The sequence below is a fragment of the Zeus faber genome (genome assembly GCF_960531495.2).
Source record: "Zeus faber genome assembly, chromosome: 1".
Lineage (NCBI taxonomy): Eukaryota > Metazoa > Chordata > Actinopteri > Zeiformes > Zeidae > Zeus > Zeus faber.
Window position 1 is genome coordinate 43,182,648 of NC_137193.1, and position 269,213 is coordinate 43,451,860.

Here is a 269,213-nt window from a genome sequence, read left to right on the forward strand (position 1 = left end):
GGCACCCAAGTGTCACGTCAGGCCATTCGAAACCGTTAACATCAGCATGGTCTGCGTGCTAGACGACCTGCAAGGGTACCTGACCACACCACCAGGCACAGCCATCATTGTCTTGCATGGGCCAGGGAGCATTTACGCTCGACGAGGGACCAGTGGCCTCAGTGCTGTTCTCTGATGAAAGTGGATTCACGTTGAGCAGAAATGATGGTCACCAACGATGTTGGAGACGTCAAGGAGAGCGCTATGCATCAGCCACTGTTGTCACCAGACGAGCCTTTGGTGGTGGTGGTGTTACAGTGTGGGCAGGTGTGTCTAGTCAATACAGAACTGCCCTACACTTTGTGAATGGTACAGTGACAAGCCCATACTACCTGAATAACATCATTAATCCAGTCATTGTGCCCCTGCATGAACAACACAGGCCTCATTTCATCTTCATCGACGACAATGCTCCAGCTCATCGAGGTCGCATCATTAGGGAACGGCTACTGGAGACTGGGGTACCTCAAATGGAGTGGCCTGCACTTTCTCCAGACCTGAATCCCATAGAAAACCTATGGGATCAGCTGAGTCGCCGTTTAGAGGCTTGTAACTCTGTACCCTGGAACCTCAATGACCTGAGGGCCGCCCTTCAAGAAGAGTGGGGTGCCAGGCCTCAGCAGACAATAAGTCGACTTGTGAACAGCATGAGACGTGGTTGTCAAGCTATAATTGATGCTCAAGGCCACATGACAAGTTATTGAGACATTGACATTTTTTGTTGTGGTAAACCCACCACTGTTGTTGCCTTTTGTTTCAATAAATTGTTTGAGATGAGGAAATCACCATTGCATGCTTGTACTTAAATGCTTTACTTTCATGATATATCACTGAAGCGTGAACTTTTTACATTTTCCATAAATTTCACCTGAAAGTCAAATATCCCTAACTTTTTGTGAGTAGTGTATGTTGGGTCCTACTCAAACTCAGTGAGTGACAGGTTGAATTATATTGAAACTTAATGACAGTCCCATATTCTATTTTATTGGAACTCAGTGACAGGTTCATGGTCTATTATTGTTCCATAGTGAATAATGAACAATAATAAACAGTGTCAAAATCAGCAATCTCACTATTGTGGTAACTGAAAATTGCAGCGGTAGTACATATGTGCAGTTGTCCTATCTATGTGAGCATTATCAGATCACACAATGTATTTGTCACGTACAGCAGATTGGAAATCTGAATCTGCAGGTCAGACTTAAAAAAAAAAATCGGAAATAGAAATTGCAAGAAAATTGCAAATGGTGCATCTCTAGTTGGTAAACCTGTTCGGTGACATTATGAGATAATGTATTTTAAGGGGTATATCCTAATGAGATTAATTTGTATAATGTATATAGTTTGCCGTAGTAGCTCGCATACGATGAGCCTCGTTACGAGATGGCTACGCTGTGAATAACTGGTGGAATAATTTAGCTGCATTAACTCAAACACCACGGAGACTCCCTGTTTGCACTATTGTTTACGCTATTGTGGTACTGAAAATATTTTCCCAGGGTTTGCAGGGTGGGGCAATGGTATTGTTGATATTGAGTCATCATTATTGTGGCTCCTGTAATAAGCCATTTCTCAACAGAAACAATCACTCTTAAGACTTTTGATTTCATATCATAATGCAAACGGTATATTGTGCCAGATTCTTTTGTACACATATTCCCTGTTGGGTGGGCCATGGGAGGCCTATCTTCTCTCCAGTTTTTTCATAGGTAAGCAGACTTAGGTAAGATTTAATGTGGAGCTGGTGGTCTTGCTAAATGTTAGCTATATAATAATGATAATGATCAATATAATCGAGCAGTATTCAGCGCAAAGCTGTCTGTCTAGACCAGGAGGTGGAGCTGAAAATATCGGCCAGTCAAATCCCTGGTGTATTGAAGTCTAATTTGTAATTCTCTAAATGGTTGAGCTGGAAGATGGGGGTATATTAACCTTTGTACACAGCCGGAGGAATAAGCACTCTAAATACAACAAAGAAATATGACTACAAGAAAGAAATTGCGAGAGGGGTTTCCATTTCGATTCAAAAAATTAGAAGGAAAAGCTTATCCTCCTCTGGGTTTGCCTTCCTTGGGCATACCTCCCTCCTTTCATCCTACTTATCCCCCTGCTCTCATCCCATCCTCTTCCCCTGTCCCTTCTGTCCCCCTCTCCCCCTGTCCTCTTCCCTCCCCTCTCCCTGCTCTCCTCCCTCCTCCCCCTGTCCTATTGGACCAGTTCCATGTGTATTAGTCCCAGGGGGCCCTGGCAGCCTGTAGGAAGCTAGTTAAAGAACATGGAATCCTAATGAGTTGGAAACGATACAAAACTAAGAAAGCCTGGACAGCAGCCATTCCTCAAATCACACACACACACACACACACACACACACACACACACACGCACAAACACACACACACTTCTATTTCCCTACTGCCTCCCCATTTTTAATTACGGTTACACCACATGTGTATGATTAGGGTTTTATTGGCCATATTTTCTCCATTCCCTTGAGAGAGCGACTGGTTGACTCACTTGATGACCAGGAACGGGCAACATTTATTCTGCATCACAATACGGTATTAAACCCAGAGATTATCTGTTCTCATGTCACACAGTCTGTTTTATATGGGTATTGAATTTTAAATAAGATTATTATTTCGATTATTTCCTATAAGTGATCTAATATACATAGATTCGAAAAATCGGGGTCTCATTTGTACCCGGTAAAGCCAATTTAAGCCGCCTGCACGAGCGACTCGTGTCGATTACGCACATTGTAATATTTTTATTATTTTAAGAGCTTATTGTGCGTAATCACCGGGTGTCATGACATTTCACTGCATATATGTATAACCGTATGTACAGTGGGGCAAAAAAGTTTTTAGTCAGCCACCAATTGTGCAAGTTCTCCCCCTTAAAAAGATGAGAGAGGCCTGTTATTTTCATCATAGGTACAACTCAACTATGAGAGACAAAATGAGAAAAAGAAATCCAGAAAATCACATTGTCTGATTTTTAAAGAATTTATTTGCAAATTATGGTGGAAAATAAGTATTTGGTCAATAACAAAAGTTAATCTCAATACTTTGTTATATACCCTTTGTTTGCAATGACAGAGGTCAAACGTTTTCTTTAAGTCTTCACACTGTTGCTGGTATTTTGGCCCATTCCTCCATGCAGATCTACTCTAGAGCAGTGATGTTTTGGGGCTGTCGCTGGGCAACACGGACTTTCAACTCCCTCCAAAGATTTTCTATGGGGTTGAGATCTGGAGACTGGCTAGGCCACTCCAGGACCTTGAAATGCTTCTTACGAAGCCACTCCTTCGTTGCCCGGGCGGTGTGTTCGGGATCATTGTCATGCTGAAAGACCCAGCCACGTTTCATCTTCAATGCCCTTGCTGATGGAAGGAGGTTTTCACTCAAAATCTCACGATACATGGCCCCATTCATTCTTTCCTTTACATGGATCAGTCGTCCTGGTCCCTTTGCAGAAAAACAGCCCCAAAGCATGATGTTTCCACCCCAATGCTTCACAGTAGGCATGGTGTTCTTTGGATGCAACTCAGCTTTCTTTCTCCCCCAAACACGACAAGTTGAGTTTTTACCAAAAAGTTCTATTTTGGTTTCATCTGACCATATGACATTCTTCCAATCCTCTTCTGGATCATCCAAATGATCTCTAGTAAACTTCAGACGGGCCCGGACATGTACTGGCTTAAGCAGGGGGACACGTCTGGCACTGCAGGATTTGAGTCCCTGGCGGCGTAGTGTGTTACTGATGGTAGCCTTTGTTACTTTGGTCCCAGCTCTCTGCAGGTCATTCACTAGGTCCCCCCGTGTGGTTCTGGGATGTTTGCTCACCGTTCTTGTGATCATTTTGACCCCACGGGGTGAGATCTTGCGTGGAGCCCCAGATGGAGGGAAATTATCAGTGGTCTTGTATGTCTTCCATTTTCTAATAATTGCTCCCACAGTTGATTTCTTCACAACAAGCTGCTTACCTATTGCAGATTCAGTCTTCCCAGCCTGGTGCAGGTCTACAATTTTGTTTCTGGTGTCCTTTGACAGCTCTTTGGTCTTGGCCATAGTGCTGAGCCTTGTTTTTCAGAAATCTTGCTTGTTTGTAGGTGACCAAATACTTATTTTACCAAGGAATTTACCAATTAATTCATTAAAAATCCTACAATGTGATTTCCTGGATTCCCCCCATTCTGTCTCTCATAGTCGAAGTGTACCTATGATGAAAATTACAGGCCTCTCTCATCTTTTTAAGTGGGAGAACTTGCACAATTGGTGGCCGACTAAATACTTTTTTGCCCCACTGTATATGTATGGGACAAATAACCTCTTGAATAACTGATAAGTTAATATTTATCCACATGACTTTAATGCATCTCTTTTTCTTTCCCTCCCTATAGGACCTGTCCTGCATTGATGACCTCTCCACCAACTCGTTGTTCTCCTCACCGGCAGACTCTCTGTCTGAGTATGCTGACGGCCAGGCCTTCATCAGCACAGACAGTCTGGCTACGGTGCCCACCATCTGGGACGTTAATACCAGTACCACCAGCCCCCCAGCACAGAGCCAGCTCGAGGTCAGCACTGTGCACACACAGATGCACGTAAATACACACCACGCCCTAGGGCTGGGTGATACAGAATCTATAGATTGTCTTATTGTATTATTTTTCCATGGTTATCATCAAAAATGTCACATTTTAACGCAGTATCAAAATGACCTATTTGCTTTCATATAAAAAAAAAATCCTAACTAACTTTCATCATCTTGAATACATTTTAGGTTAAGTATGATTTTAATACTCCCTTCATTGTTTCAAACCTAATCACAAAATGAAGATGTCTTTATTTTTAATAATGACAGAATACCATTTTGTGATGGAGGGACAAATCTGACACAGAACACATGAAACCCACATTTAACCTTACACACAGGTTAAACAGCTTGAGGTGCTGTGGTATGTAATACAAGCCTGTGTTTATGCACAAATACTTTAGTATTTGGTGGTGGAAAACAGACGGCAAAGCTCTGCACCTGGTTTCAATGTACGCATTTGCGATATGCAAATCTCTTTCCTTGGGATGTACGTTTTTCATACCGTAGATATGTTCACCTCAAAGAAACTGTAGAAAATGCTTAATTTGCAATTACATGTCTTAAGAAGGATGTTTACTACAAATAAGAGGTGTTGCAGTGCAAGGGATTTTCTGATGTTATCTGAAGATACTACAAAGTATGGTACAAACTTCTGAAATTACATTTGGATGCATTATCCATTTCTAAGGCTTTGTAAGCTCTATTTATTTGAACATGTTACTTTAAATGTCCTCCGCTGATAGCACCTTATCTCTTTTTATTTCTAAAACAATGTTTTTCTACAGATGGAAGTAAAATATGGAGAGACAAGGATCATTTAATCATCATTACACTGACTGCCATTGCGTCAAACCCTGTGGTCTCAGACAGAAGCCAATGTTTTTACCTTTTTTGCTTGAGTCGTGTGTCTGAGGACGTATCTTTCTGATAGTAATCGTTTATTCTTTCGTCCCGTCAAGAAGCCTTTATGTTTCCATTGCCTTCTGTTCTCATTCCATCCATCATGTTTTTCAGACACTGGCTTTATTTGCCATTTGATGTTGGCTGGTGTTCCACTGCCAGACAACAAATTGCATTTTGTCAAGTACTGCTCAATCAGACATCCCCCCCACGCATGTAGGCACACTGTGTGTGTGTGTGTGTGTGTGTGTGTGTGTGTGTGTGTGTGTGTGTGTGTGTGTGTGTGTGTGTGTGTGTGTGTGTGTGTGTGTGTGTGTGTGTGTGTTTTCACTGAACTCTGGGCGATACAGATCCAAGACAACAACTGATACAAAAACGTCATTACTTGTTGCATATTCGCCTCATTTCACTTTGTTTATTTGTTTTTTTTGTGGGTTTTGTTTGATTTGTATACTTTTGTTTGCAGCTGAATGGTGGCAACAGGTTTCAGGGTTTGGCCAGTTTGGACGATATAACTGCCATTATCAGCACTCCGCCTCTAGGAGGATACCAGGTAGACACACAAAACAAGGCTCAGCCTCTGTGTTAAGAGGAAGGCCATTTCACTGGCAGTTGTCTGTTTGGAAATCTGTTATTCATAGATGAAGTTCATCTTTGATATTGAAGCATTTACAATGCTCATTCAGCAGGAAATGGATTGTGTGTGTAAAAAAAGAAACCCAAAAAAAAAAAAAGGAAACAACATTCTTCAGCTGCATCTGAAATGGCATACTAGTTGATATGCCAAGTCACCATGATTATGTCTGAAACCATGGTATGCTCAATAATATGTGAAAAGTAACAATGATACAAGATCACAATGGTATAAAGATGACAGTATTTTATATCCAGTGAAATATATTCGTATGAAAACACTGCGCACTTTGCTGGCGAAGTGTATCCTACTATGCATTGTGAGAGCAAGTCGCTGGTAAAGGTAGGTAGCTGGATAATAGAGCTCAACAGCGACGGCCACTTTTTGAACGGCTCCTGTTCTGGAAGTGAATTTCATTCACTTCATTGATGTTTCAGAAAATCCTTAGATAAAGAGATTAAAGCCTGGAACCAAGCCAACCATCTACAAGATGAATCGTGACCATAAATCATTTGATTCGGCGCAAAAAAATATTTTTTTGACAAAGGTACAAAACTGTATACAATTATTTTAAGAGTGAAAGAACTACTTGTCCCATAAACCTTTGGGAATGATACCTTTCGACAATGGTTTAGTGCGCTTCTTCTTGAATTTAACCTTTTTCATTATAGTGATTAGATAGTAAATAGTAGTATTGAAATCATGGTTGCTCAGTGGTTAATGTAACGTAAAAGATCGTAGAGTTCAGTGGTAGCAGTAAACTCACTAGCTGCTTGTGACTTCAATGTTCCACCTGAACTGGAAGTGACGTTCGCTGGCACAGTAAACATTTCCATGGTAACAGCAAGCTCCACTTATCAGAGACATCACTGTTACACTTAATGATCATGGGTAGTGTTGTACTTCTCCATAACATCATGAATAAAACATGTTTTGACAAGGTCGAAAAACAAGGTTGCTATCATACAGACTTGTGGCTTCTACAGGAGCATATGCCATCGTTTCACAATCTCATAGCTTGTGGTCTACCCTGTCTACCTTGGATGGTTACGACATTATGGCAAATAATCAAAACCTCGATTCAGAATATGAATGGGATTTTCACTTATGGAAACTCGCTGTTGGGCTCTGTGGTATGAATATGTACTACGTACGCCACTTTGGACGCATGGTTAGTATCTAAAACCTAGGTTTGCCGCGCAAAGGATATAAGGTTTTATGCATGGCTGCTACTTTGCAAACAGAAAAGGTAACAATGGTATGGTCTGCATGCACAGATTGGATGATAACAAGTTGCTTTCTATGTGGCAGCATCTCCCCTTTGAGTCATTCCAATGCAAACCTGGTGAAATTAATGAGGCTTTGTGTGTATGGGCAACTAACTCTCATGTCTATCTTTAAAACCGCTGCCTGCCTAATTTGCTTTTGCATAAATCCAAAAACTGAAATTGATTTAGATAGCTATTTTACCTTAAGTATTCTTTCCCTTTTTAACACGTTGTGCCGTGTACTTGCTGTTCAAATTTTTATCTGCCTCCCTGTCTGATTCACAGCTACAGCCCTTCCTCTTCACACCTTCCTCCTAATCTGTATTGATACCAAGATGCCCCAAATCAAAGTTTAGAATTTATAATCTACATAACCCATGTCTACTTGCTTTTCTCAGACTCAAAGAACCCAGTCTCCACCAGAAGAGGAAGAGGATGCTGAAGAAGAGGAGACAGAGGAGTTGGGACATGTAGACACTTACGCTGACTACAAACCATCTAAATGTAGGAAACCTGAGCGCTTATACGCATCTTGAGAACAAACTGATGATCCCTCTTTGTTTCATTTTAACCGTTGCTTGTGTCGGTCAACAGCTACAATAGGAATCTCCCATCCAGACATAGTGGTGGAGACCAACACGCTCTCCAGCGTCCCTCCGCCCGACATCACATACACCCTGTCCATCCCAGAGTCCACCATCAGCAGAGGCTTGCTATCTGCACTACAGCTGGAGGCCATCATCTACGCCTGCCAGGTGCTCATACGCACACACTCACCAGTTGTGGGAGATAGAGCTTTAGATACAATAAAACAATCAACATGTGTGTATCTATAAAGATTTTCCAGTATCGTGTCTATGGCGATAGAAACATAATTAGGGCTGCGCCCTGAACATTGAAGAGTCAAATGATCAGTCGACTGAGATTCCTCAAGTTGAGCAGTCTGTTTTTTGTTTTTTTGTTTCGTTTTTTGTCAGTCAGTGTGCATTACAGTCACTGGATAAAATAGAAGTTTACAAGCTTACAAAGCTATATTTTTATATGTGTGACTCATCTGCTTTCGGACATGGATGCAAACACGACTCCGCATGCGCCCCGATGGCAGAGCTGTGGCCCGTTTCTCCAAACAAAACAACTAAAAACAGTGTGGGGATGGGGCACGGCTCGTAGGGACTGGTATTGTTTAGAATTTTGCCGTACTACTACTCTTACCGATATTGCTTATCATTCTAGTACTTTAACAGTACTCTTATCTGGTCTTTTTTTGTTTGTTTTTTGTTTTTTTTAAAGAAAAACTAAAATGAAGAGCATAATTAACACTGCTTTATTTTCTGTGCATTACGCATGAAGAGGGGGCGATGGGGGCGCAATCTGCACTTGCCTTGCCTCCCCTGTGTTTTCTGATTGGATTTGATATTTAATCAAATCGAGAAATAGAGTAATAGGATTATTATAGCAGTCGAAAACAGTGCATTTTCCCATGTGTATTATATGCAGTTTTGCTAAATGTTTTCAAAAGATTGCTCGGGTTTCCTCCCTTAACATGCAGAAGACTAATTGCACTTGTGGCAACGAGCATGGTCGGCATCGACTCTTGTGAAATTAAACCAGACTTTTGAGTGTTTAAGTTTCTCCGCCATTGTCACCGGGTATAAAAAAAAAAAAACACATTTTCTTAATTTCTCCCATACTGTAAGCAGTACTGGTAACATCAGAGCTTATTGATACTACAGTCTTTCATAATTTAGCCCCGGGACCCGTTAAATAACTTGTCTCAGTACCCAACCCTAGGCACGAATGACCGCTTGTGCTCCGTTTCTCCATGCCCCCTCTTAACCCTTCATCCTTCATCAATATTCAGCAGGAGTTTTTTGACCAATTCGTTTTCAAAGACATTACCTAAAATTGCTTAATCCCACACAATTCCAAAAATATTGTGTCATAATGTGTCCAACAACTAACAAACACGTGAAATTATTTCACTTCACAGCTAATGCGTCATTTGTTTTTGTACACACATCTTTGTTCTCACACACTTTTTGATATGCACCCCAGCAACACGAGGTCATCCTCCAGAACAACCAGAGGGCCGGCTTCCTGATTGGAGACGGGGCAGGAGTGGGAAAGGGCCGGACTGTGGCTGGAATCATCCTGCAGAACTACCTAAAGGGAAGGAAGAAAGCATTGTGGTGAGGGTGGAGATATGAACCATGCTCTATTTAGCTTACCTAAAGACATAAAAGAAAACAAGCGAGCATAAAAACAGGAAAATGAATCCACCATTCGATAGTCTCTCGCTAGAAGATCAGCTGGTTTGGGTGTCTTGATAATACAGAAAATAATGTCTTAAGAGATACATGAATAAATATATTATTTACCTTAAAACCTTTATAATGTATACATATGTGTGACAGAAGTCTACAGATAATAATCATTCATGTTTTTTATTCTAACCAGTTCTCGACATTCCGTTCTTAACAACTACATTATGCTAAATAGTTAACCAAAGTTTGCAAACTATTTGATTATGAAAACCATGCAAATATTTAATTCTGGGTGTGTACTGAGTTTGCCAACTGTGTAGGCACTTGTACGAGAGAACCAGCAGCACTGATGTGTCTTCTTTTTTTTCCCCCAGGTTCAGCATATCCAATGACCTGAAATTTGACGCAGAGAGAGATCTCAAAGACATTGATGCACCCAATATTCCTGTGCACGCCTTAAACAAGGTGGGTCCAGAGGGAACATGCATGTTGACCTCTAAAAATCAACATCTCCTTTCGTAACCGTTCACAATCTCTGTCAATTTCCATACACCCTATAAAATAGTAGTCAAAATTTACCTTCACTAATAATTAGATCCATTATAATTTGCATTTATTCACTGATTATTTGTATTAGCAACACTGTTGTTATTTCAAGATTCAAGGTATAATTGTTATGACACTTTAGATATTACCTGATGATTCGGTCCACTTTTAGGTGTGTTTACTTATGACCCTGTGCATGGAATAGCGGTAATGACTGAAAGCTCCCAATGGGATCACTAGAGTAACTTGTAAGGGGGCTCCGATCAGGGTTTTTCAGGTTCAGGTTCTTCACCGATTGCTGGAAGTTTTATTTATTGTCAGGCAACATGTGCAACATATTCCACTCTCTCTCTTAAGCATAAGGGGCAAAGCTTTGGATTTAGACCCCGTTTACACCTGGCATTAACATGTGTCTTTGGTAAAGATCACAAGTGGACAGCTCTAATGCCAGGTGTAAACGCACCCAAAGCGTCCTCAGTGCGGTTTGAGATCTGATGACTTAGACCACATTACTCGGTAATCTAGGCTACATATGGCTAAATTATTTTAGCTGTGTAAATTCAAATGTGTCCTGGGCCACAATGAATTACCGCCTACTCAACAGATGTCCTCCTGGTAAGTGGAAGGATGTACTCATTCACGCCCACCAATGGCGTCATATTAAAGTCTGGTCGGGGGGGGGGGGGGGGAGTCTCTCCGTTACAGAAACGCAGGATTTATTATTTACAAGTAAAGTATTTACACAAAACATCCAGTTTTTACCCCAAGTCCCATAGCAACGGAAAGACATGCGTGATGTGGCACGGGAAAGGTTTTTTGTAAGTTCATTCTATTACGCAGTGATCGTGAGAGTCCCTTACCTCAATTGTGTTTAACAAAAATTGTTTCATACAAGTAGGAATTAAACTAAAATAAGTACATCTGTCTGCACCGCTGTCTAGAGAGTGCAGTGGATCCTCTGCACTGTCCTGATCCGCAGGACAGTGCAGAGGAAGCGATCCGTGGCATGTACGGCGCTCAGATGAGGAAGAAAGAAACTCCAATTCTCTTGAGTTATGTTCACTTTATATATTATTATATAATCAGAATGCTATATGTATTGTAACATTCAATTTTATAATATTTCAACATGTACGTGTGACGTGTGTCCCCTCCCAGCTCCCACTCCCCCATCCCACACTTCAGTTAATTCACTCTCATTACGATCCTGTAGGTAATTCTGAACAGATTTCTGTCAATCAAATTTCTCATAAATCCACAAAGTCTGATTGTTACTTTCTTTACTTTCTGTCAATTATGTTTTTATCACCAGTCAATCAAAGGTTACTATTTGAAATGCGTCGGGTTTTCGCTGACTACTGCACCACGCTCGCTTTGCGTGTCTTTCTCGAGAGGAAGTGGTCTATTCAGTAAGATCCCACACGTAATTCTGGAAAGATTTTTTTTCATTCAAACAACTCTGAATTTGTTTACTTATAAACAGCCAACTTATGAAGAAAGTTTTGTTTTTAAATTTCGGTTTTAAACCGGGCTCGGGTTCGTTTTAGGCCCATAAATGCAGCCAATGGAACGGGCCTGTGCCGGGCTCAAGAAGAACGTGCACAAGCTCGGATGGGGTCGGGCTTGTTTTTTTGGGCCCAACCCAAGCTCTAGTGTGCAAGGAGAGGAAGGGCTATTCACAGATGGGTCTAAGCAAGCTAGGGAGAGAGAGCGGGGTAAGCATCTCTACTAAGATTTTAGTTTAAATAGTAACAAAAAAAAAAGTAATTATTTGTGGTGGTCAGTGTTGATATTGTGGTGGGCCGCCAAAAATAAATCAATGTATGGGAAACACTGCTGTGCATAACAGGGAAGAGAAATTGTCCCACGTCACCTGATCGGCTCTCGTGATCAGCCTTTATATTGATCACTGATCAAACAACATGAACTGAACAACAACTAATATTTTTTTTCGCCATCTAAGTGCGATATTCCATAGATAACGGCATCTACCGGCTCCGAGATCTAAACTCTGGGTCTCTTGCAGCCGCAGCAGACATGCGCAGAAGAGTCAGCTCCTCGCCTACGTAACATCCGGCTGTAATGTTGTCACAGAGTACAGCAGAAAGTTAAAATATTTTAACTTGGACGGCAAATGCCGTGTACTATTGCCGTTTGCCGGTCTTGTCTGCCGTAATGCTCTCGTCCACTTACATGACTTCCGGTTTGCCATCCGCCGTGTTCCATCTGAATGCAGCATTAGTAACTTGGAGTAACTTCCTCTTTATAGATAAAGTATGGAGACACAGCTACCTCAGAAGGAGTCCTGTTTGCGACCTACTCTGCGCTGATTGGAGAGAGCCAAGCGGGGGGGCAGCACCGCACCAGAATCAAACAGATCCTGGACTGGTGCAAGGCCGACTTTGATGGAGTCGTATCCTTTCATCCCAACAGCCTTAGGCCTAGCAGAGTCTTTTTTTGAATGATCATGCATTCAACACCTGAAATACTGTGATCGACTATACTTATTCTGTCACTTCAAACCTCTTTTTAATGTACTTTTTCTGATCTAAGTTCAATTTTGTTTCGCTTGAAAGAAAAATCTCTTCGGTGGCCTTTTTTTGGGCCTCTCTGTAATCCATTCAAATGAAAGAACACCGCAAGAGAACAAGTTTACCACAATTCCTTCCTCCTTAGCCGTGTCCCCTTAGCGTTGCTTCCCCTTGACCTTGTTCCTGCAGATTATTTTTGATGAATGCCACAAAGCCAAGAATGCCACATCCACCAAGATGGGCAAGGCAGTGCTAGACCTGCAGAACAAGCTGCCACGAGCTAGGGTGGTCTACGCCAGTGCCACAGGTAGCAGAGCACACTGACAAACAATGCAATTTTGTGCAGGACATTAAAAACATACATTTTCATTACGTTATTTCTCTTAGATTCCTTTCTTAAAACCTTTCTGCATTGCTCTCTATCCGGCCCAGGCGCCTCTGAGCCAAAGAACATGATCTACATGAGCCGCCTGGGGATCTGGGGTGAGGGCACACCCTTCAAAACCTTTGACGACTTCCTGCACGCCATTGAGAAAAGGTGCGTAGCATGACCCCTCACTCTGATGTACCTCGTTTTCGTAAATCATTGCTCACTGGAACCGTCCCCCACAATGAGTTCCCAGTTCCAGCTGGCTGACACTTGATTGTATCATGCTAAAAATTTCATTTATTACTATACAGAGGTGTTGGTGCCATGGAGATTGTTGCCATGGACATGAAAGTGAGCGGGATGTACATCGCCAGGCAGCTGAGTTTTTCAGGCGTGTCGTTCCGTATCGAGGAGATCGGGCTCGACAACGACTTCAAACTGGTCTACAACAAGGCTGCCAAACTGGTGCGCCTCATCCCTCATGAATAAGATCAGAACATATTATTGTCTGTCTGTGTGTGTGTGTGTGTGTGTGCTTGTGTGTTGTCTCATCATATACTTGCTGCGCATGAGCGGAAACCTGACTATCTGGGTTCCTACATATCCTGGAAAACCTTGAGGGTTGAGGGCTTGACATGAGATTTTTCCCTTTGGGCAAGTGGCTGAGATGTTTTATTTGCCCAATAGCCAAACTAGCTTGTCCAAAATGGAAAATGTAGGCCTTGTAAAAAAACAAGGAAGTAAATAAAACAAACAGGGATTTGAAAAATTATTATTATTTATTAACGTACAAAACATACTATTAACAGGTAACAATTACAATAAATAAGATATTTATACACCAACATCAAATGTCATCTGTACCAACAGGGAGATTGTGTGTGTGTGTGTGTGTGTGTGTGTGTGTGTGTGTGTGTGTGTGTGTGTGTGTGTGTGTGTGGGGGTGGGTGGGATCGGCGATTTGATCGCCAGAGACCGGCTGGAGTGTGCTGTGATGGGGGAGTTATGTCACAGCACACCAGCGAAATGCCAGCATGGATGGTGTGGAAAGAAATATGTATTTGTTTTTATTAAATAATTGAATCTCTGTTAGGCTTCCTTTTTTGTTTGTTTTTTAATGACGTTATGATTGAATTTAGATTAAACATTTTCAATAATCATCTTGAGCGTGGCTCAACATCTGATGGAGCTTTGAAATAATAAAACCTTTAAGCTTTCTGCAAGCAATACAGTTAAAGTTGCGCGAATAAACATTTATAAAAGAGAACATTTTATTTAAAATATTCAAACATTAAAAATATATATGTTGGTTTTAACCCTCATGTATACTATACTGTGTATATATATATATATACCTTATTTATCATAATAGTTACCTGTTAATAGTATGTTTAATGTAAACTGTAATGTCTAATGTATACTATACTGTGTATATATACCTTATTTATCGTAATTGTTACATTAATAGTATGTAATAGTATGTTTTGTACGTTAATAAATTATAATAATGCTGTGACAGCATCATGTTCCATTTATTAACATTATTATCTTTAATATCACAATTCAAATCATTTCCATAGTGTTAAATACTCTTACGGAGCGCAGAGCAAAGCTTCGGTGAGCAAGCATAACAGAGAGAGAACAGAGATGCTGGGTGTTAAAATCCACACGTCACTCATGCTAATTTAACGGGGCTTAGCTCAGTCACTAAGTGCTCGAAGTGGACCGGTACTCACTGGTATACGCAGTACCGGCACTTCTGCGTTTTACTCTTTGGTGTACCGGGATTTTTTTTCTTGTGTACCAATGCGTATTGGTACTACTTACAAGCTGCCAGTACTCTCTTCTGCCCTCTCAAGTCGACAAATGAAGTGGACATATTGTAAAATCTATCATATTTTATTGAGTTGGAGCGCACTTTTTCTTTTAAATTATTAGAAACGCACAAGCTGCAAGGCCGAGCTCAGGCTCGAGCCCCAGGTCCATCCCCGCCCACGCTGCTCTGGTTCAGCTGGAAAAGCTCTGCTTCAGCGATACAGTACGCAGTTTGTTTTCAGATAACGTTACATTAGAGATCACATTTATTTTTCACTTGCCCGATCAGACACACCACTTGCTTGAACACAGAGTTGACTTGCCCCGGGCAAGCGGACAAGCGTTATTGTCGAGTCCTGCATACAATTTGAATGTGTCCTTCATCCTTATGTCTCCAGTGGGCTGAGGCGCTGCAGGTGTTCACACGTTCTGCCGACGAGCTGGGCCTGGTGAGCAGGAAGTCCCTGTGGGGCCAGTTCTGGTCCTCTCACCAGCGCTTCTTCAAATACCTCTGCATCGCTGCCAAGGTCCGCTGCCTGGTGGAGCTGGCCCAGAAAGAGCTGGAGGCCGGGAAGGTCAGAAGGACTTTTAAAGCTTCACTCATAAATGCTCTCTGCTAAACAAAACATTATCACATCCATGGCTTGCCAATCTATTTCATTTCTGTAACTCAGGAGAGGTCAACTTCAACTATTCTCTTGTATTATTTGAGAAAAGGTGTAAACTTTATTTGTTTCATACTTTTAAGGGGACCTATTATCAAAAATCAATGTGTGTTCTCCAAACTAAACCAATGTAAGTTGTGTGTTTTTATTGTCGATGTATTTATTTTATTTATCTTATTTTATTTTCCAACGGGTACATGGAGGAAAAAAATCCCAGCGTGTGGTATCCCGGTGCGGTGACGACAATGAAAGTCGGAACAAACTTAGAAATTAGGCCTTGATGGTGAAGATTCAGAAACTGGGTTGCTTATTTCTCGCCTCAGTTTGTTCAGAAACTGAATAACCAACCATCGCAATAACCGAATAAATACAACAAAACCCAGAAGTAAAGCTCAAACCCCATTGGCTCACAGAATTAGGAACCTCAGGAGGCTCCACCCACTAAAACCGCCCATCCTGGAACAGCATGGGTTAGAGGCATGTTTGAATGGCTAGAATGCATATTCTTCTGAGTGGTATTTTCAGAAAGAAAAAAATCTAATTCATGTTTTGGGGACCTCAGACACTTATATAAACTGAAAAGGAAGCATACTAGGTCCCCTTTAATGCTTGTTTTTGTATAAATTGTTTAACTATGTATGATTTGAAGATTCCTGTCCAGAGAAGTTTAGTTCATTTTGACAACTAAACATAATGGTCCACTAGGAGCAATAATTGCCATCTCCTTTCAACGAAAGGAGATTGCTTGGCCAATTTTGACCTGTTGGGTCTTTGTTTGTTTCCACTTCAGTGCATCGTCATTGGGTTGCAGTCGACAGGAGAGGCTCGAACCAGAGAAGTCCTGGATGAAAATGACGGCCATCTTGACAGATTTGTTTCTGCAGCAGAGTGAGTGAAAACTGTCTGGTTATTTTTTAGATATGCTCGACCGGGGGTTCCCAAACTGTGACACCCCCTAGAAGACCTCAGCCAAATTGGGAATTGTATAATTTATATTAACTTAGTTTGTTTTCCATTTTTATATTTTGTATTTCTTCAAAAAAAAATTTTTTTTTCATTATTATTATTTTTTTGTTAGATATGCACTTTTTGTCAGCAAGGTTTTAGTTAAATTTTAAACCACGTTATAGGGTCCGCAACCAAGCTTAGTCTGCCATGGGAGTCTTGCCAAACCCCATTGCAAGTCATTTGCCTTAAGTTATTGGATTCTGCTCAGTTCTCGATAGACGCTTTTTCATCACAAATAGACGAAAAAAATGTTATTTACTTGATTTGTTGATATTGTTGGAGTGCTAAGTCCTGTTTCTCATTTTATAATTTAATCAATACACCACATCCTATAAAATATTGTACTTAGGGATGAAATAAAGCTCAATTAGGCTCATGCTTTATACTAATAGAAATAAAGTGTAAAAGTGTAAATGGATCATTAACTACCTTACACTCTTCATACTAGTTGATAAGAGTTATTTCCGTGGTACTTAAGAATACCCGCCAGTTGCAATAGTTGAGATTATGAAGTTACCATCCTTGGCCGAGCTTGTGCTCCAATTCTCTCCCAGCACAGCACCTACCATGTACAATGTCTAGACTTTTCTAGCTTGCAATTTCTGTGGTTTGGAAGTTAATTATTAATTTTTTGCCGTCAACATTACTCGTCTGCTGGAATCCTGCATCCATTTTGTTAACTTCAGCGAACACGTCAAGCCAAAGATGTGTGCAGTGGTATTGTTATTTATTCTACAGTACCAATCAATGTCAATCAGAAGGTATTCATTAACTTGCAAAAGCAATACCAAATGTTCAGTTCTCAATGGAACCTGTTGTGGTTTGTATTCAACTTTGATAAGGAAATATAGCTAACTCTCTGCCCTCTGAGTGTGTCGGTGCAAGAATAATAGGTTGATTAAAAGGTAGAACTAGGCCAAACTGTATGCAACTGTCCCTCTACTGGACTGTCCTGGTTTCTGTTCTGTTCCAGTGAAAGTAATGGACTTCACTTTCTGTCTCCCCCCCCACCTCAGGGGAGTATTTCAGTCTCTGGTCCTCAAACATTTTCCCTCTGAGAAACAGCGGAGAGAGAAGGGACCAGGGAATAAAAGAAAACGTAAGTGAACACATAATATCAAACATCTATTGCTCTATTGAGTGAGAAATAAATGCAATAGAAAAAATGTGTTTTCACAGTCACATTATGTACCCCTATACTAAGAGCTGACAGAATTTATCATCCGTACAATAAGAGGCTAATTTATATAATATCAGGGTTAAACACGGAAATGGTTTTCAAATAAAACCCCATCAAATTGCTTATATCCTAAAGAATGTTGAAGAAGTCATATTTTCTTACTTCTATTAATGTAGCTGACAAAATCATACATTTCATACAAGAATATGATTATAAGTTATTTTTTGGTATTTCATTTATGTAGTTAGTGTTAATGTGTGTGGATGTTAATACAATTAAATGTGCAGTGTACTGAAACACTATTCCGGGGCTTTCTGTAATAAATTATTAGCCTTATTTATAATATACAACCCCCCCGCCAGGTTTTGTGGTTTTATACTGAGGTTGTATATACCCACTGTGTTGTTGTTTGCAAACAGGCAAGCCACGGGGTCGCCAGCCCAAGTTCCCCAAACATATGGTGGACTGCGGCGGCGTGATCAACATCAGTGATGACAGCAGCAGTGATTCAGACGGGATGGACACGGACTCCAACTCCTCGCCAGACTCCCTGCTGGACAACGACGATGTCATCTTTGTCAACCACACGAGCTACCACACAGGTCGGGAGGCCTGTTTGTATTTCCATGGCTTAAGTCACTGATAGCGGTGGCAGCTTGTTTGGCCCCCGACACAAGCGATGAGCTGAAATAAGGAGTCAGTGTGCCTTGTCGTCGACACCCATCTAGACCGTAAAACCACCTGTCAGTTATCAGCTGACACGGTAGACCCCACGGTGCCCCTTGAGGTTTATGACTCCGACCGGCTTGTGTTGCACTGGGTCATGTTGCTTCTGCCTTCCATGTCCGCAGCCAGGATAGAGGAGATGAAGCAGGGCCTTCTTAACAAGATATCCGCACTGGGAAAAGAACTACCTCTCAACACGCTGGACGAGCTCATCGACAAGTTTGGAGGGCCAGAGAAAGTTTCTGAGGTATGGGGCCTCAGTAAAGGAAAACAGCTACTATAATATGGCATAACGTACTACTGTACCTTTTTTACTGCAGTGTTCATGCAGACCCTGATTACAATTTGCAAAAAAGTTAGTATAGGTGGTGTCAGTAATTTACCAGTATATGAACCTAATGAATCATTGATCACTTTTCCTTGTATAACCCAGATCTAATGACACAAACCAACACTGTATGCACTTACTTTATGAGGAAAAGTCTGGGTAGGGCCTCCCTTTGCTCTCAAACGACCTAAATTCTTCTTGGAATGGATTCCACAAGATGTTGAAAACATTTCTGCAGATTTGTCAGCTGCACATTCATGCTGCGAATCTCCCGTTCTATCACATCCCAAAGGTGTTCAAATCCGTTGACTGGGTAGGCCACTGAAGAATATTTAACTCATTGTCATGTTCATGAAACCAGTCTGACTACTTTTGCTTTGTAACATGGTGCATTATCACATTGGAAATAGCCATTAGAAGATGGCTAGATTGTGGTGGGTTGGTATTAACGGGCCCAAAGTGTGCAAAGCAAAAAATCCCCACCACCAAGGCAGGTTGGGTCCATAGATTCATGCTGTTGGTGCCAAATTCTGACCCTACCATCTGTGTGCCTAGGCAGAATTCGAGATTTATCAGACCAGGCTACTTTCTTCAAAAACTGTCCATTTTTGGTTAGCCCTTTCCCACTGCAGCCATCGGCTTTCTGTTCTTAGCTTACAGAAGTGGAACCCAACATGGTCTTCTGCTGTTGTAGCCCTACTGTAGCCTCTCTTGTCAGCTCGAACCAGACTGGCTATTCTCCATTGACCTCTCTCATCAACAAGGCGTTTCCGTCCGCATAACTGCCGCTCACTGGATGTTTTTTGTTTTTCACACCATTCTGAGTAAACTCAAGAGACTGTTGTACATGAAAATCCCAGGAGATCAGCAGTTACAGAAATACTCAAACCTGCTCGTACTGATGCCACACGATTGGTTGATTCGATAACTGCATGAATAAGTAGGTGTACAGGTGTTCCTAATAAAGTGTCCACTGAGTGTATGTGCCTCCGCTAGCAGAGGATCAAAAACCTGGCCGTGCGACTTGGCTCACTTGTTTTGACGTTCCTCCTCTTTCTGCTGTAGATGACTGGGCGAAAAGGCCGCGTGGTCCGGCGTCTTGACGGCAGTGTCCGCTACGAGTCAAGAGCGGAGCAGGGCCACACCATCGACCACATTAATGTCAAAGAGAAAGATCGGTTCATGGGAGGAGAAAAGGTCAGCCCGCAGACTCAGGTTAACAATCTGTTTTATGCTTAAGCATTGTTGAGATTAGCGCTAAAGAAACCCCTTTTCCTCCAGTTGGTGGCCATCATCTCTGAGGCGGCAAGCTCGGGCATCTCCCTGCAGGCGGACAAACGGGTGAAGAACCAGAGGCGCAGGGTCCACATGACATTGGAGCTGCCATGGAGCGCAGACAGAGCCATACAGCAGTTTGGTAAGTTGACTGCATGTTAGAGATGTGTATCTTCACTGGCCTCACGATTACATTCGATTACGATTCACCTGTCAACGATTCTTGATGCATCTCAATGTATCCCATCCCCAATTTTCTATATGGGCACCAAGGCCTGTGCCAGGGAAAGGTTGAATATGATGGTGAACACTGGGGAGGCAGGTTCGCACAAGTCTTAAGAGCATGTCTGGGGATGCCGTCCGGACCAGCTGCTTTTCCGGTCTTCACCTGTCTCAGAGCCCTCCTCACATCATGCTCTGAGATGCTGAGTGTGTGCTTACCTCCGGCGGCGGAACTTAGTTTGACTGTGCTAACCAGGGGACTAATGGGAAAGCATCAGCATTCACCGTGGTGGTAGCTCTGCATCTTGCTGGAACTGAGACTCCACTCTTTCCCTGTACCGACTCTTTGCCTGTATGGATTTGTCAACCCATGATATCGCATTGTAACCATGGTAGCCACATCTTCCACTAGCTTAGGTATGAAGTTCGTCACCACTTCAGTAAGCTTTCTGACATCATCGGGGGTGGAGCAAAACACAGCCCAGTCGACATCCCTCAGCGTGTCCTGCAGCGTGGCTTCTGATTGGCCGGTCCAGTATCTGCTCTCCCTTGTCACCGGAGCTTCCCGAACATGATGGAGATAATTAAATTTTGTGTAGGCTGTTATTTTAATCACAAGAAAATGTTAATTAGAAATAAAAGCTAGGGTCCGTTTTTTTTTTTTTTTTTTTTTTTTTTTTTCCATTTAGGCCTTATTATATTTCCAATCTCCCGATTATGTTCTTCATTACATTTTTACATTTAGCAGACGCTTTTATCCAAAGCGACTTACAATTATTAAAACACCGATGGATTGCGCCATCAGCAGCAATTAGGGGTTAAGTGTCTTGCTCAAGGACACTACAGCATGCTAGCAGGAGGAGCCTGGGATCGAACCAGCAACCTTTAGATCACTAGATGACCAGCTCTACCTCCTGAGCTACCACCCCCTAGTTCTGTCACTGTATCGATGCAGAATCGCCCACATCCGCATCGCGATGCATCTAAAAATGGAGACATTTCCACGCCTCTACTGCATGTAATATTAAAGGAGAAACTTTGCGGATGGTCACTTAAGGTAGCCATGTCTTACTTGAGTTCTTCACTGTGGGTGCGAACTATTATGAGCAGACTGTTGTGGAAAGGGAGAAAATTCTGATATTTATAACTATCAGCAGCAGCTTTGCAGCGTTGTCTTTTCAGTTTCTTTTTACATCCTTCCTGCAAAGTGCTTTGATTAAGTGTATTTCAATATCCTGAAATCACTTTAATTAAGGGTGCGCAGATCAATCAGCCACCAATCATTTTCGGCGATTATTTGTTCTAAATAGTGTGATAGGTGACCTGTATAAAGGCTGATCAGAAGAGCTGATCAAAACAAACAAGACAATTTCTCTTCCCAGTTATGCAAGGTGCTTTTTTGTTTCATTGAATAAGGAAGTGGAGTATCATTTAAAAAATAAATAATTATAATCTAAAATTAAAAAAAAACACTTTTTAATTTTTATTCTTTTTGACAAATGGGGACCCCGTCCGCTTCCTGGCTTGGCAGCCGGGCCCTTCCGGGCCCACCCCTAATGCTGAGTGTGCATGCAAATAAAACGGCTTCAATGGGCTCGCACAAGCAGCACAAGCCTACCTCTCTGTACCATGCCGTGTAGAGTGTAGATAGCCAGCGACTTTTTAGCACGGCAGTCTGCCAAAATGTGGATATGCTAAGAGTTATAAAGAAAATATTCTAATACACTAATGTACAATGTTGTTAAGAATACTTCAATAAGTAAATAAAGCTACATGATTAATAGAAGGCTTCAAATAGACCCTGTGATCGGTGTTCAATATCAACCTTCTAATTATTTATTAAATGTTAGTTAAATGAATTATAGCTTCAAGTGGAACATATGTTTTAATGGTTAAAAATGGATTTAAATAGATTAGGTAAACAGAATTAGCAGTATTCTCAAATTTTTTTTCCAACACTGCCGCACACTGCAGCAGCATTGTAAAAACACACACACACACTTACAGGGTAGTGGATTTAATTGTCTACAGTAATTAGATAATTGCATCGGTAATTATTTCTGTCAGCACCCTTCCTGCTGGCAGCTGAAACTCATGGCCTGGTTTGGGTTAATGTTGGCTTGATTGCCGAGCAAGTGTAAACACACAACAAACACACACACAGATGGACAGCCACACACAAAGTCCTCTTGTTAGTTCTGTTCCACATAAAAGCTTTCTTGTCTGCTGTAGTTTAGAATTGTAGTCAGAAAATGGTTGAAAGCAGTCCTGTTGTGTGGAAACATTTGTGTGGGTGAGTGGAGCGCAATCTATTCCCAGAAGATAATGACTTGTCATACGATATGTTGGTATCCTTTCATCTCACAGATATCCCTCCCAGTCTTGCTCTTCCTCCATTTTGTGTATTCATTCAACAATTAACAGGTCTGTCAATAAATTAACAATTTAATTCCACAAGTGAGTCATCCAATGAAAGGGGTTTCTCATTGCTTAATGTTAAATTTAGTTTACTACTTTCATAGACTGATGAATGCAAATCAAGAATGCCAAGTCAGAATCCAACTTGACTCTGTTGTTTCCACTGAGAGCTCTTGTCTTAACACGAGTCCAATGTTGATTGTAGTGGAAGCGTTTTTGTTTTTTTTGGGGGGGTCTTTTCACTTTAGGTCTCTCGCTTTCTGCAGTGTATCTCACAATGGAGTCTGCAGTCTTAATACTTGCACAGAAATAAAGAAAAACGTTTTCAGACAGATTTACTAGATAATTTATTCTCCCCTGAAGGAAAATTGCGGTGATATTCAGGCGGCTTTGGCAACAGAGAAAAAAGGCTGCAATTACAAGAGACCCAAGCTTCAATGTACGCTATGGCTGGGTGAAATACACTCAAAAGAAATATTTTAAAAACAATCATTAGTAATGTGGATATTATAACCAAGCTGGTTATAAAAAAAAGTTGTTGAGAACAACCACGTCCTATGCTCAGTGCAGGTAACTGAGGTCTAAAGTCATATTTGTGTCACAATTATGGCGTCTTTTAATGGTTGTTTGAATAAAGTCTTAAACCCCCTTCTGGTCGTTGACTTTGCAGGTCGCACCCACAGATCCAATCAGGTGACAGCCCCAGAGTATATTTTTCTCATCTCAGAGCTGGCTGGGGAGAGACGCTTTGCTTCCATCGTGGCCAAGAGACTGGAGAGCCTGGTACGTCCCACATCCTGTTTCTGGTTACTGTTGCCTCCAACTGACATTCATTTCCTCCTGGAGTTTTGTGTTTTTTTTTAACCATGGAAAAGGGAAACATGGAAAAGGGATGCAGTCTTTATTTTGCCACAAACGACTTAACACTTCCACCATTATGTATTTATTAGATTGCTTATCATGCGTAGGATCCCTTGTTGCACTAGCGTTCTGACACTCGTCATGTGTATGTGTCTTAATAATGTCCCTGCTCTACGTGTACTGCTTCCAAATATATCCATGGGAAGGCCGACCGCCCCCCTGTTGTGTTCCTGATTTCTGATGAATAATTTCTCTGCTGCAAACGGAAACGGATGTCATCGACCTTTTGTTTTTGGTTTAAATGCAGCGTTTACCCGACTGTGCCCTGGCAAGGACTCATCTATTTGGGCCCCTTTTCATAGCCTTAACCCCCAGTCTTTCCTGTTTTTGTTTGTTTTTCATTCACACTATAAATGCAGAGCCTTCAATCTTGCCAGTTCACTTGAGGTCTTTTTTGTTTTCACAACTTCTTATCTTCGGGATATTCATGTTTTTCCCCCAGTCCCAAATTGCAAAGGGCAATGGGTCCTGATGATTTTATGCCTCCATGGTTTTATTGTCTATTAGTGCATTTTAAGCCCCACATGGTATTTATTTTCTTAGACTTCCAGTTCTATTTTATCCTCCCCCTCTTTCTTCTGTTCTTTGAGGGGGAGGGAATGGAAACAGGGCAGAGGAGGTTGGCTGTTCCTGAAAGTCATTCTTGTCTTTGCCATGTTGGGTAATCTGCCTTGAGGAAAGGTCACATCACATACACCCATCTGCATGAACACACACACGCACACGCACACACACACACACACACACACACACACACACATTCTTTTACTTGAGTGATAAATACCTTTGTGATTGGCTGTCTCCAGATGAGCAGTGATGTCATATCTTAGGTTTGTTTTGGTGGTCTGCTCATCCCTCAGTGGACGCGGTGCCAGCTGCTAGATGCAAGACACGTCAAACTGGCTTTGCTCCATCTTTTTGCTCAAACATCAATAATGTCTAGAGTCAGAATGCAGATCTTATTAACACCTGCTATTGAAAACAGAGACGGAAACGGATAACAGATGTGTATGCCAGGGAAATGTGGACATGCAGTTGGAAATCGTTAGCCTCAGACATAGGTGTGTGTGAATGCCTGGCGCGTCTCTATAGCTGTGTTGGAATGAATTAATGCAATAAGGTTAACCCAATATAGAATGTAAAAATATGTCTATATAATATAAAATATTGGATGTAATATTCTAAATGCTGTGCAGCTAAAGCTATTTCCTTCTTTACCTTTCAGGGTGCACTAACCCACGGGGACAGAAGAGCCACTGAATCCAGAGACTTAAGCAAATACAACTTTGAAAATAAGGTAGGCCAGTAACCAAAATGTGTCATTGGTTGATCTGTAAGTTTCACAATGAGTTTTGATGTAGAGTACATTTAAGGTTGATTGCAAAAATCTAATTGACACTCACCCCCACCCGTGTACAATTGTTTTTGCTATTCTCTGGTTGAAAAAACATCACGCATCGAGGCTATGCCCTGTGTGTCCATGCCTCCGATGCGCTCCTCTCTCCTCGTTGTCACTCTGCAGACTGTGGCAGGGTGCAAGCCATCTCTTTCTCCCTCTACGTGCGTGCGTGCGTGCGTATGCAAGATGCATGTTTCCTCAAATTTTCAATCCCTAATTTCTCTTATTTCACTTATTTCCAATTAAAGACTGGAGAATCGTTCTGCTTTCCCTCTCTGTCGTATCGGCTTTTACAGACGCACACCGTTAACGGTGAACAACGTTTCCTTTGTATAGATTATTATTTATTTCAACATGTATAATGTCATTTTGAGCTACTTATGAAGCCCAAAGTCGCACATTATAAGCAGACATGGCAACTCTGGTGTGTACCTGCTGTTGTGAACTTTAGAGACCTTATTAAAAGAATACATTGATAATATAAGATGATCATAACTACATATTCAAAAAAATAATAGTAATAAAATTAAAAAAAAATTAATATAGATGCAGGCAGCAATACACGTGGTCCAGGTTAGTCTTGTTCCTGTGAAATTGCAGCATCACTTCCTTCTGACATCAATTGCAAATTTCCCGAGTTCACATGAAATGCAGAGTGGAGGTTCTGCCCACGGCTTCTTTATTGTCTAAGACTTTCATCTTCTCTTTGGCATCTGGAACACGAAAACACTCAAACAATACAATTATTTCACAACACAAAAACAATAAATACATGTTGCTTTCACTAGTTTATTATAGCTATTTTGATAATGTATTTTGGCATTTTTTCACCAAACAGTTCTGGGGACTCCCTGAGGAGAACTAGATACCTTCGAGGACTTTTTTTTCTGGTTGTATTCGCGCCGCATTGGAACTCTGGAGTGACGTAATCCAACAGGGTTTCAGTGTGAGTTGTGTGTTGTATTTACTCCATAACTTTCACTGATTTCACCTTATCTATCCACCAAAATCTGTTTCTGAACAAATTTGAGGCAAGAGATAAGCAATCCAGTTGCTGGATCTTCACTCATATTAGATCTACAAGGCGGAGTAGGAGCCAAGAAAGAAAAAGTTAGTCAAAATGGAGTTCTAAGAACTACGGAACGTTCCTAGTTCCTACAGTGCGGACAAAAAAAGGGGCTGTTCCTCCAAAACGTTCTTAGAACTATGGAAAGGTTCCTACGGTGCGATAATGCCTATTGTGTCGCCACATAATGACAAATACTTTGACAAGAATATATTAAGATTATTGTTATAATTACAACAATTCAAGATATACAAGCAAATATATACAGTGGGACAAAAAATATTTAGTCAGCCACCAATTGTGCAAGTTCTCCCACTTAAAAAGATGAGAGAGGCCTGTTATTTTCATCATAGGTTCACCTCAACTATGAGAGACAAAATGAGAATGGTCTTGGCCATAGTGGAGTTTGGAGTGTGACTGTTTGAGGTTGTGGACAGATGTCTTTTATACGGATAACGAGTGGAGGACAGAGGAGCCTCTTAAAGAAAAAGTTACAGGTCTGTGAAAGCCAGAAATCTTGCTTGTTTGTAGGTGATCAAATGCTTATTTTACCGAGGAATTTACCAATTAATTCAATAAAAATCCTACAATGTGATTTCCTGGATTCTTTCCCCCCATTCTGTCTCTCATAGTCGCAGTGTACCTATGATGAAAATTACAGGCCTCTCTCATCTATTTAAGTGGGAGAACTTGCACAATTGGTGGCTGACTAAATACTTTTTTGCCCCACTGTACAAGTCAACATAACATTTCACCAAATTAATTGTCTGTAAGTGTAATTGTCTGTGGGCTGGACCCCGAATAACAGCTATACTACTGTAACACAAGTTACAATTTTCAGAGTTTCCATTGAACGCAGCATCAGCTCCTACTTTTTGTCATTTCGAACCGATGCAAATGTTGCACAAAACAACCACTACACACCAATTGAATCTACACCGCATTAGGCCTGCTTGATATGAGGAAATTCTGCAATGTGCAAAGACATTATTCAATATTGCAATGATGATATGACTTGCGATAAATAAACAATTTATTGAAGTGTGCATATTTGCTATACAGTTCCTATGTCTTCCTGCTTCAATAGGTACACTGCTAACATAGACCCCAAACATTGAATTGCCTATGCCCACTAATTTAAGAAATGAAAGAAATTATTTCGAACATGCTTTTATTGAACAAATTGCATGTGAATACCCAACCAACTAAACAGAACTTTAATTTAAATAAGACATAATAACTATAAGAAATGAAAAATGTTGATTTCCCCTGCTCCCTTTAAAATATTTTCCTCTAAACTCAACGAAAACATCTCTATATATATAGATATATGAGGGAAAACACGAATTACAGTCATCCGAGTTCCATTGAATGTAGCATCCCTCCAGAGTTTTCCGAGTATGCACCATTGCTTACGTGGAGGGTGTGTACCCTCCACGTGTTCTACAGAGAACGATTCCACTCGATCCATCAATCGTGGATGGTGTCGCTTTCTCGGATGGATACATTTTTTTTTTTTTTGATTTTGATTTTATATTTGATTTAATTCCTTCATCACATTTCAAGCAGCCCTTTGCGATGTGTTTATCGTGCATGTTCATATCGCGATGACAGTGAAAATACAATTTATCGTGCAGCCGTACACCACGCATCTTGCTCGATGCGAATGCCCCTTCCAGAGACGAAACCTGGACATACAGTATATAACAAATTGGATGATGGTGTCACAAAGTACCCGGCTCCACAAACTAATCGAGTCTCACCAACGTTCTTGTACTTCCACTACATTTACTGTGGGTTTTCACTGATTTCTGCTCTAAATGTACATCAGTTTGATCAAACTTGGAACGACAAGATGTCTGAAGCGCCCCAGTTACATTTACATTTAGTCATTTAGCAGACGCTTTTATCCAAAGCGACTTACAATTGTTCAAACACCGACGGACGCAGCCATCAGGAGCAATTAGGGGTTAATTGTGTTGCTCAAGGACACTACAGCATGCTAGCAGGAGGAGCCTGGGATCCAACCAGCAACCTTTAGATCACTAGACCACCAGCTCTACCGCCTGAGCCACCATCCCCTATATCCCAGTTCTAACGAGACCCCTGCAATCTGGACCCCTTAATATAACTGCAGGCAGCAATACACGAGGTCCAGGCTAGTCAGTGTGATGTGTGTGAAGGACTGATGTTCAAGGCCTATTTGCAATGTTGTAGATAACATACAACCAAATAAATTGTTTGTAATAGAATACACACATAGGTGATCATTTTTACCTATCTCTTGGTGGTCATTCTCCCTCTCTCCGGGTCTTTTTTGGGGGGTTGTTTTTAGTGAATATTGCGCAATTGCTTAGGGTTATTGTTACAACTAACTACAATGACAGAAGATTGTATACATTTATATCTCTGGAATGTCTATCAATTCTGAAGGTGATGTCATTGTGTGTCAGCTCTCCTCAGAAAAGGCACAAGGGATTTGAGCCAGTAAACCTGTTTGAAAAACATTCTCTGCCTCCCCTCTATAGTATGGCACCAAAGCTCTGGATAAAATAACTAAAGCTATCCTCGGCCACATCGAGAACAAGGTGCCTGCTCCCAAAGGCTACCCCGGGGCTGAAGCCATGTTCTTCAGAGGTACGTTGGATTCTGAAGACTTACTCCAACTCGGGCAAATTGATTGGTGTGACTATAACAGCTGTGCTCTTCTTTTTCCAGACATGAAACTTGGAATGATGGATGTGGGCATCTTTTATAGAGAGTCCCGGTTCGGGATTGGTACGGAAAAAGGTAATCTGCCTTCATCATGATGGTATTTTATTGCCCGTATATTATACCACATGGAGATGAAAATTCAGTTGTATTTGTCCATTCACAAACTGCCATGTATCTTGTCTCTTTCTTAGACTGCAGCATCACAAAGTTCCTGAACCGCATCCTGGGCCTGGAGGTTCACAAACAGAATTATCTCTTCCAGTACTTCACAGACAACTTTGACTACCTAATAGAGAAGGACAAGAAGGAGGGCAAATACGACATGGGAATCTTAGGTATGGGGATCGATGACGCATTATTTAAGGGTTAGTTTTAAGTAAGTTAAGGGCTTTAAGTAATTGTTAATTAAACTAATTGAGACATAATGCGTTCACATCATAAACGCCTTAAAATAACTTTAGAATTTTAGGACTATGTGTAGGGATATGTAGAACTTTAAGGTGATTTAAATATTACTATTTGAAAAACATCAGGGTACTTTTTGACCCAATATTTTCATTCTAGGGTTAAGAACACAAACATCAGGGTACTTTTTGACCCAGTATTTTCATTCTAGGGTTAAGAACACAGTTTATTGTTCATTCTTCGACATCCGGCCTTAGACATCCTTTACATTTCTGACCTTCTCTGTCTTCTGAGCTTGAACTTGATTCCGCTGAATCTGTCTGCTCAGTTTCATTCCAGCTCCACTGTACTTTGGGTCCGATCCAGTCTTGTTTCAGTCAAAGTGATTTATTTTCCTCTCCTGTGCTCCTGTCAGATCTCGCCCCAGGCAACGATGAGATCTATGAGGAGAAACAGGAGACGTTCTTAACAGTGGGAAACCCTCAGGACGGCCAGGTTGTTCTCTATAAGGTAGGTGCAGCCTCGTCATCGAGTCTAACAAAAGGCTTTAAAGAGATGAGCTCCAACTGATTACATGATGTTGCCTTTGTGTCCCTGCCACTGTCCTTTTTGTATTTTTTTATTTAGTTATTATTATTTTTTTTATGAAAGCATGTTGAAAGCAGACAAAATAAAAGCAAGAAATTTAGCAGTGCTTTAACGGTGACCATTAATGAACTTCCTATGGAGGAACCCTGCCACAGACATATTAATTGCACACAAAAGGGAAATAATGCATCCAATAAGATAAGCTGTGAACTCCAGAACAAATTAACTCCCAGCTGAGAATGTAATCAGAGCTAACCAGCTCCCACTATTTGTGGGTTTTGATTGATGTTAGTTTGCCAGTGGTGAGAATGTGATCACACTGGCTTTGCCCTGGGCTGAGGAGTCTACGGAGACATCAGCAGGGGGTTAGAGCAGGATAATTACTGGTATCTCCAGCTTTTAGCTATCGCTGCAGGCTAACCTACAATTGACATTTTAAACTTGTCATACAAATGGTACTCAGAACAGCCGGGGCTGGTGTAGTGGGTATGGGACCAGGTAGACATTTCAATGTGATAGGAGTGCTTTTATTGACATCTACACCTGCATTAAATTTTTGAATTATAGCAAAGCTAATAGTGGTGGTTTTATTTGCACAAGCCTCACTTACCTCCACACCCACAGCTATGTGGTTGCACGGCTGCTTGGCGCTGCTTCTCATAAGCACTTCTCTATTTAACTCTGTGCCCTCTTTACCTTTTCTTCCTCCGCAGATCAGCGTGGACAGAGGCATGCCCTGGTCCGAGGCCCAGGAGAAGGCACAAAAACTCAGCAGTCCCGACGAGGGATTCTACCTCTCTCACAAGGTAGAATAGCATACTCGCTGTACTATACTAAGCTGTAATGTAAGACGCAATGAAACATTCCCAAAACTCGTCATCAGAGTTAATTACACAGTAGCGGGGCAAACTATTCCTTATTCAAAACGAGTTCACCCCCACTCAGGTTTAGCATTTCTTGCGTGCATACCTTCTGATCCTTTCTTGATCCTTGAAGTGAAGGCAGTGTAACTCCAAATCACAACTGTCAAAGTTACAAAAGGTAACATTCATAATCTTAATAATAATATTTTTGGACGATGCTTTATCACTGTGACGAGAGGAGATTTGCGATGTTTTTTACACTCATTTAGACACAGTTGATCTCTGAGCTTCTCCCAACAAGATAAGCGATAAGAATGTATAAAGATTGAAACTTTTTTTTTTAACTGGAATTATTTCTTTCTTCTGGTAAGGATTCAAAGGAACCGTCTTTCGTTGTTTTCCTCACATTCACAGTTTTTGATTTATTGTTAGCAGGCGTTAAGCAAGTCTTACCTGGTCAGCAGGTTGTTACACACTCATTTTCATTGGCTTTCTCACTTGAGTCTCCACAGTTTTTGACATCTTCCATGTTGTGTTAACGAATCACCTCAAATGATTTGATGCTGGATAATCCAGTCATGTCTGAGCTTTCTGAAAATTGACCTGCTATTTTAGGAATCACTATTTGGCTCACATACTATTGAACAGTTAAGGCGCTCGGTGATTAAAAACCCTACACCCCTCAAGGTCAAGGTGTAGAAAATGGCCCACAGTTGCGTACATATTCTTAAATTGCTCCATCTTTCACAGCTGCGTGGTAATCATCCGTGTGTGCTGCTTGCTGAGCAAGGCCGAGGCAAGAATTTCATTGTCTACAAGCCTAACATCGGCAAGCAGAGTCACCCCGAGAGCCTGGACAACCTGCAGCTACGCTACCGCAAGGTGAGTCCTCAGTTTGCAGAGCAATGAGGTTGTACGTTCCCACGTATCCTGGAAAACCTGTGATTTTGCAATGTAATTTTCCAGCCATGGAAAAGTCAAACACATGTGTTTCTCCAGAGAAAATGTCTAATCAGCAGAGATAAGTGGAGACCTTTGTGACAGGGTCTTAAATATATATAATAATAATATATAATAACATATACATGCGCATCATGAAAACCATTCTGGAAATTATTTATTCGAATGGGAACGCTGCTGTTAGTATTCTTGATATGTTCCCATCTACACATAACGTCCCCATTCACAAATCATTTTATTATGCTACTAGCTTGCAAGTGAAAGACTTAATCGTTTTCAACACTCTGGGAAAGGATTACAGAAAAATGCTTGAAATAGCTTTAGCTTTTCCCAATATGTCTTTGTATGTTTTTTATTTCATGTATTCAAGTGCCCCCTTGTGGCAAAATGAGAGAATTGGAGCGCATGCTAAATATGGCTATTAATTTGTTAGATAGATGATAGTTTGTTTCATAGAGTAATGGCTCTCTAGATTACAAAGGGAAAAATTATAATTAATGTTTAAACCTTCAAAAACCTTGTTTCTGTGTTCAAATATTATAGTAATAGTGTGTAGGTTTGGTGAAACATTTAGTCACTTGTGTTTTTTTTTTAATTTCTATATTCTTGTGTACAGTTAAGGCTGGCTCATGTGCTGTCACACAGTGGCTGTGGTGAGTTCCCCGCTGATGGTGTTGCTGTGCCTTCCTTCCCTAGGTGGCGCCCGAGGAAGCCCAGGAGAGCTGGGAGAACCAGTTCACCTTCTCCTTTCAGAAGTGTAGCCATGCCAACTGGTGAGTAGAAATTCACTAACTCCCTTGGATCATCCAGTCAGATCGGTAATAATCAGTATTATGGCAGCAGTGTCTTGAGTTGAAATGCCATTCCTGAGGATTTACAGGTCATTGCTCATTCATTCTTTCTAGAACTGCTTATTGTGCATAATCACTGGGTGTCATGCCATTTCACTGCATATACACTCACAAAAAGTTAGGGATATTTGGCTTTTGGGTGAAATTTATGGAAAATGTAAAAGGTTCACGCTACAGTGATATTATATCATGAAAGGAGGGCATTTAAGTAGAAGCATGCAATGGTGATTTCCTCATCTCAAACAATTGATTGAAACAAAGGCCAACAACAGTGGTGGGTTTACCACAACAAAAAATGTCAATGTCTCAATAACTTGTCATGTGGCCTTGAGCATCAATTATAGCTTGACAACGACGTCTCATGCTGTTCACAAGTCGACTTATTGTCTGCTGAGGCCTGGCCCCCCACTCTTCTTGAAGGGCGGCCCTCAGGTCATTGAGGTTTTGGGGTACAGAGTTAAGAGCCTCTACACGGCGACTCAGCTGATCCCAGAGGTTTTCTATGGGATTCAGGTCTGGAGAAAGTGCAGGCCACTCCATTTGAGGTGCCCCAGTCTCCAGCAGCCGTTCCCTAATGATGCCACCTCGATGAGCTGGAGCATTGTCATCCATGAAGATGAAATGAGGCCTGTGTTGTTCATGCAGGGGCACAATGACTGGATTAATGATGTTATTCAGGTAGTATGGGCTTGTCACTGTACCATTCACAAAGTGTAGGGCAGTTCTGTATTGACTAGACACACCTGCCCACACTGTAACACCACCACCACCAAAGGCTCATCTGGTGACAACAGTGGCTGATGCATAGCGCTCTTTCCTTGACATCTCCAACATCGTTGGCGGCCATCATTTCTGCTCAACGTGAATCGACTTTCATCAGAGAACAGCACTGAGGCCACTGGTCCCTCGTCCAGCTTTATTGCTCCCTGAGCGCTCATCAGTGTGGGATGTGGCCAAAGGACGTCCACTTCTATGCCTTTCTGTGACTCTTCCAGTCTCTGTATCTCTGTTGCAACCTGCTGATAACACTCTCTGACACTCTAAGCTCAGTGGCCACTTCCCTCTTGGAACATCCTGTTTGAAGCCTCACAATGGCGAGGTACTGTTGATAGGTTGTTAGGTGTCGTCTTGGTCTCATGATGTCAAAATGTGAACAGCATGATGAAGGGGACTGTTTAAATACCAATTCTAATTGAACCAGGAAATGTTTTGGTCGATTCATGGATCAAACACCTGTTGTGAATTTTGCCGTTCAGCTCCTTGTTAGAGAACAACAAGTTGTGCAAAAAGTACTGAACCATTGAACAGTTGGACATGTGCATTCAAAAGTTTAGAGAAGGTCAAATTAAGTTCACCTGTTAAGGTTATAGTGCATTTTAGGTTCGTCCTGAAAGCCGAATATCCCTAACTTTTTGTGAGTAGTGTATGTATGACCATATGTATGTAACAAATAACCTCTTGACTCTTGAATCATACTAAATCATATCAAATCAAATCATAAACAAATCCTCTCAGATTGGGGTCCCAGAGACTAAATCTTTATGAAATGGGCTCCATGGCCTAATGGGTATCAAAATGATGGTCCTTGATATGATAAAGGTCTATCTTAACGTAATTTCAGGTGAGATATTCCTCTGCCTAATTTCCAAGGCTGATGATTTGTCTTGTGTCTTTGCCTACTTCTCTCTCGCTCTGCGCTCTCAGGAATGGCAAGTGTAAGAAGATCGAGGAGGGCCAGGAGTGCCTGCAGGGCATGCGGCTCCGTCAGTACCACATGCTCTGCGGCGCTCTGCTGCGAGTGTGGAAGCGCGTGGCCGACGTAGTTTCTGACATCACCAGCTCCAGCATACTACAGATCGTCCGGCTCAAAACCAAACAGCACAACAAGCAAGTCGGTGAGTGAGGTCACGGGGACAAAGCATATCAAACTAAACACAGGCTTTTATGTGTTTCCGTTTTTTTTAACATAAAGGAATGAACAGTGTGTTTAATGTAAAGTGCATGAGATGGACTTGACAGATATAACAACAGTGCTTTGTTAAACATGTAGGAATTCAAATGGTTGCTTGCTTCCCTGGTGTATCTTCCATTAAACTACATTTCCCATCAACCACTGCTCGGGCACTCATACTGTAATACACAGGACTTTATAGTGTGTGTAAAAACGATACAATAATTAACCCTTCGTCTTCACCAGGCATCAAGATTCCAGAGAATGCTGTGGCTCGCGTGCGGGAGCAGCTGCTCCAGATGGACGAAGAGGTGAAGCGGAAGAGGAAGGAGAAGGAGCACCAGCTTCTCGAGCAGCGGCTGGCCGAAGAGCGCCAGCGCAAACTGGTGCAGGCCAACAAACACCTCCTTGACAACCTGTTGAGTCAGAACCACATCCTGAACCAGTCCCTTGCTCAGAACCAGAAACTAAACCAAAATCCCCTCCAAAGGACCCAAACGCACGGCGTCTCCCACTTGGCGCTGCAGCGAGCCAAGGACAGCCAAACCCAGTCCGCTCTGCAGCTGGCCTCTCAGAACTTCCAGTCCTTACAGAGGAACCAGAGCCAAAGCCAACAAAGGACCCAGAACAACAGGCCAAACAATGCCAAGGCCGCCGCCGCCTCCAGCCAGGGCCTCCTGCCGAGCATGGCCAGCCTCTGCTCCCACTTCCCCCAGTTCCCCCAGCAGCCCTTCCTGTCCACCTTCCCAGCTCTGAAGAACCACTCTCTGGGCTCCCGGGCCTCGCTTCCCGCCTCCTCCTCGTCCTCCTCAAACCCTCTGGACGATATATTGGACCTGACCATGAGTTCGCCCTCCCCGTCCCCGGATAGCACGGAGGTTGGGCTGGGTCCGGGCGGCCTGTCGGGACCCTCCGGGTCGTTCCGAGACGACTTTGTCCTGCAGTCTCTGATCTCTCAGAGCGCGCTGAGTGGTCAGCGCTCTGCTCATGTACAGCAGTCGCTGCTGCGGCAGCTGCAGCAGCAGCAGAACCACCGGCAGCCCCGGCGGCAGCAGCAGGAGAGCAGGGGCTTAATGTCCAACAGTGGCGGCCAACCAGACTTTTTGGACTTCTTCGACCCGCCTCTGCCCTACGCGCACCCATCATCGTCCTCTTCGTCCTCCTCCTCCATGGTGTCTGTCCCACACAACACTATGTCACCTGTCCCCAGAAACCTGCTCTCCACTGCCACCCTCATCCCATCATCCTCCTCCGCCGTCTCCCCCTCGTCTCTCTTCTCCAACGCGCCCTCCTCCTCCATCTTCTCCTCCTCCTCCCCCTCCTCCTCCTGTCTGCTCCCCTCGTCCGACCCTCTGCCTTTACCCAATGGTCACTGCAGCAACAATGCGCTGGACGTGCGGGAGGTTCTCAACAGCATGCTGCAGGCTGGAAACGACCGCAAGTCTGTCATCCACTACCGGCAACCAGACTGACACACCGCCGAGCAACCGCTCAATGGGACTGTTTTTTTTTGTTTTTTCTTTTTTTTCTTTTTTCCTCCCTTCAGAAACACGTTGCTGTCTGTGAATGCACCCCTGGATCTTGTCCCGCTCCCCTCAGGGCCTTTAGTCGCATCACTGCCAGTCCTGCCCTGCCCTGCCCTGCCCTCGGCTCACCCATGGCTCTACTCGACTTCAGTGTTCACCTGTCAGGGTCGCGGTCATCAGTTTGAGAGGGAAAGTGGGGGTGGACCACTTTTTTACACCAAAGTCAAAGCGTCCCCTCAATGGTGAAAGGCAGCTGTAACAGAGACTGTGTTTGTCATTTGAAAAAGCCCGTACAGTAGCTGTGTGTTGTCATGTGTACATGCTGTCAAATAGATGTCCATTTAGGTAAATCTTTGTGTGTGACACAGCTCCCCCTGCTGGTTTTATGTGGTATAATGGGTAAAGTTTCTGGAACCAAAATGCCTTTCACCATTTAGAGTTACATCAGTTATTATTTAATAATTATATAATTATTAATAAGGGTATTTTGCTGAGTTTTGCTTAGTTGTTTAACACTTTTGTTCAAGTAGAAGGCAAAGCCCCCACAGGTGAGATAATTTTGGTAGCACGCCGTTAAATGTGGCGGTCTTCATCTCGCTCAAAGGGTTTCCGTCCCCCCCAGAGAGACCCCCCACCCCCACAGAGTAGAGCCCCCAAAGCTCCAGATCCAGAGCAGCAGGCTGAGGTGGTTTGGGCAGCGGGCGGGATGCCCAGCAGAAGGCTTCCATCGTAGTTTCCATGTACTGACCACGTCTCACTGGCCATCCCAGGTCACACCAGAGGGATTCATCTCTCTTAGGCTGGCCTGTGAAAGACTAGTGATCCCCGAGACAAGAGTGTGAAAAAGTTTTTTGAAAATAGATGGATGACACACACACACACACACCCCCCTCCCTCCTGCTTGTATGAACACTCTGTCCTGTCTTTGCGTGATAAAGAGGGAACGAGAAAAGCAGTCTGCTGTTCCAAACAGTGCCTTTGGAAAAATATACTAAAATGCAGTCTTTGAAACCCATATAGGCCTAATGTATAGATTTGTACTTCTTGAACGTTGTTGGTTTGATATTAATTTATTATGATGTATTTGTATTTAACTCCTAGCCCCTCCATGAGTAGTTTGTGGTGTTATACTATGCTGGTGGTGGGTCTTCGACAAATAAATCCTTGTTTGGCCTGTATGTCTTTGTATGTTTATCTGGAACCCATGACTGTCCCTATAGCAAAACTGCAACCGTTGTTCCCCTCTGACTCAACCGGTTGGAGGGAACACGGGGGCGAACCCCAACCCACGTGAAGCGGCTGCTGCGAAGATATCTGTTGAGCAAAATGGGTTTGAAATGTGTCAAAGAAATGACGACCCCGCCCTTTTTTTTTTTTTTTTTTGAAAGGTGACTCCTGGTTTGCTTTGATTTGGAAGTTCTCAGGAAAGTCTAGAGTCCTTTTTGTTTGTTTGTTTTCTCTGCGTTTGTATCCTTTTGACCAATAATTACATAGTAAATTGTTTTCAGCCCGTTATCTATATGATCCTATATATGTCTGACAACCTGTGAGATCTGGCCATCTTTGTGTGAAATGGATGCACTGTAGTTGGTTCACAATGAAATCAAACAGCAATAAAAAGACAGATTCTACATTTGCATTGAACTAGAAAAAGGTCTGAGTACTGTTTACGCTCAAGAATGGGCAAAGCTTTGTGATTACCTGTGCATGGTATAAATTAGAATTTTCTTATTTCTTTGTGCTTCTAAGTGTCGTAAACATAACAAAGATACAGTTGACCTTTGTAAAGAGCATTTTCATGGGATGAAATCAGTGTGTTCTTGATGTTTTTTGTCATAAATGTTATAATGAAAGTTATTAATATTTATATTTAAGGGATATTTAGTTTTTAGATATGTTATCCTGGTTAATACATTAGTTAAGGACGGGTTCGGTCAGGGAAGTTTCTACTTTTCAAAATGGCTATAAAACAAAAACAGAAAAAATAACAGTCTATTCTAACCTGCCACCAAATGATATTGCACTGCTCTGCACTGCTGTACAGTGTCTGCTTTTATTTCTACTCATTTTCAGATTCTGTTATTTTCAAGTGGATTTTTTTTTTTTTTTTTCTCTCCAACTTGTACAGATTCTGCCGGGGCTTTAGTTTGCCGAGAGATACCAAAGTATTCCACAAACAAGACACCCCTGAATTTACTGGCTCTAAGATGTTTGATCTTAACTCGATCTCAGGAAGAAACCCTAAACAGATGTATCGAAGGGGGAGTTCAGAGAAATATCTTTTCACAGTCATAAAACTAACAAGTACATTTGATTTGCTATTTTAGTCACACTTTCTACAACTCATTTAATGTATTTTTTTATGTTGGAGACCCCAATGTGATGGTTTTGTCATTTACCATATTTGTGAAAATGTCAGCAATTCAAAATGATTATGCCTTCTTACAGCAAAAAGAGACAATTTTTATTATCATTATTTTGTTGCAACCATTTTATTTAAACCTTGTTAAAGCCTACACATTCTAAGCAGATTTGCACCTGTGCATTTGTGCAATTGTTTTTGTAGGTTTTTACCAGGCTATTACTATCACAAAAGTTTTGGTTTAGATTTGTTAATCCAGTATTTCATACTCCTGTTGCCATTGTTCAATCACAAAGGAAGGTTATTCCATGTTGTTCGTGTCTTTAGTTATATGCCCTCTTTTATCTTGCTTTAAGTTTTATCTTATCAGGGACATTCCGAGAAGTCAAATAGAATACAAACCGTTACCTCGCCCCTTGCGAATTAGATGGTCACACAGGTGAAGCTTTATGCATCTTAAATAATGGATACGGACCTTTTTATTCAGAAAATAAATGCATTTTTTAAGATCGCGGTTACTCTAGTGTAGTTTGGCATTTTGCCATTTTTATCATTTTGCACTAAGAATGGCATAATCAAGTTACTATTATCTTGTTTGTTATGATTGGGAGTTGCAAGCGTGTGTTTCTGACCTGAAGAATTGCTGCTTGTATACTGTAACATCTTCCTTGTTTCCCCACCTTTTTCATATTATATAAATGCTATTACATTCAAATAATTTATTGCTAACAAAAAAACGACACAAAAAACATGCTACTGATTGTATGTATTTTGAAACAAAGCCTATTTTTTCTGTAAAAAAAATGTGTTCAGCACTTTCATTCTGGGTTGTGCTTTTGTTTTTCTATATATTTATAATTTAGATCGAAATGTATATATTGTAAAAAATTGTGCCTTTCGACTAATTCTTTAAAAAGTTTTCTACTCATAAAAGGAAGGAATATATCATATTGCAAACTTTGTAAACAAATAAAAACTTCACAATTGCTGAAATTAAGTTTCATTTTGTAATTATTGCATTCTTTCCTGCCTTTTATTGAGCTAGTAAACTGTGGGTAGTTCTTTCCATCTTCATTGCAGCTCTCAACCTGGTAACTTGTGTAGAGCAGGTTTATAGTATTTGGAAATAGAGAAATACCTATAGGTAGCAGCTGTGAAGAGAAAATATTAGGTTTTCAAAAAGTGCAAAATCGAGCTTATCCAGATCAAAGTGAATATTGAATGCTAAAATAATAGAATTTATGAGATTGTGTCCCTTAGAAATATATTATTTATATCTGCATCCATAGGAAATGGATATACAGCGGGGGAAATAAGTAAGAACAAGTCAACATTTTTCTCAGTATATATTAGTATATTAATTATACTATTGACATGAAATTTTCACCAGATGTAACAACCCAAGTAATCCACACATACAAATAAATCAAAACATATATCCATAAATTACGTTATGTTTAATAAACTGGATTAAAACAGGGAATAAATATTGAACACGAAGAGTAGGAGGTGCAGAAAGGCACGGGAAGCTGAGAAACCAGCTGAAATCTGTCAGTATTGAGGTAGCAATCCTGCCCCCCCATCAGTGCAAATTTATATCAGCTCATTTAGTCCTAATTGATGGCCTATAAAAAGGTTTCTCATGACCATGGTGTCACACAAGAAGCATCTCATGATGGGTAAAACCAAAGACCGTCGCAGCCGTAGCGTTGCCAAACGTACTGATGGCGTCTGTTACAGATGTACTTCTGAACGTTCCAGTGAGCACCATTGGGGCCATTATCGGGAAAAGGAAAGAACATCATTTCACCATCAACCGGCCACAACCAGGTGCTCCTCACAAGATTTCTGACAGAGGAATCAAAAGAAAAATTAGAAGTGTTGTTCAGGGACCACTCGCAGAGAGCTTCAGAAAGACCTGGAATTAGCAGGTACAGTTGTATCAAAGAGCAATAAGTAATGCACTCAACCGCCATGGCCTCTATGCACGCTCAGTGCAAGACACCATTGCTGAAGAAAAAGCATGTTGAGGCTTGTTTAACGTTTGCTGCACAACATTTGAACAAGCCAATGAAATATTAGGATAAAATAGTCTGGTCAGATGAGCCCAAAATTGAACTCTTTGGATGTCATAGCACACACCATGTTTTGGTGGAAAAATTGCACTGCACATCACCCTAAAAACACCATAGCAACAGTGAAGTTTGGAGGTGGAAACATGGTGTGGGGCTGGCAGACTTCACAAGCACTACTCACAAAAAGTTAGGGATATTTGGCTTTTGGGTGAAATTTATGGAAAATGTAAAAAGTTCACGCTACAGTGATATATCATGAAAGTAGGGCATTTAAGTAGAAGCATGCCATGGTGATTTCCTCATCTCAATTTATTGAAACAAAAGCTAACAACAGCGGTGGGTTTACCACAACAAAAAATATCAGTCTCAATAACTTGTCGTGTGCCCTTCATCAATTACAGCTTGACAACGACATCTCATGCTGTTCACAAGTCGACTTACTGTCTGCTGAGGCCTGGCACCCCACTCTTCTTGAAGGGCGGCCCTCAGGTCTTTGAGGTTCCAGGGTACAGAGTTACGAGCCTCTACACGGCGACTCAGCTGATCCCATAGGTTTTCTATGGGATTGAGGTCTGGAGAAAGTGCAGGCCACTCCATTTGAGGTGCCCCAGTCTCCAGCAGCCGTTCCCTAATGATGCGACCTCGATGAGCTGGAGCATTGTCGTCCATGAAGATGAAATGAGGCCTGTGTTGTTCATGCAGGGGCACAATGACTGGATTAATGGTGTTATTCAGGTAGTATGGGCTTGTCACTGTACCATTCACAAAGTGTAGGGAAGTTCTGTATTGACTAGACACACCTGCCCACACTGTAACACCACCACCACCAAAGGCTCGTCTGGTGACAACAGTGTCTGATGCATAGCGCTCTCCTTGACGTCTCCAACATCGTTGGTGACCATCATTTCTGCTCAACGTGAATCCACTTTCATCAGAGAACAGCACTGAGGCCACTGGTCCCTCGTGCAGCGTAAATGCTCCCTGGCCCATGCAAGACGATGGTGCCTGTGCCTGGTGGTGTGGTCAGGTACCCTTGCAGGTCGTCTAGCACGCAGACCACGCTGATGTCAACGGTCTTGAATGGTCTGACGTGACACTTGGGTGCCTCTCACCTCCCTTAAATGTGCCTGGAGTTGAGTGGCATCATCATCCGGTTCCGCAGGGCACTGCTCACAATGAAGCGGTCATCAGTGTGGGATTTGGCCAAAGGACGTCCACTTCTATGCCTTTTGGTGACTCTTCCAGTCTCTGTATCTCTGTTGCAACCTGCTGATGACACTCTGTGACACCCTAAGCTCAGTGGCCACTTCCCTCTGAGAACATCCTGTTTGAGGCCTCACAATGGCGAGGTACTGTTGATCAGTTGTTAGGTGTCGTCTTGGTCTCATGATGTCAAAATGTGAACAGCATGATGAAGAGGACTGTTTAAATACCAATTCTAATTGAACCAGGAAATGTTTTGGTCCATTCATGGATCAAACACCTGTTGTGAATTTTGCCGTTCAGCTCCTTGTTAGAGAACAGCAAGTTGTGCAAAAAGTACTGAACCATTGAACAGTTGGACATGTGCATTCAAAAGTTTAGAGAAGGTCAAATTAAGTTCACCTGTTTAGGTTCATCCTGAAATTTCACCCGAAAACCGAATATCCCTAACTTTTTGTGAGTAGTGTAATTGAATGGAGAAATGTACTGAGACATTCTTGATAAGAATCTGCTGCCATCTACCAGAATGCTGAATGTGAAACGAGGGTGGACATTTCAGCAAGACAAACACACGGCCATGGAAACTCTCCATTGGTTTCGGAGAACGAAAATAAAGCTTCGAGAGTGGCCCAGTCGATCACCTGACTTGAATCCAATTGAAAATCAATGGAAAGAACTGATGATCAGAGTTCAAAGAAGAGGCCCCCGGAGCCTTCACGATTTGAAGAGCGTTTGTGTGGACGAATGGGCAAAGATCACTCCTGAGCAATGCATGCGACTAGTTCCTTCACACAGGAGGCGTCTTGAAGTTGTCATTACCAACAGGGGCTTCTCTGAGTATTAAATCATTTCAACAAGCGTGTTCAATATTTATTCCCTGTTTCGTTCCACTTTATTAAACATAACGTAAATTATGGACTTACATGTTTTGATTTCTTTGTTATGTGTGGATTACTTGGGCTGTTACCGACATCTGGTGTTAATTTCATGTCAATAGAACCATCAGAAATATATATTTACTGAGCAAAATGTTGATGTGTTCAACTTATTTCCCCCGCCGCTGTATGTATATAATGAAATATCCGGACGTGAAGACATGCACGATGACTTACCATGGAATACATGTACACACTTTATTGTTCCACTGTATCGCCTATAGTGCTTTTTACCTGTTTTTATTCCTCGATACAAAAGAGAAAATAATATACAGAGATATTTTTTTAATATAACTAACAATAAAAAGCCGCACATTAAAAAATAAATACAAATCACTTGTGAATTATTCTATGGACTGTTTGGTTTCAGGGCATGTTCTACGCAACACTCCCACACAATAGTGAACGCGGGCGTGGACTCGCTTCCGGGTGGTTGCGCCGCGTTCTTGATGACGTCACGAAACTCACCTGGACGACGCCTCGCGGGCAGGCCCCACGTCCCCAGGTGGAACCGGGAGCCCAAGACTCGCCCGCCGCATTCTGCCGCTGTCAGCGTGATGTGCTTGTCCAGGGAGTGAAGGGAGAGTTACGCAGTTCGATAGAATCGGGACGAGTCCGCTGGACAGTGCGACGAACAACAGGTATGGAAGCTTCGTCCGGAAAAATGAAAGTAAAGTTCAAATAAAGTGAACGTGAAAGTATGTTAGCTTCGTTATAGCACTCTATACTTAATGCTAGCTAGGAACGAGCTTATCTATTGGTTATATATATATATATACATATATATATTTTTTTAATTCTTTTTTGGGTTTGTTCAAACGTTTAAAAACTGATTTGGGCATTGACGCTTTATTTTATTTAATTTTATTTGGCTTTGTATTGTTTTTGCTGTTAATCTTTTTCCTGGGCAGCATGTTTGTATCTCTCTGGAGGCTGCAGTGTCTCTGCTCACCTTTCTGGTTCTACCACACACACACACACACACACACACACACACACACACACACACGCACGCACACGCAGGTTTCTGCCTGTTTCTTCCTCACGAAAAAAAAAGTTTCGCAACAGTTTCAACTCCGCATTCCCAAGCCACTAGGTCTTTACCGTCTGTTGGCCCGCGCGGGGTGCCCGAACTGGGGTCTGCGGCCCCCGAGGTGGTCTGTGAGGCAATTGCAAGGGGTCAAAACAAGTCACTCAGGACTCAGGGGGATCATTTTTTTTGTCTTACATTTTGGTAAACCTTTTATACATTTGTTTATTTATTTATTTATACTCTGTGTGTATATTATTTATATATATATATATATATATATATATATATATATATATACACACACATCTCCATCATTAATGAGGGTGGGTTAAGTTCTTGTAAGGTTTTCCACTTTGAAAATTTAAGCTCAAATGGTACATTTTGTCATTAAAAAATGGTGAGTTATTTGGAGAGCTCTAATTTGATTAATGCCCCTATTTATGACTCAATACTGGCAGAGCGTTAACTCAAAATTCATATAAGCTTAGACCAGATATTTGTAAGCATAATACTACTACTACTACTACTACTACTACTACTACTACTACTACTAATAATAATAATAATAATAATAATAATAATAATAATAACTATAGCTGCAGGCAGCAATACACAGGGTCCAGTTTAGTTTTTTTCGGTGCGTATTACAGTTTTCTGTGAAATGTCATTGGTATAACTAACCGTGATGCTTGTGGTAATACAACTCCACTATCAGAGGCTGATTTATGACGTCTCAGGGTCGGTTGTCCAGACTGTGAGACGAGGTCTGTATGGTGCTGTGGTCCGGTCGCTGCCCAGGTCAGTGGGTCTTGGTCGGGTCGCACTGAGGTAAAGCTGTCATGATCGAGGGTCCCGTAGAGTCCACCGCAAGGTCAGGGCAGAGGGTGCTGTTTTTTTTTTTTTAATATGGATTTAATGTTTTGTAAATAAATTGTGTATAAATAATGACATGTTTACTTAGACAAAGTATCTTATTTTTCTTGGGGTTTTTTTTTCACATGATCATTTTTCATGCTAGTGTGTTCGACCAATCGCTGTGGATTTACGTCTGGACCAATCACCGCACAATTACGCACTGAAATGTTCCTCTTTTGTCTTTGAGTTGAAATGTCCCTCAAGAACGTTTTAACATTCATGATCATCCCTGGATCATGCAGTGTGGACACAAAAGAAAGGGACAGTTCCTCCAAAGGTCTAAGAACTTACTGCGGTGCAAAAACACCTTCTCTGACCGATTATAGTTTTCGGGGTTTTGTAAAACGCAGCACGAGTTACAGTTTTCAGATTTTCCATTAAACGCAACATTAGGTCACGTGTCTGAACGCTATGCAGTCGACAAGGCGCAAGTTGCTGAATGCGAATGAGTTAAGAAAGACGAGGTTTGGATAACTTTGGATGATGATGTCACAAAGCGTCCCACTCCTCAAACTAATCAAATTCTGTCAACATTCTACTTCTGGTAAATTTACAACTTTTTTCACTAATTTCTGCTCCAAATGTACATCAGTATTGATCAAACAAAACAATAAGACGTCCTGGTTCTAACGAGATCTCTGTGTGTACTGCAGTTGTCGTGTTTCAGATACTTTTGGTCCAAAAAACACAAAGATTAAAAATAATAAAAGATTGAGCACAAGCAATAGGGTGTCAGCCATGTGGGCTGGACCCCTAATAATAACAATATTGTATCTAGTTATGATACATTCTGAATGAAACCCATTAAAATGAAGCTTTCTGATTGTCACTCAACCTGACCTGGAGAATTTCTTGTTGGTTTTTTTTTTTTTTGCTGGAGGATAAAGGGTGGTTGTGGTATTTTTTAGATTGGTGTTTGCCACATCTACTCACAGTGTTGACAGTGCATGAGTAATGTCCATTTGAGAGCTAAAGCTTGAAGTTTCCTGTATCATTACAACCACTCTGCTGGTCTAATAAACCTTTCAACCTTTCTTTCACTGCTCATAGAGAGCTGCATGGGGCATTTTAGTTATTTCTATTCAATGTCCTACTAAAAATGTCCAGTTGGCTCAGTTCAAGGTTAGCCTTCATTCAGTGACTTTAGTTTAATGTATTACATGCAATAGTAATTATATTCATAGAATCTGCAGGGGGAAAAAAGTTGTTTTTCATACATTATCTCTGGTGTTGGTTCAGTATAGTTTGTATAGAGTCATCAGAGGGGATCAGAGTTGTCTATTCAGGTACGACAGAGTTCAGAGTGAGTGATGTGTTTACTTATTGTAGAATGTGACACACTCCTACTTCCTCAGTGCTCTGCTACTGGGAGGTGTTTGTTGAGTACTAGCCCACTGTGATACCTCAGATTGTGTGGGTTCTGCCATTATTTCCACCATGGCCTATTAATTATTCAGTGGTAGAGCCCTTACGGTCCAAAGAACAGCTGTTGCAAAGGTGATCAGACGTCTCTTTTGCTGTACTGCACAGCATTTTCACCCCTTGTCCCACGTCCTTGAGACGACGTCCCACATTTTGAGGGCTCTAGTTTTCACAAGTCAAACCACTGCAGGAGTGACACTTTTCTAAAATTGTGCTTTTATCCAATGGCTGGTGGACCACAATGCAGGTTTTGACCTGTCATCGTCTTTGCTACACCCGCCGGCGGAAAACTGCGAGACACCACCATTTCACAAACGACACTAATTTAGGTGGAATATGATTGAAGCAACCAGAAAGAGGAGGAAATGCAGCTACAACCCAGACTGGGAAACTACTTATAACTGGTTGAAGCCGGGGAAGGTGATTCTCAGAATTTGTTTTGCTAAATTTGCCTGTGTTTTCTCTAGCGTTTTTGCCAGTGTATTCCCCTCCACTCATGTATGACTTGGATTGAGGTTCTCCTCCGCCGTGATATTGTTATCTGTCCCCATTTTCTGCTCAGGTACCTGAATGTGCCAGGCCCTCACTACCTCTACCCATATCTCTTCCAAGGCCAGTAGGGAGCAAGTCTATGCAAAGGGTCAAAAGCTGTACCAAAGCGGGAGTGCCAGGAGAGATACTGTAGAGACATTTCAGTGCAACTACATTCCAGGCCCCTGCTGGTGTTTACCATCCAAAGGAGATATGGTTGAATTTTTTTCTCTGGCAGCACAGTTATTTCCTGATGCTGTAACACAGTTTGGGACTGTAGTGGAACCCCCGGAAACTTTACTCAGAGTAAGCAGACCTCCGGTGTAGCAAACATCCCTGTCAATTATTAATGGCCCACTGTTCTCATTCCACTGTGTAACCATAGCACCAGGAGGGTCTGAAACGAGCCAGCAGCTTGGGAACTGCAGTGGCTCTGTGGGAAAGACCACACTAGTGACCAAACTAGTCACAAACTCAAACACAGGACTGACCAGTGGGAGCCATTGGACTTTTTTTCAACATCGCAGTCTCTAAATGAGGACATTTTGGATACTTCAAGAATGCTGCACCTTTCTCTCAGCTGTTTGGAGCAGTAATTAATTAATAGTTATTTTTTTGTTTCTTTATTCTTGTTTAAAAAAAAAATATATATAATAATAATTGATCCAATTTCTTGTGGACTATTTGTTTTTCCAGCCCTGTATTGACTTGCAGCGATAATGCCCAACTGAATCCCATGGATTAACTTAATTCAACTCTGGCTGGTTGGTCTCGTTGGTTTTTTATATGGGATGTGTTTATGAGCTGAAACTGAAATAACTAAATTGGTCAGCAGGCTTTTTTCTTTTCTTTAAAAACACAAGTGGACAACATATCCTTTATTAATATGAATCCAATGCAGAGGATGAAATTAATGAAGCACTTTGGCTCCATGCCACCGGAACCTCCACCACCTCTCCTGGTTGTACCTGTAAGTGGACACATACAGTAACACAATGTCGGAAAAGCTCCAAAGTGCTTCCCTTCGCACACTCTTCTTGTGAGATGAATGCCTTCTTGTTTATTACTGTTTTTCTTCTTCTTGCCTATATATGTTTTTAATCGGAGAGCAGCATTTTTAATGTTCTGCAGATGCATTAATTGCAATTGGTTATAAGTGATTACAGAAAGATAAGGAGCTGCTTCACAAGTTTATGGCATGTGAAATGAAAGTGGTAACCCATGACATTATTGAGTTCGAAAATGCCATCTCAATGATAGTTTATTGAGCTGACACTGTTTCCATCATTGATGGCGGGGTCCGCTTCTCCTGGCAGAAATGGTGGGATCGGGCACTTGCGAGAAGAAAGTGGGTGCAATAAACTGAAATTTGAAGAAGCAGTGTAGCAAGTTGTGGTCAGTAAACTGTCTTTTTGGATGAGCATTTACGAAAAAAAGAACTGCATTCTCAGATGAAAAAAAATATATATATATACCCACAACCTGAATTGACTGAGGGGGGACGAAAAAAATCAATCGATCAGAAGAAAACATACTAAGGTAGTGCAAGCAAAGACATGGTTAAACCTGGAAGTTGAAAAATATGTTACCGAATGAGTTTGGAATGGCATTCTGGGACTTGTAGTGGGACCCAACACAGATGATCTTATGGATTTCCAATTTAGGTGTCATTTTATTTGAGTCGGAAATTACCCCACAATAATTTGCCTTATGCCCTGAACACCTGGCTAATCATTACCTTTATCACACTTAAGGTGTCACGCCTTTCTCGTATAGGATTTGTTTATTTTTTTGTACAAGATAACTTGGTTCCACCTTAAATTCCTGGTACTAAAGGGCAACTGTGCCCAGCCTGTGAAAATGAGAGCTGGGTGGGGGAGGAGCACTCCAGGTGGGATTTCAGTGAGTTGTTTTTCCTTTTCTTTCCTACCCACTGAAAGAAAAACACCAGACACATTAGATATTAATTACCAAGGACGACCAGGTTTCAGCTGGACAGCAGCCAGGTCTTGGTCATCCACATTTGGAGCTGACCCAAGGAAAAAAATAGAACAATGAAGGATCTGTGATTTAATTATTTTTTTCAAGGCCTTTGGTTGAGGTGTAACCATATGGAACATAAAGAGCTGCTTGTTTGCTGAGTATAGAACGCCGCAGGTGTGCAGGAGCGGCTTAAAACCCCAGTGGGAGATGGAAGTGAGATTCAAAGAACAAGGGGTAAGTAGGAAGTGAGAAATACAAAGTGTTGTCGGCCTAGGATCTATTAGGGTATAGCTTACTGGAAAGTACCTGCAGAGTGGCATTACATTTATTTCAGACCAACCCTAAGACTTATCTCATGACTTTAAGGGCTTTACACCCAATGTTTCAGTAGCTTCAGAAAGAACGTTAAGGGCTTCCACAAAGCCGTCATCATGTGTTTCCCATGTTTTTAACTTGTTTGAGCCCATTTGTGTTTTGACTTTTTATTATTTGTCTTGATACATTACCAATAGGATTGCATGTTCTGCAATATGATGCACAATCTGTTTAAGTAGCTTGCGTCAACAATTTTCAGGAATGTCCCTACACAAATAGCACCGTCAGTATTTGCATACTTTATACTTCCCCTTCCTTTAAAGTCAGATGGATGTTATATGTTGACAAACACTTTCTTTCTGTTTCACTTTGATATTGAAGCCGATGTGGAAAATTACATTTGATCAATGAAAGACTCATTTGATCATCAGTGTAATCAATGATATTGGGTCCATATTTTCACCAATGGCTGATCCATTGATCAGCTAAGTGTTTCCTTTTGTCAGATAATCGCTCTTGTCATTTGTCATTTTATTTCAGCTCTTCCACTTTTATCGCATCATGTGACACGTCCCGCCTTGATGAGCGTGTGATGTTCTAGGACCTTTGTCTTGTCTGCTTGAATACTTCACCTCTCACTGAATTACAGATTACAGTTCAAGTTGCTCACACACAAACAGTGATTTGATATGTAGGAAGAACACCATATGTAATCAAAGCCCTTATAAAAATTGTATGATGGTGAGATCCAAAGTTGGTTATCTCAAGTTTAAAAATGTTTTTTTTGTTTTTGTTTTTTTTAAGAACTAGTTTTAAAGGTCTTGGTCCAAATTCACATGAACCAGTGACGGCAACCCAAGCCATAAACAAAGCCATGGAGAAGTCCCCCAAAAGCCTTAAACATGGAGCAAACTTAGAGAAAGCACCTGAATGGAACGCAAACGGCTGACTAAACCAGGTTTAGCCAGGTGTGAAATAGGTGCGAATCGGGAATGAACAAAGCTCTAATATCACCTCCAAGCTATTTCTGCCAGTGCAGCTGTGAGGAATAGCTTGGAGTGTGCTGAGAAAATCCATTCATCATCAAGCTCTCTGCGTTTCCACGGACAGGGAGTCTCATAAGGGATCAACCCTGGGCCCTTGTGTGTATATCTCTGTTTATTATTAACTCAGGCAAACAAACGGCTTACTGTTCCGAGGTCCTACACGACACTCCTGTACTACTGCCCGTAAAAGTTAATCTGTGTCACCCTTCCTGACCTAAATATGTTGTCTTCTATTTTCCTTTAATTGTGGATTATATGGCCAACATTTAAGCCTATATCACATTAATGATATAGAGTGTAGCACTACAAAAATGATTTTCAGGTGATACATTGAAAAGGCTAAAATAAATCAACTAAAGAACACATTGATTTCAGTTCAATTAATTTTAAATCACATTTAAAGCGCAGCCTTTTTTTTTTAAGTTCAATATTGTTTCCTTCTAAATAGAAATGATATTAGTAGATTTTAGATTGATACAACAATCTTCCATACACTTCTGTCTGTCATGGAAATTCCACAGCACGCTTTGGAATTTCTAATAGTGTCCCACGTGTGAGACAAATCAATAAAGTATTGAATACATCACAACTACTTGTCTTAGTCTAGGTTTATTTTAGAAGGTTGCAGCCAACGGAAAAACGGTACACTCAAAGAGGTGCGGCGAGGTGTCTCAGCGATTCTGACATCATGCTATACCTACATACAGTTCTTCCAGCTCACAGCAGCTTGGTCGCTCCCTCACGGCTCCCTCTGAGATAGCCTTGGCGGTGAGCGTAGAATCGGAACTTTGTGAGAACTAGTAGGTTGTTTTCTGGACAAAGTAATCAACAGGTCATGTCAACAAAGAGTTTACCTCAGGGCACAGGGTTCAGTACATTGCCATCCACAGTTGATTATCCGCAGTTGATTGAAGTGGAAATCTATGACTTTTGGGTCGAGCAGGAATACAACAGGAGGGCAATTTTATTGACATGGCAACATAGCTGGCTGTTCTAAGGCAATATCTATAAATTGCCACCACATGTCCTCCATTTTTTTTATCCTGGTTCTTGATGACTTGATGTTTAACTAGAACAGTGTTTCCTCTGTCTTCCACAGCAAAGTAGCCGGCTTTACCTGTTTCTTTTTTTTTTTTTTTTTTTTTTTTCCATTTGTACTCTCAAACAGCCGTCCTGTCACTATGAAATATACAGCCTGCCCGCCTGCCTGTGTGTGTTGTTGGGTTTTGAAATGTGTCGGCATGTGGGAAATGACAGCCATGATCGGTATGTTGCTGCTGCAACTGTAATAATAGTGTGGTTGTAGTGGTAAGCGGTGGTTTGGTTTAGTACTGGCAGCTCATCCTCAACTTTGTTGGCTCATAAATTAATGTACCATCTAAGCGGCAGATGTGTTAAATGTTCTTTCAGGCAAACAAAACACTGACATGACGGCGCTTAAGTGACACTTCTTCGATATCTCATTAATAAAGGAAGAAACGTATGTATGCATGCATGTATGCATGCATGCATGCAGGGCCTCTCTAGCCATTTTGCCACTCCAGGCACACCATCGACGGGAGGCGGGGGGGGGTGTAAGAGAGTGACAGAGAATGTGTCCCCATTACACAGGGTGCTTGTTTCGTTCCACAAGGAAACCAAGTAAAATAAAATTACCTACATCTAAAATTAAAACACTCTATTTTAGGCGCACCGATCGCACCTCGGTTGGTGCCGCCTGTACCGTCAGAGTGCAGGCGTACGATCTCTGGCGCACTCTATGCACCGTCGGTACAGTTGGAGAGACAGGTGCATAAAAAAAGTGCGGCGTCTATAGGAAGAGTGATTTTATCCAAAAGTGGACTTTGGTGTGTTTTTTTTTTTTTTTTTTAAATTTGTTTTTGGTCTTTTTCCCGCAAGTCGCCGCGACATTCACAAACAGCATGTTTTGAATGGGCACTGCACTAGTCACTTATGACAAAGCAAGAAATCTATGTATGCATACATTATATGCACGTCCTTCGATTATCTCGACAGCCGTTCATCTGATCTACCTCACACTTGACGGTGTATTGCTGGGTTCACGGATGTGCAGTGTCAAATTTGGTGCAATTAGGAGACGCGACACCTGTAATATTAATAAACTTTGAATAAACATGCGAACAAAAACCCCTCTGCTCTGTGCAGCAGCAACGGGGTGGGGCTTCAGGGCTCTGCGACTGAGTCACTCATGTCTGCAGTACAGCCCATTCTAAGCAGTGCAGAAGGGGTGGGCGATACCTCAAATGTTGGTTTTGATCTAAGGCCAAGTAATACCTGGGCCAAAATCACCTAAAACAAACTGTTATTTGTTTTGTTTTAATAAGTGGTGAACGGGGAGACGCAGCGGATCACTCTCACTGATTGCTTTTCTGCAGTAAAGGATCTACTGTTCTCCACACAGTGACGGGCACCGCGCAAGTGAGGAAATATATTGAGAGAAACTGATCCCTTTTTGGCTTCGACCTTATTGACGCAAGAATCGATCTTCAAAACGAGATGTACTATCAGTAGTATCGATACTTTTGGTATTGATCGCCCGACTCCTACAATGCAGCCCATTCCGAACAGGCAGGTTTTGAACGGGCACAACACTAGTTTAGCCAAAGGCTCTTCCACATACTGGTGAAGTGAGATGACAAATGTGTAACTGCATTCTGTATGGCAGCCACAGAGAGGAGAGAGGGAGTGAGAGGCGCACAGACACACACACCAGTCTATACATTGTGTTTTTACATCTGTTTACCGAAGAACAAGTGCTTGGTATCAAATGTCATCTGCACCAACAGGAGATAAGGTGTGTGTGTGTGTGTGTGTGTGTGTGTGTGTGTGTGTGTGTGTGTGTGTGTGTGTGTGTGTGTGTGTGTGTGTGTGTGTGTGTGTGTGTGTGTGTGTGTGTGTGTGTGTGTGTGTGTGTGTGTGTGTGTGTGTCCCTCCCCTCATACCTGTCGGACAGGAATGAGACAGGTGAGAGCATGCTGGGATCGGAATGAATCTTTATCACACACACAAGCTGCCAAAAAACACAGCCTCACTCAGCTGTAGCAAAGAATAATTTAAGGTTTACGTTATCCTTGCTGTCTTTCTTATGTTATGTCGTTATTTTTTAACTATTGTGCAGTTTTACTTGTGCAAGGAAACATAATTGAGATGTTTTAATCCCCCAACCCCAAATGTATTTATTTGAATTTATCTTTCCCTTTTTGTTCCCTTTTAAAATTATTATTATTTTAGAAGCCAGGCATGGAAGAGTTGACGATATGGGAGCAGCACACGATAACCCTGAACAAAGTAAGTTATCTTCTTTTTTCTTTGTGTTTTAGCTTTGGGTTAGTTTAATTTGCTAAGTTGAGTTTCGAGTTCAGACTTTCTGACGGGCTCTATCTCCCCCCCCCCCCCAAAAAACGAAAGTGGACCCACAATGCGTGCTACACAAGCACTAGAAGCATTGTTGCGGTGGGTATTGTGCAGCGAGGCGGGTTGAGTTGGATTGTTCTTCAAAACTATTTGGTTTCACTGCACAGACCAGGAGGAATGTCATCGAGACACACCCTGCTGCAGCCCAGTGATACAGTTGAATGCTGAAGGAATGTGCTCTTTGTCTATCGCATCATCTGCAACATGTCACTTCATTTTTTCTTCCCCTTTCCATCCCCTTCTCTCTGTGTCTTCTCCCGCTTCTTCTTCTTCTTCTCCCGCTTCTCCTCCTTCTCCTCCTCCTCCTCCTCCTCCTCCTCCTCCTCCTCCTCCTCCTCATACCTTCAGGACCCCAAGCTGGGCTTTGGCTTTGCCGTTTCCGGTGGCAGGGACAAGCCCCACCCAGATAACGGTGACACGGACATCGTTGTGTCCGACGTGCTACCAAATGGACCGGCCATGGGGAGGCTGTTGTAAGTTCATTCTAATGCACCTTGTGTGGTTTGAGGGTTCTTGAAATGCTCAATATTAAGACAAATGTGACTTATAATCAAATGTACATGTGCTAATATTGATCTCTCTTCGTTGCAGCACCAAAGATCGCATCGCCATGGTCAATGGGGTGTCGATGGAGAACGTCCACTCTAACTTCACCATCCAGAACCTCAAGTCATGTGGCAAGATTGCCAACATTGTGAGTACGGTGCCAGTGCTAACTTGAATACAGCACAGCATTGAAATAATACAATTTTGAATTTACTTTCTGTGTTGCTTATCAGCAAAGTGTGTCCATATCTTTCCCAGACTGTTGGAAAAAGTTAAACATTTATTTTATCGTGGACTAGTGCAGTGCCTGTTCAAAACCTGACTGTTGGGAACATCCTTGGGTCCCTAGCGATACACTTCCTAAAGCCCTGCCCCGCTGCCGCACAGAACTGAGTGGCTCGTTGTTCGCTTGTTTATTCAAAATGTATTTATATTACGCATTTCCAAATTCCACTAAATTTGACACTGTACGTCCGTGGGTCTCCAGTAATAGACCCGTCATGTATGAAGTACATGGGGTGAACGGTTGTCGAGATAATCAAAGGACATACAGAAAAAGATTCCTTCCTTTTATAGCTGGATTATGCTTATGGTCTGTTTTGGCATTTAGAAGATGCTTTTATCCAGTACATCTTGCAAGAAGTATTAGTCAGAAATCCTCAAAATGGGGTCATAGTTAGTGGTGAGGGGATGGTGTGGTTTGAACAGCCACACCCATTCGTTGGTTCAGATTGGAGGGTAGAAAGGATGAAGATTCTGAGAACGAGAAGAACAACCTTCACATATTGCGTGATATTTCCTGGTCTTTTTCCATTAAATCATTTCTACATCATTTTTTTCTTTCCTTCTTTCTCTTCCTTTGTCTCTCTTTCTGCCTCTTCCTTCATCTCTCTCCAGACGGTGAAGCGTCCCCGTAAGATCCAGATCCCTGTTACTACCAAGCCATCCCGCGCGGCTTCGCACTCCAATCTGCTGGACAATGACCCCCCGAGTCGCCGGCTGCGGCGATACTCCGACGGCAGCGACAGGGGGCGCTACCGGCCGCGTGCACGCAGCTCCACGCCCGAACGCAACGGCCACAGCAACAGCAACACGCTGCCTCTGCTGTCATCCGGGTACAAGAGGCTGCCGCAACAGGACATGGCCGAAAAACCCATCAGAGCCACGCTCATCAAAAAGAAACTCACTGACGGTAAGGATGCCGAGGGCCTCTCTGAGCGGGAGCTGATGTACTGTATATTGTCTTCAATATACATAAGTCACTTTAGGCAAAGCAGCTAGCAAGGTTGTCTCACAAATTCTAAGATAATAGGTCTTTATTGGTATATTCATTGTTCCGATTCAATATCAAAAAACGATCTAAATGAGCATTGGATTTCGAAGTGCAAATTCACAAGCAGGTTCGCGATTCTCTGCCGTATTTTTGTGGGTAATATTGTTCGACTTGGTCACCATATTAGGGCGGTAAAGAACCTCCGGTAAACAAATGCAGTGTGCGCTGGGGGATGCCCTCCGGAGTCGACTGTGGCTCGCCCGGCTTCGAGCCGACTTTCATGAAATTTGGTTCGGAGTTGGGCAAGCAGCGGTCGGCCCTGCGGAGGGGTCTGCTGCGCTGCATCCCTCAACACACACTGCACCCACCCACCAGCGGATCTCGACAACTCCAATGTGGCGGTCACGCAGAAGCATAAGTTGAGTTGACAACCGAGCTCATCGCATTTTAGTCCATGTAGAAGACAAGACACAGGTAGTAATTTGCCTTTTACTACCAGCGTTCCCCTCTGGGAAAATTTGCATTCATTTTTTTGTGCTAATTTTAGTGAGTAACTTTAAAGTAGTGTGATATGGTAAGTAACTTATTGTTTATTAAAGTCTATGGTTTTAATAAAGCTGTTGGCTATTTAGGTGTGTTTAAATATTGTCATATTTTTGTTATTATTTATAATAATTGTTATTATTCAAATAAAAGTCAATGGCATAGCCGTCAGTGCTGGAGAAAAAAAAAACGTTTAAATTTAATCGAGTCATGACCTTAAAATCGAAAGTCAAATCACATCATGGATTTAGGGAATCGTGACACTTCTAATATTAATATAATAAAGGTTACTGTACAAGGGGCTACAGAGGCAGGATTAAAAAGGGCAAAGAAGGAACAGCAAAAGCAACGCAGTCCCCCCAGGAAATGCAAATTAAACGAATCTCCGCCATATTTGCGAGAGCTTTTTACATTACAAACATTAAATGGACAAATCAACAGACTACTTAAAATTGTGAAAAAAGAACCATGATTCCTTATGCAAGCTTATTTTTCCAGCTTACAGCAATACGCAAAACATAAATTATCACAATATTACAAATCTAGCAAGGCAGTTACAAAAATGTAATATATAAGTGTTTAGAAGTGTACTTGTGTATGAAAGTCAGGGCATAAAGATTTTGCATTAAGGGATGCACAGAGCCTGTACTGTACTTCTAAGGTGATGGTACAGATGCTCTGATTGGCTGATTTCATCAGTTTTCTGTCGTTCCGTCCACAGAGTACGGCCTGAAGCTTGGCAGCCAGATCTTCATTAAACACATGACGGACACAGGGCTCGCTGCTAAGGAGGGAACGCTGCAGGAGGGAGACCTGATACTCAAGGTAAAGGAATATAATATAGCCATAATGATATGTGATCAGTACCTGGGAAGGAAATGATTAATAATCTGAATTATATACCAAGATCTGTCTTCATCCTCAAGAATTGACAAGAAATTGTATGCATGAGTCATTTAAACATTTGCCACATATTTTGTGTACTATGGCATTAACATATTATGTTTTATATTTTAACATTTACAATTGTTTTGGGTTTTTTTTGTTTGTTTTTTTAGTATATCCAATTGCTTCTTAATTCTTTGCCCAGTCAACTGACTAAACACCTTTTTCTGTAAGTACCATTCTGGATGTTTAGTACAGTGGTTCTCAACGTGGGGTCCGGGGACCTTTAGGAGTCCTTCAGGAGGTTCTAAGGGGATCCCCAGTAAAATGATTAATAGTTAAACCATGGCATTATTTCATTTACCAGACGTTAGCACCATTAGAGAATCTATGATAATGACTGTTTTAATCATAGTTTCTCTGTAATCTCCTTAACCATAGTAAAGACAGGCGTGGAATTTTGGACTAAGTCATATCTAATAATGAAATCTAATCAAATGGGGTCCATGGCCTGATGTGTACTTAACTGAGTGTCCTTGATATGTAAAAGGTTGAGAATCACTGGACTAACACTCATAATTCGGACCGATTTTCTTGGTCTTCGTCCAGATCAACGGCATGACGACTGAAAACCTGTCGCTTCTGGAGACGAAGCACCTGGTGGAAAAGAGCCGCGGAAAACTGACCATGCTGGTCCTCCGGGACGACCGCAAGTTCCTGGTCAGCATCCCAGAGGTGGAGGACAGCGCCCCCAACAGCGAAGAGGACCGCCGCCGGGACAGTAGCTCTGAGCTGGAAGGTTGGTGTGGTGACAAAATAAAAATACTGAGATTAAGGTTAACAAAATAAGAGAGATATGACAGAGAGGGGGTTAAGAGGAAAGTAGTGCTGCTGGATACATTATTAACACAGATTTTGATGCTGTGGTGCATCAAAATCTGATAATCTAAATCTAATAATGTATTAATGATCTTGTCTTGATGTTTTTCATTTTTGTCTGATCAGATATTTCAGACCTGGACACAGACCTTCCTTCTCCTAAAGACAGAGTTTCCCGCCCTCCTACGAGAGAAAAGCGCACGCGCAAGTATGCACACACATACAGAGTCCACATCACCCTCACCATCATGTTATTTATTTTTTATTTAGTGTTAGTATTAGTGTTAATATTTTTATTGAAATGCCCTCCAATGAAGCTCAGGAAAAACGCAGACTTATTTCATGGGGAAAAAAAATCAGCTTTTCCAGAATTCCTTGTTTGGGCATTAACATTGTAATTTAACCATCATGACCAGAACATTTAAGATTTCTAAGATATTTTGTATTGAACCTTTTTTTTTCTTTATTAGAGCCCGAGCTGAACCACCTCCTCCAGCCAAGTCCCGAGACTCCTCCCCGGTGCGCTCCACCCTGACCCGGCCAAACACCAAGGCTTACCCCACTCGTAGAGGTTAGTCCTGTAGAGAAAAACTCCTTTTTACTATGACTTCACAAAGCTCGTTCATTCATTCATTCATTTGTGTGCTCAAACAAACAGTGGTTGAGTCACAGTGATTCTCAGAGGTTCTTAGAGGCCTAGATATTGAAATTGAATGGATAGTTGGAAAAATATTGATTTACTGGAGCCCTCGTGAGAAATCCAGGAATAGTACCACTTTACCACGGCACCAAAAACCTGGAGACACCCGCTAACATCGGCTGGCATTTGTCATCAGTGGGAAAGGAAAAACCCGGAACTCAGTCCCAGGTGAAATGACCCTGCAATAGACCCAGGTTTTAACCAGCTCCACCTCTGATCGGCTCTGATGTGAACAGGACATCCAGGTCGACTAGCTAATTTTTTCCCCTTTACCTCCACGGTAAGATGCGTGTTGAAATTCCGGACGCTGGCGTATTTTAAATAGACAGGAATATCCGTTTATCATTTGATCATTTCATATCCCATTTAGAATCCAAATGAACGATCCAATTCTTTTGAACGGATCAATTCCCCCCCAAGTTTTACATTTTTATGTTATTTTTTTTTAAGTTGCTGTCTCCTCTACTGTTTTATTTCCAATCACACTGGGACATGACACACCCCTTTCCAACGTATTCATGATGTCAAACGTGATGCACCAGAAAAAAACGGCATTTCTCCTGGCAATGAGGAAGCTGTAAATCACCCATTTTTAGGGGGGGGGTCAACCCGCTAATTTTAGTAAAAACAGTATAAGCCGAACTCATAGAAACTACTGTTTAAGCAGAACAGCTTGCTTTTTCTGTAATGGTTCGGCGTCCCACTGAGAAAGCAACCCAAATTAACATTTACAAATTGACATGTGATATTGTTTCTGCAGCTCCACCTGATTCTGAGTCGGACCGCAGCGCCTCCCCTCCTCCGGTCAGGAGAGACCGAGACAGCCCCGACATGAGGGACAACTCCAGCAAATACCGGTGTGATAGGAAGCTGGTTATGCAGACTCCTTAGTGATTGTTACAATGGAAGTGTACATATGATAGAATGATTCATGAAAATTCAGTTGCACAACATTTTTTAATTAATCAAAAATATCAATCAATCAATATTAATAGAATTTCTTGCTTGAGCCGCTATAATGATTATCCACAAATTGAAATTTGTTCAAAATGTTAAAATGCTAATTGGTAATTCGGATTGCTATTAAGAATTAGTGGGAAACCTAGCTAGACGAGACACTGTAGGTTCTGATTTAGTGTATCTCACTCCCAACTACGCACAACATCTTTATATTCAAAACTGTGAAAGTCACGCATTAAATCGCATGATGAAATGGAAGATGATATAATTTGTTATTTATCTTTCTCCAGGACTCTGTCGGGTATGTCCACCCTGCCCAACCCACGGGCCTCCCCTGTAGTCCACAACATGGCCCCGCCCCGCACCTCCTCTGCCGCATCAAGGCCTCGAAAACCTGTCTCCGAGTCGGACTCAGATCGCAGCGTGTCCCCTCCTGCGCGGAGGGAGAGCCCCCGCCTAAACTCCAGATACAAGTAAGAGCCTAAACCATTCTGCCTCAGCCCAAACTTTCCAAATGTGTGAGGGGGACTCTCCATTTGGAGTGTAAGTGAATTAACATAAAAAAAAAGTCGGTGGAGCAGAGGGGCCGTGGTAGGGCTGTCCCATTCCTGAAATTTTTGATGATTGGCATAGGAATAATTGTGATTAACAATTGAGTTATCTGTTTATATTATAACAGTATTATAATACACATCCAGCATATGAGGAAGAGTGATTTGTTGACAGTTAACATTGGAACAAAAAAATTTGAGTCAATAGTTCATTTTACTCCACTCACCTGATGAAAAGGCATTACATTTGCATTTTATTCATTTATGCAACATTGGCTTTAAAATCCCCATAAATTTGATTGGAAACGTAAGATTATGGAATCTAAGGTTTTTCAGCAAAGTGATCAGGATTTGCTAAAAAAAATTATTTATCAGGTGATTATGTACTGATTGTGACAGTTCTAGGAATACAAACAACATCTGCCTTGCTGCCTGCTATGCCTACAGTCACATTACACTATAATACAATATGATAATATATTACTTAAAATGAATTAATATCAACAAAATAGGAGACATCTAATTCTAGGGAGGCTATGGTATTTTTTATTTGATTTTTATTTTTTTTATTTTTTGTTTTATATGCAATCTCATATTTATTTCAGACAGACATTAATTATTACACCAGCAAATCACAAAGTCAGGAAGTAAAATTTGCCATCTGTTGTTGTGCCCCCCCCCAGCTACACCTTCTACCTTTGCTTTGAGGTTATAATTAGAGGCTGAACAGCCACTTGTTTGGGGGAAGGTTGATACCTTTATTGGGGAGGAAAAAAGAGAAACATCTCACCTCAAAATAACGGCAAATGTGGTTGTATTGAATAACATCACCGTGTTCACCTCCTGAGTTTCTAACCATCTTGTCCTTACCATGTTCTGTTCTTCTCTCTTATCCTCAGGGTTCTTCCTGACCTTCCCCTCCCCTCCATGAGGGCTTCCCCCATCATGGTTCGCCAGGAGCCTCCCCGCAGAGTCAACTCCCCTGTCAGAGTCCCACCCCCAGGTCAGAACACACCTTCTGGTTCTTGTTCTTTTCTTCTTGTTTGTGTTTTTATTCTTGTTCTTCTGGTTCTGGTGCCCATGGCAATATTAGTAGAAGACCAACAAGGACAAGAACCTTGCTGGTCTCCTTCTTGTTTTTCTAGTTGTTCTCATTGATTCTTCTTGTTCTTCTTCTCGTTCTTCTTGCTGGTCTTATTTTTCTTGTTCTTCTTGCTGGTCTTCTTGTTGTTCTCGTTGTTCTCCTTGATCTTGTTGTCGTTGTTTTCGTTGCTCTTATTGTTATTGTTCTTGTTAGTCTTCTTGTTTGTTGTTCTTCATCTTTTTCATATTCATTGTCTTCTTTTTCTTGTTGTTCTTCTAGGTCTTATTATTCTTTATCTTGCCTGTTTCAATTTTGCTTGATCTCTGAACTGTTATGACATCAGCACGTCTCTACGAGGTCAGAGGTCAGACAATAGCTTGAAAATCTATGTGAGGTACTGTATATAATTCTGTCCCTCTGTCTCTGCTTCCCCAGACTCTGAGTCGGAGTCTGACGGCAGCTCCAGCCACCCTCTAAGGCAGGGAATCCCCTACAACCAGGACTCTCGAAATAGATACAGGTACTGATGAGGGTCTGTCCCAAAGTCAACCCTGAACCCCTGAGCCACCAAACATCATGTCATGGACCGGGCGCTTTACAAATTGTGCATAGTTTAAATACCCTTATTTAAAAAGACAATCAAATAGCTTTTTATCTGCCATAATCATTTAAATTGATTGTTGTGAATATTGTGATTTTATTTTTTATTCTGTTTTGATTCACTGATTTATTTGTGTTTTAGACGTGGTGTTCAATCTGATTTGATTTGTGTTTTGACTGTGTACCCCGTGATGATTTTTTTTCTGTTGATATTGTGGTGTTTTTTTGTTGACCAATAAAATAAAAATGAATGACACTGAACATCTCCCTCTACTGTATGTGGCCATGTGTCGGTGAGACAGCTAGTTAGTTAGATCAAACATTACTGTAGCCAGTCGTTTATAAAAACCTAAATGATCAGTAACATGGTTACGTTCATTACGCAACACGAGCAAGCCCAAGATCAACAACAATCTCGCTAATAATCAATAATCCAGCAAAATTTGATTTTGTGATCAGTTGTAAAGATGTTTACCATCAGAGAGAGAGCGAGCCCGATACACGATAAGGTGAATATTCATCCTCTGATCAATAATCATCATTTCAGCCACAGGTCCCCCTTTCCAAACGTAACTGAGATTTGTCGTCCTCCTCTCCCTCACTCCCTGTCTTCTTTTTCAGAGTCCTCCCAGGGCTATCCCAGCAGCCCCCGGTGGAGCCCCCCCGCTGGTCTGCCCCCAGTGTCACCGCCAGCAATCCACCGCAAAAAGGTGTGCGTGTATTTGAATTGAAATATGGGATGTATTTTACAGTTTGAGCTTTAATTTGATCATGATTACATAGGAATCCGTTTGATTCAGTCAGTTAGTCAAGTAGAAATTAGGGAGCTATTGTGTTAGGTCTAAAACATATTGTGCATAATCACCGGGTGTGTTGCATTGACATTTCACTGCATGGAAGTATGTATATGTGTGTGACAAATAAACCTCTTGAATCTTGAATACATGTTATATCAGGGGTCTCAAAACTGAAATGACAGGCCAGGTTTTTTCTTTATTTTTTTCTACATTGAATTACTTTTGTGAATTGCCTAAAAACATGATGGAATCATAAAAAAAAGTTATAAACTGAAAACCTAAGATAAAATAGTTTCCAATTATTTTGCAGCACAGATTTAACAATATATTATAAACATGTAGCGGGCCTGTGGTTTAACACCCCTGTTTTGTATCAAACAATTGCTCCAAAGAAGTAAAACACAAGTACTGTTTTTATTATCATGAGAATTTTAGTTATTCACAACAAATAAATAGCCTTCAGGAATGCTTATTGATTTATTTTGTATATTTTTGTGGACAGCCGTCTCAGAATCTGAGTCAGAGGCCAGCTATGCGTCCGTCCCTCGGAGAGACTCCAACGACAGCGGAAACTCGCACAAAGTCGCAGATCGCTACAGGTGAAGCATCAAAACACGGTTTCATCGGCATGATGTTCTCGGGCCACGTGGATTTTGATATTTTATTTGCAGTTTCAAAATGAGAGCGTGGAAATTAGAATCCAGCATAATACAAATCTGATAAACGTGTTAATCAATTGATTGATTACCTGGTTAATTAATTATATCTTATGATTGCTCCACAACTAGTTCATGCGAGTTCATTTTGAGTTTCATTGTACGGATGTGTGGAGAGTAAGAACAGAATGCTGAACTGGTTACTCTGCTTAAAATGTAGAGGAAAAAGTCGTCTCAATTCAAATACTCTCTGAACACACTAATTGCACGTGGCCTCAAACTTCCTGCTACGATTTCATCACAAAATGGTTCAGTCACATGTGGTGTAACACAGAAATTGCATTACAATTCAAATCATCATCCCATGCCGTTCAGATTGTGGTTGTTTTGATGCGTGTAGCAATTTTTTAGCTTATTTTATTATTATTTTATAAATAATAACCTACATACCATTTTTACTGTTCTTGGCCTGAGTTAACCCAGGGTCAGGAACCATAAAGTCTGAGAGAATTAGTGTTTTTCATTTTTTCTCTCTGTGCATGTTGTACAGATCGAACCTTCACTCGATCAACTAAGAATCAGAGCGAAGCCTGAGTTTTCTCCAGCAGATTCCTCCTCACCAAGCAACCCCCCCCCCCCCTCCCCCCCACAGGGTTCTCCCCAATATGATGTCGGCCCCGGTGAAGCAGGAGTCTCGACGAGCCCCGACACCCCCCAGACCGGCTCAGGACGGTCTGTGCTCCTTCCTCTGACTCTGTTCTGTACTCGGTTACTCTGTCATTACTTTGCAGTTTGTTAGTTCTAGATCAGTTGAGATCCACGTGGTTGTGTTGTGCAGATTCCTCAGAGTCGGATCATCTAGCCCATCTCAGGAGATCTGGGAGCTCGGAGCGAGAGAGCAACCACGGGTGAGTCAAACCCAGCACAACTCGCAAGCTGAACCTTGTGTTGTACTTTCTATCGCACATTTTGCAAGAAAAACAATGCCTATAATAATAGTCTTGCCATTTAGAATCTTAGACATGCATGACCAGACAAAAACTGTTGCCAGATTTAGGATATTGCTTATCTGGTTGTCTCGTTGTCAACAACTTTTCATATGGTAAAAAAAACAACAACTAAATAAACCTAGTTTACCTTGGTATGTTGAGAAAATGTTTTTTCCCTTTATTTTTTTATGTTTGGAAACTTCCACCAAGGAAAATTTGTGATCCTGTTATTCACATTGACCTACTCTGTCAAAATAGTGAAACAAGTGACAACATTGAAATATGGATCATAATTATATCTGATCATTATCACTGAATTGAATGAATGATTCCAATTCAACAACCATTTTGTCAGTCTTGGCACCCAAGAGCTGTTGTATGGCTTCCAGCCACTTCTGAAAGTTAGTGGAATATTTTGAATTAACACGAAATAAAGATTTTAAAATCAATGCATATCCAATGTTGTTTCACTTTGGAACCAGCCATAATTTCCTCTCCTCTCTGTAGAGTTCGTTCTGCTGGCAATGGAACTGGCACCGTGAGGTCTGGGATTTCAGTGAAGAACAACCCTCCCGTCTACTGTTAGTGTCACTTTTAACTGTACCTTTTATTTTGGTCGCATCTGTCTTTCCTCTTGAATTGAATTACAGAGTTTGACGTCTTTCTCTTTCAGCCAAACCAGTAGAAGAACCGATCTACTCTCTGCCTCCAGACTCTTACCCCACACCCAACCTAGGGTGAGCGCCCTCATCTACAATTCGGAATTAATTTATGTAGCTATATTTGGGTTTATTATTAGTAGTTAATACATACATGTATCTCAATTATCCTTAAACGTCTCACTCTTCAGGTACAGCTCAGACCTGAACACTGTATCCTTTGTCAAGGAGGGCAGCGTTGGTCTGAGGCTGGTAGGGGGTAACGATGTTGGCATCTTTGTGGGCGGAGTCCAACCCAACAGCCCTGCCCAGGAGCAAGGCATGAGAGAGGGAGACCAGATCATGCAGGTGAAGATCTGCAGTGTTGTAATACTCCTAAGAGGGGTGTTAGCGTGCGATGGGTCAAAAATGGCACCTGTGGTTGTTTTCTTGCTCTCTCTATATATCTATATATCTATATCTATATCTATATATATATATATATAGATATAGATATAGATAGATAGATAGATAGATCTATATATATATATCTATAGATAGATATAGATATATATATATATATATATATATATATATATATATATATATATATATATATATATATATATATATATATATATATATATATATATATATATAGTTTTGGTTTCATTTCTAGGTAAATAAAGTAGACTTCGGTCATTTCACTCGAGAGGAGGCGGCCAACTTCCTCCTCAGCATCAGGAGTGGGGAGCAGGTGGAAATCCGCACACAGAACAAGATGGACCGTGAGTACAAAATGAAGTTTGGTGACTCTGGGTGTGTCTGTCTGATATTTAGGCAAGGCTAGTTTATTTATACAGCACATATACGAAAGGGCCATTCAAAGTGCTTTACATAAGGCATAATGGACATTGTATGAAAGAAAGAAGAAGCTTAAAAACAGATTTAAGACAATAAAATTGCAGAGAGGTTTAAGTGTCATTTTAAACATGCCTCTTTCGACCTATTCAAAACAAAAACTTACTTTCAACCCCATTTGACATGTATTTCTTATCACCCCCCTCAGTGTACAAGAAAATCCTGAAATCGAACCTCGGGGACAACTTCTACATCCGCACGCACTTCGACCACGAGGCGGAGGGAACAGTGGGGCTGAGCTTCACACGGGGTGAAGTTTTCCGTGTTGTGGACACCATGCACCGGGGGAAGCTGGGCCACTGGCTGGCCATACGCATGGGCAACGACCTGCACGAGCTGGACAAAGGAACCATCCCAAACCAAACCAGGTTAAAGGGATATATATGTATGTGCGTGGTGGGGCCCACATGGAATGGGCTTGTTGTTCCAGCACATCCCACAGATGCTCAATCGGATCGGACCCTCACCCCAGCCGTAAAAGAAAACGTGATTCATCAGACCAGGCCACCTTCTTGCACTGCCCCATAGTCCAGTTCTGATGCTCACGTTCACGATCTGAAAATAGAATGTGCTTTAGAATATTTTGAGGATAAAATGAATTAAGACATTATATAGTGTAATTTGTAATCTAAAAAGCTCACAAAATATGCATATAGAAAGCTCTTAAAATAAAAAAAATAGAGATGGGGGCGGGGGACAAATCGGAATTACAGTAATCACTACATATTTACAAAACTTCATGTAGTATCTAATTTTTGGGGGGTTTCTGAATTGTGAATCACCTGGAGGTAAAATGAAAATGTATTATTTCAAGATGGAAGTTTATTTTCTCTGAGTGTTGTGCGTTCCTCACCGTGACCTCAGACACCCAGACTGGCTTGGTCTGCTGGTGGCGGATCTTGTCTTTAAGGCTCTCATACCAAACACCGGAGCTGGGCTGCAGGTCAATACGTGCTGGAACAAAGGCGGGGACATAAAATATTGAGATTGCAAACAACCAATATGGAAAGAACAAAGTTCTCTCCATATTGCCTAGCCTTACGGTTTTAATTCAACATTTAATTTGAGATTATTGTACACTAACGTGTAACTATATTCCAGGGGAAGTTATTACTCCAGATGTATGATACTCATTTCTTCCCCCACCCTCAGAGCTGAGAACCTGGCCAGTGTGGAGCAGACTCAGCGCTCCAGTGGAGAGAAACAAGTGTCTGGACCCAGAGCCGAATTCTGGAAGCTACGGGGGCTCAGAGGGAACAAAAAAAATGTGCGCAGGACCCGCGACGACCTACTGCAGCTCACCATCCAGGGCAAATTCCCAGCCTACGAGAAGGTTCTGCTCAGAGAAGGTGGGCGTTAATTTATCTCAGTCTGATTTGACACAAAATATGAAATTAAAGGAAGTATTCTGCTACTCTCATGCGGAATACCTCTTTAATTTTTGACTGTTCTGATAAAACACATTAATCCTGGTCATAATATTAAATGGTATTACAGATAGTGAGTGTGGCTCACTATCTGTGGTTTGTTGTTTTTATAGACCACCAGACTGTACATCCTGATATTATTTTTAACACCTGTGAAACTTATGTTCTTCCAGCTAATTTCAAGCGGCCCATCGTCATCCTGGGTCCTCTGAACGATATCGCCATGGAGAAGCTGGTCAGAGAGATGCCTGATGAATATGAAGTGGCAGGTTGGTGGTGACCTTAACTAGCTTTTTAAAATTAAGTTGTGATGTTCATTTCATCCATGTTTACAGGTCGTGTACCGTATTCATGTCCCTTGTGGAACATCATTGTTTTTTTTAGACATGGTGCCTCGTAGCGGTGGGGGAGACGGAGGATCTACTGTTATTAAACTGGACACCGTGAGGAGGATAGCTGAGAAGGTGAGCACTGAATTTGTTTACAATTATTTCTGAGAATAGCCTACATGTTAGAGCTGCCAACTTCATAACCTCCTATTAACATAATAAACCATTAATGTAAAAAAATACTTTCCAGATGTAAAACTGTAGAAGATCCGCCTGCCACACGTCACCCGAGTGACGTTTTCAGGGCTCTCCAAAATAGAATAGAAATACAAAATAAGAAATGTAGATTTGGTAATGTATAAAATAAACTATAAACAGAGTGTCAACATTCAAGCATCTGACATTCAAAGATATTGAATATTAGCTCAAAAGATCTACTCAATATTTACTGTTACTGAGCCACAACATGTTGTTGTTTCCCTTTCCTTCCATTTCCAGGACAAGCACCCACTGCTGGACATCACTCCCACTGCGGTGGAGCGGCTGAACTACATCCAGTACCACCCCATGGTTCTATTCCTGGACCCGCACAGCCGTAAGGACGTGAAGGCCATGAGGCAGCGCTACAGCCCCGACTCCAACAAGAGCTCCAGGCGCCTGTATGCCCAGGCGCTGAAGATGAGGAAGCACTGCAGCCATCTGTTCTCCGGTATATCTGATTTAACACTGAAACAGTTCAAAACGTATATTTGTTTTAAACTCACATTCAGAACATTTGTTTGATTGCTAATGGTTGTTCCATTTGTCGGCAGCTTCTTTCTTCCTACCGCTCTGTCTTTTTCGTTCTAGCCCACAGGTTGTTGGTTTTGCAATCTCAATATTTTATGTCCCCGCCTTTGTTCCAGCACGTATTGACCTGCAGCCCAGCTCCGGTGTTTGGTATGAGAGCCTAAAAGACAAGATCCGCCACCAGCAGGCCAAGCCAGTCTGGGTGTCTGAGGTCACGGTGAGGAACGCACAACACACAGGGAAAATAAACTTCCATCTTGAAATAATAATTTTTCATTTTACCTCCAGGTGATTCACATTTCAGAAAGCCCCCAAAAATATGATACTACATGAAGTTTTGTAAATATGTAGTGATTACTGTTAAAAAGGAAATGTTGACCAGGGGATGGCAATACATATTTTTGTCAAATTTACTTTATTTTGCTGTATTTTGTCCATTTGAAAAGGTGGAAGCACCATTGCTTTAACAAATTCAAAATATGGCAAAATGAAGTCACTTTTGCTTCACAAATATGGGTTGCTGGAGATTTTAAGATTTTAATTTTGATAATTTTTGAAAAATGTGCTGAGTAGTAAACAGCCTCAAACTCAAAGTGATGCCTATAAGGTCCTTTTAAACAAAATGCCAGTATATTTTAGTTGTTCTGCTCTTCTGGACACAGGTAAACACAGTTCCCTTGTCTCTTCCCAGCTGGAGAGTGGTGGAGAGCAGGACCTGGATGCGTTGGACCGGACCCACTCCGATTACCTGAGCGCCGCCAGCGACCTGGAGGACACGGACGGAGAGGCCTTCACCGACGGTGAGGTCTACACCGACAACGAGGACCTGGACGAGGCCTTCCCAAGCCAGGACACCGCCCGGCCCTCGCGGATCCACCCCAGGACGACCAGTGCCCTGGCCCGTTCCTCCGAGCCCACCTTCCAGCTGCCCGACTCCGACCTGGACATGGGCCCAGAACCCCACGCCGAGACCTACTCCCTCAGAGAAGTCCCGCCCCTGATGCTCGTCCCCGAGCTGCGGTCAACCCAGCGGCGGGACTCCAGCCCGCCCAGCGCCAGCGCCGTCATAGACCCAGATGAGAGCCGCTCGCACCGGAGCTACACGGACTCGGACTTCAGCGCCACTGAGCCGGTCCCCCCAACAACACCGTCGGACACACCCCCGGATTTCATTGCCCCCGACCCAACTACACTGCACTACGAGCCCTACAGCGCCCAGGTGGAGCCCGAGAGCCCCACGCCCGCCTCGCTGTCCGCCATCGAGGACAAACTGCAGGAGGTACAGAGGTCATCCTTCCCCTGATGGTGGAAGGAGAAGCTTTCTGTTTGATGCATTTTTAAAACAAAACAATGGGCCTCATTCAAGAAGGAGGTCTACAATCAGATTTGATCGTGTAGTTATAGGTCTGATTTTATTGATCCGTACATTTTTCCAAATTGATCAAATCTTCTGCAGTCAACAGTTCTGGTTTTATAAAACCAATAGTCTACTGCTGAGAGAGAGATCCATAAAATAAAAAATCATGTCCAACAACTAATAAAATAAATCTGACAGTGAACCAGAAAGATAAACCTACAGATAAGAAAAAATAAAATAAAAATGGTAATGTACAATAAACTTTAGATATAAGCCAGAAAATCTGATAAAAAAACAAAAAAATAAAAATAAAAAAACCAAAAGAAAAATTAAATGTGACAAGTGAACAGAATGTTGGCAATAAACCTCAATAATGAACACTATAAACTGCAGAAAGTATGTTTCCTTGCCGATGCTCTTATTAAATCTACTTTTCTTTGTGTTTTCCAGACTCGTTCAGCTGAACCGCAGGCCGAAGCCCCGCAAAAGAAGACACAATTCATTGTGTAGGCATTTCCCTCCACATTGCTCTCAGAATATAACCCCACCAGAATAAAGGTTGATAATTAGGGGATCACTTATTTTGTTTTTCCTCTTCCCCTCCCTCTGACCAGGCTGGCCCACCACCAGGCCCTCCAGTACCGACGCACGCAGATCCGCGGCAGCGACAGCTCTGACGACGACGACGAGGAAATCGACGACATGGAGTGGGGTCCGGCGACGGAACTCTAGGACGCGGAACCAAGAAGAATGTTTTGAGATCTCAGAACACAGCAGTGTTCTACAAAACAGGGATTTTAATAGGGGCTCGTTTTGGGGAACATGGACCACAGTACAGACAGTTCCAGCCCCCACTACAGCTTTAGAGCACATGGTTCAGGACTAAACACTTGATTCTCCTCTAACACCTCTGGTGCTTCAGTCCCTTCATTAACATGTTTAAAATTCTACATATTTGGCTCACTGGAGATGCTTGGTCTGAGTGGTAGCACAGGTGTGGTTCTACTGTTTGTGGATCTTCTATTCCTCCATGTTTTATTTAAACTGTAAAACAAATGTTTTTCTTTGCTTTGTTTTTTGCTTTCATAGGTAATATTTTTTTATTATGAAAAATACTACTTTCAAGCAAGTGAAATTTCTTGTCACAGATAAAGGACTGTATTTGAAGGATGTTAATTATAGATTGTATCATGCATCATTGTTTTGTTTAATTGTTCTACATTAAACATTTTTCCCCCCATATTTCCACAATAGCATTTATATTACGTCACATTATAATGTGTTGCTTCCCTGTTGACCAGCGTAGAATAATGATTGATAATCCATTAGACTGCCAAGAATTATTTAAATTTAGAGGAACTGTGCACTGGGACATGTTTTTCAGGGCTGTAAACTGAAATATTACTGTTCTCTAATGAAACCCATCAATACTGCTCAAAATATTAACGTGTCTTTTAAAATGTGAACAAATCAGCATTACAGGTAGTGTGTGACAGCTCCATCTACTGGTCATAATCACTGCAACAAATGTGCAGTAACGTAGATAAGCTATTTTCGTGGCTTTCTACATAATGCTCTTATTTACATAGTTTTAATCCGTGAATATTAATTATGTCTGGGTAGTTTATGAACAAATTTTCACCTGGTTGGATACACTGACCAGTACAAGCCAGTAAAGACTAAATGTACACCACCTTATGATGGGCGGATAACTGAAAGAAATAAACTTGCATAAATGAGTTACAAGTGTTTTCCTTCACCGTATATATTTAAAGAAAACATCGTCGGTAACAAACTAAATTAGAACTTTTAAAAGCCCATCCCAAGCGTAATGAGGAAACCTATGAAGTAAAGGGGCCACAATATATATATATATATATATATATATATATATATATATATATATATATATATATATATGCTGCCTATGTTTTTTTAAATTACGTTTCCTTTCTTTAGTAGTAAGTCCCAGAATTATTGCAGTAAGTTACATATTATTCTTGCAGTAAGTCGCATATTCTTTTTGCAGTAAGTTGCATATTATTCTTGCAGTAAGCTGCTGATATTCTGGCAGTAAGCTGCATATTATTCTGACAGTAAGCTGCATATTATTCTTGCAGTAAGCTGCATATTATTCTTGCAGTAAGCTGCATATTATTCTGACAGTAAGCTGCATATTATTCTTGCAGTAAACTGCTGATATTCTGGCAGTAAACTGCATATTATTCTTGCAGTAAGCTGCATATTATTCTTGCAGTAAACTGCATATTATTCTGACATTAAGCTGCATATTATTCTTGCAGTAAGCTGCTGATATTCTGGCAGTAAGCTGCATATTATTCTTGCAGTAAGCTGCATATTATTCTTGCAGTAAACTGCATATTATTCTGACATTAAGCTGCATATTATTCTTGCAGTAAGCTGCTGATATTCTGGCAGTAAGCTGCATATTATTCTTGCAGTAAGCTGCATATTATTTTTGCTTTAAGTTGCATATAATTCTTGCAGTATGATTCCGTTGCATATGATCATGTTTCAACAGTAGATCGCATGTTACTGTGTGTGTGTATATATATTATTCCATTTTGCATGGCTGCATGGGACCGACAGGGTGGACCCTCACAGCTGGATTTTTTTAGGACTGATTAGGCTGAACGGCAGCTTGTGGCGTGCAGCCGCAGCGGGGCTCAGTCCAATCCAGACATTGTCCCCCAAAACAATGCTCCAGTCCCACGCCCAAGCGTGTGAGCAGTGATCGTCGAGGAAGCCTCCCGTCGCGGCGTCTGTCATGCGCTGAGTGTTCCGGCCACTGCCCTGCGTCACTGAGGCTGCGCTCCATGTGCGACAGGAGGAAGCACAGCGGCTCCACCCGGCTGAAGGTGCTGCTGCCCGGGTCCGACGTCCCGCTGCTGGTGCCTGGACGGAGAGACAAGTGGCGAATCGGGGGGTGGGTGGGGGGACTGTGCGGCAAGCTGAGAGAGGCCGGCATGGACGGTAGGAGCACGCTGAAGATGTTCACCAGGAAGAAGCGGGAGCTTATCAAGACGCCCTCCATCTCCAAGAAGAGCCGAGCGGGGAGCCCCGGGCCGCAGAGCAGCGGCTGCCCGGTGAGTGCTGAGCTCCGCGCGGCTCGGAAACACAGGAAAAAAGTTCACTTCAGTGTGTTATCTGAAATGAGTTTTGCTGCATTTAGTGTGAGTTTTTTTTTTTTTTTGTTTGTTTGTTTTTTTGTATTCACAGTTATTATCACGCTGTGGCTCCGGGGGAAACTCTTGTTGTTATCAGAGCGGTCAGTCATTGGGGTTAATCACCGCCGATTCGTTGTCACGGGCAACCCCTTCTCTCTGGTTTCATGTCCGTAGCTTCACCTGGCTCTGGAACTATTTTCATAGCGGAAGCTCTTCCACGTGCAAATGTTAAATAATTGACGCTCAATAGTCATCCTGGTGCGTTTACATCTAGTCAGTAGCCGTGTAATAATAATGTTCAGCTGGACGGTCGTCATCACTAAAACGAGCCACTTCATAGTACATGTAGGTAAATGAGAACCAAAGATGCGCTTCAAGTATACACACAAAACACTACATAGAAGTAAAAATATATTTTTTTATCTCACTTAATACATTTAAAATACACTTTCAGTTGGGAAAAACTATTTTTCACTGTGGAACTCTAAGGCTGTGGGTGATAACTTTAGTCCCGGGGTCACTTTGATTATCTTTAAAGTAGTAATCCATTGTGTGTGTGTGTGTTTCAGATAAAGGACATGTTTGCATGGGCTCTTCTGTCTTGCTAACTTTCCCGGCAAGAGAAAGTTTGATGAACCGGTAGTGCTGGTTTTTGATGGGGAACTGTCAATATGGGTGAATTCACAAAAAGAACAGTATGGAAGGAATTCTGTGTCACAATTCACCCTGGGTTGTTATGGTTGGAGTGGATTCTGGAGTGGACTCCGGTGGATGTGGTTGCGGTCGCCAATAATGCAGGGCCGTAAAACCTTAACAAAGTGCTCTCTGCAAGTTTTTACATCATTATGGCGACTATGCTTTCAGGTTTTCTTCCTCATTTTATTTTTGCAATGCCAGCACATTTGCCAACTTTACAGTTAGTAGTTTATCATTTTGTTTAGGACTTTGTCCGCCATTGTGAGAGTCCAATCGAGTCCATGATCCACTCCGTGCTTCCACCCATTCCAACCCCCCTTCGTGCCCCCAACATGTCACAAAACAGGGATACAAATCCAAACGCATCCACATGTTCCGAAAACAGATTTGTGGATTGTAGTATTTAGTCATTGTACATTCGTCTTTTTTTTTTTTTTTTTTATTTTGTCGGAGAAGGATTGGATCATGGATTTACACTTTAAATTACTATACAAATATTCAATTTCAAGCAATATGAATGTCAACCACATTTAACGTACTAAACAATCATCTCCACCTTTGCTGTTGGTGAACGGTCCTCATTATATTTATTGACTCACTGCTGCCACGTAGGAAGTATGTCACACAGTCTTAGCCACCCAGATGGTTAAGCAGCCAAATGGAGTTCTCTCGCAGGCTCAAACTAGTTTCAATAGTGACTTGCAGTTCACCTAAAGGCTCAAACATGAGACGTTGTGGCAAAACCAGCTTCAACCCTTACTCCAAAAGTCAGAGAGATAGGAAATCGGAGGACAAGGCCAGACTGGACATACTGCCCAGCAGACCCAATGTGTGGCTGAAACAGGTACGTTTGTTTTTACAAATGTATTATCTTGCATCCCTTGTAAGGCCAGGATGACCAGGTTCTCTGGTGTCTGGAGGGATGTGGTTAAGTTCTTCACCGTTCTAGTCATAGATTAGAAAGCCATGAGGTGCTGCAGGGGAGGCACCTGCTCCAGTTGTTTCAGTTTCTATGATGCAGATGCTCTTAGGTTCTAGCTGCTCGTGCTGCTTGTCATAGTACAGTCTGTGTTTCACAGCAAAGATGGCTGGATCACACATCTGTCAAACGACCTGAAAAGTCGGGGTAAAAGTTGGGTTTAGAGAAAGGACTGTATCCTCATTTGGAACAACAAGCCAACTTCTCATGCCCTGCTTCGCCACACCCTCAAACTGCTCTGTCAGGAAGTGTTGCACAAGCCCACACAGGATCTTGTGAAAATCTCCACTGGTGTGTTTACCAACAGCAGCTTTGTTTAAGGTCACCAGTCGTCCTGATCATTATAGCAGAGTGTCACATTGCTGTTCACATGCTGTTTGGCAGAGCTCGATGACATGAATCATGTGATGACCTTTGTCTGTCTCATTTCTTGTCATGCCCTTTTTGTTAGTCTCTCGCGAACCGTCCACTCATTTTGATCCCTCTTTCTGTCTTTCCCCTTCTCCCTATCTCTCTCCCCCTGTGCGTCTCCGTTAGCTGTCCATTCTCCAGGAGCAGCCTCGAAAAGATGCTATTGATATCACCGTCTTCCCCTCCTCTTCCTCTACCCTAACTCCTGCCTCCGCCGGGGTCCTGGACCCCTTGCTGTCCTGCCCTGGCACTCCGAGCACCCAGCACAGCAAGCTGGCCGGTCTGCAGGCCGGCGGGGTGGGCTGCCCGTCCCCCGTGGCCACCCTGAAGAGACCCACGGCCTTGAGCCGCCACGCCAGCGCCGCAGGTCTGCCAAACCGAACCACTGATCAATGTCTAGAAATTTGTCTTATGTTCCTACAGATGAAGATGAGACGGCAACCAGTTCGCCACACTACACAAACCACAGAATCTAAGCAGGAGGTGTATGTTGGTTTTCATGTACACCTCGGCCAGAATTTGCTCCGGTTGCTGCTCGTTATTTGCTTTTGAAGTGGAATTTTCCCTGGAGGAGTTGACAGAGTCAAGTGAAATGTTATTCTATTCATATCTCCTGTAATTGACCTCCTGTATCCATAGGCTGGTTTGAACTAGAAGCATTAGATCCTCAAGTTGCGGATATACCCAAACCTGTTGACCAAAAAGAGCCGCTTTAGATATAAAAACATAAAAGAGATGGTGTTTTTAGTTTCTATCATTAGGAACAACCTCTGTGTGGAAAAGATGGCTGAATACACCAAATACCACTAAAATTATGTGCATGTTCCCTTTATTGACCCAAATGTTCTTAGAGATCATAAAAAACATGACACACGTGAAAATGTTGGAGAGATTCTTGAATGAGATGTGACTAGAATTGGCAAACTCAGCAAAATGTTCTTTTAAGCGTTTTGTTGTTGGGGTTGAGTGACTGAGTGCTTTTTTTTATTGGGTCTCCTAGGTTTCCCGCTGCAGTCGTGGGTGTTCACCAAAGGCCAGGGGAAGGGGGCTCTGACCCCCACCACCCCTGCGGAGGGTCTGGAGAGCGCAGCCATCGAGGTGGAGGACATCCCCGCCCTGCTGAGGGACGTGGCGCGCTTTGCCGAAGCCGTGGAGAAGCTGAAGGACGTGGTGCTGGCCGAGGGTAAGAGCATAAGGAGGGGGATCTGGGTTCCTGAAGCGCCGCTAATGAACTCTCCCCAAACACTTTTTGTAGAATAGTTGACAGGGGTTTGTACGGCCGAGAGCAGGTTCATGTAGAACCACAAGGAGTGAGTGAAGGACAGTTGGCATGTCGTACTTTGCCCTTTCCCAGTTCATGTTCTGCTCCAGTTTCTTTCTCCACTGCAATGCTGAGGAATTGTTGATTTTGAGGTCCTTACTTGTCTTGTGACAAAGAGGTTGTGCTGTCATTCCCACTTTTAAATGCCAAAGTTTCTGCCAATCACAGCCATGAAAACCTTTTTTTACTTCTTAGCTAAGAAACTTGTCCATAACCAGCCGTCAATCTACTGCTGGAAGCCTTTTTCTCTCCCCCGAGTATTTCAAGACGGAATGATGTGTGGGAGAGATGTGAGAATTGCCTCCGAGGCATCCGAGGCAATTACTCTCTAGACTTGAAGGATCAGGAAGGAAAGAGTTTGACTATTTTGTAAGCTTGCTGGTGGTGTATTTGCAAAGTCACAGGTCCCTGCAAGACGCCTGAAAGTTTATTTGTGAAGTAAAGTCCACATGGAGATGGTTGGTGAACCGCTCTGTTCGCTAAGAATTACCGAACAAGGAGAGGAAGAGAAATGGAGCGGCAAAAAAAACCATAACACCTTTTGTTCATTGTCTCTTATGATTATTTGGGATAATGGACAGTGACAGGAAGCCGTTGTTTCTCTAGGTTGTTATTGATTTGTGTGGTGTACGTGTGTGGCGCTCTGCAGTGTTGTGAATTTGCTGTCCTCCCCGCAGCGAGTCAGCACACGTCCACTTTGGGGGAGGGTGGGAGGGGAGGTGGGGTCTGCTCTGATCTGTTTTGATAAGGAGGAGATATAATAGTTGACAAAATACTTTTCCAGAGTCTGCTAACGAGCGGCGGAGAGCTTCCTCTCTCCAACCGAAAGGCTGTGTTTCCGCTGCGCCCACAGAGCCGACCGCACGGCAGGAAACTAGCTTCTTGTTTACTGAGACTCTCACACACTCTGTTCCCCTGCACAGCAACACGTTTCACCGAACCAACTTAGTTCCATTGTTAAAAAGTACGTGTGTCAAGTCGTGGCTTTTAATGCTCTAACATTCATCATTTAAAAAGGAAAGGATCCTATATATTTCGCTTAGAAACCATTGCACTATAATTAGGCCTGTTTTTCTAATTGTTAGTCTGTTCATTTTCTAGTCTTTATTCCTCTCAAGGTGTGTGTGTGTGTGTGTGTGTGTGTGTGTGTGTGTGTGTGTGTGTGTGTGTGTGTGTGTGTGTGTGTGTGTGTGTGTGTGTGTGTGTGTGTGTGTGTGTGTGTGTGTGTGTGTCATCTTGGAGAACTTGCCACAGTTCTTCTGTGGATTCAGGTCAAGTTGCTGCTGTCGCTTGATGTAATAATCCCAAAGCTGATGTTGAGATCAGTAGCATCTGTTGCAGGGCTCCTTGTTCTTCGTTTGGTGAAGATAGTTCTTTGTGACTCTAGCTGTATGTTCGGGGTCGTTATCACGATACAGACATATTGACACACTAATGCAGAAGATATAAAATAACCATTTAAGACCAATGCCTCAAAATGTCATCTCAAGGTGCCTAAAACCTTTGTACAGAACTGTATATGATACAAAAAGAATCTATCAATATAATTTTGGGTCATCAATTTATTTTCCTCAACACAAAGTGTTCTTAAAGTTCTGTTGTTTTTGTTTAACACATTGTTGGGAAGAGGGCAGTTATTCCTCTACAGTTAGGTTTAGTTTACAGTCTAAGTGGCAGTTCTCCTCGTAGGGACGAATTGGTTATCAGGGTTTCTGTGTCTTTGTGTCAGCCTTTATCTGGCGCCGTTGGGTGGTGTTCTCCACCCAGAGAGAGCCTTAAAAGGAAGACATGATAGTTGGCCTCTGACAGAAAGGCCTCATTTCCACTTCCTCCTGCGATGGGACACTGCATCGCTCCAACCCTGCGCCTCGGACATCAGACCCTGCTGCTCTGATCACACTGATCAATATGCTCTTCAAAGTTTATTGCTCTACTGTTTGACCAGGGTCTGATTGGCTTATTTATCACAATAATTGTTGTTTTATTAGGGTATTTTCATCTTGATGAAAGGTATCCAAATATCTTGAGGAATTCAAAATCCCATGTTAAAGAATCCAGCTGAGGTTTCTTACAACTGAATACATGGCAGCTCAAAGTATAAAACTATCAGTGAAATCCTCAAATACTAATAAATTAAATTAAACAAATCTTCCAAGTAATACCCACGTACTGTAACTAATCATTGTTTCTCTTGTGCGTAAATATCTTCTATCTGAAAGTACAGATGGTCATCACCAAAAAAGCAATATATGGAGGTATTTGATGTAAGGATTTTGTGATATTTGATTTTGTTGTGATTGCCCAGCCCTGTATGACAATATCATCTCATGAAGAAACAATGGCACTAAAAAGCAATAAATTAGTGTATCCATCTGCCAGCACCGTATTTGTGTTTCCAGTGTCCATATTTTTTTCTTTGGAGACATTTGCTGCTCCTGCTACTGCATGAAAATAGTTGAGGAGAACTGAGGATCTACTTATGAGGTTTTAATCCATCCAAGCAATAGAGAAGAGAAGCTTCACATTCTCTGTGACGGAGCCTCAGCTCACCTCACCATCGGACTCTGCGGCAAACAAAGCGAAAACCAGACTGGGTGTGGGTGGGTGGGGTAATGGGGAAGTGGCCCTGCAGACCTGTCGCTAGTGGCAACAGAGCACGAGAGGTACAGAGCTGACGGTCTCCCTCCACTGTCTGACATCCTGTCCTTTCACACCACTCTCATCAGCCCTTTCTGCTGGTCTGTCTGTCTACGTCTGTCTGTCTCTGATAGGGTAATTAAATCTCGAAGAAATCTCTCTTAGGTTATCTGTATCACCATCTTGTCTCTCTTCTCGTCTGTCCAACGCTCTCTCTCCACATGTTCTGTATATTTTTGTACATTTGTTTCTCTGTTTTCTTTCTCTAGACTGAGCTTGTTTCATGCTAATTGCCTGTAAAGCAACGCCCAATGCAGAGACAATTCTTTGTTTATGGAAATGAACAATACAATTATTTTCCGAATAAACTGTTTGTGATCCTGATTCTCTCTCTCTCTCTCTCCTCCTCGTTCCCTCTCTTCCAGATAAGAAGGATAGTCTCCGGCCCATAGCTCATGAGTGTCTGGGGGAGGTTCTCCGCGTCCTGCGTCAGGTCATCAACACGTACCCTCTGCTCAACACCGTGGAGATCCTGACCGCTGCTGGGAAACTCATCTCCAAGGTCAAAGGTCAGCAAGGTTTATGAGTAATTCAATAACAAAGTTTTCAGTTTTACAAACAAACAAAAATCCCTACACCCCCCCCCCCCCCCCCCAAAAAAAAGAATAAGATAAACATAAAGAAATGTTAATAAGAATTTCTCTTATTTAAACTAGTATAAGGAAAATAATCTGCATATTTGATGCTGATGCTCTGTGTCAAAATACAAAGTTTGAGAAAGAAAAGTGTACATGACAAAGTCATAATGGAGTGGGAAAAAAAGCATGTAGAGACACTGTATCAAAGATGGTAGACCTGGGAGACATTGAATCGGATCCTCTTGACATGTATGGAGTTGGTGACTTCAACTAACCAAGCTTTAAAAACTGGCACATCTTTTTTTCTTATCTGTTGAGAACTGCACATGCTTCATATTGGGAATCATGAAACAAACTTGGATTATTGCTTTTCAGGCTTCCACTACGAGGGCTGTAATGAGGCAGATAAACTGGACTTTGAGAAGGCGATCGAGACCATCGCAGTTGCCTTCAGCAGCAAGTAAGTGTCTGCTTGTTTGACTTGTAGGAATGGGTATTGGGCAGGATCTCGGATTCAGTCTCATAGTAGGGCGCCGCATCACGCATGGAGAGGGGATGATCGGGGAGAGAGTCACAGAGAAAGTGTACCCATTACCCATGGCTTCCAAACCCACATATTTTGTTCCATAAGGAGAGGTAAAATAAAATAATCTACAACTAAAATAAATACACAGTGTTCTGGTCGGCGATCGTGGGCACCTCATCGCTAGCACGTGCATCTTCAGTACAGACGGAGAGGGAGACAGGTGTTCAAAATGCACCCCAATCGCTCCATCTCTGTGCCCCCCCCTCGGGATAGCGCCCCTCCCTCCACGCTGACGATTAGTTGAATATTCACATTGAACAGCCGAATCCGATTTGACTGACAAAATTCTGAGTCTGGTACAGCCCTAGTTTCATACATAAATTAAATATTTCAATTGATTTGTGACTGACGCATATCTTGTGAATGAAAATAGAAAGATTCATATAATTGCATTGTATTGATCATTTTTATATATTTTTTTAACCCCAGCCCCAAACTGTTGTATAACTATTATAAATTGGTGCTATGTAGTGGTGAACTGTTATCGTATGTGGATGGGTCTGTTTGAGGAAACCTGCATTAGAGTTGTGTAATGTGCCACAGTGTGTTTTCTATAGTAACGGCGTCTGTTGGAGGGGTCGGGAGCACTGCAGAGATACTGACGCATTTGCATGAGGCAAAGCCGAGAACAGGAAGTGGTTTTATCCTATGACACAAAACCCAAAGTTGAAACACACTCTTCATGAAGAACAGATTGCTCATCGACTCAGGAAGATCATGACATTTTTTTCTTTGATTGCCTGCAGACGAAGAACAGCAATAAATGTTGTACATTAACATAAATTTACCAAAAAGGTTGAGAAACGTGTGTGTGTGTGTGTGTGTGTGTGTGTGTGTGTGTGTGTGTGTGTGTGTGTGTGTGTGTGTGTGTGTGTGTGTGTGTGTGTGTGTGTGTGTGTGTGTGTGTGTGTGTGTGTGTGTGTGTGTGTGTGTGTGTGTGTGTGTGTGTGGGAAGTGCTGTGCAGACAGTGGAGCCGCGCAGAGCTCTGTCTGACAAGGACGTTTCCTCTTTCTCGAATCAACTTTTTCAGAAAAAAAACAACACATTTCAGTTGTTGTTGTATTTTTCAGAACCTCCTATAATAACGAGTATTTTATTAACTTTTTGACAGACAGTTAATAGTTGATAAGACTATGGCTGGCCCAAAGCCGGGAGGGGAGATCAAAAATATAAAAATCGACAAGAGAGGCACTGAAGTTTGCAAAGGAGAGGAGGAAAAAAAACAAACACATGCTCTATGTGTTTGATTTTTGTTTATTTTTTAAATTTATTTTTTTATCCTTTTTTTAATTTGTTGTTTTTTTTTACTACCAATGAGTATTTCTAACCCTAACTATTTCTTACAAATAAGATTACTTGCCAACCAAAAAATGTCTTCTTTTTTTTTTTCTTTTTGTTTCAGTCAACTCTACCCTTTCCCATTGTCCTGTCCTCCTTTTTTATCAAACGACCCACTTTTAACAATCGTTCTAAAAGTTCTAAAAAAGCAAATCCATCCTGCGTAGGACACAAAAGTTATTCATGAAGCTTCCTTCACTCACTTTGATTTCTCCATCCTTCATCTCTGTTTCTCCCAGTGTGTCTGAGCTGCTCATGGGGGAGGTGGACAGCAGCACGCTGCTCTCCCTGCTGCCCTCGGAGAAGAGCCGCGTGAGTATCTGCAAGATGGTAGAGATGACGATAAATGAAAAAGTTCATGTAGTGGTGTGTTTCTGGGCACATGGACCTACACAAGCACATTCCTGTCAAGACTGGAGTGCAAAAATACTCCTTATACATCATTAGTTTCATAGGCCTCATTAACTTTGAGTATTTTGAGAATGTGTTGGTTAATTTCATAACCTTGCTGTTAGGCAAGGCAAGAATATTTGTACAGCACATTTCATACACAAGGGCATCTCAAAGTGCTTTACATGAGGTGCAAAAGGCATTATATAAAAGCAAAGAAGGATAAAAGCATAGAAATAAAAAAGCTAAAAATTGTTAAAAAAAAAAAAGACGCTTGTGATATTAAATCATCACGAAACACCTACAGTCAGATCACTAGCCAAGATCAACATCCCATACTGCAGTTTACTAGCGTCGGAAAACACCGGCAAAACAAATTAGTAATGAAATACAAAAAAAACACAAACGTAAAAATGCAATTCAAAAGAGGCGGATTCTTTAGATTAGAGTGGAGGTGCTGATTGGTCACGACTGATCGCTCATGATTTATGTCTGTCCTCTCCATCCAGTCAATGGAGAACCTGTACGCTGCCTCTGGAGGAGAGGGGGGGCAGTGGAGGAGCGACCACCAGGACATGGGTAAATCATTTTGTATAAATGTATATTAATTTCTACTAAATCATTTAATTTTACTGATTTCTAAAACATTTAGTATAAATGATTAACCCTAAATTTAGTATTATCATTATCGTTCATTTTTGTTTCCCAGTAAACTCTATCTCTCTTTAGCTGACCCATGGAGGATCACAGGTTTAAAACCCTTTAATCCTTCTTGTTTGTCACTAATCATTGCAATTAATCAAAACAGGATAATGCATTATTTTCTTAATGGCATTGATCTTGCTAAGCACCAATCAGACCTTTTCGTGGCCTCTCCGCTTCCTGTATTGATTGAAGCAAGATCAACTTTTCATTTATGCAGATTAACAAAGGGCCAGTGATCAATGGAGAAAGAGAAGAAACTACTTAACTGAGGTTTTTTTTTGGTTTAAAACTCTGCGGCTCAGCGGATGCAACGTGAGGGGCCAAACATCCCTCCTAACCACACTACAATCCATGAATGCACAATGGATTGTCTTTCTATTTTTGAGTCTAATTTAACAGAAACTGAATCCGAATCAGTTTATGGGGAACTTTTGATTGCTCAGCAAATGGACTGGTGTGTGCGTGCGTGCGTGTGTGTGTATGTGTGTAGGCCGAGTGGAGGAGGTGAACGTGATCCTCCAGCACAGCGAGGGAGGCGTTGACTCAGCTCTGCTATACGCCAAAACCATCTCCAAGTACATGAAGGACCTGATGAACTACGTGGAGAAGAGGACCTCGCTAGGTGGGTTGACACATTTTTTGGGAACAAAACGAAACCGTTAAAAATATCCCTCTCTGATGGTTTTTACTCCACCCATAACTCATGGTATGTTTTTACCTTCCAGAGATGGAGTTCTCCAAGGGCCTGCAGAGATTGTACCAGTCCTGCAAACACAGCATCACACATGTAAACAACACTTTTTTTTCTCATCTTGATCCTGCTAATGGGTTATATTAAGGTGTTAATATTTAAAATTGGTACAATATGAAATAACAAGTTACCGGACTAAAATAGAGTATCTGAGAATATCTCCAAAAAACTAAACTGCTAGAAATAGCCTGCTTTTTGTGCTATGGAATGTTATGTCAATCATTATTCATTTTTATCCTTTTACTGACCTCAGACTAAAAATAATGAATTGGATCAGTATCGGTCCACACTAAAAGTTTAGGACCATCATAAAATCGAATCAATTATTTTGTGTGTGTATTGTGTGTCTTCTCCCTCCAGCCCCACATGCCGTTTTTTTCCATCTACTCTCTGGCTCTGGAACAGGACCAGGAGCAGAGTGTCGGGCTCCAACAGGCCAATGCAACTCTGCATAACCAGACATACATACAGGTACACACCAGTGGGGAGTGCTGAGTGCATTAATTCACCACATGAATTTCATCTTATAACATGCATATTCAACACAGGTTGAACATTACAAAATAATGAAGACGTTTGGAATCCCTGTCACCTTGTTTATGAAATACATTTTTTATTTCATGTACATAAATTTTCAATACACGAGACACAAAATGCTAGGCACATGCCTGACATTACTGTATGTTGTTAAACAAAATATTGAGGGTGAAGTTTGGAGCCTGTCCCACACATTATTTTGTGTGTGTGCAGCCACTGATGCAGCGTAAACAGGAGCATGAAAAGAGGCGGAAAGAGATCAAGGAGCACTGGATTCGAGCCAAGAGGAAACTGGTATGACCACACACACATTTAGCTTTTTTCATTCGTTTGTTTGCTGTTGACTTGCATAACCTTAACGGGAGCAGCTCATAAAAGATGGACCGTTGAATAGAACGATGCCCATGATGCATTGCTGGGCCTGCAGATGGAGTGTGAGGTGAACCTGCGTAAAGCCAAGCATGCCTACCTGGTGCGCTGCGAGGACTACGACAAGGCCAAAGCAGCCGCCTGCAGAGCCGAGGAGGAGGGAGGAGGATCCACTGCAAAGTCCCTGGAGAAGAAGAAACGCCTGGAGGAGGAGGCTCGAAACAAGGTCACAGGAACCTACAGATCACGTTTAATGAAGCTTCTGGGGATAGTTCAAATAAATGAAAATTTGCTCTCTTAGTTTAGCTGGTCGAAACTGCCGTGCCTGATGGACAGAAACTTTATTCATCCCTGGAGGGAAATTCCGGTTTTACAGCAGCTGTCCTCAAAAACAAGAGGCAATAGCGCTAAAGTAATACTAATAAAGGAAAAAAAAATGGCAATATGCATTAATTTAAAAATACTAAAAATGGGAAAAAAATTCAATATACAATTTCATAATACAGGTACTCCTCACTTAACGACCTACCTGTTGAATGACCGTTCAGACTTATGACCAGCTCTCCAACCAGTCTGTATTGTACGCTGCATACAATACCGTGGCGTGCGCGCTTCACCCTTTATACACTATATATACTTTATATACTTTATACACTATTTACACTCTATATATCCTATACACTTTATAAACGATATTCACTATATATACTTTATAAACTATATATATATATATATATATATGTGTGTGTGTGTGTGTGTGTGTGTGTGTGTGTGTGTGTGTGTGTGTGTGTGTGTGTGTGTGTGTGTGTGTGTGTGTGTGTGTGTGTGTGTGTGTGTGTGTGTGTGTGTGTGTGTGTGTGTGTATATATACACACACACTCTCACTCTGTATAAATCTCATCACGCCGTGGCCATTGCAAACGCAATGGCCACGCCCCCTTACCATGAAATAACACAGGTCCTCACTTATCGACCAATTCACTTAATAACCTGGTCCTAGGAACTGAACTCAGTCGTTAAGTGAGGAGTACCTGTACATAATTTTGATAATGTACAATAAATCTAAAATAAACAATAAAAGTAAAGAGAATAAACACCCTTGTAAGTCTCTTTGGATAAAAGCGTCTGCTAAATGACTTAATGTAAAATGTAACACTGTGCTGGATATATTCTCTCTCTCTAGGCAGAGGAGGCAGAGGCTACCTACAGGACCTGCATCGCAGATGCCACCGCGCAGCATCTGGAGCTGGAGCACACCAAGGTCACTGTGCTGAGGCAGCTGCAGGACCTCATCAAGCAGAGTGACCAGACGCTGCGCTCCGTCAGTACAGACATCGATTCCCCCCGAAATGTCTTCTGTACAAAATAAAACCTGTTCCCTGTCCTCATGAATCCCTCCCTCTCCTCCTCCTGCAGGCGACCATCTCCTACTACCAGATCATGCACATGCAGACGGTGGCCCTGCCCGTGCACTACCAGACACTGTGTGAGAGCAGCAAACTGTACGACCTGGGCCAGCAGTACGCCGCCCACGTCAGGGATCTGCAGCTTCCTGAGCAGCCCAGTGTCCACTACTCCTTCGAGCCCTACTCCCCCTCCAGCTCGGCCTCCACACAGTGAGATTACGCAGTCATGGCAGGAAAATAAAAACACAGAAGGAGAGGGAGAACATCTCAATAGCCCTATCTGGACAGTCATCTTGTCATTGTTGCTATTCCAGAGCAAGTCCACGATTATGGCCATGTCAGTGATTCTCCCTAACTACCAAAAAAATTATTTCAGCCCAAAAAACCTACTGTTTCAACAAGCACAAGAGGTTTTTTTTCAACATTTAAATGCATTCCTGAACGACACAGAAGGTGTATCTTGCATCACTCAGATATAAGAGACATTGTTTCCCCCCTTCGTCCAATGTCTGGGCTTTTTATTTGCTTTCCCCTTTTCGTTTAATTTTACATGCTAGTGTTTTGAACAAAATAAGTGATCCGTAATAGTGATGTCACCGCACAAGTTTGTCTTGGAAAAATCTACCTTCCCTCGTAATTCCACGAAAAGTTTTACATTGTCCAGAATGTACCCAAAATTACTGGGGTGCCTAGTAAAAATCACATTACTGGTCTAATACTAATTAAAGGCTAGAGGGACCTTTTATCCAATGAAAATGAGTCACAGTTGGTTGATTGTAGGAGATCATTGCACAGTTATAATAGATTCTAAAATACAGCCAAGCCATATGGTTTTATTTTGACTCTTTGGGACATCAAAGCGCTCCCCTGTTCACTCAGCGGATGGAAAAGCATTAGCTTTAAGTTATTTTTATCTGCCAATGTGTTTCAGGCACGGCCACAGACTCAGGAACGACAGCTTCAACACAGAGAATTCAAGCAATGCAGACAGTTCCACCAGCACGGGAGACAGCAGAGACACGGAGAGCAACAGAAAGAGTGCGAACCTCCAGCGCTGTTTTCACCGAACTGTGGCTCAGGAACCAGATTTATCGTTATTTATTGTATTGATCGATTTATCGCAATATTAAGCAATACATGGATGGATGGATTGATGTATACAGTACTTAATCCATCCCAGCTCACAGGAAAAAAAAATAGGCAACAAAAAGAAAGTAGTAAAGTAAAAAATTGCCACTATACAGTAAACCTACATATTTACTGAAAAATAGAGGAGAAAAAAAATGGCAATATACAATTAACCTTAAATGCAATAGACTAAAGTGTGAATTGCTTATATAGAATAAATCTATATAAGCAATTCACACTGTCAAAAGTGCATAATAATAAAATGATGATGAAAAAAGATTATCTGCTGAGGTTAATCAATCAATCACTCACTCTTCAGGGCTCGGCCACAAGTCGTGGAGTTCGACAGTGAGTGACGACAGCGTGGGAGGAGACGGGGGTCTGGAGTCTCCTACCACTAGCACACGTAAGATGGTGTTTTGTGCAATTTAAAAACTGGCTGTCAGAATGGCATCATAAATCAGATTAGAATTGATTAGAAATCAAATTAACCCGAGGGCAGTTAAAAGCTGCCCATTATCAGACTTGCACCTCACCATCTTAAAGTATGCGGCTAAACACTAAATGGCTTTCCTAAATAACATTGACAAGTACTAAAACATTGTGGGTTATTTCAGATGACATCAGTAAAATGGCTCGGACCTCCTCCACTGGAACCATGTCGTCCAACGAGGACGCAGACGACAAAGACGGAAACGTGACGTCCTTTGAAACACAAGGTAAGAAACCCCTGGTCGTTATCTCCAGTCACATAATAGGACATATCAAAATGAGGACTCTGAGTTTTTTGGTTTCTTAAAAAGTTATAGGTGGCAGGAGTGGAGGTAAATATCACTCAATGCAGCTTAAATACGATATTGCACCAAAACTCCCTGCAGACCTCACACATCGTGATACATTTTAAATCATAATTCACTATAATTGTCTCATCACAAAATGAGTGTTAATTTAGTTTTTCATCACAATGTCGCTTAAGCACACTTACCTATACCATTGAATAATTGCCCAGCTGGCAGTGTTATGTTCCTAGCACTGCTCCAACATATGATCTAAACAGTAATAAACTGTCAATGGATAAAACCCTAGATATCAACGGCCTGGAACCTGACGTCTCGGTTTCCACCGGACCTTTCCGGAACGTCGGCCTGTCCAAAGCCGCTCAGACGCATCGTCTCAGGAAGCTGCGAACGCCGGCGAAATGCCGTGAGTGTGACAGCTACGTGTACTTCCAAGGAGCCGAGTGCGAGGAGGTGAGAACCCTGATCTTCCTCAGATTCCTTAATATTCAGGCCCAGGGAATTTTCAAGTTCAGTGTTTTTATTTAACAATCAGGCCGAGGTTACTTCATTTGCGAAAATAATTAATTTGGGACTGTTTTTTTTTTTTTTATTACGTTTTTTTCAAGCTTGTACAGAATACCAAATCTGCAGTGCTGAGCTCTTAAAATGTCACTCACACCATATAATCACTTTAAAGTTGCCTTGATTTACCTTACCTTATATAATTTATACCAATAGTTTATCCTGTGCATAGAATCACGTTTTGTCTATTCTGTATATTTTTATATATTTGGCTATTTCTGTTCTGTATTTCTGGCTCTTTCTGTATATAATATAATATATTAAATTTTTTCATGTTCATTGTCTGGACTGAAATGCACCAAATTGTCGTCCAGTGTTCCCTGGCGTGCCACAAGCGCTGCCTGGAGATGCTGGCCATCCGGTGCGGCCACAAGAAGCTGCAGGGTCGCCTTCAGCTCTTTGGGAGGGAGTTCTCTGTTGTGGCCAGTGGAGTCGGCGATGGAATCCCCTTCATCATCACCAAATGCATCTCAGAGATCGAGAGGAGGGCGCTCAAAATGAAGGTGAGGGAGAAAAGAGTGAAGATATATGCGTTTCTGTATAGTGTTTTCGGTCACCCACATTTCACAAATGCACCCGCAAACAGTCGTGACTTTGTCCGGGGTTTCCAAAACCTTTTTATGCAAGGCTTCTTGCTGGAAATCTTGCTGGGGGGGAAACGCAAATCCAACAATAAAAATACTCTCATTAGTGAGGTGAGTGTCTGTGTATATAGTTTGGGAAAATAAAAAGTAGAAAAGTATTTGTATCCATTTTTTTTTTTTTTTTAATTTAATGTTTAATTTTTGATAAAATTTAATTAATATATAAAAATATTTTGCTGCAGCCCCCCTGCAATTCCTCCAGCTACCCCTAGCGGGCTACAGAACCCAGTTTGCGTTCTGACTTTTAGTCCATCACCTTTGATCCACAAGTGGTTATTACACATGACGCCCACAAGACTCTGTGGTGCTCCAACCCTCCCTTTTGCCCCTACACAGGGCATCTACAGGGTGAATGGGGTGAAGACCCGTGTGGAGAAGCTCTGCCAAGCCTTTGAGAACGGCAAGGAGCTGGTGGACCTGTCGCAGTGCTCCCCGCACGACATCAGCAACGTCCTGAAGCTGTACCTCAGACAGGTACACTTTTAAATGGATCTTACTTAATTAAAGGGACATTCGACCCTGTGTCTCTCACTCAGGTGAACAGTGCCTTTCCTACAGACTTAAGTGAACTCACAACTACATCATCATAACTGAGTGAGGGTGGAGGTAGACCTCATGTTGACCTATGGATCGGAGATAGTTTTGTCCTATGTCACAATAACGTCTTATGTGTTGAGGCATAGTTTACAACTATAATTCAAACTTGTATTTTCCTTGAACTTGAAAAAACTAAATGGCAATATGCAATACATCCAGGAATTAAGTAGAAGATGGAAAAGATTTGGCAATATACAATAAACCCAATAATTTCAAAAATAACTTAACATTAAACAATAAATATGAATTAACAATAAAATATATATAAGTCAGGCCACAATACACAGGGTCCAGGTTGGTCGTGTTAGTTAGAAATTAAATTTACATTTTCCGAGTTCCCAGCATCACTTCCTACCGACACCAATTACAAATTTTCCGAGTTTACTTTGAACGCAGGGTGGACGTTCTGCCCACTGGGTCTTTATTGTCTTAGACATTCAACTTCTCCTTGGCATTTGAAGACGAAAACACACAAACAATACAATTATTTCATTACACAGCTAATAAGACAATTATTTCTGAACTCAACAAAAACATCTCTTGACGTAAAACAAAAAATATATCCGGGGGACACAAATTACAGTTCGGGTTCTGTTGAATGCAGTATTACTTCCGAGTTTTGCAAGTTCTGTGACTGCGTCATCACTTCCTGGTTTTGGAGCGTTTTCAACTGGAGAGCCGTCTGTTTTAACAGAGAACGAATCCACTACTTAATCGATCATGGATGGTCTCGCTCTCTCGGATGGATTAAAAAAAAAAAATAAAAAAAAAAATCATTTATTTAATAAATTATTTCTTATTCATCATGTTTCAGGCAGTCTTTTGTGATGTGTATCGAGAATGTCCGTATCGCGATGAAAATGAAAAGACGATTGAACGTGCAGCCCTACACCGTGGACCTCTCTGGGTGCAAATGACCACCAGAGAGCTGGACATATATAAAAAATGTACATCATATAAATTGGATGATGATGTCACAAAGCGTCCTGCTCCACAAGCTCATCACGGTATGACGTTCTTCAACTTCCGGTATATTTGCAATGGCTTTTCACTAATTCTTGCACCAAATGTAAATCGATATGGATCAAACTTGAAACACAAGATGTCTGAGATGTCCCGGTTCTAACGAGACCTCAATCATGTGAGTGCGTACTGTGGTTTCCATGGGCCAGATACGAGCCTAAAAAATGCCAAGGAGAAAAATAATAATAAAAATCTGAGCAAAACAATTAACTATAAACCAGATAAATAAACCTAACAATTTAAAATATTAGATTTTATGGAATCCAACAGTTACAAACAGCTCTCTTCCTGATCAGCCTCTCCTGTCCTCTTTAGTATTTTTTGTATTTTTAGAGCTTATTGTGTGAAATCACCGTGTGTCATGACATTTCACTGCATATATGTATGACCGTATGTTGTGTGACAAATCTCTTGAACTTGAATTTTCTTCACCTTCAGCTGCCGGAGCCCATGCTGCTGTTCCGTCTATACCACAACCTTATGGGTCTGGCCAAGGAGAGCCTGCAGAGCGAGGCAGACTCCCCTGAGGGGGAGGAGGCGGAGTCCGGGAACAGCAGCATCGCAGGGGCCCGGGGACCCGAACTGGTGGACCTGGGCCCCGACACCGACCCGGACGTCCTAGTGCTGGTGGAGAGGCTGAGGGAGCTGCTGAAGGAGCTGCCCAGGGCGAACATCACCACGCTGCGCTACATCATACGCCACCTGCGCAGGTGGAGGAGAAATACATGTGTTATAGTTGTTATAGATGGATAAATCTGACAAATGGATGGATGGTTACTTTATTCATCCCAGGAGGGAATAGGCAATAATAATAAATATATACAAATAAAAACAGAAAGAATTGCAATATTCAATAAACACAAGAATTTGCAAAAACATTTTTGAAATTTGGCGTTATAAAATAAACCTTAAAATAAACAATAAAATAATTTCCAATAAACAAGACCAAATAATAAACAAAAACACAAAATTACAATAAACAATCAAATCTAATAAAAAAAAAATCGATTAAATACCAACAGTTTTATTACAATTCTATTATAGCTAGTGGTCAAACAGAAGACTAGATTTGATCCAAAGACTAATTAATCTGATTCTATGATGGATATTCATTTTTACCATAAATCTACATTAATCTACCTGTTATCATATTTATTGGGTATGTATTTTTCTCTTTCTCTGTGTTCTGATGCTGTTGCCTTGACCAGATCTTGAAAATGAGAGTTGAGATTCTGCCTGATTAGGTTAATTAAAAATGGCACCCTGCTCCTTTAACCCCTTCCCTCCACCTCGCCCCGCCCCAGGATTGCAGAGTTGGAGCAGGATAACAAGATGAGTCCCAGTAACCTGGGCATCGTGTTCGGTCCATCCCTGATGCGTCCCCGTCCCACCGGGGCCACAGTGTCCCTGTCCTCCTTGGTGGACTACCCGCACCAGGCCCGCATCGTGGAGGCCCTCATCGTCTTCTACACCTCCATCTTCCAGTCCAAAAGCTCCACCCCCCCCACCATACAGGTACTGTTGATGGAGAGTAAGGCTGGATCAAAGGCCGATTTTAATTTTGTATTTTTTTTGTAGAAATGACCACTTCTGCTTTCATAAGATACTTGTGAGACACAAGATATATGGGAGAAACAATTATTAGTATGTGGACATTATGGTCAAGCTGGTAGAGGCGTTTAACAGATGGAACAGTCTGATGTTCAGAAAATTGTATTATTTTACTTTAATGCAGTCCTAGAGACATTTAACATATTACAATAACCAAAGTCCCAGACAAAATCTAGTCTGATATCACAATAAATAATTGACTTTATTTTGCTGCAGGGATTTAAGTATCCAAAAAAAATTTAAGATATTCTATCGCTCAACCCTAGTAAGGACTAAGCATTTTTGCTTTTTGAATCTGTTAAATTATGGTCAACTATAGAAAATGTACTAAAAGGTTAACACATCGTTCCCCAATACATCCATCCATTATCTATACCGCTTATCCTCGTGGGGTCGCGGGGGGGCTGGAGCCAATCCCAGCTGTCAGGTGGCGAGAGGCGGGGGACACCCTGGACAGGTCGCCAGTCTATAACAGGGCCTCCCCAATACATTTATAGGAAAAAATAAAAGTATTGTTCTGTTGGCAATAAATCGGACCAAGATATTCCAGACTCAGTGCCACTGACCTTTTCTAGTTCCCTCCTTCGGCGTCTTCTCACGTGGACCCTCGTCGTCCTATCCACAGGTTCAGAGCAGCATTACCGATGACTCCATGCCCGTCAGCTCAGAAGGAAGCAAAGAAGAGCAGAGCTGCCCAGACTCCAACAAGATGGAGGAAGGATGTGGTAAGACTCTGATAAAGCATCGTTACGCAACACCATTTTACTCCAAGTGGTGATTCTTATTCTGTACTATTAGTACTTTGATGCTGGACTGGTTCAGCTACTTCTGATGGATAAAGTGATTTAATAACATGGGTCCTAGTGGTGATGGCGCCCCCTGGTTGTAGGTACATGCCACTGAGTTTAAGGTGTGGAGATAGTTGGACTTTTAATGAATTCACTTCCATCTACTGAAGGTCAGAGTTAATCTAGTTTTCCAAGCCAAAATTTAGTTCTGTAACACTTTAGGTCCTAAATTAATTCCTTCTATTTTTATGCCCGTACTTGATATTATGTCAATAGAGACACTTGATCGTTTAGTAATTACATCTTAATAGATTAGACTTACTCATTCATCTTTGGCCATGCGTATATTATTGTATACATATTAATTTGTCCCGTACGGAATATCCCCTACATTTCTAGTTATACCCAGTGTCAATACTGCTTCTTAGCCCCTTCCATAGCCATTTAATTTAAACTGTTAAACTGTTGAGCTTGTATGTTAATTGTCTGTACAGCAATGCACAAACCCTTAAAGACAAATTCCTCCTTTATGAAAATGTACTGTCAAATAAAATTATGACTCGAATTGATTTTTAATGCTTAAATTTTAAACAAATTTAATGTTTACTTTTACCAAGTTGTTCCTTGTTCTTCTGACCTTCCAGGCAGTTCCCTGGGTTCTCTGGGCTCCAGTGAACAGTTGCTAGACTCTGACTCTGAGCAGGACGAGAGCGGCCGGCGGACGGTGCTCTCCAGGCTCCCCCACAGCTTGGTGAAACAGGAGAGTGAGGTCAGCGTGGAGGACGACCACGGGAGCTACCGTGATAGCCTGGACCTCTCTACTCAGTCCACGGCCCATGCTGACCTGGACCTGGGGATGCAATCTGATGGAGGCGACATCCCAACGCTGCCCGACAGCGAGCCCCCAGACGAGGAGGCCGAGGGAGGCCAGGACCTCAGCACCTGCCTGGCAGAGCTCAACCTGAACCAGTCCAACAACAACTACCCCTGCTCTCCCATGCTGAACTTGGTGGAGAACCCTTGGGCCCGGTCGTGCAGGAAGAAGCTGCCGCTGACCAGGAGCCGGGACCAGGAGCCAGAGTTTGTTTGATACCAGTGAAATAATGTTTGTTTCTTACTAGAGGTATTATTTTAAATGTGAGTGAACGACACAGAAATTTAATTTTACTTGGGATCATCTTTTTCTATGTCAAGGTCAGTTCAAGTTTGTTTGTTGATGATTCATGTATTTGTAATTTATGGCAGTGGTACTTAAAGCAACCTGACCCGTCCAGAAGCTTCATATGCTTTGTTAAAAACCATTCCTGTCTGTCAGCTTTGCCTTAATCATTAGAATTGTTCCTCGGTGTCAAATTGCATTTTAGTAGTGTTCTATACATAAGCTGGGGGAATATGTCCAGTAGTGGCATCTATATAAAAATCACTGTGCAGTGCATTTCCAAACGACTTATTTAAGTGCTGCTGGTTTGTATTTCAGCACTAAGAATTTTATATATTCCAGTATGTCTGTAATTGCTCTATTTGGCATTGTCCGGATTTTGCCTTAATAAATTTCTGTGGCATTTTAAATGTGTTTATTTCATGTGCAAACCTGTGAATGTCCAGTGTGACTGTTGGGTTTAAAAAACATTTGTCACAGGTGAAGAGAGTTTTATGTAAAGAGGGAAGTGGGGTTTGCAGAAACAGAGTCATGTTTGACCATCAAATTTTACTTGATGAAGCAGTTTATTCAAAACAAGCATCTGTTGGAAGTGCTGACCGGCTTTCAGAAGAGACTAGGGTTTTTTTTCCAACTACCACTGCCAACATTTGCTGCCTAATGGGCAACTTCATCCTCAATGTCCGGGCTTGGAAGTGAAGCAACTTCAGAATGGCTTTCCTCAGGAAAAATAAGGTAAGCATTTTAAATCTTAAGTTGTGTCCTTATGTTAAGATGTATAAAGTTGTGATATTTTAATTAAAAATATTACATTGTGACTTTTTTAATACAAGTTTATTATACAAAAACAATTACAAACGCAAAGAACTAAAACCAAAACAAAACTGGAATCGGGTGATGAAACATGTCAAGTCTTCCAGCTTGTACACTTGAATATCTGGAAAAAAAATGGGGGTTTAAAAAACAAAATAAATGCAGTTATTTGTTGCAATGTCTAGACCTACATAGTGTATATGGGGTTAAATTGTAGAGTGCTAAATCAAAATTGTGGCAAATTTGACATATCATTTAATATAAACATTTCTAAATAACGCCAATCTGCTTATGAATGGATATTGAGCTAAAATGACTGCTTGCTTTGTGCCAATAACCATTTCCAGTTAAATGAGATTCTGTCTTATTGCTTTTACCAATGGGGCTGTATTCACTTTGGCTCTGTAGTGGCACTCCTCTACAAGCCAGTCAGTGTGACACAGGAACAGGCTTCGGACATTCCCATATTTTTCCATATCCACCATCTTGGAAAAGCATCTGCGTGTGTGTGTGTGCAAGCATGTGTTGTAGTGTGGTGTGTTGCGTGACAAATAAAAGACTTTCTTTCTTGTACTTACTCTGCCTTCACTGGACCAGTCTGTATGTGATGTATCGTCCTGCGGTCTCACTAGGTCTGATGATCTTTACGACCTGGAGGAGTAAAGAAACGTTTTTAGTTTGAGCTGTAATAATTTCACCTTTAGTAAAAATGAGGACGTGTTGACCAGAATGTTGCCAATCTACTTTGTATGACTTCACAAATACTAAGAGTTTGTCACCTGAGTTAACATTAAGACAATCACAACCTCAAGATAATCTCATATCACTTAAATAAAAACCTGATGCATTTTCCAGGCTCAACTGCAACATGTTCTAGAACTCATTCCTACTACCTGTCCTCTCTTCAGGCCAAAGTAGCGAGCCACGGGGTCTCCAGCCTGGATCCTCGGCAGCTGGCTCTCCTTTAGTTTACTGAGATAAGTAGGTTAAGGAATGACAACATTCTTGCTCTTAATTTGAGCATAAATAATACTGCGTGAGGAAAAACCCTCACTTGGAACCGGAGTCTTATCCTTTATAAATTGTTTTTATTCTTATGGCCTGTGCATTTTGATTACTTTTTTTTTTAAACAAACATGATTTTTATGTATCGTTAAGTAAAGGATACTATCTTGCCAGTAGCTCGGTCACTTCCTCTTTTGTCATAACAATGTGTTCTGGAACAAGCTGCACAAAAAGAAAATACAATACAGCTTTAGTCATACCATAATTCAGTGCATAACTAATATAATTCAACTTGTTTTGGGACTATGTTCCATTGACCTGTCGATTACCTCGTGTTCTGTGATGTTGATGAGCAGCTCCTGCTGTAGAAACTGCTCCAGGATATATTTTGGTGCCATGTCAACTAGAGACTGAATTTAACAAACGAGATAATCAGCGCATTGTGATGATACATGTAGAGCAACATTCAAAACAAATTGAAACCAAGTGAATGTGATGGCAGTCCGGTATTTAAAGACAGTACAATCCCCTCGCATAACATGTTTGTATGCGATTTTAAGTATATGAAAATATATCAAAATTAGCCAAACTTAAGATTCTGTTGTAACACAAATACAAGTACTGCAAGGCAGGTTTTACCTGTTTGGCTGATGGTGTCATCCCCATCTGGACAACAATGATGGCCCGGGTAATATTCTCCTCCTGCATCCTCTGACAGTACATCTTGATAGTCTTGATACCGACCTTGGGCTCCTCTACTCGTTTTGGAGAAAAGGGCAAGTTGTATCATGCAGGATTATCTGACAAATGGTCCCAAGCCAAACACTGTAAATCAGATTTTCTTCAGAATAAGAATATTTTAATTCATTATGCGACAGCTGACAATGAGGCATTTCTTAGCCTTTAAATTGTTATTCTAGTATGTTTCATACCGGGAAAGAAAACAAACATCTGATCCGTGGGATCATCATTGTGGGCAACGAGCACAGTCAGGTCTGTCCGCCTGGGACGGCCCTCGCTGGGCTTGTCTCCAAACTGGCTCTTGAACTCATCCAGAGTCTGGTCCAACTCGTCCTGGGTCACCAAGTAGCCTCTATCATGGCACAGCTGAACAAAGGAGGAAAAGAGGCTCTGTCACAATTAACAAATATATAATAAAAATTGAAAAAGATTAGTACAAACTACAATCCACAGATCTGTAACAAACTGTACTGCAAAAGGGTTTACACAAGTTCTACATTATTTTTTTGTGGTTGTAAATAACACGTTTGCTCCTGTTACAGTACACGTGTATTGTAGTATGGATGGAGAATATTTGTTTTGTTTGCTTGCATTTAAAATTCTTGATTCTGAAAAAGATTGTAGTATTTATTGGGGTTTTTTTTTTTCATTTTTAATTGTATTGATTTTACTCCGTATATTTTGAATGGACACTTCCAATTGCCTTCATGAAATGAAAGCGTTACTGTGCTGGGTCATGGAAACGACCGGTCCGCGTAATCTTGAGTAGTTCGGTTAAAAAAAAAACAAAAAAAACCCCAAAGTTTAAGTGTAAACCTACCTGCATGATCGTTTTTCTGATTTTCCATAACCTATAAGTCTCCTCCTCGTCATCCATCTTAAGAAAGGTTGAGGATGTTTACACTTCAACGCGCCGTCCCCCGCCGCGTCCGCTTCTTCGACGGCGCACGCTGAACTCGTCGGGTGCGGCTTGATGACGTCACGCCGGCCCGTACACGACGCGCGTCGGCAAACGAGCGGGCGGAGCTTCGAGCAATGGCGCCGCCTTGTCTCCCCTGGAAAACATGAGGCCGAGCGCCCTGATTAAGATGGCGCTTCTGGCGGGCGGCGCAGTGCTACTGGCGATGGTACTGTACTGTAGTCTTTCAACTACGGTAACGTAAATTACTAACGTGTCCCGTGAAGGCCATTCGCTATTAGGGGGACATCTAATGTGCTGTAGAGTTGTAGTCGTTAAAGCCTTATTTGAAATATTGCCGTGAACTAGCTAACACACACACACACACACACACACACACACACACACACACACACACAAGCACGAACGCACGCACACGCAGTTCAATTGTGTCTGCATTTCAGGGAGCTGACCTTTATATATTATTTAAGGTTTTTATTTGTGCATGACCGCCTGTTTCTAAATTCAGCCAAATACAAGTGCAAGATGCAGCAAAGAATCCGAATAAAATAGTGTCGTTAGTCATTTTATATATATATATTTATTTATTTGTGGTGTACTATAAGTACTCATGTTGTTAGTACATTGTCAATGCAACAACTTAAAGCTTGCAACCTCAACCCGTCAACCTCAACAGAAAGAAGAATAGTTAGTCATAGCTATGATAGGATAGCAGGTGTTCAGGTGTTGCAGGTGTTCAGGTGTTGCGAGTGTCTGCAGAGCGTAACGAGCTGGAGCTCTCCTTCCACCACGGGGGGCACCGCGTTTGAAAAGAGTCGGGTCGGTGCGTGCGGCCTGATACGTGATGCAGTGTGTGGGTGCAAGATTCAAGATTCAAGATTCGAGATTTTTATTTGTCGCAGATCCAGTGATTGCCTTGTGGGCCTGCATCAGGGCAGCTACAGGGAGCCAGCGGAGAAAGATGGAAGAGAGGCGTGACGCCGCTGGTTGATGCATAACCAAACTCTGTGCAGTAAAAATTATATCGGGCAAACTCCCGTGCAAGACAAAGTGGGAAGAAAATATATTTACACGTAAGACAAGTGAAAGGCATTTCAAATGGCCTCCTGCTTGTGCCGCCTGTTTATCTCGGTTTTAATGCGTATCTTCCTCCAAACAGGCGCCAAACACATCCCATATTATTTACTTTAATGTCAGTGAGTTCAACCCAATGTGCCGAATTACTCAAGTCTTAATTAGAGTGCTATTCCTGACTATGTAATACAAATCTGTGGTCCCTTAAATTTGACTTACCATGAGTTGAAGGCTGTTGGGGCCTAAACTATAATCCATTTCCACTCTAATACTTGTAATCCAAAATATTGGCCCAGATGATGACATTTTTGCCGAATCATTTTTATGTAACCTTTTTAGATTCAAGCACTGTTAGGGCAGATACAGACCACAGCTATTATAACCTTAATTACCACTACCGACAACCTACATTTTAGTTATAGTTACTTATATCTCAATTAGGACCAGGCTCAATATTATACCATACTGTCTTCCTTTTATATCATAAAATTATTTGATGCAAAATTTGACATGGTATGTGACAGGGAGTTTTATTTGAAAACAGGACATTTGGTCTGATGTATTACTTAATATATATTTCCATGTTGTTAATATTCAAAATGGATTATTTTGAATGAGCAGAAACGTCCGATAATTATTGTGGTAATAATACATTCTATTTTCCCCGCCCTAATCTCAAGTGGAAAGTTAGCAATGGAATAATAGTTTTTATTCAACCTCTCAACCAAACATACACATCTGTTTAGCCTTTCTACAATAATTGAAAACTCAAATTTGTATGGGGTTAAATATGTTACATACTATTATTGAAGTTCACCCATTGTTTTTGACTCAAGCGCAGTTGCAAAAGTATTACATGAGCTAATCGGTTCAGTTAACCTTTGTCCGTACCACATGGAACCCAATGTTTCGTTTCAGAATAAGAGCACTGTTTCTCTATGAAGATGAGGAGATTGTGAACTTTGATCACTGTGTGCGTGCAACAGCTCAGCAGAAAGGGAACCTATAGGAGAAGCACAGCCTATCGCTCCTGGTAATGATTAACCTTTCTTCTAAATGGGAATTCTTTAAATCTGAGCCATGAGATAAACATTCCTCAGTGGAGGAGTAGTTGAGCAGAGGGGTGTTTCGTACTGTCTCCTGGGGTTTAGAGATCCGTCGCTTTCTGCCTTGTGGTGGACCACACCAAGGCGGCCATGCGTCTGCTAGGGTCCACTGTGCTCTTTTCTGTCCTGCTGCAGGCTATGGTAAGACAAATTGCATTAAAAAATTAAAGTATGATTATGCATTTTGTACACTTGGTATATAACCGGTCATGTTTATTTGTAGCTTTGGAAATTCTTCACAACAGTATTTGTATAGTCGATGTAGCTTGTGCATTGGGAATTGAACCGTTAAAAGGACTCGGAATTGGTTGGAGTGTGTTCGTTCTCGTTAGGTTGGACTTAAACATTAAAAAAATCTTTATCTGATTTTTCATGGGTATTTAATAGCTGGTATTCTGTAAAGGGTTCACGGTGGGTTTTTCTTCCAAATTGAACTTTCACATGGAATCCAGTGTTCTCAAAAATCAAGAAAAGAGATAGGAATGGTACTTTCAATGGTATCCCCCCCCACCATCCTAAATGTTAACATTTCGAGACCTAGGTGTTGACCTCTACCTAGCCAAAAATGTTATCAAATATCATCCAAATATCAAATATTATCCAGTGGGGAGAAAATCCCACAAACTCATTTATTACTCATCCTGCCTCCCTTTTCTGTCAAATTGCTCATTCCCAACCATTTTTTTTTTCCAGTCTACATCGACAGAAGATTGGCAAACAGCCACATCAATTTATGACTTCTCAGCCACAGATATTGATGGCAATCTGGTGTCCCTAAACAAATACAGGTGAAACTTCTGAAACCTGATTAGTTGCACCTCTTTCAATATGCTGATGTTATTCTAATTTTGTCTGTCATTTTGTTTTCAGGGGGAATGTTGTCATAATCACTAACGTTGCCTCTAAATGAGGTAAAACACCAGTAAACTACTCTCAGTTTACAGAGATGCACGCCAAGTACTCTGAGAGAGGTTTAAGCATCCTGGCCTTCCCCTCCAACCAGTTTGCAAACCAGGTCAGTGCTTTTAGAAACATCTCCCTTCGACAGCATTTTAAAATCAGTGCTTTAGTTTCTACTGTCATAACACACTGGTATGTGAATCATGTAAAAGAGAATCACTTGGGGAAATAAATAATATGGAGCTAGGTTGAAATGTCCTTTGCTCATTTGCTTTCATTTATTTTCCATTGTGTTTACTCTTTCTGCTGCTTGTCTGTAAAGCTCTTTGTAACTTTGTGTGCTATATAAATAAAGCCTTACTCACATACTTACTCTACAAAGTGTCACTTTTACTCACAACACAGGATACTATATATATTTTTTTTTTATATTATACATATAATGGTATGTTACCTGAACTAGTCTCGTCAACTTGCACGTTTATTAAGATATTGGCATCTACTGTGAAGAATTGTTTTCTTTCTTTCTTTCAATAAAAGTCCAGAGACCTTACAATATTGAGTATAAAACTAAATAAAAGGTTCTGGTTCTTATTCACTCTTACGTGTCTTTTTTTAATGATTCTCTTTTAGGAACCTGGCACTGAGGCTCAGATCAAGTTGTTTGCTCAATCCTACAACGCTGGGTTCGACATGTTCAGTAAGATCGATGTGAATGGGGCAAGCGCCCACCCTCTGTGGAAGTGGCTGAAGGAGCAGCCCAACGGGGGTGGCTTCCTGGGAAAGTAAGATCACAGAGAACAGGAAACACATTGATCACTAAACACCAAATCACTAAAAAATGTGTCGGTATGGCGATGGTGTTGCACTATAGTATGGGTATGGATTAAAAAATCAAAACTCAAGCATGTGGCTTTAGTTTTAAAGCTACTATAAATACATGTGCTTAACCCTAACTATGTTAAAATTGTCTAAATTGATCAAATTAAATGTTCAGAGTAGTTCAGAGTATTTATGAGTTTCATGATACTGTTTGCCCTCTAAAATTGTTTTCAACATACAATTTTCTTTTTGTTTTAACATTTGACTGACATGGATTTATTTCCACCCTGCAGTAGCATCAAGTGGAACTTCACCAAGGTAAATATTTAACACCTGGCAAATGGAAATGTGACGACACCGCGTTTCATATTATTATATTATTATGCAAATTGGTTTTTAGGGGTCATAAACATTTAATTTTTTGTTTTTCAATCAAACTCATGGATGGGTGTCTCAGGGCTCTTTGGATCACTGAAATCAATCTCAGACACATCATTAGTTTGCCAGGTGAGCCCAATTAAAGGGAAAACTACTTAAGAAGGACGTTCCACATTATTAAGCAGGCCAGAGGTTTCAAGCAATATGGGAAGGAAAAAGGATCTCTCTGCTGCTGAAAAGCCTCAACTAGTGCAATGCCTTGGACAAGGTATGAAAGCATTACATATCTCACGAAAACCTAAGCGTGATCGTCGTACTGTGAAGAGATTTGTGGCTGATTCAGAGCACAGACGGGTTTGTGCAGATTCAAGATTCAGATTGAGATAAAGGCATAATGAGGATGGTTTCTGCCAGACAAATTCATGGGATTAAGAGAGCAGCTGCTAAAATGCCATTGCAAACAGGTATTTGAAGCTGCTGGTGCCTCTGGAGTCCCGCGAACCTCAAGGTGTAGGATCCTCCAGAGGCTTGCAGTTGAGCATAAACCTACTATTCGGCCCCCCCAAACCAATGCTCACAAGCAGAAACGGTTGCAGTGGGCCCAGAAATACATGAAGACTCATTTTCAAACAGTCTTGTTTACTGATGAGTGCCGTGCAACCCTGGATGGTCCAGATGGATAATTGTAGTGGATGGTTGGTGGATGGCCACCATGTCCCAACAAGGCTGCGACGTCAGCAAGGATGTGGCGGAGTCCTGTTTTAGGCCAGAATCATGGGGAGAGAGCTGGTAGGCCCCTTTAGGGTCCCTGAAGGTGTGAAAATGACCTCGGCAAAGTATATAGAGTTTCTGACTGACCACTTTCTTCCATGGTACAAAAAGAAGAACCGTGCCTTCCGTAGCAAAATCATCTTCATGCTTGTCATGCTGCAAAGAATACCTCTGTGTCATTGGCTGCTATGGGCATAAAAGGACAGAAACTCATGGTGTGGCCCCCATCCTCCCCTAACCTCAACCCTATTGAGAACCTTTGGAGCATCCTCAAGCAAAAGATCTATGAGGGTGGGAGGCAGTTGGCATCAAAACAGCAGCTCTGGGAGGCTATTCTGACATCCTGCAAAGAAATTCAAGCAGAAACTTTCCAAAAACTTCAATGGATGCAAGAATTGTGAAGGTGATATCAAAGAAGGGGTTCTATGTTAACATGTAACTTGGCCTGTTAAGATGTTTTTGACTGAAATAGCTTTTGAGTTCAGTAAATATGACCTCCTTATGCTGCAAATTCAACAAATTACCATTTTCAGTTCTTTACAACCTATAAAATGTTTTGAAACTCTGTTGTGCATAATAATTTAGAACAGTGCATTTTGATTTTTTTTATTTTTGAAAAAAATACTGTTATTATTGGGAGGTTTGTTCAATGACATTCAAATTATACCCTAACGGTTGATGACTTGAAAATTATACTGACTGTCATTTGCATAGACTATTTAGGAAAATCCGAGAAAAATATAATTCTCATAATAATTTGCAATGCAGTGTATATTTGTTAAGTCATCATCCCTGTGGCCATTTTGAGGGTCATCTATTTTAATATATTATGTATAATAGAAGATCAAAACACATATTTGACTAAAAGTATGGATGCACCAAATTGTGTTCCATTGTTTGCATTCCAATGACAGAGAGAGCAGGAAAATTAAAGTGTAATCTGAGGCCTATATGACATAACTTTTCATAGTAATTGTATGCAAAGGTTTGTGCTGTATAATTAATGTAATAATTATTATATTAAATTATAATAAATGTAAAACATGAGTATATTGTTATGAGTATAGCAAAGCAGAACATGTTTTGCTAACTGTTCTTATTTTCCCTGTTTATTTTGCAGTTCCTGATAAACCGAGAGGGGCAGGTGGTGAAGAGATACGGACCATTGGACGATCCCAGTGTATGTAGAAATGAACTATTTCAAATTTGTAATGGCGGTTCTTTGTGCACCTTTTTTACTCCTGACTGTTTTACGTTGGTTGTTTGTGCACATAAAATGCATGTATAAAACCAATGGCCTGTGGAATTGCATTTTTGCCGTATTAATTAATTTATGTCAACTATGAACATGTGATTTAATCCAACTGAGAAAATAACTTTATGCACTGTAGAATTGCATGGCATTGTTGAGCCAGGAATTTATGAAGGGAAATTGGCCTTTTGTGCCCATTTGCCATCTTTCCAAATATTAACATATTTATAGAAGGTAATGTAGATTTTAACTCATGGTCATGTTTTTTGTCCAGGTGGTGGAGAAGGATCTTCCCAGATACCTTTAACTCTGACTGACCGCTGCCTCACCTACTGATGGTCCCCTTCATCCCTCTCCTAGCCAAAACTCCAGCCCCCCTCCTCCTTCAACAGTTTCCAGTGAATAGAATTGGGTCCATCCCAGACCAGTGACAGTCTGTCTGTAAAGCCGCTCTGCGGGTACGACAGACCTGATGAAAATGGCGTGCAAACCTCCTGGGAGGAGACCCAGAGCTTTTATTCAATTGGTTTACTGGCAGGGAAGAAGAGGAAACTCTAAATCCATCCGTTTGCACATCTGTAAACAGGCAACTCCAATTTACTAATAAAATGTACCGAGATGTTGAGATGAGATGATATCATTGGTTTTGTTTTTCAAAAAAGGAAATCTAACAGGAAACAAATTCCATTTTATAAAGAAGAATTTGTAGTTTGAAAATTAGATGTGAGATGACATTATCAAGGTTTATTGTTGAGTACATTGGATATTATTTCATTTAAAATAATGGAAAAACTTTTGCAACAGAATGCCCATTTTCCTCTTGATTGTAAAGACTGAGGTTCCAGAAACCCTACAGAGGTGAGTGCATGACATTTGAAATAAATGTTGAAGGGTTTGTCGATAGTCATAAAAATGAGCTGCACTGCTCTCAGTGAGGGGAAATGTATGACACCTCTTGGGTGACAGGCACAATCTAATCTAAATGACCTTAAACTAATACACAAATCAAGAGTTAATTGTGATATTTCTTCCTCAATCTTGACATACTTTGCCTTTATACGGCATCAAGGTCATCTTTAACTTGCTAACCACAGACATAGGCTCTGCCCTGGAAAATCCTATCCAATGGGATTGTGAATTTTTTTTTTTTAAGTTTATTACACTCAGGATATGCATGAGCACTAATCTGCAGAAGAAACGCTACGGTCACACTTTGTCATATTACAGGCTCTGTTTTACCAGGGCACTGGAAATGACAAGGACTTTTAATACTTTAAGTATATTTAAGAGCAAATACTTATATACCCAGAATGAGGATCGGTTTTATTTCACCAGGGACATTTACATATTGGTGAGGTTTGGTGCACTTCAGTACAGCCATAAGCATTTAAAAAAATATAAAGCTTAACAGTCCATAAAAAAAATGGTTAGAATAAATAAGAAAAGGATAAAAAAAATCATAAAAATGAGATTGTAAAATATATACAAATAGCCGAAAATACAAAGCATTCTACTTTGAGTAGGAATGTCAATGTGATTACTTTACTTACTTTACTGATTACTTTTCAAGAGGTTTTGAGTAAAAGCTCTGCGTCCTTATTTCCGCCACTGCTCGGGTGTTCGTTTAGCGAATGACAGGTCTCCTCTGGTGAGGCGTTACTGACTGAACTTGCCCAAACATCCGCCTGAGGGCGCCAGAGAGCCCCCTATAAAGCCCGAGCCGGCTGCTATGAAGAGGCAGTCAGCGAGAGCGCCGGAGGAGAGGAGGCAGGAGCAGTGACCTCGCGGTGGCCCAACGCACGGATGAGGGGACCGTAGTGGATTACCAATCATATTCAGCAAGTTTCTCGCTTTCATATCACGACATATCCATCCCCACAACGCGTCACGTTTCGTCTCCCCCCCCCCCCCCCACCGGGGAATCACACCGTCGCCGTTTTTCCTTCGGAGGGCTCGCCATTTTTTGCGGGAGTGTGAATGGAGGCAGCAGCGGCGGAGGGAGCGGCGGGGCTGTCCGAGGCCGGGGACGAGAGCTCGCTGTCCGGTGCCACGGCGTCCGAGGATGCGGACACTGTTATCGGAGTCAGCTACGGGATTGACGCCGGAGACATGGGTACATATTCGTAAACCGGTTTAATTTGTTATCATCCATTGTCTTGTCTTACTTTCCATGTGTCATGTTTTCGCATTTTTTTTTCCGTGTCGGTACCGTGGCCCGAAAGTCCCGACTCATCAGTGCTAGCATCATGCTAACAGCTAGCAGGCTCAGTGCTGGAGGGATGGAGCGGAGAGCAGGTGGGCAGAGCTGGGGGTGGCGATGGAGATTTAACCAACAAGGGAGGGTCGGTGGTTGGATTAGATAAACAGTTTTCTCCAGTAAAATGACAAATACCTAGACACAAAATAATTACTTAAGTAAAAGTCAGAGATGTCATGTTGAATTGATATAACAGATATAATATCATATACAATGATATAACAGAGCCTATAACACTTCATAAAGTGCTACTCGTAGCTTTTTTTTTTTTCTGTCAACGATGCAGACCCTCATGACAATTTACAAAAATAGTTTAGATGCTGTCATAGTACTTTAGAAATATACAAGGGGTCCAGGTCGCACGCAGTTGCACCAACGTGAAAACGAACAAAAAAAAAAAAAAGCTGAAACAAACGACAACTAGCCTACGACTACACAACGTGAACTGGAAACCCGCCGTTCACCACGAGTTATATGTTCACTCAAACTCCTGCGAACGTGTGACAGCTTGGCGCGGGGGGGTGGGTGGTAGCAAGGTAACAAACCGCCACCATTATAGGGTTTTCCCATTTCCCGTGGAACGCGGCGTCGCCTACCGGGCCACGCCAGAAGTGACTTGTCAGCGTCGCGGCAACGCTTCAGATACGCTGCCCCGTTAGTCAATGTGGCGGGCCACACCAAGCAGACGCGTGATCGTCGCGAAAGCGGCATGACGCGAGGCCCCGAAACACCGCGCGTTTGTTTCGGACTCGGCTCTATCTTTGTCGGGCGCAAAGCGTAAGCTGGAGCGTAAATTCCCTTTGCGGTCCATTCAAAATATGTATTTAGTGAGGAATATTTTATTAGCAAGCCTGGTATGCATAAACCACACAGCCTTCTTGCCACTGTACTGGACTCAGTAGAGGCTGAAGAGCAAGTGCGGGAGGATTTGAGGGTTCTGATGGGGAGGGGGGTATATCAAATTCTTTTTAAAGTGTGTGTTTTTGTGTGTGTGTGTGTGTGTGTGTGTGTGTGTGTGTGTGCGTGTGTGTGAAATCGGTGATTTGTGGTCCTAACCTGGATTACTGAGCTAAACTAACAAACAAATACATTTTCCGGCAAAACAAATTAAACCTCATTTATAAAAATGAAATATAATTCCAGCAGGAAAACAAATATACAGGTATAGACTTTGTAATTTACTTCATACTCGCAAAGTAGTTTTATAAACTGGTCTGGTATACCTTACCTGTCAGCAACACAGAAGCGGGACCGTCTCCTTGCCTTTTGGAATCAACTACGTATGGGCTGTAGTCAAACTAACTTGTCAAGCGATTGTTTTTTGTAGTAAAGAAATCTGTCAAATTTATTTTTAAGGTATTATAAAGCTATTAATATGGTTCATCAAATGTACAATAATATTTTGCAAACACAACTTTGGTAAACACAACTTTTGCGCGCAGATCAGTGCTGAGCAACAATTACACACCAGTGGAGTTTAGAGCACAGCGCACACCATGTCCTATGTGAAAGCCCCTTCAGAGTAATACCCTGCAGACTGCACATACACTACTCACAAAAAGTTAGGGATATTCGGCTTTCGGGTGAAATTTCAGGACGAACCTAAAATGCACTATAACCTTTATAGGTGAACTTAATTTGACCTTCTCTAAACTTTTGAATGCACATGTCCAACTGTTCAATGTTTCAGTACTTTTTGCACAACTTGCTGTTCTCCAACAAGGAGCTGAACGGCAAATTCACAACAGGTGTTTGATCCATGAATCGACCAATACATTTCCTGGTTCAATTAGAATTGGTATTTAAACAGTCCCCTTCATCATGCTGTTCACATTTTGACATCAAGAGACCAAGACGACACCTAACAACTGATCAACAGTACCTCGCCATTGTGAGGCTTCAAACAGGATGTTCTCAGAAGGAAGTGGTCACTGAGCTTAGAGTGTCACAGAGTGTCATCAGCAGGTTGCAACAGAGATACAGAGAGACTGGAAGCGTCACAGAAAGGCATAGAAGTGGACGTCCTTTGGCCACATCCCACACTGATGAGCGCTTCATTGTGACAGTGCCGTGTGGAACCGGATGATGAATGCCACTCAACTCCAGGCACATTTAAGGGAGGTGAGAGGCACCCAAGTGTCACGTCAGACCATTCGAAACCGTTTGCATCAGCGTGGTCTGCGTGCTAGACGACCTGCAAGGGTACCTGACCACACCACCAGGCACTGGCATCGTCTTGCATGGGCCAGGGAGCATTTACGCTGGACGAGGGACCAGTGGCCTTAGTGCTGGGCTCTGATGAAAGTGGATTCACGTTGAGCAGAAATGATGGCCGCCAACGATGTTGGAGACGTCAAGGAGAGCGCTATGCATCAGACACTGTTGTCACCAGACGAGCCTTTGGTGGTGGTGGTGTTACAGTGTGGGCAGGTGTGTCTAGTCAATACAGAACTGCCCTACACTTTGTGAATGGTACAGTGACAAGCCCATACTACCTGAATAACATCATTAATCCAGTCATTGTGCCCCTGCATGAACAACACATGCCTCATTTCATCTTCATGGATGACAATGCTCCAGCTCATCGAGGTGGCATCATTAGGGAACGGCTGCTGGAGACTGGGGTACCTCAAATGGAGTGGCCTGCACTTTCTCCAGACCTGAATCCCACAGAAAACCTGAGTCACCGTGTAGAGGCTCGTAACTCTGTACCCCGGAACCTCAATGACCGGAGGGCCGCCCTTCAAGAAGAGTGGGGTGCCAGGCCTCAGCAGACAATAAGTCGACTTGTGAACAGCATGAGACGTCGTTGTCAAGCTGTAATTGATTTTTTGTTGTGGTGTATCCACCACTGTTGTTGGCTTTTGTTTCAATAAATTGTTTGAGATGAGGAAATCACCATTGGTTGCTTCTACTTAAATGCCCTACTTTCATGATATAATATCACTGTAGCGTGAACTTTTTACATTTTCCATAAATTTCACCCTATAGCCAAATATCCCTAACTTTTTGTGAGAAGTGTATATGCTGGATTGGATGATGATGTCACAACGTGCTCTGCTCCACCACTTCCAGTCCCCCCGCTCCGCTACTTCCGGTTGCTTCCTTCAAAAACAATTTTTTGTCATAACTTCTCCTCCAGATATGGTCTGATGTGGATCAAACTTGGACCACAGCATGTGTGGACTGCCCCGAATACAATCGTTATTAATGTGTGTCTGTGGGTTCCACGGTTTGAGCGCCAGGCACTTATAGCCGGAGAATGACTAGAAGAATAATAAAAATCCAAACAAAAACACTAGGGTTCCTGCCCTTCGGGCTGAACCCCTAATAATAAAGCATTATTTAAAAAAAAAACAAAAAAAACAAAAAAACCTTGAGCAGGGCTCCACATTAACGCTTGCCCGGGGCAAGTAAACTTTGTGTTCAGGCCACTGGAATGCCTCATGTTGTCCAATTGGGCAAGTGAAAAATGTTATGACTCTAATGTTACCTGTATCAAAGATAAGGCCATTTTAAACAGAACATACTGTGACATGATGAGTAGAATTTGTAAAAAAAGTATGATTAGAGAAGAACGTACAGAGCGGACACGGATGTGGAGGGCTCAATTGCAGTAGTGGAGCCAACTTTTACGGCTTCCAAGCATTTCTTTTAACTATGAAATATTTTGTTTATATTTATTCCACTACAAAAAAATAACATTTATGATTTGATGTAACTGGACTCAATTAACATAACTTAAAATAAATTTATTTGAGCAAATTATGCTATATTTTTGACACGATCATAATGAAAACAAGAGCAAGGCATTTAAATGGAGGAAAAAAAAAATCCTATTGTTTTAAATAATGGGATTTATTCCAAATACTTGGGCTAGACGCAGGAGAGGTGGCCGACGGCTCAAGCTCAGAAACAGGGCGGGCCTCAGCAGGATCGGCCAACAACTCAGGAACGTGCTGAGCCTCGCAGGAGAGGCTGAAGGCTTGGGAACAGGAACGGGGCAAGCCTCAGCAGGATCGGCCAACGACTCAGGAACATGCTGAGACTCAGTAGCGGTGGACAGCTGGAGACCAGGAACAGACTGAGACTGGAATGACAGGCTTTGGAGAAATGGGAGGCAGAGAAGGGTGGGCGTATAACTTCCACCTGTTAAACGCTAACATCTGGGCGAGTCCGGGATCCTGCTTCCAGGTGATAGCGAGGAGCCTCAGGAAAGCTGGCTCTTCACCTTCGAACACCTCTTTTGGGACTCCAAAGTCATGCCAGGAGAAGGGCAAGCAGGGCAATGGAGACTCTGGGCAATGGAGCAGGGAAACGGAGGAACTGGAGCGCTGGACAGCAGGGGCGCCGGGCCACGGAGACACGAGGGCGCCGGACCACAGAGACACAGGGGCGCTGGGACACGGGGGCTCCGGGCCATAGAAACATGGTGACGCCCGGCCACAGAGACAGCAGACGGCCTCGGGGATCCCTGGAACCACATTCTCTCCTGGGGGACTTCAGAGGGTCCCCAGGAGAGACCCCAGAAGGGGGACTGCTGGGGATCCTCAGGGGCTAGAACAGGACAGGTGAGTACCAGGCCATCCGGCTCTGTACTGGGGGCTAGGCCAAGGGTAGGCTCCAGGCTCAAACCTGCATCTAGTTGCCAGGAGTGCAGGCCGTCTTCACGTTGCTTTCCGTTGCGAAAGGGACTTCATTTGGTAAGACTGGATTTTTTTTTTGTGTGTGAACACTATTTACTTGTATATAGTAAATCCTGCACTTCTGTAACAGGGAGACGTTCTCAGTCACTCTCTCTGCCTCTGCAGAGGCATCGATACACCCCCCCCCCCCCCCCCCCCCCCCGCTGTGTCTCTGGTGATGGAGGCTCCACTGCCCAGATTAATTTGTCTCACGGCCCGTTTGCCCATGCCTGGTGTAGTATCCACCTCTCTTTATTATTATTAGCTTCTTTCTGAACTAGAGTTCCCCTCTCCTCTTCCTGCGAGTGATTCCCTGGGATCATTCGTTTGTTTGTCTGTTCTCTGCTCTGGGCATGGTGGCTGTCAGATGTTCAGACGGAAGTACAAAGCGGAGGTTGCCTGCTGTGTAATTAACCATCGATCCATCTGCATCTTCCACGCTCTGTTCTCTGCTTTTGTTGTCACTTAATTTCTATTGCTCGCCCTCTCTTTCTGTTGTGTTATCTCTATTCTGCCCTTCTGTCTCAGTCTCTCTCTCTCTTGTTTCAGTAGTTGTGCGTGCCATTTACACTGGCACAGCTTCCTATGTCTTAATGCACACAATGTCCATGATGACGCACTTCACTTCATGTCAGAAGGCTCGGTCCCTTAAGGCTTACACTAACATCCAACCCTGAATAGCTGAATTATTCAAATTTATCATGTACACTCGCTTCAGCCAATCAGGATGAACCATCATAGCCCATAAACCCCGGAAATGCCCCCCTTCGGCACACTGATATGTGAGCACTCAACTTTCTACAAGTTCAAGTTCAAGGTCACCGTCGTCAAGTAGTCTTACCCAGTATCTTGAAAAATGGCTTCTCTACCAGCTAGAGCCATTTGTATATGCACAGAGCCGATGGTAGCACGACAGAGGATTAATTTGTCTGGGAGTGGAGAACGGCGCCTCCGGTCTTGTTGTGCCACCAACGTGTGAGACCTGCAGCTTCATCTCGTCCACCGAGTGGGTCGGTCGGAGAAAATTCTTTGCAGACTCTGTGCCGATGGCCCAGGCCACTGTGGAGATGAGGGGGCCGTCACCAACCCACACCACTGATGGGGAGGACAATGAACCCCTCATCGTGGATGTAGGGGACATCCATTCCCGGCCTCCTTCTCCACCTGTCTTCGGGCCCAGCGGCAATCTATTCAACAAGGGCCAGGCCTCAGTTGTGCTCGCACCATTATCCAGCGGGGAACCACCGGGCTGGTCCCTCCGTGCAGACTTCCGCCTCCTTTCCTCCACTGCAGGGCGCATGGAGATTGCCATGGCCCCACTACCATTGGCCGTGGATGTGGACCTGATGGTATGTGGGGCGTACACACATCAGGAGTCGAACCGATGGTCCCTGCTATGCCCTCCCTCGTTTGCTACTATGGGGGTCCTGAGCATTAATTTATGTAAACTATGAACATGTGATTTAATCCAACTGAGAAAATAGGTTTATGCACTGTAGAATTGCATGACATTGTTGAGCCAGGAATTTATGAAGGGGAAATGCCCTTTTGTGTTGTAGGAGGCCTGCCCCCCCGTGTCCTCCTACAACCACTTCACCAGGAACATTGTGGGATTCAAGGTGCAGAGGAGCAACCAGGAAACCACTGGTACTGTCGGCAAAGGACAAGTTTACTGCCGTGCTGACAGATAAGATATGATATGTTATGTTAGTAGCACCAAGATCGTCCAATGTCACCCCTGCCCGCCCACGTGCCGGAGCAGCATGCACCTGGTCGACTCCACACATGGAGGTCCCCAGGTAGAAATGGCAATGACGGTGTGCAGAGGCCATTCCGGTGGCAGTTTCCAGTTTTCTTCCACACGCTGTAACGTGAGGGGCTCTGGCACAGATTGTGTGCAGTAGCAGATGACGTTGGGGACAAAGGGGCTATCATTACAACTTTAACTGCCGCCCATCGCCTGCAGCGCACAACAAAGTGAGTGACTCCAGACTCTCCCACACACACGGTGAGCTCGGAGTCCTCAGATTCACGGCCTTCTAAGTGTGCATCAAGAGCACGGAGCCCTTCCTTAATGAAAGAAATAAAGTTCTATCATTTTCTACTTTGTTCACGAGAGGAGGTGATAGAACTGGAGGCTCCTTATGCACGGTACCTCACCGGTGGGCACCCAGCATGGGACACACTGCCCCTCGGCCGACAATACACAATCAGCGCCATGGCTACTGCTGCATCGCGCTCCACAGAGACTCACACGCTCACAGGGCACGCAACCATCCCTTTTATGAAAAGCCCTCCTTGGGCTGTGTCCCCACCTGTCAGGCTGGGACCAGTGGCTGTGTGGGCCATTAGGGATCTGGAGGGGTGTATAGCCAACACCCCCCAGCTGGCCCCCCCTTATGTGAGTGCTATGCCAGATGGCGGCTCCTCAGTGTTCTTACCAGGTGGTTGGACAGGACACTGCCATACAGACAGACGGACAGAATACGCACTGCAATTCCGTTGAACCCCACCGCCTTTCCAGGGCATGGTGTGGAAGATGGTCACCAGAGAATGCTGCATCTCTGAACGCCAAGATAGGAGTTGTCTTCAGTAAGGAAGCTGTGACAGTGGTGCCCACGGAGTTTGGAAACAGAGGGTTCTATTCAAACTACTTCCTGGTTCTGACGCGTACGGGCGGTGTGTGCCCAATCGTATATCTACACACACTGAATCGGCACATAGCGACTCATGCTCACTGTGAAGGTGCTGTTAGGGGCGATCCATGAGGCCGATTTCTGCACAAGCAACGACCTGAAGTACGGGTCGGACCCTGGTCCCCTGGCGGCCTACATTATCCGCCAGGGGAGCTGTGAGGTCACCGGCGCTCCATTTCGCAGCTGGCAGGCTCTAGAAATGGACGCTGCTGCGGCTTGGCTCTCTGTCGGCGAGTCACATCCCAGGCCACCTGAATGTGGGGGCGGACCTCATGTCACAGGTAGGACCCCGCGAGGCAGACTGCCTCCTCCATGCAGATATAGTGATCCAGTTGTGGAGACTATTCGAGACGGCACAGGTGGACCTGTTTGCTTCGAGGGCGACGGCTCAGTGTGCTTTGTTGTTCGAGCTCCACGCGAGGAACGACCCTCCCCTGGGGGTGGATGCGTTTGCGCACCACCTGTAGCCAAAGGTCCTCCTTTATGCATTCTCACCATCAGTTCTGTTGCTGAGAATTATGTTTGGAGGAGCTGTCGGTGATCGCTCCGGGGTACTTTTGTTCTCGAGCTCCAACCACTTATTGTGACGAGGCCGTTGCAGATCACCATGTGCTGCGATGCGCTGTCACAGGCTGGGGGCACTGTAACCTTGTTGCCAGTCCTGGGATGTCCTCTGTTGGCCTGGCTCCTGAATGGCACAGGCTTGAACAGCACGGACTGTCACAGGCTATGATCTCCACCATTGTGGGCTCTCGCACACTTCTCGGTTCTAAACCTCCAAGTGGAACATTCTTAAGGTGGTGCGCTGTTATGTCAACCTCTTGTGCTGCAGTGTCGTTCCTATATTAGAATTCCAGCAGTCTCATAGATAAGCAACGCACGCGTCCACCATTAGAGTGTGTGTGGCGCCGATTTCGGCCTATCATGAGGGTTTCTGCGGTGTTTAATCACCCACTCGTGAAGAGTTGTTTTTTTTTAATGGTGACACACACGGTCGCTCCTCAGTGGGATTCCAAACTGGTTTTGGATGTGCTTTGTTGCGCTCCTTTTGAAACTATGTCTCAGATCCCACTGAAGCTGATGTCCTTTATGAAGTCGCTGTCGGGATCTGTGCGTTCTATCCATACGACCTGCCTACTTAGCCATTAATTGTGATCTCAGCAGTGTGGTATGAACCCAGTGTTTACACCTATGGTTTTGACGAGATCTGCTTCGAGGCCTTTCTTCCTCCTCCTCACCAGGATGCTCGGGAGTAGCGTCTTCACTGTTTGTCTTCCATGCCCACAGTCTTGTCGCGGCCATCTGCATTTGTCCCGTTTTATCTGACCGATGTTTCTGCAGGGTCACTTTCACAATCTGTGCTTAGCATTGTGGCCAAGCGGAGTTAGGGAATTTTTGTGTCACAGGCAACTCAGATTCTCTGACGTGCTGCCCATGCTTTATGACTTACAGTCTCTGTGCATCAAGTGTGTGTGTTGTTTCTCCCCAATGGCCTTCATTGAACACGATGTATTGCCAGGGGTGCAGTGTGTGCATGCGTGTTAACTGTCAACTTTGGTTGCTTCAGCCCTCACCCTGGACCGTGACACACTTGAGGCGTCGGGGGTCTCCGCCCCCGGTACACCAATAGGAGCACAGCCCCTTAGGGGCGGAGCCTCCTGACATGACAAGGACAAGAGTTACTGTAGCTTTGTTACTACAGTTCTATGAAGGAGGTATAGGCCCTTAGGGTTTTATACCCCACTGGCCCCCATCAGTCTTGCTGAATTGGTTTCAGAGGAAGAAGGGAAGCACTTCCGGGGTTTATATCCTGATTGGCTGAAGTGAATGCACATAATGAATTTTAGTAGTTCCGCTACTCGAGGTTGGATGTATATCAATAGGAGTGTCCCTCCTAAGGAGCTACATCTCCTTCATAGAACTGTAGTTACAAACCTAGAGTAGCTCTTGTTATATATATATAGTCATTTAGCAGACGCTTTTATCCAAAGCGACCCACAATTATTCAAACACTGATGGACGCAGCCATCAGGAGCAATTAGGGGTTAAGTGTCTTGCTGCTGGACACTACAGCATGCTAGCAGGAGGAGCCTGGGTTCCAACCAGCAACCTTTAGATTACTAGAGGACCAGCTCTACCTCCTGAGCTACCATCCCCCATGTTATGTGTCTCTTATACTGCTAACGTTGACATTGCCCTTGGCTGCAAGCATGGGATGCGTGCTACATGCACTAGCTACATTAAATAGACGTATCAGCCAGGAAGTAATTGAATGTCTGTTACTGCTTTGCTAGGTTTCTCCTTGTTCGGAGAAAGAAGAGAAGTCAGACCTGTAATTAATAGGAAGAATTAATAGTATTAATCTAAATGATTAATGTCAATGAGATTGTGAGGCAGTGGAACAGAAAATAGATGAGGCTGTGAAACAAAGAAAGGCATCTTTGAGGCCATGTTTCCTTTGAGTGACCTTGCTTCACACCTACAAACGGCCAGAGAGCGTTTTCTTCACCTGCCGTGCCAAGACTGCCTGTCAGGCTCTGGCTCAGTTTTGAGCTCTGGCGAGGGTTATGTGATATTGGCCTGTTGTTTTCCTTCAAGGTGGGGGGCAATTTCTGTATTGACCTCCATTGTTTCTAATTAAAAAGACACTGTGAGATATTCTTATATCCAGTGAATGTATTTGAATGCAGCCAAACGGGAGCATTTGTAAATTGGTTTGGAAGGGCATTGCTTAACACATCACAAGACTTTAATATTTGTAATTTCTATATTTGGGCTTTACCGTTTCCTTGATCATTTACTTTGGGGTACTTAAATGCTCTATTTGGTTGGAGAGATAGTTATGTGTAGGTTATTGCCATCTGGTGAGTTCCAGCCAAACTTTCTCAGTCCTACCCAAATACCCTTTAAAAACTCTCCATGAAATACTGTGATGGAAAACACTGAATTGTGTTTCTTACAGTTAAAAGGTCATTCAAGATCCGCAAGTCGGACCAGATGATCAAATCTTAATGTATCTTGGTTGCCAGAAAGGGTAAATTATATGTTTGTCCACAACTTTGGTTTACTTTGGAGGTTTGAGAGGAGGAAACGGTGATCGGAGAGGATCAAACTGTGCCAGGGAGATTGGGAAGGAGGTCAATGTCACTGAGCTCATCGTTAGTTCTGTTAGATTACCTGAACAAAACTACAATTTCTGTAATTCCAGACTTTCCATCAGGGCCTCACATGGTGCCTCAGGGCATGCATTATATCTCACCATGTCATGCAACCTGTTCCTGACGCAACATGTCACCTTCCCCACACAGGCTTGTTTGCGTTGTGTCATTCAAACTACATCCCTCAGATTGGACCAGATATTACAACTTGTGGTTCTGTAACCTTTCCCCTCTCACTCACTCAACATCCACTGAATGCTTTATTATCCATGAGGCGTAACACTGCATTGTGCGTTAAGTGGAAAGCACAAAAATGTGACAGTAATTTTAACATGTAAAACGTGAGATGCACCGTTTGATCGGCTGATGACCAGAATTAGTGTCAGTGTCGGATATCAGTTTCAAATATATCCAATTCTAAAATGTACGCGCCCAATACTGTGCTCATGTACTTCTACTCATAAAAATGCGTTGATACTCAAGCCCGATGCCAATGTAATGTAACGCGGTTGCGTAGTTGACGCTCCAAAAAGAGAGCGAAAGAAAGAAAATGTCGGCTGGGGGTAGTTCATTTGATTTGATTCAGTTGGTTTAACGCACGGTGAGCGAAGGATTACTTCAGCTGAACAAGAGAGAAGAGTTTTATATTTATTTAATTCTATATTTTTTTGAAATGATAGCAATTTATTTTGCAATGGTAAATACCATATAAATATAATATAAAGGGATATTTTCACTTAAAAGTGAAAGAGACTGTCATTTGAAGTTTGAACTGGACATTTCCATGTTAGTTATACATGCATGTTGTGTTCTACTAAAACTCTAGCTACAGGTTGCATTATACTGAAACTATGTGACTGTCCCATATTCTATTTTATTGGAACTCAGTGAACGTTCCATGTTGTATTTTATTTTATTGGAACTCAGGGACAGTTTCATGTTCTATTATTGTTCCATAGTGAATAATGAACAATAATAAATACACAGTGTCAAAATCAGCAACTCACTTTTGTGGTAATTGAAAATTGCACAGGTAGTCTGTATGTGCAGCTGTGTGATCACGTGAGCGTGATCAGATCATGCGATTTATTTGTCATTGACATACAGCAGGTAACTTTACAAGATGATGCATTTCAAGGGATACATGCTAATAAGATACATTTGTAACAGTAGTAGCTTGCATACGATGTGAATAGGTGTGAATAACTGATGGAGTCATTTAGCTGCAGTAATTTAAATGCCCCGGGGACTCCCTGTTACACTACTCAAAATATTTTCCCATGGTTGGTAGGTCTGTAATTGTATTGTCACAAAAACACAAAAAGGCCACCACTTGCTATGCCCTGTCTGTCTGTGGGCATTCATCTGCGGTTCAGCTGCCTTAATGATTTCTGTTTGAAAATGCATGAACAGTGTAACCTCACACCTTCTTGCCACTGTACTGGACTCAGTAGAGGTTTAAGAGCCAGTGCAGAAGGGTTTGAGGGCTCTGATGTGTGGGATATATATGTGTGTGTGTGTGTGTGTGTGTGTGTGTGTGTGTGTGTGTGTGTGTGTGTATATGTATGTGCAGTGGGGAGAACAAGTATTTGATACACTTCCGATTTTGCAGGTTTTCCTACTTACAAAGCATGTAGAGGTCTATCATTTTTATCATAGGTACACTTCAACTGTGAAAGACGGAATCTAAAACAAAAATCCAGAAAATCACATTGTATGATTTTTAAATAATTAATTTGCATTTTATCGCATGAAATAAGTATTTGATCACCTCCCAACCAGTAATAATTCCGGCTCTCACAGACCTGTTTGTTTTTCTTAAAGAAGCCCTCCCATTCTCCACTCATTACCTGTATCAACTGTAACTCTTTAAACTTGTTACCTGTATAAAAGACACCTCTCCACACTCAATCAATCGGACTCCAACCTCTCCACACAATGGGCAAGACCAGATAGCTGTCTAAGGACATCAGGGACAAAATTGTAGACCTGCACAAGGCTGGGATGGGCTACAGGACAATAGGCAAGTAGCTTAGTGAAAAGGCAACAACTGTTGGCGCAATTATTAGAAAATGGAAGAAGTCCAAGATGACAGTCAGTCTCCCTCGGTCTGGGGCTCCATGTAAGATCTCACCTCATGGAGCCTCAATGATCATAAGAAAGGTGAGGGATCAGCCCAGAACTACACAGTAGACCACAGTATCAAAGAAAACCATAAGTATAGGGGGATGGTGGCTCAGACGGTAGAGCTGGTGGTCTAGTGATCTAAAGGTCGCTGGTTCGATCCCAGGCTCCTCCTGCTAGCAGGCTGTAGTGTCCTTGAGCAAGACAATTAACCCCTCATTGCTCCTGATGGCTGCGTCCGTCGGTGTTTGAACAATTGTAAGTCGCTTTGGATAAAAGCGTCTGCTAAATGACTAAATGTAATGTAAATGTAAGTAACCCACTACGCCGTCATGGATGAAAATCTTGCAGCGCACGCAGGGTCCCTCTGCTCAAGCCAGCGCATGTCCAGGCCTGTCTGATGTTTGACAATGACCATCTGGATGATCCAGAGGAGGAATGGGAGAAGGTCATGTGGTCTGATGAGACCAAAATTTAGCTTTTTGGTTTAAACTCCAATCGGCATGTTTGGAGGAAGAAGAAGATGAGTACAACCCCAAGAATACTATCCCAACCGTGAAGCATGGAGGTGGAAACATCATTCTTTGGGGAAGCTTTTCTGCAAAGGGAACAGGACGACTGCACCGTATTGAGGGGAGGATGGTGGGGCCATGTATCGCGAGATCTTGGCCAACAACCTCCTTCCCTCAATAAGAGCATTGAAGATGGGGCGTGGCTGGGTCTTGCAGCATGACAACGACCCAAAACACACAGCCAGGGCAACGAAGGAGTGGCTCCGTAAGAACCATCTCAAGGTCCTGGAGTGGCCTAGCCAGTCTCCAGACCTGAACCCAATAGAAAATCTTTGGAGGGAGCTGAAAGTCTGTGTTTCCCAGTGACAGCCCCGAAACCTGAAGGATCTGGAGAAGATCTGTATGGAGGAGTGGGCCAAAATCCCTGCTGCAGTGTGTGCAAACCTGGTTAAGAACTACAGGAAACGTCTGATCTCTGTAATTGCAAACAAAGGTTTCTGTACCAAATATTAGGTTCTGTTTTTCTGATGTATCAAATACTTATTTCATGCAATAAAATGCAAATTCATTACTTAAAAATAATACAATGTGATTTTCTGGATATTTTTTTTTTAGATTCAGTCTCTCACAGTTTAAGTGTACCTATGATAAAAATGACAGACCTAGTGTATCGAATACTTGTTCTCCCCACTGTATATATATGTATATGTGTGTGTGTGTGTGTGTGTGTGTGTGTGTGTGTGTGTGTGTGTGTGTGTGTGTGTGTGTGTGTGTGTGTATATATATGTATATATGTATGTATATATATATATATATATATATATATATATATATATATATATATATATAGAAAGTAGCAAATGGTTATCCCCTCAATATTGTCAGATATATTGTCGATATTGAAGTATCAGTAAAAAAAAAAAAAAAAGATTTACCTTGTCAATTTCCCAGCCCTACCTCCTGCTTTCCCGCCACTTAACATGCAGTGTAGTTAGACTTGCATTTTCAGAAATAGTAAGACCGGATTTCACAGAAAGTTGTAAAAACTTATAACTCTACCTCATAACATAAAAACTCTTAATCCTCCATTATCCTCCATATTTGGTGCGGCTTTAAAAGCCACACCAGAGACGGAGATAGAGGCAGCCGTGCCAGGCTCTGTCAGTCAATGCTCTTTATGGACTTAAATGATGAACGACAAAGAATGCGCCACGCCTGAGGTAAAAACGGTTAAATACACACTGGCATATCGACATCTGCAGCCTTGAGCAACTTACCTCAAAAACATATTCATGAACTGAGCTGAGCAATGAGTCATGTTTTGGGAAGCATCCCAAACAATTTAGATCCCCTGTGTATTAACGTTGAGTTGAGTTGTGGTAATGTAGTGTAACATTCTTAGCATTAGGTGTGTGTGTTATGTCTTCATTTTAGGTGTACAATACTCTGGCCAAAAAAAATCTACATTTCAACAGAATGGTAGGTCAAACTTAAGTGTCTTGTATGTCATGTAGTTTCATGGTTCCAACCGCTTGTGTGATTGGTGTGTGAATGTATAGGTCAATATCAGTGTGATGTATGATATGTGTGAAGTGCAGTGCAGTTAATTTACCATTTAAATTGTGTCAAGTGTTATCACTGATTTATTATTATTATTATTATTATTATTATTATTATATGCACATATTAGCACTGATATTTTGCATATCATATAATTCAATTAATGACTATGTTCAATCGCTGCCCTTCTCAGAAGAGCTCAGTGCCATTGAACATCCTGGATTATGGCCCATAGAGCGTGAGGTACACAATTGATGTTCTCTAAAATACAAATATATACTGTATATACACACTACTGGTCAAAAGTTTTAGAACACTCCCATTTTTCCAGTTTTTATTCAAATTTAAGCATTTCAGTCCAGTGAATTACCTGTGGTACAAAGGTAAGTGGTAAACTTCCAGAGGTTAAACAAAAGTTTAGATTATCAAAAATCTAAAATGAATTTCAGAGTTTGGAAGAAAAAAAGAATGTAAAAAAAAAAAAGGCCCTTTTCAGGGAACAACAACCTACATCTGTTCTGCAGCAATGGAAGTAAATTAAGCTTTGAAAGTTGATGCAAACAATTCCTACAGGTGTCCCAACCTTTGATCACTTACAAACCCTCCGTCTATATAAAAGCATTATTGGAACAGGCTATTATTATATCCTCTGAAGCATTATTTTGAAAATATTGCACTGCAGGAAGTAGTATATTACTATCATAATTGTGAGAAAAAGGCAATTAACAAAGAAAGACAGACAGATCGTTATAACCCTTAAAAGTGTAGAACGTCTGTTGGGAAATTGCAAAGAAAACAAAGGTATCCGTGAATAGTTTCCCACACCATCAAAAGTCACTTGGAAACTGAGGAAACTGTGAGTATGTTGAGACATAAAACTGCGTACATTTAAATACAAACTGGCAGTGTTTGGGCCGTGTGGTTAGGGTGGAATACCTTCTCTTGAGCCACCAGAGGCAGAGGATACTGCTTTCTTCATATACACAGATACCATAACCATAACAAACACACATACAGCAGCCCGGCCCAGTTCCACCCTGCTTCGTGCTGTACCCTCCACTTTCATAGCTTCCATAGAAACAACCCGAACCAGATGCTGTAACCTCCCCTGAATCACGTATCGTCCTCCTACATTGTACTTTATTCCTTTCCTTTTCTTTTCCCTGCTTTCTTTTGCTCCTGTTATTTTTCCCTCGTTTCCTATTCTCTTCTCTAGAAATGCACTCATGCCATTCTTGTCAGACAGAAGTACGAGCGCAGAGTATTGATTCAAATTTTAATTCCAATTCCATTAATTTCAGACAGCTCACAATTTCAGACTTTGCTTCATTGTTTAAAGCAAACAGATTTATGATGCAACTGTCACAAAATTAAAAAAATAATTGAACCTTGCTCTTGATTTGAGTGGCAACTAGGCCACATTGGGTTATCGGCTTTTTAAAAGAGGTGGAAAAAGCTGCTGTATCTGGTCTGTCTTCTCCTATCATTTCCCCTCCTCACCCCATTTCTCTGATCCTCTCCCCTCTCCTGCTTTCCTCCTCTATATATAGGGACTTTTAGTTTCATTTCAGGACCTTTGCTGTGTTTTCCAAATCAGGAAAAAGTGAGCTCAATTCTGGTCTGGGAGTCTAGTGATGAAAATCATTTGTCAAATTTCATCCTGAAGTTTCATAACTTCAGGATATTTTTCGTGTGCTGTCTTTTATCCCTGAGAGCTGAACTTTTTATAGATTTGCCTCAGGAACAGGGTGCTGCTGTCCTGCCATCCTCTCCAAGGGCAGCAAGTCTTTCCTGAAGGATGATAGGGTACATACACTCACGCACATACACTCACACACATGCAATGGACATTTGACTTTTAATGTATATACTGTAAATGGAGAGTATAATATTGTATAGTATATAATTTGATTCTCATCCATTCTCAGCACACTTGACCGTGAACAATTGAGAATGGAAATCAAAACCCTGAACAGAGGTTTATTATTGTCATCCTCCTTCTCCTGAAGTGTGTGTGTGCTGCGTTCTAATTTGTGTTCGTTTTAGCTTTGCCAGTACAGCCTCAAATATCAGCTCTCTGTTCTAGAGTTGGGTTGATTTCCGGTTTTGCCGGTCCGATCCGGTGTACGAGCCTAGACATACGATGACTTAACCAGCATTTGTTATTATGAGACGTTCTGGCAAATTACCGTATTGACCCGAATTTAAGACAGGTTTTTTTTTCCTGGAAATATGTCTGAAAAAGTGGTGTTGTCTTATATTCGGGGTCTTGACTTTTAAATGTCCATAGTTAGTTAGTAAGTTAGTTCCTCCCATTCCTTCTGGAACATTGGGTGACGAGTCCCCTCCATTTGCTCCGGTCCCTGGCGACCCTTCTTGCTTCATGCCAGCTGACACCCATTTCATTTAGGTCTTCCTTGGCTGTCTGTCTCCATGTCTTCTTTGTTCTCTTACTCTTTCCACCCTATGGCATCCAGTCCATTGCCACACTTGCCGGTCTCTCTCTTGGCAGTCGGCGTACGTACCCAGCCATTCTCTTTCTCCTAATGTAATGTAAATGTATGTAAATGTAAATGTAAAATGTAAAAAAAAATGTCCTAGCAGAGACAATATCGGACAGGGCTGCCACCCCAAGTTCTCAACGTATTCTACGTCATGTTCGCCTACAGTGAGAGGTGGAGGGTGTTGGTCCTGTCCGACGGTCATGGGCTTGGTCTTTTCTTGGCTTATCTGTAGGCCGACCTTTTCCCCGTGCTTATGGAGGTTGTTGGTCATCTCTTGGAGTGCAAGGTGGGTATGACTGAACAGAGCCAAATCGTCCGCAAAGTCCAGGTCGGCCAGTCTGTCCCCTCCCCACTTGATGCCGAAGATTTCACCAGTGACGGTCTTCCTCATCACAAAGTCGATGAAAAATTAAAAGCAAGGGTGACAGGATACAACCCTGTCTTACTCCGGTGACGATGTCAAAGTCTTTGGTTGAGCCGTTGTTGGTTTTGACTCTGCAAGTGGAGTTGTGGTACAGGGCCCTGAAGATGTTGACGTATTTGGGTGGTACACCATACAGCTGGACAATCTGCCACAGTCATTCCAAGTGGATGCTGTCGAAAGCTTTCTTAAAATTGATGGAGTTGATCATGAGGGGTGTCTGGAATTCTTGGCACTGTTCAATGATGTTGCGAAGAGAGAAGATCTGTTTGGAGCAGGACCTTCCCTTCCGGAAGCCAGCTTGTTCTTCCCTCAAGAAATTATCCACCTCTTCTTTTAGGCGTTGGAGCAGTACACTGCAGAATACCTTGCTAGAGATAGACAGACAGCAGTGTGATGCCCCGCCAGTTGTTGCAGTCCGCGAGGTTTCCTTTCTTAGGCAGCTTCACAATGACCCTATGTCTCCAATCGGCAGGAACTTCTTCTGCATGCCAGATCATGTTGAACAAGCGGGTGAGGCTCTCCACAACAACCTCCTGGCCGTGCTTCAACAACTCGGCAGCTACCTCATCGAGTCCCGGTGCCTTGTTGTTCTTGAGGCTCTTGATTGCTCTGGCAACCTCTGTCCCGGTTATCTCCTCTGAAGTAACATTCAGGGTTGCAGCTGATGGTTCCCGGTCAAAACTGAAGAGTGTAGAAGGCATTGGCTGGTTAAGAACCTTGCTGAAGTGTCCCACCCACCTAGCCTCCTGTTCTTCGTCGCTCACAAGTGCCGTGCCATTCTTGCTCCTGATTGGCACACCGGAGCTGCTCCTGGAGCTGGTTAGCTCCCGCACGATCCTGTACAGTGTTTTTGTGTTGTTCTTCTCTGCTGCCTCTTGTGCCTCTCTTGCGTTCCCTTTTTATCTTGGCCATCCTTCCATCCACCCTTCCTTTCATCAATCAATTTCCATGTCTTTCTTTCTTTGTTGGTACCTCTTCTTCTGCCTAAAACTGCCTCTGCAGTCTCAGAGAGGGCACGGGAGAACAGGCTCCGCTGCTCCTCAATGGTTGTTGGATGTTGTGGTACCTCAAGCTTCTTTCTCAACTCCTCATGGTAGCTTGTGATATGTTGGTGTTCTTCAGCTTGTCCACCGCGTAAGGTCTCTTGGGCTGCACCTTTTGCACCTTCTTCAGCTTCAGCCTGATTTTACCCACCACAAGGAAGTGATCTGATCCTACACCTGCACTTCTGTGGGAGCGAACGTCTCGTAATGACGAGCGCCACCTTGCGTTGATGCAGATATAATCCAGCTCGTTCCGGGTTTTCGCCGCCAGGCGACACCCAAGTCATCTTCTGGATCTGCCGATGCTGAGACCATTGGTGCTAGTTAACATCAACAGTCTCTCCCCATTGTCATTTGTGGAGCTTGCAGACCCATGTGGTCCCACTATGGTGTTAAGGCCCCTTCTGTCGCTATCCAGTTTTGCATTGAAGTCTCCAATCAGCATCTTGATGTCATAGCTGGGGATCTCTTCAAGCACGGTTTGGAGCTGGCTATTAAAGGCGTCCTTATCTTCCTCTGAGGCAACTTCGGTTGGGGCATAGACTTGCACGATGGTTAGTTTGGCATGTCTGGTGTAAAGCCTCGCTATGATGATGCGGTCCTTCACCGGCTTCCATCCAACTAATGCTTTTGCTGCGCAGCTGGAGAGGATGATGCCGACTCCATGGGTATGGTGATCTTGCTTCCCAGAGTAAAGAACGGTTGCTCCATCAATCATGAGGCGCCCCTGCCCAGTCCACCTCATTTCACTAACGCCTAAGATGTCCAGGCGATAGTCTTTCATAGTCTATAGCACCTGGTCCTTGCGGCCACACTGGAACAGCGTGCGTACGTTCCAGGTGCCTACTTTGGCGTTGACCTTGGTGTTGAAGATCGGGGTTATCAGGGGTCGGGCTTCCTGCTGGATTTCACGCGGCCCTGTCATTGATACATCCAAGGATGTGCCGTCTCTTCTTCGCTGTGATTTACCGGAATGGCTTCTTCTCATCGTTTCTGTTAAAAAAAAAAAAAAGCATGTTACAGAAACTAAATGTCCATACCCCGACTATATGGCGGTAGAATAATAAAAAAATAAATGTTTATTAGGAGTGTTTACATTTTTTTCGCACACATTCAGTGCCCTACAACTGTGGAATTACGCCGACACACCATCCTCGTCCAATCCACCACTCGCTCTCCATTGCTGTCGTAGTTCACTAGGAACCCAAAATTAAGCAGACGGATATTCTAGTCCTTGTATGATGGATTCACTTGCACTCGCCATACATAGTGTGACTGACTCAGTCAGAGGCCGGTCAGCTTGAGCTGTCAGTCAGTCAGCTTATGCTGCTGAAAAAAGCAGAACACCCATAATATGTGTGAAATGGGGCAACTAGCCAGACCTTTTTTATTTGTTTGATTCAAATAATTGTTATTGCACAGAGTACACGTACTAAGGCAACAAAATGCATTACTGTGCATTTTACCCATATAGCGGCTGCCATATAGCGGCGCACGAGGAGTAGTTAGAGGGTTAAGTGTCTTGCTCAAGGACACATCAGCACACTACCAGGAGGGGCCGGGGTTTGAACCAGCAATCTTCCGATTACTGGATGACCCGCTCTACCTCCTGAGGCACTGCCCCCATTTAGACTGTTTGTGTTCTGCCACCTGTCCTTACAGGGCGTGGCAGCTTGTCCTCTGTCTAATCCAGCAGCCTGGCCCAGTGGCCCAGAGAGAATGGGGGGGGGGGTGACTGTGACCTGGCTGGGTTAGCTTTTGTTCTGCTGTCTGTCTTGCTTATCTGGTAACCTCCAGCCATAAAAAAAACATATTTTTTATGTAGTTAAAGTTGTGTCATTGTTGTATGGTCTTAAATAAATAATCTATGATCGTGATGGAGCTCGTTTAGGGACTTTGTCTGTGGGATCTTGTATAAAGCAGACAGGGTTGTGGTAATTTTCTCTTGTTTTAAACAAGGCTCTCTCGAGTTGGGTGCTGCAGCACACCTGCTGGCCTCAGTAATGAATAGCTCATCATGACCCAGCACTCAGCGTCTCTCGCAGGGATGCACTCCAGCAGCGAGCTGAACTGACTGAAAGGCAGGAAGCTTTTTTATTTAGGCCACTTGTTTGCCTGATATTATTGATCATAATGGGAACTCAGTTGACTTGGCATGCTGAAAGGCTTGCCCCGTTAGAGCTTTGCTCCCGCCAGGCTTTCAGTGTTCTACACACTGTGTGTGTTGTTTGCAATAGCATCTTGACCACACTGCTCTTAATAGAAAACCCGAGAAACCCTGGGGGCAAAAATATTTTTGCCAGAGGATTGCGGCTGGTGTTCCCACACCAACATACCAGTTTAAGGTGTGTGTGTGTGTGCGTGTGTGTGTGTGTGTGTGTGTGTGTGTGTGTGTGTGTGTGTGTGTGTGTGTGTGGGCCCCATCATATGGTTGTTTCTCTGCTGTACGATTGGCTGTTCATGTTTTGTCTTTGTAGGTAGAGGAAAGCGGACTCAAAAAACTATCAAAAATAAATCTCATAAATTTATCATCGTTATCATGGAAGATTTTATTGTGAAACTTGTCTAGATCGTGTGTGTGTGTGTGTGTGTGTGTGTGTGTGTGTGTGTGTGAGATTACCTTTTATATTTTGCTATTATTTACTTTTTATTTTTTCTGGTTATGTCTGTGGTTGTCTCCCTGCCTGTCTGTGTATTAATACAGTATATGTGGTTGCATGCCTTACCATGCTTGTGAACTTTTGAGTATATTATTCCAACAGAATCCTGTAATTGCAAGGAATGTTTTTTAAGCCTCTTTAGATGGCTTAGTTTATGAAGTTGACTGTTACTTAAATATAAGTGTCATCAGCCAAGCAGGCCGTTCTGGTTGAGAAGGACGATGGGCAGCTGAAAGACTTTACTGCATGAATGAACAGACACACACACACACACACACACACACACACACACACACACACACACACAAAGATTCAGGCCTTTCCATTGCTGTGGCCGATATTGTGGTAGAAATGGTCAGTTAAAGTGGAAATCCATAAAATTGTCTGTTACAGTTGGGGCTGCCCCCTGAAAGTCGACGAGTCCAATCATCAGTCGGAAACCCGTCAGTCGACTGAGATTCTTCAAGTTGAGCAGTCAATTTTTTATTTTTTATAAACAAAACAGTTGTTTACAGGAGCTTACAAAAATTCACAGGGACACCATTTCAATGAGGAATTATTAATATGTAGAATCATATAACAATAAATAAATAAATATATATATATTTTATATGTGTGAATCGTTCGCGTGAGGACACTGACGCTAACACGGCTCTCCGTGCACCTCGACCGTGGTGCCCCGTTTGTAGAACAGAGATGGGGCACAAGTAGGGATGGGCATCGGTAACATTTTAACGGTACCACCACTCTTACCAATACTGCTTATCAATCCGGTACTTTAACGGTACTCCTTACCGGTTCTCCAGCGATGGGGCAGGAGGAAGAGAGAGCAGAAAGGTCTCTTCTGATAATAGCAAAAATGCTTCTTAGATGAATATCTTAATCTTGCAAGTTGGAAACGGCCTTTATAGGCCTTATTTAGGCCTATATAGCCTAAATAAATAGAACATCTATTTGATTTATTTCTCCAATACCGTTAACAGTACCAGTCACGTCGGAGATTATTGATACTATGGTCTTGAATAATGTAGCCGGGGGCCTGTTTATTACTAGGTTGGTACACTGCCCTCATTCTTACAAAATAACACTTTTAGCATTACATATTCACTAAGTGATGGAAATTTAACAATATTGGTTCTATTGCAATAGAAGGAATATTCAAATATTACTTGAAATATTGACAGTAATTTAAAGGTGATGTTTTGGCAACTAACTTGATTGTTTAAAGCAGCTAAAAGTAGGCATTTAAAAATGTTTCTATTTTCTATTTATGACATTTAGTGAAATATTTTGTTACCCATAATTCCTAAAGAATATTGTGGAATGACGATACTGCTTGGACTGAGAGAGATAGACCAGTGACAGAACAGCAGCATCCTGGCTGGGAAGTGAAAGCACTGAGGGGTGATGTCTCGTGGTAGCGCTGATGTTAGATCAGTTTGGATTCCACCATTTACAACTGTCGCTGGACCGCTGACCTGACTCCTTCTCTATGAACATGTTTAACTGAAATGAAGTCAGCCCAACAAAACCTCACCCCGCTGTTTGTCTCTCCATGTCAAGGCCAATGTTTTATCCACACTCCCATGTATTTCATTCTTTTGCCTTTACCACAGTTTTATTCAGTCTTTAAGCACTGTTTATTAGGCTACATACAAACACTGCCTGGGTTCGTCCACAGAAGTATCATGTTTATTGAGCGGGAAGTGATAATAGATTTTTATTTTTTCCTACACTGTGGGTCAGGGTATTTCAACACCACAAGCAAATAATGATTTGTTTTGGAATAGGAGATGAAGACTCAATCAATATTGAGAGCCTTGTTACCTCTGCCAAGATCACAGCCAATAATCCTGGAATGGTTTGTCACTTAGTTAACCTAGCCCCTATTACTGGGTCAAACAGGGCAGACAGAAACACACAAGCTCACACACACGTCTATGCATTGAGTGTGTGTAATAGGGCTGGAAAAATGTTATGCTAAAAATGTTATCAGAACATTTTTTTTTTATATTGGTCGCTGTCGATAATTATCACAATTTATATTTAATAATAGTAATTATAATAATAATAATAATACCGTTTTAGGTGTATTTTCATAGCTTTATGTTAAACACAGAATAAATTAAATAATAAATATGTAAACAAAAATGATAAATAACATAAATATATATTATATACATATAAATATATAACAAAACCATCACTGTTGTATGAGAACAGTCCAAAAATTTCCCGTCCCGATGTTTACAGCGGAGCAAGGGAAGCTCTCCGACCGAGTTGGACCAAATGTCACTGAAAATCGCGGATTCTTTTAATCGCTCTCCTTTTACGGGGATGGGAGCTACGCTGGGCTTGGTTGGGAGGAGGGCGAGTTCGAGTACAGGCTCAAATTGGCGTTTGAGGAAGACCCGCCGCGTCAGCTCCGGGGGGCCTCGTCCCTGCTGTGTGCTGCCGGCTGGAGTGCGCCGCGGCCTGGGAGAGATCAGAGGAAGCCCCGGTGTGTGTGTGTGTGTGTGTGTGTGTGTGTGTGTGTGTGTGTGTGTGTGTGTGTGTGTGTGTGTGTGTGTGTGTGTGTGTGTGTGTGTGTGTGTGTGTGTGTGTGTGTGTGTCCCATCAAATGGTTGTTTCTCTGCTGTACGATTGGCTGTTCATGTTGTGCCTTTGTAGGTACAGGAAAACTGACTCAAAAAACTATCAAAAATAAATCTCTTAAATTTATCATCGTTATCATGGAAGATTTTATTGTGAAATTTGTCTAGATTGTTTTATCACCCAGCCCTAGTGTGTTGGTACACAAACTACCAGACCAGTGTGTAAAGAGACATTTACACAGATGGCAAACTTACAAATTAAGTTTATAAATGTATCTTTTGTTTTCAGTCTAGTTTTAACAAAGCTTTGCACTCTTTTCGCCTCATAAATGCACATGCAGTACACAGTTTGGTCAGGCAAACTGAAAGGATAGTGGATTGGACGGTGGAGTTGTCAGCAATGTCTCTGTTAATCTGTGTTGTTGTCCGCATAGCGGCTGCAGCTCAACCATTATTTCCACCCATTGTTTCATTTTTCGAGATTTATGTCTGCACGTGGGTGGAACTTAATGTTTGCGTTTTTCTGTATATGCAGACAAATGCAGCTGTATAATGTCTACATGAGTATTTGTGTGCCTTTGTGTGTGTTGCAATGCTAATGCCCTATTTACCAGCCGAGTGAGAGACTGTGTATGGAAGACAGCATGTGTCTGTTGATTCCAGGCACACGTGCATAACTCATAAAAAAAAATTATGGTTGACCTCATTTGGGGCGCCATGGAAACAAGGGAAGTGAACGAGAAGAATTGTGTGTGTGTGTGTGTGTATGTGTGTGTCTGTGTGTAAAAAAAGTCATTGCGACTGTCATTATAGCATTATTTAGCTCGCTGGGATGTGTGCCTTTGTTTTTCATTTGGCAGCATTGAAGCAATGTTGGGGAGCATGCAACAGACACAAATGCCTAAACTCTCAGATTTCAGACATTTTGTGAAGAATTGAGGTCCCGCTCATCATTTATTTAGTCGATAATATTGTGTATCACATTATGACAATATCTTCATGGGAATATGTTACTACTGAAGGAAATTAAATGTCATATCCAGTAATCGCACAGCCCTTCAAGCCTAACAGGATAGACATCTGAACTTGGGAAGTCACTCAGGGTGTCGGATGAATATAGCGTTTCTTAAATTGTCTGTATTACAGTCAGTGGAACTGTAATTCAGTTATTAGGGATACTGCCACATTTCTTACATAAATGAAAATGGTTACAATATAATAACTGTAATAACATTTGGAGGGTAAACCTTCAGTGATCTGGAATTAAGGTGTGGACCACTCGGCCAATAAACCAGAGTTTAAGGTGCTCTGTAGAGGTAGAAAGACTTTCATGCAAATCTTACTGTACCTGTCAGCCTGAAGTGTATTGGATGAATATTGATATACAGTATATGTTTACTTTTAATTTTATGTTTAAGAATTTTTTTATGTGTCTGTATTTGCTTTTCACCGATCAGCCACAACATTAAAACCACTCACAGGTGAATTAAATAACATTGCTCATCTTGTTCCAATGGCACCTGTCAAGGAGTTGGATATACATTAGGCAGCAAACTTCAAGAACAGTCAGTTCTTGAAGTTAATGTGTTGGAAGCAGGAACAATTGGGAAGCGTAAGGATATGAGCAACTTTGACAAGGGCCAAATTGTGATGGCTAGAGGACTGGGTCAGAGCATCTCCAAAACAACAGGTCTTGTGGGGTGTTCCCGGTATCCGGTGTTTAGTACCTACCAAAATTATTCCAAGGAAGGACAACCGGTGAATCAGCGACAGGGTCATGGATGCCCAAGGCTCATTGATGCACGTGGGGAGCGAGGTCTAGCCCATCTGGTCCGATCCCACAGAAGAGCTACTGTTGCACAAATTGCTGAAAAAGTTAATGCCGCTATGATAGAAAGGTGTCAGAACACACAGTGCATCGCAGCTTGCTGTGTATGGGGCTGTGTAGCCACAGACAGGTCAGAGTTCCCATGCTGACCCCTGTCCACCGCTGAATGCCCCTACAATGGGCACGTGAGCGTCAGAACTGGACCATGGAACAATGAAAGAGGTGGCCTGGTCTGATGAATTACGTTGTCTTTTACATTATGTGGATGGCCGGGGTGAGGATCTGTGGGATGTGCTGGAACAACAAACCCGATCCATGGAAGCCCCACCTCACAACTTACAGGATTTAAAGGATCTGCTGCTAATGTCTTTGTGCCAGACACCACAGGACACCTTCAGAGGTCTTGTGGGGTCCATGCCTCAACGGGTCAGGGCTGGTTTGGCGGCACAAGGTGTATATCTGCCTGTTAAACCCAAGTTGTTGTTTTTTTTCTCAATAGTAGACATTTTTAGCTTGTTAGGTCCAAAGTAGCTTACTGCTACGTTACATAATTATGATCCCAATTCTAGTCAATGTTATGGCCAATATGATTTCTGCATATGATATCCATTGTCTTACCTGTTATTTAATTATTACGGTGGATTCGCAATTTATGTAAACTTGCAGTCCTTATAAATGATATTTAAGCATTGTCATGATCCACAAATTTAACTGGTGTCTACCAATCTGCCTGTTTTCATTGGTCCTTGTGCCTCAATAGCAGTGCTTTTACTTTTACATTTTTTTCATCAATTTCTGTGGTGATTTTTTTTATCATCAGATGTTGCTCCTCCATTTAAGAGGCACAGCAGATAGCCTTCAGGCTGTGTAAAGCCCTTTATAGTCAGTGTGCTACAGAAATGAGCCCAGGATAGGAAAAGGGCAGAAGAGAGCGATAATGGACCATGGCAAGAACACATTACACTGAAGAAGATGTAACTTGGTCGGAGAAGAAGGAGGTGTGGAATGGTAGAGATACAGTGACGGGGAGTTAGAAATTACATGTCCCTCCAAAAACCATCCAAAATGCAATGCAAAATTTCCATCTCTTCCCCTCGCTGCCGCCTTTTTGTTACTATGGGAAATTCTGTTCTGGCTTGACAACAGCCAGGGTTAAAAGATCTTTTTCTGGATGAGTCTGTCTGTTTGTGCATTCTGCATGTTGTTCTAATGGCTGGTAAATGGGATGATGGCGAGCAGAATACACACAATGTATACTAAACAGAGCCTGAAGGTAAGAGCTGTACCGCCCCTCATGTCCTTCATTCCGGAAGCTCTCATTATTGCCACTAAAAGAACAACAAAAATACATTTTTAGAGGTAAACAGCTTTTAAGAATAAGATGCTAATTACAGATTACTGTGTTGATGTAGAGGCATGTTCATGAATGCAGAATAAAGCATAATCTTTTTGTTCTCTTTTTTTATTCTAAGTTTTTTAAAATGTGACTCATCCTCTGACTCTGACTAGTTACTCATATAATATCAAAATAGCGAAATTGTGGCAGTTGTTGACATTTTTTTTTTGATAAATTAATTAAAAATAACACTTGGAAAGACTGCATCATCACACTGGAGAGTTATGGGTTACGAAAGCTTACTACATTTTAATGCAGGAAAGAAATTTGCTCTTAAACTGTATTAAAGTAGGCCTCTGATGGGAGGCGAAACAGACTGGCAAGCATTCAAACCATTAGCTTTGAGGCATTCCCGCAATGGCACATTTGTGCAATAAAGATTGCACAACTGAGCTTGTCTGAGACTGCTTGTTTTGTTAAAAGGTCAAAAATTGAACTTGTCTCATCTATTTTTATTAGAGGGCATGGAGTGGGGTGGGTGATCTAGCCGCATGGTTTTGAATGAATCTAGTACAGTTGTGAGGCAGCCACCCATCCGTCTCCATATATAGGAGACCACTGCTGCTTCCGTCGTCATGCTGGTGATCCGCTCCGAGGCACGCTGGAAACTGGAGAAAATGGAGCACATACCGGCACACACAGACAACAAATTGCAGCCTGTAGTCACGGCCATCAGTCACACACACCTTTACAAGCACTGGCCAGGCATGTGGAAGGAAAGAGAAATGGCTGCAGTTAGAAATGGTACGGGGCATGGAGAAATTATCTCTGATATGCGCGCACACACACACACACATACACACACAAACATACACACACATTCACACCCACACACACACACAATATGAACATGCAAAAATTCTCAAGCACTGGGAGGAATGACAGAAAAGCTGTTTAGAAAGCCCATCCAGACAAACGGCAAATACACACGTCCAGAAAGGATAACATGGCACGATGACAAGCAGGAGAGCTTCTGTAATCATCTGCATTGCCAACACTCTTTCCACACAGCAGCTGCAGCTTAGTTAATTTTATTTTATTTTTTTATATTTCTAGTTCTTTAGGTGTTTTAGTCTGCAGTCAGTTGGGGTTGTCAGGATTGTACTGGCACGTTTTGACTTGCTCATCCTACAGCAACTGTCTTTGCGACAGAGAGAGGAAGGGAGGGAAAGAGGTAGAGATGGAGGAGGAGCAGAGGGCTCAGTCACATGTGTACCCATGAGAGGCGTGTAGAGGGAGGGAGAGAGAAAGAGAGAGGGACAGAAAAAAGAAGGGGCGAGGTTGGCTGCTATCGGCTCCAAGGAGAAATCAAGATTGAAAGCGTGCTGTGAAGATGCTATACCGTTTCCACAAATGACAAGGGCATCAAATAGCTCAGTCATATCTGTCTCAGCTGCTTGATCAAAGATAATTGAGATTCTTTCTTTTCTATTGCTTGAAGGTTGGAGCTAATTGGATTGAAAATGGCGTTTAGCCCTCATATTCAAAGGCAGATTGTAATGTAGCTCTCAGAGTGTTGTCTGAGCTTCGAGCAGAAGATGCTTCACATGGATTCCAGAGTGTCGCTCAGGAACACAGGTGTGGGACACGTGGCTGTTAATGGAGTCCTGTTTGCACCAGTGTGAATAGAGGATGGGACCTTTTTAATACGAGATGTTTTTAGTTATTTCTGTTCAAAATATAGTCTTGAACATATGAGGCCGTTTTGTAAAAGGTGATCATACCAGTTCTTATGATTAAATTAGTCTGAATATTCATTTTATACATGCATAACATTTTATACAGCCATTACATAAGACATGTTTGTCAGTTTTATGCTAATAAGTGGGTTTGTTCCAGCCTCAAAATGGATCATCCAAAAGCATTTGATGTGTTTAAATTATTAATCAACAATTTACTACTGAAAGGATGCTCATGATTTTATGTTTTAGTTTAGGTCGTTTTTCTTTTTTAATTTGTTATTGTACACTATGTCGTTCTGTATCTGCTTTTCCAAGTCCTTGTATTCATGTTTCTGCACTAATGGCACAATTGTGAAGAGGAGCTTGCTCTCAATCAGTCCTCCTGAATAGATAACGGTTCAATAAATTAATACATTTGTTGAAAATGTCCGTTCAGTGTTTCCAATGCCTTCATCAAATATTGATGTAGAACCATAGTTATTTTATCAACGCTACAGTTAGAGAACATGTGGAAGAAAAGCAAACCTCAGATGTGACACCAATATCTCACATCTCCTTCATGTAGCTTTAAAACCTTTGTCATTAAAAGTTAAATCGGCTTTAACACAGTTTTTTTGTGTCAATGAATGCCAAGGAAAGAAAATTGTATCCGGTATCTAAACACTGAGTGCTTAATTCACATCCCAACGCATCACCATGACAGTGAAGAACAGCTATCAATTTAAGATGTCTCCAGACAGCTCCACTGAATAAAGCTCAAAGTCCTTTTTTAACCAACCAAGACTCAACTTGGCGCTGACAGGCTGTGATTGGGCCACTAGGGCACCCATCGTAAGGCCCGCCCCCCAGTATATGTACTGGGGGGCGGGCCAGTACTACAGTAATACTGACATATTATTCTGCTCTTTAGCGAGCTGGTCAGTGAGGCCACTATTAAGAACTCTTGTTCTTCATTCTTAAAACTAGTGTTGTAGCACAATCTAAATGTTTTTTGGCTTTTGAATAAAGTAATCAAGTTCTTAATCTGCCATATTGTATACCCTTATCCCTCACTGACCGCAAGATCAGAACTGATGTGTTCTGTGCAAGCCCCCGGACAGCCCCCAGACATAGAACTCAGAGTCTGGGTAATCCAGTCCAAGGACCAACTGGCAGATGTGCCCTTAAACCCCAATCCCAGCGTATAAGAACCCATTTATAGGTTGAAGGGTTTCCACGTAACCCTCCGATTGTCCGTGGAGAATGCCAATGCAGGATTGGCGGACAGACAGTGTGGCTGGATTTCCACACGTTTCACAGAGACAAGTGCCAGAAGCAGTGCTAATTTCAACAACAAAAATTTTACTTCCACATCCTGGAGAGGTTTGAGTGGCCGATATAGATACTACGATATAGATATAGGGCAAGGTACACCTTGAGAGTGGAAGGCGCCAAGGCTCCCCGCTGCCTACGTCAGGAGGTCCAACCGCAGCAGGAGAACCCATGGAACCCATGGTGTACCCATGATGAGGGACCTCAGTTCGGCGAACCAAGTCTGTGCGGCCACCGAGGGGCCACCTGAACCAGTTCTAACCTGTTCCTGTCTAGCACCTGCTACAACAGTGGGGGGGGATGCAGACAGATGAGCCCGAGCCCAGCGGTGGGCCAGCGCATCAGCGCAAAATCCTTGACGCCACCTGATGCATGGTAAGGGAGCGGATGCCACCCTGACGATTGATATAAGCCATCGTCGCATTGTTGTCGAAAAGTATCAGGATGTGGTGTCCCCACGAGGTGTAACAGCGCCAGCCGGACTGCCTCCAACTCCAACACATTGACGTGCCGGGTCTCGTAGGCCCCCCAGCGGCCGCTGACAATCAGGCCCTCGCAAACAGGGCCCCAGCTGTACAGGGAGGCATTGATTTATATCACCACACAGTTTCAGCAGACCAGGCTGGACCCCTTTCGTGAGGTTGCCTCGGGTCAGCCAAAACCTCAGGCCTTCTTGACATTCCTGTGTAGTGGTCAGTGCCCAGGAGAGGTCCCTGGATGGACACACCCGCTGTTTTATAAACCAGCATTGCAGGGGTCTCATCCACAATAGATCCAGTGGGACTGCAGCTGAGGCAGCCGCCATCAAGCCCAGCAGGACCATAACCCGACGTGCCCTGGCAACTTTGCGCAGGGACGGTGTGCGAGCTGCAGTGACCACAGCCGACCTCCTTGTAGTCAATTGTACTGTGATAACCTGGACCAGTGTACACCACACGGAAACACCAATTTTCTCAATCTACTCACCCATTCATTCCCGGTTCGTGCCTCTTCAGTGTAATACATTCAGTTTTTTTGTGGAGCCCAAGGATACGAGAGCTGTTTTGTTTAAACGCTGCAGCCACTTCGCCGGCTGTGTGATTGTGGCGTAACACAACACACAACATTGTGGGGTAAAACATATGAGAGATTGTTAAATCCGTTGCAAACCTTTTATTCAGCCACCACCGACACTCGTCCTCCGATCTGCAATAATCCATATTCTCCTGGATTGATCCATGTCCACTATGCTCAGCTGTTTCCAGGAGCCAGTCACTCACCCAAAACCCAGCAGTAAAGCCAGACTGGATTCTCCCACTGACTGGACTGGACTGACTGACCAACTCACTACGTGTGAAAAACTTGTGAAAAAGATTTTTTATTGTTGTTGTTTGGTTGCTCTTTAAATACTGAACTGAATTAAAACTTGTTTCGATCCATGAACTGAATTAAACTTAATTTTCTTTTTTTTTTTGGCCACATATTAAGAAAACCCATAGCAGAATTTCTGAGTTGGAATATTTTTTGTTGGACCCTGGAACTCTGGGATTTTGTGTAATTTGTGAATCTTCAAATATATTAATATTTTTGTTTGCATTAAATTCTGTTGTGTTGTTCTTGTTTGGTTGAGGAAGTTATTCAATGAGTTGGGTGTACTTTTTAATTGGTGTGCATCCTTTGTGAGATTTGATTTATAATATACAGTAGAAAAATCATTGAGCAGCGCCTCCGTGTGGGAGTTTACCAATTCCCTCGAACCCCGCTATTATCAGGAGATCGCCCAGATATGACAAAGCTTTATTTCCCTGGCTGTGCAGAGGGGCAATAGCTGCCTCCACACAAAATAGTGAATATTTTGGGGGCCAGAGGGAGACTGAACGTGAACCAGTCTCCCCGTCAGATAAATTTGAACAGGTGATGGTGCGTTAACATTTGAAACGGGCGCTTTCTCAATGTTTTGTTAAAAATCCTCCGAACCAGAATTGGTCTCAGAGAAGAGCGTTCTTTTTTTTTTTTTAATGAGGAAATATCTTCTGGGAAAAAAAAACAGATTTCTCTCCCTGTCCACTACCGGGTGGCTGGCGGCCTTCTCCAGCCAGCAAAGAATTACCTGTTCCAGGATGAAAGTCATTGACCCCAAGGCTTACTTCTGTGTGACTCCAGTACAGGCCGGTCGACCAAGGGCGAACTGCAGTGCATGGCATGGCTCAGAGAGGCTTTTGGTTCATATTTATGTTTTGCACCCTGACGCTCATGTCTCTGAGTGGACAGGGGGTCTTACAGGGGGGTACGGTAATCACACGGCTTTTGCCGGCACGGGAGTTGGTACAGTAAAATGTATTTTTCTTGCTAAAAGTTGAGGGTGAGCAGACTGTCCAGCAGCACAAATCCCCTCTTTGTAGCTGCTCAGGTCCTCCATGCCTTTCTGCCCCTCCCCGCCTAAGCCTGTGGCTGCCAAGGACGACGGAAAGGATTCTTGTTCCCTCATCCCGTCAGCGGGAGGGTGTATGGGACATCTTCTGGGCTGGAGCCGGCCTGCGACATTCTTGGGGCCCATCCAGTTCCCGACTGCTCCCACGATGAGCCGGAGTTCTGCTTGGGCATCCGTCGGGCATTAAGTTACTCAATGCCACAGACTTCTTCTGCCGCCGCTTGAACATGTGGGTCATGGTGTCTACAATGGGCCCACATAGGCCCAACACCTTCACCAGAGCATCCAGGAGCCTGTTTTTCTCCTTCTCAGATATGACAGGTTTAGCCATAGATTTAGCAGAACAGATCCACGGATGACGCGGTCTCCCAGGTACTGCACACCATGCTCAGGCACCTGGATGGCCGGAAGGGGGCTCATGTGAGATTGCTGTTCATCGATTATAGTTCAGCTTTCAATACCATAGTCCAGACTGGCTGTCAAGCTGAAGGAGCTGGGACTGAATACTCCACTGTGCGCCTGGATCCTGGACTTCTTCTCAGCCCGGCCCCAGGTGGTTAGGGTGGGGAAGCACATGTCCAGCTCCCTCACCCTGAACATAGGATCCCCCCCAGGGCTGCGTCCTCAGCCCCCTACTGTACTCCCTGTACACACATGACTGTGTGGCCAGGTCCAGCTCCAACACCATCATCAAGTTTGCTGACGACACCGATGTCGGGGGCCTGATCACCGACTGCGATGAGAAGGCCTACCGCGAGGAGGTGGCTGACCTGTCACTCTGGTGCCAGGACAACAGCCTCCACCTGAATGTCAGCAAAACTAAGGAGCTGATTGTTTACTTTAGGCATGGATTACAACCGAGGACGCATGCGCCCTTTGTGATTAATGGGACTTCTGGGTGAGCAGCTTCAAGTACCTGGGAGTACACATCACAGAGGATTTAACATGGACTTTACAAACAGACACTCTGGTTAGAAAGGCGAGGCAGCGTCTTTACCACCTCAGGCAGCTGAGGAAATTCCGGGTCTCGGTGAGGATCCTCAAGTCCTTCTACTCTGGAGCAGTGGAGAGCATCCTGGCATCCAGGCAACATCACTGCCTGGTTTAGGAACTGTACTGCTCAGGACAGGCGTGCCCTGCAGAGGGTGGTGCGTTCAGCTGAACGTACCACTGGAACTACACTCCCCTCCCTGCAGGACTTATACACCAGGAGATGTAGTAGCAGAGCCCGCAGGATCATGAAGGATCCTCACCACCCCAACAACGGACTGTTCCAGCTGCTGCGGTCAGGCAAGCACCTCCACAGTCACATAGCGAGAACAGAGAGACTGAGACAGTTTTTTTTCTGCAAGCTATAAGAACTGTCAATGCTGACCTCACCAGGGGTCCTCACTGAGCCACATACATAGGCTCCACTACCTTACTGTACAGTATGTAGCATACTGTACCGCATACTGTGTCACTGTTCTGGGTTGTTCGGTGTTACCGTATTGCTGCGCCGTACTGTTGTATACTGTGCTGTATATCTCACAAACACTACCTAACTTTATTCATGTGCCACTTTAATGCACATATCTGTATATACATAATTAGCCTATCCCATATACATAAGCCTATTCCCTTTATCTATTTATTTTATTTATTTTATTTTATTCTATATATTTTTATTTTATTCTATAGTATTCAACTTACTGCATTACGTTTTAGGAATCAGTTAGTTGGTCTAGTAGAAGTTCTTAGGTAGCTACCTCAGTCTAGGACATATTGTGTGTAATCACCGGGTGCGTTGCATTGACATTTCACTGCATATATATGTAAAAAATTATGTATATGTATGTGACGAATAAACCTCTTGAATCTTGAATCTTGAGATTGCGCTGCATCACCACCGAGGACCCCATCACGCGCCCTGCGTCTTGCTCCGTACCCTTGGCAGAAATAGGTGACCTTGCGCTGTTACACATATGTCTTGGGGGTGACCTTCTCCTTCAGCTCCAGTAGGAGCCTGGCCTGCTAGGCCTGCAGCAGGCATACTCCGCTCGGACTCTCGGCTTGGCTCGGCTCTGCTCAGACTCTCCAAACCGCGGCAACTCCTTCTCCAGCTATTTGACTTTTTTTTTTTTTTTTTTTTTTTTTTTCCCGAAAAAAAAAAAAAAAAATTGTATTTATACAAAATAAATATGTAAAAACCTTGTGCTTTGTTTGTGCTTTGCCAGTATTTAAATTTGGCTCCACTGCTGCTTGTCCCAGCAATGTTACTTGTTCCATTCACACACAATTCCACTCGCTGTACCAGAATTTTCCCGTAAATTATACTAGGTTGAGAATGGGGAAATTTCTAGAATGACTTTAACGGACCACCAACACTGGCTCCTTTTCCCACTTTGCGCCAACATGGAATATGTCCCGTGGAGTTACAGCTTTCAGCGCAAGTAGAGACACAGTCGAGATTGGCTCCGTAGCCGTGTTTTACGTCTGATCCACAGCAAGCATTTGTCTCTTAGTGAAACACATTTCAGTCAAAGCTTGATTACAGATAAACAGGTTGTGCTCAGGACTTGTGGTCAGGATTTAACTTAATTGTTAAATCTTGTTTTTAAGCTGTAGGATCTGAATACAGACTGTTAATGCTTTGTTTGTTCTGGGTTTAGTCTATATGGGTTTCATCCCTGATATTTATGTACCCTTGGCCAGGTCTTCCTTTGAAGATATACTGTTTTCCAATTGAGATGCAACTGCCAAAAATAAAAAAATCTTAATGCCTTAAAACAACTCAATACCTTCAATCACACTCTCAATATTTAAAATGGGACTTATTGCCAAGGTGGCTAACGTTAATCTTTCTTGCGTTTCAGCTGGCTGGTTGACTGGTCAGCTGTCTGGCTGGTTGGCTGACTGGTTAGCTGGTCGGCTGTCTGGCCCCCACTTATGTTTGACACTGTTACATAATATTATTCTGTGTCCTTCCTTTGGGAGTCATGTCTGTTACAGGCAGCATTAATATTGAAGAGGAATGTAACCTTTCAGAGTCATTAACACAATTGTCGTCTTCTCTCTCTCGTCCCTCAGATGCTGCTGCCAAGAAGGCCTTCATCACAGAGGTGAGACAGACCCTGAGATCACCCCCTCAATTCAGCTCCAAACTTGATTTAAACCAGCCAATTTACCTGAGATTTTCTATGAATCAGTCAGTGGTGGTACAATGGTGTCAATAATGGAACAAAATCTATTCAAACTGGTCAATACATACAAGCTTCAAACAGATGAAAAGGTTTGGTCATGTTTAGGCTATCCAGGAAACAGCCCCCATTCCTCAAATAAAGAACCTTGTGTCTCCTGTGTTGAACTAGATGAACTTGATGTTAAGTGGTAGAGATTGTTGAACTCGCTTCAGAATCAGATAAAATAGCATTTGTTCCAGTATGTGCACAGTCTGTTTTTCACAAATTTACAACTAAAAGCCATCAAAGCTTGATGATGCAAATTAAATTAAATGCACACTCCTCCTTTCACTCAGTGTTCTGACTCTGTCGTTTCATCTTCAAATATTTAATTGTTGTTATTGTTTGTTATTCTCTGGCGCTATAAAAAGACAGCAGGTGCTGATGCTGTCACTGCATCGTAGGAGCAGGCATAGATATAGTTTTCACTTTCTCTCTCAATCTTTCTACCCTTATCTTTCTGTCACTCTGGACTCCTGACATCTCGAATCCTGACGTCTCTTTCTCAGTTAAGTTCAGGTCTTTACTGTCCCCTAAGAGTGAATTTGGCTTGCAGCGAAAAAGGCACAATTACACAAACAACAACAACGACAGGACATACAAGGACACCATCGAAAAACAAACTAGTTCCACAGTATCTGTCAATGCACTGTGCGCCTCCATAAGAAATGTTTGCTTGGTAAATTCTCCTTTTTCTCTCTCAAACTTTGTCTCCCTCTTTCTACCTCTCTCTTTCACACAGCATGGTAACATGCATATGCATGTGCTATCTATGTATACACACTGTCAATTCATTAAAGCTGAATAGTAACAATTGAATGTACTGTATCTTCTTTTCTCTCTCTCTCTCTCTCTCTCTCTCTCTCTCTCTCTCTCTCTCTCTCTCTCTCTCCCTCTCCAGATGCCCTCATCCTCAGGCCTGCCAGGCCAGGGGAAAAAGATTGGCCACAGAGGTGTGGATGCATCAGGGGAAACCACCTACAAAAAGGTAAAGTCTGTAGTAAGACATGATCCCCGCGGTCGGGATTAAGATTTGGTTAAGTCATCTCTGAAAGATATGCGATTAATTTAGCAATATTGATGTGGCAGGAATACAAAGGAACTCAAAAAGCCACCTGGCTAGGGATGTAACAGCATACCATTTTAAGGTATCAAGCATCCATGGTTCTGAACCGTAAGCCTTTCCCTGTAATACCATGCCCACAGTATAAATTTATGTTGCGAAATTGAAGATGTAAACTTTAATTCACCCTCACCTTATGTTGCCGCTGTGTGGGAGGCCAAATGTTGTATTTCCCCAATTGCCGCATTCCGCCATCTTGGTTTACACTTGCGCCCCATGCGCACGCAGGTGACATAAAGCACCATGTTATAACTATTGACCTAGAGCAGTTCTGCCTGGCGGTGTTCTGAGAGTGGAATGCGGCGCTTGGCAAAATTACTCATTGGATTGATTATTTTGCCGACTGCTACCGTTCAGTGGCAACATAAGGTGAGGTGAATTAAAATTTACATCAATTTTGCAAATAAGTCGTAATTTCATATACTATATATGCCGCAAATTTTGCCTCTTCTGTCAATTTGAGAGCCCCCGCGGCGCCTTCCCATGCTGCGCCGCGTCTTTAAGCTTTACCTTATGGTTTTCTTTTTTAATATAAACTATTTATTCATTGAATATACAGAACACAAAAGGAAAATTTTATACTATGAAATAACATATACCGCAGTATTTTGGTAGATACTGTACCTTACTATGACATGTCATGCCATTACATCCCTAATCCTGGCTGTGATATTCATACTTGCTGCAAGAGCAAACGATGGGCTAGAGACAAGATAAATGTACATCACTTTAATAGGACTAGGAATAGGGTTCTTAGCTCTCTGTGTGAAAGCAAAAAGGAGTCAATTACCTCACTCGCCATCATCTCTACCTCCATCTGCCTCACCCACCTGCAGACCACATCATCTGCCCTGAAAGGTGCCATCCAGCTGGGCATTGGCTACACAGTGGGCAACCTGAGCTCCAAGCCTGAAAGGGACGTGTTGATGCAGGACTTCTACGTGGTGGAGAGCATCTTCTTTCCCAGGTACTACATGCAAAGACATTCCTGACTATGGAATTGTGAGATTGTTTTCCCAACAAGATTCATCCCCCTACAGTCAGACATGTGTGGGGCTCTGTATGTATGAATGATCATCCAAAAATGTCCTTCAACATTGGTCTTGTTTGTCTGTATTCCAGCGAGGGCAGTAACCTCACCCCAGCCCACCATTTTCCAGACTTCCGCTTCAAAACCTACGCTCCTGTGGCCTTCCGCTACTTCAGAGAACTGTTCGGCATCAGGCCAGACGACTACCTCGTAAGATCTGTTGTTACGCCCTTTGGCTTCCCCAAAGTTACTTAGTATGAAATACGACATTGCAAAGCAGTGATTTTGATATCATAGTGTCAAGGATTATGACATTGAATATAGAGGGATAAAAAGGCAATCAAAGAAACGGCTAGGTGAGAACAGCAATGACAGAATGAGAAGGTGTGGGAGGGGAAAAGAGAGACTGAAAAAGAGGGCTTTTGGATGGCTGGAGAGAAGCTTAAAGGGGAACAGAGGAGAGGGGACTGGCGTGGGGAGGGAGGTCCGTGCTCTGTCAGTCCACATCAGCAGCAAGGAGCTGGGGGCCTGCATGAATCACTGCCCTGCCTTCAGCAGTCTGGGAGATCACATGGCCACGTGCACACACGCACGGCCCTCCTATGTGCACTCGTATAAAAATTGGGCCAAATAGGGCAATCGTTTGTTGTTCAGTGGTATCTTGTTGTCACAGAGTTAAGACATAATCACATGATAAACACTGTTGTCATCCAAGTTAATGACATCATTGAAACTACCCCAATATCTGCCACTTCTATCTTTTAAATATATCACCAGACAAAACATGTAAACTTGGTGTGGTGGCTAATGGTGTGACAAGCTGACAAAAACTGGAAGTTTAAATTTGGCTCGGCCACGATTTAAAAATCTGTCATTTGTAGGGCTGCCCCCAAATAGTCGACCAAATGTTAGTCGGCGAGAAGAGTCTTAGTTGACCAAGTTTTTCATTGGTCAGTTGGTCGTAGGAAAAAAAAAAACGACATTCGGGAGCGTCTCCTTGCTCGTTGTTCCGACACATTCAGAAGAATAATTACAGCTTTTGATGTGTGGCTTTGCTGGTAATAACAGGTGGCTCGCGTGCTCACTATTTGACTAGTCTAAAAGTCTGAAAAAATATTGTATAATAATATTGAAGAAAATATTGGGTATATTATAAGAGCCATTTGAAACCATTAATCACATTATTCAAAAAACAAAATCATATTTGAAATGCCGCTGACCAGCCATAGTTCACCGGGTATATGGCACATGCTCAAGCTCCACCTCCCTGACTGACCAGGCGGATGCAGGGTGGTGGTGCGCCCAAGCCCCGGGGGGGACAGGATCCCGGATGGGAATGCCAGGGATATCTATACTGTAGCTCTTACATCCAGTCTAACTTAGCCAACATCTGTACCTCCCACTACTGTTGTCTTCTTTGCCATTTTCACCAAATGAGGTTATTTCAATGTGAGCATAGGTTTATAATGTATACAATACCTCTACTGGGGAAAATAATAACATCTGATGTGATTAAGTTGGATCCATGAGGAAATGGGCCTGTAGATGTGATCAAAAACACTAGAGCGGGAAATTGTCATGCTTGCTACATATTGCCAAGAGTTCATCGGCAAGTAAATGAGCATCTTTGATTCACAACCCTCCAACCCTCTTGCTCTCCTGGAGGTGTGTGTGTGTGTGTGTGTGTGTGTGTGTGTGTGTGTGTGTGTGTGTGTGTGTGTGTGTGTGTGTGTGTGTGTGTGTGTGTGTTCTTACTCCTGCACTTGATCGTCTATGTTAATGAAGCATCTCATTAGAAACATATCAGACATCTTATCATCCCCTGATATAGATCTAGGAAGCCTACACAGACACACAAGCATAAGTCACTGATGTATTCTTTACAGGGGCTTTTTTTAATCAGCTATTTACATTTATTTGAGCACCAAATTCATTCTCTTGACTTCTCTGAGTAAAGAAATGTCTTAACACACGGCGTGTGTGTGTGCGTGTATGTGTGTGTGCGTGTGTGTGTGTCCGCAGTACTCGCTGTGCAACGAGCCTCTGATCGAGCTGTCCAATCCAGGAGCGAGTGGCTCGGTCTTCTATCTGACCAAGGATGACGAGTTCATCATCAAGACCGTCATGCACAAGGAGGCTGAGTTCCTGCAGAAGCTGCTGCCTGGATACTACATGGTGAGCGGAACGTCATGCACAAGGAGGCCGAGTTCCTGCAGAAGCTGCTGCCTGGATACTACACACACACACACACACACACACACACACACACACACACACACACACACACACACACACACACACACACACACAATAAGCTTGCCTGGACACAGAAACTGATGCCTAGGGCTGTATCTTTAAATACTTTGGTGGCATTGCTGAGACCAGTACCTTGAAGTTCCTTACGTATACTTTTTTTCTATATCAATCTTCCTTTTGGGAAGGGTGAGGTAGGTCATGTACTACTTTGTGAATAAACTATTTCTACCTTACGCAATACTAACAACAAATGAAAGTGACATATAGGCCAAATATAAACGTAATTTAAAAAAGCAACGCAGCTGGAGGTGTGTGTGTGTGTGTGTGTGTGTGTATTTTGATTTGCATTGTACTGACACTCTCGTTATAGTCATTGCATCTCGGGTTTATCTCAGACCTTGGAAAAGTCTCCTAAAAGTGAAAGTCCACACTTGGTTAAAGCACGGCGGGTCCAGAGCATATCAGCTGCTGGATGTACTTTACAGTAGTTAAGCCCATCGGACCGTGGCTCCACAGACAATAGCCGACCCTTCCAAGATTTGGACTTAACTAGCTCCATGTATGTCCATGCTGCTATTTCAGTCTCTCAGGTTCACTCTCCACTGCAGTGCGAGGTCCCACTTCCTGTGTATATTCTTGTAGGGCAGAAACTGCAGGAATTAATTTGACCATTCAAGGAAATCGCCCCTGAGCGAGGGAGTTAAGAACGTGAAGTCTCAACACATCCACTGTGACCTTTTTCCACTGTTTTTCGCTCTGCTCTGAAGCCGTTCCATGTGTATAATTTGCTCAAAGCAAAAGGCTTAATGAAGGTGGCGGGATTCAGGCTCGTGTGGGTCTGTAGCTGGAGGCTGGAACAGATTGAGCCAGGGACTGAGACAGCTTGATAAAAGGTGAACAAACAAATTTGATGCACAGCAGAACCCACACTGGAACAAACACACAGTGACACTGAAGTCCTCATGTAGATTTTAAATTTTTGTCAATCAACATTGATGCTGAGTTACCTAAACTAAAAGCTGTTAAATGTGAGTATTTTTTTGTGTATTACTTATTTTAAGCACATATTGTGTGTTAATATTTGAAGGCCTTCTGCCGCTATTCTTTTTTCCTAAAGGGTTTTTTTTTTTATAAAGAAGTGTATCAAAAGTACCAGCCATGCCAATTATTGAGAAACATGCAATTTCACTGGTACTGCTATCAACTACCATCATTTTTTAGATTGAATTGAATTCAAATTTTATATCTAAAGGTGAGGGGGCCTCTTTCGCAGTACTTCCAGTAAAGCAGATGACTGGCACAGCCACACATGTCTTCCACAGCTGACTGGCTGAAGTGTCTGAAGAACATAATGATAACGCTCACTCTGCGGTATTTTCTAAGAGTGGGTGAACAGTGCAATTTTGTTTGAAGGTTGTTTTCATGTGACGTATGACAGTGTTTCCCACAAAATTAGATTCAATTTTTGGTGGTAGCTGGAAAAAAACGTCTTTTTCCCGATCGGGGCTATTTTAGAGGTTTTTTAGGAACTAAACCCATTTGTCCTTAATTACTTTTCACATATTTTTGTTGCATATAAAAAATAACTGACAGTTTGTATGAACAGGACATTATCAGTAGTGAAACTTTTACCCGCCTCTTTTATCTAATTGGCTAAGCGACCATAATGTGACACCCCAAGCGTCGCTGGGGTTTGGCTCTCGACCAAAATTTTTAAAGTCGCACGGGAGAGGTTAGCGGCAGTGCGTCATACAGAGAATTTAAAGCGGCGTGCTCCAAACGATAATTAATGAAGGTGCGTGTGGCGAAACCCAGAGAGTGGATATTTCAATTGGCAGCTCAGACATGGCACCAAAATCTGCGTTGAGATTTGGTCCGGTAGATACCGATCGTATAGGAGCCAGTGCCATAGTGGTACCGGGTTTCAGTACCCATGATGGCGCATGATCATGTTTTGGTTCACAGTCTGCACGGAGAGGAGGGGCCATTCACAGACTGGTCCATTGTCAATGTGTTTGTGAGAGAGAGAGAGAGAGAGTGAGAGTGGGGCAAGGAGGGGCTGAGCGAATCAGTGCGCTGTGCTCAGCTCTAAAATTACATACGATTTTTCCCATTTTGGTAAAAGAAAATTGAATATCAATCTTACGGTCAATGTTGATATTGTGGCGAGCCGCCACAAATCAAAGAATGTATGGGAAACACTGTATGATGTGTTTTGTTCACGTTTAAGTTCAACTTTATTCGTCATTCATCCACATACAAAGTATACCGCAAAGAAATGTCGTTTCTCACTGACCAAGGTGCTAACACAAAAATACAACAGTCACGAACAGTGTTGGGCTCGTTACTTGTTAAGATTAAATTTATTGCTCATTACTCTTTCCAAAAGTAATATTAATTTACTTATTTCTCCCAGCCAACGGAAATTTGTTATACTATCATATTACTTTCCGGGCTTCCGTGTGAATGCCGGTAAGGGCAGCTAAGGCTTCAACTACAGGCACTACCTGTGTCTTCTACATGTACTAAAACCCGATCGGTTCAGTTGGCAACACCAATCTATGATCCATCCATTGAGTAATTTCCCGAAACGCCAAGTTCTCTCCATCCGTGTTTGTTTACACTTACACTCACTCCCACGTGCAGACACCGTATTATATCGTATAGCAGTTCTGCCGGCTGATTTGGACATAGCTTAGGGGTGGTATCTTATGTGCAGCTGTCCCATCAAATGGGCGTTATCAGATCACGCAATGTATTTTTCATGACGTACAGCAGATGTACCCAGTGGAAATTTGATTTCTCCGATAAACTCAAAATGTGGCGCGACAATTATGAAAATGAATCAACAAAAATAAGGTTTTAACAAGTTTTTTGGCGGGGGGGTAACTGTAATGTTATTATTGAAATTTTATTAGTAATTCATTACACTACTTATTACTGGGAAAAGTTATATTATTGTTGTACTGCCCAACACTTGTCACGAAACACCATACCACACAGGAAAAAGTACAACTACAAAACGAACTGAACTACGAACGCGGGTCTGGCAAGGTGTGACTGCTGTCGTTTCAAGTGCGCTGTGCACACCCATATGTAAACATACTGTAGCAACCAGTGTAGCAATGATTGACAGAATAAAATAGATGATTTAGCAGAATAAAAACAGTGGATAAGCAATATCATTTAAAAACAGTGGATAAGCAATATGATTAGAAAATCAAATATAAATTATGCAGTACAACTGTCATTTTAAAAACTATGAGGATATAAGTAATCTCTATGGTGATGCTGATCATAACTAAGGCTACGTTCACACTGTAGGTCAAAGTGGCCCAAATCCGATATATATATATATATTTTTTTCTCATGTGTGACTCAGCTCTGTTTTTTTCATGACAGTGTGAACAGCACAAATCACATGGGATCTGATCTTTTCAATTTGGAGTTGGGCCACTTTCATATGCGGTCGTAAATCGGATTCAGGTCTTATTTTTTGCAGTGTGACCTCAGTCTGAACAGTCAAATCAGAATTCATGTGACTTTTACGTAACTCTATAGCAGGAGTAGAGCATAATGTGAACAGCCAAACAAAAAAATTGGATTTGGGCAAAAATCCAAATTGAGCACTGAGGCTTGCAGTGTGAACGTAGCCTTATTTACTACTCACTTATTTAATATCTTATGGGCAAGCCATACCTTAAGTCTCCATGACCATGTCACAGTTAGTTTCTTGATTTCTGTTTTTTGGCTGCTATATCTTTTCTCTTTTTCTCAAATTTACTTCAACATATTCGGCTTTTCTAATTCTGTCTTTTTAAATCGGCCTCATCTGCTCCTTCCTACTTTTCATGTTCATGTTTCCCCTGCTCGCTGTCCTCTGGGAGGAGGATTTGGAGGGCTGGGGGGGCGGCTGTCCGCATGTGTTCGTGTTGTTGACTTTTCACGGCTGTGCCCCGTTCACCAGAACAGAGGGGTCATATATGGCCCTGGGCTCTCTCTCTTGTTCTCTCTTGTTCTCTCTTTGTCTTTCTTCATCATTGTGTGTATATCCTTCTCCTCACAATTCAACAGTCACCCTCTCATTTGAAGATCATTGGATCTATCTTCTTTCCTTCAATACACCATCCAACCCATTCGGTCCTTTGTCCGTTCAACCTGTTTCTCTCTCTCTCTCTGTTTTCCTCTTTCTATCCTGTCTGTCATTTCCTGCACTTCTTCCACATCTGTCGGTTTCAGACTCTTGTCTCTCACTCTGCCTCCTTTTGTATTAATTTCCACCTGCTTGGTCTGCTATATCTCAGTGTGGACCAGGACTCTCATCCCTCATTTCTTTGATGGGACTGCACTGGCTCCCAGTTCAAGGTCAAGGTGTGCCCACCCTGCCTAACCTAATTTTTTTAGATTGACTGAAATATCCAGCAAAGATGGGTGATAAAGGGGAAGGCCCTCAGTCAAGGAAATTGTGATTTTGCTTCTAAGTCAGTTCTCACGATAATACTCAGGATAGGACAAGTTCGCATTTCTTTCAAATTCATTCAAAGGTGATGCCGAAGTTAAACAGTAGAGACAAACCAGTGAGACATGAACACATAATTTGCGTTTTAAGTGAGTGGCCCAGGTAATTTGATCAAACATTTACAGTCATCCTTTTGCTTATGCATTATTCACCCCTTCCCCGCTTCTTTGGTCTTCTGTCTTCCTTGTCCAGAACTTGAATCAGAATCCTCGAACCTTGCTGCCCAAGTTCTTCGGCCTCTATTGCGTTCAGTCCGGCGGCAAGAACATCCGTGTGGTGGTGATGAACAACGTCCTGCCCCGTGTGGTGCGCATGCACCTCAAATACGACATGAAAGGCTCCACCTACAAGAGGCGAGCCTCCAAGAAGGAGCGGGAGAAGGCCAGGCCCACCTTCAAGGACCTGGACTTCATGCAGGACCTGCAGGACGGTCTGATGCTGGACCAGGACACGTACAGCGCCCTGGTCAAGACCCTGCAGCGGGATTGCCTGGTGAGACAGAGAACATGAGGGAGAGGAAAGTACTGACAAGGGCTGGGAGATGGATCAATATTAGCATTTTTAGTAGCATATCATTTTGGGGCCAAAATATCATATTGTATATGTAATTCCAAATGAGAGATTTTTTACCTTGTTTTCTCAGCCATTGCTGCAAAACTACTGTAAAATGCTGTAAAAACCCAGAATTTAACAAAGCCATTATTTGGCGAGTAACTTTTGTTTATATGTATATGTATTTATTCATTTATTTATTGGAAATTCATGAAACATATTTGAATAATATTAAAGTGTGCATTTTTTATTATGTTAATAACATTATTATGTGTTGTAACATTATTCAACAAAGGCATATTGAATTTTTGTCTGGCCCCTAAACTGGCAATAGGTTGGAAATCTCGTATTCAGTATATTGTTCAGTTCAGGAAAAGGTTCCAAGTGTTTCTTTTATCTTTAAAAGCAAAGTGCATATTTAAATCTCTAGTTTGGCCTTTGCAGTCAAGCTTGTTCAAAGGGACAAGGTGAGATAGGGTGTGTGTGTGTGTGTGTGTGTGTGTGTGTGTGTGTGTGTGTGTGTGTGTGTGTGTGTGTGTGTGTGTGTGTGTGTGTGTGTGTGTGTGTGTGTGTGTGTGTGTGTGTGTGTGTGTGTGTGTGAATGGCAGGGATTAGGGGATAATAAGAATCATTATTTGACAGATGCTTCACCCGAATGTCTACAGCTGCATTGCCAAGACCCCCCCCTTCCATCTTGCTCTCTCTCTCTCTCTCTCTCTCTCTCTCTCTCTCTCTCTCTCTCTCTCTCTCTCTCTCTCTCTCTCTCCACACCAGTCTCACACCAGGAGATTGAAACTAGTAATGGAGGGTGGGAAGGTTACACAGTAAGGTCTTCCAGAGACATTGAGTCTCAGCAAAGGAATGCAAGGCAGGAGGGGACAATGGGAATGATTGTTGTGTTATGATGAAGGGATTCAGCGTCCAGATTACTGTGCCTTGAGGGCAGGGAGAGAGAAAGCAGAGACTTCAAAATAGATGGTAAGAGGAATAAAGAAATACAAATAAAGGAACTCTGTAGGGAGAGCTGAGGTATATTCAGCAGATTATAAAAGAGGATTAGAAAAGGAAATGGAGGGATACAGGAGGGGGAAGGAGAGACAGCTTTTTATGAGTGTTTAGCACCCCTCCCAATAAATCAGAGCTTTTGTTATGAGCAGGCAATGGAACAGGGTGTCTGGTTTGGTAGCAGTCCTGCTCTGCCTAATGAATAACCTGCGTGTGTGAGTGAGTCTGTATTTGGCTATACATCGATTAGCCACAACATTAAAACCACTGACAGGTGAAGTGAAAAACATCAATCACCTCGTTCCAGTTGCACCTGTCGAGGGGCAGGATATGTTAGGCAGCAAGTGAACAGTCAGTTCTGGAAGTTGATGTGTTGGAAGCAGGAAAATTGGGCAAGCGTAAGGATATGAGCGACTTTGAGAAGAGCCAAATTGTGACAGCTAGAGTACAGGGTCAGAACATCTCCAAAACGGCAGGTCTTGTGGGGTGTAATCGTGGTTAGCACCTCCCAAAAGTGGTCCAAGGAAGGATAACCAGTGAACCAGAGACAGGGTCGTTGCCGGCCAAGGCTCATTGATGTGCATGGGGAGTGAAGGCTAGCCAGTCTGGTCCAAACCCAAAATTAGCTACTTTAGCATGAATTGAATTGCCGAAAGCTTCTACAATGACCCTGTGAGCGTCAGAACTGGTCCAGGGAGCAATGGAAGAAAGTGGCCTGGTCTGATGAATCACATTTTCTTACACATTATGTGGATGGCGTGTGCATTGTTTACCTGGGGAAGAGATGGCACTAGGATGCACTATGGGAAGAAGGCAAGCCGACGGAGGCAGTGCTCTGGGCAATGTTGTGCTGGAAAACCTTGAGACCTGGTATTCATGTGGATGTTCTTTGACACGTACCACCTACCTAAACATTGTTGCAGACCAAGTACACCCCTTTATGGCAACGGTATTGTTCTCCCTGTGCTCACTTTGGGTTTCCTCCATATATCATCTTAAGAACCCCCCCACTGAAAACATGCACAAGAAACATCGTCTGACCGGTGATGGACGTTGAACTTGGTCCCTGGGTGCTGTACTGTAAGCTGCCCACTGCTCCTGGCTCCTGTGTGTGTGTGTGTGTGTGTGTGTGTGTGTGTGTGTGTGTGTGTGTGTGTGTGTGTGTGTGTGTGTGTGTGTGTGTGTGTGTGTGTGTGTGTGTGTGTGTGTGTGTGTGTCGGCCATAGCTGCACATAATGCATGTGTTTTGGTGTGTGTGTGACAGTGGATAAAGACGATCTAAAGCTGAGGAGGTTAGGAGTTAAATTCCGTTTGGAGTCAACCTTTGTAGTAGATGTGCTTAAAGCATCCATCTCCTATCATATCTATCGAACCATACTTTAATCCATTCATTCAACCAACCATCCATCATCCTTACATCCATCCTACACTATATCCTATATACCAAATTTCCATTCAGCCAGCCATATGTTCATTCATCTATCATTCCCCCATCCATTCATCTAAACCAACCATCATTGAGCTATACTTTCTGTGATGCATCTAACCTTCCATGTCAGATGCATATGCTGAAATTGTTCTGTCTGAACTGCCCAAGGTGCTGGAGAGCTTTAAGATCATGGACTACAGCCTGCTGCTAGGCGTCCACAACATCGACCAGGCGGAGCGGGAGAGGCAGATGGAGGGATCGCAGGGTGACAGTGATGAGAAGAGGCCCATGGCCCAGCAGAAAGCCCTCTACTCCACCGCCATGGAGTCGATCCAAGGAGGAGCCGCCTGCGGAGAGTCCATCGACACAGACGACACGTGAGTAAAAAAAAAAAAAAAAAAAAATGATTGAACATTTTTGGAAAAATAAGATTACAACAAACAAAGGCTGTTTGTACTGTTGCTAGATAGATAGATGGATGGTCTTTTGTCTTCACGGTGGTGAGCTGAAGGCTCTGCCTGTACAGCCTCAGACATATGCCCCAAGAGTGCTCGCTTCATGTCAGAAAGCAATAACAGTAAATGATGGCAACACTCTGTGTTATATTAGTCTATATACAATGGATATAAACAGTGGAACCCTGCTTAGTCCAAGCCGCTAAGTGTTTTTGAAAACAGCAATGTTATTTCTCTGTTCTCTCGTCAGAATGGGAGGCATCCCAGCGGTAAACGGGAAGGGGGAACGGCTTCTTCTCTACATTGGGATCATCGATATCTTGCAGTCTTACAGGTGAGTTTTACTGACAGTGGTTAACTGTGCCGGTAATTGTCTAATGTTGTGATAGAGGGCCACAGGTACATCAGAATGAATTCCAATTGTTTACTCCACTTGTAGAATTCACTGAGAAATCACTCTAATCAGAAATCACCGAAAATTTATATCCGATTCTGTGCCGGTCAAATTTACACACCGTACTGTTCTCATGTACTTGTAAAAATGCTTCGATACCCAATAGCAACATAATGCAACGTAGTTGCTTAGTTGACACTCAAAAATAGAGAGCGAAAGAAAGAAAATTTCGGCTGTTTGGAGGTACTTTAAGGTAAACGAAGATTGGATAATGAATTTGTCACTCTCACTGCAGCGGAGCGTGTGCTCTGGTTGTTCGTAGTGCACGAGTTCCACTCGTGGTAAAAAGTTTGACTCTTTTTTTTGAGACTTTGTTCTTGACGACTCAGTTAGTAAAACATGCCGTTCAATTTGAGCCAGTTGGTTTAATGCACGGTGAGCGAAGGAGGACTTCCAGTGAACAAGAGTGAGAAGAGTCGCTCATCTATTATTATAACTTTTTTTGCAATGATTGATCCAATTTGGAATTTGGATTAGCAAGTACCATATAAATAATAGAAAGTTATATTTGCACTCAGAAGTGAAAGAGACTTTCATTTGAAGTTTGAATTGGGCATTTCCATGTTAATTATACGTACATGTTGTATCATACTAAAACTCAGTGAGTTACAGGTTCTATTATACTGAAACTTGGTGACAGTCCGATATTCTATTTTACTGGGACTCAGTGACCGTTCCATGTTGTATTTTATTTTATTGACATTCAGGAAAAGTTTTATGTTCCATTATTGTTCCATAGTGAATACTGAACAATAATAAACACACAAAATCAGCAATCTCACTATTGTGGTGACTGAAAATTGCAGTGGTACTACATATATGCAGCCGTCCGATCACGTGGGCGTGATCAGATCAGGTGATGTATTTGTCATTGACGTACAGCAGAGGGACCAAATTATAATAATCATTTGATAGTCATAATGATAATACAATTAGATTTCTCTGATGGAAGATATAAACTCAAAATGATCGAACAACGATGTAAAATATATTTAAAAGTAAATGTTTTATTACCAACATATAACTGAATGAAAATCAGATTCGGCCAAAATCAGAATCAGCAGGTCAGACTCAATCTGAATCGGCCAAGAAAATTGCAATCTGTGCATCTGGTGGAGTCATTTAGCTGCAGTAACTCAAACACCACGGAGACTCCCTGTTTACACTATTGTGGTACTGAAAATATTTTCCCATGGTTGGCAGGTCTTAAATTGTCTGTAATCTAGTATGTTATCCATTGTAGCAAAAGGAGTTTTCAGTTCACTGGAGTACAAATAAGCCTGTAATAAGGGATCTTCCCACAATGTTATTGTAACATTCTCTTAGACTGAAAGAATACAAAATAATGTTCTTGTTTGGATGTACACAAAGGATGGACACATTATATGTGGATCATTCATAAGATAAAACTCATACATTGAGACATTTAATTATATCTGGCAATATATTAAGCTCTCTCGGTGAAGAAACAGCCTTTTGGCATGTTTTTTTTAAGCCTATCAACCTAATACATTTTGAACTTTACCGTTCTAACTTATGCTTCCTTCTCGACTGCAGGCTAATCAAGAAACTGGAGCACACGTGGAAAGCTTTGGTTCATGATGGGGTGAGCTCTATTTTAAATTAAAATAACATGGAGACAGACTGACTGTGTACACTCGATATATACGAACACAAATATGTCTACAAAGAAACCAAAAGCATGTACAGTACACAGACATGGGACTGAGTAATATGGAATAGTAATTAATTATCACATTAAAGGAGAAATCAGTGACAGTAGACAATTGCCAACAAGTTGCGACCACTGAAGGCTGTCGCACCATTGTGACACCATTGTCAAACTCCTCCGTGAATCTTCTTAGTCTTCAGAGCAAAGGGGTCAATCTAAAATGAAACCGGTTTGGGGACTTAAGCGGTAGGGGTGGGACAAAATATGGATGATACTTCAATTTGCAATACATTATCGATACACTGGCACCAAATATCGATATTTTCATTCAAACATGGTGGTGCCCTAAACTAGTGGTGTAACAGAACGTAGGTGATCCGTACGGTTCGGCATGGATTAATTGCAAAATGTAACAATCGTAGTTAAATACGGTTTTACTTCCGTCTCGATGAAGAGTTGCGGTGAATAGCTGATAAGACAGATGTGTGCTGTGTTTTACTCTGAAGTGCAATAATTGGTTTACGGTACGTCGCGCTACGTTGCTGCTACTTTATGACATGTGGTGAATGAGCTGTGGATATAGCCACAGTCGGCACTGTGCGTCTGCACATAATTCAGTTACTGGGGGCAAATTTAATCATATTTTTCATTCACTACCATGTTTAAAGGAAGAAGGTATCATGTGTGCCTCATATTGCTTTAAGCTTTAATTTACCAATGGAGTATTGATCAAATATTTTATATATTTGAAGATATAAGAAGAAGAATCTTTAGTTGTCACGCAACACACCACACTACAACACATGCATACATACACACACACATGCAGACGCTTTTGGATGGTGGCCGGTGAAATGTGGCTTCTGCAGTCGGTTGTCAAATTTTGTGAAACTGACACCACAATTCAGTAACTAAATACATAATTCCTGCTTTTTGCCTTTTTAGTGGTATTTTTCTTCTTCAGTTACACAGATATCAGGATATATTGTAGGTGAATAGTCTTGCAATGTATCACTGTAGAATCGCTTGTGGAATCACTGTAATGTGATACCATCGTTATCATAGGCAACGCATCGTCATAGTATTGCATCATGGGTTACTCTGCGATTCCCACCCCTAATAAGCCGTGTAGTTCATGGGACGGAGATTATGGGGCATTTACACTACATACACACAAACATACAGGCAAGTGTAAATCCCTTTGTTTAAGTGTTTGGTTTTTATATTATCCAGAAATGACGAGGCTGTGAAAGTCTTTAGTTGTGTTTAGAGTCTGATTCGATCTCTTGGTTTGGCTCTTTGTCAGAGTTTTGTCTCACTTTTAATCTCGCTGTTAAATTTGGTTTTGAAGAAGAAAAAACATCCTGTCTATCTGCCTTTCTCTGCTTGTGTGGGTTACTGTCTGTATCTCAACTCACCTTCAATTCCTGATCTTCATGGACCTTCCAGACACTTATTAATATGTGTATACTGTACTGTAATTCTTAAATCGTCAAGAACTGCTGCAATAACTCTGTCCTGTGGACGACCTGTAGGATGACAAGAGCACAGTTTTTTTGTTGTACAGAACCACCACCAATCCCCCTCTTTGGTGAACTATTTTACTTTTACTACTTTTACTACTTTAACTAACTAATCACTACTCCAAGAGGGGGAGAATCACCACGGGTGATGGAACCGAACAACAAAATGTACATCGAAAAACCTTAACATAGAAACAAACAACAATATGTACACGGAAAAGCAGAGTTAATTAGGTCCAGGAAAAGTGGAACAGCAATTGGGAACATGGCCTCTTCCTGTCATAGTTATGGCAGTAAATGAGGAAGAAAAGGGGAGGGATGTAACCAGGGGGGTGTTGGGTTGCGTTCCAAGCAGGTTGTGTGTGTGTGCGTGTGTGCGTGCGTGCGTGCGTGCGTGCGTGCGTGCGTGCGCGCGCGCAAAGTGTCCACTGGTGAGTGTACTGGACTTATCCCCATTGGTTTTGGTGTATAAGGTCGGTATTATGTTGTGGCGCCTCCTAGCAGCGGAAAAGGCCCCAAAGCCACCCCTGCGTACCGCAGCCATACAGACACCGAGCGGCTGCAGTAAAGCCCCGGGCACCCTGCCCTGCAGCCACAGAAGATCCCCCAGCCTTCATAGAAGCCGGAAGCCTGGAGAGCAACCCCACGCCCAGCCTAGAGCACCAGGCCGCACACACGACCCACCCCCATGTGCAGGCACAAGGTGCAGGCGCAGAACGTGGGCCGCGGGCACCAGGCACGGGCCACAGGCCCGGAGCCAGGTCCCGCGCCAACAGACCGACACCCCGCCTGAACCGCAGGCGAGCCGGCGGGACTCCCATACCCACCCGTGCAAGAGCGAGGCCCACACCACCATTACCACAGCCGACCAGACACCCCACCCGGCCAGGAGCCTCGGAAGCCCATCCAGGTCGCGGAGGGGCACCTGGACGTTAGCGGACACCAACAGGCCACCAGATATATGGGCCCTCCACAACCCGGGGCACCCACCGCATAGAAGCCGTGCAGTGGGAGCAGAGGCCGACAGCCGCCCCCCACACCCCAACCCACACTCACAACAGCTGGCCAGAAACCACCAGGCGCAAGCCTCCAGGACTCGAGCCCAGCTGGCAGGGGGGACGCCCTGGCAAACCATGCCCCCACATCAACCCACCAGCACCCCGCCACCCCTCCCGCCTCACAGACCCTGGTCTGGTGGAGTGTTGTTCAAAGTAAGATTTGTGTGCTAGGTGTGTGTTCTAGGCTAATATGAGTGGAATTCAAATTTTGGGACGGACGAGAAGCATGTTAGGGCAGGAGTGCAACGGGCAAGATTGCAACCACCCACCACATCCCCAACCACATAGCTCGCACCCCATCCATCCCGCAAACCCTAGGGCTATTATATGGTGTATGTACTGAGTATGAGTGTGTGTCGCAGCTTACTGCTCGCTCAGAAGGCTAATTCTGACCCCTGTCCACCACCGAAAGCGCCTACAATGGGCATGCGAGCGTCAGAACCCGACCATGGAGCAATTGAAGAAGGTAGCTTGGTCTGATGAATCACGTTTTCTTAGGGTCCGGGTTAGGGTCTGATCCGATCGAGCATCTGTGGGATGTACTGGAACAACAAGCCCGATCCATGGAGGCCCCACTTTGCAACTTACAGGACTTAGAGGATCTGCTGCTAACGTCACCTTCAGAGATCTTGTGGAGTCCATGCCTCAACGGGTCAGAGCTGTTCTGGTGGCACCTGGCGGAGCTACACAATATAAGTAGTTACTAGTGGTGGTTTTAAAGTTAGGGCTGATTGGTGTATGTATTATGTGCTAAACTATAACTATCCATCTTTATTTAGCTATGCTAATGTTCAAACTGGTTAAAAAAAAAATCTTAAACTCTGTTTTAACCTGGTTTGTCATGATAAAATATGTTTGAAAAATGTCAATGCAAAATGGCAACACATACACTAAACACAGGGGATCTATATGTGCACCTTTTGTGACCTTACATATTCTTACTGCCTTTCTTTCACTCTCACTCACTCCATTATCTTCACATCCCAAGGGGCTCCTCCTGTCCTCTGTCGTCTACTGTTACTATACATGAACAGGAGGATGTTCTTAATATAGGATCCTTGTCTTTCTCTTTCTCTGCATCACCAACCATCCTTTATCTCTTTCCTCTCAATCTCCTTTGCTGCTCTCCGCAATGCTCTTTTTCTCTAATTGTAGACACACACACACACACACACACACACACACACTGTACGTGCTGCATAGCAACGACAATATTCCTCTGCACGTCACTGAAGCTGGTGATAAGAGGACGCTCAGAGCTTACTCTCTGAAGTGTTTGACACGAGTGCTATGGCACTTTCCACGCACAGTATGCTCTTGCCTCAACACAGACTCAAATACACTACTCACAAAAAGTTAGGGATATTTGGCTTTCGGGTGAAATTTATGGAAAATGTAAAAAGTTCACGCTACAGTGATATTATATCATGAAAGTAGAGCATTTAAGTAGAAGCATGCAATGGTGATTTCCTCATCTCAAACAATTTATTGAAACAAAAGCCAACAACAGTGGTGGGTTTACCACAACAAAAAATGTCAATGTCTTAATAACTTGTCATGTGGCCTTGAGCATCAATTACAGCTTGACAACAACATCTCATGCTGTTCACAAGTCGACTTATTGTCTGCTTAGGCCTGGCCCCCCACTCCTCTTGAAGGGCGGCCCTCAGGTCATTGAGGTTCCAGGGTACAGAGTTACGAGCCTCTACACGGCCACTCAGCTGATCCCAGAGGTTTTCTATGGGATTCAGGTCTGGAGAAAGTGCAGGCCACTCCATTTGAGGTGCCGAAGTCTCCAGCAGCCGTTCCCTAATGATGTGACCTCGATGAGCTGGAGCATTGTCGTCCATGAAGATGAAATGAGGCCTGTGTTGTTCATGCAGGGGCACAATGACTGGATTAATGATGTCATTCAGGTAGTATGGGCTTGTCACTGTACCATTCACAGAGTGTAGGGCAGTTCTGCATTGACTAGACACACGTGCCCACACTGTACCACCACCACCACCAAAGGCTCGTTTGGTGACAACAGTGGCTGATGCATAGCGCTCTCCTTGACGTCTCCAACATCGTTGGCGGCCATCATTTCTGCTCAATGTGAATCGACTTTAATCAGAGAACAGCACTGAGGCCACTGGTCCCTCGTCCAGCGTAAATGCTCCCTGGCCCATGCAAGACGATGATGCCTGTGCCTGGTGATGTGGTCAGGTACCCTTGCAGGTCGTCTAGCACGCAGACCACGCTGATGTAAACGGTTTGAATGGTCTGACGTGACACTTGGGTGCCTCTCACCTCCCTTAAATGTGCCTGGAGTTGAGTGGCATTCATCATCCAGTTCCACAGGGCACTGTTCACAATGAAGCGCTCATCAGTGTGGGAGTGTGTTTCTGTGACTCTTCCAGTCTCTGTATCTCTGTTGCAACCTGCTGATGACACTCTGTGACACTCTAAGCTCAGTGGCCACTTCCCTCTGAGAACATCCTGTTTGAGGCCTCACAATGGCGAGGTACTGTTGATCAGTTGTTAGGTGTCGTCTTGGTCTCATGATGTCAAAATGTGAACAGCATGATGAAGAGGACTGTTTAAATACCAATTCTAATTGAACCAGGAAATGTATTGGTCGATTCATGGATCAAACACCTGTTGTGAATGTTGCCGTTCAGCTCCTTGTTAGAGAACAGCAAGTTGTGCAAAAAGTACTGAAACATTGAACAGTTGGACATGTGCATTCAAAAGTTAAGAGAAGGTCAAATTAAGTTCACCTGTAAAGGTTATAGTGCATTTTAGGTTCATCCTGAAATTTCACCCGAAAGACGAATATCCCTAACTTTTTGTGAGTAGTGTATGTTCTGTGGCAATTGCAGCATCCAGAGGAGCAGTTGTTGAGACTAATGGAAACGTCCGTTGTTGACCGACTGTGACGGAATAATTGCCATGGGGCATTTCCTTTTTTTTTTTTTTTCCTCCACCTCTTGCAATCCATTCCATTAATGTCTTCTGCTCCCATTCTTAACCGTTCTTATATCTGTCCACACTCTCATCCAGCCCTCCCTCCCTGGGTCAGAAGCACAGACCAAGTGTTATCTGTCAGCCTGGTGGCAGTGGGATCACAGTTTGCTGGAACATGAATAATGAATTGATTACGTTGGTCTGCAGCCATCTCAACTGGGCCCTGGTTGTCGTCTCTCTCCTCTTCGCTCCTGATTTGGTCTTGGTTGCTGTTTACGGCATTAGCCCAGAGAACAGGATTAGAGAATTGGGATATTGTGGTTCGAATAAATACATAAATCTCAGCCCTTTTGTTTGCTTGTTTTCTCACACGCTGTATATCCCATTACACCCCCCCCACCCCCTTTCTCTCCTTCTCAGGATACAGTATCAGTCCATCGGCCAGGCTTCTATGCAGACAGGTTCTTCAAGTTCATGAGCAGCACAGTTTTCAGGAAGAGCTCCTGTGAGTTTGGTTCTGAGACGCTGCCTCACTTCTCCCTCTTTCAGGCCAAAGCCTCAACAGCAGAATCAGTTCGCCAAGCGATTAGCTGCTGCTTAATGTAACGTCACAACGAAATCTGTCCCTCTAGTTCCCATGCAGATTTCTGTCGCATCATGCTCTCATGGTGACAGATTCATCTGAGAGTAATTTCCAATTAGAGACACCATGTTCCCCAGAGAGATGACATTCACTGTGTGATGTCAGCATTGACTTAACAGGCAGTTTGACGTTTTGCTGAAATGAAACCTCTATATAATGCCATATTGCAGCCCTATTCAACTGGTAGTCTGCAGTCCAAATGTGGCTGGTGTACTAATGCAGACTGGCCCTCTGAATATATTTGAAGGTTAGCCATGAACTGTAGCTACTCTCTGAACAATGAAAATTTCTCAAAAGAATCTGCCACCAACAGAATGCAGTTGAATAGCCCTGCTGTATTGAAAAAGCTATACTGTATGTGGAGAAAGATATATGTTGGATATTAATTAGTATCAGCTCTCCCTGTAATTATGTTTACTCTGGATTAACATTTTGCACGCCTATGATCTAGGTTTGATTACATTTCAAGAAGAAAAGCTAAAAGACAATTTCTTCTCGATACTCACTCTGTGTGTGTTTGTGTATGTGTGTGTCCATCTGTCCTCCAGCTCTGAAGTCTTCCCCTTCCAAGAAGGGTCGTGTCTCACTGACAGTGCCCAAATACGCGGGTCCCGGAGCGGCATGGTCCGCCAGCCAGCTGCACTCCGAGAGAGACGAAAACATCTACGACCTGAGGGGAGCGCACAGCTTCCCCACGCTCGAGGACGAGGGTAAGGGAGCATATACACACACGCACATGCGCGCGCGCGCACACACACACACGCACGCGCACACAAATTGAATGCATTACATTGAATACAAACACACATATAAAAACTTCAGGTATAAACGTATATGAACTTTGTATATAACATATCTAAACTTCAAACAATCATACAGTATATATAATCTGCCTTCTGGGTTTTAAGGGAGTTGTGTTGGATGTCTGAGTGCTTAATCTTTGAATGTTCAAAGTTGACTTGACTAGACAAACTGGATGCATATGTGTGTTTGATTATACATATACACAAAGTCAAGCAAAAAAAATGCATATATATTTATGCAAACTTGCACAATTTCCCACTATTCTTCATTGTTTAAATTGTTTATTTTTTTATGTATGTATTGTTTATTGTATATTGCCAATTTTGTTATGTTTTTATTTTATTACTTTTATTAGTATTACCTACTGTTTTGATGTGAGCTGCTGTAACAACTGTAACTGCTGTGAAATTTCCCTTTTATTTTTACCTCTTGGTTGCTTTCTGTCCCTAGCTGCCTTAACTCCCTCTCTTTCTCTTTCTCTCTCTCTCTCTCTCTCTCTCTCGCTCTCGCTCTCTTTCGTCCATGGTCAAAGGGCGCCCAGACCTTCCTTGCACGCCTCCGTCTTTTGAAGAGGCCACCACAGCGTCCATTGCCACCACACTCTCCTCCACCACCTCTCTCTCCATCCCCGAACGCTCTCCCTCAGACACTGCTGATCATCCCCGCTACAGGTACAGACAACACACACACACATTATCAAGTGTGTCGTAGTCAACGTTATTAATTGCAATTTGAATCCCGATGCTGATTCTCCACTCTACCAATGATTCAATTGAGAGTCTAATGTATCATGATAATCTACACTTCTCATCAGTGTGGAGTCAAATAGATGAACAGTCTCACTTTCATGCTGTCTATCTGTGGACAGGGACATGGCACTGTTCTCACATCCACTGTAGGATTGATAGATCGTCATTATTGCCTGGCTGATACCCATATCTAATTGAAATGTCATTTCAGCGTCATCACTCTACTACCCCCCACTCCCCGTCAGTTATGCCGGTGTATCATGATATTTGGTTATCGCCCAAGCTTAGTTAAAAGTAAACACTTATACATCGACTCGGTCTGCAAGCAGAACTCAAATGCAGGCAGTGAACCATAATATGGTGGAAAAAGCTGTATTTATTGTTACACTAATGTCTCTGTCGCAATGTAGCTTGAATGTTATTCTCCCTTGTAAGTCACTTTGGATAAAAGCGTCTGCTAAATGACTAAACGTAAATGTAAAATGTAATGAAATATGACTTGAACCCAAAGGCCAATTTAATTTAGACACTTTGCAATGTGTCCAGATACCTCCAGATATTTCTCTATTCACTTTCATAGTAATCTAGGTGAGCATCTACGCAACTGATCTGTGTGGCACTGAAATTAGGCAGCAAGCTCAATGAAACAGTATTATGTAACACACTCTTGCCATTTTTTATTGAAATATTTTAAATAATGTGTTTTCTCTAGTATTGTATGTTGGGTTTTTATAATTAAAGTACAAGCAAAATGTTTCTATTAAAATTCCCCCTCCCTCAATTTGAATAAATAATTCTGTGTTCACATAGTTTTGGGTATTGGAATATGTGAATGACTGTGGCCATCCATACTAAGCGCACATTGATTGTTTCCCTCTATTGCTGTAATATGTTGAAACGAGAAACCGAAGATAACTAAAAAGCGGCAATTTTTTCATTTTGTTTTGTTTGCCACAACTTAATTTCCTAATGAGCTTCTAACATGGAAAACCTGAATCACATTTTAGAAGGATGCTGTTTATTTCATCCCTTTAAAAAAAAAAAAAAAAGAACTACGAACCATAGGGAGCTTTAGAAGGCCCTGCTGCAGTGCTGTGTACAGGGTGTCCAATGTGAGCTCTTTGCTGTGGTTCTCACCTCAAGCTCTGACACTGTTCTCTTTGTCTCTCTCTTCAGGAGGCACACCCAGTCTGTCAGCCATGACGGAAGGTGAGTCTGGCTGATGAAACACAATGTTTCTGTTCTATGTTGAACTGATTTTCCACAGGGTGTGGAACTCTATATTTTTATTACATTAGTCATTTGTGAGTGTGCAGGAAAGTGTGTGTGTGTGTGTGTGTGTGTGTGTGTGTGTGTGTGTGTGTGTGTGTGTGTGTGTGTGTGTGTGTGTGTGTGTGTGTGTGTGTGTGTGTGTGTGTGTGTGTGTGTGTGTGTGTGTGTGCACTTTATTATTACATCATTTCTTAATTTCATCATTGCATGCTTTAATTTTATCTGTTTCTTTAAATGTACGTCTGTGTGATATTGTGTGTGTGTTTCTGCAGGACCCAGGAGGAGCTACGTGTGCGCGAGGAGGACCAGCAGACCATCACAGTGGAGGTGGAGGTGAAGAGACACGACAGCGAGCCCACCATCTCGGCCCTGCAGCCCTCGCCTGAAGCCAGGTATGGCCCCAAACCCACTCGGCCATCCAATAATGTCCCTCTCCCAGTTGATCTTCTAAATTTTGTTCCTGGTCTAAAGGAGTACTTGGAGCAACGCTATTTTTAAATACCAGTAAATACAGTCTGCGAAATTACGTATGAAATCTAACAACGGCACTTTTTGCATCACCTCCACCTGATTTGCATAAGCTCCATGGTTCCTTGGTGCAGCGAGAAAACAACCAAGGGCTATTTTGGGACGTCGAAAGTTCCTGTTCCTGATAGTTTGAGTATAGTACTGTGTGACTATTGATGAAAATTGGGTACCAATGATAAATGGCCAAAATCTTCAAATAGAGTTGAGTAGAAACTGGTAAATACTGTAACAGTGTTGGTGTTGAGTTCATGTCAGGACATAGAGTTTGGGATTATATCAAATACTCATTATATCAAAACAAATTTCTGTATATTTAATTTTTAAAGTATTTAAGATCTTTGGAAATTATATGTCATATGCAGTTCAATTCTGCTCATTTACGTCGGTTAGTAGTCTATATCTACACTGTTTAACCAGAGTGTGGAATTGAGGGCTTAGTTCTCTGCCAATGGGAACCAGAGGCTCTACATCTCCCACCGAGCGGTGACAACACGGCAAAGTGATGATCCCAGAGGACATGTAAGCTAATTGAGGTGAGCTAAGCCGCATAGCCATTATGAGCACTCAATGATCCCCAATCATGATATGACTCAGTTTGGCACTGCACTATAAATAACCCGCTGCAAGGCTCACCTACGCAGGCGATGCCAGCTGTTAAGCTCACACACCTCTGACTGTGCGACCTCTATCTCACACACACACTACAAAATAAAATTGACTTATTGGGTTGTGGGAAGGGTTTGTGATCACCTGTTTAGACGGATAGTTGGACATATCTGGAGCAGGCATCGTGTGTGTGTGTGTGTGTGTGTGTGTGTCTGTGTGTGTGTGTGTCTGTGTGTGTGTGTGTGTGTGTGTGTGCGTGTGATGATGATGATGATGTGACATCGTGTGAAAATCATGGGACTGGAGCCTTGACGTAGTGGGGTTGGTGGGGACTCACAAAGAAACAAAGGCAGTGGGACAGGAGGGTCCCACTGAGATCATCTGGACCTCCACACATTCTCTGCTATGAGGGAAGATTAGCTGCTATTGAAATAGTGGCATTATGGGAGTTGAGGTGAATTTAATTCAACTGAATGTTGAATGAAGCACATCTAATAGTCCCAACTGAACTGGAAAACTAAAAGCAGTGCACTGCTTCTTTGGTTCAGGGCTGGAAGTAAATTAATAGTCTTAAGGGTGTGGCTGTTGATAGACAGTGAGGAATATGAGGCTCTGCTTCTGGGAAGCAGTGGCCAGACATATGGCCTGGTGGTCTTAAGGAGGTGGCATAAGTCTGGAGAGCGGCTAGCAGAAGGGCAGTTGACCATCTGGTTGGCCCCACCACCTGCCTGCTGCTGTGTGTAACGAAGGGAGGAAGACGGGGGCGAAAAGGAGTGCGGTAGAGGTAGAAGTAAAGAAAGACAGAAAGAAAAGCTTTAATTTAAATGTAGGTACCAGACATTAGATACTGTCAGATGCAGACTGAAGGGGTCTAACAAAGATGCAACAAGGCAAAAAGGCAACAATAGAGACTGTAAAAGACACTGGCAGAAGAACTCACAAAGATTACCGAGGGAAAAAAAACAAGAGCGGGAGAAAGAGACCTTCTGCATGGCAACCGTCACTGCATGCCCCCGCTGAGCCAATCAGCTCTCTGTGTGAGATGCCAGCTCTGCTCTTTCTCAGCAGGCAGACTGGACTTTCATTTTTTTAGCGGGGCTTAGCTCAGACGTACGAGCTGAGAGAGCATTCGGGACGAGCAAAACTCTGTCCTATTAGTCCGTCCCGACCAGGAATAACAAAGGCTTGTGGCAACACATGACTTTTATAACTCCGGCAGTCGAGACACACACACATAGTGTGTTTGTGCTTGCTACATATTGCCAAGAGCTCATCAGCAAGTAAATGAGCATCTTTTATTCACAACCCTCTCAATCCTCCTGCTCTACTGGAGGGTGTGTGGGGGTGCGTGTGTGCGTGCATGCGTGTGTGTGCGTGCGTGCGTGCGTGCGTGCGTGTGTGTGTGTGTGTGTCCTCATTGAACCATAACCAACCATGTTCAACCTTGGTAATGGGGATTATGAGAATAATTTGTATAATTAGCGTGGGACCTCTGTCTTTCTTTGCAGTGATGTTCCCGAAGAAGCCAGGGCTTCTGCTCCTCCTGCTGCTTCTGCTGACAGCTCCTCCACGATTCATGCCCAGGACGCATCCTTTGCCCCTGGGGCTGCAGGGTCCTCTGACCCCCTGGAGCCCCCCGCCAGCCCCAAGGTAGTGGTGGTGGAGGCAGACAGGGCCAGCCAGGTGTCTGTCTCCGGATGCACCAGCCAGGCCTCCGTGGATGATGATGATGACGTGCCAATCACAGATATCTACTTTGTAAGCTATGGACATTAAACACACACACACACACATACACACACACATGTTTTCAATTATGCTTACATGTATGCACATTAGGGCTGGCTGATATCTAATTTGTTATTTTTTTATTAAATAAATCCAATAGTTAAATTGAATTTTTTAATATTGAAATATTCTCACATAGCGTTAGATTGTGAAAAATACAATAATATCCTGATATGTAGAAATATCATGATGTTATATTTTGGCTTCACCGCCCAGCTCTATTGCACCGATGCTCAAACTCAAATACACAAACTTCTCAACAGGTTTGACAAACAAAAGTTGCTCAATAGCTTTCATCTCATGGAAAGCACAGTGGGTTTTTTTACCCGAGTCAAGATACAACTTCACGCAGATCATTCCAGAAGTCATTCTCATCATTGTGCTAGTCCATCATTTTCGTTTTTTGTGGAGGTTTTAATTCATCTTTTAAGTCTTGAGTATAATCGCCCTCAGTGTCTATTCGTTTACACAACACAGATGTCATCGGTCTGAGCGGTATATTGCACGCTAATAAACACCACTATGTGCGGGCTCCTGCCAGTGGACTGAGTTCTATGGTTTCCCACAGAAACGCTGATGAAAGCTCCGCAGGCAGAGACTCAGGCTGGTATGGAGGATGACAGTAGCAGGTTGCAGTGTCCCATGCATTCTCTGAAACACTATACTTTTCAGTGTGGTTTGCTGTGTTTGCAGCATAGCAATGCATGTCCACCACCGTGCTTGCTGCTTTTTTTTTTTAACAGTGGCTGTCAGAAATGACCAATTCTGCATTTGCACCTCTTGATAAGAGCGAAAGATGGAAATAAAAAAGGAACCCAGGTGTCTCTGCGTGTGGTTTGTGTGCGCTCTGTCTGCATGCTTGTGTGAAAAACAACCACCAATTGTTCCCGGCCGACTTGTGTTGGCAGGTTTAAATTCCCCCCCGCGGCAGAAGCCATGAATTGATGTATGAGTGTCAGGTAGAGGATAGGGAACAGAGCCAGCGATGGGCGCTGCAGATAGCAGAGTTCCTGGCTCCACTCTAGAGGGGTGTCTCCTGTCAAGAATCAAACGCCCTGTAATGTGGTGTGAGAGCAGTTAATGGCCGGCTGGTCAGTCAGTCAGGGAGCTTCCTGTCTCACCGGCCCGCTCCAACCAAAACACAATTCATGCTTTTTGAGGTAACCAGCTTACTGTGTAGTGAAGCAGGCACGGTAGAAGCACTTTATGAGCTCAAGTGGATTTTAGTAACGATAAAGTTTGATCGGTTGTTCTTCAGGCATTGCTGAATTTGTCTTTGTGAGCACTAACTAGTGAAGTGCACTGCAGGTCCTCATGCAACCATATAGCAGGCACCAATTGCAATACAGAGATAAAACATGTTACAGGAGGTTGCCAAGTGAAGGTCTGGACAGTCTAAGCTCACATTTAGAGACCTGAGTGGAAAAAGCAGTGGAGCTGGTTTCCTGTACTGGCAGGCACAGTGTTTCTCTCCATGTGCCAGGCCACAGAGAACCTGCTGGAATGCTCTAGGCTTTGGCCAGGGAGAAGGTCAAACATCCCATTTCCCTTCACCATCTAAAAGAAATTCAGGCTTTTTCTCATAGAGGGTCGGTGTCAATCTTCGGTACTATGTACATTTCTCCCTAATGTCCGCGGCAGCTTTCCACCGAAGTGCTCGCCCTGGCTGAATTGCATAGCAGACCGTTTGAGTTGTGTAGGAGCTCCCGTTACTTTGTAATATCCATCGCTGCTCAGTCTGTATCAGCTCCATATCCGAGATAGTGGAAATCTCTACAGATACAAAAGCACACTATGCTGCATAAAAATTGCAAAAGTGCAGCACTAAAAGTGAAGCAAAATAATAAATGGGCATATATCTCTTCCTGCTGCAAAATGTATTGTTGTGAGGAAAAAAGATTGCCTGGAAAACCTTTGCAATAACACATTTTTTTTTATATATATATATACTGTTCCATGGCATCTGACAAGGACACCCTTCCTCTGCCAACTTCTCTGTCCGTGTGTTCATACAACAACATCAACACCTCAACTACTTGGTTACTGTATAACATAATATTTTTGGTTTATGGTGAAAGCGATATGATATGCATGTTGTGGTATGGTTGAGTTTTTGATATTCAAGTCCTCCCGTGGCCATCCTCTAGGGTGTGACTCCTCTGTATAAATTACCATTATTGCAGCCCAGTTAGAATCAATAATTATAATGGAGGCCAAGTGCACAAAAATGCCCTTCTAGTCATAATATATTCCCACGTGCAACAGGACTGACAAAGGTTGACAGATGAGCTGCTGTTGTTGTTCTGCACACAATTGATTTAGTATGGCGCCTTGTAGGTGTCATGGGAGCAAGAAATTGTGAAATAGTTCCCTCAAATTACTCATTTGTTCTCTCAAATAACTAATTTCTGCTTTAAATGACTTAATTCATTTCCCCATTGACTCCTATTTAATGCCTCCCGTTTCTCTTTATTTTACGGTGACAGCTTTACGCCGCGTTGTTTGCCTGCAGAGCGGGAAATTTGGGGAAACGGAAGAAATTTATTCGACCACCTTTTGTAGAAATGTGGTATTCTAGCCGATTTGACCCTCAATTTGTGGGTACAAATAAATGATTTTAAGGAAAAAATTAAATAATTTGCGGACAGGGTATTAATAAGTCATTTGAGTGAACAGATTACTAATTAGAGGGAACGATATAACTTTTCTTTTCTCCTATGAAACCTCAGTTTCTTACATACAACCCTTAATTGGCCCCAAATGTTATTTTAAATGCATTTTTAAATAATTAAATATTAGTGATTATTTATTTTCATGTATTTTTTTCATGTTTTCGTACTATCTCCATGTGTTCAGTCTACTGTCTGAACTTGAGTAGCCCACAATTTGGATTAGCGCTTTCCCCTCCAGGACAAAGGGGTTTGCAGCGCTCAGTGAGAATAGATAAGAGGTCTAATGGTCATCCTGGAGATATCGCACCCGCTGACGGGAGTGAGCGGGAGTGAGGGATTGGGGAAATGAGTGTCTGTCACTTTTCATGCTTCCCACTCACCTCTTCTCAACTTTCATCCTCCTCCCCCATCTCACTTCTAACTCCTTTGTCGACTCTCTTCCCTTCTTTTGTTCTTCTTATTCTTCTTTTCAACTACTAATTCTGTATTCCCATCAGATCTTTCTTTCCCTCCTCTCTTAGTGTCTCCTCCATCACTGCTGGCACCTGCTTGTTGGTCGTTGTTAGTTAGTTGTTTTATTTACATGTTTTGTTTGTTTATTTCTACAATTGCCCTTTAATTCACTGGGATTTGGGCTCCTAGCCTATTTTTTTAATTTTATTTTACAAAGGTTTCACTTTCCAACAAGAGCTCTCCATCCAGCACCGACTTATCAAGCTGTAATGTAGGAGAGGTGGTCGGAGGCAGTAGAGAGAGAACTGCATTTTTTTGGGGTGGGGAGGGGTTCGAGTTCCCAAATTAGAGAATCTGCTCATCTCCGCTGAGATTCAAGATTCAAGAGGTTTATTTGTCACATACATATACATACTTTCATACTTATATGCAGTGAAATGTCATCGGCTCTGTCATATGCTGAGCTTTTCAGATATTCATCCTTACGTCATGTTGAGTATTTTTCTTTCTTTCTTTTTCTTTTCTCCCTTTCACCATCTCTGTATTCAAACTGTGTTGCTGTCAGTTTTCGGACGGGAGGACCTGGGTGGTCTCTCCTGTCCGACCGAGGAGGAATCCCCCGTCGTCAGTAAGTGAGTCCCTCCAGCCACTGAGTGCGAGTCATAGTAGCTGCAGTGAGGCTCCCGCTGTATTTAGATGGAAGTAGCATCCTGTAGTCTTGGGTCCGCTGCTTTGGTGTTCACTCCTCTTCAGTTTGCTTCTGTCGCTGTCTTCATGATACTTCGACTTGTTTTTTCTTCTTAAAAAATAAATCTCATACAGGGCCCGACACTAACTTTGAATGGTCATCATGCATCAGGTAGTTGTTGCCAAGACCGTCGAAATGGTTGCCGAATTTGAATCATTTCAGAATTAAGTGATAATGATTCAATACAATTTGAATCCATATTTCAGTATTCTCACCTGTTGCACCATGGGAGAAGCTACGGTGGATACAAGATAACATCAACAAAGTAATGCTAAAAAGCTATTCTATTCTAGGCGCTTAGTCCGTATCGAGATAGCATTAGCAGGATACATATTTTATAATCCATTTGTGGAATCAAAGACCAGATAGACCACCCAATAACATTACGGAGGTTAGAGGGAGAGGAAAATCAACTGTTGTTTTGTTCGTTCTGAGCTACTGTAGAAAAATGGCGGTGCAACATGGCGGCCTCTAGATATAAAGGGGTCATTCTAAGGTAACGAAAATACGATTGTTATTTTCATGGGATTATACACTTAATAAAACATGAATGTGAATATTAAATTCCATTTCTGCCGTTAACTTCTGTGAATTCTATACACTGCACCTTTAAGCCTTCAGTAATGTAGTTGTGCCGTTTGCTATCATTGCCTGTGTGTCTGTTGTCAAAATCGTAATTGAATTAATGTAATGTAATTGAATCACTCCATCCGACACTGCAGGTTTGTTTGTGGCCATATTGAGTTACATAAAGGACACGTTACTCCTCGCCTGGGAGAGACAGACATGAGACATGCTTCCTATTTGACAACACTGTCACCCATTAGAATATTCTCGCACTAATGTCCTCTCACTCCCTTACGTTCGGCCGAGGCGCGCTCCCTCTCTCTCTCTCTCTCTCTCTCTCTCTCTCTCTCTCTCTCTCTCTCTCTCTCTCTCTGCCTGAGAGGCGGTTTGTCCACGCTTTGTTGACCACATAGCTCTGAGCTGTGTCTGTGTGTGTGTGTGTGGGGGGGGTTGGTGGTGACATCAACGTACAGTGCCTCCACCTGCTTCATCATCACTGAAACGCGTTTCTCTCTCTTAAAGGGTCGGTGTCACTCTGAGGGGAATTTGCTAGAATGTCTTGAAGGAGCAACATTAGCGCTAAATCACAAAGCGGTCGGTCGGTCCTGCTCCAATAAGGATGAAGATATCCGCTTTGTCTTAAGCTCCTGGCTTCCTTCCTTCCTAACCACACTCTTGCTCCCCTCCTCCTCCTCCCCCTACCTCTCTTCCCTCCTCCTTTTCTCATTTTTGGCTGATGCATAGAATCATCCTTCTCTCGAACCACTTCACTCACGCTTTTTCGGACCAAATCCAAATTAGTCATTACGCAAATGGAATGAGGCATACGGTTCAAAAAGACCTGACTTAGACTCGACATATTATTCAAATCATGCACATTTAAACACCAATACTTACATCAGCTTGGTCTTGTCACGACTAATTGTATTTTATCATGAATTTACAACGCTCCCACATTCTAAATGATCTTCCAAGTTCACATTGTCTGCATTGTCTCTGCAGCCCTTCCTCCTTTATGCATCTCTAATCTTCATTTCCTTTCTTGTCTTGTCTTCTCTGCTCTTCTGTATGTCTGCCTGCCCTTGCTGCTTCTGTCTGCCTGCTGCCACCGGCATTATTTCCCTCTGCCTCTCTGGCGCCCCCTGCTGCTTTGGGTGTGTAAAAGCAGCCTCCAGAGGACAAGACCTGGGTGTACTCTCCACTACACTTTGGCTCAGAGTCAAAGACCCTGCCGGATGGGGAAGGGGAGAGTGAGACAGTAAGTGAGATGCATCAGAATAAAACAGACAATGATGAAGCTCAACATCTCCGTGTGGTGGAGTGTTTAGAGGTGAACTTTCATAAAAAAGACGGGGTCTGGGATTATATGGATTAAAAGGATGATCTTCCACTGAGAATGTTAGGGAGGCTTTGTATAATTTGCTGCCAATGCCTTTAATCTAGCTGTTGGCCAAATGCGAATAATTAGCAGGTCCATTGAACGATCCTACGAGCTCATGAATAGGAACCTGTCCATACACAGTATATGTACAGCAATGTACATTAGCGGGCACTATAATCCCCGATGTTCAGCCCTCCTGCATCCATACAGCCCTCCAACAGCATGACGTACCACCGTGTGTTTACTACTCTGTTCGCCTGCATGAGACCTCTCTGTGTCTGCACCTCATGTATCACTCCAGGTTGCATCAGACTCAGTGATGGGCGATATTTCACTGCCGTGATCGGCGGTTACCTAAAATATAATTTATACTCAGCTCAGGATATTGCTGAACTAGTGAGAAGTACGGAGGAAACTTATTTTATCCCGCTGTGTGATGGCATCTAGACAATAACTCATACATTCCACAAGAAAGCAATGATGGGAAAATGCTGTTTCATGTTTTAATCACTTATTTTTGCTGAGAGGCAAGTGACGCAGTGTCAAAAGACAAAGTATAATTGAGGCCAATTGTGTGATTGGAATTAAAACAAATGGAAAAAATATATAATTTGTTTACTGCACTAGATGCATATTTTTCATGCCTCTCTCAGAAATCTGATCTGCAATTATTTTTACAAACCGTACGTGGGGAATGTTCCTCTGGACAAATTCAAAAAGAGATAACTGACAGGAAGAATAATTTTCTGTTATTAAAGAAAGGCATCAGTGTCTGAAAGGCTGCAGTCTTTCATATCTATATTATGGACACATTTCAGTGCATTCATATTTTATTTAACACCTTAACAAAAGATAAGAGATTACGTTATATGGCCATGATTAGCAACCTTTTTTCCCATCTGGTAGGTCCGTCAGTCACTGCTGCTGTCAATAATTCAGTTATTGAGGCAGAACATTGCACAAAATCCTTTATGTCATGCTCTGATAACCCATTGATTTTCCCTCTTGGTCATTTCGTTTTTCGGATAGCTTTATTTGTACCTATATACCTATATACCTATATGTATACCTGTATTTATTTATACCTTTATTAAAAAAAACTAACAGCTGTTGCGATGTTTGGCTACAGCAACTACTTTAGATCATAGATTTAACTACTAGCACTCTAGTTAATCATTACAGGGTTCATTTTTTATTTTTTTATTTTTTTTAATGAATCACACTATCCAACACTGGTCCACAAGTAGTCAGTAGTAGTAGTTAGTAGTTTTACCTTTTCGGTTTCAAACTGTCACTTCATTATTCTCTGGATAGTCATGTACGATCATCTGGTGTTCCCATTTGCTCTTTGAATTTTCCTCTGATTCAGTTTACAATTGTGCTGGTCTGGCATTCACATTTACTCCACTTAGTGTGTGTTAAGTATTAAACACATGAAGAAATACAAACAGTTATGTAGGATTTATCAACACTCTTAATACTCTCTGTTTTTCCTTTTTGCCTTTCCCTGCATCTGTTTGCCTACAGAAATAAGCCATCACTCTTCACCGGAAAGGAGCGGAGGACGCTGCAGTGAAGAGGAACTGATTTGGCTGATGCCCAGACCGAAGCATGGAGGGGCGTCCCAGTGTGGATCCCAGTCTGCGCCATGTTGAGGTGGAGGAGACCCAGCGATAACATCATCAGATCCTCCCGACCTCCCGTCAACCCTGACAGTGAAATAATAAAACCTATAGAAACACAAGAGCTGCACATATAAGGCTTTTCTCGTACGTTTGTCCAATCAAAACATCTAGATATTTCTGATATTCCTATTGGGAAAAATAATCGGTGGTCAGATGTTAAGTTCCTATCATGTAAATTTATACCAAATTGTCTTTTTCTTTTTTAACTTTTTTTTTTATTTAAGCTCTTTTCCCCAGTCATTTTACTACTGTGAATATCTTATTTAGTTCATTTAGTTGTTGTCTTTATCATCACTGGTACTCTATCACTAGACAACTTATTTTTACCCAGATTTTTTTATTTTTTTTTTCGGTATGTATAAAAATATTATTTGAATTTCACTATTTTAGTACAGTACTTCACTTGTTTAAGAGTAATCAAGAGTTGTTTTGTATGTTCACCTCATGGATATCATGAAACATACATTTAAGCATCTTTTTGCCACATAATTAAATGGAAAAGAAACCCAATGCCTATGTTACTTGCCTCCAAATTGGATGGCATTTATCCAGACATTACAAAAGTAGACATTGTCATTATAGTCATTATAGTCATCTTCATAACTACAATGTCTTCCAAGTATTAACCTGTTTTCGGACAGATGAAAACAAACCATTTTCTCATAATATAATATTGACTATATTATTTATTTTAATATATATTTTTTTTATATAGGCATCTGACACTACCCGATTCCACGTGAAAATAATTTGTTAAATAGACATCCCATAGACATTTCATACGTTGGTAGATTTAGCAGAACAGTTGTAGTATTTTCAGTCAATATCATTGGTATTGCGATTAGATTTGAATTAAGTACAGAGTAAATTGCAGCGTTGACTTGGTGACACATGGAAGTTGTTGGTGAAATGAATTTTGTTTGCACTTGATGAAAAGGACCTAAAACAAGTCATAGAGGCCAAAACAATACACAATATCACAAAGTTTTCCAATAACCATGGGTTGTATTGTTTTTATTTTTATTTTTTTCTATATGTATTGGATCGTTATTCTACTCACTAAAGATGATTTTCAGGCACTTTATTTTTTAAATACATGTGTGATGTTGAAGTCAATCACAAACATTCTAGGACTAAAGTTCATCGTGACTCTCAGCTAAGATTTAAGTTATGGTTCTAAAGTTATTTTAGTCCTTCTCTATTTAACATTTCAGCTAGCAGTTTTTCCTCAGTTGGTGTGTGAGTAATGTCGAGGGAAGACAATATCAGACGTGTAAAATAAAGCTATTTTCACCTTCATCATGTGCACTGGCCAGTAGCAATCAGTTTGCTGTTGGTCATCACATGGAAACCATAGCAGCAATATTTTGTACAGCCTAACGTTAAGTTACTTATAATTGCCTTATTGAGAAATGCAAAACAGGCCTATAATTTATATATATTTTTTCCACTCGTGCTGTTTTTGTTTTTCTTTTCGATGGCTGTTCTCTTAAGAATGTGTACATAGGATTATAAATACATATACAAAGATATATAAATATATTTTCCATTTGAATTGGAGAATATTATTTTTATTTGTTTTTATTTTTTTGCTGCTGGCAAGAAATGATTGCAATCTATATAATTTACTGTATCATATCCAATGTGTTTAATGAGATGCAGCTATATTTATGGGCCATAAATTGCGGCTGTTTCTGTGTAAAGATATTGAAAAACGAGATGTTTGTTGATTTTACTGTACATGCAGGGTCAATAGGGTTCTTTCGACAGTTCAGCTGTGTTGTGTATGTGTTTCGATGCCGTGTTTCCTCATCCTAGGGAGAGTCCTTTACAGAGACATAGCATGTTTTAAAAATGAATATGCATATCAAAAATGTGTATTTATGTATATCTTGTGTATATTCATCTATTTATATGTGAGGATAAATAGATGGCTGTATGTGTGTGTGTTTGGATCAGAATGAATATAAAATAAAGCAGTTGTATGTGTATGACTTGTTGTCTGCGCAGGTTTTAACACTCTCTGGACTAAGACATGTGGAGGTATTTATTTAATATGTAATTGAACCTATATCCCCTCTATGTGCGCATTTCCAAAATGTATTATTGTATTTCGAGAATTAAGACCGAAAAAATAAGATTCATATTCTATGGTTTTAATCTATTTAAATTCTTGTTTTTTATTTAGACATTTTATTTCGGAGAACAATTATATTTACTTTTTTGTGGCCCTTGTGTTCGTATTAAACAAAAAAACACATTTGTTATTGATTTTCGGACTATAGCATTCGGGGGAAGCGTGTGATTGGCCGATCCGTCCGTCAGTCAATGTGAAGTCGAGTTGTGATTGGTCGATATTAGCTGTCCCTCAGGATGCGTCAAGCTTCAGTTTCGTGCAGACTGCTGGCGAGCGGCGACCGGTGGGGACGGAAGATCTCCGGGGTCCGTGTGAAAGCGAATCGCTGAAAGAAGGGGAAAACAGGGTTCTTCCAACAAAATGGGAACCCGGGACGACGAATACGACTACCTGTTCAAAGGTGAGACGAGCGCTGAAGGCGGACGGAATATTCCTGGTTTGGGTGAAGTTGGGCGACAACCGTAGCCGGTCCTGTTTACCGCTGCCTGCTGGAGCTAGCTCTGCTGTTAGCTCCACTGGCCCCTCACGTCAACGCGATTAACTGTGTAAACAGAAACAACAAACCCACCCACTCGATGGTTTGATAATGTCTGACCTCAACGCAATTCAGCATCTCGTTGTTGTTCGCGGTGTAGAGGCGTTAACTAGCAATTACAGGAGGCTAAGTAATGCTAAGTTGACTATCCTAGCATGTAGCATCGCAGCCAGCCGAGTGATGGCATGTTAATAAGGGCTGATCAGGCTGCGAACACTACGCATTGTGGCCCCTTGGAGATGAGATCATCGAGTTAGTTAGCGTCGCACTAAGCCTGTCAACAATTACCCTGGCTTATATATATTGTATTCGAGGCCTAGGGGTTTAAATAAATATATATTGAATAGCTAGTTCGGAGGACAACATTAACTTCTTAACTACAACTTCTATTAAGGCGTTTTGTAGAGTTGGTGGCACAGATAGTCAGTCTTGAGCTCGACATCCAGTTATCGGTGTGTTCTTGACCTTGATGTGAATTGATCTGAATGTTCGACAGACAACATCGGATTGTGACTGCAGATGTAAACCACTTACTAAAAATGAACACACCATCAAAATCAGTAATCGCACTGTTAATTGTGACTAAAATTCACAACAAAAATCTCTATGGTGTTTTCAAAGAGACCATGAGGTGTTATGTTAAACAAATGTGTTATGCACATTATGGTTCTAGTTGTACTAATGGGAGACTCTTGAACTGTTATGTTATGATGTTGAGGGGGAAAAAAAAGCTATGGTCTGATTATTAACTCAAACTACTTCATCTCTTTGTGGTTGTGCTTGTTAGTTGTACTAATAGGGGACTCCGGCGTGGGGAAGAGCAACCTGCTGTCGCGTTTCACAAGAAATGAGTTCAACCTGGAGAGTAAGAGCACCATCGGCGTGGAGTTTGCGACGCGCAGCATCCAGGTGGATGGCAAGACGATAAAGGCCCAGATCTGGGACACGGCCGGACAGGAGCGCTACAGAGCCATTACTTCAGCGTTAGTTTCTGTTTTCTTTTTACATTTAAATTCCCCCAAGAGTTTGCAGCAATAAGATAAACTTCAAATATCTAAACCCATTATATTAATTTTAACATGAATAAATGTAATAAATTATTACAAGCCGTTTTTTCATTATTTTTCTCACCAGGCCAATGGGCTAATATTTGCATTTTTCTGTGAGTCACTGACAAAACATAAATTGAGCTTAATGTAGTGACATTTTATTGTCAATTTGTATACACAACGGTCCAATTACTTTTGTCATTTCTTTCACAATGTTTGTGAATATAATTTAGCAAGTCAGATTGAAACCTTTAGAAAAGCTGCCACAAAGCAAATGTATTAAGCAAAAAAATCCACATTTGTTTCCTGTTATGAACTGCTGGGGTTGTTTACATGACTATATATGCTCAAGGAAGTTACATTTTTGTCTATTTTCTCTGGTTTTCCAGGTATTACCGGGGGGCGGTGGGGGCTCTCCTGGTCTACGACATCGCCAAGCACCTGACGTACGAGAACGTGGAGCGGTGGCTGAAGGAGCTGAGGGACCACGCCGACAACAACATCGTCATCATGCTAGTGGGCAACAAGAGCGACCTGCGCCACCTCAGGGCCGTGCCCACTGACGAGGCCAGGGCCTTCGCAGGTAACACCACTGCCACTGGGACCATTTTTCACAGTCTAATGCAAGACGTGTGTTTTTAGGTCAACCATTTTTAGTATAAAATAGTAAAACGTGTTTTGTCTTCATCTGCCTCAGAAAAGAACACAATCTCATTTATTGAAACGTCAGCTTTGGACTCCACTAATGTAGAGGAGGCATTCAAGAGCATTTTATCAGGTGGGGAATACTAAGCTGCACAATCTACCATCAATCACTAGATTGTAAATATATGTAGATTCAATCTGAAATTACTAATAACCCTTTTTTTGTTTCCTCTTGACAGAGATCTACCGCATCGTGTCACAGAAGCAGATCGCCGACAGATCTGCACACGACGAGTCCCCGGGAAACAACGTCGTGGACATCAGCGTCCCGCCCACCACCGACGGGCAGAAGGGCAACAAGCTGCAGTGCTGCCAGTGACCCCTCTGCACCTCCACCCCCCAAAAAAACAACAAGCCTGTGACACTCCTCATTAACATTCGCTGTTTTTCTCTTCTGGATACTTTATTCTCATTATCTGCTTTGCTGCGTGTCGTGCTGCTGCTCGCTAAACCTCCACGTGTTCAGAAGACTCTTGGTTTACATTCCTTTTTAAAATTTTTGTATGTTCTCTGTTTTCCCCCCTTATGTCTTCTCAAATTAACTCATAGCAGCCTCATAATAGTCAGAGAGAGTCAGAGTCGCTATTTTGGGGCTGGTCGCTCGGTGAGCCTACCTCGTTTTGTTTTGTTTCGGCGAGACTCTGACCCTGATTGTGTGACCCGGTCCATTTTTGTTTCTTTCAGGATCGGTGAGAGATCATGAACGCTGTGTTATTTAGCCCTGTATAGATCCTGTTTTTCCTCCACTTGCAATGAACTGTATTGGTGAGATGAGCGGCCACAGTGAAACCTCGATTGGATTTGTTCATCTAACGCTGCGTCTCGTTTGCTGAGGCTGAAGGAGACGGGACTCTGAGCGTGGAACGGTGTGAAGCTTCGATGTGTTGCCTTGGTGTAGAGCTTTCATTTGCCTCGTTTTACTTGTTCTGTCTGAGCCATGTGTCCTGTTTGGCATAGAATGTGCCGGGAGCTGTAGTGAGCATTTACTTAGTGAGGAAAAACTTAAATTGACTTGATGGCTTTTTTTTTTTTTTTTCTTAATAAATGCATCGTTGACAGACTGAGTATGCAGAAATACCAAAGAAGTTAGGATGCAATCATAGTCGATCTGCAGGTGATGGCGCAGATGCCTGTCCTATGATATTTGCCAGATCTTGCAAAAGCATACATTTGGTTTGAAAAATTGTCACCTAGAAGTTTTGTTTTTGGTTTCTGAAAGGTTATGTTCTAGGTAGTCATTTTGAGACTGAAACAAACTGCTCAAGGCTTCCAGAAGCCTCCCCCAAAAAACGCAAACTCAATTTTGCTCATGTTTTCAGCGGGTTGTGTCCCCTGTACGTTACAGCATTAAGGAAAAACACATCAAGTTGGTTGCTGTAAAAAAAAAAATAATAGTAATAATAAAACACTGCTGTTTGCATTTCCAGAGTAGTTTCCTCTCAAACAAGGTCCTGGTTGTCACTTTTTAGATTACACCCCGCTGTTAATGTAATCCCATATCCGTGAAAGGGAATGGAAGAAAACATTTTACAATTTAAAACCGTTCCACTATAAAATATGCATTCCATGTGGGACTTGTTCACGTCCAGCTATTTAAACCTCTTAATTTAGGTTTTAGAATTTGGGAGCAGAATAACCAATTGAACATGGTTGGCTTGAATGCCTCCAACAGGTAGGACCTCCTTTATTTACCCCTTTTAAGGGATTGAAATGGCGTGTTTGAGAGGGAGCAGATTTGAAATTCCTTCTGAGCTAGTGTTATCAGAATCGTCTTGGGGCTCCTTGTATTCTAAGCACTTAAAAAGCAGAAGTGTGTGTGTGTGTGTGAGAGTGTGAGTGTGAGAGTCAGTCATACTGTACTGGTGCATGTGCACAATGTGGCAGTTGAATTAGATAAGAAACATGTTTTCTGCCTTCACATCAATAAACACTATTCACTTGACCATATTAACTATTTTTATGTTCCCTGCTTTACCAACACCCTACCGCTTGAAAATGTGTCTTTTTCCATTGTTTAAAATAAGTTTTGTCTTTCTGTTAAGTGTGTTATTTTCTAAATTCCATATCCATACGTGTTATTTAGTCAAAACGCCATAGATGAACAAAAAAAAAAGGTTATGGAAAATGTATCAAGACACTTGGCTGACAAATTGAACAAAAGAAAATACAAAAGAAGGTAAAGTGACGTGTTTTGTTTAATTTTCCTTTAAAAACAACACAGTAAAACCACAATTGCAGCGGGTGAACGTGTCCTTTGAGTGCTGTCTGGTGTTATGTCGGGTTTTGACCTCGGGGTGTTTTTAACCCCCACCGACGCGTCGCGGGGAAAGCGGAGCCTTCGCTGTTCTGATCAGCTGAGCGCCACAGCTAGCCGCCGATAGCATAGCTCAGCGAGGGCGTTAACAATATACCCTCAGCCGGTGATCAATTCATTTCGTTTTCGCTCGCGGACAATTTAAGACCATGACGACGAAGGAAAACACGAGGTGAGTGCCTCGTTTGTGGCGTTTCAGCTGCTCTGGTTGAAGAGCGTCCTGGGCTAGCGTTAGCTCCCTGGCTAGCTCATAGCACAGCTGTGGTGAACTGGCACGGATTAACCAGCTGCGTCTGTTTACTAAAATATATGGAATTATTGTGATTTACAATTATGGACTTTAACATTTTATATAGTCATACATAGTGCAATGACATGTATTTATTTAACTGCCTAACTATCTGAAATGGAATCGAAGTAGCTCTTCCAGTGTTTTGTGTAATATTGTTTCTCTCTCTCTCTCACACACACACACACACACACACACGTGTTTGTTTCCAGACATTAGTCTGATCCATATGTGGGTATGAAGTAGATGAAAGTGATCATGGCGTAGACCTGACCTCCACCCACTGTGCAGGTAAGTTCGTGGATCTCTTTGTAGCCATTTAATTATGCACCTACGACCCAAGATGTTATTTAAATATATGCCCGACGTAACTATGACGTTTCATATCTATTTTAGTGGGTTTGCGTCACATCGCACTTGCACACATGTAGAGGAACGTCACACTAGTTGACATCTGCTGCTCGTGTTCCGCGATAAAGGGTGTGAACACAGCTGTTTATCGCTCCGTCTCGCTCTGCTGCACTAAATATCTGACACGGGAAGAAGTTATCTGGAATATATCTATACAAAATATGAAGTTATCTGGAATATATCTATACAAAATATGTAATGCAAATGACCAAATACATGATGGGTCGATCTACAGTGAGTTGGCACCGCTGCTGTGAGAGTACATCTATTGAGGAATGAGAGAAGCGGACGACATTTAAATACATTTTGGATTGGATTGGAGATACTTTGTGTCGGTGGGTAATCAATCATAAAAAAAATAAAAATAAATAACGAATAGAAGAAATTTGGTAAAGTACGCAAGACCCATAAACATAAATAATGAACCTATAAATTGACTCAAAACTTGTAGGTTTAAATAAATAAATAAATAAACAGTTTAGGTGGGGGATGTATCAGTGAACAAGAAAAAAAAAATTGGCAATGTACAGTCAACTAGAAGGCTAGACGGTAGGGAAATTAACCAGGATTAATTGGTAGTTTTAAATAATAAAATAACAGATTTGTGGATAGGCCTTGTGGAGGCCTAGGTTTATTGTATAATCAAACATAGACAAGTGTCATTAAAAAAAAAAAAAAAGAAGAATCTTCAATCTAAAAACAACAAATCACTATACAAAATGTGATCTATACACAAGATAAATTAAAGGGCTATGACGGGACTAGCAACTGTGCTGCAACTTGGTCCCTGAGTGTAAGTCTAAATATAGTGGAGAATATACTGTACAGATGAATAAATATATACACATTCTGTTTCTAAATCCTCTGCCTCTCTTCTTCTTCTTGCCAGTCGGACCTTACCTGTGGGGGAACAGGGTTTGTACTCCCCTTAACCTCCCTCACCCCTATCCCACAGCACCCTGAACCACCCCGCTCCCTGCAAGGTGTAACTATGACGACGGGGGAATGTTGTCACCTGCCCGGCTCACTCTGTGACTGTGCTGGCAACACCGCCCTGTCAAAGAGCGTGGATGAGGCGGATGGCGATGGCTGCCAGGCGCAGTACGTCACCCAGGTCACGGCCAAAGATGGACGCCTGCTGTCCACGGTCCTGAAACCCCTTAGCACACAGAGGTATGCCTCAGAGTTTCCGTTATCCGTTAATTGCCGGTTTCTGACCGGGAAAATCTGTTGAAGTCTGACATTTAAATCTGTCGCTCATAATGTCCGGTGAAAATAATTCCCTCCAAGCACAAATTGAATTCGTGCTGGGTGGATCATTTCGATAAAAAAAAAAATGTCTGCAGATCTGCTTATTTCCATGCTCGGCAAGTTGCAACGGGAAGCCAATCAGTTTGGACGATGTTAAGCTGATCTGAACACTTTCCTCTGACCAATCATGTTTGTCGATATGGAACTTAGCCCCGACCCCTCCCTCGTGGACAGGTTGCGCTTGTAAGCACACACGGAGCATCTAGAATTGTGAGGAGAATCAAGAAAATGATGTATCGTTGGGACACAAACATCCATTTTTTGGAGTCTCTTAAGATATTTAAGTTTCGACCCAAAGCAGGCCATAAATATTCATTGTGTAAAATATGTCGACAGGACGTCCTGACGAAGATGGACAACACCACTAACTTTATTGTTTATTACCTTCTTGCCATATTTATTTTGTTTTTGATTTGATCAAAATGTTATTTTAGTGAAATGTTAAATAAAGCGGCTGCACTTGTAACTCATTGTTCACAAACTGAAATTATTTGATTTCAAGTAGTAATATTCATAATTTTGAATTATTTATTTTTAAAATGGCATCAACTGACGGGACTTATTTTATTTTTGATATACAATAAAAAATATTGTACATCTACATGCCTTGATGATGTCATTCTCTATATAACCTGACTATGAATTGTTTTTAAGCTGAATAAACACAGATAATATTTGACCAAAATGTCTCCCATTTGTCCGAGAAATTGAAATCTTCCAGGACACGTTGACCAGCACCAATTTTTTTCTAACAGAAACTCTGGTATGGCTACGCTGATATTGTCAGGCACAATGTCCAAATTCAGGAATTCATTGAAAGGTTCAAGGGAGCCCTGGAAATGTATAGCGGGAGAGATGGCACATTTTAGGTGTAGCCAGTTGAGGTAAATCAGGCTTTTATAACTGCAAAAGTCTGACTGATTTTCCCCCAGAGAATTTGTGTTAAGTATTTCCTGAAAAGATAGATCCCTGGCTTTGACACAGTGCTTTCTACCACATCTACATAATGAGAATATTATCAATTGGTGTATTTGATGTAATTATTTTTGTATGACATTGATTGACATCGACATTGATTGTCGATTGTGAGTCCAGGTTAGATATGAATATGTACAGAGTGCATATGGTGAATTTAAGCAACGTATATTAACACAAAGCCCCAATTGTCCGTTATGTGATTTTTCTCAAAGGATAAGTGGTAATATTGAATCAATAAGGGAAAATCATTAATTATTTCATTCATTGTGAATCGATGTGAGTGTAAAAATGTTTTTAAAAAAATACTGGTGTTGTCCTCTAAGTAGAAACTATTGTAACTATTTTTGCACCCAGACCTCATATTGTTGAAATGAACCTGAGCTACTTCTGGTTTTGCGTTTCTCTCAGTGACGGCCCTATTTGCCGGATCTGCCACGAAGGAGGGAACAGTGAGGGTCTCCTGTCGCCATGCGACTGCACGGGCACGCTGGGCACTGTGCACAAGAGCTGCCTGGAGAAATGGCTCTCTTCCTCCAACACCAGCTACTGCGAGCTCTGCCACACCGAGTTCACCATCGAGCGGCGGCCACGGCCCCTCACAGAGGTAACAGAGGTTCTAATTAACGCCTCCACCGTGATGGCCATTATCAATATTACCCATCTTGAAAAATATTAAGATTTGATTTTTGTCAATGTCACCGCCACCTCTTGACTGTCTCTATATTTACACCTGTCTTTCTTCTTTCCTTACTATCTCCTCTGTTGTTCCATCTCACCCCCCCCCCCCCCCCCCACCCCCACAGTGGCTGCGGGACCCCGGCCCTCGTAACGAGAAGAGGACGCTGTTCTGCGACATGGTGTGCTTCCTCTTCATCACGCCCCTCGCAGCCATCTCGGGCTGGCTGTGTCTGCGCGGCGCTCAGGACCACCTGCAGTTGAAGAGCCGCCTGGAGGCCGTGGGCCTCATCGCACTCACCATCGCCCTCTTCACCATCTATGTCCTGTGGACTCTGGTAAGAAGAAGAAATAAAACAATACGTGCACACAGATAATGGGAGACTGCTGCATTTAAATACTGGAAACAAAGTTTAATACATTTTTAACTGGTGAGTAGGCCTGCACTGTTCCTGGCTAAAATATAGTATTTGAATCGGAGAAGAGCCCAAATACGAAAAGCAACAAATACATCATACACAAGACACTACTACTACTACTACTACTACTACTACTACTACTACTACTACTACTACTACTACTACTAATAATAATAATAAATATAGCTACAGGCAGCAATACACAGGGTCCAGTTTAGTTGTGTTAGGTACGTATTACAGTTTTCTCGGTTTTGTGACACGCAGCACAAGTTGTGTGACTAACCTCTAAGGATGGATGTTCTGTCTCCTTTACCGACTGGTGATGCGACTTGGCCGGCCTGCACCGAGGAAAACCTGTTATGATAGAGGGTGGCTCTGAGTCTGCCTTGTCCACTAAGAGGTCAGGGTGGAGGGACCATAGGGATCATAGATTTTTTTTTTCAATGTAGATTTTATGTTTTTAAATAAATTGTGTATAAATAAGGACATGTTTACTTAAAATGATGTGATTTTTTTTCCTCGTGTGTTCTGTCCAATCACCCTGAACTTCAACCACCTTCATCCACCGTCACTGAATGTTCCTCTTGTGTCGTTTAGTTTAAATGTCCCTCAGGAACGTTTTTTTAACAATTACGATCGTTCCTGTATCATGCAGTGCGGACACAAAATAAAGGGACAGTTCCTCCAAAGGTTCTTAGAACTTCCTGCAGTGCGAAAAGGCCTTCTGTGACCGATTTAGTCTTCAGGGGTTTGTAAAATGCAGTAAGAGTTAGTTCTCTGAGTTTCTTTAAACGCAGCATACAGTAGCAAACGCTATGCAGTCGACAAGGCACAAGTGGCTGAATGTGAACTGAGAGACGAAATTTCGACTTTTATAACTTTGGATGATGATGTCACAAAGTGCCCTGCTCCTGAAACTAATCAAATTGCACCAAGTTCTTCTACTTCTGGTAAAATTACAAGCAAATCTACATCGACCTTGATCAAACTCCAATGACAAGACTTCTGAAACGTCCCGATTCTAACGAGACCTCAACCACCATGTCTGTATGTACTGTGGTTGTCATGTTCCAGATACTTTAAGCCAGAAAAATACAAGAAGATTAAAGTGTGTGTGTGTGTGTGTGTGTGTGTGTGTGTGTGTGTGTGTGTGTGTGTGTGTGTGTGTGTGTGTGTGTGTGTGTGTGTGTGTGTGTGTGTGTGTGTGTGTGTGTGTGATTTTTCTAATTATTACTACTACTAGGGGTCCAGGCAGCAATGCCCAGGGTCCAGGTTAGTTGTGTTAGTTCTTACCGACACCAATTACTAATTTCCGAGTTCTCATGGAACACAGCATCAGTTCGTGCTGTCGCTCATCTTTACCCAGTGCAGCTTGGAAGGACTAATATAAATTTATGTTACCACCTTCAGACTCAGGTGTGATTTTTCCATGTTATTCTCCTCCCTATTGCCATTCTTAAATGCCTCCTCCTCTTTCAAACAAACTCACTATGGTGCGTGTTCGAATAGAGCTGTACTCTCAGAGGCTGATGTATGATGTCTCACCATCATATATCAGTGTCACATTATTTATTTATTCATGTATGTTGCGACAGTGCTGTATAAATAGTAATGTAGTTCTTTATATTTACTATTCTGTTGTTTTCCTTTAATAAGATCTCCTGGTCAACTCACACTGCTACACACTATTGGACCATCGGTATATACAGACCCTTCATGCCCTGCTTTTAATTTGCATTTGTGGACTTGGTACTTGCCTGTTTGCAGTTAACCCGCTTAAAATGTCTTTGTGGGACTTTGTTCAAGACTTAACTCCTGAATACCCCCCCCCAGGGATGAATTAAGTCTTATCTTTTCCATTTCCTCATCCTAGTCCTAACCAAGATCCCCTCCCCCTCCCTCAGGTGTCTTTCCGCTACCACTGTCAGCTTTACTCCGAATGGAGACGAACGAACCAGAAGGTGCGGCTGCTCATTCCCGACACCAAGGGCTCCCACTCCACGCAGCATTCCTTGTTATCAACCAAACTGATGAAGAAGTCTGCGGATGAGAGCATAGTATGAGGTCACACCACGGAGAAAGCAGCTGGTATTATTAACCTCCAAGGCCTAATTTTTGACAAAACATGAATCCTTGATAGACTATAATGGATATACCGATTTTTATTCATCTCCCCAAGCTCCCATCTCCCATGAGCACTTATTTTTTTGACATGCGTCATTTCTTACCTATTGACAAACACCAGCTTGTCCAGGGACAACGCAGTGCGACTTCCTGGTGTATAACTGAGCTGTTTATTGAGCTGATGCAGGAATGCAAATTAATAGAATGGCACATGGTCGCCGTCCGCGGGCTCAATAAATAGGTCCACCAAACCCTTGAACAATTGGTGGAGTGTCAACTCCAATCATCATGATCCTCTTTCATTTCAATGTTCCCGAGAATCATCGCCGCATCAATTGTTTTGCGGCAATGCTCTAGTATATTTAAATTGCTTTGTGTTTTTTGCATATTCACCTGACCTTTCACTACAAATCGATGAAGGGGAAAAAAAACTAGACATTTAAAGCATTGATCTGTTTCTCCAGTCGCTTGCTAACATCCAATCTGAGGGCTAAAGACTTTCAAAATAATAACTTAACAGTTCTTGAGTTTCTTAAGCTAAAGCTACATTTACACACCACTTTGATGTGATGTAATTCTGATTCCCCCCCCCCCACACACACACACAATATGACAACATCATAGACATTGCCCGGTGAAACAAAAATATGTCTGTGCATCTTCTTCAGTATTTCTACCCACTGGATTCTGGTGAGTAAATACCAGAATCTGAAACCTGTTTTCTGCCTCTCCAGCCCTGCCTTTTGGAGCCTGCCTTTTTGATCAAAAGAAGCATTTTGAGTAAACTTGGCTCCACTTTTGACTTCTGTCCCCAGCTTTAGTGTCCAAGCCAACCTCATATACATGGTTTTAAGCAGACGTGTGTCATAAGCTGACTGAGTGTAACAAAGGACATAATGTCAATGTTATGCAGCCCAAAAGATTATTTTTTTTAATCAGACCTTGGGTGCAAGTGTAGCCTTAGAATCTATTCATTGATCCACTTTTTCTTTGTTTTAAAAACAAATTGGAACGAAACCCCCCTTAATCCAAGAAGAGACAATGTTGTGACATTTTATAAACCAGAGATTGTGCAATGAAACACTGTGGACGTCGTGGTCCCTAGTCTGTGAAGAGACTGCTCACAACAGGTTTTACAGTCATGTTCTCCAGACCTCCTTTATTTACCCTTTTTAAGGGATTGTAAGGGTGTGTTGGAGAGGGAGCAGATTTGAAATTCCCTCTGAACTGGTGTTATCAGAATCGTCTTGGAGCTCCTTGTATTCTAAGCACTTAAATAGCAGAACTGTGTAAGTATGTTGATAGAAACGTGTGTGTGTGTGTGTGTGTGTGTGTGTGTGTGTGTGTGTGTGTGTGTGTGTGTGTGTGTGTGTGTGTGTGTGTGTGTGTGTGTGTGTGTGTGTGTGTGTGTGTGTGTGTGTGTGTGTGGCGTCTCAGATCACATAAATATTTGAGGCAAATGAATTTATAAAAGTCTGTCAACTTCAATTTGAAGCAGGCATTGCCGATATATTTTCAATCTGGTTACTTGTAATGTCTGTGGTGATTAATCGAAGCCAGCTGTCTGATTCCATCTTACAGCTTTTATCAATCTAGTCTTTGTTGGAATATTATTTCTAAAAACTGAAGAGGGAAGTCACTGTGTAATTTGAGAAACAAGTTATCTATTGAAGCCTATAGAACGTAGAAGTGTGTATTTGGAGGCTTTAATAATTGTTTCTTATGTAAGGGTTTCCCTCTTCATTTTGATATTTTTGGGTGTTTCTTAAGGGCAAGTGGATTTTTGCTGCTTTTTGGTGCTATTTCCAATTTCTAATGAACTAATCCCCCATTGTGATGTAGGCGTTAGTTAGTTTTGTCTCCAGTGTTATGGAGGTCGCACTTCTATTTGTGACTGCCGTTGGGTTTTCACTTAATTTTAGTTCTTCCTTTTATGCTGTCCATTGTAGCTTCCCGCTTGATGTCATAACTAATGCATTGTTCCATTCGTATATGCATTGATCATTAACTCAATGTGAACTGGTGATTCCATGGGAACTCTCACCTGTGATGCAGAGAGGCCAAATTTATGCACACTCTCCTCAATGTGTTTTTTTTTTTGTTTTTTTTTGGATTTTGTCGTCTTATAGCAATCATGCTTGCTAAATTTTTTTGTTAATCATGCTTGATCTAATTTGTAGATAAGACTCCCATTTAAAAGGTAAATTCAATAGAAATGGGACCTTTTGTATTACTAGATATGCCAGCTGTTGGTAAACCGTGAACAGAGATGTATTTTCCCTTCTTGCTTATACATGTTGATTATTTCTCTGAAATCATCCCTTTTCATTATAGATTTGTCTTTTTTTACATTAGTCAGACGAAGATTTTGCAATAGTATCAATATCAATTTAACATTGGAAGTCAGTAATTATCTTCTGTGTAGAGACGGAGTGCATCACAAGTTGCTGCAAGAAATTAATGAAATCTTATCAACCAGTCCACACCCATTTAACAATTAGTGGCACTGGCGTATGCCCATCGGCTTGGGATTCATTTCGGCGTGCGCCCGGTTAAAGCTTAGCTCCATCGGCCACTGCGACTAGGGAAGCATTTGTTGTATCTGCTTCCATTCCTCTTCTGTTACTTGTCTACACACAACAGAAAACTAGTCTGGCTTTATTAGTTCCTATTGGTTTGTTTTTCCCGCTGTGTTGTCCTGAGATCAACTCAAAAGACAAGAATCTGCATTGTTCTAATCAATCTTTTGACTAGCTTTGTTTTTACCTTTATTTATAATTGGCTGGTGACAGAATACGACACTGCATTGTGACAATACAATATTAATGTGCTATTAGTTTGACCGAAAAAAAAAAAAAGCCATTGGATGGTAATGGACAGATTGTATAATACGGACCATGCAACAGATGCCACTCACACGGGTTGAGGTCTAGAGGAGCCATCTGCATAGATGTTTGTAAGTCGTTTAAAATATATGCAACGATGCACCAGACCTGCTTACTCTACAGTGTTAATACTGCAGGTCCTCTTCTCTCCAAAGAAGCATTAGTCATTGTTTTAAGCATCATGTGGCACTTTGACTGTATTGTAATAGAAATTGTTTATTAAACTTCCTTGTACTTTAAATCCAGAAAGTGATTTCAAACTGTTTTTTTCACACAGGTAATGGACACTTGGTATTTCTTTGTGTTTTACATGGGGTTTTTTTAGCTGAATATTGATGTGCATCATTTGTAATTTATGTTCGCAGTTCATTATTCACATTTGAGTACTGTTTATGATGTGCAGTGGAATTTAAAAAGGTGTCTTCACTAAGGCATTGGTAGTTGCAAATCAGCCAAGACAAGTTTGCACAGCAAATAAAAAAAATAAAAAAACAAGCTTAAGTATGGTCAACATTAAATGTGTCATTTGTTTTCTTGCGTAATGGCTCTAAGTTGAGAAGAACTCAACTTAGAGTCAACTTAGAGCTTAGAGCCAAATGTCTGATTATGAATACCATCTTATGGTATTTAAAATCAAATTCAGGAGTGACAATTGTCAGCATTGTACAGTAAATAACTGTCTCAAAAGGAAACTTTAAACTGCCCAGAAGGAGCCCTTGTTCAATGCTAAGCTGAAAAACATTTAATATTATCTTTAACTGTGAAACACAGCATCCTAGCTAATTTGCAGTATAACTACTTTTGTCTAGGAGTTTATTATAGTTATTCATGTGCTTATATTTAAATTGATACAATTTAAGCCAAATACATCTTAAACACAAATTTTGTATAACTTATTTGTTGCAGGAAGTAACAGTAGTACATAGTAATAATAAAGCTGCCACATCAGGTGGAGTGAATCTGCCAGTGTTTTATTTACACAGCACCAACTGGAGGTAACCAGTGAAATGCTCTAGTATCCCCAGTACAGGACCCCATTTCAAAGAGCACCTGACCCGTTCCTACATTGCAGGAGCTTTTCAGATCGACTCGATTAAATTACTTAACTTGGCCAACCGAATGAAATACAAAATTGGATCTTTTTTTTTCCCCTTCATGGCAAAACAGCAGTGAGTTCAAATGCAACAAAAAAGAAAAGTACTGTACAAGCAAGAAAAATAAAGTAGGGAGGAAATTGGCCATGAGCGGTGTGAGTGTAACAAATGTGGGTGATGAGATTTGAGTTCAGGGCAAGTGTTGTTGAGGAGGAGGAAGGAGAAGAGGGGATGGAAAAGGAGTGGGGGCACGGTCACAGGCTTTGGCAGCACTGCAGCTTGTTGCCCTTCTGTCCATCAGTAGTGGGTGGGACACAGATGTCCACAACGTTGTTTCCCGGAGACTCGTCGTGTGCAGATCTATCGGCGATCTGCTTCTGAGACACGATGCGGTAGATCTCTGGAAGAAAAGATTTATTTTTTACTATGTACACTGGGTTTTGATCAACTGGAAATAGACCTGGAACTTATAAGGACCAGGCTTTGAAATGTTCTCAAATGGTTGATCAGAAAACCTGTACTCCCAACTCTTTACTTTCTTCTCGTACTGTCCGCAAATGCAATTGTCAAATATAGTTTGTTTATAGCTACTCATAATTAGGACGTTAAACATTTAAAATGGTTGCCAACTGGCGTTCCAAGGCCCTCTGGCACAGGCGATGGCATTGAAAAGCACATTTTTATTGTAGGGTGGACAAGGTGGGGAAAACCCCAGAGCAGATGGAAAACATGTCATGACAAGGGTGTGGATGGGGGTTTACTTGTTGCTTGTTGAGGAAGGGCCAAATTACCTAGGCAGGTTCACACCTGTCTTGCCATGATAGAGATTGTGATTTGAAGAGTGTTTCATTTTTATTCATAATACAGGTAATACCTACAACTGTCTTGACATTTAAGCTTTGTTTTATCCCTTTTCCTACCTGTTAAAATATTCTTAAACGTTTCTTCTACATTTGTGGAATCCAGCGCCGACGTCTCAATGAATGAAAGAATGTTCTTCTCTGAAACAGACAAAGATACATGAATGAATAATGGTAGATTGACACAGATTCGTTTCTATGTTCCTGTAAGATAATAGTGTAGTACTTTGTCCCGAGGAGAGAATTCCTTTGTCACGACAGAAAAAAATACAAAATAAAAGGATAAAGTGCACACACACAATATATAAAATACACAGCATACTATGGATCGAAAACAACATTTTGCTAATGGCTATGTACTGCAGCTCGAGAGAGAGAGAGAGAGAGAGAGAGAGAGAGAGAGAGAGCACACAACATTAAAACCACCTGCCTAATATTGTGTAGGTCCTCCTCCCGCTGTCAAAACAGCTCTGACCCGTTGAGGCAGGGACTCCACAAGACCTCTGAAGGTGTCCTGTGGTGTCTGGCACCAAGACATTAGCAGCAGATCCTTTAAGTCCTGTAAGTTATGAGGTGGGGCCTCCATGGATCAGCCTTGTTGTTCCAGCACATCCCACAGATGCTCCATCGGATTGAGATCTGGGAATTTGGAGGCCAAGTCAACGCCTTGAACTCTTTGTCATGTTTCTCAAACCATTCCTGAACATATTTTGCAGTGTGGCAGGGTGCATTAACGCGGCACCACATACCCGGCCATCCACATGATGTAGAAGAAAACGTGATTCAGACCTGGCCACCATTGTTCCATGGTCAAGTTCAGATACTCATGTACCCACTGTAGGCGCTTTCTGTGGTGGACAGGGGTCAGCATGGGTACCCTGACCTGTCTGTGGCTAGGCAGCTCCATACACAGCAAGCTGCGATGAACTGGGTGTTGACACCTTTCAAATAAACCTCTTGAATCATAGCCAGCATTAACTTTTTCAGCAATTTGTGCAACAGTATCTCTTCTGTGGGATCAGACCAGATGGGCTGGACCTCGCATCAATGAGCATTGGCGTCCATGACCCTGTCACCGGTTCACCGATTGTCCTTCCTTGGACCGCTTTAGGTAGGTACTAACCACTGCATACCAGGAACACCGCACAAGGTCCGCCTTTTTGGAGATGTTCTGACCCAGTCGTATAGCCATCACAATTTGGCCCTTGTCAAAGTCGCTCAGATCCTTACGCTTTCTTGTATCTAACACATCAACTTCAAGAACTGACTGTTCACCTGCTGCCTAATATATCCCACCCCTTGACCAATGCCATTGGAATGAGCTGATCAATGTTATTCACTTCACCTGTCAAGTGGTTTTAATGTTGTGGCTGATCGGTGGATATACATTATGTATTGTGTGTTGTATTATAGTGTTATTAGAAATAAATACACTTGAGTTTTACATTTTACAAAAATGTTGAAGTCTGCCCATGTGCAATTTCAACATTCATTTTTACATTTCACTATAGTTATTTTTATTTCATTTTCTCATCCCTTTCTTGACTTGCATTGTTTTTTGCTGCTGTAACATCTGAATTTCCCGATGGGGACTTATCAAGTGTTATCTAATCGCAAACAAACTAATAGCCAAGGTTAGTTAAGACTTACGTTATACTGTACTAGATGTTTTATTTATTATATCGTATAACAGCGTAGTATATCACTGTCTAATGCAGCCACCAGTGGTGTTACCTGCGAAGGCCCTGGCCTCGTCAGTGGGCACGGCCCTGAGGTGGCGCAGGTCGCTCTTGTTGCCCACTAGCATGATGACGATGTTGTTGTCGGCGTGGTCCCTCAGCTCCTTCAGCCACCGCTCCACGTTCTCGTACGTCAGGTGCTTGGCGATGTCGTAGACCAGGAGAGCCCCCACCGCCCCCCGGTAATACCTGGGGAGAAAATGGACCAAAATGTAAATTCCTTAGCTTCCTTGAATATGTACACCGATCAGCCACAACATTAAAACCACCACAAATATTGTGTAGGTCCCCCTTGTGCCACCAAAACAGACCGGCGAGGAGCTGACAGCGTCACAGCAACAAAGAAAGTTGAGCAGGTTTCACAGTAAATTTTGAGCTGACACGCCCACAAACTCCAGGTGCACAGAAGCCCTCGCCTGCGGTGTGACCCTAACAGTAGTCCTGTAAGTTGCGAGGTAGGGCCTCCATGGATCGGGCTTGTTGTTCTAGCACATCGCACAGATGCTTGATCAGGTTACGATCTGGGGAATTTGGAGGCCAAGTCAACACCTTGAACTCTTTGTCACGTTCCTCAAACCATTCCTGAACAATTTTAGCAGTGTGGCAGGGCACATTATCCTGCTGAAAGAGGCCACTGCCATCAGGGAATACCGTTGCCATGAAGGGTTGTACTTGGTCTGCAACAATGTTTAGGTAGGTGGTACGTGTCAAAGTAAGATCCACATGAATGCCAGGACTCAAGGTTTCCCAGCAGAACATTACCCAGAGCATCAGACTGCTTCCACAGGCTTGCCTTCTTCTCATAGTGCATCCTGGTGCTATCTCTTCCTCAGGTAAACAATGCACACGCCCGGCCATCAACACGTGATTCATCAGACCAGGCTACCTTCTTCCATTGCTCCACAGTACAGTTCTGACGCTCACATGCTCACTGTAGGTGCTTTCGCTTTCTGGGAACACCCTATAAAACCTGCCATTTTGGAGATGTTCTGACCCAGACGTCTAACCATCATAATTTGGCCCTTGTGAAAGTCGCTCAGATTCATACGCTTGCCCATTTTTTGTGCTTCCAACACATCAACTTCCAGAACTGACTGTTCACTTTCTGCCTAATATATCCCACCCCTTGACAAGTATCATTGTAACGAGATGATCAACGTTATTCACTTCATCTGTCAGTGGTTTAAATGTTGTCGCTGATCGGTGTATAGCCGTGTAAACAACCCCAGCAGTTCATAACAGGAAACTGTTTTTTTGGGTTTAGACATTTGAAGAATAAGTATATCTTATTCAGAGTTTCCGTTAATTGCCGGTTTTTGACCGGGAAAATCTGTTGAAGCCCGACATATTTAAATCTCTCCAGTCATAATGTCTGGTGAAAATAATTCCCTCCAAGCACAATCTGAATTAGTACTGGGTTAGTGCAGTTATGTCCATTTCCGCGCTCGGCAAGTTGCAACGGGAAGCCAATCAGTTTGGACGATCTAAAGCTGATCTGAAAGCTTCACCTCTGACCAATCACGTTTGTTGATATAGAACTAAGCCACGCCCCCTCCCTCGTGGACAGGTTGCACGTGTAAACACAGTACACACGGAGCTGCAGCGTCCACAACTCTGAGGAGAAGCAGAAAGATGATGTATCGTTGGGACACGTACATCCATAGTTTGGCCTTTTTTTGTATATCAAAGTTTCGACCCAAAGCAGACGGTAAATATTCATTGTGTAAAATGTGTCGACGGGATGTCCCGACGAACATGGACACCACAAACTTAATTATTTATTTAGACCTACTTGCCATTTTTATTTTCTTTTTGATCAAAATGTTATTTTAGTGAAATGTTAAATAAAGCGGCTGCACTTGTTACTTATTGTTCACGAACGGAAATTATTTGATTTCAAGTAGTAATAGTCGTAATTTCTATTTAACATGTTAACTGACGGACTTTATTTATTTTTAATATTCAATAAAAAATATACAGCAACATGCCTTGATGATCTAACTCTATATAACCTGCCTATCAATTTTTTTTTCAACCTCAATAAAACTCTTGGGGGCATTTAAATGTAAAAAGAAAACAGAAACTAACGCTGAAGTAATGGCTCTGTAGCGCTCCTGTCCGGCCGTGTCCCAGATCTGTGCCTTTATCGTCTTGCCATCCACCTGGATGCTGCGCGTCGCAAACTCCACGCCGATGGTGCTCTTACTCTCCAGGTTGAACTCATTTCTTGTGAAACGCGACAGCAGGTTGCTCTTCCCCACGCCGGAGTCCCCTATTAGTACAACTAACAAGCACAACCACAAAGAGATGAAGTAGTTTGAGTTAATAATCAAACCATAGCTGTCTTGCTCAAGAATGAAAAAGTGAAAAGGTATTTGGGGAACCCGAGTAAACACAAAACACTTCTGAACTATTGTTTATTTTATTTAATGGAAAAATGGAAAAAAGGTATCAAACACCCATATCGACAATGTGAAAAAAGTAATTATCCCCTTAAACTGAATACCTGGCTACACCACCTTAAGCAGCAGTCAGTCTTTCATGTCGATGTGGAGCAATTTTAGCCGCACTCTTCTTTACCAGACTGCTTTCATTCAGACACATTGGTCGTGATTTTCCGGCACAAACTCCTCATTTATGTTTTGTGTTTACTATGGTTCCATCTAATTTGACATTTTGTCTGCAAAGATCTGAAACCATTAGATGTGACAAATATGCAATAATAAAAGGAGTCAGGAAGGGGGCAAATACCTTTTCACCGCACTATATAAGAAGTGATCATTTTTCAGTTAACTCTGTGCATTTACATTGACAATTAAGGGAAATCCGCAAGGTCACTCAGTTGGGTTGAAGATGTAGGAGCACACTTTAAGTATAACGTGTCATGGATCTGACCGGACCTGCCGCTTCGGGCCGGTTCAGAAAAACATGTAATTCAAGAGGGAGTCGTCCACTAGGAAGCTGCAACTACAACCTGCTGATTGGGAAATGTTACTCAACAGTTTCTCAAGGTCTGTCTTCCTATTGCTTACGACCGTCCCAGCAAGACATTCTGTGCCACCAATTGAATCACTACATAGTCTAAATACTTTATATCGTGTATTTCTTCATCAAATCTATGGCTGTCACGCTCATGGAATTTAAGTCGATGAGTATTGTCATATCAATATTTTGGACTAACAATTGAATTAAAAAAAAAAAAATTCCATGTTATGCCACTACAGTAGTGTAATAATACACATCGGCCATGGGAAGACAAAACAATGCTGGAAAATTACAAGTTGGGGACGAAAACGTTATATTTATTGTGACATTTGCTTAAAATCGGATAAAAATTCACCCATAATTGGATGTAAACATAGGTTTGGATAATTAACAAGTACGTAAAATGATCGGCAATTGCGATTTAAGTCGAATAATCGCGATTACCAGGCGATCGAGTAATAATCGTGACAGGTACTGGAATTATTCTCGACGTTTGTTAGATTGACATTAACATTGGAAGATGTTTATTATTATTTTGAAGTTGTGTCGTGGGATAACAGCTTCCGTAAAGGATTTTTAAATATGATCGTATTGATATAAAAGCTGCATTCTTATATTTCACCAGTTTAGTTCTAGTTGAGCTCGTCACGTCATATTCCTTGTGTTTTGAGGGGTTTAGCGAGCAAAAAAGCAATACAAAGGGAAATAATAACAGCACGTACTTAAGATGATACATGGGTATTAAAAGCAAGACTAAACTTGCTGTTGAAACAGTCGCTGAGCTGTTCAGAGTTTTACCCCCCTCAGCTGACAGTGGTGCGGGCTAACTGGGCTTGCAGGCTAAGCTAGCTCGTATCGCACGGGAATTGAAATTCAAAATAAATGTCTCGATCTTCCTCATACCTTTGAAAAGGAAATCATATTCGTCGTCTCTGTTTCCCATGGCTTGTCTTGGATCGAGCTGCTTCGTCCCGGGTTCCCCTTCACACAGTCCGCCGGGCCAGCAAACACAGCGCGCCGCTGAGAGTGGGACAGAGGGCAACCCCTTCAGTCACATCGAGCCCTGGAGGGGGGAGAGGTGGGGAGACCCCGTCTGGAGCTGGAACCTCATCAGTTAACACCACCAGTGCCGGTCTGGAGCTGGAACCTCATCAGTTAACACCACCAGTGCCGGTCTGGAGCTGGAACCTCATCAGTTAACACCACCAGTGCCGGTCTGGAGCTGGAACCTCATCAGTTAACACCACCAGTGCCGGTCTGGAGCTGGGGCCTCACAAGATTCAAGATGTTTATTTGTCACATACATATACATAATTTCATACATACACTTCTCACAAAAAGTTAGGGATATTCGGCTTTCGGGTGAAATTTCAGGATGAACCTAAAATGCACTATAACCTTTACAGGTGAACTTAATTTGACCTTCTCTAAACTTTTGAATGCACATGTCCAACTGTTCAATGTTTCAGTACTTTTTGCACAACTTGCTGTTCTCTAACAAGGAGCTGAACGGCAACATTCACAACAGGTGTTTGATCCATGAATCCACCAAAAAATTTCCTGGTTCATTTAGAATTGAAATTTAAACAGTCCTCTTCATCATGCTGTTCACATTTTGACATCATGAGACCAAGACGACACCTAACAACTGATCAACAGTACCTCGCCATTGTGAGGCTTCAAACAGGATGTTCTCAGAGGGAAGTGGCCACTGAGCTTAGAGTGTCACAGAGTGTCATCAGCAGGTTGCAACAGAGATACAGAGACTGGAAGAGTCACAGAAACACACTCCCACACTGATGAGCGCTTCATTGTGACAGTGCCCTGTGGAACCGAATGATGATGCCACTCAACTCCAGGCACATTTAAGGGAGGTGAGAGGCACCCAAGTGTCACGTCAGACCATTCGAAACCGTTGACATCAGCGTGGTCTGCGTGCTAGACGACCTGCAAGGGTACCTGACCACATCACCAGGCACTGGCATTGTCTTGCACGGGCCAGGGAGCATTTACGCTGGACGAGGGACCAGTGGCCTCAGTGCTGTTCTCTGATAAAAGTCGATTCAAGTTGAGCAGAAATGATGGCCGCCAACGATGTTGGAGACGTCAAGGAGAGCGCTATGCATCAGCCACTGTCACCAGACAAGCCTTTGGTGGTGGTGGTGTTACAGTGTGGGCAGGTGTGTCTAGTCAATACAGAACTGCCCTACACTCTGTGAATGGTACAGTGACAAGCCCAAACTACCTGAATAACATCATTAATCCAGTCATTGTGCCCCTGCATGAACAACACAGGCCTCATTTCATCTTCATGGATGACAATTCTCCAGCTCATCGAGGTCCCATCATTAGGGAACGGCTGCTGGAGACTGGGGTACCTCAAATGGAGTGGCCTGCACTTTCTCCAGACCTGAATCCCATAGAAAACCTATGGGATCAGCTGAGTGGCCGTGTAGAGGCTCTTAACTCTGTACCCTGGAACCCAATGACCTGAGGGCCGCCCTTCAAGAAGAGTGGGGTGCCAGGCCTCAGCAGACAATAAGTCGACTTGTGAACAGCATGAGACGTCGTTGTCAAGCTGTAATTGATGCTCAAGGCCACATGACAAGTTATTGAGACATTGACATTTTTTGTTGTGGTAAACCCACCACTGTTGTTGGCTTTTGTTTCAATAAATTGTTTGAGATGAGGAAATCACCATTGCATGCTTCTACTTAAATGCCCTACTTTCATGATATATCACTGTAGCGTGAACTTTTTACATTTTCCATAAATGTCACCCGAAAGCCAAATATCCCTAACTTTTTGCGTGTAGTTTATATGCAGTGAAATGTCAATGCAACACACCCGGTGATTACGCACAATATGGTCTAGACTAAAAACAATAGCTACCTTAAAAATCATGTTGTTTACGCCAAATTCTGACCCTACCATCTGAATGTCGCAGCTGAAATCGAGACTCATCAGACCAGGCAACGTTTTTCCAATCTTCTATTGTCCATTTTTGGTGAGCCTGTACAAATTGTAGCCTCAGTTTCCTGTTCTTAGCTGACAGGAGTGGCATCCGGTGTGGTGTGTGCTATAGCACATCTGCTTCAAGGTTCGACGTGTTGTGCGTTCAGAGATGGTATTCTGCATACCTTGGTTGTAACGAGTGGTTATTTGAGTTACTGTTGCCTTTCTATCGTCTCAAACTAGTCTGCTCATTCTCCTCTGACATCAACAAGGCATTTTCATCCACACAACTGCCGCTCACTGGATATTTTCTCTTTTTTGGACCATTCTCTGTAAACCCTAGAGATGGTTGTGCATGAAAATCCCAGTAGGTCAGCAGTTTCTGAAATTCTCAGACCAGCCCGCCTGGCACCAACAATCATGCCACGTTCAAAGTCACTTAAATCCCCTTTCTTCTCCATTCTGATGCTCGGTTTGAACTTCAGCAAGTCATCCTCACCATGTCTACATGCCTTAATGCAATGAGTTGCTGCCATTTGATTGGCTCATTAGTTATTTGTGTTAACAAGCAATTGAACGGGTGTACCTAATAAAGTGACCAGTGTGTGTGTGTGTGTGTGTGTGTGTGTGTGTGTGTGTGTGTGTGTGTGTATGTATGTATGTATGTAGATGTGCACATACAGTATATGTAGATGTATACATATGTATATATATATGTGTGTGTGTATATATATATATGTGTGTGTGTGTGTGTGTATATGTATGTGTATATGTATGTGTGTGTGTGTATGTATATATTTATATTGATTGTTGATTATTTTGGAAATACATATTTTTATGGTAACTTATGCCTTCATGCATGTTTCCATTCATTATTAACCATAATCAAATGAAGCATATGACTGCTTTTACAGAATTGCATAGGCCCTATAAACACTCTGGGTTTATGCATGTTTCCTTCACAAGTTGGATTTATGTTATAGGAGTGGGAAGTGAAGAAAAAGCTTTTTGGGAAATAAAATGTGAAACAGGGCAAAGACAGCGGCACAATGTCCGAGGGAGCTTTTGGGAATGGACCTGTGTGACTGGGCTAGCGACCAAAAGTTTATATAACTGTACATGAACCCAACAGAATTGCTAGAGGGCCTAAACAAAGGTCAACTAAACAGAACAGAACTTGGTTAAAGCAACGAGTGCTCCTCTGACCAAGAGACACTGCCCTCATCACCTAACTGCAGGATTATATACTATGCTGGCCAGTCCATGGTAAATTGCAGAGAAGACATATTGCAAAATAAAATGGGCCTTTAAAAAGTGTCTTGTATCCTGATGTTAAACAAAATAACTGAAAACACCTTGAATATGCCTGCTTGATAGTGGCAGCTGGCAGTTGTAGCCGCCACTATCAACCTACATCTGTCTAATACGTATATATTTGTTTTGTATTTGCACAGCACATTTCATACACATAGACAATTAAGCCATAAAATATATTACATAAAAGTGAGGAAGAATAATCAAAGGCCTCAAAGAATTTAAAAAAAAAAAAGTATGTGGGTTTTAAAAGATGCCAACACACACTAAGGTAGATAAACAAATACACAGATCAAGAATGGGCGGACATGGTTATGTCCATATCCCACTTCGACCAGGATCTCTCTGGTGTTTGTTTCATGGTGTAGCGATGAAACTTTCAAACCAATTCCGGTGGCTCGGTGACGTCACTATCACGAGCGCTTGTAATTCTACACGAGCTCCGCCACTACGTCACAGCTTAATGAGTTGAAGCGGTTTCGTTTCCGGGGAAAAAAACAAATCATTTGTTTCCGGTCAAGCAATTTTGCCTTCGAAACAAAGTGCTTGGACTGTAGAACCATGACTAAATAAACCGTTATTTTTTACATGTAGAAGGAAACCCGATGTGAAAATAAAATACAGCAGGCAATGGAAAACTAAGATTTAATTTTATTTGATGAATTTAATACCTCGTTTGACTTACTGTAAAAATATTTTATTCCGTCTACATTATTTCAGACATCTGCGTTGGCACAATGAAGCAACTTTTGAATTTTGCTTTTCAGCATCAGAAATATAAAGAAATTGATATTCCATGCACACTACATACATAAACACATGTACATAGACACATTAACATGCACAGATTTATTTGCTATATTTGTTTATTATCCAGATTATAGATTAATGGCAGCTCAGTGGGGAACATGAATACAGTGTCATCGTCTACCCACAAGAGTACCACTATATATATTATATTATTATTATTATTTTTTTTTTTTTTTTACAATTATTATTATTGTTATAACTATAAATATTATTATCATGTTATATACACAAATACAATGAGGAATGTGCAATTTAACTTGTCTTTAATTTGTTATGGGAAATAGACAGAATTAAACCTCAAAACATGAACTATTCTTTAACTGCATGTAGTCAAGACATGTTTTTATTGATGTGGAGGAGCTGAAGTCAAACAGATCAAACTGTTTATTTCATGTTATTTTGAAAACGACTGTTTTTTTTTAATTTACCGCCGATTTCCCAGCATGCACTTTGCCTTGGCAACGTCGCTGCTTAAAGACAGACATTTCTCTTCTCCGCCATTTCATTTAGCTTGGCTGTGCCGGATGAGTACTGCGTCGTTTCCTCATCGAATTCGTTTAATTCGGTTAAGCAATCAGAATTAGGGCGGGGGATCCGTGTTTGATAATCAAACAAATTTATATTGCGCCCATCGAGCAGTTTTACAACCAGAAGATGTCCGAGAAGGGAGACGCCGCCACCGAGAAGCCAGGGCCGCAGCCGGTGCAAGGGTAACTATTAACTCGGGGTCTTTGTTAGCCGGGCGAGCTAGGTCAAATGCGATAATCTCCTTTTTCTTCCGAGGAAAATCTATTTTTCATACGTGGAAATGTATTTATATTCAGATGAGTGTCGTTAGTATTGTATTTTTACGTTTTCACTCCTGGAAAAATAAAAGACGTGTAGTTGGCGTGGCGGTCGACGCGTGGTCGGGTCCGTCTAAACGCTGGAATCGTCCATTCACATACGACGTTCGAATGTTGTTGCAATTGCGCCCGATTAATCGCGATCACAACCCAATTTCAACATTGTGCGTGCATTTTGAGTCGTCGTTGCAAAAAAAAAAAACCAAAACTCCAAAAGGAACAATTTGAGGCCTATGGTTACGAGCGATTTGCTTCGAGATTCTCTATGCAGTCATACAAAGGCGCTGCGGAGAATGGTACAAGGGCTATGGGCAGAGTAATACAAATAATATAGCCAAAATAAGAAGAATATACACCCAGCTGTAAAATCAAGTATGGAATATACAATAAAGCTGTTTGATAACCAATAAATATAAACCTAGAATTAACAATAAATATGACAAAAAAGGAGAAGTTGTCAGTGTACATAAACCTTACCTCCAACTTAAAGACGGACAATTTTGCCATGTACAATAAACCTTAGAATTCAACAATACAACAAATCAGGAAAAATAAATAAAGCTATACATAAATAAATAAGAAACCTCAAAATGATTGAACTTTTTAACTTAAACCTTAAAGGGCGGGGGGGTGATAGAGCTGCTACGATGATGTAGTGGGAAACTTTTATTCTTGTTGTTTTAACAGGGAGATGAACGGCAAACTCAAACACGAGCCCACACCCACCAGGAAGGAGCGTCCCCAGAAGAGAGGCGGAGGTGGGCGATTTGAGCCATATGGGAACGTGAACAAACGATACCGTGTGTTTGTCAGCAACATCCCATACGATGTGAAGTGGCAAGCATTGAAAGACCTGATGAAAGAAAAGGGTAAGTCTCCAGTCAAGAGAGTATATTTATTTTAGATTTTGGTGCCCCAAAAGGTACACCTTCCAAGGTCATTTTGATTGACCGCTGCGGCTTTTAATCGGTCTTGGAAATGAAGGACTTGTTAAAAGTCCTACACATTTATTGCGGAGGCATGGTTGGAGTAAATGGAACGACGTGGTCGTATTTCAACTGATATTTGAGCAATTCACTGTAGTTTACTTTTCGGTTTTGTCCAAATGGATTCAAGAAAGGATACTGTTCGTCTCTGAAGAAAACAAAACAAATGTCCAGTGTTGAAGTTGTACTTTTGAAAAGCTGTGCCAAATGTGAGAATTCCACGGTTTGGAATATTGAATGGTGTTTTGTGTTGCCTTATTTAAGAAACAACATGATGTAAAAATTATGTATTGACAAGATTTTGCCTTTGGGAGAGGAATTACTTACCTACCCACACTCAAGTGCATATGGCTATATCACACAGTTAAACTTGTGCTTTCCTGTATCAATTATCCATGATTGGGATTTGGAGGTGTCCCCAAGGGTCACATGTTTTTGGCAAACAATTATAGCATGCATTAGACAAGTCGCTTTTCCTGTGAAGTATGATGCTGATTTAAGAAAAGAAAGACTCCTTTAAGACCTTTTGTGAACCTTTGCAATGTGGCTTGGGAAAGCTGTAGCTGTATCAAATCCAATGCATAACCATAGCAATTTGCTTTTATTATACTAAAGCATATGTTAGAGGTTCTATCAAATTCTTTTTTTAAGAGGTACTGAGAATTGGTTGTACAACTGACTGCAGTTAAATTGCGTTTTCTTTTTTAGGTTTGTCCTTGACGCGGCAAATATTTTCTCAGCAGGTCTCCATGTTGTGCCGATCACGGATGTGCGTTGGGGGTTTCTTGGGGTACAGGTCTACAAAATGAAGCAACTTCTTCCCTGTCTTTGTTCTTAGAGGTTTTGTCAGTGACGGTAATTCATTGGAAAAAAACAAACAAAAACAATTATCTGGATCTAGAGGTATGCTAAGGTTAACCAGTCAAACAAAATTCTGATTTACATTTCAGTTACAGAACCGCCCTTGGAGCAGATGTTAGTAGATATTGCCGTTTTTTGTCCCTCTGTATTTGTGCAGCCAGGTGGTAATATTGTCATTTTATAGCATAGGATCACTCTTAGTACAGCAGAGTGGCAAATGCACTCGTGCATTGGTCGGAAGTTGCAAAAGGTGACATTTGGCCTAGTATTTACAATGTTGGTATGAAGCGAGCGCTACATGGCGTTTCTAACTTGAAATTGCAATTTGGGCAATTCTTGCGTAGAAAGTGGTTTTTGATGGAAGCATAACCATATTATGGCTGGTAGCTATTCAAACTGAAGTTGTGTTCAGTTCAATCTATTACTACTGGGGTTTTTTTGGGGGGGGGGCATACAAGGACAGGCTAAGAAGTGTTTATGTATATACATTTTCTTATTTCAGTGAGACACAAGCTTGCTTTTTGTAGACCTGTACCAGATTGTGTTGCTGCTGACGCTGAGGTGCGGGGAAAGGCCCTGGACTAGCAGTCTGCCACCGGCCGCCTCGTTTGTGTGTCTGCTCTAAACCCCCATTGTTCTCTCGGCTTCTCTCCCTTTGGTGTGTGTCGTCTCTGGAATCTGATTTGTAGTGGGTGAGGTAACGTACGTGGAACACTTAATGGACGCAGAAGGAAAATCAAGGGTAAGTGCAAAAACACATGAATAAAAACATTGACTAAAGCTAGGCAAGCCTGTTGGCAACTTGGGTTTTATTATACTTTTATTGAAGGAAATTGTTCAGAAACCAGAGGAGTGTGTCAGAAGGTGATTTGTAGGAGGAGTGGCTTTGGTGTCATCTGTGGCACTCAACTTGAGGCCTCATTGAGGATTGATGCTTTTATATAGGACTTCAGGTTTTTCAGCCAATATTGTGCGATTACAGAAGAGGAAAATGCACTCTTGGTTGTTGGATTAGAGGGCTGGGTAGTCATTTGCCATGGCGGACCATAGGTATGCCAGTTTGTATTCCAACCAGTCACTACAATTTCAATAATTACTGCTCTATGCTGAAGGTGCGCTAATCATTGAAATCTGCTCACGTAGTGATCAGTTTGAATAAAAATACGCTATACACTTTGCCCTCCATGGTTTATGTTTAACCAACTCTGGATTAGATCATTGGAAAATGTATCAGAGGTTGTAACATGGCTGTTACATGGTTGTTAAATATAACTCATTTTGTAGCATTGCTTTACTGGTATTGATAATTGCAACATCTTTCGACTGTGGATTTTCTGCCTCTTGATGTTGGAACATATTCTCTAAGGGACTAAGCTTCACCAGACTGCTTGACAATGCTAGAATTTGTGGCTGTGAGCAATGTGGAATCTTACAATGTCTAATGTTATTGAAGCAATAAAGCTGAGGCCATGGCCTACCCAATCATTTTTGTGATATTGAAATGTTAAATGTGCATGAAATGGATTTTTGTTGCTTATCCTTATGTACCATTATGATCTATAAATACCCTTGCTAACTTTGATGTTCTTTCCCTGCTTCCTTGGCCTGGGTGGTCTTCAATCAACAAAGGGCTGCGCGTAAGTAATCATTATCTCCTTATCAACTGTATAGCAATATTATTACTTACGGGTGCAGTAGCTAGAGCGGCTCACCTATTGATCGGAAGAATGCCTGTTCAGTGGGCTTGGGCCAATATTTGATAATGGTTATATTTGCCACCATATGCAATATTTTCACAGTATCAAAATATGCCACCCACTTCTGTCAGTCGCAGGACCACGAGGAGCGACAGGCAGAGCGCATGGACAAAATTAATTCACTTTCGCGCACAAGGATGTATGTGGACGTATGCCCTAGCAAACGAGATAATTGGTGGCATGGTTGCTCAGTGGTTAGCACTTTTGCTTCACAGCAATTAGGTCCCTGGTTCAAATCCCAGGTCCTTTCTGTGTGCTGTTTGCATGTTCTCTTATTTGTTGTGTGGGTTTCCTCCTACCATAAAAAGACAGGTATGTTAGGAGTTAATACTGACCAAGGTACTGGTAAAGAGCTGGCGTTGGTCCCCAGATGCTGTACTGCAGCTGCCAATTACTCCCAGGTGTAGGATCTGTCAAATATAGATAACTTATTTCCCCCAGAGGGATAGATATGTCACATGACGCTGACATAATTCAACTCAGTCACAGAGCCAGGCAACTATTTCATTTTTAAGTAAATTATTTACACAAAAACATCTAGTTTTTACCAAACTAAGTACCATAGCAATGGTGAGATGTGCTATGGGATTTTTGGGTTTGGGACAGTCCCTTAACTCAGTTGTGTTTTTTTTTGTTTTTTTTTTTGGTTTCTTACAAGTAGGAAACAAACAAAATGAAAAGATCTCAAATAAAAAAAAACAGGCGCGGGAGTTGGCGCACACCGCTGTCTAGAGGAGAAACAAAATACCTCTGCTTCAATTCTCAGAAACATTTAAAAGGAGATAAAATAAATACAACATTTTCTCTGAGATTAGAGGTACTCCTCACTTAACGACCGAGTTCCATTCCTACGACCAGGTCGTTAAGCGAGGACCCACTCACTTACCGTTATTTGATTCTTGGAGATTGGGAACGCTAGTGTAGTGAATACCGACAGACTGCGGGCACGGGACTGCGAAAGTGTTGCGCGATGAGAGGCATGACATTGAGACGGCGCGCACGACTGGTCAAAGAGAGCTAGTCCTAAGTCTGAATGGTTGTCAAAAGAGGTAGGTCGTAAAGTGCGGAGTACCTGTATTATATATGCATATAATAGAGGCATAATATATATGCATTATATTGCATATTGAGCGTCGCGTCTGGGGATGCCTGTAACACTGCCCCCTTCCCCACGGTGATGCCCCACGGCCCCCATTTATGAGGCACCTATTTTTGGTTTATTTATTTGTTTTAGCCTTGAATGGGCATAGAGGAAGTGGATTTTCCGTCTAAGATTCATTAGGAACATTTCCTCGGCGCACCTGCGATGTGCACAGATCAAGGGCGCCCCGATGGGGTGCATCCATGATCTGTGCTGCAAGTTTTCCCAGAGCAGCAAAATGCCTAGAACAGGAGCCTTGGTCCATGTACTTTTTTCTTTCTTTTTTTTTTTTTTTTGAGCACCTTCCATTTAAAGTCTCTGCACGGTACTGGAGAGCGGAGAAGTGAGATCCTATGAAACTTTTTTCTAAAAGGCTCACCCAATATGTTCTCTAAGTATATTCCCTACCTATGAGGTAAAATAAGATGTGTAAAATCCTTGTTTCTTTCTCTTCTAGGGTTGTTGAGTTTAGAACTGAGGAGCTAATGATGAAAGCCGTGGAGAAGGTCAACAAACACAACCTCAATGGCCGGCCACTTAAAGTCAAAGATGTACGTTTTTTTGTATTTTTTTTGCGTTGTTGAACAACTGTGCTGCCTGTTGTGTCTCTCGCCTATTATCCGGTATGTTTTTAACGCCTTTACTTGTGCTCAGGACCCTGACGGTTTGATTGCTCAGCGGGAAGCCAACAAAGTGCAAGGAGGCGGAGGAGGCCCCCCTGGTGGCCATGGGGGCATGGGCGGTATGGGTGGTATGGGAGGAATGGACCGCATGGGAGGAATGGACCGCATGGGAGGCATGAACATGGATCGCATGAATATGGACCGCATGGGCCCAGGCCCTGGTGGCCCTTCCATGGTCAACATCCCTCCCAGTCTGATGAACAACCCCAACATCCCCAACGAGATCATCCATGGCCTGCAGGCTGGCAAGATTGGCAGCACAGTCTTTGTGGCTAATGTAAGGACCACGTAATGGTTAGATGATTGTTGAGACTTCCTTTGGTGCTGGATGTAACAATTCATTATAACAATCACAGTGAATATGGCACACATTTGATGTATATTGTGATCTGAAAACACTGATTATTGTCACAATTGCATAGCCACAATTCTGTTATTGTTTGAAACAATAGTGTTCATCCCTAATTGCAATGACTTGAGTTTTTAATTGGTATGTTGTTGCTTGTTGCAGCTGGACTACAAGGTGGGCTGGAAGAAGTTGAAAGAGGTGTTTAGCATCGCAGGTGTGGTGGTCAGGGCTGATATCCTAGAAGACAAGGATGGGAAGAGCAGGGGCATGGGCACAGTCACATTTGATATGCCCATTGAAGCAGTCCAAGCTGTTTGTATCCTTTCAAATGCCTCTTAACACAATGCGTAAACCGTGGGACTTGAATATATATGATGCCGTTTGGTGGTTGCTTTCCTTAACTATATGCTTTTCTCAGCAATGTTCAATGGCCAACTGCTGTTCAATAGGGTCATGCATGTGAAACTGGTATGTATGGGACTAAACTAATATTCAAAAAAACACCCATTGATTTCAAGCCGTTTTGAAAGGTTAAATGGATTTTTATTTGTCTTTTGTCAGGATGAGAAGTCTCTGCCCAAAGGTGATTTTGGGCCACCTGAGAGACCTGCTGCTCTTCCTCGTAAGCAAAGCCATACTTCAATTCCACAATATACTCTTGGCCAATAATAAAGCACCGTCTTCTTCTACATAGGGAAGATATTTTACATTATTAAAAAAAAAAAAAACCTGCCGTTATATTTATGAACTTCACATGTGTTCTGCCTAGGTGGACTGAGTGGCATTGGTCTGGGGTTGGGGCCTGGAGGCCAGCCTATTGATGCTACACAACTGAACAGAGGGGGAGGAGGTGGTGGTGGTGGTGGAGGTGGTGGAGGTGGTGGGGGAGCAGGGATGGGCAATATGGGCCCTGGAGGTAAATACTGATTGATTTGTTGTTTAAATGGGCTGTTTTGATATGGAAGTATAATTGGCTAATTTTTATTGCATGTTGATTTATAGGAATGGATGGAATGAACTTTGGAATCGGAGGACGGATGGGAGGTGTGTGTACTTCAATTTAAGTCCATAGTGCCTTTATTTTTCTTTACTGTTGACATTCCTTAAGCTCTTGTTTCACTGTGTCAGGAATGGACAACTTTGGCGGAATGAACAACATGGATCGTTTCGGACCTTCTGGGGGAATGGGAAGAATGAACGGTAAGGGCTCTCTTGTGATTTGTTCATTGTATTATAGCAAGCGTGAGACACTTTCACGTTTTGCTGGTTTCTTCTAATGGTTTAATCTCTTGCATTGTCAGAGATGGACCGTGGAATTGGTGGTGCTTTTGACAGGGAGTTTGGTCGAAATGAAATGGGCATGTCTCGCAATAATTTTGGAGACTCCTTTGAAAGAGGAGGAATGGGTTAGTACTTCCAGGCAAAAAAATCCCTTTGTCTGTCACATTGCTTCGATGCTTGCAATCTTTTTTTATGCATTAATCTTTGTACAAATATTTGATATGTATCTTGTCTTCAATATTTTAGGAAACTCCCTTGGCATGGATCGAATGAGTTCTGGAATGGACCGCCTGGGATCCGGCATGAACCGACTGACTGGGATGGACCGGATGGGGATGGAGAGGATGGACCGTGTGTCTGACCTGGACAGGCTGGGTTCTGGCTTCGACCGGATGGGCTCGGGGCTGGAACGGCTGGGGCCTAGTAGTATGGACAGGCTGGGTTCTGGCCTGGACCGTATGAGCTCCAGCATGGACCGCCTCGGCCCAGCTGGATTCGACCGCCTAGCCCCGTCCAGTTTGGACCGCATGGGTGCCGGCCTGGACTTCGGTTCCCCGATGGGCATGGACCGGATGGGCAGTGGTGGGCTTGACAGAATGGCGACCAACTTCGACCGCATGGGAACCACTGGCGGCCTGGACCGCTTCCCCACCGGAGGCCTGGACCGCATGGGTTCCAACATGGATCGCATGGGAGCTGGTGGTGCCGGAGGGCAGTTCGATCGTCCTGCTGACATGGACCGCGGTGGCTTTGGGGGAAATTCCTTCGGCGGCGCAGCAGCTGGAGGTCCTGGAGCTGGCGGCGGCAATGCCAGGAAGGGCTGCCAGATCTTTGTCAGAAATGTAAGCGTTAAGTTTAAAATAATGGTCAGGGTTGCTCTCCCTTTGTCTTGCATGTAATAATTTATGGCATTTAAATTGTCTTGCAGCTGCCTTTTGACTTCACCTGGAAGATGCTCAAAGATACCTTCAACACATGTGGTAAGAACAGCCACCACCATATTAGTGATTTGCCTTGCCCTGTGAACTAGGGGTGTAATGGTACACTGTATGTTATTGAACCAGTATTTTCCCTATGGTTCAATACCTGAATGCAGCATTACTTCATACCAACAAGGTAGTCTACTGGATGTGTTGGCGCAGCATACAGGCGTGCCGTGTCGTCGTCAGTGCACACTTTCTATTAAGTCCATTGTTGGGGCTCCACTGACCACGTCAGCCATGTGAATCAGGTCAACATTTTTCACACCTACAAAAAAAGCTTTCTAAAATTTAAAGATACCATGGCCCCACTGTACTGTTGCATCCTTAATGTGAACCAGACTTACACCAAATCAACTTTTCTGATTGAGTTTGCATGTGTCATTCATTGTTACTGCAGTTCAGCATACAAAAGTAACGTTGAAACTGATTGTTCTGCAGGCATCGTTCAGTATGCTGACATCAAGATGGAGAATGGAAAGTCCAAGGGCTGCGGCGTGGTTCGCTTCGACAGCCCAGAGACCGCCGAGCGCACCTGCAGAAGCATGAACGGATACCGCCTTAATGGCAGAGAGATTGATGTCAGGCTCGATAGGAATGCATAAAACTTTCTTGTCTCCATTTAAACTAGTGGTCATCACAACCCAGATCATCTGAATGACTTCCACACATATTTACTTGGATTTAAAAGTACTATTAGTTTTATTAGTCAATATTTTTTAGTGACCAAAATTTTAATTTGTTATGCTTTACCTGTCATTGCTTTTTGTTTTGTTCTTTGTTTTGATAAATAAATCTCCATTTGGAAATTCTTGGCTTGTTTGTATATAATATTTTTTGCAGTCAGAAGTTGGTTAAGTGTGGGCACTGACTGTAACTGGAAGAGTGGTTATGTTGGTCTATGGCTGTGATCTCTTGTTTTTCCACAATCTGCAGCATTGGTAAATAACGTAGCTTGAGTCTGCACTTACAATCACTTATCAGTGGGGAAATATAGATCTGTCTTTGATGTTAGAACTCATTACAGGACTAGACAACCAAGTGAGGGTAGCTTGGTATTGGACATCAGAATTTGAAGCCGGAGTTGAATATGGATCCCATTTTAAATGGCTACATAATATGGGTTTTTAAACAAAGGAGCATAAGAGCAATGACATGCTGTTTCCAGCTGTGTCTGCTGTCCACACATTTGAAAACTCAAGGCTGGTTGCTTCTAAATCAGCTGTCTGAAATGACCATACAGTCTGATTTTATTTGCAGAAGCCCAATTGACATGTGCCGCTGTGGCTATGCCATACACCAGTGCAGTGATTCTAAATGATTATTTCATGTCAATGACCCTAAATTTGAACATAACTATTTGTCTGCATTTGAAAATATTTCGTTTCTGGGAGCCCAATTGGCCGATTTTTATTGTTAGATCTGATTTAGTTTGAACTTCCATACTACAGTTGGAGAGATGACAGCGAAATCGTACATTTTGTAATGAAGCCAGTCTTGACCCACTGGAACCTGGGGGTGATTGAGATCCACTTCATGAGTGAAAAAGGGGTTCGTGTTATAATTACATGAGACTATACTATTATATCAATATGAAGTCATTCAAGTATTCATGTGACAATTTTTATAGTGTTGCCTGTCTCAAGCCTCGCCCCCCCCCCAGCACGTGGAAAGGCAATCACCGGAAAAGGGTCACGTGTCAAAGGTCACATCCAAAATGGCGGCCTCCTTGTGTCAGTGTTACCAGGTGAGTTGTGAGATAGTGATTGCACGCCTACTCGTGGACAATGCATAACTATTATTTCTCAAAAAAAGCTTCGATTTTCTTCCGAGCGTTGAATTCCACATTATAATTATACATAATGTTTGTCATTTTCGGAGAGTATGTTTAAGTTAACAAGTAGAGCTGGCTAAATGCTAGCTGAATGCTAGCTGATTGCCGGTGTTCTAGTAATGTGTTGGTGGTGACACGCTGCAAAAGGACAGTGGAGAAATGTTGGGAAAGTCTGGGGCATTCAGTGCAATATCGCAGGTATGTCTGGCTGATTTCACTGGGCTTTAGTTCATTAAACTAGGTCCAGTTCAGTAAACCGTACCCTGGGAAGATTTTTATTTATTTATTTCAACTGCAGTTCACAGAAAACCACAGTCAATTTAAAAAATCGGTCAATATCGATGCCAATTTTAAGTTACTAGAATACAAATAGACCAAAAAGATACAATTATATTGTCCATCCGAAAAGTCCACTGAAACTAGTTGGGTTTCAGTTGGCAACGCTTTGGATTATAAATTAACATCCGGCATGAATTATTCAACATGCATAAAATGGAAATATTATCTGTCTTCTCATCAGGAGTAAGAGATGTACCCCGTGGTAGTTCCACATACTGTGGGAGCAATGCCGCCTAAAGATGAATATCGTCTTGGAATACTTCCTTCCTGTAAAAGCGTTGTGGCAATAATCGATCTTGAATATTTATTTCATCAGTAAGCTCGACGACATTAATTGTGTGTTAGATGGCTGTTTTGACATCTAGTAGTTGTAGTAATGTGTTGCAATAGAATTGCATCTCACTTCATTATGATCCATAATATGTACATTTAATAGCCTATCCAGTCTGGCAACTCATTTTCTTTAATTGCCAAGTTTATTTTGTGTGTGTGTGTGTGTGTGTGTGTGTGTGTGTGTGTGTGTGTGTGTGTGTGTGTGTGTATATATATATATATATATATATATATATATATATATATATTTATTATTATTATTATTATTATTATTATTATTATTATTTTTTTTTTTTTTTTTTTAACCTCCCAAGTAATATATGCTCACATGCCAATGCAACAGTTAAGCATCTATGATTGATTGAAACCTTTATTTAACCTGGTAATATTGTTTAGATTGACATCTCCTTTACAAGAGAGACTTCTATATTATTATGATATATATGTATATGTGTATGTGTTCAAAGAAGAGAGGACACAAGCCTGTCACGAATAGTCATTGAATATACAAAGACAACATTGGAAACAGTTGTAGACATCATTAAATAGGTCAGCAATAAAGAAAAAAAATGTAAACTTTTCCCCCGCTGCAGATATGTGTCAGAAGAGGTTTGGTGGCGTGCAGTCCTTCTTACTCGCTCCTCCACAGCAGAGCTCATGTCTTCAGGATATCTGCGTCCCTCACAAGCTCTCCACAGGTAGACAGTGAAATATGGACGTGGTGCTTTCATCATTTAGTCTGTATGTGTTTTTGAAGTTGTAAGAGAGCAAAAGGGCTTCTGATGCATCTGTTTGTCTATGCATGCAAGTTGGTTGCAAGTGTTACTGTAAATGTGTAAATCAGAAAAGTGGTGGCATGGTGGCAAGAAGGTCCTTGGTTCGAATCCTGCCGTCCCAGGTCCTTTCTATGTGAAGTTTGCATGTTCTCCCCGTGTTTGTGTGGGTTTCCCCTGGGTGCTCTGGTTTCCTCCTACCATCAAAAGACAGGTATGTATGTACTGGCAAAAGCGGGAGTTGGTCCCCGGGCGCTGAACTGCGGCTGCTCACTGTTCCTCGGTATATGATGGGTCAAAAACAGAGGAAACCTAATTTTGCCCCAGAGGGATTCATATAAGTATACAAAATAAAAATGTTAAAGGAAAAAAAAAAAACAATTTGGATATTTATAATACGTCTTTGCTGAGCCGCTCCTCTTGACTTCAGTGTCGGTCTTTCACCTTCCTCTAGGTACGGTACTTGTCTGGAGGAGGCAGTGGTGGCAGAAAAGGTTTCCTAGGGGAGTTTCTGGACAACTTGAAGCAGGAGCTGAGCAAGAACAAGGAGATGAAAGAAAACATCAAGAAATTCAGAGAAGAGGCGAAAAAACTAGAGGACTCAGACGCGTTGCAACAGGCTCGAAGGAAATATGTGAGTGTTTGGGCAATCCATCACTGACCAATTATCTAATTTACATCAGAAACCAAGTTGTTTCCATTTGATGTCCGAGGGTTGTGTTTATGGTTATGGATACACCTTATTGTCTTTCTCCTAGAAAACCATAGAGTCTGAAACAGCCAAGACTTCAGAAGTCTTGAGGAAGAAGTTAGGAACTATCTCAGAGACGGTGAAAGAGGTATGTGCAAGTTTTTGTCATTAATGGTATAAGCACCATCTCTTTTTAATCTTTTATTCTAACGAGTAATAAACAAATAACTAGAGATTTCAGATACTGGTATTTCAAATCGTCCCTATTCCAGGTGAAAATAGGTTATCGTATTGAGACTATCCCCTGTGTGAAAATCTGTTCATCTGAAGTAAATTGACTTAAGAATATTTAATGTGTCTAATGTACAAAATGGACTGCATGTCACTCTATGGCGGTTTACAAGACAGGATTTAATCAATATCAGGACTAAAATTATCCTTAAATGAATTCATAATTTAAAAATGCCTTTCTGAAAGGTTGTTACATTTTAGATGAATTAGTTGTAGACTAGGAAGTCCTCGACGAAGGTCACGAAGGACTAGTCAGCTCCTTCTGTCTGGTCTTGTTGCTGGTCTGAGCCAAGATCAACCTGGTCTACCTGGAGGCCACATCCATTGTGGACCTATATTAGCTCTGATCTTCCTTCTGGAAATCAGATTTTTTTAAACTGTGACTGGGAAGGGCCATTTCAGTTAGTCCAGATTGAAAGTGATTTAGTCTGAGATTGGGCCTGATCTGTGTCAATCACCTGTTTACACTATTGTGTGAACCTAAGGTAACTGGCTGGCACTCTGTCAATATTAAGGTTCAGGATTGTTGTCAATAGTGACGTGAATAATATAAACTGACAATAAGAGCATATAGTGATGTGAATGACAAATACCCTTTTGTGTATGTTCAGGGGCTAGAGGAGGTGAGTCGAACAGACATTGGGAAGAAGATCAAGGAGAGTGTGGAGGAAGCGGCCAAGACTGCAAAGACCTCAGCAGAGACTGTGTCCAAAAGTGGAGAAAAGCTGGGGAAGTCCGGGGCATTCAGAGCAATATCACAGGTATCGCTGGCTGTTTTTACTGGGGCTTATTTCGGTTTCCTAGTTCATCAAACTGGACTCAGAATTGAAAATCAGTGTTAATTTTAGAGGGGAAAAAATATATGTAAAGAATGACTGTCTAGAAGAAAAGCCTTCCCAAAGATCGATATAATCTTGGAACACCACCATCCCATAACAGCATTGTTACAGTATTATAGTAAACATTGAATATGTTGATTGTCTGAGAGTTTTGAGTGGACTGCAGAGTAGTATTTTCTTGGATTATAATTTCTAACTTTCATTCTCACCTGACTGGTCAACTGGTCAATGTTTTCAAGATCTTCACTCAAGCATGTCCTTTTATCGGATGCTTATGGATCTAGCAGGAAACCCTACTGAAAGAAATGAATTAAGGATCAGAATAATAATTGTAAAAAAAAAAAAAACCCTCGTTACTGCTGTCAGGGCATGGAGAGTGTGAAGAAGGAGATTGACGACCTGGGCCACACCGGCCCCTACAGGCCCCCCCCCCGGCTCCGGAAGCGGAGTGAGTTCTCCTCTAAGGGGGCGGACGACAACAGGAACTTCGAAGCCAATGAGTAAGTAAATTGCAAACACTACAGTGGGGCAAAAAAGTATTTAGTCAGCCACCAATTGTGCAAGTTCTCCCACTTAAAAAGATGAGAGAGGCCTGTAATTTTCATCATAGGTACACTTCGACTATGAGAGACAAAATGGGGGGAAAGAATCCGGGAAATCACATTGTAGGATTTTTAATGAATTAATTGGTAAATTCCTCGGTAAAATAAGTATTTGGTCACCTACAAACAAGCAAGATTTCTGGCTTTCACAGACCTGTAACTTTTTCTTTAAGAGGCTCCTCTGTCCTCCACTCCGTACCTGTATTAATGGCACCTGTTTGAACTCGTTATCAGTATAAAAGACACCTGTCCACTACCTCAAACAGTCACACTCCAAACTCCACTATGGCCAAGACCAAAGAGCTGTCAAAGGACACCGGAAACAAAATTGTAGACCTGCACCAGGCTGGCAAGACTGAATCTGCAATAGGTAAGCAGCTTGTTGTGAAGAAATCAACTGTGGGAGCAATTATTAGAAAATGGAAGACACTGATAATCTCCCTCGATCTGGGCCTCCACGCCAGATCTCACCCCGTGGGGTCAAAATGATCACAAGAACGGTGAGCAAACATCCCAGAACCACACGGGGGGACCTAGTGAATGACCTGCAGAGAGCTGGGACCAAAGTAACAAAGGCTACCATCAGTAACACACTACGCCGCCAGGGACTCAAATCCTGCAGTGCCAGACGTGTCCCCCTGCTTAAGCCACTACATGTCCAGGCCCGTCTGAAGTTTGCTAGAGAGCATTTGGATGATCCAGAAGAGGATTGGGAGAATGTCATATGGTCAGATGAAACCAAAATAGAACTTTTTGGTAGAAACTCAACTTGTCGTGTTTGGAGGAGAAAGAAAGCTGAGTTGCATCCAAAGAACACCATACCTACTGTGAAGCATGGGGGTGGAAACATCACGCTTTGGGGCTGTTTTTCTGCAAAGGGACCAGGACGACTGATCCATGTAAAGGAAAGAATGAATGGGGCCATGTATCGTGAGATTTTGAGTGAAAACCTCCTTCCATCAGCAAGGGCATTGAAGATGAAACGTGGCTGGGTCTTTCAGCATGACAATGATCCCAAACACACCGCCCGGGCAACGAAGGAGTGGCTTCGTAAGAAGCATTTCAAGGTCCTGGAGTGGCCTAGCCAGTCTCCAGATCTCAACCCCATAGAAAATCTTTGGAGGGAGTCGAAAGTCTGTGTTGCCCAGCGACAGCCCCAAAACATCACGGCTCTAGAGGAGATCTGCATGGAGGAATGGGCCAAAATACCAGCAACAGTGTGAAAACCTTGTGAAGACTTACAGAAAATGTTTGACCTCTGTCATTGCAAACAAAGGGTATATAACAAAGTACTGAGATGAACTTTTGTTATTGACCAAATACTTATTTTCCACCATAATTTGCAAATAAATTCTTTAAAAATCAGACAATATGATTATCTGGATTTTTTTTTTTTTTTTTCCCTCATTTTGTCTCTCATAGTTGAGGTATACCTATGATGAAAATAACAGGCCTCTCATCTTTTTAAATGGGAGAACTTGCACAATTGGTGGCTGACTAAATACTTTTTTGCCCCACTGTATATTCAAGAGTTTTTAGTCTTTTTCCCCAATCCTCTACAGCACATGTTTTGGTCTGATTGGCGATAATACATAGATCCTCTATTGAACGGAGCTACTGGAAGTTTGGAATCAGCCAAAGAATAATTCTGGGTCAAAATTATAATCCCATAGACAGTGTCCATTCCACTTGCCACTTAGGTCAAAGTGGTGTTAATTACAGTAGTGTAGCAACATACTGATCAGGGGACAGCAAACTATGTTCAACAAATGAATGTGTTGATGTTTGTTCATTTTTTAATTTCAACAATGCACTTGTGACAACATTTTTAAACATTTATTTTATTTGGGTACAGCAAGCGCAGTGATACTGTAATCCTATTTCCCTGTCATACTGTGTGATCAACACTCTCTCTCTCAGGGAAGCCATGGGTGTGGTTCTCCACAAGGACTCTAAATGGTACCAGCAATGGAAGGACTTCAAAGACAACAATGTGGTCTTCAACAGTAAGGAAGAACTGTTCTTATTGTTGCATCCCTGGCTGCTTACTCATGACAGTGCCTCGTTGTTCCACAGACCACTCGGGGGGGGGGGGGTGTCACAAAAAGTTAGGGATATTCGGCTTTCGGATGAACCTAAAATGCACTATAACCTTTACAGGTGAACTTAATTTGACCTTCTCTAAACTTTTGAATGCACATGTCCAACTGTTCAATGTTTCAGTACTTTTTGCACAACTTGCTGTTCTCAAACAAGGAGCACAACAGGTGTTTGATCCATGAATCGACCAAAACATTTCCTGGTTCAATTAGAATTGGTATTTAAACAGTCCTCTTCATCATGCTGTTCACATTTTGACATCATGAGACCAAGACGACACCTAACAACTGATCAACAGTACCTCGCCATTGTGAGGCCTCAAACAGGATGTTCTCAGAGGGAAGTGGTCACTGAGCTTAGTGTCACAGAGTGTCATCAGTAGGTTGCAACAGAGATACAGAGACTGGAAGAGTCACAGAAAGGCATAGAAGTGGACGTCCTTTGGCCACATCCCACACTGATGAGCGCTTCATTGTGAACAGTGCCCTGCGGAACCGGATGATGATGCCACTCAACTCCAGGCACATTTAAGGGAGGTGAGAGGCACCCAAGTGTCACGTCAGACCATTCAAAACCGTTGACATCAGCGTGGTCTGCGTGCTAGACGACCTGCAAGGGTACCTGACCACACCACCAGGCACAGCATCATCGTCTTGCACGGGCCAGGGAGCATTTACGCCGGACGAGGGACCAGTGGCCTCAGTGCTGTTCTCTGATGAAAGTCGATTCAGGTTAAGCAGAAATGATGGCCGCCAACGATGTTGGAGACGTCAAGGAGAGCGCTATGCATCAGACACTGTTGTCACCAGACGAGCCTTTGGTGGTGGTGGTGTTACAGTGTGGGCAGGTGTGTCTAGTCAATACAGAACTGCCCTACACTCTGTGAATGGTACAGTGACAAGCCCATACTACCTGAATAACATCATTAATCCAGTCATTGTGCCCCTGCCTACCTCAAATACCTCAAATGGGTACCTCAAATGCTTTCTCCAGACCTGAATCCCATAGAAAACCTATGGGATCAGCTGAGTGTCCGTGTAGAGGCTCCTAACTCTCTACCCCATAACCTCAAAGACCTGAGGGCCGCCCTTCAAGAAGAGTGGGGTGCCAGGCCTCAGCAGACAATAAGTCGACTTGTGAACAGCATGAGATGTCGTTGTCAAGCTGTAATTGATGCTCAAGGCCACATGACAAGTTATTGAGACATTGACATTTTTTGTTGTGGTAAACCCACCACTGTTGTTGGCTTTTGTTTCAATAAATTGTTTGAGATGAGGAAATCACCATTGCATGCTTCTACTTAAATGCCCTACTTTCATGATATATCACTGTAGCGTGAACTTTTTACATTTTCCATAAATGTCACCCAAAAGCCAAATATCCCTAACTTTTTGTGAGTCTCTCTCTACGTCATCCTCAGACGAGCCTTCCATCGGCGTCTCCAGTCACCCCGGTTCTCCATACATCTGGCCAGCTTCTTTGTGCTTTCTGCACCAGCATCTATCCTTAGCACGTCCACATAGGTAGATGCGTGACGTCCTCTTGATCGATGCCCTTGTGTTGGTTCCCACAGTACAAGCTTTTGGCTGAGAGTTCTTGGTAGCGGTGGCAATGTTCTGCTAGTCTCATCCTCCTTACTGCTATCGTCTCTGATACACTGGGTAGTGCCCCATACAGACGTTGGTTGGTAATGTGTTCGTCCTGGTTGATGTTCAATACCACATGTAACATTCTGGTGTAGCACCCATCCAGGGACTTCTGTAGGGCCTTTGTTGGTGTCCAGCACTCGCAGCCGTATAGGAAAACTGACTTTGCGGTGGCAGGGAAGACACTGATCTTGATGTGTCGGGGGAGGTTGGATTTCCACACACTGGTCATGCCATTAAGTGCTCACCAGGCAAGTGCTTTCCTCACATTAAGGTCCTTTTCCGTGGAGCCGACCCACGTGCCCAGGTATTTAAAGTCATTGACCTCTTTTAGCACTGAGCCTTCTGTTGTTATTAGGGGTGGGTGTTCCTGGGGGATGTTGTAGGTCATGACCTCAGTTTTCTTTGCGTTTAGCATGAGGCCGACCTTAGCACACTCTAGCTCAACTCTGGTCAGGAGATCCTGTGCCTGCTTCACGTTGTTAGATAGCAGGCAGATGTCATCAGCGTAGTCCAGGCCTGTCAGGGTTTCTGCACGGTGTCTCGTGGACCTTCTGGGTGCGATGGTGAAGCCGAGCTCCGCCTCCCTTCCTTTGATGGCTTGTCTCAGATCATAGTCCAATACTATAATTAAAAGGAAAAGGGCTACGGTGTCCCTCTGCAGCACTCCGGTTTGGATGTTGAACTCCTGTTACCGTCCAGCGTTGTCACTTGGGCTCTCGTTCCCGTGTACATGGTCCCTGTGGCACGGAGTAGGTTGGGAGGAACATCGTAGGCGTATTGTTGAGTATTCTCAACATCATTCCTCTGTGGATGGTGTCGAAGGCCTTCTTGAAGTCGATGAAACACATCACTGCAGCCAGGTTGTTCCTCTTTACCTCTTCAATGATCCTCCTTAACGCAAGGATCTGGGCTAAGGTGGTTCTACCCTCTCGGAACCCGTTTTGGTTTTCCCTGAGGTGAGGGTCGGTAGCACTCCGTATCCTGTTTAGTATCATGCGGTTGAACATTTTTGCAATGATACAGGTCAGGCTGATACCACGGTAATTGTCAGGTCATATTTTGGTACCGGGATGATGTGTAAGAGTGACCACCATTCTGGCATGACATTTTCCATTAGAGACTGGTTGCAGACCTCCAAGATGAAGTCATCGAGATTGCAGTTCTTGATAACCTCTGGGGGGATGCCGTCAGGTCCAGCCGCTTTCCCCTGCCTCAGGGAGGCTTTGACCTTGGCTAATTTCCGCAATGTAAAAGGGCCATCATCGATGTTGAGATCCCCCAGGAATGCAGGTATTTCCTGCTCAGCACCTTCCACTGCCTGATGTGTGCCAAGGAGGTTCCTGAAGTGAGTTGACCAAGTGGTCACTCTCTCCTCTGGACTATTTCCTGCCACCTGTCCTTCTTTCGGTCTTTTCCTTCCACACATCTCATTGATCACCCTCCATGATTCACTGTACTGTTGTTTTCCCTGGTTAGCTTCCACTCTGTGGACTTTTTGCATCAGCTCCTCACCTCTGATTTTGTCATACTCGACAAAGAGAAGACGCTTGGCCTCCTTCAAGGTCTCACGTTGTTCTGCGGATGGGTTTTGACCCAATGCGTTCCGGTTTGTATCGTCATGGAAGTTGTAAGGTGTGTCACTTTGGCAGAGTCTTGCATTGAAGTCGCCCAGAATCGCAAGGAAGTTGTGAGCTGGGAAGCTACGGAATGCTGTTGCCAGGTCCCCGTAGAACTTCTCCTCCTCAGCTGACGCCACGTTGGTGGGTGAATACACTGCCATGGTCGTTGTCACTGGGCTGCCATCAAATTCGGCAATGAGGATCTGCTCTGAGTAACGGTGGACTCTCCGGAGCGCCTTGCGTGCCCGGGGGCTCAACAGCAGCCCTACACCTCCGGTTGCTGCCTGGGCTTCGTTTCGCCATGCTGAGGAGGTGACGAAGGTGTAGCTGTCAACACTGCAGTATTTGTCGATTTCGGCATGCACCCTTCTGTGCTGCTGGACTCCGAGAATCTCCACTCCTCTTCTCTCCACGCAGTGTGAGAGTTCCTCCAACCTCCCGTCTTCTCTGACTGTGCATGCGTTGAAGGTCCCCATTATAAATGGCCTCCAGTGCATTGGACGGGGTGCTGTGATCGGACAGGACCCTCCCTGGGACATTCCCAGGGTTTGTGGTCCTGTCCATAGGGTTTGGGATGACTTTGTATTCCATGGTAGGCTTTATAATGCGGATTAAGGACTGTGGGGCACAACTCCTCGCAGTCCTGGTTATAGTTCAGAGTGTCCTTCTCCTAGGTGGGTTGCCATCCAAGGCTATGAGCCCCACCTGCCCATGGCATGCTCTTGCCCGGCCTGTAAACCAAGGCAGGGGCGCTAAGGGGGTACTATCACTTGCCCAAGGTGGACCCCCAGAATAGTGGAGGGAAGGAGACGTCTTACTTCTCCATTCTTGTTCAGCTCCTGCCAAACTAGCCACTGCCCTACTATACTGTGTGTGTGTGTGTGTGTGTGTGTGTGTGTGTGTGTGTGTGTGTGTGTGTGAACTGTACTTATACTCATCAGTTTGAATCTCTTGGTTGATCTAGCACAACTAATCAGGAAATTTTAATAAAGACGGTCACGTCTGGCCCATGTACGTCAAACACAAGAATACAAGTTGTTTTTTTATAGTTTATTTTATTTACTTTATCATTTATTTAAGTTGTGTTGTTGAAATGTGCTCAGTATATCAAGGCAATAACAATCAGGACTTTATTTTGTCGCAACGGAATCAATCAAGGAAAAATGTGTATCCTGAGCCTAGACCAGGTCAGCACTTACCTAAATTGTGAATTTTACCTTCCTACATTAATGAAGCATCTTGGTGCCATGTGGGGCCCTGAGAAAGAGGCTCCATTAAGAAATGCATTATTATCACCCTTAGGCTATTAGCAGCTCAGCTTCACAGTCAGGTATTGTGCACAGCAGTGATACAAGCAGTTATGTCACCTCAGTAAACTGCAGCCATGATAAATCATTCTTAGACAAGTGAAAAAATTACCTCCTTATTTTTCTGACACTACACAAGGTCAACAGATTTCAAGCTGCATTTCTGTTCTGGCAACATCAGCACTCTGCATTTTGACTGTTGGCACAACCGTGTGTACAAATGTATCCATTTAAAATAATTTATCTTGACACGTGTCAGAGAAGCACCGTTACTCATCCATCAGCCATGAGAAACTGTTTCTACTGGTTAATTAAATATTCAGCTTTTGTACCATTTTGGGATGTAGTGAACTAGCAATTGCTCTGCACCGGGCCTTTCAAGTGATGATTCACTTTCCAAGTTCCAAATTGACTAATTTCTTCCCTCCCACTTCTCTCAGGGTTCTTTGAGATGAAGATGAAGTATGATGAAAGTGATAACGCCTTCATCAGAGCGTCTCGTGCCGTCACTGACAAAATGACCGACCTCATAGGTAATAGCTCGAACCTGGGACAACATTCATTACTTTTAATGTCTTTGTAAATACATTTCTGCCTTCTCTTTTGTGTGTAGGGGGACTGTTCTCAAAGACGGAGATGTCTGAGGTCCTCACAGAGATCCTTAAAGTGGACCCCTCCTTCGACAAGGACTCTTTCCTCAGGCAATGTGAACGAGACATCATCCCCAACGTGCTGGAGGTAAGAACCCGTTGGAACTCTTCCTCATCATGGTCAAGGCTGTCACAATTATAGTATAAACCTAAAATACACATCCACCTTATGCAGAGAAGCCTCTTTCTGTCATTTGAACAGAAAGTAACATTTACAAAGTTGCACTCATTCTTTTAAAAACTGTGTTTGCAGGCCATGATCCAAGGGGAGTTGAAGATACTGAAGGACTGGTGCTACGAAGCGGTACCACCTTTCTGCGGCGGGGGCGGGTTAAAATTATTTTTTAAGCCTGCAAACAGTGCTGTTGTTCCTGGCCATGTCCGTACTAACCCTTGGTTCTGTTTGCAGACGTACAGCCAGTTGGCCCACCCTATTCAGCAAGCCAAGGCCATGGGGCTGCAGTTCCACTCGAAGATCTTGGACATCGACAATATTGATGTGAGTTTTTGGTGATTCTAGCTTTCTCTTAACCTAGACAGAGCAGTGTTTGGATGATGCGCCAGTATCTCTCTCCCCCCCCCTTGAGCAGTGAAGTTTGTCGTTACCCTCGAAGTCACCACATGAAGTCATACAGCTTTTTTATTTTATGTGCCCTGTGTCCCTCACTAGTTGGCCATGGGCAAGATGATGGAGCAGGGTCCCGTCCTGATCATCACCTTCCAGGCGCAGATGGTGATGGTGATACGCAACACCAAAGGAGAGGTTGTGGAGGGAGACCCGGTTAGTTGTAGTACACACAGTTTAAAAGACCATTTGAAAGGCAGTTACATCTATACTATGTGGGACATTTCTGTATCATTAAAAAAAAAAGCCTGAGAACTGAGTGTTTTATTCGCTCTGGCCCCCCTCCCGTTCACATTTCCAATGTGGCTCTCAGCTGCTATGGGACTTAATTTAGTGAAAAAATTTATGTTTTTGTGTAAATACTCATAAATCCTGCACTTCTGGAACGGGGAGACTATTTCCCATTTAATTGATACATTAGTGTTAAATGTTTTAACTTCAGCAATTTTGTCTCATTTGTTATTATTAAATTGTTGCATTTTATCATCCATTCAAAAATTGAGGATCGAGACTAATATGCATTTGGTCTGGCAATGTCAGGCTAGAAAAACAAAATGCTTTGTCACTGAAATTAGATTGTTGAAATTAATCCTGAGCATAGAAAAACTGATGGTTATTAAGCTCTAATCAATAGCTAGTTGTTCTTTGAGGGGTTGTCAGGAACCATGACATCAGACTGCACTGTTACCTTCTCTGCCATAAATCAATTTCCCTTCAAAGTACTTTTTGTTGTTTTGTCTCCGTACTCGATTTGAGAGTATTTACATGAACGTCAGTTTCCAAACAACCCTTTTCATGCACAGTCACCTTATTGTAGGTAACAAAGTATTGGGTTGGATTAAGTGATTATTTTTGCAGTCTCTGACTGCACTCTCTCTGCTCTCTTCCAAAGAGCAAAATACACTATGGGGTGGTGGGCTAGTTTCTTCTGAATAACTGTAAAAGCTACTGCTTCAGTTCTTCCTACATAGCTCCTTTATACCTTAACTAACTTATTTTTAAATTAGTCATTTAGCCAACTGTGTTTCCCATTCAGGTTGTTTATGCTCGTGATGGATCAGAGGCACTTCATACAAAAGATATTAAAATACTTTGAGCTACATGATCAGAGCCAGCTATCTTACTTTAAGCTCATTAATTGTTTAAAAACATGTCCAGCACTGTAGATACATTTGGACTAGTAGCACTTTTTCCAAGATGTCTGCAGATCCTTAAGTCTTAACAATCACTCTTAAAGTTTCATTCAATTTAACTATACCTGCAAACACCCAGGGTTGAACCATAAAATACTGGGGATAGGTATTGTCACAACACAAATATTTTATACATAATGAGACAAGTTATTGCAAAAGGAAGCATTGATATATTACAATTTTAAATCTTATCGAAGAACCCTTTTTCCACCCCTGTGCAGGAGAAGGTTCTGAGGATGATGTACGTGTGGGCGCTGTGTCGGGATCAGGAGGAGCTCAACCCTTACGCTGCCTGGAGACTCCTGGACATCTCTGCTTCCAGCACCGAGCAGATCCTCTGAAACACGACTAAGCCCAATGCACATTCAAGGATGACTCCCTTGGTTTGATGACCTCCGGTTGCTGCAGAAGTCTGGGAAGGAAGTTTCATTTCGCTGCCACTAGGGAGCAGTAGATCACCTGCAACTGCCCTCAAATCCAGATTCCTGTTTAGAGATGGTTTTAATGGCTGTGAAGCTCTGGTTTCATCCTCCCCTCATTCACTGACTCAAACGCAAAGGGAATTGGAAGAAAGTGATTGTATTAGTGACCAACTTCCTGAGTTGTATGTGGTACACAAAACCTATATCTATTTTTTGAGGTTTTTCCTCAAAATGTACACTTTAATCTCTCCATTTTATGTTGAGAAACCCTAAAAATATGTACAGGTTTTGCAAATTGTAGTATTTAAGAAAAAAAAAGTTGATTAATTCTTCAGAAAGAATACAACCCCTGTTTTTTTTTTTTTAAACTATCTTCTAAAAAATAACCTCTGCCTTAAAAAATTGTTTTTACAGTTTGAGGGCAGTCTATTTTCAGTCCACCCTCGATGGAAGAGGGTTTTGATGTTAACTAAATAATTTCCTCTGGGACTAATGCTCATTCCCAGATTAGTTTTACTGTGTTTCCCAGAGCAGAACTAGAACGCTAATAGTGGAGTAACAAATCAGATTACAGTGGAAGACGCTCAGCTGTTTGGAGAGAAATCTATCAACATCAGTTCCTTGGACCATAACTGAAAAAAAATTGTTTAAATTATTGATTTGTCTGCCAGAGCGCATTAGTCACAACTGAATAATCAATAAATAGTAAAGGGGTCATAGGATAAAATATTTGGTTTTAAGTGATCGTAAATCCAAAGTACTACTTTGGATTCATTACCTATTGGTTATGAACGATCAATATAGTATTGTGTCAAAAGAGCAGCGTTTCATGTTCAATTTAAGAAAGCCAAAATGGCTGCCTCTCTCAGACAATAAACTACTTGCTGAAGCTCATCCATTTACCATATTTTTTATTTTTGGACTCTATACGATATATTTAATGTCAATTAATTCATCCTAAAACATGTATGACCAGAACGTCGCTTCTTCACAACAGACGTTTGTACGTTTTTATCGCCTGGTGACAATGTCGATTTTGGCCCATTTCAATCAAATGTTTTTTGATGGTAAATCTTGTATTATTGATTTTTTTATGTGTGGGATGGAACGTGTTCTGATTCAAATGGCTGGACAGATTTTTTTTTTTTATTCAGCTTTTGCTTTGTATCAATGACCTCAGTAAAATGACCTTTACATAATCAGGACTCTTTAGGTGAAATTGGATTGAAATTTTTTCATTTAGAGAAAAGGTTTTATATACATACATTTTTGTTCAATAAACAAATTCCATTTTTAATACTTTTTTTTTTTTTTAAAGCACCAAAGCTCTCATCTCATGTTTCTCAAGCTGCGTTTGGACAGACAACTTTGGGGAAATCGGGTTTCAACTGATACCAAGCAGGATGGATCACACCGGCCTTGGAGCGAGAGGCTGCGGCTGATAAACAGAACTGACTCACCCATGGAGGAGGGACATGCTGCTCCGGGGATGTTGTCGCAGCAGATGATGGATCCTCGAGGCTGCAGGTCCCACGTGCAACATGCACAGGCTTGCAGTCGGGTCACTGTTCACCTGTCTGGCCCCGTCGGATGTGGGTAACATTCACAGATGTGATTCAGAAGGGACCTGAAACACACACACACACAGACCCTATTTTATGATGCCAGGTTTCCTCTTTTCACAGTGTAATGTAGTGTGATCCACTGTAAGGTCGCAATGCACCTCTTTTCTTCATCTCTTAAAGATTCAACAAAGGAACTTCACCTACACCAGCACTCAGTCTAGGGCCCGTCCTCTATTAGAGAATCTCTCCCTCTCGGGTTTTATTCATGAATCCTGCTCTCCCCATAGTGTTCACCGTTCATGTTGTTTCGTCGATTAGAAAACATCTGTCGTGCAGCTAAATATTGCATGACCTCGGAAAGCTTCTTGAAGATCCAAATAACGGCTTGGGGAGTTTCTCGCTCTTCTTTTCCTCTGGTCAACTATGTATTTCTATCAAATAATTTATGGATTTTGGCACAATGTCAAAGCACAGCAACATCCAGTGCTTGAAGTGGGAAAAAATAAGTGCCGGTACTCCCCTTAGTCACATGTTGGCGGGCAGGGGGGGTTATAAATCTTTATACATAAAAGTTTTACATGTGTGTAGAACAGCTAACGCTGCATTTCTGTTGAAGTCAGAACTCTTAATAATAGAACCTTGTACTTGGAACAGTGTAAAGGAACAGCCATTTATGGTGGAATTTCAGAGCTGATCGCTCACGCCCGAGTTTACCACGATAAGACCAGACGTCACGGCAACATGGTGGTGCACACAACTGACGGGGAACCACGTTCCCTTTGTATAGATTTTAAAACTACTCTGTAGTTTTTATGTTATGTTAACAAGCGGGCGACCAACTCCAATGAGAGATTTCAGAGTTCCCATGGCAGCATCACTTCCTGCTGCCTCTCGACCCGATACACACTTGGAGTGTTTAATCCACCTGAACCAGAGATTGCGGGCAGCAGCCTTTACCCACGACGGAACAGAACTGGTAGAATAGATACTGAGCCCCTTTCCCCCTTGATGTTCATGGCATTCTTTTTAATCGGGCACGTGTTGTTTTTTGTTTTCATTTTTTGCGTGAATGAGCATTGAGATTTCACTGGAAACAGCTGTATTTTACTGTTTATCGCCTAAAAGAAATATCCAACCCTACAGACCCTGTTTTAGTTGGATGGTTGGAAGGGGGATACACTCAAAGGCAGAGTGGAGCGTCGTCGTCGCCCCATTGAGCACTTGCCGCTCTTAAAAGTCTCTGCATGGGCCTTAAATAAACTCTGTCATGTTATAAGGGGGAAAGGTTTTCTTCCTTCCTCATGAGTGATGTTTGTATTTTTTCCTTTTTCAATACAAAATAAAATTAAAACAAAAAAAGCAATAAACTTGGAAAAAAAAAATTCATCTGAAAATAAATCTAACATCAAACTTTAACCCCCTGTGCGTCTGTATAATATAATCGTCCTGTCCTGTGGTCAGACATCTCATTGAGCGGCGGCAAAAGTCCACTATTTGTCTTCATTCCACAAATGGAAGTTTCTCGCTACATGCCCAAGTGTTTCCTGTCATCCTTTCTTTCATTTAGCATCCCTCCATTTCCCTGCGACGCCCCATTTAGCAAGCAGTCACCAATCTACCACCACTCTTTTCATCCATCCTTCACCATCAATACATTTATATATGGATGTGTGCGGAGATATGGGAATGTACATACTGTACGGATAATATAAGGAAAGGTAACATAAGGGTATATTCAATTTGAGACTTTTACTTCACTTTATTTTAGTGGTTTAACGTAGTTGGTCCGTACAGATCAGCCCCCACGATTCAGTACGCATGCGAACCGTGGATCAATTGCAAAATTGAACCATCATAGTGAAGTACAGTTTTACAGCCGCTGTTACTTTTTAAAGTCATAATTCCATACATCTTGACAACAGAGTTGCAGTGAAAAGAAGAGACAAGACAGATGCTACTGTGTGTTATTCTGAAGTGCAAGGATTGGTTCATAGGAGTGTCACCATTCTGTGAATCGATCGAAATGAGTGCTCGATTTCCAACCTCAAAGTCACAATTGGGTTCATGGTTCTCCCCGTAATTTCGGGGGGGGGTTGGTTTCAATGAAAATATGATACTTTACAATATGTCCAACTTGATTTCTCCACTTGAGAAGGCAGAACAAAGAGCGGCAGCTTGTGAGAAGTGTCAGAACTCATACTCCCCATAAGAGTAGTTAATATTATGAATATAATTTGGATTGTGATATCAAAGATAAGATAATAATGTTAAACGGTGCTGTGATATGATGAGTCAAATTAGGAAAAATATCAGATTAGAGAAGAACAGAGCAGACACAGACGCAATGGGTGGAGGAGAAGAGACGGCTCTTAAGGCTCCCAAGCGTTTCTTTTATTTATGAAATTTTATAAAATAGTTTGTTTATATTAATTCCACCACAAAAATTTCACATTATTTATAATGATTTAATGTGACTGGACTCAAAGTTACTTGTTGAAAAACAAGGGTTTTCTTTACAAATCAAGACTCGATAGGGTTCAGGTTAGTGCTGAAAGAAATACATGTTTAAATCGAATCATGTATTGAGAGTTACAGACTTCTCTACAACAGAGACTGTACTGTACGCTTAATTCTGAACCGATATTCATGGAATTTAGTTGGTTATAAACATGAAATATTGAAAATTATACCGGTTACTGTAAGTGGAATTCAATTCAGTTGTTGGGGGCGGATCTAATCATATTTTTTAATTCACTACAATGTTTGAAGGAAGAAGGTATCATTGCGTGCCTCCAACTGCACCTTCATTTAAAAATTTAGTAAAAAAAAAAAAAAAGCAAGCAAGTATATTTCGCCCCCTTTTTTTTTTTTTTTTTTTTGCTGATCTGATCCGTGACTCAGAACCGTGACACGATCCGAACTGTGAGTTGCTCCTCGACTATATTTCAAGGGCAAATATCAATTTTACTCTACGTTTCTGTCACACATTGTTTTATTTTGTTTTTAATTCAGGACTTATATTCATCAAAATCGGACTGATTTATCAAACTGCCTTCATCCATATATTTGTAAATTATTATTGCACCACATACCTTTTTTTTTTTCCTTTAAATTATGATCTGGATCTGCATTAGAATTAATCTGCAGAAAAAACCTACAGTAGCACTTTATGAAGTATTATAGACTGTATCAGGGCACTGAGTAAGACTTTTACCTTTAATACTTAAGTACCTATATCATTTTGTTTTAAGTTTCTGGTAGAAATGTCAACGTGGTATTTTGAGTCATTCTGTGTCAGGGTATTTGTACTTTTACTTCATTAAAATGCTTAAAGAAGTACTTCTTTCAGACTCTGGGTAAGAATATGTACACCAAGTTATCGCTGTAATTTTATCAATTTATTATTCGTTTTTTAAATATTAAATGTATCATATACTTTATTAATCCCTCTGGATTAGTTCCCTGCATTTGCCCCATCCTATTATGTTATGTTATCATACAGAATCCCTGAATTTCCCTCCAGAAATAAAAGGGTAAATTAATAAAGTGTAAATACTGTATATCATAACTAGGAGCAATGGGCTGCAGCGGGTAGCGGCGCCCAGGACCAAATCCAGCTCTTGACCAATGCCTTACTCAAGGGGCATCAGCAGGCGGGTCTATGGGTGGGTCTTTTGGTTAAATGTAAGTAAAAATAAGTAATAGATGAGATCAACAAACTCATTTGTAAGCATGTATATATAGCTGCACCTTGCTCCCCTCAAACGGCAATAAAAGCTTTTTCATGCATGTTTTCCTGCGACGCCGGATGCACAGCATGGGTTCAGGAAAGTGCTAGGAAATAAAAATTGCGTCTATCCATCCCTGCGTCTGTCAGTGTGTGACCCGTACTCTCTCATGCATTGTGACACTGTGCCCATGGAGACACCAAAACACACACACATATATATCCAGGCAGTGACCTCAAAGGTCAGCAGAGGTCAGAGTTTGAGGAGAGATGGATGACGTGTGGTGGAAGGACCCAGAGCTTCTACTGTAGTCAAACTACAAACACCCTGACACTAATAAGTCTAGATTAAGTACAACACTGACATTCAGTAAAAGTATTTTCTCTTAAATGTACTTGATTCTATAAGTACATTAAGAGTAATAGTACTTGTCATATCCAGTGTCCTGATATGAGTTTGTTTATCTCATCTATGACTTTATTTTATATTTACATCGATAACTTGGTATACATACAGTACAGTACAAACATTCTTACTTCCAGTGGCAGAAGAAGTACTCCTCTTTTTACGTAAGTAAAAGTACAAATACCCAGAGAAAAATTAAAAAGAAACACATTGACATTTCTACTTACTTAAAGTAATTGTCATGTCCAGTGCCCTGATATAACAGAGCCCATAATCTCTATTTAGCAGACGCTTTTATCCAAAGCGACTTACAATTATTCCAATACCGATGGACGCAGCCATCAGGAGCTAAGTGTCTTGCTCAAGGACACTACAGCATGCTAGCAGGAGGAGCCTGGGATCAAACCAGCAACCTTTAGATTACTAGACGACCAGCTCTACCTCCTGAGCTACCATCCCCTTAATAGTGAGTGTACAGTATATTTCTAACATGTGTTCAAAATGTAGTACAGTAAAAAAATAGATGTTTGTTTTGAAATGTGAGTAAAAGTCGTACAGATTCTTGAAGAATATATTCAAGTATGGTAGCAAAGCACTTGTACTCCCCAAATTATTGATTTTCTTTCTTTTCAAATACAGTACATCATAGCACAGCGGTTCAATTACCTCCGTCTGGGCTAAATCCGATTACAGATCTGTGGAGATCCTGTTTGGGGATATTGCTCCACATTAAAATGACATTTTCCCTTTCTAAGGTTATCCTCTCCATCTTTTCATAAAACCTGCTGTTATTACCCACCATCTAATGATAGAGAGTTTCATTTTATCTCCTTTTTTTGTTTTCTCTGAAAGTCAGCCTCTACCACCTCATGTTAACATATGAGGTTATGAGATCAGTCTTCTGATAACAGATACACAATAGATAAAGTTTGGGCAAAATGCCTCCAACTCTCTCTCTCTCTCTCTCTCTGAGAGAGAGAGAGAGAAAGAGAGAGAGAGAAAGAGAGAGAAGAACCACAGAGGGTCAGGGCCTCTTCAGATTCCCTGGGCATCCTGCTTTGGAATTGGAAATTAGCTGTGCGCCGGGCGTCCAGACGTGCCGGCTCAGCAGTAATTTGACCAGGCCTCTGTCAGCCCCAACGTGCACGCCCTCGGACTGTGCACGGTGGTCTCGGGGCGTGCAAGGCAGGACGTGTTGGAACACTGTGCTCCGACATTAGAGTCTTACCGTGTGTCTGCATTCAATCCAATACCAGTGGACACAGCCCCAGGGGCCGAGCCGGGTCGCCACGGCAACACAACAAAAACATTCGACTTTTACATTTTTTTTTAATCATCATTATTATTCGTTATCCCACGTTCTATTAACTACACACACTTCCACACCCCCAGTTCTACCTTTCTTCCAGTCTCAGTTCACACGTTACCTGTTGATTCTGCCATGAGCTTCACCTCTCTTCTTTCTCTCCCTCCATCTGTTTCCTGCTCTCCCTTCATCTTCCCTTCTCTCTCCCTGTCTCAGTATTGCCCCCTCCTCTCCATCGTCTTTCCTTCTCCCAGCTTCTCCATCTCTCCTTCTCTCCATCCCTCTCTCCTTCTCCACATCTCCATCGCTCTCCTCTGTTTCCTTCTCCCCCTCTTTCTCGTTCCTTCTACCAGTCTCTCACGTCCCTCTCCTCCACATCTTCCCTTCTCTCCATCTCTATCCTTCTCTCGATCTCTCTCCATCTGTTTCTTGCCTTCTCTCCCTCCCTCCCCCCTTCTCCCTCTTTATTTGTTCCAAATCCCGCCATCTATCCTGTCCTCCATCAGCCTCTCGCTCTAATTGCACTGATTCTTCATGTGAAAATGTGATTCTGCTGAAGGGATGAAACACAATGGAGGCAAATTGTGTTTCTATTGATCAGCCCCCCCCCGCCCTAGAAGCCTGATCACTCACCAGATTTACTGTCCTGGCGGCAAAGAGCGGCCTCTGCAGAGCGTCATCAAGGGAACAAAGGAAAGCGCTTGGCTGCAAATACAGTTTCCTGTCGGTGCCCAAAGCAAATGGTTTCGTAAGTCGTCTGGCAGCTACGTGCAGGGCGGCCATTAAGCAACACGCAGCAGACAACATGGAGGACAGTCCCAGGAAATCCATCACTCCGTACAGAGTAAGACGTCTTCGGGGTGATCTCTGGTAATCGAAAGGAGAACAGGAAGAAGATAAGACGAGAGGAGTCAGGAGGAGAAAACGGTAGGAGGAGAACGGAGAAAGGAAAGGGCAACAAGGATGGACACACACACGAACACACACACACACACACACACACACACACACACACACACACACACACACACACACAAACACACACTGCCGTTTGCTGATGTCAAGTGGCATCTAATCTGTAGTAAATCAGATTGATGCCGGGGTCAAACGGTTTGAGATTATGGATGCTGAGCGGCAACGCACCACCCAACCCTTCCATAACTAGTTACTGGCTGTTATAATGACAGAGGTCCCCAGTGGACTGGCATATTGGGGAGGGGCACACAGACGTCAGGAGTGGCACACTGGTGCTTTACAGGAAGGACCTCGTGTTTATTCAAAGGGTTTCCTGGGGGCACAGAAGTCCAGATTGATGAATCGCAGTGGAGGAGGGTTCAGCATGTCACTAACTCTACTTTGATTCATCCATCCACTTTCACCATAACTTTCTCTCTCTCGCTTTTTGCTTCTCCGGGCGATCGGAGCACTCCATGCAGGATACAAGCCGCTCGCTATGGTCTCTTTGCTCTTTTCACCAGCCTGACAGGCAGCTTAAGCGCTGGATAAAGAGTTCCATCAATAGTCATAGTCAGGAAAGCAGGCAGGTTAGGCGCTTTATGACTGGAAGTGGAGTGGTGGCGTGAGAGAGGGAAACTGGGAAACATGGAAACCTAAAACACAAAAATAAACTTCACTGACCAAGGAAGGAGAACAGGTGTGATCTCTTGGACAAGAATTAAACAATAGAGAAAGCCCTACTTGATGCAGTGAAAGTACAGAGGCTCTGCTGGTACACAGCCTTGCATTCCATATTTTGAATGAATTGCCCATTGTGATTTAACCTACAGTATGGAGGCAATTGACTTCTGCCTTAAAGCTGATTTTGCCAAAGAAATCAGAATCAGGAGATCCCTCACCAGGGCGGTGTTTGAGGCAGTTCATTCTCCCCTAATCCAGTATGTTGACCATGCCCACTTCCGATAAACGATTCCCGTTCATTAAGATGCCCATCTATCTCCATTAAGGATTCTGATGCCAGATAATGTGTGGACCTGAGGTTCAGGAACCCTGCAGTAGCAGTAATTAGCCAAGAGGTTAAAGTCTGTTCCGCTGGCTTTGTTGCATTAATCGTAATTACTCTCACGTATCTGTAAGTTAAAGATTTCTTATTGATTCTGAATTTCTAATTGGCATACAGTGTTGTTGCAGTTGCCAAATTAATATGTCAAAATGTGCATGTTTTTAAGCTTCCCTTTAGTCCCTGAAAGAAACCCATTCAGAGTTAATCCACCGCCACTTCCCCACGAGAGTGCTCAGCTCGCTAATCACACTTCAAAGAGTAATTGCAGTCATTAAAAGTAATGCACGTTATTTGTTATTTTATGCTTTCAGTTCATTTGCCAGGGTTGGAGTTTCCCAGTGATCCTGCCAACGAGGGTATTAGCCCTTGGTTACGGGTTGTGCATCACTGCGAGACACAGAGACGAGGGTGCTCTGGAGTTTTATCCAAGGGAACTGAGCATGACCTTCATGATGTGAACTCAGGGATCATCCCTAATTGAATGCCTTCAGGTCGAAGAATACGGCGTTGAGGGCTTCGTGCAAAATGGTGTAAATGACATTTTCAGAATTGAACATAAAGAGCTAAAACAAACTTTTGATAGGTTGTAATTGCTTCATCAACAACAACAAATCGTATATGAACCACTTAAATTAATTATTATTTTTAAAGATGATTCCGCTAAAAACAAACTCCAAGCTCAGAGCACTTATTCCTGTTTTGCATTTTTATTTTATTTAAATGTGAAGCTAAAGCCACATTATTTTAGGTATTAAGGAGAAAACATAAAAAAATAAACAAATATGGCCATAATGTTAATGCTGTTTCTGCCCATTTCAATGCCATTTGTTATTTCTGATGACATGATTTTGATTGCAGTCTAGTGTTAGTTCAGCGAAAAGGTTAATTTTTCTCTTTTCAATTAACAAATAAGAATTTTCTGTGTCCTAGATTCAATTAGACATTTTCTCATAAGCCTTGGTTTTCAATCTTTATTTGACAAAAGTAAAGTAAGAGTTTCCAAATGATTTATAAAACAAATTTTCCTCCCCAAGGTGTCAGGTTCGCCCCTTTTGCGCCAAGTCCCCTGGAACACTGGAAACTGTGTACAACGGCCAATTTTTTGAGAAATTCTGCAATATGCAAATAAACAACGCACGTGTATTGTGTTTTTCACGTTTCCCTTTTCCTCCTCTCATTTTCTCTATCTTTCTCTCACCGTCTCCACCCAATCAGAACTCTCCTTCCCTCTGCTCCTTATTTTCTCCTACTCTCTCTTCACTCTCTCTCTGTATCATCTCATGTCCTCACTCTCACCCAGCCACCCACGGCACTAGAATCAAGTCAGTAGTAGAGTGTTTGCTCCTGGCTCCAAAAAAGTCTCGGCATGGAGTAACTGTAGTCGGGCTGCGAATGACGCACAAATAAATGGAGGCATTAGCTGCTCTACGCCAGCACACGTGGCTCAGTGGGCCTCGCCCTGCTGGGGTGATTAATTGCTCATAGTCCTCTGTAACGCATATTAAAGTTGGGTCTGATGAGGGATAGTGGATGAGTGTGCAGGGCAGGTGTGGCAGGAAAGGATTCGCGCAGGGGGATGTGGGGGTGCACGTTGTGATAAAATATGTAAAGGGAGGAAATTAAATCGAAGACAAAAAATATAGAAAATGGTGCCTCCGCCTCTCTTCATGCATTACCCCAACCCCAACCTGCTTTTAATAATTTCCACCTGCGTTGTTTTGCAGAAAGTCAGAAAGGCTCCAATGTTACACCCACTAGCGCAATTTGCTGCCACAACAAGCAACAAAACATGTTCCTGTTAAACGTCTTCAACTTTCTGCTGATCAAAAAAAATATCAAATTCCACCAAACCTTTGGCTTGAACTTAGATCCTTATGAATAACAAGCTCAAAGTAAGGGCTTGGAAACCCCAAATCTAAAATTAGCCTTAAACCTGGTCGCTGTTGGGGATTTTCTCAAATCAATATTCATTCCCTGAGAATTAATTGTGTGTGAACCTGACTGCTGTCGCTGGAAACCACTCAGACGTTATATTGGAACTCAATTCCGCTGAGTTCCGCGCCATTTCCACTCGCACTCGTGGGCTTTGTTTCGCATCAGACACTGTGGAAATCCCTCCCGACAAGGATCACAGACAGCCTCGAATGAGCCGCACATCAAAACATGGCGGCTTTGGAGCAAAATAACTGACAAAAATGTTTTCTTTCTGATTCTAATGTACCGTGCGTAAAGCACTTTCTTTTGTCCTACATTTCTGGCTGACAAATTTTCTATCCTTCCAGGAAATAGAAACCATCTTATAGTTGATTAAACAAACATACGCAAACAAATTAATAGATTTATATAGAAACCCCTTGTCCGGCCTGATTTTATTATATTGCACAATATACAGCCACAACATTAAAACCACTGAAAGGGGAACTGAATAACATTGCTCATATATTAGGAAGCAAGTAGGGTTTCCATGGTTATCGGTGTTACCGGTGTTGCACAGTGTTTGGGCGCACACCGATTACATTACTTGCCCCCCGCCCCTACTGTTGTTTTGCTTTTTTTAATAGAAACAAAACCCATATAGTTAAAGCGAAATCGAATTTGCACAAACTGCTTATCACGGGAGGAGAGAAAGTAGGCTATAGGAGACCTTAGATCAGGTATAGTTCGGGACCTGTCTCCCTCCATCCGTAATTAGCGCCGCACGTGCTGTGTCCTGCAAAAACCGGACCATGAGACAATGGCAGAAGGTGGCCTGTCCTAATGAATCACGTTTTCTTTTACATCATGTGGATGGCAGGTTGTGTGTGCATCGTTTACCTGGGGAAGAGATGGCACCAGGATGCACTATGAGAAGAAGGCAAGCCAACGTAGGCGGCGTGATGCTCTGGGCAATGTTCAGCTGGGAAACCTTGATTCCTGGCATTCATGTGGATCTTATTCTGACATGTACCACCTACCTAAACATTGTTAGGCGGGTGAGAGCTGTTTTGGCGGTATGAGGGGGACCTACACAATATTAGCCAAGTGGTTTTAATGTTGTAGCTGATCGGTGTGTATATGGAGGAGTGTAGTTATATTCCACATTAATGCCATCAACCAAGTTTCATAAACTCAAACATTAAGAAGCATTTAGTCCCAAACATTAGCAACAACTTCATCATCAATATATAGAAGATGATAGAGTGAACACAAGATAAGTCAATTTGCCCAAACCTCGGCAACTTTCTTTCCCGCATCCATCATTTGCTTCATTTTGAAAAGACGCACACTAATGACATGCATGTTTGAATTTTAATTAATTCCCCATCAGTACAAGGTTAGTCCGATAATTGCTTTCACCAGTTTTATGAGATGTCAGTGTGTTTCTGAAGAGGTGTCAAGCTGTTGAGAGATGATGAAGAGGAGGAGGAAGAGAAACCGACCTGAGGTTGTCATTTCCTGGACGACTGCATCGCCTCCGCGGCTCAGGACTCTTGCTACTGGATCCATCGCTCAATTGGCCTGCGGGAGATCAATCAGTCGATTAGTCAAACCGATCAAAACTCTGATACCTTCACGGCAGAGGGCCATGACTAATGACTGACCCATGAGGGCTATTGACCAGGGGTTAGAGGGCTAAACTCAACAACACATTGGGTCAGCCATGTTAGACGTTTGCTACGAAAACTAACTTTTTGATGGGAGTCTGGTCTTGTGTGTAATGATTATTATTATGTGTTTGATCTGCAGTACTGATTTTCATAAAAACATAATAAACAAACTTTGATAGTGATGTATGGCATTTGCATGGCTGGCAGTTAGCCCTCGTCCCTTATTAATATATGTATTATTGGTTTCATTTATAAAAAAATAAAAAGATCGATGACTTTAAATGTCGGCAGAATTAATCCTTCGCCGATGCTAATCGTGTGGAGAAAATTTGAAACGGAGCATCATCAGTCAACTGGCCCCATCAGATTGTTATCTGTACAAAATGTCCCCTCATTTTAATTTCATTATGCCCCTCCCTACTATACTTCCTAGAAGGAGAATAATACAGAGAGCACCGATGCAAAAATTATTTCTCCAGCACAGTCGGCACTGTCCAAGCCTCTCCCATCACCGTCCATTATTCTAATATGAACAGACCATTACAGTTTTACACTTCATTTGCAAAGTGACGTCCCGATCCTCAACCATCACCTCGTTCAAAGTGTCTTTGAGGCTAAATGATGGGTAGACGGACTGATGCGTGCGTATCCTTTCTTTTTGGTAGAAATAATGTCTCCTGCTGTGGCATTGCGTCAAACTCTTTTTGCCGAGAATGGGGTTTTTTTCTGAGGTTTTCTGGCTCAGATTGTTTACTGCGGTTAAACAGCTATATATAATTAAAGACCTTATGAATAACTAAGACAATCCCCTTCACCGCACTACGCTCCCCTTCAGGGCAAAAAAATCCTTGGAAAAGCTCCAACGAAGGTCATGAGGATCAGTTAACGTGTCATTAAAAACACATTTCCCCATCATGCCACTAGAGAATGATTAACAAGCATGGTATCGATTTGGGATTTTAATTTAAAGATGTAAAAATAGAGATTATGGGGATTAGTAGCCTTGGACGTGAAAATGTAAGCACACTGATTGGATGATAGGCACCTGAATTTATTATACTTATACATTATTAACTGTTTATACATTTTCTAAAAAATATATTCTAGAAATGTGGTATTTTCTGTGTTTAGGCTAGGGAAGCCAACTTGGTAAAGAGGTTTCATTATTGTAAAACATGATCAAACTATCCATGTAGCACGGATCACTACAGAACATCACTACGGGGAAATACATTCCGGGGGAGGAAACCAAAACAAAGGTATAAACCCCACACACTAATAAGGGAGATAATTGTACTCACACTAGACACAGTTCCACATACAGGCTCCCAGTTCGTGCACCGGCCCTCAAGATATTGGCCATATTGTTTTGAACGAAACAAATTAAACAAAAAAAAAACAAAAACAGGAGGAAAGAAACAAAGAAACAATCCCAAATGAGGCCGGGTGCCCTAGCAGCTAGCTCATGTATATTATACTAATTGGTGGGTGGGGGCATTGAAAAGCTGTCTTTTATATTGCACAAGAGGACAACCTTAAAAATCGTACAATATAATATCAATATGAGGATTGCACACAGACATAAAACGGACAAAACATTTACATCTACTCAAAGTGTGCGTACCTTCCAATGATGCAAGGTCTTATCCAACCCATGGGTCTGGCATTGCAATCAATCCATCAGTGCTAGAGATTTAAAATACAAACAGATTAAACATAATTTAAGAAATAATAATTATCATATAGAAAAATAAAAATCATGAATGAATTTACCGTTCTACCATCCGCACCTACTTTGATGCTACTACTGGACAAATGTTTGGTGCACATAAGGCCTTTCTCAATGTGCGTTCTTGTCTGTACTTGTGTTCCTGTGGACTCGTGAAACGTCATCAGTCGCAGCCCAAGTACTGTTCCAATTCAAAGTCCGCGTCAAGCCAAGTCCAGCCCAAATGCCCGGAGGTGGACTTGCTCCGCCCATTTTATCGAGGCTGCATCGGTGGTCACTTGTGTCGACTTGGGACAGCCAAGTATCCCAGAATGCATTTCGCACCAAGCGCTGGTAATGGCAATGGCGGAGAGGAGTCTGTACTCCCGCAAGTCCGGACTTTGCGTACTTGGTATTGAGAAACGACCATAGTCTCCCCACTAACAAACACATCCTGTTTTCTTTCCAGTGCAGAGGGAGCATAGGCCTGTTATGGCGGTTGCATCATCTTCTTCAGCGCCCCCTGGAGGAGTCCCCGTAACACGATAAGAGGCTGCTCCCCCTCCAGGCATCCCCGACACATTACATCTCGCCAAGTGATGGTTCAAGTTCAAGTTGAAGTTCAAGTTCAAGAGATTATTTGTCACATACATATACATATGGTCATACGGATGTCCAAGAGTCATTTTAATGCACGAAAAAAGGAAAGATTAGCGGCCGAGGTCGGAGACAGGTCGGAAAACACTGTTGTCGGTATTGTATTGCTCATTTGTTGTTCTAATTGTGAACCCTTTGTACAAACTTGCTCATGACAGCAGACCCAGAGCGGAGAAGAAGTAGTGATTCTGGACCTGGGTTACTACCTTTTTCCCAGTCGTTTCATAGCTGTGTTTCTAATACAGGTACAACATTCTGCACTGTTTGGGGTGGGAATAAATGCATACAAAATTCAAAACAGAAAAAAAAAATGCAACGCAGTGCAAAAACTGAGAATGACGTTGACTCACTAACTTGCTGGCGGCCTGCTCAACAGTACATTATGCCATGATGGATGCAGCGTATATCTCACAGACCCTGTCTAGAGTCGCCGTCCTGTAACTTTCGTGAGAAAAAGTGCAGCCACGCCTGGTTTTGACATCCATCGAATGTTTTTTTTTTTTTTTTCCCCATCAAATATCAGCAATTTTCCAGGAAGAGAAACAGAGAAAGCTCTCCAGAGCAACAATCCATCGCTTTCCTGTTGAGGACATTTCGGTGACACAGGCGGTAAATGAGTTTTAAATGGAGTTGTGTTTTCAGTCGACGTTTCCCAGTGTACACCTGGCTTTACTCACCGTCCGTCTCCTACATTTACCTAATGATGTTTGTTCTAGATGTTTGTTCAAATATGGGAAGACGTCTTATAGATGTTTGCCAGCCCAGTTCAGTATCATTGAGGTCAGTGAGTCAGTGTTAATTGTCTAAAGTCATTGGAAATCTGATATAAACAGCTACACATGATTAGGAAATAATCATCGATTGGATATTTTGGCACACCACCTTGTTTGAATCGACAAAGCATTTTACAGATAAGAAAATCCATTCCCAAGGGGTTGGCTAGACATTAGGTTTCTGACTTTACAGAAAGTAATGATATTGTAAGAAGTTCTTGGGCCCCGTGGAACAGCTATAAAGTGAGTAAGGAGATAATGAAAAAAAAAAAAGAAAAGCATGTTAAATGGAAAGGTCAGCAACGGAACTAAATGGCACTTGAGTAGAAACAATGTCTTCCAAATCGCCTGGTTAAACCCACACTCTCCTTACTATACACGACCTCACCGCCTTTAACGGCTTTAATGCATTTATCCGAGAAGATGAGTGGTCAGGAGGCAGGCTGGGGGAGTGGGTGGACTTGTGTCTGGCTCCGACCTGCGTCCCTCCGGCTCCCGGATCTGTCTCTGGTGGCGCTGCTGATTTAGCAAAGTGTCAGTGTGATCCCTCGTTAGACACATCCCCGCCCACACACAAACATCCGGTCCCAGGCACACGGACCCTCCTGGGGAAGATGGAGCACACACACACACACACACACACACACACACACACACACACAGTGGTCACATAGAGGGCAGGGCACCGCAGGGGAACGGACATGCCTCCAAATGTCATTAGTGACAAAATGAACCTGGTTCCCAGCGGCTGTAATGACTTTGAAGCAGCCGCCTCACTTTTACAGTCTTTTACTTCAAAAAACAGCATCAGTCCATGTTTGGTCCATTGTAGCGGTTCATCCAGGCACCATGCATGAAATGCATCGCAGGGAGTAGGACTCCGTGGAGGAGGAGGAGGAGGAGGTGGAGGAAAGTTGTCAAAACGCTCAAAATGGGGAACGGTTCAGAACTCATCGTCTCAGCTTCCAAGTTCACACGCTGTACCCATGTGTAATGCCTAATCCAGCGTCTCTATGTTAAGTTTACCAGATTGCATGTTGCTGTAGTTTTGGAGTTGTCATCGTAAAATGCTCTCAGACTATTATGGGATACACAATATTTTCAGAAAGCAATTTGCAGGACTGTCCGTCACAGTAATACCACCGAACGCTTCGAGGCTCTTCTGTCCACACGACTGACAGAAAAATCACTTAATTCAATAAATCCTCTTTTGACATTGAACAGATAGTGAAATAAAATAAAAAAATGTCATCCAAACTTAGATATAAGTATAGCTGCCAAGTATTAGTTCATCCTGCTCTTTTTCAAAATCACACACGATGATCAGCAGCCTAAAATAACTTTGTCACGTCAATATTGGTTTGAGTAGGAATTGAACCCTCAACCTTGAAACTGTAGATCTAAACTGTGTAATGTGTATATTCAACTGGTGACCTGCAGGTCGAATGTGGCCCAGGTATTAACACAGATGGGCCCTTTTAAGAAATTTGATGGTTGACCTGTCACATTAATTTAGAAATTCCTGTAGTCCTCATAGTACTGTACAAACAACCAAAATATATATATATGACTAGGTATTGGTTAACTATAACTTGAAGCTTTTTTTTTAATTTATTTGGAGAATTTGATGAATATTTGTTTTTACGTGTGGCACTCTCAACAATAAAAAAATAAATGCTTTTTGAATGCAGTTGAACAGATGACCTGTATACTAAATATACAGGTCAGAAACTGAGCCATGCAAGAAAAATAAATGACCCACACCTCAGCCTCAGCTGATTCCTCTAGGCCTTTTTTTAGGGGGAATTATATGAATGATAAAAACAGTGAAGAAAGGGCTTGGGTTTTTTTTAATTGTTTGAACAAACAAGCCGGTGTGTGGTCAGCACTGTGCTGGTTCTAAACATTAATGACGTGTGTGTGTGTGTGTGTGTGTGTGTGTGTGTGTGTGTGTGTGTGTGCGTGTGTGCGTGTGTGCGTGTGTGTGTGTGTGTGTGTGCGTGTGTGTGTCGGCTCTGAGCAGCAGAGACATCAGAAGTCTTTATGCAAGACCAGGCGCTGCACGGCCCAGGGGTGGCCGTAATGACACCCCTCACATCTCATTAGCAGGATTATTGATTGAACACGGCCACCTGCCGCTCCACCCTACACACAGACACACACACACACACACACACACACACACACACACACACACACATACACAGAAAAAAGTGCCTGACACATTCATACACATAGAGGAAACACAAACAACAAACACGTAAATGCACACACGCACACACACACACACACACACACACACACACACACACACACACACACACACACACACACAATTGCGTCTGATGTACATTAGGGACCAGGTCGCACCAGATCGCGCTGTCATGCAGTCCTTGTTTCATCTATATTAATTGAATTAAACATAATGTACATTGAGTAACTCAACTTTTTCTTGATATTGATATAAATTAGTCTTTTAAGATACAACACAAATTACGTTTTCGAGGTGCAGTGAAAATATCCTTTAAATATGTTTACTCGGCTACACTCGCCTTGGTTGAGGGCTAGAGGTCGCATTGAAGGAAATGTGGGAGCCCTGTGCGTGGCAGGCTTTACGTTAATTTTTCAGATAGTGGAGGAGGGAGAGGAATTCACACTTGTTACGTGTTATAGTTTTGTTATAACCTGTCTTCAAATAAATGCAAGTCCAAAGTGTATACACACACACACACACACAGACACACACACACACACACACACACACACACACACACACACACACACAGACACACACACACACACATACACACACGCACACACACAGCCGTGGGGGAAATTGAAGGCCGCACTGAATTAAAGCTGCCATTTTGTTCCAAGAGAAAATTACTTTAATTAGAAGTAGTTCAGCGATAATAGATGTGGGTCCAGCTGGATCGTCGGAGGATGCACTGCCCTCACGCTCTGCTCATCAATAGGAAAAGCAACCAGTCGGGAATATTTGACATTGTTCAGAAATGATGTCCTTTGCAAAGTCTAGCGACTGTCTGGTCTGAAAATAATTAAATCACAGACACCGTGAATTGACAAAGGCAAAATGTATTTCAATCAATAAATCCTATCCAGGCTTTTGCTTGTTGGCTAGTTATGCTCAAGATATTCAGATTCAGCTGTTCTGTCTTATGACTTAAGACAAAAACTGAAAGAATCTGTGGACTTAACAGACATAGTGGCATCGGTGTTGATGAAACATATATGTTATATAAATATATTTACAATATATATATATGTATATGTGTACATACATATATTGTATGTTGTTAATCGAGGATAGTTCTAAATGGAATCTTAAATACACCCCATGACCTTGCAGAAAAATACACAATTCCAGGAGTGAAATTGGACTTTTTCCCTCGGTTACATAATTCCTCACTGTGCTTCCTGTACCATCAAGGTCTATGTACAAGTGCAGCGACACTTGTAAATCAAATTACGGCCTCTCCACAAGCAGGACAATCCCAAACTGCTTTGAGGATGCGTCTCCCGCCTGTCGGGACACGTGAGCCCTGACCCGGTGTGCAGGGGTCGCTGGCACAGCAACCGGCATCCGTACGGCCTGCCACCGGGATGCGGGGCAGGCAGCAGGCCGCACAGATTGAACAGATTGCACAGATCCCTCGCCCTCCATGGGACAGAGCGCAGGGACAGGAGAAGGAGGGATGAGGTGGAAGGGGGTAAAGCGCTGCTGCGGCGAAGTCTGGCCTCCACCCAGAGTAACGGACAATTTCGACAACATGTTCAAGTTAAAAATAAATCAAACTCCATGCTTCCCCGGAGCATCTCCCTGGCACTCTATGCTCGCTTGGACGGGAAATCATGCCTCGTCACTGTCATAAAGAGCATACAAGTTACAGTTCCTTCACATAGCAAGGTATGATTTCATGTTATTAAAGAAAGAAGCTATCAGTTTTAAAGCCCAGTGAGGGACCAAATTAAACATTTTAACTATCTCAATAATTGTTTCTGTTTCAATGGGCAAGCAGAGCAACAAATGTTGACATATTTCTGATTTGTAACTTTGGGATTTAAATAAACACCCTATAGGTTAATACAAAACAACAACAGCATTACATAATATGAGATTGTGAGACTATTTTCGCAGTCTATTTGTTTTAAGTGGTTCAGCTAGGATCATGTTGCACTAAAACTATCCTTGGAATTACAGCCTGGGCAGAAACGAATATTCCCGACTTGACGTGAATTTGTCAATAACCATAAAAGGACAATATGTCACCGGTGATTAATCTCAATTTGAAAAATAGACATCTATAACACACACACATGAATTGTAATATGCGACTTTATATCACCCGTGCATTATAGGAACGTAAATTACATATTATTATTTGAACCAATGAAAAAAAAAAGATCCAAGATGATCTTATCTCAGCTCTTATCTGATTTGTTATCTACTTGCGTGTAGCTGTGGGTCAGCCTCCTCTGATTGGCCGAGCTGTCACGAGCACTCAGAAGTGGGCGTGTCTTTTGAAGAGCTCGCGCCAAGCCCCGCTCGCGCAGCCTTTGATCACAGCGGTCCTCGGGCGCGGAGGGAGCGGAGCTCACCACGCACGGCACGCACGGCACGCACGGCACGCACGGCACGCACGGCACGCACGGCACGCACGGCACGCACGGCACGCACGGCACGCACCCGCGCGCGCCCGCCCCAGCCTCACAGACGCGCAGAAACTTTGAAAAGGACTGGAAGCTGCCGCGGGAAGGGCCGCGCGCCGACGCAGGTACAGGATCGTTGCTTTATTTTAAAGTTTCCTTGTTATGGATGTGTTGTTGTTGTTGTTGTCATTTAAAGTTGTTTCTCAAAAATGTGGGGATGTAAATAGCAAACGTTCAGTTGAACGATAATGACGCTGTCGCTGATTTATAAAGAACATCATTTATTCTTATGGTCGCCAAATGTATTTGTGTAGTGTTATAAAGTATATGTCGTGTATAAGTTGTATTATTTGGCACAGTAGTTATATTCCTCCATCCAGCTCCTCTACATTGAGACACAATCAGCTAATCGCTGCACGGAGCTTTTGCCAAAGAGCAAGAGCAAGAGTGGTCTAAATGCTGCTCTAAATGGTTGTGATGGGATATTAAAGTAGTGGTACAGGAATTGTTGCTTAGTGAGACTATTCGAAGGCCAGAAACAGATATGTTGATAGAGACGGGGAATATTAAATGTAAGGAGGTCAAGTCAATTAATTTATAAAGCACGCTTAAAAACAGAGTTGACGAAAGTGCTATATAACCTATAATAATACAATCATAAAACAAAGGCATAACAAAGATAAAACTCTAACTTAATGCCTATAGAACGAAACATATATATATATATATATATATATATATATATATATATATATATATATATATATATATATATATATATAGAACATCATTTGAAAGCCAAGTAGAAAATGTTTCAAAAATAGAAATACAATAAAAAAATACATATTACATTTATTCATTTCAGCAGACACTTCTGTCCAAAGCGACTTACATGAGGCCAGAAACAAGCAAAGCTCTATTAGTGCAACCTGTCAACCTCAACAGAAACAAGAATAGTTAGTCATGGCTATGATAGGATCAGAAGATCCTGCTCTTTCAGGAACACCTGAATACCGGTGTTCCTGAAAGAGCAGGATCTTCAGGTGCTCACGTGGGGTTTCCTCCACCTACCTAAGGACCCCCACCAAAAACATGCACACATCATCGTCTGACCAGCGGTGGACACTTGGAACCAGGTCCCGGGGCGAATGCTGCCCACTGCTCCTGGCTGCCCCCCCGGAGGAAGGACAAGCCAGGATGGGTCCAAACCATCCGTGTGTGTGTATGCATGTGTTGTAGTGTAGCGTAGTGTAGTGTGGTGTGTTGTGTGACAATTAAAGATTCTTCTCATTCGTGGAAATAGTCTGGATTGAGAACTCATTGCATCCATGCAGCGAAGGCACCACCAGCCTCCATTCATTGAGCGCCTCAGAGAGCGGGTTGGTGAGTATGTGATGCAGTGTGTGGGTGCAGATCCGTGACTGATTTGAACTTGAAGCAGTCAGCTACAGGGAGTCAGTAGAGAAAGATGAAGAGAGGCGTGACGTGCACTTTTTGGCTGGTTGAAAACCAGTTATGCTACTGTATTCTGCATCATCATCTGGTTTAACTGTGCGCGCTGGTCGACCAGCCAGGAGAGTGTTGCAGTAGTCCAGTCGTGAGATGACAAGCGCCTGGACAAGAAGCTCTGCTGAGGGCTCTGGCGGTGCGCCGCGACCGGCTCCGGGTCGGCTTGGAAGGGCTCGGGGGCGAAGGTGGCCGGCGGCTTCGGCTTCCGGCTTTACAGCGCCCCTCCGCCCCGACCTCGCCGCTTCCCGGGGCCGCGGACTAGGTTTACCCGCTGCGCCTTCCCCCGGCGCGGTCTGATCTTCCTGATGTTGTACAGAGTGAATCTGCAGGATCGGACGACAGGAAATTTGATCATAGAGGCTTAGCTGGTCGTCAATCACTACCCCAAGATTTCTAGCAGACTTGGAGGGTATTAATGATGACGAGCCAAGCTGAACATTTATGTGGTGTTGAATGATTGGACTTACTGGGATGATGAGGAGTTCTGCCTTGAAGAGATTCAATTGGAGGTAGTTGTATTTTATATACATATAAAATAAGAAGCTTTTTCTAACCCTAACTCCCATATTTATACTTAAATCAGAATGAATCAGTGAACAGCTACTTCTAGTCTATTCCAAAGATAGTCATATATCATGAAAAGATGAATTTAAGATCAGTTATATTATACCCAATAACACTACCTTTCTGTGATCAAGTGGAAACCTCAGCAGTGCAAGGTTAACTCATAGTTGACCAATGTGCCATGAAATTATTGTGACGCTGGTGTCGTGATAAAACAGTGCTTCAAAGCAGTTACCAGCGGGCATCGCTTTGTCACGTCATCAGCTGAACAAATTCCCACATGCCCTCCTCTTGTTATATATTAGAGCTGTCATTTGGATAGAAAATAAATAAATAAATAAATCATGACAGTATGAAACCACAATCAATTTTAAAACTGCCAGTCAAAGTGGAAATCTAATTTGGTCCTCATTACGTGTCTGATTTGTTCTGCTATTTCTGTCGTTGGTGCTGGGAACGTGGCGCACTGGGACCACCTGGTTTTGTGATGGAGCGCACTCCATCACTCTCAGGGTAATGAGATATAGCTCCTGTCCGTTTGGGCTTTGGCTCATTTACCCTCCGCCGGGCTCTCCTCGGGACGCACCGATGAGGAGTTATCTAAAGTCGCTGCTTTGCAAAGCACCCTTGGCTGCCTCCTCCTTGCACAGTCTTGCATTACGATAGGTAAATAATTAACCCAGTTAACCCTTGTTAACAGTAGTGAGTAATCTGAGTTTTAGAGTGTGAAATCTAATGGAAGCCCAGAGAATCCCCCCTGGGCTGATCCAGGACCAGCTTTTATCTTTTCACATTTTCAGACCCCATTACCTAGATGGGGTCCCCTGGGGTCCCCCAGCTTACCTTGTGCTAGTAACTGTGTGGCCTGCTATGGGTAACGCTGATCGGCAGGAAGAGCTGCCGGCCTCATCACAGTCCTGTAATAAGAGGAGGAAGGAGAAAACCATGGTGAGTTTCGCCTCTGACAGCCGTCCGTCCACCCGTCAGGATGTAAAGGACACTATTACACATGCACACACTCAGGGCACATTAGCGGACCTGCTTCTAACCTTAAACAGTGTCCCTTGATTGTCCCCTTGATTTCTTCACCTATATTTATTACCTCCTTTATTCTTGATAAGCTGCCAAAGTATACTCTTTATTACTGTATAACTGTTTACTGACATTCCACGGAAGGAAAACTCTATATTGGTTTGGTTTTATTGATTTTTTTTTTCTTCCCCTCTGATTTTCCTGGCATTACATGCTCTGATGTGATTCAATTAATGTTAGGATGTGTACTGGCTTTACAACCAAAATGCCAACACAGGAGGCCAACAGAATTTTTAACAAGGTTTACTATCGGCTGGGGAATTGTACAGGTGAATCCAATAAGAACAGGCAGGCAGAGGAAGCTGGTAGCAGACAAACAGGAGCAGGACAGACTGGAAGAGCCCGGACAGGTAACACAGGATCAGGAAACATGGGATCAGGAAACACAGGATCAGAGCAGGGAGGCTAGAAGCGTGGTTGTTAGTCGAAGACGATCTGGCATCAGAGAAAAGAACAGCAGAGCTTTTATGCAGGGTCACTTATTGCTGGCAGCTGCTGTAGTCCAAGTGGAGTGAGGATGATTGCTGTGTTGTGGAAGTTGTGGAACCAGGACCTGGAAAGAGATGAGATAGAGGGAAAAAAGATACGGACCAAAATCTACCAAACACTCACATTCACACCAAAACTGAAAATAAAGAAGATCACACTCACACAGAGCACAATGGTCACAGTGGAGCAGGCTGGGCAGGTGTGACAGTATCCCCCCTCCTACGGGCGCCTCCAGGTGACCCACCAGGCTTGACAGGGTGCTGACGATGGCGGACGAGGGCGGAGACCAAGATGTTGCGGCTTGGAATCCAACATCGCTCCTCTGGTCCGTAGCCCTCACAGTTGACCAAATACTGCAGGCCCCGGCCTTGGCCTCGACGGTGGACATCAAGGGGGCGGCGACGGTGTAGATGGCATGGTCATTTATGATCTGGGGGGGGGGGGGGGGTGGAGCCGTGGGAACGAGTTGACTGGAGGTGAGACATGCAGGATGAATCCTCAGGGAGCGAGGCAGTTTGAGGTGGGACATCACCGGATTCAGGACCTTGACGATTTCAAAGGGACCAATGAACCTAGGAGAGCCATATGGAGAGTCTGTCTGTGAGGGCAGGTCTTTGGTGGAGAGCCATACCTTATCCCCTGAGGAGTTGTCAGGGGCTGCAGAGCGCCAATGGTTGGCACACTGCTGGTAGAGGCCGGAGGCTCTCAACAGGGCAGTGCGAGCACAACATGAGTCACACAAGTCTTGTAACACCGGCAGATGTGAGCCCGGACAGACGGGACTGGGATTTCCTTCTCCTGAGTGGGGAACAGGGGTGGCTGGTAGCCATACAAGCATTGAAAAAGGAGACATATCTCAGCTCTTCTGAGACAGATCCCAGTCCCCCTGGGATTCAACCCAGGGGAGCTGTGTGGACCAGGTTGACACGGCTAGTGGAAACCAGGTAGTGCAGGGCAGCCTCAAGCTCCTGGATGGAAGAAGAAAGAAAGAAGAAACAGTCTTTATTCATCACACAACACACCACACTATAACACATGCTTGCACACACACATGCTTTGATGGTGGCCGGTTAAATGGATTCTCTGCTTTTGACCCATCCTGGCTTCCTCTGGGGGCACAGCCAGGAGCATTGGGCAGCATTCGTTGACGCACCCGGGGACCAGGTGATAAATGTCCATTGCTGGTCAGACAATGATGGGTGCATGTTTTTGGTGGGGGTCCTTACTGACGTGGAGGAAACCCCATGTGAGCACGGGGAGAACATGCAAACTCCACACAGAAAGGCTCCTATTTGGGAGATAACCCGCCGGAGCACGGTGCCAACAGCGCCCCAGGCGGGAATCGAACCCAGGACCTTCTTGCTGTGAGGTAGCAGTGCAATGCACTGCGCCACCGTGCCACCGTCCTCTCCACTTACCTGACGACCGACTGACGGTGGCCCCAATAGTGGAACAGAAGGCCCTCCAAACTGCTGAGGTAAATTGGGAACCCTCGTCAGACACCAGGTCACAGGAAAGGCCATGGATCCGGAAGACCTCCTTCAACAAGAGGTTGGCTGTCTCCATGACAGAGGGTTATTTGGGCAATAGCAGAATATGGGAGAATTTACTGATCTGGTATGTTCAAGTTCAAGTTCAAGTTCAAGAGATTATTTGTCACATACATATACATACGTTCATACATATATGCAGTGAAATGTCATGACACCCGGTGATTACGCACAATAAGCTCTATAAATACAAAAAAATACCAAAATGTGCGTAATCGACACAAGGATGTCTATGTTACTATTGGAGGGTGGCAGACCGGTGACAAAGTCCAATCCCAGGTGTGCCAAGGGACTGGCACACGACGGAGGAGACCCAAGCTTGGTTTGGTGGAAGTCTTGTTCTGGGCCCAGACAGAACTGGCAGAAACAAAAGACCTGGTCTCCTCCTCCATGGACAGCCACCAGAACTTGGAGAAATGCATATGTATGGGAGATGCCAGGGTAGCAGGTAAGTCTGGAGGACTGTGCCCATTGCAACACCTTTGCCTTCAAAGAGTCGGGAAACAGACAGCCAGGGGGACCAGTACCAGGGTCAGGTTGGGGCAGAGATAATGAGAAAGAAGGCACAGGAGAGAAGCTTACCATCCTCTGCGGAGTGCTGTGAGAGGATGACCCCATCTCCCACATCAGAGGCGTCCACCTCCACCACGAACTGCTTTGTCAGGTCCAGCTGAATGAGGATGGGGGCTGAGGTGAAGCGGTTTGTGGTGTGGGAATGATGTGGTTTGAGCAGCCACACCTGTCCTGGGTCTAGGTAATTTGGGCCCAGGATCGGTGTGGCTGTACACCTGTTGCTCGTTGGTTGGTCTAACGAGCGATGGGTAAAACCTCCAAGCCAACCCCGGGGGCTTGTTGTATCAAGCCCCCTCTCTACAATAAACTTGTGTTTTCTCAACCCTAACGTCTCTGTCTCTGTACCAGAGGGCCCTGAAACTGTCACAGTGGCACCTGAACAGTGACTCTCCGGCATGGGGAAGGGACACAGAGGGCTGTCTGAAGAAGCCCTGGGGCCACCAGCAGGTTATCGGGGAGCCCCAGCAACAACCCTCTCCCGACTGGCAGCAGCAGCACATAGGGGGTCCGGTGGGGGACCGGGGGAGAAGCAGCTGCAGCAAGCTGCTCCGCCCAGTAGCCACCACCGGGACCATCCCGCAGCCCAGCAGCCAGGCCATCCCTCCAGGCAACCCCGGCAACAGCCAAACCCAGCTACACCTCCACCAGCCAACACAGCAGCTCGAGGCCCCACGGTCCGGAAGGGAAGAGGGAAGTCTGCATCGTTGCCCTGGGGGAGGGTCGCCAGTTGACCATGCTGTTCCGGGGAACCAAGTTTCAAGGTTTAAGGTTCAAGGTTCAAGAACTAGGTCCCCTGGAAGGGGAACAGTTATTTTTAGTTGGACATTTTGTTATTCTGAGGTATGGGAACTCTATTTTAGAGTCTGTATTTTAGGTATGGGAACCCTGTGTGAGAGTCCAGGCATTGAGGTCGGTGAAAGCAGCTTCAGCCTCTGGGGTCAACTTAATCAGAGCAGTTAAAGTAACTGCAACACGGTGTAGTTGCGGACAAAAGTTAGAAAAGCCCAGCAACCTGTGTAGCTTCTTGCGACTGTCTGAATGTGCCCACCCCAATACTGTTCCTTAGCTGGGTCCATCATTACCTGGCCCTCGGCGATGACGTACCCCAGGAAAGTGACAGACAGGGCATGGAAGTCACACTTTTCAGCTTTGACAAAGAGCCAGAAGGCCTTGAAGGAATTGTCGGACATGCTGGACATTATCAGACTGGGACCTTGAGAAAATCAGGATTTTGTTAAGGTAGACAAAGACAAACCAATTCAGCATGTCTCCCAGGATGTCATTAACTAGGGCCTGGAAGACAGGTGAGGCCAAAGAGCATCACAAGATACTCAAAGTGGCCAAGAGGAGTGTTGAATGCTGTCTTCCACTTGTCTCCCTTACGAATCCGGACCAGGTGATAGGTGGTACAGAGGTCGAGCTTGGTGAACATGGAGGCCCCGTGGAGAGAGACAAAAGCAGAGTTTAAGAGCGGGTTGTGTTTACATGCGTGTTTGTTTACATAAGAATGTCACCAACATTTTGGCTGACATGATGCCAGAATAAACGGGGTATTCCCTACCATTATATGACTTGGGCGCAGCGCCTAAGTGTTTTTTCACAGCACCAGGGACCGACATGTCAAAACCTAAGCAGTACCTCGGCGACAAAAGAACCCTCCGAAATCACGATCTCCTCCTTATCTTTTGGAATTTTCACAGTGACCACGATCATAGTCCCTGGCTGAGTTTTATCTGTGCTCGTCTCCACGCTGGACTCTTTGCCACTGTTACTCCAACAGATGCTGTCTTCAAGTTGGGTGGGAATTTAAGATCAAAATGACTTGCCACTTTCTGCTGCTCGCAACATCAATCTGTTTTTTATATCCATAACTGCTCTACTTAAATTTGAACCTATGGAAAAATATATTTGGAAATGGCTTTGAACAAAAGCCAAATGATGTAATGTAGCTGTAGATGTAATGTTGTACATTTCAAAGTTAATAAAAACACGTTATGGAAGGAATTATGTATCACAATTCACAAATTCATATAATGCATTAAATACAAATGGGAAAAGATCAATAACTACTACAATCTACAAATCTGTAAGGTCTGTTAAGGCTTAAAAAAATCAGAGACAAATGAACAATCCACAAATAAATATGGTTTTAATTATTACTTCTTCTGTCCTCTCATCTGCTTTCTGTGTTGGAGTTTGACCGTGGGCGGGGCTTAGGCAGCTCATGCATGCACGCACGCACGCACACTCTTGTCTCCTGGGTGGAAAATGACTTCTGTGTCCCAGTACAATGGGAAGAGGAGGAGGAGGAGGCGTCATGGGGCTTCACCCCGACAATCAGAGTGAGCCGGCACAACGGGTTTGATTTCCTTGAAGGCCCTTTTTAAATATTCATTGTCCCTGTGATCTCAAAGCCCTTTGATAATTGACATTGGGCCCAGATTTTTATCATCTCTTCCGCTTGGTCGCATCCCCAGGTTTATGGTGCTTCATTAGAGAGAGACCTCTGGTCTTCCTCGGTCTGCCAGCCAAACCAAGTGCCCCCCCCCTGGATGTGTTGGGTTTGGCCCTCTGATAGACCTCCTCTGACAGGGGTGGCCTTAGGATTTCACCCCCAAAGCTCAGTAATCAAATCACCTCGCTTGGCCAAGGTTTACTGGGCATTGCAGCCTGAAACTTTCGAATTTACGGGTGTGGCCTCTCCACTATCAATCTGTCAGTGCATTGTCTTTTTCTGCATCACCGTGACCGAAAGCTATTGTTTCACATACTAACTCACGTCTGCTATAACCTTTAAAAAGTTTTTCTTTCTCCCACCCCACCCTTGACATCTGGCACAAAGTTTCAGACTTTTATTGCCAACGCCCAGCCCCGAACACTGGAACAAGCATTCTGTGGGCAAAACATGTAATTAAAAAAAATACACACACACACACACACACACACACACACACACACACACACACACACACACACACACACACACACACACACACACACACACACACACACACACAGTATATACATATACTGCATATATCTTTATTTGGTCTTCATTATGGACCCTGGTGGCAGCGTCTGGGCTCCACTCCAGCGGAGCTGACGGGGTGGCTCCTCTGATGGGTGAAGAACTGCTGTCCTCCGACTCTGGGAGTGCTGACATCTCCATACTTGCTGCGTCCTCTTTCAAAAATCATCCTCTTTTTTCCACCTGATATTACTCTTTTTTTTTTTGCTGTCTTCCCTCCCCTCCCCCTCTTAAAAGCCAGATCCTGTCTGATTGATGTCGTCCGCCTCAGTCGGGTCCCTGGGTTTGAATCCAGACGTGAATCATAGAGATCAACACCCCGTCCCGCCTCCCGGTTTTCCTTCCTGATTCACTGTTTTCTGTCTCCTCCTTTTTCGACTTCCTTCATTCCCGTCCAGCTACTCGATTTAACTTCCCTCTTCTGGCTCCCCTCACCACAGTTCAAACTTGGTGGCTTTTTCCTCCACTCTGGATGTGGTGATTTGCTGTCATGTGGTTAGCCGTGGCAACAGCCGGGGGTCTAGGAAGGTGACCCTGGTTTGGAGGATAATTTTGGCCTTTCCTTGTTGAATCACATCCTCTATCCCTCTATCCCTTACTCACAACACCCATGCTTTGACTCTCTCTTTAGCCGCTTTCCAACTTGCACTGAAAGCTGTTAATCTACTGGCAATGTTCCCTATTGGAGTCATGTGGGAACAGGAGCCGGTTTCGATGTTCTGTAAAAGTCACTCCGTAAATTTCCCCGCTCTCGACCGAGTATAATTTTCGGTAATGTGCCGGTACGGCTGTGAATGGAAGTATGAAATGAAGGCAGTAACATTGCCGGGACGAGCACGTAAAGTAGGGGTGGAGCCAAATCCAAATGGGTTTTTACCCATATTTATTTTGTGCAAATATTTCAAGTTATTTGTTTTCGGGAAGAAAAAAACATCCGGAAAAATTAGTCCGATCTGAACCGTGGCACTCGGGTGCAAAGACAAGAAACTGAAACACGTCCAGTCTCTACGGAGACAGGTTTTTATATTCTTAAAATGTACAAATTTTCTTCTTAAAAATGCCACTCAGACCCAAGACATATCTTTTACAGTTAGGGGTGCGGTGCAGGGACATCGGGCACAAGCGCTTTGCTTGCCTGCCGGCTGCACTGGAGTGCGGAGCGGGAGGGAGCGAGCAGACAGGCAGATGTAGAACGGGTGGAGAACGTTCCTTCTCTGGAGGCAGTGAGTGTAGGACAGGAGGCTTGGGAAGATTTATGATTAAATCATCTATCGACCCTAACGTCTCTGTCGACTCCATCGATCAAGATTAACATTAATGACACGATTTTTTATTTTTATTTTGTCCGGCAGGAAAAATCAGAGCATTGAAACAGTGTAAGTGCAGTTTGCAGGGAGAGGGGGCGGAGGCTCTCGCCCTCTCTGCACAGAGCTGTCGAGTAACAATAGGTGATCAGATCTGACTTCCCCACTTTCCAGGCCCTTGCAGAGACTTTAAGAGGGACAGGTGCTCAAAAAAACCAAAACGCCGCTCTATATGCAATTCTTGTGATTATTATATAGCAATATGTCATATAATCTCATAGAGAAAGATTTAGATTCATTTTGTTTCCATACTTTCTCACTTGTATGGAAAATGAAAAATGTAAATCTAACTCAGTTACTTTTTTTTGTCCTCCAGACAGCAGTGCAGGCCAGCTCCCATGCCTGTGTTTTTATTTCAGATCCATTTATTTTTGTTTGTTTCCTACATGTATGAAACTGAATTTTTTAAACACAACTGAATTAAGGGATTGTCCCATTCCATACTTTACTTTGGGACTTAATTCAGTAAAAATGACATATTTTCATGTAAATACTTTACTTTTAAATAATAAATTCTGCACTTCTGTAACGGAAAGACCGGTTTTGCTACATTACATTACATTCTATGCGCCCCCCGATAAAATCGTCTATCGCCGATTGCTGGCCCCCAGCAATCTGCAAATGGAGTTTTGCACGATCGCCCAAGCCTATAGGACAGGTTGAAAATGATCACACTGATTTAATAACATTGGGTTAGGGTTATTGCCTTCCGGGACGGGGGCTCCATCCTGGCTCCGTCACAGAGGGAACTGAGTGCGTCCGGGAGGGGCGGGGAAACAGGGAGGTGGAAACTGAAACGCTGGTCTCTGAGAGCCAGGAAAAAAAACAAAACCGATTCAGATTGTACGCCTGTTGCAAACAGATTGTCCAAACGATCACATCTACACTGGACATAACATACTAGACTAACCCATTACATACCATATCCGTAACAGTCATAATGTGGGAACTCTTAACGGACTCCATACAGAACTTTTCTGTAAAGGAGGCCAATGTAAGAATGACTACCAACTGCCTTTGCCGGATATTTTTGATCCAGCAATGTTACAGATCCCTTGTGGGAAAGGGGCTGTAGTCACTCTGTTTGTCTCTCACTCTCGCTTTCCACCGACTCCTATTTGATTGACTGTGGCAAAGTGGCTTGCAAAATTATGTTTGCAAGATTTTTACATCTGTTTCTCTCACTCTCTCTGTTGTCTCCAATTCTCTCTGTTCCCCTCTTTGCCCCCCCCTCTCACATCACTCATGCACACTCATTCATCCACTTGTGGACGGCTATTCCTCGCTTCATTTTCATCACATGGTGAATAATTCAGGTTTGTGATTTGGGCTGTGAATTAAAGATGGGCTGAAGGTGGATTTGCTTGGTCAGACACTTATTCACCCTGACTGCTGGGACAGCAGGGACTCTGGTAGAGCTAGGACTTGTGCGTGTGTGTGTGTGTGTGTGTGTGTGTGTGTGTGTGTGTCAGAAAGGGATAACAGGATTGGTGTGGCTGGGGCGGGGGTACATAAGTAAAGATAAAAACGCTGGACACGTAAATTACAGTTTTGATTAAGTTGGGAAGTTGAATGTGAAGATGTAGACCTGGTGGGATTTCTGGCACATGGACAGACTCGGAATGACTGGACCCGGATTGGCGCTGGACTCTTGACTGGACCCGGACTGGAGCTGGACTCTGATTGGACCTGGACTCGTCCAACCTTGGAAGCCAAACAGGGTCAGTCTAGTGGGTGCTTGAATTGGGTACTGCATGTCAGTGTGATTTTAATTATTCAGAATATTTCGTTTTTTTTATGTCTAACCTTCTTCTGTTACTGCATGCACATTCATGACAATGAAACGACAGACTAAATCAAAGACAGAGAAATGGATGGACATTGATCTCAGTGACGAACGAATGTCATTAACTTGTCCAGGCAATTCTCGCCCAACGAAATGTTCAATATTTTACCTTTTACAGTGTGTCTGTGTGTATAGTGTGTGTGTGTGTGTGTGTATGTTTGGGGGGGTATTGCTCACAATGGGAGAATTATTGATGCAGTCGTGACTTGGTGAAATGAAAAGCAAGAAAACCTATATAAAGTATATGTTTGCAGTGTTACTGTTTGCACTTATTAACATTTTCATGACTTGACAGAATTGTTATATCGTACAATACACAACAGAGAAAGAAAGAGACGACTAAAATGGGAGTCGGGGGCTGATGTGATAATAGGGGTGATGAAATTCTAATCTGAAATGTTTACGATTTATGTAAGACAAGATAACACATTATTAATCCCTGGGGGGGAATTCAGGATGTCCACATGGTATAAATGTATATTTGGGTGTCACATTTATAAGCCACATTTAGACACTGTCAAAAAAATTACATTTGTCTGTAGTAGGAATAAAGCCTCACCCAGTCTAAACTTGCAACTAAAATACGTTAAAATACGAATGTTTAGACGTTTTTAAGTATCAGTCAAACCAGCTGTGTATCAGATAAGATAAGAGATAAGATAAACCTTTATTAGTCCCACAATGGGGAAATTTACATCGTTCCAGCAGCAAAAAGGGGACAGCAGAAAATAGAGAGCATATCAAGGTACACACTATAAACAATATAAAATATATATAGAAAACATAAAAATAAAAAAATCATTGCCACTGTCTGCAAAGGCTTCACTAAAAATGCCAATTCCTTTTTATTTTATTTTGAAAACACAAACAGACAAGCGGATTGTTAGAAAGTGGGCAAGAGTCTCAAGAGAAAAACCTAAAGACTTTCAAAAGAGAGCACCACACATTAAATACTTTCCTTTCCATTCCAGTTGTGCACACACGATAAGACTTAGCAGGACGGGGACCTCAAGGGATCACACAATTTGGAATTATGGAGGTTCTAAGGGATTCTAGGAGTCGAGACTCCTGACTTAAGTCTTGACTAGTCTTAATAATATCAAACCAACCTGATATTCTCACAAGAGACCAGACGTAGTCTGGAACTGAGCAGAAGAGGTTCTGAACGCTCTTACTGACCTTAAAAAAAGAGATTTACTTTTTTAGATTGACTTAAGATCTTCCTAGTGAAAGTCCTTTGGTGTAAACTCGGCACTTGTGAAGCAGTGCATCTCCAACATCACAAACTCCCAAAGCACGCCACCCGCCACCCTAAATATCTGAGGTGTCCGGGAGCATTCAAAAAACCATAGTGGAAGAAGATGTGAGCAACAGCGTCTGAACAGACAGAGGACATGTCAGAGAGGGAACACACTCTGCTCAATAAGATCTCTCCGTTACCCATTTCAATCAGGGCTCATCGTGCTCAAACCAAACAAAGCAGTTAATAGGAAAGGAACGCTGAACTGGAGCCTGGGATTGTGTGACCTTGAAACTTCTTTTTAAATATGCTGATCGAGGCTTTTCTTCTGTCGAGGTGGGGCTGCGGTTAGGAGGATGGATGGCGATCACAGAGCGGCTCGGCTCTCTCGCTACTTTGCTGTTTTGTGATTCAGGAAAGTCATCCCCCAACCCCCTCCCCCTTCCCATTCCTGCCTCATTTCTCTCCATGTCCATTTGTCTCCTCCTTTTATATACACACTCCCTTGTTCATTTTTCACTGCTTATTGAGATGGCTAGAACTCTTCCTCTGCACTGATGGGAGAAAATACTGCAGAGGTTCAGGTATTTCTTTTTAGTGCCCCCATATTAAATGCACAAACTTCAGACTGATGAGCAAGGAGGAACACGGTGTTATCCATGAGTCTGACGGTGGATGGTTTCCTTATGAATGTATAAATATACAATTACCATTTTGGGGTTTTTTTTAAAGGTCAGCATTCCTCACTCCTACACAGTCTGTGAAAGGACAGGAACATTTTATTTCACACTGTGCATATTCAAAGTGTACAGTACAGGGTGGAGTTTAGCTGTAGGCTGTGCTGGAACTGCAGAATATTTAATTGGCAAACTTTAACACCATTACTACTTTTGAGCGTCTGGCAACCTAATTATGACCGGCTATACAGGGAACTGAACGGCTTTGGGCTATTGTGCTGCCTATGAGTAAAGAGAAATGACTCCAAGGTCACTATTGTTTGTAGCTTCTAGTAAAACATGGGAGAGGTGAATGTGAGTTTATATACGTGTGTGTGTGTATGTGTGTGTGTTTATCTCCACATGCATAACTTAGCATGTGTGTTTCTGTAAACCCTTCCCTCTCTGAATGTGATTTTAAAAATAGCTGCTGCTGAACCGTGGACTGTGGATTTAAACACAGGCATTAGGTTAAGAGAGGTTGGTATTTGGGGAGCACTTGTTGTTGTTCTCGGCTCAAGGTGACCCGGTCCCCAGTGACACAACCCCCCTGGGGTGATGAATGAAACGAGACAAATACACAGGAAAATCAAACAGCCTCTGTCAATGAGCCTCAATGATGGATGGTATCAACACCTTCGCTCAGTGGCTTTACACCTCTATTTTTATGTACAAAATCTGTTTTGTGTGTGTATTGACTGCCCTGAGCTACATATTAACCCTGAACACTATTGTTTTTAATGTGATGTGAAGGTGGGGGAGGGGGTGGGGGATTGGTGGGGGTAGCCGTCTTAGCTTGTGGACTTTGGAGATAAATGGCTCTTATTTGCCTTTTTTCCAATTCCACTTTATCTTTAAAAGAATGCAGTTGGAAAGGGTTCATTCAATTCCCCGGCATGCATAGTGGCTCTGACTTGGGGGACATTTACAATTTTAGCAGGGGTCTCAAACTCCCAAAACATACTGTCACAATTTTTCTGTCTGTTACCAATAGACTTGTATCATAAAAAAAGAAATCTTCGTTATTATATTTCAATCTGTTTTATATCCTGAAAATATAAATCCAAGTCCAATTCCAATCCATCCATAAAAACGTAGCGGGCCACATTAAATTCTTTGGCAGGCCGGATGTGGCCCCAGGGCCTGTAGTTTGAGACACCTGACCTACAGGGAGTGAACCAGAATCCATGTTTCCCTCTACTTGCTACCCCTCTCTCTCTCCAACTCTTCCTCTCTCTCCTCTTCCCTCTTTTACTGTACTGCTTCTCTCATTTTACATTTCCCATTGTTTCTGAAGTTTCATTCGTTTTAAAGAACAGCTTTAGTCTATAAATAATTAAAAACTACGCTGATGCAAAAACTATAGTCTTTGGACACTCATCCTGATAAAAATGGTGTTTTGCATAGTTTTTCTATAAAATGTGTGTGTAAGTCTGTGTCTATGTGTGACTGATAAAAGCAGAGATGGCGATTGAGGGGGAGAGAGAGAGAGAGCGAGAGAGAGAGAAGAATAGCAAGTGTGAAAGAGGGAAAAAAAGGTTATGCCCCCAGGGCGGCGAGGAGGTAACTAATAAATGATGTAGAGCTTCATTTACCCTGATGAGTTCTGTCAATGTTGGCTTGACCAATGGATCCGTGAGGAGGGAGCGGCTACCTGTGGCGAGGAAACGCACGTGATGTGTGTGTGATTTAAGGTGCGGGTGTATATGTATGTATGTATGTGCGTGTGTGTGTGTGTGTGTGTGTGTGTGTGTGTGTGTGTGTGTGTGTGTGTGTGTGTGTGTGTGTGTGAGGCTGATTGAGGCTGATTGAGGCTGATGGGGGGAGTTAGATTTAATGACAGGGAAAATTAAGCTGAGCAATCTGTCTGTCCTCCCTCTGGCATACACACAGTCTACAAAACACATTCAAACTTAAGTCACGCACCCACATACACACTAACAGTTTCCCAAACACACTCAAGACACACACACACACACACACACACACACACACACACACACACACACACACACACACACACACACACACACACACTACAGTGTGACGTACACTATGTTCACCTTGCTGATTAGTTTCTTATAAAAAAGGAACAAACATAGCCACATCAAGTCCATTTTCATAAAACCAGACATCTTTTTTTTTTTTTTTTTTTTTTTTTTTTTTTTTTTTTAAATCACTCACCCCCGGAGTAGTGGGTTCCTGGAACAGCGTTGGAGGGCTGGGGTCATCAGGTTATGTTTTCCTCCCACGTTCCTAATGGGCCTGGGTGTGTGTGTGTGTGTGTGTGTGTGTGTGTGTGTGTGTGTGTGTGTGTGTGTGTATGCAGTATTTCTCTGAGCCACAGAGTTCTCTGTGATTTTCACAGGTGAAGCAGAGCTGGAGCCAGAGTGAAGAGTGAAGTGGGTGAAGAAGAGGGGTGGATGACGGAGGAGAAGAGGTGTTCGTACAGTTCTACATGTTTCAATGGATATTTAGGCAGGTGAGTGTGTGATGTACTCTGTAAACTTCCCACTACACTGGCTTTCCTCTGCTCATAGCGTAAATTGTTTCTAATCTACCTATTTATAAGCATCATGCTTCAGCTTTGGTGTGTTTACGCATCTGAATGCAGGGGTTACATTGGGATTTGGGAGGTGGGTGGCCCCTAATTATAAAAATCTTTGCAAATTGAAACACTAAAGTTATTTTTTTGATCAAAGATCAAACATCTGGAAAATTCTCTACGCATCACGATGCATGTTTGGCATGGAGAAATCCAGTCCATGAAGGAATGCATATATATGGCAACGTCATCAAAGGAAGCCTTGAACTTATTTCTTATTGATTTATCACATTAACCCAGTTGGTGTGTCTCTGTGTTTATGTGTGCATGCAAATGTGTTAATAGGTATGGATTAATATAGGACTGTGTGTGTGCACAATTGTATGTTTGAGTTTTTGTCTCATATACTGCATAGCGTGTGCAGGGTTTGTGAGTAACAAAATAGGCTACATCTACAATTACTGTAATCCATTACATTATTTATGTTGGTCAGATAATCCGATATCTGGAAGCCGACACAAAGATTTGTTGGATTTCCTAAATACTTATAGATGTAGAAAGGCCACTGCTGCATGTTGTTTGTGTGACAAGGCTCAAATGTGGACTAATGTGTATTCAATTGAGGGCCCCTGATGTAGAAAAGTTTGAAAATCATTGTTGCAGGCCATACTTTAAATTTAAATATTTTGGAAAGGAAATATATTGTAGTTTAAAAAATAAGTTGTATTAGTAATCAAAAACGAATGACATTACCCTACTGAAATTCAGTTTATTAAAAGATCATTTTTTAAATACATTCTATTTCAGGGAACCAGTCATTTTTAACAGTTTACATAACAGTAGTAACCTGTATTTATGTGTTTGTGTGTTTATGTCTGTGTCTGTGTTTGTGCGCATGTTTGAACATAATGCCATATTAAGGTTTACACTGATGTGTGTGTTTGTTACGGTGTTGGAGCGATATCAATCCTGGGGAGCTTCCATCTGCTCTGAATCTCAACGCGTTACCAGTTTGTTCTGAGCCGATGTGAGATCGAGCGCTGGGCGATGCCCTGAGCCTCTCTCCCGCTGTGACAGTACCACAGTGTCACCTGCTGATACCGATGTTCCGCCACAACACCCTGCTTGTAGATTCAAAACACAACGTTAAATATTCCATTTCAGTGGAGGTTCATCATATTTAAATATATGGAAATGTCTGAAAACCGATCTTAAAATTAAACTGCCCACATGTTTTTATCTTTTATCTTCATTTGAGGGATATACCCCCAACACGGTAATACAAAACCTTTTTAATTCTACCTCAATGAAAGGCTGATAATCAGAAACTATTCATCAGGCTCATAAAACATCTCAGAAAACCCTCAAAATTAAGCTCTTTTTTAAAAACCATCACGTTAATCCTGTAACAGGCAACAGATACATTTCTTTTTCTAAAACCATAAATAGTAAAACCATAAACAGTACCCTGCTACAATACCACTACACTGCTGAATGATAATGATAATTTTGGACTCTGAGGTGACGTTTTCAATGACTGACATGTCACGATTTATTTTCTCTATTTGAGACAGTGCAGTCAATGCCGTCCAATGGGGCAAACGTTTAAGCCTGAAAAAACTTGTTAAATATCCCTTTGGAAAATGGGGAATTCACTGAGGTTTTGATTTGAACAGTTATTAATGATGGGAACCAACATTTTAATAATATCTGGGTAGAAAAAGAGCCAACATATTCTTTAATATCTCTGACCCTTGATGTTTGCATTGGCAATATTCGCTGATACCGACGCCCGATTGTAGCCCGGTGTTGGACTGATATATAATAATATCACACCTGTGCATCCCTGGTACCAAGCTGACCATAAAACTGACTAAACATCCCTAAAACACACACACACACACACAGACAGGTCCCAGCTGGAATTTTAAGTTACTAAAACCATAAAGACAAGACTGCGTCGGGTGGAGACGACGGGTGGTTTGTGCTTCTGCTGCGGGGAGAAGCTGTGGATGTGGAAGCACATTGTCCTTGAAAGCACATTTGATATTTGTCCAATTTTCAAAATTTGGCAGTACTAAACTGGACACACACACACACACACACGCACGCACACGCGCACACACGCACACACACACACGCCTGTCTGGAAGAGCAGGCACCTCAGGGAAAGTGGGCGACCATGATGAAGTGGAATAGGGAAGACCTCTGACTCTGAACCAGAGGAGGGAGGGAAGACGGGGAAAGAGAGAGAGGGAAATGGAGAAAGAGATGGTGATTCGGAGACAGAGAAAGATGGACTAGAGAGAGAGAGAAACATGAAGAGGGAGAGAGATGCATGGAGGAGGCACAGTGCCAGCTAACCCCTGCCCATCCCTCTGTTCTCCTTTGTCCACCCCCCTGTACCCTCTTTTGTTCATCTGTTCCCATTTTCTCTTGATTCATCTCTCATCATCATCTCTCTCCACCTCTCTCTTTTTTCATACTCATTTGTTTTATTTATGATTGTCCTCCTTGTATGTTCATGTCAATAAAGCAAAATCAATAAGCATCGATCCCAAACGATCCATTTGTTTGTCCATCTCTTCATTTATATTCTATAATCTCCTCCTCTTTAACCATTTCTTTCTCTTTGCTCACACTGAATGATCTAGAATGGTGTTATAGCAGAGTCTCGCTCTCTCTCTCCCTCTCCCTCTCCCCCCGGTCGGCCAAGGGAGATGTGATTTTACATTATTCATGAGCCCATCATCGTTTTCCACAACACTTTTTTTCTTCCCCACCCCACCACCGCCGCCATGAATGAAGGGAGGAAAAGGGGTCAAGCCGCGAACAATTGGCCGACAGGTAACAGAGCCCTGACGGATGAGGGCGGCGTCGCGCGGAATAGAATCATGTCTTCATTACAGCTAATGTGCTGCTAATGCCACAGTAATCACTTTACTAATTGAGTGTCATCTGCTGCGGCCTGTTGAGCTCCCAGACGCCGATGTCACAGAGTTATTGTTAGTTATTGTACGAGCGGCGGTGTAACGATGATATAATGTCACGTAATGAGACCTGGAAGCATCATCTCCCTGTGGTGCGATCCATCAAGGGGCGCGACATTTAAGCCGAGCACTTTTATGGTTTGTGGTTTTTTTTAATGTGAAATTATTTTTATCATCCTTAAGCAATTATTCGATTTTTTCAGTTTTTATATTACGTTCATAAAATCAAACTTGATCCCATTGACTTTACATTACATTTAGTTACGTCATTCGCAGAAGCTTTGTCCGAACTTTAAAGATGGAGGAATATAGATCCTTAGTTGGTTAGTAAACCAGTTCCTTATCTGTATCTTTTTTTTATGTAGGTGTAACTTGAAAACAGTGAATGTGAAGTTTAAATTGTCAATGAAATTGCTTTAAATTGTTAAACCTCTCATTTGTTTATTGTCAATTTAAACTTTAGAACCCCTAATGGCTAATGAGGCATTAGACTACGTGATTCTGGGCCGACAGGTTTTTGGAGATCGCTGAGCAAAGCCCCAGATCAGAGGCAAATAATAGTGCGCTCCGTTGAGTAACGAGCCTGTGGTGTGAACTGATCACAACACGATCCGACTGCTCGCCAAGCGCTCGCCAAGTGCTCGCAGACGGCGGTGAGTTATCAAGCAGGTTTAAAATCTGGTCGTGTCGGGATTGAGTCGGGAGTGACGCAACCAGCTATAAAGGAGCAGCAGCCAGAAACACACAACATACCTATTTTAATTTTCTTCTCTAGGTATTTAATATATTTGTTGTTGAAATTCTGCATTTAGAATTTTTTTTTTTTTTTACAATGATCAAGAATATAAAAAAATAAAAATAATAATAATAATAATAATGATAATCTTGTCCCACACATGGTATCGCGTCATTTCTTGCGTGTGTTTTCCTGACAAAACGTTTTTTGGAGACCAGACAGATTCGTCGTGGATTCCTCCTGATGAAAGATCTTGTAATGTGTGACCCCCTGTTGCTGATCAGTCATATGTTGTGAAAACCACAAGACTGCAAGATTCCTGATCAAAAGACAGAAAGTTGTGTAGTGTGAACAGTACAGCGATCTGACGACTTTGAAAGTCCTGTAGTGTGCCAATGGCAAAAGAAATATTGCAATAGCAATTTATTTTATTTGATCTAATGACTTTTTTTCTCCAGTTCATTTAAGTAATTGTAGTTGTAATAAAGTGACAGTAGGTAAGATACAATATTGAGAAATTTTTATTTATATGGATATATCTGATATAGAGCTATATTTTGAGCACGTAGGCAGCGATCTGGGTGTTTTCCAAACCAGATTCTTCTTTTCCTTTCAGACTGTCGATGCTGCCGACCTGAAGAGATAAGAAGGTTGCAGCTTCCCCCCCCTGCTCAACCTTGAGACACGACCTCTGAAAAACACCAAACCTCTGTTCAACTGCAGCGACCACTAAAAAGAGGCCCACAGACCATTCCTTAGACTCCATTCCTCAAGACTAGCAGCAGTTTCTGTTGATAACCGACCTGTTTAAACGAGACGCCGGCACGAGGCAACTGGTGGCGGCTGCAAATCAGCATCTCAACGCACCTTCATCCCCTTTCCACCTTCTATTGATTCTCTTTTTGACTAAGGAGAGAACTCCTCAAAAGATCATCACAGAAGGGAAATTGTGAGCTTGTGATGTTAATTTGAACGTCTGACAGCTCCGCGCTGCGTGACCCACTTTTTTTAAGCCCAGCACGGTGAAGGGAAAACAGCTTCCTTAGCAGGCGACGCCAGCAAGGTGTCGATACACACCCAGAGCCATTGATTCACTGGCCTCCTCCTCCAATTAGCCATACACACAAACACGCGCTTACAGACGCAAACACATACTCACCCAAGTGTTGCTGAACTCAGCAGGTGCGATAAATTGCTTCTTTGTACCATCTTTAGCCTTGCTGGTAACCCATTGACCAAACACAAACAAAAACACACACACCCAAATACACACAGCTGCATATATCTGGGTGTGGGCACACTGATTATGTTGAGGCGTGTTGCGACATAGTGGCTGTAATAAATACACGTCACGCCAGCTCCTTTGTATAATTCAAGACGTGTATGTGTGAAAGTGTGTCCGTCTATCACATTGTCACAGCAGATTAGGGCCAGCGCGGGTTTTGGGTGATCACATCGAATGACCCAGATATGAAGCTCTGAAGTGTCCAGCCAGGGGATGTGTCTCAGCACGTCATGCTTTGATAAGAACCAACACCCTTTAGGCGGCACCTTGTGGTCCCTCCTCTG

At 42.6% G+C, this 269,213-nt stretch overlaps 11 protein-coding genes across 20 annotated transcripts in view; 9 read left to right on the forward strand and 2 right to left on the reverse strand.

Moving 5' to 3' along the window:
• sbno2b (strawberry notch homolog 2b) overlaps window positions 1-36,918 on the forward strand; it is an 89,884-nt gene extending 52,966 nt beyond the window's left edge. The window contains exons 5-32 of the mRNA XM_079996550.1: window positions 4,442-4,618; window positions 6,005-6,091; window positions 7,839-7,944; window positions 8,035-8,195; window positions 9,496-9,629; window positions 10,079-10,169; window positions 12,520-12,663; window positions 12,971-13,088; window positions 13,214-13,319; window positions 13,463-13,616; window positions 15,365-15,541; window positions 16,422-16,519; window positions 17,656-17,738; window positions 18,239-18,421; window positions 18,671-18,792; window positions 19,939-20,070; window positions 20,155-20,290; window positions 23,459-23,571; window positions 24,935-25,006; window positions 28,703-28,811; window positions 28,893-28,964; window positions 29,081-29,224; window positions 29,710-29,804; window positions 30,596-30,688; window positions 31,496-31,627; window positions 32,402-32,478; window positions 34,261-34,451; window positions 34,754-36,918. Coding sequence (XP_079852676.1) covers window positions 4,442-4,618; window positions 6,005-6,091; window positions 7,839-7,944; window positions 8,035-8,195; window positions 9,496-9,629; window positions 10,079-10,169; window positions 12,520-12,663; window positions 12,971-13,088; window positions 13,214-13,319; window positions 13,463-13,616; window positions 15,365-15,541; window positions 16,422-16,519; window positions 17,656-17,738; window positions 18,239-18,421; window positions 18,671-18,792; window positions 19,939-20,070; window positions 20,155-20,290; window positions 23,459-23,571; window positions 24,935-25,006; window positions 28,703-28,811; window positions 28,893-28,964; window positions 29,081-29,224; window positions 29,710-29,804; window positions 30,596-30,688; window positions 31,496-31,627; window positions 32,402-32,478; window positions 34,261-34,451; window positions 34,754-35,979 — 4,533 coding nt within the window. The 3' untranslated portion in view covers window positions 35,980-36,918. The remainder of the gene's footprint in view (window positions 1-4,441; window positions 4,619-6,004; window positions 6,092-7,838; window positions 7,945-8,034; window positions 8,196-9,495; window positions 9,630-10,078; window positions 10,170-12,519; window positions 12,664-12,970; window positions 13,089-13,213; window positions 13,320-13,462; window positions 13,617-15,364; window positions 15,542-16,421; window positions 16,520-17,655; window positions 17,739-18,238; window positions 18,422-18,670; window positions 18,793-19,938; window positions 20,071-20,154; window positions 20,291-23,458; window positions 23,572-24,934; window positions 25,007-28,702; window positions 28,812-28,892; window positions 28,965-29,080; window positions 29,225-29,709; window positions 29,805-30,595; window positions 30,689-31,495; window positions 31,628-32,401; window positions 32,479-34,260; window positions 34,452-34,753) is intronic.
• Window positions 36,919-48,628: 11,710 nt separating this feature from the next.
• Window positions 48,629-70,592, forward strand: tjp3 (tight junction protein 3). The gene is made up of 30 exons (XM_080011443.1): window positions 48,629-48,726; window positions 53,106-53,162; window positions 53,637-53,761; window positions 53,880-53,982; window positions 54,732-55,026; window positions 56,372-56,475; window positions 57,145-57,334; window positions 57,541-57,622; window positions 57,885-57,985; window positions 58,875-58,971; window positions 59,365-59,547; window positions 60,525-60,628; window positions 61,145-61,229; window positions 61,931-62,019; window positions 62,609-62,705; window positions 63,415-63,494; window positions 63,601-63,670; window positions 64,259-64,332; window positions 64,425-64,488; window positions 64,602-64,758; window positions 65,069-65,177; window positions 65,459-65,678; window positions 66,463-66,659; window positions 66,911-67,006; window positions 67,122-67,201; window positions 67,565-67,775; window positions 67,972-68,072; window positions 68,547-69,134; window positions 69,663-69,718; window positions 69,827-70,592. The coding sequence occupies exons 1-30, from the start codon at window positions 48,700-48,702 to the stop codon at window positions 69,942-69,944; spliced, it is 3,960 nt and encodes a 1,319-aa protein (XP_079867569.1). The 5' UTR covers window positions 48,629-48,699; the 3' UTR covers window positions 69,945-70,592.
• A 1,592-nt stretch (window positions 70,593-72,184) lies between these two features.
• On the forward strand, window positions 72,185-93,886 carry arhgap45b (Rho GTPase activating protein 45b). 3 transcript variants are annotated; one of them, XM_080000405.1, is made up of 24 exons: window positions 72,185-72,319; window positions 74,613-74,853; window positions 75,487-75,669; window positions 78,870-79,013; window positions 79,458-79,542; window positions 81,247-81,319; window positions 81,907-81,976; window positions 82,593-82,724; window positions 82,828-82,889; window positions 83,214-83,324; window positions 83,604-83,684; window positions 83,818-83,985; window positions 84,943-85,080; window positions 85,176-85,375; window positions 86,097-86,203; window positions 86,613-86,699; window positions 86,911-87,012; window positions 87,380-87,543; window positions 87,969-88,157; window positions 88,635-88,772; window positions 90,357-90,628; window positions 91,223-91,433; window positions 92,155-92,254; window positions 92,962-93,886. In XM_080000405.1, exons 1-24 carry the CDS (start codon window positions 72,200-72,202, stop codon window positions 93,405-93,407), a joined length of 3,624 nt encoding a protein of 1,207 aa, XP_079856531.1. In that variant the 5' UTR covers window positions 72,185-72,199; the 3' UTR covers window positions 93,408-93,886. The 3 variants fall into 3 exon arrangements, with proteins under 3 accessions (XP_079856531.1, XP_079856529.1, XP_079856530.1); XM_080000403.1 differs by having other exon boundaries at window positions 72,192-72,319; window positions 74,628-74,853; XM_080000404.1 differs by lacking the exon at window positions 72,185-72,319 and adding an exon at window positions 73,168-73,264.
• A 143-nt stretch (window positions 93,887-94,029) lies between these two features.
• polr2eb (RNA polymerase II, I and III subunit E, b) lies at window positions 94,030-97,003 on the reverse strand. Its single transcript, XM_080000517.1, has 8 exons — window positions 96,856-97,003; window positions 96,227-96,401; window positions 95,934-96,049; window positions 95,624-95,704; window positions 95,458-95,516; window positions 95,183-95,261; window positions 94,868-94,940; window positions 94,030-94,413 (listed from the first exon to the last, which is right to left on the reverse strand). The coding sequence occupies exons 1-7, from the start codon at window positions 96,910-96,912 to the stop codon at window positions 94,875-94,877; spliced, it is 633 nt and encodes a 210-aa protein (XP_079856643.1). The 5' UTR covers window positions 96,913-97,003; the 3' UTR covers window positions 94,030-94,413; window positions 94,868-94,874.
• A 21-nt stretch (window positions 97,004-97,024) lies between these two features.
• gpx4a (glutathione peroxidase 4a) lies at window positions 97,025-103,887 on the forward strand. Of its 4 annotated transcripts, none has more exons than XM_080000530.1 (9): window positions 97,122-97,162; window positions 98,947-99,061; window positions 99,180-99,275; window positions 99,828-99,922; window positions 100,005-100,149; window positions 100,668-100,819; window positions 101,150-101,174; window positions 103,126-103,185; window positions 103,532-103,887. In XM_080000530.1, the coding sequence occupies exons 3-9, from the start codon at window positions 99,225-99,227 to the stop codon at window positions 103,562-103,564; spliced, it is 561 nt and encodes a 186-aa protein (XP_079856656.1). In that variant the 5' UTR covers window positions 97,122-97,162; window positions 98,947-99,061; window positions 99,180-99,224; the 3' UTR covers window positions 103,565-103,887. The 4 variants fall into 4 exon arrangements, with proteins under 4 accessions (XP_079856655.1, XP_079856654.1, XP_079856656.1 ...); XM_080000531.1 differs by lacking the exon at window positions 97,122-97,162 and adding an exon at window positions 97,172-97,189; XM_080000529.1 differs by lacking the exons at window positions 98,947-99,061; window positions 99,180-99,275 and having other exon boundaries at window positions 97,025-97,162.
• Window positions 103,888-105,234: 1,347 nt separating this feature from the next.
• pip5k1ca (phosphatidylinositol-4-phosphate 5-kinase, type I, gamma a) lies at window positions 105,235-177,228 on the forward strand (the record flags this gene model as incomplete). 3 transcript variants are annotated; one of them, XM_080015237.1, is made up of 17 exons in its annotated part: window positions 105,235-105,370; window positions 141,171-141,202; window positions 142,224-142,310; window positions 143,282-143,412; window positions 143,568-143,685; window positions 145,498-145,650; window positions 150,443-150,742; window positions 153,405-153,613; window positions 153,942-154,025; window positions 155,703-155,751; window positions 161,768-161,852; window positions 162,539-162,700; window positions 163,327-163,465; window positions 164,720-164,752; window positions 165,088-165,207; window positions 167,458-167,707; window positions 175,086-177,228. In XM_080015237.1, 17 exons carry the CDS (start codon window positions 105,235-105,237, stop codon window positions 175,089-175,091), a joined length of 2,094 nt encoding a protein of 697 aa, XP_079871363.1. In that variant the 3' UTR covers window positions 175,092-177,228. The 3 variants fall into 3 exon arrangements, with proteins under 3 accessions (XP_079871363.1, XP_079871362.1, XP_079871364.1); XM_080015236.1 differs by lacking the exon at window positions 175,086-177,228 and adding an exon at window positions 168,306-168,379; XM_080015238.1 differs by lacking the exons at window positions 105,235-105,370; window positions 175,086-177,228 and adding exons at window positions 109,989-110,085; window positions 168,306-168,379.
• Window positions 177,229-177,650: 422 nt separating this feature from the next.
• LOC307232634 (ras-related protein Rab-11B) lies at window positions 177,651-181,592 on the forward strand. The gene is made up of 5 exons (XM_080003735.1): window positions 177,651-177,780; window positions 178,703-178,898; window positions 179,354-179,547; window positions 179,662-179,742; window positions 179,849-181,592. Exons 1-5 carry the CDS (start codon window positions 177,741-177,743, stop codon window positions 179,986-179,988), a joined length of 651 nt encoding a protein of 216 aa, XP_079859861.1. The 5' UTR covers window positions 177,651-177,740; the 3' UTR covers window positions 179,989-181,592.
• A 425-nt stretch (window positions 181,593-182,017) lies between these two features.
• On the forward strand, window positions 182,018-188,601 carry marchf2 (membrane-associated ring finger (C3HC4) 2). 2 transcript variants are annotated; one of them, XM_080007754.1, is made up of 6 exons: window positions 182,018-182,155; window positions 182,485-182,563; window positions 183,573-183,856; window positions 185,381-185,576; window positions 185,776-185,985; window positions 187,971-188,601. In XM_080007754.1, the coding sequence occupies exons 3-6, from the start codon at window positions 183,675-183,677 to the stop codon at window positions 188,127-188,129; spliced, it is 747 nt and encodes a 248-aa protein (XP_079863880.1). In that variant the 5' UTR covers window positions 182,018-182,155; window positions 182,485-182,563; window positions 183,573-183,674; the 3' UTR covers window positions 188,130-188,601. The 2 variants fall into 2 exon arrangements, with proteins under 2 accessions (XP_079863880.1, XP_079863881.1); XM_080007755.1 differs by having other exon boundaries at window positions 183,639-183,856.
• A 189-nt stretch (window positions 188,602-188,790) lies between these two features.
• Window positions 188,791-198,804, reverse strand: LOC307235629 (ras-related protein Rab-11B-like). The gene is made up of 5 exons (XM_080007774.1): window positions 198,657-198,804; window positions 196,857-197,052; window positions 194,764-194,957; window positions 193,090-193,170; window positions 188,791-192,569 (listed from the first exon to the last, which is right to left on the reverse strand). Exons 1-5 carry the CDS (start codon window positions 198,694-198,696, stop codon window positions 192,424-192,426), a joined length of 657 nt encoding a protein of 218 aa, XP_079863900.1. The 5' UTR covers window positions 198,697-198,804; the 3' UTR covers window positions 188,791-192,423.
• A 4,516-nt stretch (window positions 198,805-203,320) lies between these two features.
• On the forward strand, window positions 203,321-212,527 carry hnrnpm (heterogeneous nuclear ribonucleoprotein M). 2 transcript variants are annotated; one of them, XM_080001903.1, is made up of 15 exons: window positions 203,321-203,542; window positions 204,365-204,546; window positions 206,214-206,266; window positions 208,848-208,973; window positions 209,077-209,382; window positions 209,617-209,770; window positions 209,873-209,922; window positions 210,016-210,076; window positions 210,224-210,370; window positions 210,457-210,498; window positions 210,583-210,654; window positions 210,756-210,860; window positions 210,982-211,577; window positions 211,664-211,715; window positions 212,157-212,527. In XM_080001903.1, exons 1-15 carry the CDS (start codon window positions 203,487-203,489, stop codon window positions 212,318-212,320), a joined length of 2,166 nt encoding a protein of 721 aa, XP_079858029.1. In that variant the 5' UTR covers window positions 203,321-203,486; the 3' UTR covers window positions 212,321-212,527. The 2 variants fall into 2 exon arrangements, with proteins under 2 accessions (XP_079858029.1, XP_079858028.1); XM_080001902.1 differs by lacking the exons at window positions 203,321-203,542; window positions 204,365-204,546; window positions 206,214-206,266 and adding an exon at window positions 206,368-207,161 and having other exon boundaries at window positions 208,880-208,973.
• A 905-nt stretch (window positions 212,528-213,432) lies between these two features.
• timm44 (translocase of inner mitochondrial membrane 44 homolog (yeast)) lies at window positions 213,433-227,876 on the forward strand (the record flags this gene model as incomplete). The annotated part of the gene is made up of 13 exons (XM_080011258.1): window positions 213,433-213,462; window positions 214,815-214,919; window positions 215,449-215,628; window positions 215,753-215,833; window positions 216,588-216,737; window positions 217,182-217,315; window positions 219,338-219,423; window positions 224,533-224,625; window positions 224,706-224,830; window positions 224,996-225,046; window positions 225,152-225,241; window positions 225,413-225,523; window positions 226,782-227,876. The coding sequence occupies 13 exons, from the start codon at window positions 213,433-213,435 to the stop codon at window positions 226,899-226,901; spliced, it is 1,356 nt and encodes a 451-aa protein (XP_079867384.1). The 3' UTR covers window positions 226,902-227,876.
• Between the last annotated feature and the right edge of the window lie 41,337 nt (window positions 227,877-269,213).

What these genes read in the sequence shown, in the direction of transcription:
- tjp3 (XM_080011443.1), top strand. Translation starts at nt 48,700, where the DNA reads ATGGAAGTGAGATTCAAAGAACAAGGG. An exon ending in AGAGAAAAGCGCACGCGCAA is followed by an intron (nt 57,623 to 57,884) that starts GTATGCACACAC and finishes TTTCTTTATTAG; the next exon opens with AGCCCGAGCTGAACCACCTC. An exon ending in GACTCTCGAAATAGATACAG is followed by an intron (nt 61,230 to 61,930) that starts GTACTGATGAGG and finishes CTTCTTTTTCAG; the next exon opens with AGTCCTCCCAGGGCTATCCC.
- hnrnpm (XM_080001903.1), top strand. Translation starts at nt 203,487, where the DNA reads ATGTCCGAGAAGGGAGACGCCGCCACCGAGAAGCCAGGGCCGCAGCCG. An exon ending in GCACAGTCTTTGTGGCTAAT is followed by an intron (nt 209,383 to 209,616) that starts GTAAGGACCACG and finishes TGCTTGTTGCAG; the next exon opens with CTGGACTACAAGGTGGGCTG. An exon ending in TGAAGCAGTCCAAGCTGTTT is followed by an intron (nt 209,771 to 209,872) that starts GTATCCTTTCAA and finishes TGCTTTTCTCAG; the next exon opens with CAATGTTCAATGGCCAACTG.
- marchf2 (XM_080007754.1), top strand. Translation starts at nt 183,675, where the DNA reads ATGACGACGGGGGAATGTTGTCACCTGCCCGGCTCACTCTGTGACTGT. An exon ending in GGCCACGGCCCCTCACAGAG is followed by an intron (nt 185,577 to 185,775) that starts GTAACAGAGGTT and finishes CCACCCCCACAG; the next exon opens with TGGCTGCGGGACCCCGGCCC. An exon ending in TCTATGTCCTGTGGACTCTG is followed by an intron (nt 185,986 to 187,970) that starts GTAAGAAGAAGA and finishes CCCCTCCCTCAG; the next exon opens with GTGTCTTTCCGCTACCACTG.
- polr2eb (XM_080000517.1), bottom strand. Translation starts at nt 96,912, where the DNA reads ATGGATGACGAGGAGGAGACTTATAGGTTATGGAAAATCAGAAAAACG. An exon ending in TGACACCATCAGCCAAACAG is followed by an intron (nt 95,705 to 95,933) that starts GTAAAACCTGCC and finishes TGTTAAATTCAG; the next exon opens with TCTCTAGTTGACATGGCACC. An exon ending in TCAACATCACAGAACACGAG is followed by an intron (nt 95,517 to 95,623) that starts GTAATCGACAGG and finishes CTTTTTGTGCAG; the next exon opens with CTTGTTCCAGAACACATTGT.
- arhgap45b (XM_080000405.1), top strand. Translation starts at nt 72,200, where the DNA reads ATGGACGGTAGGAGCACGCTGAAGATGTTCACCAGGAAGAAGCGGGAG. An exon ending in ATAACCAGACATACATACAG is followed by an intron (nt 83,325 to 83,603) that starts GTACACACCAGT and finishes GTGTGTGTGCAG; the next exon opens with CCACTGATGCAGCGTAAACA. An exon ending in GTCTCCTACCACTAGCACAC is followed by an intron (nt 86,700 to 86,910) that starts GTAAGATGGTGT and finishes GGGTTATTTCAG; the next exon opens with ATGACATCAGTAAAATGGCT.
- LOC307232634 (XM_080003735.1), top strand. Translation starts at nt 177,741, where the DNA reads ATGGGAACCCGGGACGACGAATACGACTACCTGTTCAAAG. An exon ending in CGAGGCCAGGGCCTTCGCAG is followed by an intron (nt 179,548 to 179,661) that starts GTAACACCACTG and finishes CATCTGCCTCAG; the next exon opens with AAAAGAACACAATCTCATTT. An exon ending in ATTCAAGAGCATTTTATCAG is followed by an intron (nt 179,743 to 179,848) that starts GTGGGGAATACT and finishes TCCTCTTGACAG; the next exon opens with AGATCTACCGCATCGTGTCA.
- LOC307235629 (XM_080007774.1), bottom strand. Translation starts at nt 198,696, where the DNA reads ATGGGAAACAGAGACGACGAATATGATTTCCTTTTCAAAG. An exon ending in TACAGAGCCATTACTTCAGC is followed by an intron (nt 194,958 to 196,856) that starts GTTAGTTTCTGT and finishes TTTTCTCCCCAG; the next exon opens with GTATTACCGGGGGGCGGTGG. An exon ending in GTTTAAGAATATTTTAACAG is followed by an intron (nt 192,570 to 193,089) that starts GTAGGAAAAGGG and finishes CTTTTCTTCCAG; the next exon opens with AGATCTACCGCATCGTGTCT.